The sequence below is a fragment of the Mastacembelus armatus genome, chromosome 6 (assembly GCF_900324485.2).
Source record: "Mastacembelus armatus chromosome 6, fMasArm1.2, whole genome shotgun sequence".
In the NCBI taxonomy this organism is placed as follows: domain Eukaryota; kingdom Metazoa; phylum Chordata; class Actinopteri; order Synbranchiformes; family Mastacembelidae; genus Mastacembelus; species Mastacembelus armatus.
In genome coordinates, this window is record NC_046638.1 from 10,129,093 (window position 1) to 10,358,443 (window position 229,351).

Sequence of the window (229,351 nt, forward strand, 5' to 3'; positions counted from 1 at the left end):
GGATGATGAGATTTGGTGGCCTAGCCCAAGCAATGAACTTGATTAAACTAATCTCATCTCTATCAAAGCATCACTCAGATCCCCCTTGTCCCATTATTCATGACAATGGGATAATTACACTGAGATGCATGGGGCCAGACAGATAGCACTGTGACACAGGCACTCAGACCCTGGACTCTGCCTCAACTACTCTGTGGCCTGTTCATTTTAAATACAGATTAATTATGGTCAATGGGATGGTTCACATCTGTCATTCTTAGTGAGAAAAATGGAAATGATTGCCCTCAGTATAATATGGGACATATATTAAGTCATCTTCTAGTTGGAGGTTCAAAAGGGATGAATACAATCAGCATTTTAATTTTCACATGAGCACCATGGATGTCAGAACAATGTGAACAAAACAGCAGCAATTGATGTGATAATATAAAACCAGCCACTGTTCACAGCCATTGTTCCTGGAAAACTCACAAACCTGTCTCCTAAAACAAATGCATACAGAGACAGTGACAATATTTTCTGTCCATCTAAACGTGAACATACTGACTGTGTACGTTATGTGATCTAAAAAGCTTTTTTTATGAGGTGTCAGTAAATGTCAAATGATATTTGCATATTTGGTTGAATATAGGTTAAACATAGTAAAACACCATTTCAAAAAACAAATAAACCATATAGACATATGAGGCATAGACCATGTATGGCTGTAAAAGAAACTTGTGTGTTACATCTAATGCAGTATTACATACAAAAAAGTTCTGTACTGAAAAAAACATTTATTTACTGTTATTATATTTAAAAACTTTATTTGAGGTCATTTTTAACCCCAATCATGCAGATTAAAAATATTTGTGTTTATACTGCTAAAGCATACTATAATATATTAAACAAAAATCCTGTGATTCTACTTATGAATATTTTTCTTTTCAAGAAAACATTTTTAATTAATAACATAAATAATAGAGCAATACAATATTCATGCAATCAACTCTGAGGTGTTTGTGGGACCTACACACATCAGTAGTTCATACATGTGTGTAGTCTTTTCAGGCACCTATTTCTTCTGAGTGCCCTTTTATTTATGTAGGCTAATGAAAAAAAAAATCAAGTTTGGCCTTTTCCTTGAGCTCAAAATAAATATAACCCAGAGCAGCTTAATTGTATGTTTTAACAGGTTTTATGTCTTTATTTCCTGTATCAAGCATTTCATTTTTGTTGAGCAAAACATTAAGAGGCATGTTAGTCAGCGGCCTGTCAGCTTGTAGGGTCCCCCCAGTGCACACGCATGCACATACACATTCAGACTCACACCCTAAGGCACAACTGGGAGTCATGAACAGACATGAGGCATAGGAACCCAGCCAGTGTAATTATCTCCTGGAGTGGAGTATGCAGTCAGTGAGCTCTGCTCTGCCACGGTCAGAGCTGTGTGGCCCTCAGTGCTTGTCTGCGCGTTGTTTTTACCATCACAGTGATTAGGCTTCTTTCCCTGTAAGCCCCCAAGGATGTTTTTCTCCAGTTTAGTTTTCCAACTCTGTCCCCGACGAATAATATCTAGTCATTGAAAGCTGACCAATACCACTTGAAACTAACAACATTATTTGGTTATAGTAGCTTTCTTTTCCTCTAAGGAAAAGACTCCTTATTTTTTAAAACACCTGAGAAGTAATTGTCATTTTGGTGCTAGAACATAGATCAAAATTTGCACCACAACAATGTGTGACTGTAAGATTTAGGCCTATTATAATAAATAAGCTGTGCCCTCATGTGTGCAGACATGTTTATTTTCTTCTTTGGGGGTTTATATATTGAAGTTTATATATTGAATTAAAAGTGCATATTAATTAACACCACTCTTTTTGTGCAGTAATTCTTTATATTTGGATTTGTTCCAGCACAGTAAACATGCTCTCAGATGCAAATGTTTATAGCTGTGCTGTTAGTAATAGTCACCTTTCACAGAACCAGCATTTTACAAGCTCTGACACAAGATTTATAGATTGGAAATTAGGAATGTTTTAACTTTAAATACAATATTTAAAGAAAAACATTTAGTTTAATTTAGAAAAGCATTTGGATTTCTCTCTTATTCCTGTTTCTACACTACATGCTGTTATCTGGTCAGATAATAAGACAGGGCAGTGCACCCAATTGAAATTTACTTTTTTTTTTCTATCATGAACATAAAATGGTAATTAGACATAGGGATTTTACAAAATAATAACTATGCTTACAAAACTACACAATTCCTGAGCTATTGTTGGTTCTTTAGTACTGTTTTCTCTTGTAGCCAGAGTTGTGGACAACAGAGGCAATGAACTCTGTGATATCTCTTCCCAAGCCCCTACTCTACTTGTACCTCAGCTTAATTGTTGTGTAATTGTGTGCAGAAGGACTCCAGTCCTGACATTCAAAAATTGTATTAATTTGATTTTTTTTTTTTTTTTTTGCTTTTGTTCTGTTAATGTTTACATTATTTGATTGCTTTAATTAGTAGTTGCTTTGCAGGTAAGGTTTTAGGTGCAAAACATTCAATCTGCAAATAAAATATGATGCAGTATGTACAGCACTGTAGGTATATTGTAAAACGAGTTTCTCACTGAAAAAGTACAGTGTGAAGTTTCTAAATTCACTTCATAGTCCATACCAAAAAAAGAAATTCACCCTCAGGAGAGAAGGGGCTGGTGCTACATGATATGACATGACGATATGCATGGTGAACTTGTCCTAACTATGACAATACATATGCTACTCAGCTTTACTTTTTTTTTTTTCTTTTGGCTGATTGAGTGCACTTTAAAGATTTTTACTTGGATCATGTCTTAAGTAAATCAATGTCTTTCAAGCATGGCTATTAACAGCAGTGTCCTTTCATTCCCTTTTTCTCCATCAAACCACACTAATCCTGATTTACACAGTTTAAAACCTTGGCCATATCCCTTACCTTCCAAGGAGATGGGGTAATTAAATTGGTACTTTTTACAAGTCTTACTCAATAAATCTGAATAAATTAACAAGGCATTACTAAGGCTGCTACATTAAATTTGCATAGTGCATTTAATGAATATGCAACCGCGAGTGGAAAGGTCTGCCACTGTGAACCCCGGTGAAATTAGCATAACTACTTCCAGCATGTTTCTTAAATAATGCTCTCATTTGCACATCACTGAGTTGGCTAATTCTAACTTCAGTCAGTGTAGCCTCATAATTAAGACTCTTGCTTTAATTTTTAATGAAGTTTATGTTACATCAATCCTGACAGTAATGAGGGGGACGTGGAAACAAAAAGCCTGCTAATAATTAAATTCACAAACCGGTTTGAGGGATAATAACTCCTGAGGAGGAATTACATGACTAATTATTAATTAAATATTCATACCATTCCATGGATAGACTCACATAACTGCTTGTCCTGGTGCCAGTTATGCTGAAATGCAAAACGCCTTTTCACTGCCCCCCATGACTAGGAGGTCTCACATGGATTTTAGTGCACAATTAATCATGTTGACACTCACGATTAAATGCTTTTTATTGGTCCCGATTTATTGGGCCATATTACCTGAGTTGGTTTAACGCCTGTTGAAATCTGTCAGTGAGATGAAGACATAAACAGAGTAATGATTGAGTAACAGTCCTGATTTGGAGGAGGTTCAAAACTGACTTTCAGCACTTTGATTAAACAAACAAACACATAAATAAATAAAACTAACTTTAAACAAGGCTGACTCTCCTTCCAGGTCATAGCTTTTGCCTTTTAACATTAAGACACCTGGTAAATTATTCCAAGCAGTGTTTTCACAAGACACAAAACAAGGAAAATACAGTGGCCCAAAAATGTCTTACTAAACAAATTCAGATTTTTTTTTTTTTTTTTGAATTCAGTTTAACCTGTGTGCAGCTGTCTTTCTTTCCTGTTTGTGCTTTATAGATTCTTAGGAGATTTTTCTGTTAGTTTTTTTGATTTGTGGATTTTAGTGAAGAATTTTCCAAATTACCCACCGACTGTGGGAGACAGTCAGCCCTAAATTAATTCACACAGAGGAATTGTGTATTCATTTATTAGACACTGGTCTGTTTTTAAATTGCCTTTTTGTTAAAGCTTAACATATTTCTAATGTACATACAAGTCCCTACCCAAAGTTTTCTTTTTTCCAAGTCTGTGAAGAGAAAAAAACACTGATGGAACAGGTGATGAAAAGTAATGTGGTTTGGCTGTCATTTTCCTGTCTGACAAAGTGGGACTATTCACTACAGTTTGTCACACTTGAACATATCACAGGACTTGATGTCGATTTTTTTCATCAATTAGGACAGACATTTATGTATTAAACTCAATATACACACAATCTATGCATTAATATTTTACAGTGATAACTAAGAAATACAATACATTTTGCAGACCAATGGCTTTTACAGATAAGGTGGACATATTAATACTAAAGCTCTGAATTTGATTACCTTATGACATCTAAATAACATTGATTTAAAGTGTATTTTGCCACAATCATGTGGTATTTTAAAATTGATTAGCTTCCTGAAAGCAACTTATAGACTTATGAACACTGATGAACAGAACTCTGCAACAGATTTTTCGCTTCATTGTGAGGCAGAAATATTTTTGATTTAAATTATTCTGCATGTAGATCTTCTCATCTGGGTTATCACAACAGCTGGCTCTCTGGCTGAAAGTTAATTATTTGGGATTGTAATAGCTTTGGTTTAGGCTGGAAAACGGAACATTTCCCCAGCTGGAAAGGCTAATGCTGTCTCCTGCCTATGATAGCTGTAACCAATAAAGATTTCTCCTGATATGCAGCAGTACTTGACATTTCATGAGATTTTCCATGTGCTTCCCCATCAGTGCCTTATAATAGTCTAAACCTCAACTTTAGATTAAATTTGTTTGCTAGGAATGTAATTGGATTCTTTTGTGTGTATGCAGTCTGTGTGTATTCCCCATCTACAGTGTAACTCAAATTCTCTGTCACATCTGAAGTACATACTCCTGAACGTGTTAGAGTCAACAGCATTATTTTCAAGTACACACCCTTAAGGATGCAGTAATCAACATCACAGTTCATCAGTTGTATTACCACTATCCTTCAAAAATAAATCTTCTCGTATATCAGCTATGCAGCTTCAAGGACCCTTAATCAACAGGAATTCAGACACATAAATACATATTTTTCTCTAAATGTTACTGATGCTTTCCGAGGTCCGCCAGCCGGGTGCTGCATCCTTGCACTGACAGTGTCACAGCAGTCTGGTGGAATAACGATGCGGAGTCGGTACTGTGCACTACCTTGCGAGCATGCTTTTATGGATGCACAAATATTAAAGCTTCTCCTTAATTAATATGACCAAATCTTTTGGGTGGGGAGTGGGGGGGGGGGGGTTCCTTTGGCCTTTTGATTAGCCATGGATTAACAGGACCTTTATGTTTTCTTCACTGCACCCATGTTTTCAGCACAGGTTAGCTCCCCTATTACTAAACAAATGAATTAGTGCCTGAAAATGTGTCATGCATATTACCTTTCAGCAGGAGGCACATTGAGCTGGTCAACCATAAAGGAGCAGAGCAAAGCGTACCATGCAACACTGGTTGTTTGCGTATCCCTTTAATGCTCTTTGTGATTTACTGTGAGGCTTGCTTATGCTTAGCAATGCAAATTTGAGTCTTACAGCAGCATATATCACACACCAATTAAAATATATCAATAGAAGTGGCACTTGGTGATTGGTCATTGTGTTAGTCACCCATGAGCAAAGGACTGAACGCCGCCTTAGTAGCTGCAAACCTGTCTTGTAAAATACAAATAATAAGTGACAATCAAACAAAAGAGCCACCCCTTGTCTTTAAAATAACAGCCATCTTGGAGGTGTAGGTCAGAAAAGCAAATTTATGCGTTCTAATTTGTCTCTTTTTTGCTTAGTTGTCCACAGCGTATGTTTGCAAACCCTTTTTATTAAAATTTCTCTGATATCTTTTCTTTCTGTTACCTTCCCCGTGGGTGTCTTCAGCATCAGCCCCGTACTGTTGTTTACATGTGTTGTAAATAGTAGTGCATTGTTGTGTGTTATTGTTGTTGTTCTGGTCTTTGGCTCTGTAGCCATCCTTGGAGACCAAGCATTTCCCTGATGTATAAGATGAAAGACAGAACAAAATGCCCCTTATTTAGTCCCAGTTGGTTAAGTGCGTTCTGATCACTGCCAAGGTCTGGATGAACATGAGTCACACAAAGGGCCGTGCCTTCCAACAACACAAGCTCACAATAAAAAAGGGATTTGCCTTAGTTAGAAGTCTTACACACTAACCCCCAAAGGAGAGACGTGTTGATGATGTCAACTTTCTCTGTATCGATCCCTGAGTTCAAAGTTGTGTTGTTTTTTTTTTAATCTTTCATTATTCCACCTTACAAACCTGTAGTGTAATAATTTTGGGGCTAGGCGTCCAATTTTAAAGGATAGTAACTGTTTTCCAGCGTTTCTCCAAGAACAAGATAATGGAAAAGTAAATGCAAACAGAAAGGTTAAAGGTTAGAGGTTAAACATACAACTTTGACCCCAAGAGGCTTCAATATCACATTCAGTGTGACTCCATATATTGATCTATTCTTCGTTTAAGATGTCACCTGCCATCTGAGTATGTTGTACTTCAACATGTGAGCAATAAGATTCACACTGTCCCCTTTAAACTTGGTATAGCTCCATTAATCATATCATCCTGTGATCTTTTCCTCATTTTGAAGCTGCACACATTCATTGTTATTCATCTCAAAGCCTTTCACCTCATCTTTATAATCTGTGAAAGGCAACATGATTGAACCATCTTAATTCATCATTTTTTGCATAATGGCCCTTTTATCTTTCCTTTGTCACTGTGAAAGTTCACTCTTCTGTTGAGTTTGTTGTTAATATATTATGGTCTCACATTACTTAATATTGCATTATTCTCTCATTTCCAACAATATATACAGTAACTATATTTCTGTGATTATCATAGAGACGAAACTAATTCATTATACAGTAATACATTGTACATTAGTAGTGGAGCTTTGGCATTTTCTTCCTAGAACTGAAATGGACTTTGTCATAGTGTTATTCTGTTTTCTCCTCCTCTCATCTTCCTCCCATTTACATTTTTTTTTCTGTCTCATCGTCTTTGCAGCGACTTCTCTTCTTTGCTCTTTCATCTTTTCCTTTTATATCTGTCAGCTGGCTAAGTATCATGTGTAGTTTAATAGGATGATTTGTTGTTACAAAGTCATCTGTCACCAAAGTTAAATGATGAAATGAGGGTGTGAGCGGCAGTGTCTTGTCTGTAATGAATTATGCAGGGGGGGTCAGGGGCCTCTGTTTTGGTTACAGTCCACAGCACAAACATGGACCTCAGGTAGTACACTCATCAGTCCTGCTGTTTCTCACCATATGGAGTCAATGAACTGGGACACACCTCCTGCACACACATACACTCACGCGCGCACCCACACACACACATTTACATGCACTCTTATGTGGCTGCAAATACAATGTCATAGTAATACAGTAGATAGATGGATGAATGTATTGATATTCCATCGTATTGTCCAAAATTCTTATACTGACACTTCAAAATAACAGTAAATATCAACTGTAAAATCACAGGCACACAGATACACCAAATTATTTTTTAGTATGTAATAATTACATAAGATGATCCACCTATACTGACAACATAACTCCAAGAAAATCCCTGGTTCAGACTCTAAAGCCTGTCCCCATCTGATGGCCACAGATTGAAATTGCTGCTTTAGGAAAAATCAAATCAAATAAAATGAAATGTTATTAAATTAAATTTCCTCCTGCTGATTATAGATATAAAAAAACAACAACAAAAAAAACAACCCACAAACCAGCTCTGTAGTGATCAATATTTGTTCTTTTTTTCATTTCTTTCAGTGTTTAATTGGATGAAACTATTTAAAGACAAATTGAATTAGATAACCCCACCTCTGTTCAATTGAGATATCTGTTACAGATGATGTGCCGTATAATGAATGCCTAATTTATGTAATTAGACCATTAAGCATAATCCGAGCATATGTTGGAAATGCCCTGAGGTCTTCTTCCAGGTAGTCCCTCTCATGTCCTCCAGAAAAAAAAAAATAATAATGGAGTGCGCTGCCTGGAGGACTCTAATCCCGCTGTTTGCTAAAATAAACAACAACATTATGATATCACAAATAATAATGGCGAACACCAGCATGCATGATGATTTCCTTTCCTGGTCAGTCTTTCAGATGTAAGGATGCAGCATGTGAAGATATCTGAAGTAGTGCGAATATCCTGTCATATAGGCTAAATTTGCCATTGAGTATGTTCTTGTGAGGGGCCCTCTGTCTGCTAATTAATTGTCATTCTGCTGAATATTCATACCTTATCATCAGCGCGTCCTTAATTGCACCGTAAAACATCTCTGGGGGATGAAATCACCACGGACTTAATTAGAAGCGCAGGTCTATTGGTCGGGTTTGGAGAGGCACAGTTTGCAGCAGACAACAAGCTGTACCTGCTTTCTCTCGCACCGAGCGTGTGTTTAACACTGAGGCCAGGCGGATAAAACAAATCCCTTTAAACCTACAGGCCTGTAATGGATAATCTGCGTAAAGAAAAATAATTAAAAAAAACTCTTAATGCAGCGGGTTTGATGAATGTTTGTCTTAAACAGTGAGAATTTGTTCACATCACCAGCGATGATTTGTCAGTTTATGGTGCATTAGTGGCCTAAATATAGCGGATGCCGAAAGTAAGAGCTTCAGCATTTTGGATTTTGTTTTGTGTCCAAAAAATGCAGACATAAAAAAAACTAAGGTTAAATAAATAAAAGCTGTAATCCAGCTCGAATGTGTATTGTTTTTTAATTAATCTTAAAATCGCCTCTTGAATAAATGTTTTCATTTGTAATAAGCATCACTCTCAGCTTTAAATTTCTCTTAATCGTTCCCTGAAAGGTTTTTTTTTTTTTTCTCCTCTCCGTAGGTCTGGGTGGCAGCATATCTCAACTCGATTCATTGTGACAATATTGTTTGGCTATCATTCGCTGCTTTAGGATGAATGGCATCGATCCTCTTTTAACAACATTTGTTTCCTATTGTGTTCAGGGGGTGCAGCAGAGGAGGGCAGACGTGTGAAAGTGGCTGTTTGATTCTCTTTTTCATCCCCATGACCTCAGCCTTTGTGTCGCGTCACCCTGGGAATGTCACGCCTCACTACTCTACTTTAAGATGTTTCAGAAAGTGCCCTTTGTTTTGGCTCCTCTATTTTTTTTTAAAGCTCACACAAAATTGTTCTTGGTCCCCCTCCTGCTATAAAAGGATACTTCAGACTGAGGCACGGTTCACAAGTGCAATGCAATTTGGCTTATCCCAACCTTTGTTCGCGTTTCTACAAATGACCAAACATAGTGCAGACTTGATCTACTGCTGCTTGAACTCAGGAGTTTGGGAGCAGCAGCTAAAAAAACCCCCCCATTCAGATTCAGAGTCATGGTGGTATTTTCAGTGTGTGCATTCGTCGGGGACAAAGGGCCTACCAATATCCCATAACCCTGAAGCTCAAAAAGCCACTGCATCTCTGTGTGTGTGTGAGACAGAGAGAGAGAGAGAGGGAGAGGGAGAGAGAGAAAAAATGTTCTCTGTGGCGCGGCTGGTTAATGCGAGTGCTGCAGGTTAACTTGCGAGGCGCAAACTGGCATGGGAGCAAGTTTGCAGTAAATGACGCATATTAGCCATTTCAAGGGAAATGAAGAATGCATTTTTAAATCTAGACTCGTGCGTAAAAGATCTAATAGCTTCTGTGACGTTCAAAACGACTCGCCGCACTGCTGAGTGTTTGCACCTAGTTCATATTAGTCACATTCCACAATCAGCATTTTGTGCACGTTAACAAAGTATCTCAGTTTGCATACCTTTCCGAGCGCTTTGTGCGCGGACATATTCATCTCAGTGAGAGCCGGTAATAAGTGTTTTTGTAATGACTGAATGAGTGAAAAGGCTGGATGTCAGAAGATGTTTGGTACTTGGCGGTGTGTCATTATCCGCGCTGTTTCAGATGGCTCGACTGGGCCACTTCCTTTTGGACAAAACCTTTTCACTAGAACATTAATGGGAAATGACAGGTGTTAAAAGCCACTCTGCAGGAAAAAATAACGGAACTGCACGCTGCAAGTTTCACACTATACACTTGACACTGAAAAATTGTGACTTTTTTTCCTGGTTCTCACAATAAGTAGGCTATAACCTCCCACAGTATGAAGTAGCCTATTAAATGATTGCATATCAAACATTACTAGAACTATATAATAGCTTTTTTCCCTTTTTCTTTTTATTGACTAAGGGTTTTAGAGTGTTAAACAGTGGACGCTGCTTCAGCCTATACTCGAAAACACCTCGGTGTCCCCCCGCAATGCGATTCTTTTCGTAATCCGTCAGACTGGTGATGGGGTGCATTGTGGATTTATGGGGGGAAATTAGCATAAATTATGAGCAAATCTGCGTGTGAGTGTGTGTGGTCCTTGGCATTGCAAACCCTCCAAGCGGAAAGGTGGCCCTGGCCAAAAGCTTGAATAGCAATAGCTCAAAATAGGCTTCCCATTTGGTTTTCACATTCATATAATTGACTTATGGATATTTTATACAGTTTTCACCACGCCATCCTCAAGAGTTTATTTGCATTTCTGAAGTACTTTTGAATCGTCTTTACATAAACACAATAGACCCGATTGCCTCATGAAGTTGGAGTTTGAACAGTATTGTTTGCATTGTGTTGATGTTTTCATACCGTCTACTTCCTTTGCTTAGCTCTGGGCGAAATTAGATGAGAAAAACTAATAGTCGGCCCATCAACAGACTTGCTCATGGCAAATTATTTATTATGGCGTCTGCATTTCATAAACAGTGTTAGAGTGTAGGTAGAAAAAAAAGAATAACAAATGCATTTCTCAGCATTTTGTCCATAAAATCATAATTTTTTATTTAAATCCCCATCATAAAAATGATGTGGCATAAAGCACCTTGTGGAAAACCCTTTTTAAACTGTTCTTATACACGCACCACTACAAAAACAAATATTTTAATAAATCCATGTTGAGGTCAAATGCAATACACATCTACCTGAGCAGCAGCACAGATAGTTCAAATTCAATAGTATAATGACAGAATATTATCACATTACAACGTGCCGATTTTTTTTATGACCACTAATATTCCCTATGTACAATTGAAGTGTAACTATGAAGTCCGCTGAAGAAGTGTTAGCGCATACCTTCACACACTGAGTGCCATCGCAGTTCAATTCCGGTTGCCGAGCCTTTTCACCCCATTTTCTGTCTTCAAATGGAAATGATTTCCATTGGCCCAAGGTGTCCATGTAAATAGGTGTAAATGAAACCAGATTATGCCTTCCTCCCAGCCCCCTCCTCCCATGGCAATTGTCATGTGATAGCAAAGAGGTGGCACATTAATGGAGCGCCTCTACAGGGGTCTTTTCTGCTCATGTCACTACATAAAACTATCAGATGGTTAGAGGAAGGCCATGGAGGCATCCACTTAGTTCGTCTTATCAAGGACGCCAAATGAAGTCTATTCAGTTTTGCTAGCGGGACAAGCCGACTTACTTTGCAAGAAAGACTTACAGCAGCCGTCACTCCATAAATGTGCACCGTCCGCCCGCCTGCACACTGCAGAGACGCTCAATCTGGCTGTTTTACGCACGACGCAACTCCAGCTTTGCCTGCATCGAAACTTTCCTCGGCGGTTGTTTTCATGAAGAGCTGCGAGCTTTCACCAAGGAATTAAGGGAGAGTATTTTGATTTGGTTTTCAGAAAATATCGAGGATGCCTCGCCCGGGGAGGAACACGTACAGCGACCAGAAGCCGCCGTACTCCTACATCTCCCTCACTGCCATGGCCATCCAGAGCTGCCCAGAGAAGATGCTGCCCCTCAGTGAAATTTACAAGTTCATCATGGATAGATTTCCTTATTACAGAGAAAACACTCAGAGGTGGCAGAACTCTCTGCGGCACAATCTGTCCTTCAACGACTGTTTTATCAAAATCCCCCGGCGCCCAGATCAGCCAGGTAAGGGCAGTTTCTGGGCACTACACCCCAACTGCGGGGACATGTTTGAGAATGGAAGTTTCTTGAGACGCCGCAAAAGGTTCAAAGTGTTGCCTGCATCCGATCATTTGGCACCGAGTAAGCAGTCGGATGCTGCTCATTACCTCCAACAGCAAGCCAAACTGAGACTGAGCGCCCTGGCAGCCACTGGCACACACCTTCCCCAAATGTCAACTTACAACCTCGGAGTGTCTCAGACATCAACTTTTAAACACCCGTTTGCCATCGAGAACATCATCGCCAGAGAGTACAAAGTCCCTGGAAGTCTGGCGTTCTCCACCATGCAGTCCATGTCTGCCGGGTACCCTCTCCACAACCAGCTGACGACAGCCTGGCCCCACATGTACAACACCAGCGTGATTGACACGGCGGCTCCAATCTCCATGGCAAGCAGCGATTACAGTGCCTATGGCGTGCCCATCAAGTCCCTGTGTCACGGGGGACAGTCGTTACCGGCTATTCCCGTGCCAATCAAGCCCACCCCGACGTCCATGCCCGGTTTCTCTGCGCTACCTCCACACATCCCCGCGTTTCTATCAAACTCCCCACAGTCCCTGAGCCCGACGTCCCCACAGACAGCGACGAGCCAAAGCAGCCCCGCGACCCCGAGCGAGACTCTGACGAGCCCCTCCACGCTGCAGTCCGTGGCTGTGCACTGACCAGCTGAACTTTTCCTATACACGAACTGCTGGCTGGCTCCTAGGCCCCCTTTTACCAAAACCCAAAGTTTATATTTTCTGTCGTCGGAAACTATCAAGGCGAGTTGCAGTTGCATATCGATTTATTTGTGTATATGTGTTGAATGTGTCGCTTTAAATTGTGTCATAGAAATCCAGCACAGAATCGCACAGCGAAATATTGCTCTTGAAAATATAAATTATTTGATAGTTCTATTTTTCGGTTTATTGTGAAATGTGAGTGTTGAAATTTGGAGCCACCGATGGGGATTTAGGGGGGGGGGGGGCGTTTGTTTTTGGCACCACCAGTTCTGGCTTAACTGCTTGCAATTCCACCTTGATCAAATAACAAAACTTTTTTTTTTTTTTTTTTTTGCATCGTTTCTGTGTGACCACTGTCAGCGAGACTATGAGCCGACACGGCTCTGTGTTGTTGTTTGCTTTGAATATGGGAATGATGGATAAGGATATACCAAATAGGAATAGTGTTTTAGATTTGTTCTCGCCATTCCTGTAAAAAAAAAAGAAAAAAAAGAAAGCAAGCTGAGTTAGGAAATCTTTTCAAACTCGACAAGTAGTATCGTGAGACGTCCTCGAAACGCAAGATGTGAATACTGCAAAAACACTGAATACTGAAATGTTGTAAAATGCACTTTTTAGTTTTATGTCTTAGATATCTATTTTCCAGAAAATATTCGGTGAAGCATTTAATTTAAAAGGCTGTGGTGACCATGTGTATCAGATGCTGTAAATTTGTACTTTTTTTTTTTTTTAGGTCAAGCATGCATTCTAAAAATTTGTGTTGTTACTGCTGTTGTTATTGTTGTTGTTCTGTTTTTGTTTGTTTATTTTTTTTGCTAGCATGCATGCAAACAGTCTGCAAATGAATTGGAACAAAAAAATGGTCATCGAAATATTTTCTCATTAAAAGTGAAGTAAACAATCAAAAACGTTTCTGAAGATTTAATCTAAGACGATGACACTAACATTATTATTGTTACTATTATTATTATTATTGAATGAAACTGCTATTCATTTGAGAAAAAACCTTTTTATAGGATACAAAGCTTTACGTTTTTATTTAATAATAATAATATTAATATTAATAATAATAGTAATGTGCTTTAATTTTAATTTTTATTTGTTTTCTACACGGACCTGTATGATTTCAGAGTGTGGGAGTCTCAGAGAAACGCTGGGGAGAGAAATGAATCGTGCAGTCCATTAGGATGCATGGAGTTGCGATGCCATGGTCACAGCGTAGACAACTGGGCTCATTCATCAAGCTGTAGGCTAAACACAATTAAGCCCAACAATAAACAAAATGCTTCTAAATGTGTTAAAAAGAAAGGCTGCACAAAAAGGCCACATTAATACTGTTTCATTTTTCGACTTCAAAAATTAAAAAGGGCAACGACTGCATCTGGTATTTTCGGCCTTGTAATTGTTTTCTGTCCTATTATTCAACAGGTTAATCAATACAAACAGAGGAATATTTGCAGGAAAGCGCAAAATACATTGGAACGTTTTCTTATTTGTTTTCAGAGGCTTAAATACAAATATGTGCCTCTCCTATAGAAAACAACTGCCTGTTTCGGGGGTATTAAACAAATACATTAGAATTCCGTCACTTTATGCAATCGAGTAGATCAAATAAAGGGTCTCGGGCCACTTCATTCTCCCCCATTCACTTGGATTGAAAGTGCAAAGAATAGCAAACTTAGACTGGGCCACCAATGTAGATTTAGCCTTTTTTTCAGCAAGACAAAAAGACTGATTTTTCACAAACACATTGCTGACTGGGGAACTAGGAAACGAGCTGCGAGACCCTTTTGGAATTTAAATCCACCCCTCCCCCACGGACTGTTTGTACAACAGTGTTAGTTTTTTCTCTCTCTCTCTCTCTCTCCATTTGGTGCATTTGTGTGTGTAACATTAATTCCGACTCCGGATCATTACATGTATTGAAACTGCAAAGCCAGATTAGCTACAACATTTAATTTCGAATCAGATTTATTTTTTCTGGATGGTTGTGACACTTACCTTAAACTCACATTAACAAACAGATGGAAGTTTTATAATTGAGCATATTAAAACAGGTAATAGCACCAGTAACACCTGCACCACACAAGTGTATAAAAACTAATTTAAAAACTTAAAAACTTTACCAACATATATTGGTAATATATATTTAATACACATTTGCACTTGTGCAATAGTTTTTTTTTTCTGTGTATTTGGGTTTGCCTGTAACTTTTTCTTATTTGATATGTATCTTACTGTTATGAGTAAATGGTTTATGTAATATACTGATAAATGTTTGAAAAGAACTTTTGTGAATAAGAAGTCATTCATTGTAAATTCCTCTCAGAACATGTACATGTAAAAGTAACCCAAAGTTTTCATTTCAGGAATTACTACTAATATCCAAATGACATAATTTACAAAGAGACAACCTGTCATCTTATAATTTTTTTTTAAAGTGCATGGAGCTAAGGTTCCAAGGAAATTTCTGAAATGTTCGATGTGGTGAGGTCAGTCTAAAGGAAAAATGAAGGTATTGGTTTGAGTGATACTCATTCCAGTTACAAATAAAACAATGCATTTAACCCTTCAGAGTGACAATGTGAGAATATTAAATCACTTGCATTAAAAATAATGTTACAACTGTAAGAGAAATACAATATTGTAAAGCTATGAAAAACTCATGTCTGAATACTGGTACTCTTGAAATTAAAGTGTATAAAAACACTTATCTCTGAATAGAACCCTTAAAAAAAGTAATTATTATTTTAAATCTGCAAACAAGCTTGCAGACTTTTTTCTTTCTATTTATCATTATTATTATTATTTTTATTATTGTTATTGCTTTATTTTTCTTCCATGACACCAATAAAATCTGTTGTTGCTATTTCAGCCTATTGTGCAGGTGATATTTTCCACAGCCCGGTCACATCAGCATGAACTCAGTTGTATAATCCAAGTCTGCATTGTCCTTGTTCTCTCAACTATGTTCTACTTAGACAAAGAAGAAGGTCATCACAGGCAGGGGATGAAATATAGACCACATGCAAAACCCCAATGTTGTAGTTTAATTAAAATAATTCATTAAAGTGGAGGCCCAAGGTAATTAGCATGTATAATTTATGATTTGCTTAATGCATGCAGGCAGTGGCCTCTGCAATAAACTCAACTTAACCTCAAGTAGGGAACTGATACGGACAGGGTGCTGTTATTTACTGTGTGTTTGTTGTTTGGGTATTTGTCAAGAGGAAGCAAGTGTTTCATAAAACCCTGGCCTTTATCTGGCTTCCACTCCACACAAACAACTTATTTGTTTATGCGTTTATCTTGTGGATTTATGCTCACTCATAAGAGAAACTGTCAGATTTGTTGTGGAGATAGGATATTGGGAATTGGCTTTACTTTTTTATTCTATTCTTTTTTTATATATATATATGCTCGCAGTTATCGTGCTAGTGAGCTGTGTTGAAAACTCAGGCTCTCTGCGCGGACAGAATGAGGACATGGACACAAGTTAGTTCATCCTCTCCCACAGCAGGCTGTCAGCGCTGACTTTTAGAAGAAGCGAGACAATCAGTGATAGGCAAAACTTGCATTAATTATGCTCAGCAAATGTGTCAATCCTTGACAAGCCTTTAACATTTTGAAATATGGCTAGTGGGGGTATTATTTCTTGCAAGAACACTTAGTTTTTATAAAAACAACAAAGTAAAACAAATATTTTCAGACGGAGCTGCGGACCATGGTAAACAGATTTATGTTTGCAGTAAATAGAGCAACATGGTGCCCTCCTGATGGGTGGAGAAGAACTAAAAACACTTATTTTTAGTTCCTGTCACTCTTTTAAACTTGTGAATTTGAAATCACATTGCAATATTAATGAAGTCATTTCCAAAAATATAAAAGATACAAGTTTTGCTTCTATAGAAAACCATTCACACGATCATCTTTTTGTTTAACAAAAATTATACAGTGTGGGAACTATATTCCACATGTGAAGTGCAACACGCCTGTCCTCCCTTTGCATAGCATCACTGCAAGACTATATGGTGAAATCATCAGTCATAATGTGTGACTTCCAGGCTAAATACATTACATGGCTGTGTCAAAGGGCAAAGGGCAGGTATGGCAGGCAGCTGGAGGAGGAGGCAGGGGATATGCAGCAGCATTCAAGGCTGGCTCAGCCAAACACCCATGTGTGCATGAAATTAGAGTGTCAACATCTGATTCATGCTGCTGGGTGGTGACTGTGAAACAAATTATGCCAGCGGGTGGCAGCGGCAAAATTCCACTGAGCTGCAGCAGACACTGGTTACGTGGAAGTTACAGCAGCCATAGATCCTTTTTTATAAACTGTGATAAAAGTTTTTTTCTCCTTTTATGTGATACATTTAAAGGTTCTCGGCTTGTATTCCAACTCATCCAAAAAAATTAGTGAAATATATTTTTAAGAATTGTGTTTCATTTTAAACACTCTAATGGGAGTAGGTGTTGTAAGTGTTGTAAAGAATATTTAATGGTTCGAGGAAACAGGGTGATGATTGTTATTCAAGATAAGGATGCGTATTGTCACAGACACAGTGTGATGTGCAAATGACAGAATTTTCATTGGGATACTGTCAGCAGCAAGATAAAGTTATTCATAAATGTCCAGGAAAAATAAATTCTTTTAAATATAATATGTGCAAAAGCATTTTTGCCAAATAATTACCCTGCTTCTGTTGTTCTTTGTGGGTTTTCTTCTTTTTTTCCTCTTTCATTAACTGGAAGTCATCCTAATTCAAATAGAGAAAAAAACAAATAAATTAAGTGACTTGACTTTACTTGACAAATTCATTAATAGTAAATATGATATAATTTCTGGTGACATTCTGACATGTTTTCTACCTTAAATTTACAGTCTTTGATGCAATGCAGCACCATCTCTTTACATGGATGGATCTCTTGTTATTGGTTGCTGAGTGTGTGCAAGTGTTGGGCGGGTTGAGACAAGGTGAGACAGACAGTGAAGAGAAAACCATTCATCAAACTTCAGGCTCCAGCCCTGTCAACCTCAACCTCCAGTCATTACATCTGAGTCACACGTAATTCTTAATTTTGTCGTCCGAGTGGGTTCAGCAAACGGTGAAAATCAATAAGGCTGGGACTTTTTTTCTTATGTCCAAGCAGACGATACTGAAAATATCAAATTCTATGGCTTTAAATGTGGAAAAATCATTTTTTTTAATTCCCCAGTGTTTAATTTGGCATGCCTGTGAAGGGTGTGTTCTGAGAGCCAAAAGTGTCTGCTCTGTCCCAGCTTGTCTTGTCTAGTGAATCTGTTGCACTTGCAGCGTATTGAATAATATATTTATTTTCTCTTTCAAAGAAATCCCACAGCTAAAGTTTGACCAAATGCTCGCTCATACAAAACCTCAGTGTGTAGGAAGCTGGCTGACTGCTCATACAAACAAGATGCTTTAATGAAGCTACTTAACTGATTTGACACTACAGTGTTTTTGGTTCTCAAGTGCTGTAGCTGTTAGGTGTCAGAACTATTACAGATTCTGTGGATTTTAGCAGCCTGCTGTTTCCCCTTTAAAATGTGGGACGACAAGCTAATTCATCACCTTTCGCTGGGATCTTATCGTACCCTCTCCAGCCATAAACTAACACTTACTCAGGACTTCAAAGGTGCACTAGGTAGCAGAGGTGAGAAAGGGGGCCTACATCCACTTGGGTTCAGTTCCTTCCAGAGATGAGATGGAGCTGATTAGCAGGAGTGTGCAGCGAGCCCCGTGGGGCAGCAGCTGGAGGAGCACTCCCCACGGGAGCAGGGAGAGGTGTGCGTTTTGACAGCTCCTGCCTCTCCCCTCTGGATACTGCAGGGTCAGGGCATCCTCAGCGGGCCTGGGCTCTGTGTTGGATAGGAAGTCAGCAGTAATTGCTGTTCAGCCAGTGGGATAGAAACAGAGGCAACAATAACCGGCGAAGAACACACAGCCCATTTCCTCTTTGTCTTAACGTGTTTGAGGTAGGATGCTACCTCCTCTCTCACAGAACAAAGCCGCAATAAAGTTCTCACAATCGAATACAATCTTGCAGAAGTTGCTGAGGAAGACATATTCTTCTGGAGTAGCTGCGCACTTGGAGCCTTTTCCTACCCCGCAGAAGGTCCAGATGTCTGCTTGTTATTGCATAACAAGGCTGCATTGTTTTGCTAATGTAACTTCATCTGTCTTTGATCTAATCTCATGTTGTCATGGCCAGTGTGAAAATCCCTATTAAGTGCATGATCCAGCACTACACTCATTGTGATTGTGATAATCTCCTGCATTGAAATTCCACTTTGTTCCTTTGTTTCTTTGTTAGTGAACACAATGTGGGGTTAATTAGCAGCCACTGGTAACCTCTGCGTTCCTGGATACTTCATCACAGCTAAGTGTACTCTTCAGTGGGAAACGCGGCCGCCGACACTAACAACACCAAACACAAGGCCTTGAGTCAATTGAAAGTAAGCCGAATACAAATGTAGCAGCAACTTAATCCCTTTCAGACCAACACACAGGCTCCTGAAGTATCAACTGTAATTGTTTCTTCACGTCATTAATTGCTCTCATTATTGTTTCCTTTCTTGGACAAAAAACACACGAAGAAAAATGACAATATCAGCACAGCATCAGGAAATATTTGTAAAGTAAAGGTTGCAGGGATCAGGTTTATCAAACATTCAAAGGCCTTAATGTGGTTCTTATGCCATTCCAAGGTGTCACAGTGCAATTTTTCTGTTTCTTCTGTGGCGCAGAAGCTTTGAGCACAGTGCATTTATCTGCAATATTGCCCTTCCGCCACTTCAGATCTCCCCATTCCCTGGTGGTCTAATTTATGTTAAGTCACAAACCTCCCCTATGGCTGTTTTGAAATGTTCAGAATGGAGACTGTGTGCTCCAGGTTTATGCCAGCGCCACAATCCCCTGTGTAATTGTTCTCTATGGGAAAGCACATCTCAGTGAAACCATCTGCAAGTCCATGGGGCAGTTTCCTAAGAATCAGTGGACTTCTTAGGGGGTTCCACTGCAATCCAGTTTCTCTTGTGAAGCAAGTAATTAATTCAAATCTCAGGAAGTCAATAGCTGCCTGGATCAGAGGCACGTAGCACACAGCTGCTGATACCTCCGAACACATTGCTTGTCTTCTCAGGAAGTGGGCAAACAAAAAGGTTACAATGGGCGCGCACACCGGTACAAGGCGCATGTAACACCACTTTTAAACTGTGAATTTTGTGCACTCCTATCAGAAGTTGCACACTTCATTAATCTAAATTGTGATGATGATAAGAGTCACCAATACACTTGGGAAATGGGGTTCTTTATGAATGATGTAATGTACTGTCATTAAACAAGCTTTCAAGGTTCTGTGGGTCCTCTAGCTATAATTATTTTATCTCTTGTTGATTTCTTTTTTTTTTTTTTTTTTTTTTGGAAAATAAAAAATAAGCTCCTTCAGACCATCTTGCCATTATACAAAACATAGATTTAACCTGGCAGGGTATCCTTCCCAAAGAGTTGACATTGTCTTCATATATCTTCATATAGAGTATTCCAAAATTGCAGTTTTTCTGATGATGCATTGAAAAAGTGGTGTTTGTCTCATTTTCTACTTTTTTTGGGTCATTAAATTCATTAGCAAAAGCACAGAATGATGAAACGTGATGAAAGAGCCAGGCCAGCACTTTAAGAACCACAAATGAATAATACTTGCTGGCTGCATCCATCCTTCTTCTCTGTTAGCTGCAAAGTAGAGCAGATGAGAAAAAATGACTTACTCTGAGTTATTTATTCTTGAAGATAACCAGCTGTGCTCTGTGTTACTCTAGCTCTGATTTTTAAATAATGTTAAAGTGGAAACTTGAATGTGTCAGACTCAGTTTTAGACCTATCAAACTGCAGTCTCTTCCACTTGACAGTATATGATCTTTGAGCTGTTGGACAGAGATCACCGGGAAAGGAAGCTCATTGCACGTGGGGAGTGAAAGTCTCTGATTCACAGGCAGTAAACTTCCCTCATCCCTTCTTTTCGAGACGGGGCAGGGCTGGGCTAAATGCCTCGCTGGGCTGCTCCCCACAGCTCATTGTTATCCAGCCCATGGAGGAAGCCACTGCTGTGCTCCCAGCCTGTCTCTGACAACAAGTGTAAATAAGGATCTAAATAACAAACAGAGGAATGCAAGCTTGTGTGTCACAGTGAGCTTCACAGGGCTCCGCTTTAGCCCAGCAATGTTCATCTTAATGGCTCTTTCAAAGGGAGCATGCGATGGTTGGCTAATTTCTTTTCTCTGCATCATTAGATGGCACTGTAATCAGCGGTCATTGTGTTTGTGTGTGTGTGTGTGTGTGTGTGTGAGATGGATTACTGGCTTTTGTCTTGTCGTAAAGTCCAAAGGCAAGAAGTTGAACAAGAAAATGAACACAATCTTTTTTTTTTTCATGTGACATGGCATCTTAAATGTGACGCATATTGTTACCAACAGTAACATATAAATGAAATTAGATTTTGCAACATGTAGGTTCAAATTCTTTGTTCCAACATGGCTGCTTGTTCTGTCAGTGTTGAATGGTATGTTCATACCCGTTAAAAGAACATCATGTGAAAAATGCCTGAATGCAGAATGATTGACAGTGGGTCTGGGCCCTGCAGCAGTGAATGAATTACAAGTCATATTTACGATTCCCTTGTTAACTGAGTATAACGTGTGAAGGTTATGGTAGAGTCACAGCTTTATCTTGTGTTTCATTTAATAAAGGGCTTGGAAAGAGATGATTGATGATTAGTTTTTGACATGTCCGAAAAGCTGCTGATTTTGAAACGTCATCAATAGTCACTATCAGCTTTCCAATGTAAACGTTGTTGTTTGCATAAGATTTTTCAGCAGTAGCTAAATCCCCATAGTGTCACCCAAGTCTCCTTCCACTTGACCTTTGACAGTAAGGAGCTCTGCTTCTTAGTGCATGGAGTGTGTGTTGTACAGCTTGATTGAGGGTCCTCGAGCATATCAGCAAGTTATGAGTCCACCTCCTTCTGACACCCTCTCTGGTTTGGCGTGAGCATTGTGCAGGGCTGGAAAAGGGCTTGCCCTATTGGCCACAAATCAGCAGGGAAAGCAAGCTTGTATCTTCAAAGAGTGGGCTTCCCCCCGTGATTTACAGCCCCCACAGAGATGAAGTTAGGCACGGCCACTGTCTCTGCACCTGGGCCTTTATCAAGCAGCCAGGATGAGCTCTTTGCAGAAGACATTCAAATGTACAAGGAGCAGATTAGGCTGACTCAATCTTCTTTTGCTCGGACAGAGAAAAAAAAAGAAAGAGAACCGACTGACTTCAAAAAGACCTCTTTCCCTCTGCTTCTTGAATGAGTGAAAGGGTTTGGGAATGAAAACAGCCTTGTGTATTCAAAGTGCTAATTCACAACTTATTCCTCTAATACACTCATGAAGCACTTTTAATTGTGTTAGTTCGCATTCCAAAGACATGTTTGTAGCTTTTAATTGGAGGTCTCTTTGAAATCATTGAAATGTATGACTTGTGGGGCCAACTTAAACAGTTCTCATGTGCTTAGCTTGGAGGCTTGCTGCCTTTCATTCCCAGGTCTGGGTGGCACTCAAATATTGGCTACGAAGAAAAAATGGTCTGTAGAATGTCTAAATATAATGCTTTTATTGTTGTTTTCTTTTTTATAAATCATCATCATTGAACTAGCTGAATGAGGGCATATGTCTGACAGCAAGGTTTGATGAATATTGATTGCAATGGAGGAAACATTATTATGTTCTGATCCTTTAATTTGTCCATTTCTATTTGTAAAACATTGTTATTACATGTATGTTTTAAAGGTTTAGAGGAAATATACACAATGATTAAATCAAATTATTTTAGTAAAGGGTGAAGAATGTATGTATGCTAAAGTTACATTTTTTTATTTAATTAATGAGCCAGTGTTTCTGAGAAGCAGTAATTACTGTAGCATTAGTAAATTACAAACCAAATTAAATTTAATATAAAACTGATTATTTTAGTGAAAAGAATGCACACTTGGAATAAACCAGTGTTTTAGTATTGTTAATTCTAGTCCTGGTATTTTATTTTGAACTATTACAATGTATGAGTGAACTTTTCTAGAGTTAAACCTAGAAAGGATAGGGATATGTATGTGTTTGTCCTGTGGCAGGGACTGAGAGGAGGAAAGGGGCCACAGCATATTTTTCTGTCAATCTTCACACATGTCCACAGTGCTCAATACACTTTGGCAACTTCTGCAGGTCTCAGTTACTTTTTTCAGATAAACTATACACTTCTTTCCCCTTGAATGAATTCTTTTTTAAGCCATTCGGCCTTTTCTCTCTTGAATCATCCTTTAATCCAGAGAAAAGGCCCCAAGAACTGGCTGTCATTTAATTCTGCCACTGCCAGGACTCTTAGCTTAAATAAAGTCAGTGTAGCATGAATCTAATTCTGTGGATGTATGGGCCTGGGACGGTGAATGTTGCGTCTGGAGAGTCAGTCCTCCTCAAAACCTCCGTGCGAATGCCTGGCGACTGCACAGTTACCCACAGTGAAAGGACCACCCACTTAGGGTTGAGAGGGGATTTGAAGCTTCCCTGCCTGCTCATTCCTCTCCAGGCCTTTCTGATACTGTTTGCAGCTCATCCAATTGTGCCCCTCTTAATGTTACTCTATAGCTTTCTGAAAGTAAGCTTCAACTGTCAGTCTTTCTTTTAGGATCATATCCATGTGTATGTTGACACATCGGAAATGATTTTTGGATAACTTTAAGTATACTTTATTAGATCTTGTTTGTACTTAAATATCAAATTGTCAAATTCTGCACATAATTTTGTAAAATGTTTGGTAAATTTAATTTTTAGACATACTGTTCTTGTTGTGTATGACAAATATAGAGGAAGAAATAACTTTGAAACAAGTTGGAATTAAATAAAAATATTATTTATCCTGCTTCACAAAAGACACCCAACTTACTTAGAAAGCTTAACAGCTAGTGTTAAATTACTGGACAGTTTTCTCAATTGCTCTTGTTTGAATTTCAGCACGTCATACAACACATGCTGTCTCTCTGCTTTTGCCAGTTTTCTTTGAGGTCTTGTATATTTGGATTTCCCGCTTCACTGCTCCACCCCAACATGTTCATTTCCAACTGCCCATCTCCATTTACAACCTGTTTTTATCAACTTTTTTGACAAAGCACAACAAAACAAAGGGAGGGGAGCCTGGCTGCTTGTGTGTGTGTGTGAGTGTGTTTGTGGGTGTGTGGGTGGGTGTGTGTGTGTGTGGGGGGGGGACTTACATAGCCAGGAACATTGTCCATGAACTTCTCCTCATCTCCATCCCCCAGTGTTATAGACAAACAGTCCTTTCCATAAGCAGTGGAAAGGGTCATGGCGTTAACAGAAGGAGGAATGCTTTGGGGAGAAAATATTGTTCAGCAATGACACAGAAGTAATTTGGGTCTCACTGAGTGATTTCATCAGGGTCTTTTGTTGCCTCAAAGTGTTTGACCCAGAGGTCTCTGTCAGCCCTGTTGTTAAAGGGAGCCAGAGCAGAGTGACAGGCTCAGAAAGTAAAACATTTTACTACTAATAGTGGGCCTCCAGAGGCTTAGGCATAAATATTTAAGCTCTTCTCCCTTGTCCTAAATACTGGGGGGTCTCCATGGTGCATTTATCTATAATGCAAGAAAAAGAGCAAATATATCCGCTGGATGCTACTATACTGGCTTGTTGGCATTTTTTTCTCAGTTTTGTTAAGTGGAGTGAGAGCACATGTTAACACACACACAAAAGTGTGTTTAAGTAAGAAACTGCAATAGTACTGTAACCTCATCAAACTTCCCGGTGCTGCATAATTAAAATATTAAGTTTTTAAAACAGCTTTCCTCACAAAGATTTCCCTAATGTAGTCTAGCATGAGGAAAAGGTGCTAGCTTTGGCCTGTTTCTCAAAGTAAACTTCATTAAAAAGACTATGTGGATTGTGAAGGTGGTCTGACGTGCCTTGAATGATGGTCTCCACAAACAAAGCTGCTACACAAGCCATCGAATTATCTCTGTCAAACTTTGGCGTAATCTGAGCTGATTTTCTTAAAAAATATTTAAATGAAAACATTTGCACATCAATGGGCTCCATGGCAACACTGTGTGTATTCTTCTTCTGGGTGCCTCTTTAACACTGAGCTTTAGAAAAGCACATCTCCTCCGTTGTGTTGACAAACAACAAAACAAACAATATTAAATGGAGGAGCTGAAGTTTTTCACAGCACTGATGGATAAAGGAATCTGAAAAGCTGAAGGGACCTGAACTGAATGAGCACTCAAGTTTGAAACACTGGTAATTATATGATTGGTGCTTGGGATGTATCATTATACATGGGCTATAAACCAGAGTGAGAGCGTTTTGAATAAGATGACCAAGGTTGTGAGAGTGAATCTAATGCAGGACTCTTCATAAGTATTCACTGAGCTGCCTCATCAGTACTTTATAGCTGCATATTATTGCTCTCCACAGTGAGACCTGTGAGGAGCACCTCTCCCCCTAGTGGCAGAAAATAAATCACCCAGCATGAACTTAAAATCATCTCCCTGCTTTGGTTTGACTCCTTTACCCAAACAGCTCAGATTGCTTCTGAATACATTATAACATAAGCTCAGGCATATTCGCGGGTGCAACTGTTGCAACAAAATATGATTATGTTTGTGAAAATAATAGTGCTTCCGAGGTACTTCCTCTGCATTCTGGGAAATGGGCGATGTATTAATATAGCTTGTGGCTTAATTGAGTTTTGGATGGTAGATTAATTAATTTGTGGCTAATAGGCACAAACAGGAGAAAACAAACTTCTTTACTTTAAGCTTAGGCTGTACATGCATCTAAGTAAGTAATGTAAATTATGCAGATTGTGTTGATTATTCTGACAAAGAGTTTTTTTGGAAGAGGTGCTTTAAAAGATTACTCCTTCCTGGCATTTTATCAATTGCACACTTCCATTAATAAGTTACGGTGCAGATTTGAGTTATTAGTCTGCTTTACTCTAACAAATATTGTGCAGTGATTAATGCACATGGGTTGTTTACAAGTGAACTAATATTATTAATTTTACAGTACAATAGCTTATAGAGTATATACACTCTGCTACTAGTTTGTACAATATAAGCAATAAAATTCAAATATGAATCTTTGTCAAAGTACTAAAACTCTGACTGATAGAGAAAAATATTAGTGTCAGTATCAGTGCTCATATTTTCACCCAGCACAGGACTTATATTTTAAAGCTAATTATACTGTTCTCTGCCTGTAAATCTGCACTTTTATCTGCAGCCTCCCCAGAAGAAACTGGATCTCTGATGCAACAGAAAAGAAGATCTGGCATTAGACTTGGCCTCGAAACTCTGCTGCAATCCATGCCCGCAAAGTGATAGCTTACAGAAATAGAGCCCCTCTGGTCCTCAGCTTAAAATGTGCTCTAATCAGCAGAACATCAATTAACAGTTGGAAATAAAATGTCACCTTGCTGTTTCAGGGGAGAAGGATTCCCCTGAAGCTTTCATTTGAAACACTTTTAAATTCTTTCTTATGGTAATTTTCTGAATGTACTGTGTGCTAGTGCCATCTTCATTTACCGGGGGTGTTAATTATATTTGCAAAGTTTTAAAACTCAACAAAGCAATTAGAGCCAAATAGTTGTACCAGAAAATGTCAGTATTCATATATGTTTTTCTAGTACCCCAGTTAATCTAAATTTTGTATTAGGAAATGTTGACAGACATGTTCTTCTGACACAACCAAGACAAATTAACTGGAAAAGATAGATAGTCTGAAGAATTCAATATAATTAACATAATTGTAAGGGGAAATTCAAAAACGTTAAGATTTACTACTACTACTTTAAAATAAATTTCACTTTGATGTGCAAGCTCAAACATACAGTTTCTTTAGAGAGGCACACTCTGGTTAATTATCTACTAATGAAATTCAATAACATAACAAAGATCACTCAGTTTGTCTTCAGAAGAGATTTTTACAAAAATACATGCTGTATGTGGTTAATTGGAAACATGTATATTGTTTTTGCTTATTATGATACAAATTGTACAGTGAACTTTGTTTTTATGCACATGTTTCCATGTGAGGTCAGGCCACTGTATCCACTATATCTGGAAATTTGGTCCAAATAATAGCTCTGAATCCTTTAACGAAGAAGCAGGACACATATAGAACAATGCTGAGGTAGACATGTGCAGCATATATCAACCAAGTCCTGGTCCATGTGATAATTCTCCAAAGTTAAACAGCTATAAAAGGCTTGAGAACTCTGACCTTCACAATCTAACTAAGCAAGAGAAGCCAATGATGTGGAACAGACCCATCGCACCACTCACATGATGATAAACTAGGCTCCAGCTTTGCTAAAAAATAACTGTATGTCTTCGATGACATATATAGCGGCAGCATTTCAATACGATCCCAATTTATTTTGCACTAAAATGGTTTATTGTCGGCTATAAAGCATATGCAGCAAGAGGTGGAAGGACGAGACTGCTTCAGTGCAGCGAGTGTGTCTCAAAGGCACATTGTTCTCTGTGCAGCTCAAGAGCACATCTCAGTGATGTGCCTCAGTTCCACAAGAAGGCCGTAAAAACTATCAAAACTTATAAACCTTATCATTAGTCTGCCTCTTGTCACTCATTCCTGCTACTTTACTCACAGTTAGCTGTTTTCGTTCGACGACTTTCTACAAAACTTCTATCATGAGCAGGAATTTTGGCACAACAAAAAATAATTTGATCTCATAAGAAGTGTTTTAGAACAACCCCCCAGAACACACACACACACACACACACACACACACACACACACAAATTCAATGCATTTAAAGACATTTAGGCTCCCAAGCAGTATTTGTCACTTTGTGTCAAAAAGTTATTATGGAGAATAAAATAAAAAGGTTTTGCTTCTTGTGAGACTCTGTCATGATGCGGGGGTCATTTACAATCCTATAACATATTCAGACACTGAGCAGATAAACGAGCGATACATCTTTCACCATGCCTGCCCTTCACACTTGTCATAGCAGCACCATAAACAGCATCCATAACAATTGAGCCCACAGAGGGAAAAGCTCCAATATGCAGAGGAGCCCGGAGCTAGGGCATACTTTGCTAAGAAATGGATATTTTTTTGAAGTCGTTGTGAAAATAGGAAAAACATATTTTTGTGGCAAGCAATACATTCTCAACAGTAATTTTATTTTGCAGCAAACAGCCCCTTTAATTAATGAATAATGCAGTGTTTAGTGAGAGTGTTCTATTATTTGTATACGTAGTAGAGGAAATCTTTATGGGTAAGTAATTAATCATAATTAAGAAGATTTTGACAAGAGCTTAGGGACAGAGTAGACAAAGCCCTCTTTCCATATTCCCAAGGAGGGCACTGTGAAATGATGGGAGAGGTATGCAGGCAGCTAATGAGATATGTTTCCATTAGGTCCTGTTATGAGCTTTGGTTTCTTCTGTGTTAAGGGATATCATTGAGGGTTACAACCACTGGCTGGAGAAGAGAGGACACACACCTCTTTGTTTCTCTAAACCTCCTCCTTAGATCTATTACAGTGCACTTCACAAGGCTAAGTACCATTTAATTTAGTCGCCCTCCCATATTTATCTTCTGCTTGTGATTTATGAGGTTTGAATCTATGCATTGGAAACGTAAGGCATCTCTTTACTGTGACGGTCTACAGAATTTCACACCATGCTGCTTGAACAGCTCTTCCTTTCTTTAATCAATTGTTAGCTAAGTTAACAAGGTGCATCATAATAACTATTTACAAATTATGTATTTGTGTATGTGTTTGTGTTTCTGGTGAGGGTTCAAAGTTAGGTATGTCAGCATAGCATAACTCCAACTGTGAGCTCATACCATGTAAAAGTTTCTTTCCTAAGGCCATTAGGATGGCAGATTGTCCACTGACCTTGTCGAGCACATTGTTTTTGGTCAAACAGTTCCACTGCATGTTTGCACATTGAGAAATATTCATATTTTACTTATTTCCACATTTACATTTTTTAAAAATCTTTTCTGTTACAGCAGTGCTTTTTGTTTTCTATGTCCTTAGGAGAACATCATGTTGCATTTCGTTACCAAAATTACACATGGATGTTAAAAATAAGCTTTTAAATCTTTAAAGAAACCTGCCACACTAGCTTAATATATACATTTGCTTCCTGAATATCACAGATATATATATATATATATATGTATATATATATATCATATATTATATTCACATATTTTATAGTATTTTTGAAATTAACATTAACATTTACCTATGACAGGGCAGCATGGTGGATTAGTGGTTAGCACTGTTGCCTCAGGGCCTGGGTTCACGACCCGTCACGGACCTTTCTGTGTAGAGTTCGCATGTTCTCCCTGTGCTTGCGTGGGTTTACTCTGGGTACTCCGGTTTCCTCCCACAGTCCAAAAACATGCATGTGAGATGATTCTAAATTGACTCCAAATTTCCCTATGTGGCCTTGTGATGGACTGGTGACCTGTCCAGGGTGTACCTCTGCCTTTCACCCACAGAGAGCTGGGATAGGCTCCAGCAGATCCCTGTGACCCTGGTTAGGAATAAGCGGGTATAGAAAATGGATGGATGGATGGATTTACCTATGACAAATAATTCAGCTTTAGCTATATTAAACAGAAACCAGGATAGAATTGCTGAATGATGTTATTCCCACATGAAATACAAGAAAACTCTTGTAGTATGCAAGTATAAGCGTGTCCATGAGGGTCTTAAATTATACAACATGAAAGAGAAACATTGATAAGACAGAGGTCAGTGACCTTAACACTGAGGCAAGTTCTTGGATGACAGCAGCTTGTCAGGACCTGTGTAACTGGTTAAAGATGTGGAAATTTGACAGATGAATGTCCAGAGAGTGTGAGACAAAGAGGCGCTACTGTGATAATGACCATGCCCCTCAGTTCAACGCTTTAATTTTCCTTTTGGAAATGAAATTCGCTTGTCTATGTGTGTCTGCGCTGTTCGTTAATTGCTCTTCACAAGTGGTGTTGAGAAAGTGGATGACAAAGTGAGCATATGCAGCAGCTGCTTACTGCAGGCTAATGCCTTGAGAGCATGTATTCTGTCCTGGCACTGGCATTTCTCACTCTGTGCTGCTCCTCCAGTCTGGAGCAATAACACCTCTGGTTGAATAATTTAGCCATCACAGCAGCATAAGTCACCAGTGATCGTCAAAGGCAGCCTGAGGAGGAACGGCCTCAAGGTAGCATAGTTTACACATGGTTTGGATTTGCAAAGGCATAGTTATGGTCAATTCAAGTGAATGATGCGAGTATTGATTATTATAATGTTGACGGTCAAGAAAAAAGGATTATTATGTGAGCAAGATTATGAGCAGTAAAGAGTGATCTGGAGAGCTGTCCCACTTGGCAAAGTGTTGAATTGTGTTTGATTTCATAAATAATTGCAGTCATTAGGGACACACATTGTTTTAGGCTTAACTATGTTGTTTACCCATGCCACATGTCTGAGGGAGAGACACTGTTGTGGATACACATCACCCTCAAGGAATCTTACTGAGGGCCCATGGTTGGCAAGTGTATTAAAGGCTTTTCCAGCCTCTGTGTGTGCGTGTGTGTGTGTGTGTGTGTGCGTGTGTGTGTGTGTGCGTGTGTGTAGTGTGAATAAGTGACGGAGAGAACTTAAAAGGGGAGAGAAAAACAACATGCATCTAGTACGTGAGTTATTTAGGCGAAGCTGTAAGCAAACATATCCGTAGCTAATGAGGCCTGGCATATGGAATGATGATTGAAATTCATCATAGCTCAGTGTTGCTGTAGTGCAGGAGTGTTACACTCCATCACTTAAACAACCACTAAAGAAGCTTTCTTCTAATCCAGTGTTAACAAATTAATCGACACACGTGGGCCAAAAAGAAAGTTGAAAGAAAGGTGATTGATTGTTCCCTTGTTACCTTCCTGTCAGCTCAGAATCTGTCAGATGAGGATACATGAAAGAAAACTATTAACGCCTCTGGCCCAAATCCCACTCTGCACTCACAAACGTAAAAATTCTTCGAAAATAACAAAAAGCAAGAACTTTTCCGATACTCTTGACCCCAAGAGTTTTCAAAATAAGAAGGAAAAAGAAACGTCTTTTGGAGGAGGTGTGTGGCTTCCACGTCTACATTTGTTCATCAGAGCCTTGTGAGGAATTCTCTGTGGTGGACTGTGTGTGTGTGTGTTTTTGTGTACAAATGTGTAAACTTGCATTGGTGTGTGTGCTTAAAGGAAGCTGATTAAGAATCTGTGTTTGTGCTTCCTCTGCCAGCGTTTGGAGCGGGAGATAAAAGGGAGAGGAGGTGGAGGTGTGGGTGCAGGTGCTTGAATCTTTACCTGAGTGTCTCCTTGCGCAGTGGAGAGACTGCTATGTCCCTATTATGAGTGAGCGCAGAGAGCTCAGTAGTCCCAGTCACCCCTCAAAAACAGCAGCGCGGTAAAACCGGCATGGTGCCAATTAGGATGGAGCAAGCAAACATATGCCTCTCTCAAAAAATCCTGATGAAAATGCATATTGCTGCCATAAATTAGAGGAGCACAATAGATTGTTGGGTGTTTGTGTGTAAATGTTTAATTAACCTGCTTGCCTACATCACTGTTGTGCTTTGCAGCTAAGGAATCAATCTACTTAGCAACCCATTTAACAATACAAGGCCTGACACATTCATTGGGGACAGCCGAGCAGTTGTTAATGTCTTCAAATTAACAAAGCCATTAACCTAAGTGATAATGGTCCTTTGCTGTGTATGTGCAGGTTGTCCAAGGACGATAACTCTGTATAAAACCCTGGTCTAATTTTCTTTATGGCTTCAGGTGAATTATCTGTATTTTAATGATCTGAGACGCGTTTAAATCAGGATGTTAATGATTGAGGATGGGCTCAAACTAGCTGTGTTTAACCAGGAATGTAAAAGGAATCATCTAATAGAAATAATAATAATGATAATAATTAAAAGCGTTGGATTATTCCACAGCCTGAAATTTCCATTTACTGCCCGCCCTCAGCTCTTCATTTTCTCTAATTTAAATTAATGTTATACATACAGAAATCTATACAGGAATCTCGATTTTAACAGCCATTAAGTTTTTCACTTTTTTTCTCCTGTGATAGTCTAATAGTGAACATAGTGAGCATAGTGAGCATAGTGAGCAGACTGCCCCCCCCCCCCACCACCAGCTTTTTTTTTGTAGAGATCACAGAACACAGAGGGGGCCATGATGACCCCATCCCAGAGGAGCCTGCTGTTTTGCCTGCAAGGTAAAGAGCTGGGATGCAGAGGAGTTTTTTGATTTAATCACCGTGCTCCATGGTGCACAATGTGTACTAGGAGGAGATGGCAATTATAACGCCCATGCTGGCCTGCTGTCCTGCCCGTGTGGTGATGTATTCCCTGGAGTGTCACAGAGAGACAGTTGCAGGGGGGCACCCGTTACCATGAAAGAGAGCAGAAATCCGCCCGCAGACAAACAAGGCTTATCACTCTGCCCTAAGAGCCAATGACGAGCCGGATTGTTGGGGCATGCCACGCTTAGTTAGTGCCTCTGTTTGAGCTGAATAAACACTTCAAAACAAGGTGCGGGGTATTTTTGTGTTTTCTTTGTGTGTACTTTTCTGCCAATCTAGAAAATCCCAGCACCACACTGACCCAGTTTACATTCCTGCCTCAAATCGATCTGATTACACAGCTTTGTATACGGTGGTTTCACATTTTCCTTAATCCTCATATTAATGCCACTCTCACAGTCCAGATTTAAAGTATCCTTTTGATTGTATTGTTTATACTAAGAGGAGAGGATATGGTATTATGATACAATATTGATATTTCCATAAATAAGTACTAGTGCCAGCTCTCCCACATACTGCATTCGTCAGACTTTTTCATACTGAGAGGAACTAGCTCAACAACTTTTCATATTGGATCAATCCTACAAGGAATATTGTTGTTTATTGGCAAACATCCTGACACATCATCATACACAATGAAGCAGGCATGAATAATTAATATCCTCTCATACAAAATATTCACTTGCACTGCGATGGTGTTTACTTCCCTGCAGACATCCACACTGAGGATAACCTCTGCTGTTTAGAGGAGCTCTGCGTCTCACTCCTCTTCTGCTGAATACTGAGAAGTTACAAGAGACAGAGTAACAACATGAAAGCAGCAAGAAATAGATCAGTAAATACACAGCAGCACTGTTTAAAGAGTGGCTCGAAAACACAGTGATTGTGTTTTTGGAACCAGGAAAAAATCGTGCTGTGCAGCTAAGAACGGGTGACTGCACAGAGAGGCTAAAATCAGTCTACAGGTGAGATAGTAATAGGTTTATTATGACCTTTGACACTGAAATAATAATAGTTTTGGAGAGAAAACCCACATAACACTAAAAGGCAGATTTCCTCAGTAATCCATGGATTATAGTAATCCAAAATTATAGCTTCAGTTGGTTATTTGTGTAAAACAATTGCATTTTTTTTTTTTTAATTTGCTCATTCTACATTAGTTAACTTTGCTCTTGCTCTGTTTGGTGTGTTTGCTCAGGTTTGGCAACAGCTGTTAACACATATTTGGATTGGATTTGAATTTACTGGCTTCTTGGATTTATGGCCTTCCTCCTTCAGGACTCCAAATGTTACCTACATATATTTTCAGCCACATGAATTATGCTCTAGACAAATTATGGTTGTTAACACATGTGCTACATTTGAGCACATTCATATTAAAGTTAGTACATCTGGTTTAGACTAAAACCAACAGACTTACAAGAAAATTCTGTATACCTTTTTGAATGTAACTCGGCTAAGCCCCGTAGACAGTGTACAGCTGAATATTAAGCTGGTGAGTGACTGACTGAGCCCTCGGGAGACGTCTTTGTGGGAGAAATGACACTCTCCTTGTAACTGTCTCGGAAGTCAATGCTATCACACTGTCAAACTCAGAACTTGCTTTCTGCGTTTCTTTTATTTCTCCCCCATCTCTGCATTCAAAATCATTCCTACAGCCTACAGCTATGAGCGCAGACTTTTAGCGCACGTCCGCTCTAGACGGGAAGTGTGGGGGACGGGGTGCATCCTGGGCCACCCTCACCAGGGAAAGTGACAGCCTGGATAATTGGTACTAATCAAGTGACTGCTTGGATTGATAGAATGTCGCTATCTGCACACAGAGAAGAACAGGGTTGACCCACAGAGGTAGCGCCCAAGGCCCTTAACTCTCCTGCAGTAGATTCTGTCAATCCACAGCCTGTGACAGTCATCATCTGCAAATCTACCCTCTTTGGTCAATATGCAAAGAAGAAGAAGAAAGTCAGAGCTAGCGAAAGAATGTGAGAGGGGGTGGTGGGAGAGTAGAAGAGACATTCTCTATTTCACATGAAAACTAGGATGTTATGGAGAGCTTACTACATTATTCTTTTTTATAATTTCTCTTACAGCTATTGCTTTGAATTACAGAGGATTTTTTTTTTGTCAAGCACGCGAAGGAGATGAATCAAAAATTCATCTGAAGAAGTTCTGCACTGGGTGAGGTGAATATACCTCTGGTGGAACCAACATTTGCAGAAAGTTCCAGCTCCTTAAGCAATTATTAGCGGTGATAGTTTGACATGTTCAAGAGTTGTCAACAACTGGCTTTAAACAGAAGAACAAAGCAGAAGTAAACAGTGCCTTGGGCAGAATTAACTTGGGGGACTAGCCACCTCATGAATTATAAATGGCTATCTATTACTGCAGTGAGTGGTACCAGGAGGCTTCATTCACTGGAATAGACTAACCTATTTCCAACACATCTGAAAGTCAAGTGACAGTGCGGCGCTAAAGAATGCAGTTCAGGGAAAAATGAGCCTGTTATTTAGTAAACGAGTTGTGTAATTTCTAAATTGTAGCAAACTAACCATGGAATACCCTCAGGGGCCTGTGTCATCTGCTATACGCAGTTGCCTACTAACTGCCATTCACTTGCAAATTAATTCCCTTTGCAGAGCAGATTTTAATCCATCTAATTAGCAAAGAGGTCCATACATAAAAGCCTATGTTTTATCTTTTTAATCCTCACCTCACTGATGCTGCCAGGAAATAATTGAAATGGTCTCAGCTGAGATTATATCAAGTCAGGATCATTTTTGACTGACTGGACTCTGATTTTAATTTGTACTCTTAGATGGATGCTGTTTCTGAGCAACTCAGAGAGGTTTGCATCTCAGGAGAAACAAATTTTGAACTGATCCACAGGAAAAAAAAAAATGGGAGTATTTCCTCTTTACATACCTTCAGAGTATTTCCTTTGCCATAATTCTCAGGGTGGAAATATAGTACATCTACTGACCTGAGATGATAAAGAAGAGGGATTAGGAAAGCTCCCAGATGCAGCTGTGAAGGAGCCACAAGGAGTCTGGCTGGTCAACATTGATAAAAGACAGCAGCGTGTCCTGATGAGGGACTTGTCCGTGCCTTGTGGGCTCTTTTTCAGAAAGGTAGTGTGAAGTCTGGATTGGCATCTCTCTGGATATACTGCTGAAAGCACAGGAGGACTGTGAAAATGAACTATTGAGACTTCCTGCAGATGCTTAAAGTCAATTAAACAGGGTCATTTTTAGAGCCACAAGCCTCTCCCAAATCTGAGGAAAATAAGTTCCCCTGGGCTACATCATAAAATGGGTTTCAGCTTTTTTGTATTATGTGGCAGCATGGTCATAATCTTCTTAAGTTGGAACTTTTTTCTGTCTAAAGCTGAAGAAAGCTATGTCAGTTTCCTCTCTTGTCAGATAAGCACAAGACGATGAAGCCGCAGCCGGAATGCGTCATCAGATCTATGCAAGTGAAGGGTGGGAATAGTTCGCCTGGTCTGGTTTCCGCGCACATATGCACACAAAACTGAAGACAAAACAATCTTTTTCAAACCTGCATTGCCTTTTTTGTTTTTCGTTTTCTTTTTTGCAATTTGCAAGTCTTTGCACAACATGTGCAGCCCTGCCTCATCTTCAAAAGACCAGTAGATACTTTTTTTTTTTTTTTTTTTTTTTTTACACACCAGTGGTAAAAAAATACATAACTGAATACAGTAGGAAAACAACACTGTGATCTAGCTCTACAAACACGGTGATTGGCAGGTGTATGGCACAAAGTGAGATTCAAGCACAGCTTCACACATTAATTGTAGCTGCTGTTAAAGGATGTTAACCAATATATATTCAATGCTCTCTTTTTAGACTCAGTTCTGAGGAGTCACTCTTCAAGCATGGCAGTGTTACGTGAGCTGCACCGCTGTAGATTTCAGGAGACTTGAAATACCTTTTTTAGTCAGAGCGTCACTGCAGAACAACATCCCCCCCAGCTGTTTATTGGCAACAAAATAAACTAAAATAACTTCAGTTTGTTTTGAATTGAAAGTCTTCATAAATGAAAATAAACAGCACTGCAGCTATGTGCTGCAGAATATTCTTTCCCTTACAAATGAATATATATTTACTTTGCATACTTTGGCACGTCAATATTTCATTTTCTTTTATTTGATTTGATTGTTTTGATAAGGTCCAGAATTATTTATCACCCTGGACACACTGAGGCCACAGTGCTTTGTTGTTTCTGATTAAGGGACTCAGTTATAGGTCTATGCTAATCTGAAGAACACAGGATTTGGTGAAGAACTTTACAGATGAAAGTAGCTGCACACTGATAAAAGGACAGTGAACACAACGCTGCATAACATTAGCAAGGTGGAGTTACTTCTCCTGACTCATAATTGTCCAAAATGCCTCGGAGATACACGGATGAGTTAACGGGACACCAAAAACCCTTGCCCCTTTGCATAATGTTCAGCTTTGCATCAGAGCAGGGAGGGGCAGGTGCGAGTGATCTTCCCAGTGTCTCCAAGTCATTTTGTTTATCATTCAAATGAAAACCTTGTTCCATTATCCATGAGGGAGTGGGAGTAATGTGTTAATGTCCCTTACTCATGGCTTGTCTGTTGGTGTGAGCTGACAACACAGCGCCCGTCCATGTCACAGATGATGAGAGACAAAAGACAGACGGAGGGCGGCAGAAACAGGTAATTACCTACACTTTTATAAAGGCGACTCCCCTCAGCATTCATATTTCTATGTATTATAATTAGGCCAACCAGGCCACAGTCTGGAGATGCTTTTGAGGACACGCAGACTTGGGGACTTTGATGAAATCTGATGTGTCAAGCAGACATGAAGGGACTATATCACTTGTGCCCTTCACACAGACTTGTGTTTATGCTGCATGCAGTAAAAGAGCCTCCTCTTAGGGATCCTATGTCTTTTTGAGACTCTGTGTGATTGATTATTTAGAGGAAAACTCCACAGCTCAAATCAGTATGAAGCCAGCAAATAAAGTCAAATAACAAGGGAGAGTGCAGGTCTGAGGGAGGGAAAGATCTCAAGATGTTTTTGAAGCAAGTCAGAGTAGCCAAGGGCGAGTAGATCTTCACGCTTTTATATGCCCCCTTTTTAATACTTCTCCTTCGTTTTAATGATGTGCTTCCTATCCTTGAGTAAAGTTCTTCATAGCCAGTCTTTTCGCCAGAGAGGATTTTTTTTTCTCTTTGAAATAAAATGTAAGTATATATTTAGTCTCCTAGTTTAGAGGCTTACAGGCCAAGGCAGAAATTTAAATTTTGGCTTTTATGAATAAGCATATTGACGACTGGCTCGCTATTGCCAAAATGTTAACAGTATATTAATAAACATTGTGTAAGTTTTGCTCTTATGCTGGAGGCATATAAAGCGTCAATTTGTAAACTGATAAAAAATAGCCACATGCAACAGTTTCTTGTAAGTTTCATGTAGGTAAACAGAGATTCTGCATAAAGAAAAATCAAATATTGATGATGATGGAGAAAAATAAAACAATGAAATATAAAGCAGTAGGCGGCTGTCCTTACCAGATCTGTAAGTGTTTGAGGTGTGTTTCAAAGTCATCTTTTTGATTTAACTAGTCTCACAGAGGTCTACTCTGCTATAAACATATTTATAATGAAGGCATCCCATCAAACTATGTCTGTCTCAATTACCAGCTGGAGCCTTGTACTTTCAGTTGCAAACCCTAAGGCCAGATGAATATACCTGCATCTCTTTCACTATGATTTAAAGACACTGGGTGCACTTGGTAGGACATGTAGCCAGTAAAGGTGGCATATGTGACATTTCTTAGTCTGTATTAGGAAGCAGGGGTAACCAGCACCTATCTTGTTGAAAATATAAGATAAGATACTGTATGACTGAAATGCAAAAGAGACTCACAATATAAAAAAGCCTGGATGGATTGTAGACATTTACAGTAATAGAAACCTGGTGTTCATGTATTTAGGCCTATAAACAAGACAAAAGTGACAAAAAGAATAGTTCCATAGGATTTCAGATACTGATACACTAACTACATACTATTATAAATCAAGATGATAGTGTTGCAGTTCAACAATATGTTTACTCATATTAAAGTGGGTTAAAAAATCTATAAGGCACAAGGTCTAACAGTATTGTTGAACCCATTGTTTTGTATTGTAGTGTTACAAAAATATTAACAATTTCCAGCAAAGGTGTCAAAGGGGAAGTATCTATAGACACCCCCATGCCCCCACCCCTACCCCCCACACACACATCAATGGCAGACATAGCCATTCAAAAAGTGCTGGTTCAGTCTCTGTCTCTGGGCATAGCTTTGATCAATCCTACCTCCACAGTTATCCTGGAGGGAGCATTGCACTCCTATTCTCCATGGCTAATCATACTTCCTGTCTTTGTCTTTATGTGCTTTAGACAAGCGTCAAATAGAAGCACAGGAACAGATTTGCCCTGAGAACCTGGAGAATAAAGCCTCTGGTTGTGCTGTGGCTCATCTTCTCCAGCGGATTTCCTCATGAATATTTCCAACAGTGTGGAGTGGTAAATTCCAGCCCAACGCTGCTGTAAGAAAACTTGCTTTTGAGTGAGATAAAAAAAAAAAAAAAAAACGGCTCTGAAAGTTTAAGATGTCAGAAAAAATGTACTGTATGTCACCTGACTGTGGTAGAAAGTATATTTTTAACCATACCAACAGTTATTGATGACAAGAGACCAGAGGTAAACTCTTGCTGTACAGTCTACACTCTTCACTTCACTGAGAGCCACTAACCAGGGAAGGTGAGATGGAAGTAGTGAAACAGTTAACAAAATAATTTCACATGCACAGCATATTCTTTGGACTCGGGCGATATTGCTCTGCCTGCCACCAGTGGCACTTTTCACCAAGAAACGTGCTTTGTGTATTTCAAACAAGTACAGAGAAGACCATTTCTGCCAGGAGCCAAAATGAATGAAAAGAAATAGACAAAAATGCTCTTTCTTTTTTATAGGGAAGCTGAAGGCTATGAAAACCTTCTTGTGTTCTATTTTTGAGCTGATTTCCATATGCATGACCACCTGAGGGAGGTCAGGCTTCTCTGGCCAACTTTCTCACAGGGAAAGGGACTAAGGGTGACAGGGACACAAACCCAAGCACAAACCATCTTCCACCGTTTCCCACCCACGCCACTCATTATCCTCCCTGGCACCACCAAGACTCTCACGCGGATAGGGAAATTAATTGCCATAAAGTAACAGAAAACAACAAAATAATTTTTCCTTTTACATCTTTCTAGTTTTTTTTTTTTTTTTTGTCTTTTTTGCTTCAAAGCCCACAACTCTCTGCTGTGCCCTAGGGTTAATTAACATGAACCAAACAGTGAATGATCAGAGAGAATGGGAAATCTCCAAAGGTTAAGTGGCACATGGGAAACGTGTTGTCAGAAGACAAGACAAGAAGGAAAGCTTTTTTTTTTTTTCTTCTTCTGCATGTTCAAATCAAATGAAAGAGTAGCAGTGCAGAGGGAAGAAATTTGTAGACACCTTTCCAAAACTTTGCATTTCCCCTGTCAAAGGAGGCAGCGCTTTACAGTCAGGGTTCAAACAATATCTGTAATTCTATGACATTTTGATGAACAAAAGAACTCTGTAGTTTTCTCTAACTTATTCATCCTTCAATGGATATACTTCCCTTTTGTATAATATCGTTATAATTCACTTTAGAGAAGTACACACAACACAATGTCTTAATGTGATGAGCAAAAGCTTGCAGGAAAAAAAAACACATCTGTCACAGAGTTAATCACTGCTTTTAACAACCTACTCATTGAAATTGGGTCTCCTCTTGGTTTATCCCCACAGGGGAAAAAAAGAAAATGACTTCATGATCCACAGATATCCTGGATGGCAAGTCTCGCAGATGAAATAGTATGATTTTTCTCTGTAATAATTAACATGGGCTCTCTTCTCTCCCTGTGGCTTCACACTGACATTTGGTTCATGCTTGAGTGTCTGCCTGGCTGATTTCCATCTCTTGCATGAAGGTGAGGCTGTGTTTGTGTGTGTTTGTGTGTGTGTGTGTGCACAGGATCCAGTGGCCAGTTCAACAATGACATTGCTGACAGGGCTTGTCTTTAGTAGATGGGATTAAGCATCATGACAATATGGATTAGAGACCCACTCCTGACAATCCTGAACCACCAACAGATGAGGGGCTGAAAGCCAATTTGTCAGCATGTTTGTGTTCTCACAAAAGTGCATTATATAAAGGCTCATATCTTACTGGCATTTGAATATATATTTTGACATTTCCTAAATATATCACACAGATCTCTATAGGTTTTGTCTGCTGTGACACTCCATATTGATTTACACCACGCTGTGAGGATGAAAACAACTCTGAATGGCCACCTCATCCACCATTGCAACAGGCCTTATTTTACATTATTACATTATGTATGCAGGCATTGGGTAGGGATAATGGATGAATCTAAAGCAAAGCAGTTTAATTACCTACCATCATTCTGTCTCATCTCGCTGCGGAGCACACATCTTATTAGCCATGGTGTAAATAAACATTAATATGCCACCCTGATAGAGATTGTCCTCCCTCTTGCAGTTCTTGGTATATTATCATCATTGCTGCAAAGTACACACATCTAAACTGATACAGTGGCATGTGCAAACAAGAGAGGAGCTGCTGAAGCCAGGGCCAGACCATTACAACCACTTCACAGAAAATTATCATTAGTGCATCTGGCTGGAGGCCATACAGCCCCATCAAAAAATTAAACAGTTCATGCACATTATATGCACATATGCATCCTGCATATAGAGAAACCCTGTGCTTCAACAATCTATGTCAGACATTCGATCAAAACAAGTGGATCACAACCGTCAGCAAGCATATTCCTCTGTTTGGCAGAGTATTGAGTGGTAGAACAGACACATAGCAGGAGATAAAGGAGTCTCCTGAAGGAGGGGAAGACAGGGTAGACAGTATGCATACACACATATATATATATATAGTAGGATTTAGGTTAGCCAGCCACAGGGTACTCTCATCCCTTTAGCACATGGCAATAGAGAGGAAGCTTGAAGCAAAGAGAAACCTCAGCAACCAGTCCAGCCGTAAGCATCAAATACTGCTGATCTGATAAACTATATAAAAGCCTGGTTGTCTCCAGGCATGCTTTTTAACAAACTGGATTGTGATTAGTATCAAACATGATTGATACAATGTACAATTAATAACAAAGCATTATCTTTTTTTTATGCTAATTATATTTTAGGTGCATATATTGAAGTAAACAGCCTCAGTAGTAGTATATTCATAGTGTGCTTCAAGTATAACATTATTGCGAATCTTTCTGGCTCCTCAAAATGACAGAAGTTGAACTCTTCAAAGACAAATTGTGTTGCATGTACACAAAGCTCTCTTATAAACTTCTCGATATGTCTTTTTTGTCTGCCGATGGACTGACTGCAGCCAGAATCCAAGAGGAGACAGGCCTTATTCTGCTCTCTTATGTTGTTTCAATCACCAGTCTACTGTACAAAGGAGGCAGCCTGATGGCATGACGAGTGCACAGTGCTCATCTGCCTGTGCTGTTGTCTCAGTTTGAGCCTCATAAAAGGAAGCGGGCCTGACGATGCCAGAGGCAGAGGATCTGGCTCTGCGGTCTGAGCACAGAAACATCAGCAGAGCACCATTCTTTAGAAGGAGATGTCCTTCAGTGTGGTGCCAGCTCTCCCTGGGGCTGCAGTATAAGACACAGCCTCTTATTTACCATATACAGGATCTCTGCATGCCCTTAATGAGCCAGGATATTCAGTGTTACACAGACAAAGGTCACACTGTCAGTGAAGAAGCTGTAGTTTTGCCGAATTAAATAATGATAATTAAGAAAATATTAATCAAACTCTGGCTCTCCCGGCTCTGTAGATGAGTTGAGGGAGCGGGTCTTCCAGCTTAGCCTGTAGGAGTTCTCATTTAGAATATGCCTGCGACCTACAGAGCTGCAGGCAACCACACACAGAGATGCACACAATTAAAAGAAGGCCTTGTTGGCCTACTACTCTATAATTAAACATCCTGTGGTGCTCTGCACAAAAATACTGAGCCACATTCAGATGTGTCAATGAAAACCTCATAAAGCTATCGGTTCTCTAAGTTGTGAGTTCTGTTCCACGTAATAAATTAATAAAAAGCACAAACTAATACCTTCCCAATGTGCAGTTGGTATGTCTGGCGGGCCGGCAGCAGCTATACAGCTGTACTGTGAAACTTTAATGCTGCTGGATGCCTGCAGCACTGCCTGAGCTTTGTCTCTGAGGTGGAGGAAGGAGGGGGCGTTTCCACATGTTAGATCTGGGGCAAGTATTAGTAGAGAGAACAGGATTTGTCTGACCTTTCAAGCCATCAAGGTATAGTTTGACAGCTGGGGATGATCACAGGTTACTTATTGGTATTTTATATTATTAAAAAAAAAAAATAAAAAAATCAGTCATTAAAACTCTATTCTCAAATTCAAATGTTTTTAGGTGATTATACGGAATTATTTTTCACCTTTCAGACTTTTGAGTGCTTGTCTACTGGTTCTAGTTGTTATGGTAATGAGAGGTATTTCATCTCCTTCCAAGAATGCTCTATGTTTGACATTCATGGGGTTAAAGTCCTCTGAATGATGAAGTGCCAGCGTTTGGGACAGTAAATTGCATCGTTTCAATTGAGAAGAGAGTTCCCCTTGGGTTTGCTGGAGGTCCCAATGGGCTGGCCTTGAACAGAACAGCATGTTGTACATTCATATAAAAAAAAAAAGGGAAAAATATGGTGGTACTTTCCTCTTTATGATGCAGAGATTAATCTGTCACCATATTCACATATAAATCTCAGTGCATGTTTTGCAAAAATACAGTTTTACCTTACTTTACGCTATATTTTAATCTTTTATTGCCTATAAACATAAACCATCACAAAAGGCTAATGTTCTCATCAATATTATTACAAAATGATCATAAATCCAGTGCTTGTTAAAATTTGAAGCCATTTCTCTTCTCAGCTACTGAACCAGAGAAAATATTAGACAGAAGCATTATTTTATCAGGCAATTTCTCTCCCAGTAATAGATGATCTTCTATCATATTTGAGCTACAGTACACCACTTTATTTTCATTAGATTATTAAGTCTGTGCTTTCCTTCACATCCTTTTCCTCATTGCTGTGTTCAGCAGTACTGATCTTGCCTTTTGGGGCCATTTTTTCTTATACTTCAGTAGAAATGCCTTTACAACACTGGTGGTTATTTCATCCTGAGAGACCATAAACTAAACAGCAGAAACACAGCGTATAGACGCTTGTTTAGTGGTATGCAAATCATCTTTGCCGGAGGTAAAATTAGCATCTTTAATTAAAATATTAGCAGCAAACAAACACAGAAAAACACACTAATGATTAAATTATCTTGATAGAAACCTCATGCTGGAAAATGAGGATGATTTCTCATAACTATCAAAAAATGATGATCATACAATATTGTTTTGATAAAGTATTAAATCTAGGTTTGCAAATTCAAATGTAGCTGAAACTTGAATTTAACTAGCCTACTATTTTGAATGTAACATGCTGCAGAAAAATGCTTCTTTATCATGTATTGCAGTAATGAATACATATGCCGTCTATACAGTGTATCTGTGTTCAATTTTTTTCACTTGATTTCCTGGTTCTAATAAGCAGGATAAAGGATAATGATGGAAGGCAAAAATGTCAATTTGAGATTAAAATCTCTCCATTTCTTTAACAGGTATCAGCTATTATGAGACACTGAGGAGCTGGAGATTTGTGCAGTTGCTTTTAATGCTACTATAGCACCCTCTGCTGGTCATTGATATGAACATAACACTAGGTGGGATTCAAAGAAAGTAAGGAATAATAACTCCAACAACGCTTTATTGCCACTTTGTTATAACAAAAAGCTGTAACACAGATTCTTCATGTAGCAAAATGCTAAAAAAAATGTTATCTTTTAAAACTGGGTTCAAATGGAAAAAGTAGGTCAGGCTTATTCCACACTTTTTTTTCCCCCAAATATGATATTCATAAGCCCACCTTAGGACGTGAGGTGTTTTTCATACTGATAATTAATTTTACTCTGGTCCACACAGGCTGAACAGAGCCTTCTGATAGTCTCCCTTGGTGTGTTCCTGCAGAAAAAGAGTAGGTCAGATGGGCTGCATAATAGATTAAACCCTACTGTCAATCAGAAGGCTGTATAATTTGCTTACCAAAATAGTCTTTTGCAGAGACTGTCCAAAATTGGCTTTATATTCAGAGCAGATCTTCTTCAGGTCCACCTCACAGCGTGACACAATAATTCTGGTCACAGCCTTCTCTTTGGCTCCTTTACTCTGAGCAGACAAGGACAAGTCAGCACTTAAGTTGTACATGCTTCAGACTTAACTACAGCAGCTGATGCAACACTGTTGTAAGATAACTTCTGCTAACTTTAAATTCTGTGTTCCTGCAGCGAAATTGCACTTTCACAAGTGCATGTACTTCTTACATATGTTATAAAAAAAAAAAAAAAAGTCAACCCTCAGAGAGATACAGCAAAGTAACTACCTTCATTGCTTCATTCAGTTTGCTGGCAAAGTACAGCTGCTTGTTTTCAAAGCACTGAACTGGAACAAAAGACAGAAAAACAGAATAAATATCCACAATAATACATTTTTATTAGTACATTTTGTTTAAATAATACAAATTATGGATAAAAACCTACCAAGCGTCAGGAAGGACTTTTGCAAGTCTCCTTTGACTTCCTTTATAATGCTCTCCTGCATGTCATAGGGGCTGTAGCTCTTGTACCTCTGAAACACTAAAAAGCAGAGAAAAAAAAATTAAACTTTACCTGGTTCCAACATTTTACAATTTATTAAGTAGGAATCAAAAATCCCCACTTATGCCTGGTGATCAACATTGTAACAATAATGCTACATGAAAACAAGGTGTTGTACCTTTTTGCAAGTGGGGTACACTTCTCTCAGACATAATGGAGATCCATGTCGGCACATCAGTTCCTTTGATCTTTACTCCAGCGTCATAGAGTGCCTGAATTGAATCAAGACAATACCAATAAACACCGCCATACTTTGCTTTATATCCAGAGACAAAAGAATGGGTGACTTACTCTGGCATCTTCATCGATCTTTTCATTGTCAATAATTGGGGATGGGTCAGCTCTCTTAGTCTGCACAGAAAAAAAAGACACGACTCAGACCAATTTAAATAATATTGTGATGTAGAAATCAAAAAGGCAGGCACTGCCATATCTGACCTGCACCAGAGCCAGGAGCAGCTTAGCGAAGTTCCCAGAAGTGTCACCTGCCACATCTTTTTCCAGTTCCTTCTTGAACACTGAGGGAAATATTTTTATTTTATTTAGCTTTCTTTGCATAACCAGATCAATCGATGGCTGTTAAATTTTATTTAAATCACATTATGATGCAATAGGCCTTTATGTGTATGCCTGGGAAGTTTTTGACTTACGCTCCTTGTAGACCTTTTTAATCTCCACCAGCTCATCGTTGCTGCGTGAGCACAAAATTTCAATCAGCGTTTCTTCATCTGTACCTAAGCCCTGAAAGAAAGAGGAAATCTTCATTAATTTTTATATATGATACTTCAGCTCAATCCAAAGATAAGCATTTTTGTCAGTTCTCCAGCAGAGGGCAGTGTAATCCTTTAATCATATTCACTCACACACTCCATACACAGTTTTTTTTTTTACCTTGATAGAGGCCCTGATCTCTGTGGCATCAAACTGGGCTGTGCTCTTCATCAGTCCAAGGATCACTGTTTCCAGAGAGCCAGACAGAGCCCCTTTCAGGGCTGAGATCATATCCTAAAAATACCAAAACACAAGAGCAACACAACACAACAATCAATAAAATGAGTCCCACCACATAAAACACAAAAGTTTTGATTTTTATGTCCAGCCCTACTGTACCTTCTTTGCCCTCCTTTCATATGCAAAAGCAATGTCTCTCCTTTGGGCGTAGGTTCGCTTTGTTAGGACATCAATGATGGTCTGCTCATCCACTCCTAATGTTATTACAGTGCACACATTAGGTGAGACAAAGGGGGGTGCAATTCAACCATTAAACAGATTTGGAAACATAAGTCCATACTGTTTAAACAGGGACTGCAACAAAGGTCTATGTAACTTTGAAAAAATGAGTTACAAGGAAAATGGTGTGAAAAATAAAATCAAGACTAATACATAACATTTTATCATGACAAATATTGAGTGCCTTTAAATTGGACAGGGCCCACAAATGTCATCTAAATGTTTTAGAGTGACCTGAACATATGTTTTGTATGGATTTCATTTGAACTAGTCCCCATACACCCCCCCCCAAACACACTACATTAGGAACACATTTTTTCCATGATAGATGCTTTGGTCCAATCAGATTTTTGTTTTCATTATTATAATGGGAGCTGCAGGCCCATCAAGTCTGTGCTGAACACAAGAGTGGGTAGTTTTTATTAGTGCAATAATAGACACATATACATTAGGTCTGGTAGCCAAGGCAGCCTGCTTTAAAAATAACTTTACATAGAAAATATTCTTCATCACAACAAAACGGTGGGCTGTTGGAGATTTACTGATGAGGCATTTGCCAATAGCTCTCAGTCAGAGGCCAAAACAAAGCTCTGCCAACACTGAGGCATGGACTTGGAGACGTTCCCAGCATGGTCAAAAGGATTTAAGCCAGGATGCTGACTCACAAATACCAGCTACTCATCTGCAGAGAGAAGTTACACAACCAAGCGCTAACTTTTTTTTCCCTTGAAGTATTTTGCACAATATTCTATCTTGCCTTTGGTTTTGATAGCATTCTCTATTCTGGCAGCATCTCTGTCAGGGTCAAAGTCCGGAGCAGGTACCACAGTGGGGTACTTGGGTTCAGTGCTCTGAGGATGGAAGGCACATAAGAGTGAAATAAAAACAAACATCAGTATACAGTTATAGATAAACAGCATGCAATGTTTAATGTACTGAGAATTTCCTACACAAAAATAAGAACTTCAATGCATGACTTTACCCCGATATCGAAAGACAGCTGTCCCAGAAACTCTGAAACCATAGACATTTTGACTGGCCTGAAAAAGGTAACAAACTGTTAACACTATATGAAATTCCATTACAGTCCTTGCAAAGTCACCGATTTTGTTGTGTTGTAGCACGCTAGAGGTTATGTTTATTGTGTCTTAAGACATAATCACTTGAGCCACTTAAGCAATGTCTTAGGGCAAAGAAACGTAGTACATTTTAGTTATAAATACTGTAACTTAGAGCCAAAGAGTTCATCAACTTAAATTTTTTCATTACTTTGTCATATTGACATCCAGAGTAGTGCTTAGTGAAATAAATACATGGTACTAAATCCATTATCTCCTTCATATCCTTTCGTAGTCTTAACAAACATCCTTAACAGCAAAGCCACAGAGACACACCCTGGAAAAAGTGATACGGTACTGTACAATACTGTGGTATGACAACTGAATACATTCATGTGCACACACATACACACACACACACCAGGTTAAAGAGCTCAGACTGTACAACAGGAATTTGTTAATTAACCAAAGCATAATAAAGGAAACTAGAGAAACATGTTTAGGCAAAAAGAACGGAATGTGGAAGCCATTCTTTTGCAGTCTTGACTGCAAGATGGAAAATTCCTTTAAATCGTTCAGTGTAAATTTAATCCCAAATACAAACACAGTCATTCAACATTAAAGTATGAAGTTATACCAAACTTACCTAAGTTGTTAAAAGTTGAGTGAATGTAGATTGGACCTGGAGAAGTGCAATGGGTGTGGATGTCGAACTTTTCCAACATACAGTACAAAAGCCTTCCCCTTTCACCTCCCACCTCCCACTTCCCCCCCCCCCCCAGTCCCCACGTGTATGACTCCACCCTGAAGAAGCCATTGCAAGTTTAAGCAAGGCAGCTCTAAAGCCTTGTGGAAGTTTTCACACATAAACTGCAAAAGTGACTGGTACTCTGCATCTTTAGATTTTAAAGAACATATATAATCTTGACTCTACACATTTCAGACAATAAGCATACTTTGATATCAACACTTAAAAGTTTATTACTGTTGGTTTTACAGAACATTACAATTGAAAAAATACAAACATATTTCTGTACATAATAAAAATATTAAATACACATTTAACACGCCGCTCACTCACAATCATATTTAAAGTCATAATGTATTTCCTGTATGAGATGTTAGACAGTGTAGTGGAGTCCTTTCCTTTCCTCAGCAGTACAGATCAAGCTCCTCATCTGGCTTACCTGAACTATATATGAAACAATATGAAAGACATGATATTAAATCCTATAAGGGATTTTAAATGGACTTCTGAACTAACTTTTTAATATACTTGTTACGCTTGGCTGCTCGTTTCTTTCGTTTGTTCCTCATGTTGCCTCCTGCATTCTTTGACTGCCCACATCCATGGTTGTTAGACTGCGATGACCCCTCTCTCGCTGTCTAGTAGGACAAAGGAAGGCAAAATGATTGTTTCTTTAAATAACTGCAAATACATTCAAGGAACATCAAACATTATACCCTCCAATGATGTTTTTATTCATTACTCTTATAATGAGATACCTGTGAGAAATGTTAATGATCAAAATGAAAAGTTAAAAATGTATTTTTTCCATTGTTTAAAAAGTTACAACGTGTTAATGTCCTTACTGTGTGGAATTTTAGATAGGCGTCTAATGAGTGTCTCAGAATCTTCACCAGTAAATCACACTGACCTGTAAGAACAAGTCCTGCTGATGGTACACTATTGTTTGTATTTTTAGTTTTGGGCCTGTGCAGGCGAAGTATGCAGTAGTGTGCAGGTTTAGCATGTCTAGTAAGGAAATGGACAAGGGCTTTGCACTCATCACAACTTAGTAGGACACAGCATTTAATTTATCTAGACTTTTGGATACTATAGCGTGTGTAAGGATACCTCTCTCTGCATAATTTTTTTTTAAGTGCTATCTCTTAAACACAGTAACTTTGGCCACAATCATAAAGCAAGTACACACCTTTAGAAAGGATTTTGGTGGGAAGGTACAGGGGACACGACTGTGTTCTTGGTGGAAAGGCAGGACCACAGCTGGATCAACAGGTACCCAGGGCACAAGGCCAGAGAGCGGGGGCTGTGGGACAGAGCTGTGGACCTGCTGCAGGTTGTATGCACTCCGACTCGCTCTCCCAGTAGCTGCTTTTAGTAAGGTCACAAATGGTTCCCCTGCTTTGTGCGCAATTATGTACTGTCCTTCATCTAACCTGCAAAATCAAATAACGTCACAAAGTCAATCAGTAGTTGTAGCAATTTCTTGTTTTCAAGGAGCATAGATGAGGAGTCTCGAGAACACAGAAGGTGTCACATCAATTGTGCGTTGTTGAGAAATGGATTGCGTAAATCTTTAATGCAGACAAAGGCCACATTATTGGTCCTAGGCTGACTGCACAAAAATGTCGTCATCTTCAACAAAGCCTGATATGTCCAGGCAATTCACTAGCAACTAAATAACTGAGTTTAAAAAAAAATAAATAAATAAATACACTTTTTTTTTTTAAACTTTGGGCTGAATATCTCAAATATAAAATTTTAAACATGTTATGTGTTCTGCGTCAAACCAAAGAATTAAAAACTGCTGTCTAACAGTTGTCAGTGTCTAAATAACAAAATAAAAAAGTAAGTAAAGCCAAACTAGTGTTAATAAGTGGAAAGCTCCACACTAAAAATATACAAAATTTGAGATCTTCAGTGTCCTATCAACTTACCCAGTTAGCTTTTTCAGGAGGTGGTGCAGTATATTCACTGACTTGGATGGCCTGTGGATAGAGAACTCAAGTTGGTGTCTGTTTATGCTGGTAGGAATTTAAATCTGAACACATATTCAGAGGCAGTAGCACAGAGGCAGTAATAGCTACCACTGATGACAAGGATTATTGATAAACTGATTGAATCTCAAAGTGATAACCTCTTAGGTAACAATTATACAGGAGTGACTGGGTTAGTCCTAATCATGTACACACATCTGCTGGTAGGACACTCACTTGAACCCACAGGAGATGTTCTGTTTCCAGTCGTCAGGCAGCTTTCTCAGCAGTGCTAGTTTTGATGTGTGTGCATTGATGTGCGCTGCAGAGACAGAGGGTGAAAGATGCGAGTGTGCACATCATGAGCGTCACTTCATCATCAGTAACAATTCCTAGAGCTTATGAAGTAATTAGTCTGTGTTAATTTGCCAGCGTTGTTACAAGCTTGAGTGGGAGGTAAAAAAATGCTTGTTGGTCGCGTGGCCTCCCCTACCTCCCACTCCAGCTTGTAATTCCTGCTTATTTCAATAGTGTCCTCCTTCAATTCTGGATTGTTGTAGACACTGCAACCACAGGCACAAATACGCAATTAGAGAATGCCACATGATGAACCACATGATGACCTATGAAGCACAAAGCAAAGAAGGAAGTCTTTCATCAGCCGTGCCTGTTGCATAACAACATTAAGTGGGAGATACTGTATACTGTTTCATTGTTCTCACACGTTAGTGTGCACCCTGGTGCAGTCTCGGTGCGTACCAAATTACACTGTATCATTTTTCAGTTAGTTCGGTTTATGTCCACCTAGGTTGTTTTCCCTGCAGCCCAAACGTTGTACCGCAATCTGTGCTGTCATTCCTCTCTATCAAATTTAGCAGAAAAGTCATCTTTCCATGACAAGCAACCAGAAGTGAGGCGTAGGCTCAGTATGGATGCACAATATCTGACCCGAGTGAGCAGTTTTAACTGCTTTTTTTTGGGAAAGCTGTTCAGAGCAGTGAATAGCAGTGTATAAGGGATCAGTATACAAGCTAATTGTACTGTCAGTGTGTACTGTGTTGTCAATCTTGCTAACAGACTGGAAAAATTGAGAGTTTGCTGTTTGCAAAGCTATACATTAAACAGAAAAAAAACATAACTGTGAAGGATAGAAGACTTATATTCCAGAGTACCCACGCGGGTCAACGCAGCTAGTATAGAACATTTAGCTGAGCTCTACACACTGCAATCAACATAATTTCCCACAATGTGATGTGGTGGTAGTTATGGCAACAAAGTAAACTTAACTACTACACACAGTCACAGCAGGATGGTGACTCATCTAAAGACTATTGCTTTGGTTTGTGGGAGGGTCTGTGCTGTGGGCTCCACTGAGCCAAGTGAGGAAAGCAGAAGAGAGAAATAAACCACATAAATGTTACTTTGACTGTTTTCTTGGAATTTATGTCAAAAATTAGACGGCTAAAGGACTACTTCGAATTACCCATTTGAGAACTTTTCTACCTTGATTTGCAAATTAATTTATAAAGAATAACATTACAGGTAACAGTTACACATGTTTTACCTATGTAGGAAACTGTGCTGGAGTGGAGCAATGTCTCTGTCCACAGCTGACAAGCCTCGCTGCTGGTTAGACACTCAACGCCATAACTCAACTGGTACTCCAGCTTGGGCAAGACATGCACCGGCACATACTATTTTGGCAAAAACAAGAGCACAGAAAAAAGGGCCGCTGAAGAATTTTGTACTTAAATATATGACATTTTGTGGATGTGTCATAAATAAACGTGTATACCTGGTTTTGGCTGCTGCCTACATTTCTGGTATGGGTCAGTAAGACAGAGCTGCGCACCATGAGTAGAAAATCCTGCAGACTGTAGAGTTTGTATAGCAGGTTGCCCTCTTCTGGAGCGTCGTAATCTTGTTCATCTTCAGCACCTGCCTGCAGTTCTTGTGACAGTATCTCTGTGCGAGGGACAATAATTTATTTTATGTGTGATGTATTTTATGTTTAGACAAAAAGTGCATATGCAAAATGAAAATCAAATTTACACTAACTTTTGCACTCTGTACTAATAATGTTGACTGCTGGTGCAGATCTGTGAAGAGCAGGGCCACTATCTCCATCTTCATCCTGGTTTTTCTCCAAATATGAGGACACACAGGGCTTAACCAGGGATGTTGGATGGGACTGAACAGATGAAACTATACATTGGGCAGGTAGGTTTGTCTCCTGGGATTTGGGGGAGCACTTGGCTGTGTCATTGACAGAGTTGAACATTGCTGTCTGCATTCGCAGGATTTCACTCAGTTGGTCGCCAGATACCCTTGACTGTCGTGTTCGCTTTGTAACTTTCTGACGAGGAGATGACTTTAAATTTATCGGAAAAGTCTCAGAGCCGGGACTAAGAGAGGTGTCTGAAGAGCAAGGTGTGGTCTTTGGTTTAGTTTGTGTTGCAGCAGGAGATGAAGAGTCATCAATAACCAGCTTCTCATCATCGGAGTCTCCAAGAGAACCTAACTGTTCACCAATTTCCTGCAAAGTGTCTGGCTTCATCTGTTCGGTCTTGGGCACACTGGGCTCCCTCAAAATTGGCTGAGGTGTCTTCTCTGTCACAGGATCATCCATATCTGTCTGTGTGGCACTCATCTGGTCTAGTGAACAGCTTGTGTTTACAAGACTCTCGCTGGACCTTTTACTCTTATTTAAAGGCAGGGAACTTGGAGCGTTTTTACCTTTTACAGATGCATCTTGCTCACTTTGCATCTTCTGCAACTTGGAGGATTTAATAGGTGTCATCTCCCCAAATGTCTCCAAGTCAGTGAGGTCCACCTCAAAATCAAGACTGTTGCTTTCAAAAGACACTACATTTCTTTGTGATTTCTCCTAAGGGAGAAACATAAAAACAAGGAACCATTGTCTTCATTATTGAAAAGGAACAGACACACAGGCACGGACACACAGACACAGGCAACTCAACATACCAGAGAGAGATGTTTCTCACTTGCAGGAAGCTCTGTCATTAAATGGAACACATTTTTCCTTCCACTCTTCTTAATTGAGAGCTTCAAACTCTCCTCATGGTAGATATGGCTCCTCTCTCTTACTGTCATTTCAGTCTTCAGAAGGGGTGAGTCTATGTACACAGTCTTTTTCTGACTACTGCCTGTCAATAAGAAATATGAAGTAAAAGACTGAAACAATGGCACCATGAGGTCATTAAACAGCAAAATGCTAATTTATCTCAGATTTCTACGGCTACATTTTTTTTTTTTTTACAAACATAAAACTGTTTCATCTCTCAAAATAAAAATTAGATGCAAAAATAAACTATGTCTGAAAGCCTAAGTGTAAAACTACTACAAACCTTATGCCCTGTTTAACATATAAACTACTGTTCCATTGCAGTTAAGCTAGATGAAACTACATTTTTGTTGTATTCAATCAAAATAACCTCATTAATAATATAGTTCAATCAAAAAATTTCATCCAATGGAAACAAGCATACAATAAAACTCTAAAAACTTACTGTGTATTGTTTGTTTTTTTTTTCTGTACAAATCCACTGTACAAACTGCTCTTTCTAAATTTTTCTAAATTTTAGCAGAATTGGGGCACTAATAAAGGAAAATTGTGTCCAGAGTGTTAATTGGCTCCAGTTTCCAAGATACAGTTTCAGGTCAAAATTGCATCACAAGAAATAAGTAAAAACCAATAAATTACAGTAAGGTGTCGAGAGGCATCATGAGACAACACCCTCCCTTGCAGGCAAATATAGTAGCCTGTGTATAGACAATTAGAAATCTTTATCATTAAACATCAAAACTTTAGCCAACCAACACCTTTATCGCCTGTTTTATAATTCATCCAAACAAAATATGTAAGAATTAGCACATTTTATCTCAGAGGGTTGATCATTTCCCAAAATTTGTAGACCAGTGATATCAATGTGGCCTTATGAATCTTAAGTCACTTATGTATCTTTGTTGTGTTAATAAAATGCTGTTTTATAGAATTTTCTGCTTAAGATTTGAACACAAAGATTTATTGTAGTATAATTTTAATAGTATAAATTAGAATAATTTGTGGGCACTTTGGCAAAATTGATAGTTAAAAAGGGACAACACACTAAGATAATGCTTTGTTTTTGTTTGTTTTTTTTTTTTACCCATATGAAGCAGACCCTACATTGATTCCTTTTATACTGTCTTCCACCATAAAATGCCTAAGGGGCTAAATGATGCTATTGTACCTTTTCCTGAATTTATTTTGACCCAAACAGGCAGTTCCCATTGCTCCCCAAAGTCAGGGCCATGGTTGTCCAGCAGCCTAACCAGAGCATTTCGAGTTAGACAAACATGAGGGCCATAATATGAACACAGCTTCTCTGCATTGGCATCACTGGTGATTGCCTGTAAAGGAAAACAAGACTAGGTCACATTATGAGAATCTCCAGTGTATCAGTCAAACACAAAGTAACTGCACAATTAAGACTTTGACAGTACTCTGTGTGGCCTAGCATTCCTCAGAAACACAACTGGCAACAGTTTTGCTGAGCAAGACATGAACACCCTCTGGTGTCTTTTGTGAAAACTGCAAGACCTGAAATGGAGTTACAACAGACCCACGGCCATGAATCTTATTCTAGCAGTAAAACATCTTTGTGACTTACTTTATTGGAGTAATTAAAAAACTGAGACAATTGCTTACAGCATGCATATCCTTAGCTTTTTTAGCTGGAGGATTCTCTGATGAAACACTCTGATAATCCGATGCAAGCTGTGCATCAGCAGGCACTATCTTGTGGTCTGTAATATCCACATTGCCCTGGAGAAATAAAGGGTGCAAAAATGGAGATAAAGGAAGCAAATCAACACTAGAAGACTGACTCTGCAATACAATACTTTAAACAGAAAATTGGACAATGGCATTAACAGCAACTAAAGTATAAGATCTGGTCATACTACACATCTGACTTGAACAGCTCCTTTTTCATAGAAGAAAATTACCATACTCAAAAGCTGTTTTTCAAAGTTCAGCATAAGGCCTGGATTGAAAGTCCCCCCTGTCAAACTTGTCATCTCATGGATCTGATAGAACTGAGGAAATGTCTTTATGCATTCCAAACATCCCTTGAAGAAATCCTGAAAGACAAATTTTGGCTCTGTGGTTCAGTACTTGTAAAAACATCACAAACAACTGATGAGAGGTGCAACCTATGAAGTACCAGTACCTCTGAATATTGCAAAGCTCCCTGTGTTAAAAAGTTGTAGTCGTCAGCACATATTTTGGCCACATCTTGCAGGTACCTCATAAACTGCATAACTTCATTATTTACTCGTTCCTTTAAGCTCTGAAATGTTAAAACACATTATTTCAGTAAAGAGATCAAACAAGGGCTGCCAGTATAAACACAACATTAAAAAAGAAAGCTGGTACCTGTGGAAGATCCCTGTGTTTCTTACTCAACAAAAAGGTAAGATACGTTTTCTGATCTTTGCTGGACAGGCTGGACATACAGGGGAAGGGTAGTCTGGGCTCAGGGTAAGCAACACCAGCCTCCTTCACAGGTTGGTTGAGTTTGACTTTAGATTTTTTGGTATCCTTATATTCTTCGGCACCATCTGCAGAATTATCTGCATATGGATCATCACTTTCACAGCTATTCCAATTGGTTTCTTCCTCGATTGTGCAACTCTTGTCCTTAAACTCTGCAGCTTCTACAACAGGAGAAGACGAGGCTTTTGCAGCTCCAACATCACAATCCTGTTTTATGTTGGCATTCTCTTCAGTACTTGGAGGAATAATAAAAATGTGGGAAAAGAAAGTTAGATGAAAACTTACTATCATAGTAAAATGCTTGTGAATAATGGATTGCTTAATATGTCAATTTCATGACATACGGCTGAAGAGAGGCCCAAAGTTCTCTGATATTAGGTGCAAGTGAATACTTGTCGTAGATATCTCTGGTAAAGAATGGAGCATCGGGAATTGGAGGATCCTCCCTTAGATTAAAAAGAGATAAATATATTACAGTCTGTTGTACCTAAACATAACATAATATGAAATAGAGTAACGTAATGTGACGTAACCTAACATAACACACTCTATGAAATGAATGTCTCTGTAGTGGCACTCTTTTCTGCTGGTCAAAATATACCACTATTGAGTAAAGGTATTTGTAAAAGCAGTGAGTTTGACATGAAGCTGGTAACACCATTGAAAACATTTACTGTAGCTAAACAGTAAAAATTACAAGAACCATTTGGTATTGCTTGGTCTTTTCTCAACTCATCTTGCTTAGTTGATAAATAGTGTATACCACACTGGTTTTCAAGCACATACACAGCATTAAATGACAACAGCACCAAAAAGTCACGATAAATGAATCATATTATACACACATTGAATATGTATAGTTTTATATATACAAAGTATGAACTATTGCAATATGAGTGCAAGGATTTAAAGGTACAGATGTGCAAATATGCATACAGTGATTACATATATAATATGTTTGGAATAGCTAATGTCGCACCTTCGTAATCAAGCGAACATAACTCACGCTAGTCAAGGTCATAACAACTTCCCGTTTCAACCTTCAAAATAAAAACTAACGTAGCTGTTAGCTAAACATTTAGTGTAAATCATGGTCGCACGTAAACAGGACAGCGTCCTGCTAGAACACAAATACCAGTGTATATATGCCAACGCTATTTATATTTTTAGGTTAATTAACATTATATTAACTTCCTGTTAAACAGAATGATACATTTGCTAACCTAGGCTCAACGTACTAACAGTAACGATGATCTTATTGTTGCACTAATAAATCATAACAGCATACTTAGTTATACGGCTTAACAAAATACGGTTTAAAATAGCATTAACGCATCACTTCAGTGGCCTTTTTAAGTTAACGCTAGCACTAAATTATCGTTAACGTCCTGTCTCATTACAGCAGCTTGACTGCTAACATTAGCTCAGGTTGCCCCGGCGTGATGCAACTCAGTTTAATCTTCCTGTTTTAAATGAAAGTTTATGTCAAACGTTGGCGAATAAAAGCTAAAGTCACCCACATTACAGTCATCACCGGCTCACTGACTATGAACGTAGGTAGCTAGCTAACCTTCGGTTAGCATTGCTAGCCGTCAAAACAAGTCTTCAAAGCTAGCTAAGCTAGGTTGTTAGCTTACACTAGCTCGCCTAAAGTTTGGTGTAACTAGATAAATTGAACTGGCATAAAATCTACAACTGTGACAAGTTTGCAGGGAAGCATTACTTACCACACTAGGTCCATTATTGTCACCGTCCAAAGTTCCGTAGAAACATATTAACGGTACGTTTTCGTGACTGTAAATAACGTTATGTTTGACCATAACCAGCCAGCTAACAAACGTTTGCCAGACGACATCTTTGTCTGGCGAAATTATGGTGATACTAAAGCTTTGTGTACATTGCTGCCCCCCTCTGGACATTAAATGTAATCGATCTGACTATTAATGGATATTTGAATACAACAAATCAATCTATCTGTCTGGCCAATTCATTCAATTCATTACAATAAAACATTTTCCCCTAAAAACTTAGAAAATCATTCATTCATTCATTCATTCATTCATTCATTATACCCGCTTATACCAAGTTAGGGTCATGGGGATCTGTTACATAGAATTTGTCAGGTTTGTCAAGCTCTAAATTTTATATTATTAGTTAGTTACCACAAAGCTGTATTCATTCATAATACTACAAATTTCTTCTATAATTCACAAATTGGACAGAATCACTCACAGTCACATATTGTTCAGTGGCCTAAATTATTAGATTGACTCATGTTCTGTTCAGAGGGAGATATTCTGTAGTTGTTAAAACATATTTTGATAGATGAATCTGACAAGACCACTGTCTTAATTTAACTTATTTAATTTAATTTAGCATTAATTTGCATAATGGTTATCAAGCTGCGTATATGGCCAAGAATATAAATACACTGTAATATTTTAGATTTGATTTTTAGTATTGCCTTGGACTGTGTGTGTGTGTGTGTGTTTGTGTGTATGTGTGTGGGAGAGAGAGAGAGTTAATCAGAAAATAAAACCCCTTTACAAGCGGTAAATTTTATTATGGGATAACAGCACATAAAGCACATCTAAAATCGATGTGTCCAATGCACTTTTAATAAAGGTAATATTAAAGGTACAGTTTCTAAGTACAATATAACAACATTCATATTAGAATGAAAAGTATTTAAAAGACAACATTAAATTTCTTATTTTTCTTTACAGCTGTATTTACAAAATGAATCAAAATACTTATTTTCATATTTAAGAATCAGACAAGAAGGAGCAAAACTACGTTTGTGAATAGACTACCTGCTAAAGAGAGTTCAAAAGAGTTGGATAAAAAGGTACATGATCATCTGTCCCCATTTTAACATCAGTAGCAAACGTGTGACTTAAAAATTTGTGACAACCACACACTAGTTTCAGCTTTCCCATAATTTGTACTGCTTTTTGCATGGACAAAAATCCACCCCTGCATCACCCACCCTTCATGTTAAGTTACCCCAACCAACTGAGTGCACATTGAACACAGAACGTTAAAAGAAATCCAGATGTATTGTAAGCCTCTTTTACAGACACATACAAGTACTTGATATACAATGCATTAGTAAATTTTGTTTTTTGTGAGAAAAAAAAACAAAAAAAACAAAAACAAAAACTGGATTTAAAACTAACAGAAAATGAAGATGTGGATTGCCTGTTACTTTTGCCAAATCAAGAAAAAACTGTGCAGGTGAACCTTTCTGTAGTATTATCTGCAAGCATTTATTTGCTCATTCAAGATCGACATTAAAGAAACTTCCCAGTTTCTCAAACAAGATGAGGGCTGACATGTACACTCTAAACAGATTACCTATAGTCTGAAACCCTTTAACATGGTGCATTAACTCACATGAAAGTGATTAACAGCACAGAAAGAAAGAAGAAACATCAGAAGTATGCAAGTGTTGAAAGTCATCCTCATGTACAAAATACATTGTCACCTCAGTACACGTTTGGAAAACCACAAAAAAAGACAATCAAAACCATGTATGCATCTTGTTACACCGAGAGGCACTCAGTGTGATACGTTGTGTATTATTGCAAGCATATTCTTATGGATAGTTGCTACAGAGTGGAGAGAAAAGGTCAACTTTGTCTTCAAATGGCAATCCCTTCTGGTACATTTGTAACACATCGTACATTTATGTCACTGGTCTGAAGAAACCACTGTTTCAGGACGATCTAAACTGGGGAATAACAAAAAAAAAGCATACCAAGGCTCTGTTAAATGAAATCCAAGCACCACATCAGGTGAAGAACTATGCAGACACAAGAGAGGTAAATATTTAGTATCTTAAAACCTGACAAACTATAGCCTCAGTGAGTGGTTCTTTTTACAATCAAAGAAAAAAAAAACACAATACTGCTGTTTCTGTTTGATTATTATAATTTTTCCACAAACCAGAGTAGCAACCTTAAATAGCTTGTTAATTAGCAGATACTAGCTTTGCTATAAGTCAGAAGGAAATAAGTGCCTTATCCCAAGACTAGCACACTGATACAGGTACTGGCTGGGTAATTTTTACCACTATCATTTTCATTATCATCCTTATTATTTATTGCATCCTAATATCAATAATACATTAATATGCAGTGAAATTAATAAACTAATAGGTCGGCCAGGCTTAGGAATCAATACTTTGTTCACAAAATTAACTTACCTAGCACCACACATCAGGGCAACACAAAATAAATGTCATCACACCCTATTGCTATCAAACTAATCCTAAAGGAGGGAAACAGAGTTATCGTACAATATGGTATAATTGATAAACAGATAAATATTTTTCACTGGGTAGGCCTTAGTAGCAGTATTTTCCTCTTACCTATACAGACAGAAGTTACAAAGCTACCTTTATACATGTGATCAATAATAACATTAAATATGGTGAATAAACAGCTGAGAATGAGGGAGAGAGAAAGAGCGAGAAAATAAGATATACAGCATACAGGCCATGTCAAGTTCTTAGTTCTCCACCTGGGAACAGAACTGGTCAAATATACAGATGAAACATAAAAACATCCACAAAATCAACAAAAAAAATAAAACAAAACCAAAAGGTGATAAATAATAGGTGTATTTACATGCAGATGTTCAAAGACTATTATGCACAAAAGAATCAAAAATAATACACAGACATATATTATTGCTTGACATTCGATTATGGCTAAAAGTTGCTTTTCATTTTTTTTAAACTATATTCTTAAACATATTTTTAATCAGAAATCCTTATCAGCTGTGCTTTGGAAAATGAGTTCTGTTTAAATGTGATGACTGACTCTGGATTCTGGGTAACACACCGACACTCCAGTACAATTTTAAGCGTGACATAACACTGATCTTCACAATTTCTGGCCAAGAAGACTCTTTTTCATAATTTACAGTCCAGAATTAACTTCAGCTTAGGCTGCGGCTGTGCTGTCTGAACTGATAGCAGAGGATGTTTTCACTGTGAAGCTGGTCAGTGTTGACTCACAGCACTGGACAGACCTATGAATTGTTGAAGGCATTATGTCATGCTTTAGAAACTTACACCTACTATGGATGGATCAAGCTCAACATTTCATTGCTAAAACCTTTTTTTATAGTCCAAAATAAAATCAAGACCTCCTTGTCCATGTAACCCTGTTCCTCTGTAATTATTAAAGCCTTGTCTGGGGTTTATTTTATTCAAACACTGTGAGAACAAGCACACACACACATGCACGCGCACACGCACGCACGCACACAATATTGCCTTTTACAAACAGACAACAGAGCAGAGACAGAAGGACCAGCACATTTGACTTTATACTATACACTGATTGAATAGCACACTTACTGTAGCATCGATCCCTTACTTAAAATGGGATATCTCAAGTGAGAATATACAGAAGGACATCACTTTACAGGCCTGTGTGAAGGTGCAGTTTATCATTAGACACACGTATTCATATGTTTGATGACCATTTTCTGCTCTTTTGCCAATATCGCAACCATATCAGTATATAAGAGGATGAAAACCTAGAAGTGGGCCTTTTTTACTTTTTATTCTAGACTCATGTATTCTAGACATGTACTATATTCAAAAGGATGATGACTGCAGTGTAGAGACCCGTAATTGTAACACAAGGCATATTGCTTCTTTTATTTTGTTGAACATTTTACAAGCCACTCAACGATTTTGACTTGAATGAAAAAGAACAAATTTGTTTATTATGAGAAAGGAATCCTCTCAGCAGTAGACCTTTGCTACATCTGACAAAATACTGAATTCTTTTTTTGCTAATAAATAACAGGATATCAGCTAAATCTCCATCTCTCCATTATTTTCTGCTGTGCTGCATGTTTAGTGTGCCACAACATTCAGCCTCCACTTTATCCACTGGCTGCTTTCAAGGAAATTCAAAGACCTCATAAATTCACAAAAAAGAGCTAATGAAAATGCTCTAGAGTTGTCCAGAGGAAAGCGGGCTGCGTCTTCGGTCTACCTGTTACCTCCCTGAGCGTTCACACCTCATCATCTTTGCTGCTCTTGCTGGGCCACTGGGCCTCTCAACCTGGATTGTCTAGCAGTGTTCCAGACTGGGTTTCTTTTGCTGGGAGACTGAGGTTTACTAGTCGTAGAGGGCTTGTGCATATCCAAATAGCATTGGATCAAAACAGAGATTATTACTTAGGTACAGCATATCTACTACAACCCAAACACAACAGATCTTAGTATTGCATAAGAATATTTGGTTTTTCTAACAAAGAGCATTATCATTTTTAAAGACCCTGATGACACCATTTGTAACCAAAATTTTTTTGTGTGACAGGAATATGCTGTGTACTGATAAAACTGCAGTTTGTAAAAGTGATGCGGTTGGTTATTTTTACAAATGAATTTTTTTTTTGTTGTTTTTGTTTTTTTGTTTTTTTTTACCTTGACCATAGGGGTGCAGTGGTTTTTGAGTGGCTGAAGGCCCCCTTAAGGACATCTGTAAAAATTCTCAAGAACTCAGTGATGAATATTCAAATGCTAATCTCACCCACTTCTCATGGAACATCCCTGAACAGAAAACACAAACTAAACCTGATGAGTGCAAACAAATGTCCTCTCAAACAGAAAGCGCAAAAGAAACTCTTCCCTGAGGGGTGACAGCACAAGGCATTAACGCCTTGTACAAATTGCACGGCAGAGGAATGATAGTGTGCAAACAGAAAACAAAAGACAAACAACTGGATTCTATGTTACGGTCGGTGACAGATGTGTTAACATGCTTTTGTTGAATTTCTAAAGGGATATCATTTTTTTTTCTTCTTTTTTGCAGTTGTTTTTTCTCTTTTTTTTTTAAAAGATATTTCTAGAAGCCGCTACTGAGTTTGCTGGAATGTCTTAGGAATCCATTCTACATTACAGACGAGTAGACTGGAAAGCGGAAGCAACGACTACCGTTTGGCACATCCAGGGTTTTTTTTTTTTTTCCTACCACTTTACTACCACACTGACAAGAAAGACACATTCAACAAAACAAAAGCACAAAAACAACAAAGCATTCTGAAAATAGCACTTGTCCTACCATTTTTATGTTTCTTCCCTAATCACACAAACAACAGCTAGTCTAATTATTGCGGGAATATAGTTAAGTGCTACCTGACATCTTTTTCTCTCCCTCGTTCTCTTTCATGAGTTTAATAACCAAAACATGTTACAAAAATAGAAGCTTTACTACCAGACAAGGCTTTGAATATTCACTTTCCGTTCACTGGTTATTCTGTGTCCTGTTGTGGCGTTGCTGGGCTGAGGCTGTGGTGAGAAGGCAGATAAAGTCACTCAGAAAAAAATAAAAAAGAACAAAACATTTTGAGAGAAGCCTCATTAATGTGCTTTTAGGTGAGAGCATATATCTTTGTCAGTGAACCATTAACCTGCTTGCTATATCTTTATCCTCCACTAGATGGAAGAATTGGATTAGAGTTAATATTTGAGCTTTCCAGTTCATCCACAAGACTGTTCATTGTGGTTTGGTGAGACCTGGCTGGGAAAAGGTTTATTTTTTATGTTTTCCTGTGGCTTCTTTACATAAAACACACAGTTTTTCACAGTAAAATTAGTAGTAGATATCTAGAAAATAAAGAAAATAAACATAGGTGTATTGCAGGTGTTGAAACATACAATACCTCGTTTTTTTTTTTTTTGTATTTCAAAAAAGGTTCAAACAAATGTTATACAGTCCGGGTGTCTTCATAACATACCAAAAAGTCGTCATACTGAAATATTACAAGAGTGTGTTGTTTGTTTTTGTATGCGAATCTCACTAAAAGGTGCGCCAGTGCTACATTTTGACAGGTGTCACACAGAGTGTGTCTCTAACATGCCTTCTCAGCCATACCTCTTTGTTCACCAACAAGCAAGCAGCCACGCCAGCCAGCCTACTAGACAGCCCTTACACTTCCAGATTTCCAGTATCATCTGCAGCTCGCAGGACTAGCCTCTGAGACCATGGTTCAACTTGTATTTCTTGTGCACATGCAACACATCACTAGGTAAATATACAAGTCTTAAATTAAAGAAAGGTGTAAATAAAAGTGCCTTATCAATTCAACAATTAAGAATGATCTAACTACTAATATCATACATGTTATTTAAAATAGATTCTATAAACATTACTTTTTTCTGTATAGTAAGTACTTATGACCATATACCCTGTAGTACATTATAAAACAGGTGGAATGGACCCTTTTCATTGTGTTGGTGCCCTGTGCTTCTCCAGGGCACCTGTCCAGAGAAGGATTAATAGCAGATGGCCTTACATGATTTCACTATGCAACAATAGTGGATGGATGGAGTCTTTGACAGCTAAAATCATTGTGTTTTCATTAGAATTACCAGAATTCTATGTTTCTTTTTTTTTTTCTTTTAAACGATTGTCCAGAGAGAGGTGCCAATTGCATCACCATGCCCATGGACCCGCCCTCAAAGTCGGTGTGAGTTTCATTCCAAGCACTGTGCCCGAAAGATACAACTGAACACAAGAGTAATATGACTGAACTTGACCAGAGTGTGCGCATTTATCAGCTATGAATTTCAGTTTGATAATAGAGTGTGTGATTATTCAAAGTTTTTACTATGAAACTGTTTTTGGATGCTATTCTGAAAAATAATACTGATGTGGATTTATCTTCTAATTGAAGAGGCCTTTAGCTATTTTAACATCAGAAGTGGCTCATTATTAATTTATATGATGACACGTCAGATGCACATATAAATGGTAATTATGGTGATGCAATATATGGTGGTGAAAATTAACAAGTGGCTAAAAGGAGTCTTGAGCTCCATGTTTGAAATACGCACATAAAGGTCAAATTCAACCAGACAGAAATTATTTATCCCTATCTTGTCTTCATGTCCCAGGGGGTGTCAGGTCCCACAAGTCTTCCAAAGAGAGCTAAATTCAATAAAGTAAACCTTGAGAATCAACTCCCTAAACCCTCCCCTCCATTGTAAAAGAAGTTGAACAGCATGCCATCTGTCCACTCTGGTTTGTGCAGGGCACCAATAAAGTGTCTCAGATTCTTCCTCCACATTCCCCTACGGTGGGCACACTGGCACCTGGCAGGGATGCTACCCGTCAACGGGCATGGACTGCTCAAAGTCTGATCCGAACAGCTCCTTGTATAAGGGGGGGAAGTGGGCACGCACAATGTCTGGGTATATTGCTTTGAAAGCTGTAAGCTTCTCTGTATGCCTACTGCACAGCGCTCGCAGTGTTGACACTTTGCATATCAACTGTGGAGAGAGAGGAGACAGGCTGTTTAGATTCACAGGAAGGCAAGGACATGGAGCAATGGTAGTGAAAAGCATTCCTCCCTACAGTGTATTCCCTCTCACACAGGGGCAAACAGACTTGTAAATATTGAGACAAGCGCTCAGGCACAAGAAAACTTGACACTTCATATTATGGAGCTGGTACAATTGATAAATTGCCATGTCTTTACTGATAAAAAGGCATTTCACTTGATATTATGAATGCTTCCCCTGAAATCTGTTAGTTTAATCTGAGGCACTAAAAATGGTTGATAGCCTGTGGATAAAGATCCTAAACAGTGGGAGATTACACTGCTACAAGGGGTAAAGCATGTTTAGCAGACAGCCTCTTTCAGGGATAATGAATGGGAGTGTGTTCTGCGTCGCACTGTACCTTTGTAAGTATACCATCCTCTCTGTGGTTCTTCTGCAGGACGTGCTGGAGGGCCAGTTGGATCTTCTGCTGGAGCTTCTCCACCTTCACCTTTTCCTGAAGCCAGGATCGGTCTGGAAGGTAAATTATCACAACCTTTTGTTACTAACACAGTCACATGTAGGCCAATAAACAGTGGCATTTGGTTGATGTGAAAAGAAATGATTCAGTGCCACTGATATTAATCAGTAGAGAAAAACAGGAGGGCAACGGTGTTCCTTGTCATGGTGAATGTGTGTCTACCTTTTTTTTTTTCCTCTTTGCACTGTGAGTGACACCTACCAGCAGACATCAACACAAAGGCGGAGAACAGGGCGATCTCATCCTCAGACAGGTGCATAGAACACAAGTTTTTCCCAAACTCGAAGACGGAGCTGATCAAGTCGTCACAGCCTGCCACAGCAAAGGACACAGAGAGAGGGTTTTGGATGAGGAAGACCAAAGAACAACATTCAGTCTTGATCTTTATTGGGAGAGAGGCACACAGGGAGGGGAGAGGAAGGGGAAGGAATGAAAAAGATCGGCATGCTGACAGCACATGGGAGCATCTTAAACAGAACAGGCAATGCTTTTACTGAGTTTTGCCTCCCAGACAAGTCACTTTTGGCAGTCGGGTGGTGTTATGCAAGGCAAAATGAGGTCACTATTGAGGCTTTTAGTTAAATCAATTATTGGGAATAGAGGGAGACAAGCGGATGCCGCCGAGGCTCGGGTAGCCCATCACTCTGCCTCCCCAACTGAGGACCCCTCTGTACAGAACATACAGGACACTGGGATGGATACACATGCTTGCTCATATACACACACCAAGAGTTACAGGGACTGGTAAACTCACACTAAGAAACAGAATTCACCATTTTTACTGCCACTATGGGACACATTTACTTTTTTTCAAAAGGCAGCTGGAAATGCAAGAAAATCCATGGTGGAGACTCCTAGTAATGTCATAGCAGTCAAACACGAATATTATTTGCTTTCGCCTGAGATATTTTATGTCAGACTATCAATGATGGTTTTGATAGCTCTCTCCCTAAAGACATTCTGTCTGGCTTTATTTATTCCACAGTTACAGGAGCCATATGCAGCAGAGCCTCACTAACATCTCTGTTCTACCATAAATAACTGCTGCAGAGACAGCAATGCCAGGTGAGGCAGGGATGAATGCTCAGTGTTTGCTCCCAGTCTTTCAGCATCATGTAGAACAGAACAGCAGACTCTAATTTTGGCTATTACACCAAGGAAAAGAGTAAAACACTGTACACAAACACACAGATTCACACTCACTCAAATGTGCACATGCACACCCACACACATGCACACTCTCCACTTACCTAATGACTTGAAAACATCAGGTCCGGCATATTTTCCATCAAAATAGACTGTGTTGTTTTGCGAGTCAAAGGCACGGCACATTCTGACAAACACAACTTCCAAAGAGCCTGTGGAAACAGACAGGAATAAGATGCTGAATCTGAGCTTTGTCACCCCCCCCCCCCCCCAGCAGTTACACATCAGTCATCGATGCAAAACACATGATTGTGCTTTGTGCTTTTCTTCTACAATATGAGTAACACAACCACTTTGATATTAAGAAGACTGCCATCAGAAAAGAAAAAAAAAATCACCTCTGCAGATTACAATATCATAAACAGAAGGCTATTTTTCTATAATGACATGCCAGATAAAAATTGTGCCTCATTCAGTAGTGACAGTGCTTATTCATTCAACCTTTACTTAGCAAGATAGGTATGGAACGTATTAAATCCTGCAATTCCTAGCACTCTGTGGGAGTGAATAAGAGGATCAAGAAAATGTAACAGAAGCCATTACCTTTGGGGGATGCTACTGTTTTTAAAATATCATGTATGACAAGGAATCTCAGTATTTTTGGGGGTTTTTTTTTTTTCTTCTCCATTTTTTATTCATATGGGCTGTGTTAATGTAAATAATACCCATGGAAAGAAGAAGACATGTTTGTTTGCTGCATATGTGGTCTATATGTATCTGTGTGTTTAAGCATATGTATTTATGCATAAACGTGGGTGACAGTGTGCACAGAGCCATAGCTGTGTTTAATATTCTTTAAGTCTGTCTTCATGAGAGCAGCTTGAACAGGCTGGGAAAAAGGAGGGAAATGGCAGCTGTCATGATAGGTATTATCTGAGCACAGGAACACACCGCTTATCTAATACTGTGTCCATCCTTGCTATGTATATAATAAACAGTGGGAAACAGTGTGGCAGAGAGAGAGGAAACAAGCAGGATAGGGCCTCTGTGACACTGTCTGTGAGTGTGAAGAAGAAGAAGGCTTTGTGCAGTCAGGTCAGCTACGCCCTTGCGACAATGCCAGTGGGGTGGGGGTGGTGGTGGTGGTGGTGGGTGAGTTTGACGGCAGCAGGCCATGTTGACAGGCTGTCATACCTGCTTTCAGCAGCACTATCTGATCGTTCTGACACAGCTCCATGAAGCCGTCGATGCGCTTGGCGAACTCCACCACATACTGAATGGCCTCTGTTATTTTGATAGCACACAGCTGCCACATGACTTCCCGGGGCTAAAAACGGATAGGACAGAGAATGGGTTATCTGGTTTGAAACAATGTATTTTATTACTGTAACTGCTGTGGAGGCCAACACAGAGGTCAAGCTACCTTGTTCTGGTAGCTCTCCACCTCTTCCTGCAGGAAGGCCTGCCAGGTCATCTGCTGCAGCTCCTCCCTCAGATACTGACATGTCTCCATGTGTGACTTGGAGATGTTCTGGGCCAGATGTTCTGAAATACAACCATCATCACAAACACAAGAAGATCACAGTTGAGATCTGAATGTTGCTGAGAAGGCTATGTGAAAGTGAAGACCTCATTGATGAAATATGCCACAGGGAAAGAAGATTTATTTACTGAGTTTTCAAGAAGGAAGAGAGGCGGATACACGTGGGCTTTTTTGACTGGGAAAAGGTTTGTTGACATTTCCTTTTACTGCCTGCAGGAAGCTCATAGCTTAAGGTTGAGGCAAAGCCAATCTAGTTATGACACAAATGCATGGAGAGGAGGAGGGGTGCCATGTTAGTCACTGAAACAAAGGTCACATTTTCTCTGAGAGAAATATTGAGTATAAGAATTTAAATGGTTTTGAAAACACATCTGTTAAAAGAAGTTCCTAGGCACAGGGGAGCCTAAAAAAATGATTTCCCCAGACGCCTGCCCTGCTGGATCCTGATTGGCCCTAATTAATGGAAACTAATTACAAAAAAGAGGCTCTTTTAATGAGTGTTGAAGATGAGTCTCCAACCTCCTGCTATTTTAAGCAACCTTTGTGTCGTTTGCCCCACGGTTGAGTTGTTCTCCCCCCTCCTCCATTTTGCCATCTCTCTTCTTGTCTCCCCCTCTCTTTCTTCTGCTCCTTACCTAATTCAGCCATGGACACAGTGGGGGAGGTTTCTCCATTGGTGAAGGAGCAGTAAGGGAAGAAGCCAGAGCCGGGGACAAAGTCGCAGATGGGCTCTGGTTTGATGCCGTTGATGTCCAGGCCTGACTGGTCAGGAGATGGTTGTATGTCCAGGTAGAAGCTGCTGACCGCTGAGTCTGGTTTGCTGCCATCGGGGGTATGACCATCCATGTAGCCGCTGAGGTCATCATGGAGCTCTGTGAGGCCATTGGCTGAGAGGCCATAGCTCGGTGTAAGTGGCTCCGCCTCTCCAGGCTGCTGTTGGTGGTCACGCTGCTGCTGCTGCAGCCGGTGCTTCTGGACCTCAGCATACAGGCTGTCTCGCTGCTTCTTTGACATGCGGCCAAACTTCACCGCTGTGATTAGCAAAGCAAAACATGTTAGAGTCTAGTGAAACATCACAATAAATCAAACTTAACAGATGCTGCTTCATGTTGTCTTTCTAAATGAAGAATTCCTAAATGCTTAAATAAGCTATCCAAAAAGTGTGTTTTAAAAACAATTTCACAAGTGGAGTTATATTCAATCTGTTTCCCATATAAATAGGTTTTCTTCAATAATTTTCTGTCATTTATTATAGTCTAACATGTCTAAAAAATAGTGGAATTTCTCTGAAAACAAATCAAATTATCTCACACTACTGTTACTGAATCCTGAGTCCTTTTAAAAATAATAAATATTGCCTGAGTCAGAGACATGACCTTTTCAGACGAGAAGGGAAAAGAATAGAATTGGTGATTTTCGGAGGACATAATTCCCTACTGGTTGTAAAGTGCTCTTAGCGTCATACTTCACTAGACCGATATGAAGTGCAGTACTGATAAGTCACGTACGCTTTTAACAGGTAATGCATGACAAAAAGCATATCTCCATATTTCAGGAGGGACCAGTAATGTAATAATCAGTAATGACATTATTACAAAAATGTACTTTACACTAACAGCTTACCAGGCACTGAAATTTGAGACAGACTAAGTTGCTGCCTCATGTTTCAAGGTTTCCAGACTAAACAGTGGTGCTGGGAATGAGACTCCTTGGCTGGAGTTCTGGGAGCCTGGCAGTATGTCAGCTGGTCACAGTGAGTATGGATGTGTATGTGTGTCTGTGTGTTTGTCTATGCACAGTGGAAAGCGAGTGAAGCGATGTAGAGGAGAGTGCGGGCAGATGGGCTCTGGTGTGTTGAGCGAAGGCAAGAGTCACCTTCGTCTGTCCTGAGTGTATGTTTGCGCATATGAGCATGCATGTGTCTGTGTGTGTGCGTGTGTATGTGCGCCTGAGATTGTGCAGGGATATGCAAAGGCACTCATAAGTGCTAATGTACTTCTGTGTTCACTCACATTCATGAATATGTATGCATGTGTGTAAATGAATAAACGCAAAGTAGTGTGCATAAAGACGTGCTAGCCTTTGTGCATATGTGTTTTGGTTTTCACTTGTCTGCATTCCTGCATGTTTTTTTTATAAAAAATAAACAAATAAAAATATTATTGCTCTGCTCTATTCTGATAGAATCTCCTCAGCCCAGTCTAGTCTGGAGTCGCCCAGCACACACCCCCACATGTGTGCTCCCATTACTGAATCTCAGCTGCATCAGTACTAATGACAACTTCTGAAAAACTTTCAAACTGTGTTTCTTCTACAGTAGCAAATTAGGGTACAGACAAAGCACTCACCTGCAGACAATAAATATAAAGTGCATGTGTAAAGTGTGTTTTGTTTCTTTGAGAATAATGGCAGTCATGTGTGAGTAACTTTTGTTTGTTTTTCCACCAAGATATAAATATACAGTATGTCATCAATATAAGGCTATCAATAAACAACCAAATAACAATAGTTATAAACAGAAAGGATTATGCACAGGTATTACTGGCTGCTGAAAACCAGCTTTGTGTTAAGTTTCGCAATAGAGTTATGTTGTTGTCTTTTGGGCAATATACCTCAGGCTTTATTGACTTTCTTCTGAGAAATTCCAATTTTCCCACTCCCATTTTTTTTTTTTTTTTTGCACACTTTTACCAAAACGTTGTATTTACTCATCTTGTTTACAGTAATAATTGTGCTCTTGCAATAAGATCTTGTGGTTAAAATGAAGTTAAGAAGCAATGTGAAAATAATATTATTTAGCTACTGATTGTAATAAAATATACAAAAAATTAAACACGTCATCACTTATGTTTTGAAAATATAAGTTACATTGCTGGATTTAGGATCCATAAACAAAGAATATTTTGGTCTAGACTTATTGATATACTATCAATAAATGAAAATACATTATTTGATTTGAGTGTGCCCATGAGGAAATTCCTCGCCTGCCTTGCCTGAATCACTGGCTCAAAGACACTTCATCACAGCAGAGGCTTGCCCACACAGGGGCTTGAACCTGGGCTCTTTACCTATCCCTACTCACCATGCCAACCTGCTGCATCCGCCCACCTATATCTACTCTACCATAAAACGCTTACCATCTCGTGACATGCCCACTGCCAGGCACTTCTGCAGACGGCAGTGCTGGCAGCGGTTGCGGCTGGTGCGGTCGATCAGACAGTTTTTCTGACGGGGGCAGGAGTAGGCGGCGTTACTCTGCTGACTCCGCCGGAAGAAACCCTGCACAGGAAAGGGGCACGGAAACACCTCAGATGACCCACTGTCTTGATAGTGTTTAAGTACTGAACTACTAACTGACAGTGATTTATTAATTATCATTATGATTATTATTATTATTAGCAGTCATATTTCATTTTACTGCTGCCAAACAGATTAGATAATAATACTACTGTGGTGCTATTTTCCTGGCTGTAACATCTGGCATTTAAAGAGCGCTGTATTTCACCAGTGTATACAGAATGAGGGTGGTGTGTTTGGGTAGGAATGATAACAGTGGCTGGTATTTTTCTTCACTGGGGTTATTAGTGTTGATTAACGCTGCACTGGCATGTGCAGTGCTAAAGGATTGCGAATGCACACCGACTGGATTCCTCATCCTTTGACTTAATGAATTGATTCCAGCACATCATTAACATGCCCCACTCTACTGCTCCGTACACATATGTCTTAATTTGCTGCTCATTGGCTGTTTAATTACAAGAAAACAGCTGACAGCTGCCAAGTTGCTTTATAATGGAAGCTATTATGGAAACAGGCTATAACTGCCAGTGACAAGCAGCACTCTTTAATAATGCTGTGATTTATGGTCCAAACTTTTGTACTCACACATATCATTAAAGGCCTCTCTGCCTGGACTAATTAGCAATCATTAAAGATAGATTTCAGCAGTTCATTCTTTAGTGTTTTGTTCCTTCCAGCTCCTGTGTGAGGGAGAAGAGCGCTGGGAAGAACAGCTGAAAGGAACCTCTCTGTCTTTCTCTAGCTGCTCTCTCCTCCACACACACACACACACACACGCACGCACGCACATTCACATGCACACACATGCACACATATGCACACACACACACACACACACACACACACACACACACACACACACACACACACACACACACACAGGAGCAAACAGCAAAGGTGCAGGCTGGCTGAGGAATGCTAATGATGTGCCTGGTGACAAGCACGGGGACAAGAATACACTCTAAGCACAAAATTCCCCTCTCTGTGAATGGTTGGTGCATTTGAAACAGTACAAAAGGCAGCTTCAATGGATGCAACACACTGTAGCAAACAGCCAACAATCTGCTATAATTCAAAGCATTCTCTTTTGATCATTTTATTTCAAGAGCAGTCTGCAGCAGAAGCACAAAAAAAAAAAGACAGTGAAGAGACATGTCCCTGGGAGGGAAAGGCAGTGCAAGGCAGAGAAATGACTTTGTCCTACTAATTGTGGTTTTCTGTGATGCCCTCTGTGGTGCTTGACCACTTTAATGATCATGTTCTGTGTGTTTACACTTCACAGTCCCCTCTCCAAGTCTTCGTAAAACTTCAGCAACATTTTCAACTGTTTTTTCCTAGCAAGCAACTTTCTTTATTCCTTCAGTCTTTCTCCTCTCAGCTCTCCTGTCCTTCACGTACACATGCACGCTCACACACAGCTACTTTCCGTGACACAAACAGGTTCAGTCTCTTGATGCTTACCTTACAGCCTTCACATGTTATCACACCGTAATGGATGCCTGATGATTTGTCTCCACAGATCTTGCAGGGAATTATTTCGATTTGAGCTGCAGTGAAGAAAAGAAAGTGGAATAAATAAATAAATAAATAAATAAAATCACATTTTGCTGTCACAAGTCACTGTACAACACCTTCACCATGGATCCATGTTGGTACATGAAAGAGCACTGTGCTTCTAAAAACATCTCATCCGGTCGCTTTTGAATCCTCACTTCCACAGAGCATAAGCTGAATATTTACAAAGTTGTGTGTGTGTGTGTGCGCGCGCGTGCTTGCATATGTGTGTGTGTGTGTGTGTCAAGGGAAGGAGGCCATTTTAAGTCCTCACAAGCAGCCAATATAAACATGGTGTCAATTTTCGTCCAAAACACAACTTACATTAGAAAAAGCCCAGCTTCCCACAAACCCTAATATGCCATGTTAGTACTAATACTAGCCTTGTGCAATGACAATGACAAAGCCTCATTTAACCACATAAGGAGACATATTCCCAGATGGAAACCTTGACTTCATGAAGCCTCTTAAACTTCAAAACTATAAAAACCTCAGAAGTAAATCCACTGCGGCCACAAAGACTCACAACATGCCCAGTGTGCTGGATGGAGCGGTGTGTGTACATCTATGTACACTAGAGAGGTGTGTCTATACATGCTATAGAGAAAAGGTTCAGTGGGAGGTTTGACTGTGGAGTTGTGCTGTCATAGAGGACAAAAGCAGAGAGAGGACAGGCCTCATCCATCGTTGGCCTTCTCTTCAGGAGCAGACCACAGGGCAACACAACAGAACAGACAGAACACACAGACATCAGAGACTCAGAACTCCCAGCTCGTCCCAGTGCTCTAAGCTTTATCACTGCAGCCACTGATGCTATATCCCTCTCCACCTCCACCTCCCCCTCTGTCTTCCCTCTCTCTTGCGCTCTCCCTCCAGAGATCTTTATCTTACAGCCCTCCTCCACATCTCCAACATCTCAGTCCCGCCATGCCAACAGTGCACTGCAGCGCCAGACAAACTCCGCTATCTGATCTAAATCGAGGAAAAGATCACCGCGGGATATTTTCTCACAATGTAATGGTTTTCTCCAACCAGCCATGCAGCCAACCAATCAGAGCACAAGGTACCATTGCAACACAAGTCTATACCAGTTAGGGGAGGAATATTATGATTTTTCCTTAATAAGATATTAGCATCTTATTAAGGCAATGCAATAAAAATTATGAAATTATAATAATTTTAAAAAAGTGATGGCACACCCACTATGTCAAAGTGTTACATCAGCCTTTCCCCTCTAGCTAGGCATAACTGTCTACTATAAAGCCTTATGTCTCTTCCCAAGACTCTTCAAATATCCCTTATACACCTTAACAACCAACCTCTTTAAACTAGTTTGATCACACCAAAAGTGCTTTTGTTGAGGTTCAAACAAGAGATCCCTGCCCATTTTAATCAGCTGCCTAGGAGCCTGTAATATGTCATGTGGATAATGTCCTTGTCCCTGAGGCATGCCCGAGAGAGGCCCTTAACACAGAGCCTCTAATCCACTAACTCTGGAACCACACTATAGTCATTCAGGAATCAGTGTCTGTTCTTCTTGCACTACTGGAGTCAACAAGACTCTCCATGTTTACATGGAATTAGCCTACATTTTAGTAAAATGAACAAAAGGGAGTGGTGGAACATGCACATTTAATTCTCCTCCTGACAACACCTCCTGTGATTTGTGATTCTCACATACAATAGAGGGCACTGCACCTCGTCGGCCCGGATTAGAGTGAAATCGAGGCAGGAGGCGAGCTTTGACAATCTAACAGAGAGGGTTAATTTATAATTAATCTTTTCCTTACTATGCACAGTCGCTTGTTGTGTCGGTTAGGTCTGTCTCTGTATGAGTGCACTCTATTGTTTGTTTTTGTGTTCTCCCTGCATGAGCATTAGCAGTGCAGTGTGTTTCGACTCCTTTAGCATTTTCAGCCTCATTACTTACATAATTTGTTCTGACATGCACTCACAACAACTGAAGCGTGGTATAATTATGACTAGCTGTGGTTATGGTGAACCAAAGGTTGTAGTGACGGGCCCCAACCATTGGGTGGCAGTGCTGGGCTGTGGCTATGGTTGTCTTGCCAAGTTAAGCCAATCTTCCACCCACCCTATCCAGCCCACAGGCTTTTGGCTCTGAGCTCCAGCCTCTGATAGCTCTAGGCTTAGGCTGCTGCTAGCTTACCCCACCCCCACAGCATAGCTGTGAGATGCCTTCATCTCTCCTGAAGAAGCGGAGCTGGCTGGGCGCTTGCTCAGGCCTGACAGAGGCTGTGCCACATCAGGTGAAAGCAGTGGGAGTAGAGACATGAGGGTGCCAGGCCAGGAAGGGCATACACACACAGGCATGCCTCACAAAGCCCTATCTGAAGCAGGAAGGCCCTGAGTGCACACCGTCTTACCAGCTAACACCCTCTCACTCCACCGCTGCACAAACCTCCGGATGCTCAGTGCACTCAACAGTAAAAAGAGTTTGTCTCTGGACCAGCTGAGGCTGGCTCTGTAGTTTCTTGTATGAGAAAAGACCTTGGTCTGAACATATAGTTATTTCTGCACCAGGATAAGCTGCTTTCAAAAAAAGTGGGGTCAGGGAGAAGAAATATTGAGCAATGACACAAAGGAGAACAAATACACTGATGATGGTGTCACCTACACCATTATATATTTATACATATTTGTATTTCTGTATCAAGTTCTCAAGTTGTCCTCTTCAGTGACTGGTCATGGAGTCTTTAAGCTACACTTCAGACACTGAGGATGATTTAAACAGAATTCACACAGGGGAGTCACTCAAACAAAAAGGCCTACACTTATAAACACTCCCAATCTAGCAGTCAATATGTATTGACATGAGCTGTGGTGTTAACTGCCTCTTGGTGTGAAACAGGCAGCTGCTGGCTCACTTGAGCTTGACCAGCACAGTGCCACTGATCCCATTCACCGCGCCTGCCTGCCTGCCTCCCCACTTCCCTGCCAGCCAGCCCTGCCTGCTCTGTTTACGACATCAAAGCCAGGCACAGTTAGACGGGCAGCCATGCTAAAGCCCATCCCAGCAGCCTGCCACTCCTCACAGCACTATGAGATGGCCTCTGCATGCAGACACCTGCTGAGACACCAAGATTATGTATAAATCACACCACAGCACAATCACACCACATGCATAACCATAGGTGCTGGACAGCGGTTCAAGACTGATTTCCTCCATGCAACATAGCCTGGTGTGGGTGCCTTGGACAATGGGCATGGCAAAGAGAGGAGACAGTCAAGCCAAATGTTAAAGCTTGTTCTTTGTCTGTCTGTGGCTGAGCAGTTCAAGGACACTGATTCACCACAGTAGCAGGCCCTTTGAGGGGATGACGTGTCAGCACATGTACAATAGGGCAGCAAGGCCTCTGCATGTTCACCCAGTGCCCTTCACTGAGATCAACCCACTGCTAAAACTGCACTACACTTTCAAAGACCAGGAAACTGTCAGCACATAGAACAGTTCATCAAATGCACACCAACAGCTTATCATAATAAATTATTATATTATAAGCAGTGAATAGAGCATTGAATAGGCATTGTCAGATAGAACGCTCTCCCCCTATGTGATACAAATGTCATATTCATTCAAAGCAATAAGAAATCATTCACATAATAACATTTTGAAGCTGAGGACCATAGTGAAAAATTGCTCAAGTACATATTTAGTAAGTATTTGTTCCTGCTACAGTGGGCTACATTCCTGTCAGAAATAAACAAACATTTTATTTTTTTATATTGTTCATATTTGCATTATAGTAATACAGTAACATGCATAAAATAAATAAAACTGACAAGCCCACAGGCTGGTGCAAACATGTAAATTCACTAGTCAACATGTCCTGGCTGTTCCCACTGAACCCTTGGACTACTGACATAACGCTGAAGGATTTAGATTATCCCTTACATTAGAGACCCATGCCCAGGCCACAGTCATAATGCTGAGAGCTTAATCCATTACTCGATTGGAGCAGTAAATCATTTTCTCATGGCCTGATGATTCATGATCGATGTAGACAATAAATGTGGTTTGAAACTGTGACTTCTATACTGTTCTGTATATGCAGAGCTGTTTTTTCCCCCATTGGCTCATTTCCAGCGCACATCATTCTGAAAGAAAGCATGTGAAGCTGTGGGAGGAAAAAACACATTTGCTTCTCTGTGCGTGGTGGTTTGTCAGTGAGTGTGTAAATGTGTGTGTCAGTCGTGTTGTGCTGACAGCTGTCAATGACAGAGTGACGCAAGCCAGTGGGCTCATGTCAGTGATTATGTAAGTAACTGGACAGGGCACAGCATTATGAGCAGATTAACAATTTGTCTGCCATCAGACAAACTGTGTTAATACATTCTCCTTTTATAGTATTTTACGACAAAACTAAACAAAAGCTTAGAGGGATCACAAGCCAGATCCCAGGACCATTATACAAAAGCAGATTCTCTTAAAAACAGAGCATTTACACATGATCAATACATAAATACCAGGGGCACCAAACTGGCGGGCAAATGCACACTAAGCAATATTCCTGCACCATTATTTTGACACATAAGCTTCTCATTTGGTTGTAGAAATCAGCTGTCGGTTTATAAACAGAGTCTTCTCTAAGCACTTACCCAAGACAGTCAGATGTAGCTGTAGTGATACAGCAACCTAACAAGAGCTGGAATCAAAATTCTGCCTCGTTTTATCTGCCAGTGCTTTGCTGTCATGTGAAGTCGCACAACACAATGCTTTTTTTATTCCCATTTATGCAGCAGAAGAAAGGTTATTTGAATGTCAGCAGCAAAGGACGGTTGTGGTACGAAGCACAGGCTGAATAGTATAAATGTGTTTTTTGTTTAGGAATTGCAGGCTGCCGGCGTGTAACTACGGAGCTGTTCTAATGGCATTTGCTGGTTTGTAGCACAAAGAAAGCACAGAGTTCTGTACAGAAATTCACCTGCAGACCAAAACTCTGTATCATTACTTTAAACAGCTTCCATCCAACCGATATACACAAAGTCATCAGAAATATCCCGACCAGAGAGATTAGAGTCAGGAAAAACATAATTGACACATTTTGATATTTTTGTGCTCCATCTTGCTAATTCCTCCCAAATCATTTAGCTGTCTAAATTGTTTGCCCCTTCACTAAAGGCCCGCCATATAGGAAAACATATTTTGGTTTCAAAAGATAGGCTCTTTAAGCCTGCCCATTATTCCTTCATAGCAGTGCAGTGACTTTGCTGAAGCTCAGGTCTGGACCATTGCCCTGGGCTGCTTTTTGGATGAACTCATGCGTACATCTCTGTGTTTGTTTGTGTGTGAGGCCTATTAATATTTCAACACTGCCCAACTCCAGATGCCTGTACAACACAGCAGTGCTTCTCTCTTCATGTCTCTCCCTGTATTTACTTGACTGTTTTATTGAAGTGCATTCTGACACCCTCTATGAGGGGGCGTAGGAGAGGGGGAAGATGTATTCCCAAACCACAGCACAAGACATCTCTCTCCATGTCTTTTTTTCTACTAGCGCAACAGTAATTTGGGCACTAATTTATGTGTTGTTGTGGCAAAGATTGACGAGGTTCCTGACTGGGAGTCTGCGCTCTTGCACTCTGGGGGAAACAACAAAAGCCTGGGTTTACCGAGCAGACGAGCACCATGAAGGGTAGCATGTGTGCGGCGCTTCTCTCCCCTCCCTTTTCTGCCCCACCTGAGTTCAAATCTCACTCCCCATCACTCTTTACCCCCCCCATCCATCTGCCCCCACCTAGCCTCTTTCTTCTGTGACTGCAGTGACAAGTGAAGTTGTGCCCAGGTGCTGGGGACTGGAGGGCACGCCTCTTATGTGTGTGAGCATGTGTGTGCGGGCACACGTGAGTGCCAGGAGGGAGAATGGCTCACGCTGTTTACTCTGATGGTACAATACAATTTGTAGACAGCATTCACTTATGAATTTTACCAGCCCCTAGTTAGTTAGCGAGAGCCAGGAGAGGAGAATAAAAATGTGTCGCAAATGTGCAAATATTTACATGATTTGTCAAACTATTTAGATGATCTGGTTGGACCTTCCAAAAAAATCAAGTGTGACACGTCCTCTAATAAATTACCTGCATCTTCTAATTGAACACTAAGTTTGTAAATTGTCTTTGTGAGAGTTGCTTGTGCATTGTTTACTTTAGTTGTGCATTGTGCAGCAAGGCATTGGGATGCACCAAAACTCAAAATCACTGAGGCTGAAATCGCACAGGACCGACTGATTGACTGGTGCAGAAGCTGCAGTTTGAATTTTAAGATTTATCTGAGGATCATGTGATTCTCCTGAACCCTTAGTCTGACCACTTGAACGAAGCAGGCAATATTTAAAGCCCCAATTGTGGTATAGTGCCTTGGTTAAGCACCTCTCAGCCCTCCATCTCCCTGCAGGGATGGCAGCAGAGTAGGCTCCTTTAGAAAAACACAGGAATATATAAATAATGAATCCTTCAAAACATCCACTGCAAATACACACAGAAACCTTTACATAACAACAAAGAGCCTTGTTCCATTGCACCAGGGAATTTGCTACTGCCACACTGTACAACTCCCTTCCTTGTATAATTGCTGTATTAGTATGCATTTCTGTAAGACAACCGCGATTCTGCAGTTGGTTTTTAAATAGGATCTTTCTACTGTTTCACACAAAGAAATCAAAACTTACATCCATACAACTTCCTGCATGGTCTTTTTGCCAGAAGGGCGGCACAGTATATGAGCATTTTATTTGCAAAGTGGATATTAGGGTGTCTTACATATGGTGGATACTGGGAGAGTATGGAAGTTGTGAGGGGGAAAAGAGAAGTGAGGCTAGAGGTCATGTCTCATGCTGCTGCTCAGGGTCAGTGGGTCAGGGGCATGCAGCCAGAACACACATGGCGGACAGGCTGAATAGTTCAGCTGACAGTAATTGTCCCTCTGTGGTCTCTTTAGGAAAACATGTTTCCAGACAACGCAGACTGGCTGCACAGGCCAGATAGTAATCATGATCTTGATTTGCTCCATCGAAGAGGGAAGCTCAGCATAAGCCTCCAGTTATGGCACGAGTCACTATTTCCATTGGAGCTGACATCAGCTGAAGCCAGCTCTGTGCAGGGATGCAGCACTTGTGTTAATAGAGATCAATTTTATTCCAAAACATCTGAAATCAATTTTTGAGAGAAAAATACATGCAATGTTTCTACAATTACAAAATTCAGAGTTCAGAGAAGTATTCTTTCACAAATGTGATTGTTTAATTTTTCTTTCATAATCACTGTGCCATGATGAAGGTTGTGTAAGGAATACTGTTCTTCACCTGCAGTCCATTAGTTATTTTCATATATCAAGGGACCTCATCTATATAATAATTATCACTTAAAATGTAGACAAATATTTTAACGCATTGGTGTACACTATATGTTATTATTATTGAAGGCATTGTAATTGTCCTTTATACTGGAAATACCAATCTCCTCTACTGACAGCAACAATCTACCCCATTACTCTTGGCTAAATAAACACTTCATATAAATTATTTACCATGCTTTTACGAATGACAGAAAATATAACATTTAGGAAGAAAAAAAAATTTTAATAAGAGGTTTGTTCTGACAGGACTGCCAAATTTGTCTGCTTCTGGTACTGACTCAGGACAAAAGCAAGTGCTTTTTAGAAGAGATAAAATAATATCTTCTCACTATTTGATGGCAATGTGCAAAAGAATCACCTAAGTGAATCTCAAATCCAAATGTCACCTAAACATGTACAAGTCTTTCTATCTCTAATGAAAGTTATTGTCTACAAACCTGGACAATGAATGCTCCTCACACTGTTACTCAACACTCTTTTTATGGCTAGGCTGATGAACACTTTTAACAGCACCTCTGCCATTCTGCTTGAAGGTCTTGGGTTTTCATCAGTAGAAAAAGAGCAGGCAAGGACAGGGAAGATGAATGACATCAATGGCCAGCCAATACTTCCAGGGACGTGTGATTGAGACAAATGAGCCTTGTTACATTAGCTGGGATACTGAATCCTGCTGCTCAAAGATCTAGAGTTTGATAGAGCAGAAACTAGAGGCACCCAACCTTTCCACAGATCACTGGTGTCACGGGACAGCAGAAGAAAAGCCTTCTCAGAGAGTTTGCTTCACTGGGCTTGCTCTTTCTGTTTTCACCTGGCCACTTGTGCTTTCTCTTCATATGAGCCCTACTTTATGTGCAAGTACACACATCCACACTTAAAGCTGCTATTTGGCCTTCGGAGATTTTCTGGCCCTTTCTGCAAGGTGCAGAGAACAAATTAAAGTTAGGCAGACATTGTCTAATCCATATACAGTGCCCATGGCTTTTAATAATCTTAATAAGTGACTGAAACACTTTCATCATGCATCATTTATTGTCAGTCCTATTAAATGTGCAAAATTATTAAATTGATATTGTATGATTCTGACCATATGAAATATTACTGATGAAATTTGCAAGGCCTTTTACAAATCAATGTGTTTATTAATTTATTTTTTGCTCCTGGCACTATCAAAACCATGATAAGTAGACTGAACCACATTATTAAAAAAAAAAAAAACTGCCTGTTTGGCAAATATGGTTTTCAAAAATTTACATTGAATACGGAAATAACTTCAGTAATCTCTTCCTACTCTGTTGGCACAGCTGCTGAGCCACTCCACTGTCATCCTCCCTCTCCTCCGGTTGTAGCAGACCGTATGAAAGGCATTCCTAGACGAACGGAGTGCACGAGGAGTTTCTACTGCCACACAGAGTTCACAGAATGCTTACAGTGTGTGAGACACATTCCCCCTGCACTGCTGTTTTCATAGTCCTACAAACACTGGCCTGGTTTTGTTTAACATGGCAGGATTAAGCAGCCATGCGCAAAGCATGCATCCCTCTTTGCACGCTTTGCTTACAGTGGAAGGCCTGAGTGCTTGCTGCTACCTTTTGGTGAACCAGTCTCCCTGACTGCTGGTGAATGCGCCGTGGTGCTCTTAATCCCAGGCAAATAAACAAGCGCCAAGATTAATGATTGCATAAACACATCCCAAAAGCCCTGGAATAACAATCAGCTCTTCAGCCCATTCTGCTGCTACGCAAACACTCTTGGAGTCAGCTGACAACCAGTGTATCCCTCTTTCCCTTCCTGCTGCGTCACAACAGCCAGGACTTGTCTGTGCTTTGTAGCTTCATTAACAACAGGAAGCTCTCAATATTTTCAAGATGTGAGCAGGTATTTGCAGAGCTGCACTAGGAGGGAATGTCTAAGCAAGATCAGGACATAGGGTCCCCCACAGTTTTACATCACTTCTTCATTCTTGTTGCTAACAAAAGCCACTACATAGCATATCTGGTCCTCAGCACCTGACAGTAAGTCGGCTTGATAGGATGAAAGTCTCAGTGCAGTTCTGATTAGTTTGTCAATCTACTCCTCATTATGAGTTATGAAAGAATAATATGTGTGACTGTGAAAAAGACAGTTGAGCAGACATCGAGGAGGACATTAGAAGTAGGTGTATAGTAATAAATCACAACCACAACAGACCAAAGAAGCCCATTAAAATGACATTAGGAGCATGGACCATACTCTCATCCCGTCATCCTCAGTCTGTGACCATAGGACAAGCTGCTTTGTGATGAGTGGGAAATTGTACAGACAGGGAGAGATAGAGGGTCAGAGAGCGAGAGAGAGGGAGAGACCCATGTAGTCCACTGGTCCAGGGCAGGGGAGCGTGGGACGTTCAGATGAAGTGGGAGGCCCCTCTCCAGGAGGTTGCTCCTCAGCATGAAGGCAGAGGCAGCACCCCGCCTAATGAGGGGTGAAGTGAAGCCCCCTGTGGGACCCCCTCAGGCACATTCATTAGGAGATGAAAAAACATTTCCCGCAGCAGAGCAAGTGTCTGGCTTGGCTCGGACATATTTAATATGAAAACATAAGGCCACACAGGTCAGCTATGATATCATTGGTCAGGGGAATCAACAACACATAAGGCCACTGAGTCAGAGCTTGACTAAATGACAGTGTGCAGAATTTAATAACAACAGTAATTATTATAATTATTTCACCATGGAAAGGTTGAGGTTTTGATGCCACCCAGCTTACAACATTCAGATTATTAAAGGTGAAGTGAAACTTCCAACTGTGGCTAAAAAGTCTGTTGTTGACAGGCTATTATAGGCTTATCACAAGTTTCATTCCATTTAATGCATTGCATTTTGTTGCATCTTTTTAGCTCCAGGCAAAAATAATAGATTCATTTAGCCAGTGGTGGTTTGTGGAAAGGAACCAAGGATTATGGTAATGCACCACTGAATGCTGCAAGCGAAATACAGTAAAAGAGAAATTTCTGCAGTAAGAGAGACCGTAAGAATATCTGAGAGGTTAATCTATAGGATTGCACAAGCTTGCATTCACAAACGCATCTTGAAAATCTCATATCGCACAAGTTGTTTGTAACGACAAGAGATGAGACAGTACTTCTTTCGATTCATTGTATAAAGAATATACAGTGTATTATGTCGATTCAAGTACATGTCCGCTCATCACACTCGTCACTTATCCGGTTTCCTGATGAATCCTCACATTTATTAAGGGAGTCTTCTTGCCTTGTTAGATATGTATAACCAATCTCCTGTAATTAGCAACTGCTAACCTTTGGGGTGCTAATCCCCCATGAATTGTGGATTTGTACATCAAAGCCCACTCTTTCCCATATAGCTGGTGCTTGAAATTACACTCGATTTGAAACCTGCAATTATTTGTATAGCATGGATGCAAACACTCTCCTCTTTTATGTCTCTGAGAATCCCGTGGGTTTGCAGTAAAGAATCCTTAATCCACTCCAGTGGAATCCAAATATAGAGTTAACACTAGCTCCCTAAATTTTGGATGCACAGCCAAGTGCCTGCACTGCACATAAAGTGGAGAAAGCTTCTCTCTCTCTTTCTCTCTTTTCTTGGATTGGATTATTTTAGTGGCTTAGATGCATCATATAAGAAACAAGGGGGATTGCCCATGGGTATAACACAACGATATTTCAATAATGAAGCATGGCTACACTTGTAGTTGTGATCTCATCTTTTCCACAAACAATAATTGAAAGTTAAATAATAAATGATCTTACCCATTTGTATATTATAATCACATGTCCAGGGCTCTGTGAACAGGGTGAATGTTCTGCTGTTTCGAGTCAGCTGCAAATTGTACTCTTTCCCATTCAAGGCCAGGCTAAATCCATTGTGCAAGAAAGGAGAGATTATAGAGAGGGAAAACAACTGAGATAGCTTCCCACACACACACGGGCATGTGCTCACGCAAACTTCATGCTTTTGCAGAGAGGATGCCTGAAGCATTTATTTTCTTTAATGAGAGACATGAGTCTCACATGTGTCAGTGATGCACAGCATGGGAACAATAGGATGGGCTTTAATTCTATCAATCTACTGCATTTATCCTTGTATCACATCAATACCTGTCAGTTAAGCTGGATGAGATAAATCATGTCAAGCAGACTGAATCAGGGCTGCACTGAGCTCAGTAAATATGCAGACCTAAAACTCATCTTAAACCTCACAATGAACGTAGTTACATGCAGGAATTGACAAATTCAAACAGGGGTCTTAAGAAAGAAAATATATGAGATTACCTACTGAAACAACATGACACTAAGGTCATCCTTCCTCTACTTAGTCTAGTAAGTGATTAAATAACTATGAATTAACAATGATGTTGTTAGGTATTTAGAGGAAATACCACACCACAGCTGTCACATAAGCCTTCAATGGAAATCTTTTTACTTACCGTACTGTGACAAGGATCCCATAGTTACACGTCTTTTACTATCTTAAATTGTGACAGACACCCCACCTTGCGACACCTGACATAAAATGTATGCATAAGTGAGCAAAGTGCTATTGAATGACATGGAAAACTTGATTCTGACAAGTGGAATTGAGACTCTTATATCTTAGGCATGCGGTTGTACATTGTGCATGTGCTTGACTAAACTTATTGCACGGCATGCGTGAATCTGCCGTTATGTGTGTGAAGAGAAATATCAGGCAAAAGTCCTCCCCACATATGTGCAATAACTTCAGATTTATCATCAGATAAAAAACTAACATATAAAACACATCAAGGATTGCTTTTGAGCGATGGCAATAACCCTGTAGGCGGCCAAATTATGATTTATGTACTTTGGCTTGAGAGTGCATGGGGCAGTAATGTATATGTCTATGGTAGCTGGGCTTCTCACTGTAGCATAGGAGCGACTCAGAGAGAATACATTTGGTGTAAAATTGCTTCATCTGTTTACAATTCCATTTGGAGTTTATGAGAAAGACAGGCAAACACAGCCTGATATATTGCCCCTGTGTCACGGCATGGCAGGAGCATCCACACAAAGATTCATCTCTCACTTAGAAGCCAAATGATACGTCTAATTTGCTGCAAGCACAGTTATTTTTAACCTCTCCAGCTGTCAGATAATGGAGCTTGACTGTCAGTGCTGGTGTGTGTGAGTGTGTTAAAAGGTTGCAAACTCTTTTCAATTTACCATTCCCTTTGAGTGAATTACAAAATGCACATTCTCATTAGTTCACCTGATTGACATTGCTTTTTCTTTTATCAAAACCAAAAGGGGATTTAAATAGAGCTGACTGAATTAAGATGGAAACTTCCAACAGCAATCTAAATCTGATTTTCACGAGTTGTCAATAATAATGATGCCTTAAAAACATCTCACAAATCACATGTAAGTGAATGTTTTCAAGAGCATTAACTGGACAATGTGTGAACTGTGCTACAGTACCATCATGTGAAAATCTGCACCTTTGTCTGCTGTGCAATTCTTCCTACATTATTCAATCTCCATTTACCAAGTGGATTAAATAATGTGGTGTTTGATCTTGGCAGCTTTTATTTCATTTGGGCATTGCTCTCTGACAAGAGAAAAGTCTAACTATATTTGTCGATGGCCCTTCTTGCCACTAACAACGGAACAGCAACATTGGTGAACAAATGCTAAGGGCCACTTATATGAGGCCACTGGAAACTGTTCTTAATCAATGAGCTGAGAGTGGACTTCAGCCTGATGTCAGTCCTGTGCCTGATAGAATTTAGATGGACACAAATGAATTCCCCAGCCTGTCTTCATCAACCATTGGTGTAAATTACAACACCTTCACTGTTAAGGGACATTAAACAGTCCTAACAAGCCGCACTGCTTAGTCTGCACTAACGATAATGTAAGAGGAAAACATTATGTCCTCAAGGCACGGAAAGATCTAAAGGACATAACAAAGGGCTGGATGTGGGCAGAGGTGCAGAGACACAAGAGAATAGAATAAGTCATGTCAGTCTAGTTTTACTGGCTTTACATTCAATGCACCTACTTTGAGCTTTTCAGCATTGTATGGAATATGTACTAAATAACAAAGCAGCCACGCTTTAAAAAACTTCATATTTTTTAATGTGGAACAAATGGCAGGAGGTAAACCATTGTTTGCTTCAAACAGCAATCTGGTTTTTCTACTGTAAATAGCGCTCCAGTGAATGACCACATTTCCACTGTCCCAATAACCAGCTGACCTCTAATGTTTGCTAACTCTAGCTGAACAGCGTGTTATGTAAGAGAAGCGAGAGGGACACGTGGGGACTGAGCTCTGTTCGACCAGGCCAGCAGCGGCAGTTGCCTGACTGCTTACCAGCCTGCCTCTATGTATCACTGTGCTCCTTCAAAAAACATATCAAAAAATCTTCACATTGACCAGATTTGACTTCAGCTTTAAGGTAACTCAGGATACAAACCACACTAAGGGCACAACCCTCAGCTGCTCTCAACCTTGTGCTTACATGACCAGACCACAGCGCAAATGAACTGTTATAGAATAGTTCCTAACCTCAGTGTTAAACTATAATCTGTGGTTGTTATTGCCCTTAAATCTCCCTGCAAGGTGTTGGATTACCGATGCTACAGCACTGAGAGAAAACAGATTCTGCTCAGCAAAAAAACTACACTTTAATATGAATATAATATAATATAATATTATATTATATAGAAACATATGGTCTAAAAATACATATCTGTATTTGGTATGTTATTAAAAATCCACTTCACTTGGTTGAAAATTACTACCTAATTCTATTAACCTTGTTATTTTAAAGTAAAAAAAAAAAAAAAAAAAAAAATCATGTGCTGTTCCTGGAACAAATCAATAATGTCACTGTGCTACAAAATAAAAGAAGGATCATCTTTTCTCCTTTAAAAGATGCATGCTTATCAAAACTGAATTTTTGCAAATAGGCTGATGCAGTACAATCCTGTTCTTGCTTAAAAAACCTGCTGAAAAAGCCTTTATGTGTTTTAACCAAGTGCTCACACTTCACGCTGTGGCAAGTGAGCAGCGACTGTACCATTAATATGCTTCCATAATGGCAGTGTCTCCTGCCTCCCTTTAGAGGTGGTTACGCTTCCTTCTCAGGTACCAACTGCAGTACTCTTTAAGGGTTACATAAGTAAATGGTGCCAGGTCAGTATTTGGGATCTGATCCTCAAAGGCAATATGATCCACCACAACAACTTTGTACATGTTGCCCCAGCCCAGGAGGAAACACAACACTCTTTATGAATCGAAACAAACCGCATACAGTGGTGACTAGCAAGAAGAATGATTTCTCTCTCTCTGCCTTCCTGACACACTAGATCCATTTCTCTGCCTGTTCAGTTGGCACAAACATTGCTCCATTACAAAGGAACACAAGGCTTGGGGAATTTTCTAGAAAACACATTTCAATTCTCCTCCATGCTACTTAAATTACAGAAGAGGTCACAGCAGGGGACCTTGGAACACAGCTACCAATCAACTGCAACAATTCTCCTGGTGTGTTTGTCAACATAGCTGTTTTGTGTAATTGGCATAATTGTCAGGTTAGGGCCTGAAACAACCCGGACGTCCTCTTGGCGAGCATGGGCCATGTCATTAAAGGGACATGTTTCTGGAGGCGCTCCCACGGACACATTAACACACGAGCATGTTGGAGCGACAGCTCGCCTGATAAAATGGCTGCCTCTTATCTCTACTATGCATATGAAAGGCTTATGCCTTCTCGATGACAGATTCTACGCCTCATCACCACAGGATTTGCCCAGATACACCAGAAGCTGGGAGAAAAACAATGTATCACATGTATAGCCTCATCTTAACACTGTCAACTGATGTCGCTGTGTGTGTCTATGTACACAGATTTTGGTGCTCACTTAAGAAAAATACAGCGTGAACATGAACACACCAAAATAATTCAGTTTTCTATGGATAACAAAATGTGTGTTTTTCTCCTGCACAGTAAGTCTATGTTTATTGGAGGTACAATGAACTTGGCAATCCTGGAGCAAGCTTCAATTATCTTGATAAAATAATGATATAGTATCTATAATTACCATGATGAGGTGGGGTAGAGTATGCAGAAAAATAATCGTTTGTATCATCACCACTGGGTAGCATCATTATTAATCTGCCAGCATTCATAAAGCGCTTTGTTTGTTTTCTCTGATTGCTCTTTTACTACCAAAATAAACAACTTGGCTCCTTTGAGTTACAGCAGTATAATTTGCTGGAACAGCAAAGGCATTTATCTATAAATTTATTTTCAATTTGAGGTAAGCTGCAGTCATGAAAGCTAAATCACTACCAGGGAGAAGATTATTCTAATTACTAGCCAACTGTCGCACATGCTGTATGAGCACAGGATGTGTCAGAACACCGAGCAACCAGTAATCAGTTTCACAAAATCATTTGAGCACACATTTACATCTCGCACTAAATGTTGAACATGAAATTGTCTTCATTTGTATGGTAATGTTGTAAAACTAAAAGAAGCATATGCTGTAACACTGCGTGACTGAATTTAGAAACGCAGATTTTATGGTGAATTTGTGATGCAATCTTTAAAGATGAGTGTTTATTTGCAGCTGGAAAAGGCCTGGTGGTATTTTAGTTTCTATTCACGAGAATATGTTGACCACCTGACAGCATAGGAATGCGAGTTATATACTTGGGCTAATGTTAATCATAATGTTTATGGTTACAAGGGAAAAGAGTCCGGATATATACTGCGATTCAGCCACACAGAAAGCAAGCAAGGCAGAGTACAAGAATTTTCTCATATGAATGTCTATTTTTCCAAGCTGAATTAGACCATAATGCTAGCATGGCTGGGTCCCTGGGGTTTTCTTTGCCATTTGCAGTGCTAGCGCTGCAATTCCCCTGATAGGCCTGTTTATGACTGCTCTGCTATCAGAAGGCTGAGCAGAGCCAGGGACGAGCCTTCATTAGAGATTAAAGTGACCGTCACAAAGTCCAAAATCATCACTGCTTCCCATAGCAAGGCAAAGGCACACTGAATGGGTTTAAGCTCATGCATCAACAACAACTCCATATCAGACAGTTCCTCTGCTTAATACATAAGTTCATTCTAATTTTCAATGTGCATTTGTGAGTGACAAAAATGTTTTTTTAAAATCCCTTCACTGGCAAAATTGTCATGTTCATGGCTTTGTTATGATAAAATGGATTTTGGTAAATACCATGCATGTCATTACCTTCTAAATATGTGAAGAAGAAATAACTGTGTTTCAGAGAAATGAGGATACGCTATGTTATATCAAGATTGGATGCAGTTTCTTGCTTACTAGAGCTATCATACACGGTTTCCACTGACCACAGAGGTTAGGGTGAGTGGAGCTTCTTGCCTTCAGTGGTAAAAGCTATCCATCTCTTGATCGAGAGCCCCCGGACATTATTACAGATAGGAAAGAATAATATGAGACAAAATATGTGCAGCTGGATGGAATTCCCAGCCTTCTAACCACAACGCTGACCACAAACACTCAAGATGCCTTCCCCTCCTGGGCATTATATGCTGTGTACTCATCTGTCTTTCTCCGAAAACCTGGCAAAAATCACAGAAGGGAAATGCTACTCTATAATGATGCTGACAGTTTTTTCCATGGGGAAAACTCACTGATTAGTTTCAATTCAGAAAATCTGTTCTTTTACACCTCAACTGTAGGTAACAAAGAGCAATGTAATGCATAACAATAATGCACAGAAATAATGGCAGAAAGGTTATACAAAGCAACAAAGCCTTTACACACATTACGTACTCGTTCCTCCTTCCATCAAAATTCTTGCTGTAACTCCAGAACAAAGCACCTATTCTCAAAGGAACATGAAAGACGGACATCTGTCAATCACAGCCCCTGTGACTCCATATTTCCTGTGTCAGAGGCTGCAGGATGGAGAAATGTGCAATATTCTGATAATATTTCATGCAAACTAATGCAAGTCAGAACACTTCCCTGCTGGCCAGAAGGAGGGGAAATGAGAACAGGTAATTATCGGATTGCCTCAAGGCAAGAAATGATAGAGATTGCAGAGAACGGGAATATTTAGCCCTGCTAATGAAGGCCCATGTTTTGGGAGCACCAGGAAGGGGGAGCAGAGGGAAGCTAGGCTGTGGCTCAGTAGGAGGTAGAGCCTGATAAGACCATCTTACATAATGGCCACATCCAAGCATGGCCCACTGTTTGGACAGAGTCTCACTGACCCTCACGTTCTCTCCCATATGCTCAGCATGGCCAGCTAAGGAACCGTAACATTGCCTAGTTATTCCATTTCCCTAAACATTACTATTTAATATGTTAATCCACAAAGGTAGTGATGCACCATTTCCAGTGATGGGAACTGGGGTTGGGCTTGTTTACAGATGAAGATTCAATACAGTAATGATTGCAATGAAAATTAATACTCTGGCATCTTACATACAAATATAGATTCTAACATTAAGTACTGTATATCAATACCAATTATATTTATTGAAGAGACTTGAGTTATTTGAGTGAATGACTATGCCACCCCTCACCCCCACCTCCACTCTTGGCCCGGTCCATTTAACCCTATTGAGGGGTTTATGTTTGCCTATCTCGACAGCCTTACTTAAAGTGCTGAAAAATAAAAAGAGATTGCTTATTTTGTATATGCAGCACTTCCCCCGGACGGATATGAAAGTTTAATCATGGCATTAGGATTCACAGGCATTCCCTTGCCAGACCTGCTTGCAGACATCAGAATTGCTAATTTGCTGGTTTGCCCAGGAAGGGCTGGCTGGTGGGTGAGAAGGGGATGAATGGAAACAGGAGTCTGATTTGTCCAGATAACCTTGAGCCCCAACGTTCAGCTTTCTGTGTATGCACGAAGCTTAATCAGTCCCTTTTTATCATATTGATCTGAGCCACTGTCCAATACAGTGTCGTACACCAGCCTTACCTGACTAATTTGAGTGTGTGTCATCAGCTAAAATCATTTTCTGCTCTCTTTCGTGCCTGTTCTGACACAATAACTGCTTTCAAAGATAATCTAAGCTTTGCAGAAGGATCCCGATGAGATATCGACATTAAGCCAAAACAAAGCCTTTGACAAAAATCACAGTAATTGTGGCTCGGTTTCTAATCTGAATAATTAATTTCTATTGCTTATGATGAGAGTCCACCAGAGGCACAGACATGATAAAGAAAAAAGGTCCTGACAGGTTTATGAGTCAGCACAGATGTGAAATTCAAATTGGCCAGGCTAAGCAGTTTGGAGCTGATGGTTATTTGAGTAGACTCACTGGTCAGCCCTACAGTACAGTATGAAAGCCCAGGGCTGAAAGATGGGCACAGGAGTTACTCATGGGCACAGGTGCTTTATCAGCAGGCTGAATGTGAGACATGAAGTAGGAATAACTGTATCATTGAATGATACACTGTACTCTTTATGCAGTATCTTCTATAAACAAAGATGTCCATCCATCTTGTTCCACGTTAACCAAACACATCTTCATTCTCCATCTGAGCGATTGGAATACCTGTTCTGAGTCCATCATGAGCACTATACATGTGCTATTAACAAAATTAAAGCGGAGATCTGTCATTGGCAGGGGAAGATGGAGCAGCAGGAGCAGAGATCTCACTGTTTTCTGTCATAGCCTCAGCTGTGCGCACACACTCTCCTTGCACACTTCCATCTTTCACTCAGCCAGGTACTTGCCTCCTCGCCCACTGTGCCCACCAGGCCTGGGCAGCACATGCCACTGCCAAACATCCATTTACTCCCCGCAGGACTCCCACATATCTGAAGTGGGCTTGTCATTGAGACCTGTTTAGATTTTACTGTGCCGAAAGCCTTGCATGCAGGTGAATGTGTTATTTGGTCATCTATACACACAAACACACATAATTAAATGCTTCATTTAAAATCTGCTTCGATAATTTCACCAGTAACACCTTGTCAGGCCGACCAGCTACACTCGATAGGGTGGTAATTGCATCCCTGCAGAGAAGCTGGTAGCCTGTGAGGGTATGTGTGGAATTACTGTACTGCACCTGCCGAAAGCTGAAAAACACATATGATTTTCACAGTATATGTGCATCAGCCAGTTTTGTGTACCTAGGTGTTCATGGGTTCAAGCTGTGGATCAAACACACAAACATTAATTGGCTAATACATGAGCAGCATGACCTGATGACCAGAGATATGTTCTCTCAACAAAGAATCTCACCTCCAACATCTTAGCCTGGAGGCAGGTTTAATGCTAACCTGCAGATACTGCCTTTGTCTTTGAAAAGGAGCGACGGATACAGCAGAACAGATGGAGATGTTGGATGCTTTCAGGAATTATTAATGGCATGCTATGATCCCAAATGACCTTCAGCAAATAGTCTCCCAACACTGGAGTACACAGGCAGCCTTGCACATCCATATTGTATTTAGACAGCACACCTGGGTCAACGGAGAAATACCGAGCCATCATTACTCTACAGTACTTGGAGCCCTAATCCAGTCAGGAAGGTTTGCTTCCTTTTCCCATGAAAGGCGATGCAGAAGCATCCAATCACATTAAACACAATTGTATGTTTCAGGAATAGATTTAAGATTTATGCAAACACACTAATTCCATAAAGCCCAATTTGCTTCTCCCACAATGGGAAGCACACACTGGAATTAATCTGCAGAAAGCCTTCCCTGTAGTTTTAAAAATAAACCCTTCATCATTGCAAGCTTTTGTAATTGCTCAACGAATATACTATTGTGACATCAAATCTATCTGATGAACACACATCAGTAATAGCCATAAAATATCTGTTGCTTATGCATAACATTCAGCTCAGAATACAAACTGAACAATCTCTGAATTGCCTCAAAGAGAAACTCAGATGCTATAATACAATACCCCTGCTTTTCTCCTTCATGTGATATAGCAATAAGCAAAATCTTTCAACAAAACCTGTTTCTGTTAATGAATTTGTGTAAAATAAAATTGTAAGCTTACAATGTTGAAAATTTCCCCCCCCAAAAATTCTGGACAAACACAAAAAAGAGATAATTTCATTCAATTATAATATTTTAATAATTTTAATGATAAGTGTGTACAATAGTACTTTGGGTTGAATTACCTGCTTCTTCTTAAATTGCATTGTAAGAATTACTATCAGGAGCAATATTAAATATGTTTTACACAGACATTGGGCACACTGTTGCACTTTCTAAGATGTTCATTTAATTTGCACTTGCAAATACTTGAAGTTAGCATGTGATTTACTTAGGCAGCTACTAATTATTCAATCAGTGACTGTAAATGCCCTACAGGCACATTTATGTACTGACAAAATTCATTTACAATGGTTGCAATTAAAATCCAAAGCTGTCTGCATGTTATCATTGGCAGAGATGTTATGCAGCAGCATGAGCCTTTGTTTTCTACTATATTAGATTCTATTAGTTACTTTGGTAGTAGGTAGTAGGCTTAGCTCACAAGACTCACCTTGCACCCAATGGTGAGTGTAGCTCAATGTGTACATCATGTGTCAACATAAAAAGGGCTTGTAGAATAAGACATTAGTTGACAAGCTTAATTGAAATAGCATACTGATGCACAAAATACACATTATCACCATAGCCCATCCATTTCTGCATAATCAAACTACAGAAAAGAGAACATCTAGTGTTGTGTTTGTGTTGTACTAGCACGCAGTGAAAATTTCACTGACATGAACAAAAATATACTTCATCACTTCATTACCAAATATTATTTTCATTCTTTGCACACTTTCCTTCTTGTAATGCACTTAATATTCACTGGTTGTCAAAAATTTTTTTTACACATTGCAACAAAGTAGTGTTCCTTTAATCTGCACCAGTTTTTTCCAAACTGGCCCTCCCATAATACTTGTGTTACATGTGTGATCCTACCTTGATAGAAATTTACATTTTCTCATGCTTTCATGATGTTCTGTCTCAGGTGCCTGGATACATATATTTATAGATAATCTGCACATCTCTAAGCACCGAATGAAGAAAAAAACAATCTTAGAATCTGGTCCTCTGTATTTTTAGGGTAATTACCAAGGCCATTTTCTGTCAATATCAACAGCAAACAGCAAAATCCAAATCGAACTGAAGCTGCGGTGCTGCAACACAAGACAGTAAACGTTTTACACCTGTATGCGTTTAATTGGGGTTATATAGTTTGTATATCCTGGGTGAATTATTGGCTATGAGAGTAATTCAGGCAACAACACCCTGCAATGTTTGTACAGTATGTAAGGTCTGCAGCTTTAAATTTCTAGAGGATAAATACTGTGGTAGTACTCTCATAAGACACTGCATGTCTTCAAAGAGCTACATCTAAGGGAGGAATTGATCAGACACCTTTTCTCACACTCAGTATGAGTAGAAAGGAATAAATAATTTGAACGGTGTCTATCTCCTTATATATCACAGCCTCTGATTAATTACCTTAGGGCTCACTAATGAGAATGTGTAAATGAATACAATGTTAATATACTATGTATATGATGTTTACCCAAGTTTGCTGAGGCCCAAGAAAAAAAAAAAAACAAAATCCCTTATGTATAAATTATAATAATCCCACATCAAGAGACAAAAAAATCCACAGTGAGATCAAAGCAGAAAAGCCAGATGTAATCATGTGTCATAAGATCAAAAAACAACTTCCTTACCCACTCAAGTGGGCAAGGTATGTCAAACGTACAGTAGTTTTACTCTGATCATCCTCAATTTGAAGTAAATCTGCTTCATCTATCTTACCATCTCTCATGCCTTTGCGGATTCCCCTTCTTACCTTTAGCTTATCCACCGTGACAACTAATATGATCCAGAACAATGATGCTGGTAGATGTTGAGACAATTTATTAAGAGAGGGAATTCGTCTGTTCTTTGTGTAACAGAAAATGTTACAAAGTAAAATCTAAGCATGAGGTCCCTTAGGATTAGATTTGAAAACTGGCTACAATTTATTTCCTTCACAAATCAATGACATTTACCTATCATGTACAATAAAGATTTTCATACATGTGTAATTTTAGATACACATAGTTAATTTGATATACGCATCATAAAAATTTCCTGCTACAAAAAACAAATAACATCCTCTCCAAAAACACAGTCTGGGAGGAGCTTCCCACCTATCATGTCTCAGACACTGCGGTTAGACATGGAACAATCTTGGAGTCTTTCATCACAGCAGTGTAACACCTTAAAACATTTCATTTACACAAGGAGGCAGAGCTCGGATAATAGCCATTTGTTTACTGGGACAGGCAGTGTCACGTCTGCAACTCCATCAGCTTCACTGTTGACTGCAGATCCAGGCAAGGTAACATAAGCTCTAAATTAGCCTTCAAATACCCAAACGCAAATGACAGATGTATTCTTCAATTTATCAGACTATGTGCATGAGCCTATGAGCCTGTGAATAACCATATAATATAGCTGGTAATATTTTTTGTCTCAACTGGACAGTATGTTGGATATTAATTGTAATTTCACTGGGTAAGAAAAGAAGCAATAAGCAGTAAAACTGTGGGTGATGTGTTTGACAGTGGGATGTCATTAGCAGTGGGCTGTACAGCTTTGATAGTAATTGAGAATGCTCTGTTTGGGCAGATTCCTCTTCTGTTGCCCCAAGTCACACATTAAAGGCATTAAAACTGCCATCAGCACAGTAGGAACAGGACTGTCTTCTCTCGCCTCCAACTATTGACAAAAACAAAACTTAGAGACGACAGTAGTTGATTTGCAACTAGGCGACAGATCCCTCCAAGCAAATAAAGCCAGTCTTTTTGCTAGAAAACTGTATTTGTTTCCCAGTGACAGAAATCCATTGAACAGCACATAAATCCTTAAAAGTTTACATAAGGATACATTTTTTAGGAGCTATTTCTTTCAATTTATCTGATGCCTTTGTCGCATGTATTTGATTCTGGGAGATCTGAAAATGAACCAAGAGAGAGCTTTTTATGCATCAGGGATGAGAAGCCTTTTTTGTCCAAATTAGGCTCTTGCATGAGGGTGATCATAAGCACATCCTGAGACTTTGAGCGAGGGTCTGTGCTGACGCTGCTGTTGTTGAGGCTGGACTAGGCTGAGCTGAGCAGCCAGGTTGACAAGGACCTGTGCTCAGCACTAGGAAAGCTCTCATCCAGAAACAAGAACCCCAGGGGAACAAAGACAACAATATGCTAAAAAAACCCACTTGAAAACAACAAAACAACCTAAAAAGCCTCCAAAAGAGTCAGTGGTGGGTGATTGCCAGCTGCACTCCAGATTACTAGGCTCTCTGAGAGTCTTTCAGCAATTGCTGAGAGCTGTAGCATCATCTCCAGCTCCTTAATCAGTTCAGCTGGGGAGGGATGGATCCTGACATGCAAAAGGCTCAGCACGATGGGGAATAAACTCATAATCAGCAATCAGATATTCTACATTGCTATAGGGGCGGGAAGCTCATCTCAGATAGGTCAAGGATCTCTCCACAGCCAGTTAACCCCTTTCCTCCTGCTGGGAAACATCCACACACTCATTGTCTGGAACACACATTGTTCAGTTGGCTCTGACTCACTGAATTAGGACACTGAAACTGCAAAAAAGTAAATACAGCTTCATTTGAAATTATGCTCTTCATGAGCAGTGGTTAGCATTTTCACCTCACTACAAGATGGCCCTGGATTTGAATTCTGAGTGGTTCTCCACTTGGTAGTCTGGTGTCCTCTCACAGTGCAAAAACATGCAGGTTAGGTTAATTGGTGACTTTAAAAATTCTCACATCTCGTCCATGTCAGCTTGGATTGGCACCCCCCAACCATCGATGGAATAGATATACTACTCAGTCAGTTTGGAAATGGGCTTGAATTTCATTAAAGCACCATGCCCCTGAATAACACATGTGCTGCGCCTTTAAACAAAGTTCATTGCCTTGCACATTCCCCTTCCTTTCATCTTTGTAATTAGCACTGAAGCAGCATTTCTTTTATTTCAAATGAATTCATGTGCATAAAAATCAATCTTAAGCAGACTGTTCTGGCAAGGCTGTTTTTCTTTGTTGTTTATGATGAAAAAAAAATTCCTTTCATGCATCTTAGTTGGGGTGAGGAGCGTCTAATGCTGCCTAACCTTGAGAGTTAGTTCTTGTTCTGGCCCACACAGGTTCCTCAGGGAAATTCAAACATGCTCTGGTACATTCTGCTGCCTGGTTGCCGTAACACTGACACTGATGAGAAAGTTAGGAGACTGTAACAACTTCAGAACTCTGTAGAGCAGATATCATTTGTCTTCCTTGAAGAGCACCCCCTAGTGCTCAGGAGGATTCGCGTGCTTTGTTTGTTCATCAGTGCAGATGCCAGATCAGATGAGTGTAAATGATGCCATCCTACAAGTAGAGCCCTTAATGGACTCTGCTGGGAAATGTAATCAAACGCCTCATACACTTCTCTCCCTTTTGTAATCAAGCAGCGGTGCGCATGTTGTGACGACCTTTGTTATAACGCTGCCTGTTCCCTCATCTCATCAAAATTCCGTGCACCTCTCATTTTTCATCCTTTGTTCCCCACCAGGGACCCGAGATGCAGCAGTCGCTCTGTATGGAGCAGAGGGGAGTATGACTTGGTATGCTGTGACCTCTGACCCCTTCTCGTTCCCTCACACTACAGCATTTTTTTGCTGCAAATGCTAAACAATGTCATTGCCATTCACAGCATCTTGTACTCTAACCATAAATTCCATAGACTTTCATATGTGCGACCTAGGATATCATCTAAGTTCACAGAACATAGCTAAACCATATATCTATGGCATAATTAAGATATACCAGTGACAGGTCCTATCAGCAGCTGTCACTGTGAACCGTTTTCAAGTCACCCTCGGTCACATCTCAACTCTGCTGGACTGACACAGGAGGAGGATAAAGGTGATAAACCACACAAACAATGCTCCCCTTTCTGCCTTCAGCCAGGGTGCTTGCTTTGCAGAGAGATCTGATTACAACTGAGAAGAGAGCAGCTTGGTGTTTCATGGAAAAGCAGGTCAACTGGAGAGTGCTGTCAGGGCACGGAAGTCACAGGCCTGATGGTTGAAGAGGAAAAACTAACCAAAATGGTTTGTCTCCAGCCGTACAGGTAATGGGCTTTATTTACTCTGCCATTAAGGACAGAAAGGAAAGGAGAAATGATGAAAGCCAGAGGACTGAGCATACCACTCTAGGAAGAGATGCACTAGTATCGTCTTGTGTTCATCCATACCGTCTACGTCTGTTGGTTTCTCCCCTGTCGCTTTCTGGCTCATATACAAGAGACCAAGATGACCCACTGCCAACACCTAACTCCTTATGTGTTTTTCTGTCCTCAGTGTTTGAGTCAGACAAAACGCAAAATCAATAAGGCTTTTTCTCTTCCATTTCCTCTTTGATGCAACTTCAAAAAGCCAATGGACAGCCCTCCTGAGGCTCACAGAGGAAAAAAGGCAATGGTACGAAACACGTTCAGAATGAAAGTACAGGGGGGAAAAAAACTTCACCTTTCACTCTCTTAAAACACTGTTAACTTCAGAGCCCCATGTGGCTAAGCAGAACAGGGCAAAGCAGGGCATGTAAGGCTGAGAAAAACATGGCATTATTCTTATTAATTAATTTTTATTTTTGTATATATTAAAATACTTTACTAAAACTAGACTATGGGAAGAATATGAATGCCAGTGTTTTAAATAACCATAAACAGAAGGGGGTTCTCTAAACAATGATAGCAAAACATCCCATCTCCCCTTTCTGTATATACCCTACAGCAGAAACTGCATGAAGAAAAAGAAAAAAAAAAAAAAAGAAAGTAAAAATGTTCTTTAACTCCATGAACTGCGGTATATGATTATCTAAGGAGAGCTGACAGTGGACGTTTTCTATCAGCAGCTAAATGCTGCATGACAGGGAGACACTTCAAAGCATCTATAAGTGACTCCTGAAATACTAAGTGAAAGTAAAGTAGGAAATTACTCTCAAGTTGGAGGCATTTGACTAAGCCCAGCCAGGTGTTTCACCTGACTGGAGAGCCAAAGTAGAGTACTCTGACTGAACTCGGTGTGAATGTTTCAGACTGAACCAATATCATCTCATTTAGCCTGATGTTTATCTCGAGTTGAAGCTGTTGGCTGTGCCCTGCTGTTTGATTGGGCATAGGACAGGAGAGTCATTTAACCTCGGCTGTGATTGAACTAATCTGTCAAAACCACAACGTGTGACTGACAAGAAAATATGACTGACAGAGCTGTCTGCACTCTGGCAGTGGCTTGGACGGAGTCATAGATTAATGTTAGTATGGTATGAAATTGTGCTCCGACATGGCTGAAAAACAGTGCATTCTCTTTTATTTGGTAACTACATCACTCTTGTAGTCTTCTTTATGTATGGTCATAGTTTCTTCGAGAATCTGTAGTTCCATACTGAAAAGATTTTCGAAAACTTTTTAAAGTACTGTAACAGTAGTGTACCTCAATAAATGCAGTTTTTCTATGCTATGTGTCTAATGCATCATGAATTTAATTTCCTACTTATTTGCTAGTATTTTCATGTATATTTATTTTGTGATGTCACTTTGGTTGTAGCGTCCACATAGGGCCTACATAATTGATTATGATAATCACTATATTATTTATGGTATTAAGTACCAGTTGACTGACACAAGTTAATAAAAACCACTAGAATGTTCAATTAATAAACTAATATTATAAACAATAACTATTGGTAATGAAAAAAAAAAAAAAATCATCAAATTCAGAAATTAGTGTCCATCACTCCTTTTCTACCCTCTCCAGTGTGCACCTCTCTCTCTTCCCAACTTCTATGAAGCCAAATCAAAAATCCATGCTCTCAATGGGCAGTCAATATCTCATTAACCAGTCCCTCCACACACAGTCAGGCAGCCAGGATGTTCATCTCAGTGTGCTCAGCACAGACTGGCACACCTCACACACTTTAATAACCTGTGGGGACACCATTCCACTTCCTCAGCCAGCGACAAGGCAAGAGAGAGGGCTAAAGCACACAAACTCCCGTCTCACAGACTGACTCTTTTGTCTCTCCTTTGCTCACATATAACCTTTTCAATTTGACTGTAATGTGTAAATTGCCTCTTTTGGAGGTGAAATTAAATCAAACGTGTTTTATAAATACATTTTTTTGGAAGCTGTACAAACTGTATTTTAAAGTATTACAATTGATTATGGAACACGTTCAAATAATTTTCATTACTGGCTAAAATAAAATGCTTTTTTTTTTTTAACAGAAGATATGAGAACCGCTCTTCTTAAAATATTCCTTCTTTGTAATTGGATCTTTTATTTGAGATGCTTGCAGGTGCTATATTTACCTTCACTTTAATCTGTGGTGATTTTTCCTTTGGCTCTTCGTACCTGGATAATAGCCAAACTTGTTAACCTCTGCTTTAATGTGTGAGAGCCTGCAGCATTGGGTGGTAAGCACTTCAATCAGCCACTGATAGAAAGAGACAAAGAGTACCAAATCTATAGCAAATATTTACAGCCTTGTTAACATAGCCTGAAAGCGCCTATCACAAAGTATTTGGCTTTAACTTCTCCATGGCCCTAGAACATTTTTTACAGTCTAGTACACACTCGGGTTAAATCACATGTTTATGTGCAGTCTGCGTGCCCTGTAGTAGCTTTTTTGGGCCTTTCAATACTATTAAAGCATTGCTGCTGCATATGCCTTGACAAAATAAAGCTCTTTTTGAAGAATTAATTATATGAACTCTGGATAGGACACACTTTTTACCTTTTCTGTCGATCCACACATCAAACAACTTTCTTTAATTATGTAATTGGAATTTTCATCTTAATTGTGCTGAGTAGGCTGGCTAATTTGCATGGGGTAATGAGAGGGATGTTTCCATTACAGGTAATTAGGTACTTGAGAGGCAGTGGTGTGGTAGAAGAGGCTGAATAGAGATGAAGAGGTGGGTTTGGGGTGGGAGGAGGTGGGGGGGGTGAAGGGTACAGACAAAGCCTCAGAGACACATAGAGATGTTTGGTATAATATATTAGTATGACTCTGTAGTGAACAGCGTCACAAATAATGAAAAAAAGTCACCAAATAAAGCATGTGCAGGATGATGGTATAACAATATTAACATAATGAAGAAATGCATGTCAAGTCATTGTCGTGCTCATCCATTTCACTGACCATTTTCAGGACGAAATTACTACTGCTGTTTAAATTATATTCTAATTATGTAGCTTTTTCACATTTTAATTTCATTTCAGACATTGTGTCCTATCTAGACGCCAGCAGGTCCTGTCAAGCTGAATGTACCAATAATGGAAAAGACAGTGCTAAAAGGACAGATGAAGACTAGCTGCTAAATAGCTTAACTAAGATGTTGACAAAATATCACTATGGTTTGTCTCCATTTATTCAACACGTGAACTTCAAAAATTATTTAAAAAAAAAAAAGCATCTTCTACACAATCTGTCAGAAAAACATATACACATTGATATGCTGTATATACGCCACAGTTTTAAAAAGCCTAAAAATATGTGATTTCATAAAGCTATTCACTGCAAATTGTAAATAATAAAAGGTCAAAGACCATTTTTCATATTCTTCTCACCGAAAATAAGACTGCACTCCCTCCTTATTTGCACACAAATCAGACATGAGTACCAGCCTCACTTCTTAAATGACTACTCACACACTTGCGTGGTCAGACATGCTCGTCTCACACAAAGAGCAAGATACTCATATTAGTTCGTATTTGGATGGCAAACATATGAAAAAAGAGACAGAAATTAGTGGTTAAAATCAATATGACTAATATTGTAAATTTGTGTGGAGCATTATTTTTTCCCACATTATTGTACTTACTTGTAGCACCCGTGCATATACAGACATGTTTTAAAAATGCTCCAGTACTTTTTTTTTTTCTTTTTTTTTCCTTTCTTGACAGTAAATATAACAAACACCACAAATCTAAATCTGGAGGAGGGTGAAATGAGCAAAAAGCAGCAGCACGTGTCTAATCAAACTGCCACTGCTGCTATTTTTCCTTGAACAGGATGACAGCTGCCTGGTTATCACTGTTGTATCATGAGTGCATGTGAGCACATATGGTTGTTCACATTTCTCTACATGCAAGAATGGCAGGGGATTCATATAGGCTATGTGAAAAAGATGATGTGTGCGTAACTGTGTGCAAGCATGCATGAGGCAGTGTGTGCTGCACTGTATGTCTGACTGCACTTTCCGTATCTGTCTGCGCGGATGTGTGTGTGTGTGTGTGTGGATGTGTGTGTTTGTGCGTGCGAGCGCATGTATGGATATATGGTGGAGGAGGGTTAGAGGAGCTGGGATTAAGCGTACTACAACATCACAGCGACTGGGAGCACCCGAGTCCTGCTCTCGTGGCAACACATGTAAACCCGACTACCCCCAAAAAAATAAAATAAAAAAAAAAAAAAAAAATAGGTCAGTGGAACACAACACACACGGATATACACAGACACGCACCAGTATCAACTCAAAGAATCACAGTCTGCCAGTCGCGCCAGTGCCTTGTCGCCCGTCTACGACCCACGTTCAACACTGCCACGCACATCTTCTCGCGGAACAGACACGTCCTCTGGACTGGAACAGCAGGATTAAGAACGAGGCAGAAAAGAATAGGGACAGGACTCCCACCCCTTCCCCTCTCACTGACCCTCTGCCCCCCCCCCCCCCCCCCCCCCCCCGTCTGCATGACGCTACCTCAAATCAATGCCAAATAAATAAATACATGAATAAAGAACAACAACAAAAAAAAAACTTTTGCTCTGAAGCTCATGAGCTGTTCATGCCAAAGATGTGTCCGTGCAAAGATTACACCGGCTGTGGTTTTCACAGCACCCCACACAAAAGTAACAGTGAGAACACACAGAGATAAATATTAAATCAAAGCAAAATATCGCTGCAGGTTCTTAGAAATCTGAAGATTTTTAGTTCAGTGTCCTTTCCTAATATATGAGAAAAGAAATTCTGCCCATGCGTAAAAAGCGATATTAGAAAAGCTTGGTTTACTTGCACACACAAAACACACACACACACACACACACAGAAGCACTGTAGTACTGTATCTCTCTCTCTCTCTCTCCCTCTCCCTCTGTCACACTCATGCCTTGCAAATGAAATGCAAAGAGTTGGCAGGCTATGAATAGCGGAGCCGTACTTCCCTACTTGTTACTCTGGGTGCAGGACCAGCATGCATTTTTTTTCCTCTTACCTTTCATAGCTGAAATCACAAAATACATCATTAAGCTTCGAGTCCATAAGAGAAGAACTATCACCAGCGCAAAGCCCTCCACTGCTGTCTCAGCAGCAGCTGGCCAGCACAGCTCTGTCTCTCAGCCTCCGAGCATGACCACACCAGAATCCATGTGACTGTGACATCAGTGTTCATGTCTGACTGCTCCCCACCCACTAGCCTTTGATTGGCACAGCGTGCAGCCAGTAGGGGCGCTGAGAGCTCAGGCAGGGAAGCTGGCCCTCTTCCCACTGATTGCAGTCAGAGCCTTGTATACCGCCTAGCCATACACAGCACACTCAGACTATCTTGTGTGGCTTATCTTTCTAGTGCAAGGATAAAGTCAGCAAAAAAAAAAAAAACAACTGTTTTCCCTGCTCTTGTTCTTCCCCTTTTATTCTCATGTTTTTTTTTCTTTTAAAAATAGTGCAATGTAAAAAAAAAAAAAAACAAAAGTCAGGGTGGATAAAAGGTTATATGGGGTTGGGAGAGGGGCTATAGAAAAAAAAACTGAGACAACAGGAAGAAGGAGCAAAAAGAGGAAAGTAGAGAGGATGGATAAAAGGAGATGTGTAATTTTTCTGTGGCTCAAAGATTGAAGCGCTCCACTCTTCTCCTCCTCCCTGTCTGTAGATATGAGTGATCAGTGTGAAGCCAGATGTCTGCAAGCAGCGGTGGGCCCTACGCAGAGTGAAGATGAGTGGAGTCTCAGCTTCTTCCCTGACCTCTCAGAGGACCCACACGCCCCTCTCTTTCTTTCTCTCTCTCAAACTCAGATGGCTCTCGCACACTCTTTTTGACAGGTGAAAAAGTGAAGATAGTGACGGAAGGGTCTGGATGATCCCCTCCACCCCACAGTGACCGGGCGATGAGTTTCTTGCTATCATTTCTCCCTCTCTGCCTCCTGTGCCCCTCGCGCTCGCTCCCTGCTTCCCATTCCAGTCCCTACCTCTCTCTCTCTCTCTCTCCTCTCTCTCTCTCTCTCTCCCGCTCTCCTCCCCCTCTCCTCGCTCATCCTCTCTCATATGATAATCTGTTCTGACTCCTAACCAGCTGCCTCTCTCTGATACAATATTCTGGTTTTAGTGCAATCCAGCCTTGGCTCATAACCACATTGCATTTGGCATTTCCATGAATAAGCTGGTACTCATATCATCTTGTCTCAAGACAAACATCATAAAGCTTCAGTGTCAGACACTACAACATTTGAAATTTAAAAATGAAAGAACAAAAAAAAAAAAAAAAACTAACATCTTTTCACCATCAGTATTCCAAATTTTGAGAATTTCCACAGTTGTTTTGAAATGAATACTACTACGCCACTGCAGGACTGTATATTTGCCACCAAGTTTTGACACTTCCGCAGAGCAAATATTTCATATTAACAACACAATAAACATTTAGATTATTTATTTATTTCTTGCTTTGCACTCTAAATATCTATATTCATTTGATGTCTTCTATTGTGTTCTGTCCGTTGAATAAAGGTACTGCTAACCACATAGAAAATGGAAATAAGGACTCAGCAGCTTGCAACATAAATCTTCTCATGACAATGTTTCATTAGGACCTCTGTGATCTATTAGAGTCACTAAACACATTAGCTCACATTGTGTCAACACTGGTCTCTTTATTGCACACCGACTAATGAACAAAATATCATTCAGAGGCTGATAGCATCAAATGGAGCGTGCCAGGGATACAAACTAGGCACAGACTAGCAGTGGTAAACTATTCAAAACAATGTGCTGTCAGAGACAGTGCATTTGTCTCATTTTGATATTCGCATCTCTCTAGAAGATCTTCAAAGTTCACCATATGAGTCAGGGCCAAGGCCCACGCAGAAACACGTTTAACTGCCACTATCTGTGGTTGTCTCTCAGAAATTGGCGGCTGTACCAGTCTTTGCAGATCCAGCCATGACACGACACACTGTGGTATGATTGGGGGGGGGGGGGCAAAACATGATAGCAGGGGCTGAGACTGTTGGCTGTTTATCTGAGAGGAAGGTCATGCCCATTTTATGATCTGAGTGTCAGGAGAGAGTTGGAGGAACGCATTCCATAGGTGAGATTCTGGGAGTTCCCTATAGGTTAAAATTACTCTGCAGCTACATCTAACAATAAAAGATGAAAAGCTTGTAAAATGTCATTACAAATCAAGATGCACAAACCACACACACAAACACCCACACACACACACACGCTGAATTTGTCATTTTCAGTAGTTTACTACAGTGAGCAATAAGGTTAAATGAGGTCACAAAGGGTCTCATTTTCTACTGACTTGTCTTTTCTACACTTCCATTTCCACAGTTAAATGGTTCACCAATATTGCAAAAATATACCCTCCTTTCAACCAAAGGAATCAGTCCAGCGGAAACTTGACAGTGGATGGATTATTAACAGTAACCGGGAAACTGTCTCTGGACACAGATGTTGCTGTTTAAGTTTATAAAAGAAACTGTTTTAAATTCCACTGTACTGTGGTAGCACACGAAACCTCCTGCACACCTACATAAGTAAGTTTAAATATATAGGTTTTTGTAATTTGGGTAAGCCAACAATTTAAAAAAAATACATAATGCTAATAAAGTAATTCAGAAATTGTTCTATCCATTCAGCTCCACAACAAATACAGTGCCTCTAACTGTATATAATTGTGCTTAAAAGCCCAGACCTCCCTAAGGACAGATGTTTCCAACAAAGCTGATTCATTTACTCTTGATCACACTCTTCCTTGACTGCTTCACATTACCAGTGACAGTATGCCAATAGGCTGCTGATACTTGTTCATTAGAGCATCGATTAAACTGCAAAGGCACTGATGGTCAAATGTCTGTGGGCATTAATGTGACAATGTGAAGACATCAATAGAATCACATTAGTTATGTCTTTATGCTCGTGAGCGTGGGTACAGAAGTGGAGATAGCAGTGAAGTGAGAGTTTATGTCAACAAACTACTTATACAGACATGTGCATTTAGACCAGCCCAGTCATGTGTCTTACACTCCTCTTGGATTAATTCAAGCAAATGTATTTACTGTAAACAAGCCCTGTGGAATAGATTTCAATTGGGATGAGGTGCAGAGCATCCACCAGGGCCCCCGGAGGAGCGGAGAGGACCAGAGCTGATAATGGACTCATTAGCAGTCTGTCACTAGCCATTCCACGCACAGACTCAACATGCAGCTGGTCCAGGTTAACTCTTACAACTCTGGCCTCTTGGCATCTAAGACCAAAGATGCACAGTCTGTACGCTTTTGCATTCTGCAGCCTTTGATCCCACAGAATAAACTATTGTGGACTTTCTGGCTTTGGGTCCCAAAATTGTTGTGAGGTCATAGTCATAGAAGAGCTGAGGCTTATATTCCGCCACAGAGCCACCTGGGTGTTTGGAACTACAACACCAGCCTGAAGCAGCGGTAGAATTAACAAGCTCCAACAGGCACTCCATGAAAACAATACAGATCAATTTAATATAGATGCCAGGGAGTGGAGGGCATAATATTAGAACCATAACAGCACCGGCCCACACCACACAATCATAAACCAATTTAGGGCCATTCCAGGCAATTTCCTGGGGGCTTCCACTTGTGGGAAGACTTCAATAAATCACACAGACAACATAGGGAATATCTATTTCAGTGAAAATAGAGAACAATATTGGGTTATGTCCAGGTGACTGCAGAGGTTTGCATTTAAAGACAAGCTTAAATAAGAGCAGTGAGAGTTTAACAACATACTACATGCCGCTGCTGTGCCTGAGTTTTATGGTATAATGTGTAGCTACAGGAAATGCTGTTAACTCATTACAGTTAATGGATTTTCCACAGAGCAGCACAGTGTCTAGTCTAGGAAGGTAGCAGCTGTCGTTTTACAATCTTTACAGTTACACTCTGATCAGATGACGCTATATTTGTGACTATATACGCTGCCCTTCATCCTTAATATGCACAGCAGCCTCAGGGCCAGCACTGTTTTCTGTTGTCTCTCTATCTGTCACTCAACACACATACACACAAACACAATATTTATAGAATAGCAGGGTCAAAAGGGCCAGATATGAAAGCATGTCATTCCTACATAGGTGAAGGGTACATCTGTCAACTGTCATGTAATCAGAATCAACAACCCAGTGCTTATAGTGAATGGTTGACAAGGCTATAGCCTTTTGTTTGACTGCCAAGGTTATTTATAGAGCTAAATTTAATGTTTTTTTTTTTTTTTAACAAATACAGAAATGGTATCTGGTATTTCTAAATCAACTGAATCAAATGTTTGCAAAGTCTGCATGGTTACATGCACTGACCAAGCCTAGCGTAACTTAAGGCAGACTTGCATGCCTGCTCCACATAAAACAACCCCTCGCAGGTACCGTATGAGTGAGGTGGTGACAAGAGGATATGAACAATATGGTAAGCACTAAACTATTACAATGAACACCATCAAATGTTCTCAGCTGCTTTTTAGTTGCTTTTCTGTTTAGTGGATGTTAAGTGGTTGCTGTTATTTCTCTGCTTGATGTTGGATGCCAGGTAGTTTCTTTTTCTCCTTGGGCTTTTCGGCCGCAACAAAAGTGTTTACAAGCTCCCCACTGGAAATAGATATATAACTAACTGATATAGCCATAAAGTTATACAACAAATGTTATCATTTGAGTAACTGGAATAAACCGTGCTATTAATTTGGTTTATTCGATTTAAAGATAGTGGTAAAAACTGCTGGAGTGTCATCATATTACTCATGGAACAATTTTTCAATAAATCAATAGAAATAAGATTTTACAATGAATTGCACTGCCTCTCTTTTGTGTGAGGCCGCCCTTGGGGATAGAAAGGAAAGGGATAGGAGGATAGAGAGAGAGAGAAGGAGCGAAAGGGAACGAGGGGGGAGATTATCGCAGGCATGGCAGCCTATGTGAGAAGCTTAGCCTGGCTAGGCAGGGAGGTGGAACCCTGTGAATTCTAATGAACTGGCAAGACCGAAACCAGCTCCATCTCCATGGCATGAGGACGACAGGAGGGAAGGAGGAAGTGATTAGCAAGGTGCAGCTCTTCCAGAGAAAACCAAACAGAGCAGGTTATTTTCCCTGTGATAATTATGGCTATAACCAGGCATGAGGGATTGGTAATGGACCTTCTTATTCTTCATGCCCTGCAAAGGCAACTGCTGAGCCTGTCAAGGGGAAAAGCATGATGATGTGTTTCTTTTTTTTCTCATGGTAGGGTGACTCTGGTAAGAGTTGCAATGGCTGTTGAAAAGGGCAGCAGGGGAACTTGGCCTTTGAGGGAGAAGTTAACGAATGAACTTCATTATTGAGGAGCATACCAGGGAGACCCCCCGGAGTGTGTGATGTATTACCTAGCGTCAAATTTACACACTCCCCCAACATCACCAATATAGCCCAGCATCAGCTCTGAGGGGAGGTAGGCGTGTAAACTAAAATAGTTAACCTTCTGGCTTAAGGGTAGAAGAAAAGATGAAAACAGAAACAAACTGGTGAACAAGATTTCCATCAGTAAAGTTGTTTTCAATTTAATAAATCTATTTTAAAATCTCTAATTACATTATTTTCTCTGCTTTTAGGCTTTATAATTTCACTATAATTCTTTCTCCTGAAACACTGAAATGAATAATGAGACAGTGCCGTTTCCTGTGACTGCTCAGCACCAAAACTCTCAGAAGAAAACTGTTTCAGCTTAAACTAACACATATTTAATATTCAATTTTTTACTTCAAGTAAAGCATCTGGTCCAATGAGACTGTCCAGATCAACGCAGTGTAGATTACTCTCATTTATTAAAAAGTAGCTCTGTTCAAGCAACTTTTCCTAAATTCTATGAGCTTTCTAAAAAACAAGTGTCCCACTAGACAGACTTCTGTTTTCCTCAAGATTGAGGAAGATCTTCGGGCTATGGGTAGTGTGAGCCACTTGGCCATCCCTTCCCCTCTTCCACGGGGCCTGAATGAAGTTTCTCTATGGTCGACTGGATGAAGGAGCTCTTTTACTGAGCGCGCTCTCAACACTCTTTACTCTTGACTTATGAGGATGCCATGGATGCAGGGAAGTGATTCATCACTGGATGTGCTCCTCTTGCACCCTCACACATTAGTAATGTGGTCCGTTGAGGAGGAGTCCTGTCATCAGTCTGTACCTGGACCCTCTGAACAAGGTAGGTCAACAGGAGGCAGCAGCGGCTGTCCCACTTTTAGTCTTTCACAGCACCTTTAAGTTTCCTCCAGCGGTGCCAGAGATGAGCCTGACGGCCAAACTAAGACCAGCCTGGTCAAGGGGACATGTTGCCTCAGTGTTGTAACTGGGGTACTTACTATATCTGTTGACTCAGTGGAGCTTGTCCTCCCTGTGACCAGGGATAGCAGGCCAAAAGAAACTTGGTGATATGTTAACATAGGAGGGAAGTAATATCTTCATTCAAAATATAATAGAGTCTAAATTAAAAAAAAAAACATTAGAAGCAAACACAAAATGACTCATAGTTTGGATGAAAAGTTCCCAGACTTATCCATCTGAAACCACCTTAGGGAATTTCATCACAAGACTCCCTAGTCTTCTGTAATACAGCTGCAACAAACAAAAAACAAATGGAAAACACATGATTGTCTGTTCTTTTGCAAAATATAGAGCCACTTTAAGTCAGCATAAGCCTTTGACCTTAACATTGCAGGTAATGCACATTTAAATACCTACCTCAGTATTCATGTTTGTCATTTTACTTGTGAAGATTAGGTGTAAAAAGGCTATTTGAAACCAAAACACAGGATTAAGGGATAATGCTGCTCTGTGTCTTGTGAGTCGACCTTGATTCTGTAATCCAGCACAATACTGGGGAACAGCATATTTCTCTCTCTTGTACATTCAATACTCTTACTGTTAAACAGCTCACTCTGATGTAATGGCAAAAGTATAATGGCACCACACTGAAAGAGTAATCTGAATTAAGAACTTCATTGTAATATCCGTATATTAAAACTGGAAATAGTATTACAACATTTGCACAAATAAAATAAAACTGTCAGCATTTTGCTATTGATTAGATAAAAAAGAGGCTACATGAAAGTAGTAGGGCAACATTGGCACAGGTGTGAGAGAAAAAAAACATAGTTTAAAAAAAAAAAAAAGAATAAGTGAATTGATTTGAATTACGCAGAGCTGTACTTTAATGACCACAGTGAGAAATGAACTTGATCTTTAAGTGAACCATCCTGCAGTCAGCCACTGCGTTATTAAGGACTGTGCCACTTAATCAGAGAGGTCGCCAATTTAGCAAGGAGCTAACTATGCAGGAGGGACCTTCTGTGGCAGCAAACACATTATAGAGCACTGTGTCACCTGACTCGTGCAGGTTCATACAGTATACATGCTCTACTCTCTTCTCCAAATCTATCTTATTTTTCTGACTCTATATCTCCTTTCCTGTTTTTTTTTTTTCTTCGCAGTGCTGCAGACACTGTAGAATGAAAACCTGCCTTTGATGTCTGGGATCCTATAATGCTGAGCAGTAGAAATCCGCATGCCTGTTATCTGTAGAATCTTAATGATGACGGCTAACTTCACAATGGGTTAACCACAACTCTCTGTTCTTGCACTGCATACCCACGGAAACACAAATTAACAGCAACGGAGAAAAAACAGCTTTTCTCTAATAAAGCAGATTCAACAAAATGCGCACAATGCGATCAGCACAAATGTCAATGTATAATATCACTGAAAGCTTTTGTGAGCACTTCTGCTTTCTTCTCTGTCGATGTAACTTTTTCTTTCCTACTTTAGTTTCTGAACAGAATGACAGTATTTGTCGGAAAGGTAAGACCATCACTAATTCAGTTTAAATAAACGTTTGATGCTTGATATGCAGTCTAGTTTGTTGTGGTTTGTCCCAACATATTTTTTTTCTCTGATGTATTGTGACAATTATTATTGATCGTGAAATGGTTCTTACAAGATCATTTCAAAGGAAGGATATTATCTGGGACATCTTACTCATTGCATGGTTTATTCAACAACATTCTTCTGAATAATTCAGGAATTCAATTATATATGTTAATTTTAGTTGCTTTTATTCATGCATGATATTGCATCAGAATTTTCATATACTAAAAAATCCATAATGGAATATTTCTGACAATAGAACTTTTTTTTCCCTCTGCTTCAGTTCAGTATAATTTGTCTCACTGAAAGTGATTTTCAGTGAGAAGTGAAGACCATCAATACATGAACCAGTCAGGATGATAAGACAGTGTGTGTGTGTAAGGCTCTGACTAAAGAACTAGATGATGGCACAAGGACATTTAATTATGGCCCTCATCTTAAAGCGTCCCCATCAGCATTACTCAGGATCATATCTGGAGGAGTTCCATGACCTCCAACTCTGTCGCCCTTCATGAATCAAACCTTTCACTCGTGTCCTGCGCTGAATGTGTGTACACTACGGTAAAGTGATGAGGCACTGGAAACCTGATGAGTGACGGATAACCTGCGCTTGTGCAAAGGCTGGTCGACTGTGTGCCACAGTGAGCATGAGGCTGGCCCTGTCCTCCTAGCCATGCCAACTGCTTCGCCTGGCAGACGACACCATCTCAGCACAGCCCTCACTCCCTGGCCCCTTTCACCTGAGGCGGCAGACAGCCGGCAGAAGAGAAATCGCTTGCAGCAGATGGGGCCTCTTACTTTGGCTGGCCCATCCAAGCATTGTGTCCTTGTCACATGTCACTTACTCTTGTTTTCTGGTCTGACACCACCTCAAGACAGAGCCTTTCAGTTTTGGATGAGACACAAAAGAGAAAGGGTGAGGAAAGGCTGACGAGGTCTGTCTCTGTGCCGTCTCAAATTCTCTAAAAGAGTCGGCACCAACAGAAGAACCAGATTAAGAGCCAACAAAAGCAGAGCAGCCCCAGCTCCACAAAACGCTGTCACACAACCCTACATCTCCCCTCACCACTCTCCTCCTTATAAAACACCCTAGGCCCGCAGGAGGTGATAAAAAAAAAATCATCCTTACCCTCAGAAACTTATGCAAAGAAAGTGCATGTACAAAGGCCATTTGCAATTTTACAAAATGGCAGACATAATGCTTTTATTGAAAAATGAGGACCTGCCATATTGCGTTGGAGAGGAAAAAGTATGGCAGGAGAGGAAAAATGGAGAAAAATCATGCTGGCCTGGTTTACGACAAATAGATAGCTCTATTGATTTCCCTTTTACAGTGACTGTCCATCCCTCACTGTTGTGATTACACTGACCTATTTCAGAAAAAATGGCCATCTATTATAGATTAAACCAAAACGTCCAAAAAGAAAATACTCTTTGTGGAACAAACAAATAGAGTAAGATGAAACATAACCTACAGTACAGAGGGAGAAAAAGATTGTGTCAATTTAAGTGTTCAATGTTGCTGTGGGAGAAGAGGAAACAACGAGTTCTAGTACCATGCTGAGAATCAAATAACTTTCCACGGAAAGAGTGGCTGTGCTTAGTGGGCCCCTGCGTTGTCAATTTCAATTCTAACAAAAAGGTAACAGCATTAAAATGATTGCAGTTTCGTTCAGCTAATGTTTAAATTCAATGTCAGTTTTACAAACTTTGAATAACGTTTGGTGAGAACAACAGATTTTAACATATTTCATAATAATCTACTGTACTGTACGAGCTACTGTATTGTGCTTTTTTACTCTAACACATCACAGCACAGTTCGGTATTGTATGCTTTGTGCTGATGATTCTTCCGCGTCTGTGTGTATTGCTGTGTGTGCTCGTCCTGCTCCATTATGTCTGCGCTGCGCGTCTCACTAGACTATCTCTGTCTGCGTAGCTCAGGGGACTCTGGCTGGCTGATCTTCATTATCAGCCCTAGTTTAACAATGTACTGGATGCACTTCCCACATGAGTGCAACTAACAAATCCCCACAGAGCTGAATCAAGGCAACAATGTGATGAAATACCTTCAAACAAGCACTGAGCATGGAACACTGAGCTATGCAGAGACAACTCACACTGCCCCGGGCGATTCCACAGGAGTGCGCCTGTTGCCAAGCAAAATTAGACAGCAACTGGGACATATTATTCTCCTAAATTGGCAATGTACAGCACTATTAAGGACCATAAATCTCATGTTTGATTAACTGAAAATATCTCAACTCACAGAGCCAATGCATAAGCATTCTACAACTACAGAAAGCCAAGTGGGATCTGCCCTGTTATTTAGAGGTAAAATAGATGCTTTGCAAAGGTAAAAGCTGTCACTATGCCATGTGAACATAGAGAACATGATTGGGATTAATAATGCTGTTAGCATATTTTCCCAAACATACACCAGATAACTTTTATGAGCGAAATTTAAGGCATGAAAACTACAAACACTGGCTTTATAATAACTTTGAGTCAGTCTCAATGACTGTAACTGTAACTCTGCACTCTGTTTTTCTAAGGCAATTCAGAGGATTCTACATCATCTGGTTCCTTAAAAACAGATTGGCTGTACTATCTCTGTATGAGCACAGATCTCTGACGAAGTGAAACTCAATACAAGCTGCTAGCAAATATATGAAGATGCAGGAGCAAGGTCATGTTTCTCAATCAGTGTAAGGAATCTGTCACCACAATGGAGATGAATACAACATGAAAAAAAAAAAAAACTGAAGAGAGGAAGCTTTGTCTGTCTGCTTTTCTCTTTTCCTGGAGTTACATTTGTACTACTGCCTCCCTCTGGCCGCTCTATTCCCAACCTAAACCCAGACAGATACTACATATACTACAAATTACTAAGGCATTGGTAAAATAACACAGTCATTTGTAAAATATAATGAAGACAAAGACAATAATATTGTGTATTGTCCTTTTGTAATAGTTATTTAGTTGGTTTTGTTAAGACTGTAAGACCAGGTGTATGTTTTGATTGAAAATCTTAATTTTATTATAGTATTATAAGGTTTTTCTGTAACTTTGGCATACTGTATTAGCATATTAGCTTGCATGCTTTGCCTAATCATTTACAAAGCTGTAATAAATTAGGCAGTTTATGTGGATATGCAAGTCTTTTTTATGTTGTGCATCATAGTCTGAACAGTCAGTAGACAATCAGTATATTGTACATCTACAGCTGCAAGACAGAGAGAGGATTAACTCTAGGTAATCAGGAGATCTGCTGTGTTCGACGAAGAGCATCCTGGCTATGTGACCTGTGTGTGTGTGTGTCTTAGCTAGCTCTCTGCTATTTGAGCTGTGAGACATAACCCCAGACTGCTGATGGTAGATTAGAGGTGAGACGTCTAATCTCAGTGTAATCAGCTGCTGCATCTGATCCTCTGCTCTACACCATCTCTCTCAACAGGTCCAAACAGAAACTCATCTTACAGCAATGCAGCCCTGCTGAGGAAGGAGAATGTAATGGCAGATATCTAGGGTCCACCATCCAAGTAAAAAAAAAAAAAAAGAAAATGAAAACACTATGATACAAAATTTAAGTCCTTAAGCATTTGCTGTTTTTGACAAGGGGCAGCATAACAGTCACAGAAACTGCTATGGAAAGTCCATATAACAGAGTAAACTGTCAGGGTAATGTACAGGAAAACCACAGCTGACTTCTTGCTGAGAATTATAGCCTTGTGGTAAAAAGAAAGTGCTGGTGAGGGGCCGCCCCTTATGGGCAATGAAGAAAGAAGGGGAGACCAAGCAAGAGAAGAGAAGCTGCTGTCTCAGACAGTAAATCTATGTAAGTCCTCAATGCAGAGAAGCCACCACAGTCTTTGGCACAATGATATAACTATCTGTTTTCATCTAGAATCTTTCACCTTCTGATGGTTCAATGATTAGTCCAGTCGATTGGATAGAAGAGGGAAGTAGAGGAAAGAAAGATGGAGAGGAGAAGAGAGGAGAGGAGTCTGCCAGTGAACAGCTGCCCCTGTAATTTATATTGATGAGGGGACTGGCATGGCAGGGAGCTTCCAGCAGTTTGATCACTCAGGCAGAGTGGGGAGTTAGTCAGAGACATGGCCCATCCCTGTGGTCTGGGTTGGACTGGGAAGACCTCCTAAACACACACACACATCCACACACATACACATGCAAGCAAGACTGCCAAGCTGGCGTAGTGGGGAAGCCAATGTTTTCACTCTGAGAACAGAAATAGATCTACAGCCTGACTATAACCATGTAGGGCAGGGTGATCTCCCTCATTATTAGTCCACCAGCCATATAATCACTAGAATTCTCTGAAAGAGATTTTCCCCCTACATTCTCAATGACCATTAACTGGCCCTTGAACTTCTTGTACACACAGCTCTGACGAGGATCTACAGCTGTTTCCTGTCTGTGAGGTATAGCAATCAACTACTTGTTAAGGGGCTTTACTTTGATTTCCTCACATGCACAAGGTTTGAATATTTCTCACTGAAATGAGAAAGCACAGTCCAGTCTCTGCCCAAGGCTTTGAACCCAAGACTCCTTAATCATGCTCTTTGATTTGAGCCACCTTCCAGTGTAGAGGTGCTTAACTCTGCACTAATTAAGATAGTGGGGTATTGGACGGTGGGTCAAAGCATTTCTGTTCTACCTTGAAGAAATCCTGACGCACGCACACACACATTCATCAAAAACATGCCATAGCCTCTAGACAAGCAAATAGCTTAACACACTATCATGCTGCTCTTTTGACGGCACTGTTTGAGTAAGATAGAGCTGACTAGCGTAGAAGATCATATTCTTTAGGCTGCTGTCTGATGTAAGAAAGAGGTGGGATGTTTTACAGGGCAAAACAGAGCGTCTTACTCCGACCTCTCTTACAGAAAAGCCCTCTGGCCTTCCCTCTCCACCAGTTTCATCAGAGTGATCAGAGTGAAAGAATAGCCTTCAGGGCTGGTTTCTTCCATTCACACAGTGGGGTATGAAAACACACACATAGATATATATACACAGACACACTGCAGTACACTACACAAAAGTCTTTTTACATGCCTTTTCGATTGCACTTCACACATGTCAAAATACAGTACAAATCTCTTGGAAATCATTGATTTCTACAGGTTTGAGTGTTCATCAATTTTTCATAAGCAAACTGAAATTGAAAAGGCAGCGATGGTTAGAGCAGGCAAAGCCTGTGTAGTGTTGTTGTAGTGCAAAAAGAAGCTTTGCATCTCACATGCCAGGCATGTGTCACATTCTGTGTCTGTAGCTTTCAATTTTAGTGGTATGATCCGTACTTGAAGAATACAATCTCTGGTAGTTAATGCAGCCTCAGAGGTTACAAACCACCACACAACACCACATCCGTGTTGTTCAGCTGCAAGGTCTTGCAGAAAACAAAGAAGTGCTTTAGCACACTGTCTGCCTCACTGTGCATGATTATCAAACAGTCATAAGACTGCATAGCATTTTAATTTCCTCTTTGGAGTTATCATCACATTCTCTTCAGGGTGGAGACAAAGAAGCAGTGAAAGTGAATAGCATAGATCTAATTGAAGGTATTGATTTATTACAATACTACTAAGGCAATAATGTCAACATACTGTAGACACACACAAAAGGTGTAGTGCAACAGAAATAAAGACCTGGGTAATAAAAAAAAATCTGTGTACTCACAGGTATGTGTCTTCTTTGTTACTGAGATACCTGCAAAGTAAAAACAAACAAACCATTAAAATATGTATATTAAAAAATAAACAAGTGTAAAATATCCAGTACACATCATAATTTACATGGAGCTTTGTTTATAGCTGACCAGTGGTGATGAAGAAAGAAACCCTGTGGTCCAACAGACTATCACTGTCCAAGGTCACTGAGGTAGGACACCCTGGGTAATAGGCTGGCATCTGACCTACAGTCATGCTACATCAGAATCCACAACAGGGTGGTTGAAACTATCCTCTGCAGGCAGCAAATGAAAATTCATACTTAAACAACATTTGGAATGCTAATGTGTTGAGCAGTCACAAAGATTGGGCCTGAGCACATGGCTAAACCACAGCGGGTTTTCACGGACAAAGTATAATTTTAACCCAAACATACACAAAACAATTTGGGTCAGAATGATATAGGCAACTTAAACTGGGTGCTTATTAGACTGTAAAACCAGCTCACACGTCTGGAAAAAAATGGCAGTGAAAAAAAAAAAACTGATAAACTGCAAAAATAATAAAATCAGTAATGTGTAGTCATAAACTGCTTATCAACAAGTGGCCAGTCTGACCAGTGTGAGTCAGACCTGACTGAGGCAGAGCTGGGCTATAAGTGCTCACGCAGTCCTCACCCCTTCGGGTGTCAACTCATCAAATGAGCCTCTTCAGTTCTTGCTGTGGCTCCGGCTGCTTCTCCTGTCTGCAACATTGGTCTAATGCCCCAGGAGCCTGATGCGGACGAGCGCACAGCCAGCCGTGGTCCCCAGCGGCCCACTGGATGCTCATGCTTTGCGGGGCGAGAGTACACTAATAGATCCCACTTGTCATGCGGAAGCAATGGCTAATTTTTCTACAGCTTGCATTTGAAACTCAAGGGATGGGGAATTGATGTGATTCAATAACTCTCTGTGAAAAAGGCGTCTGGCCAGAGGTAACAATGTTTCAGACACATTTGGGGGAAAACAAGTCAAAGAGCAACGAGGGGGAAAACAAATAAACCCTTCAGCCTCCTATAGACATACACAGGAAAACACATGACTGATATGAACTCTACTGAGCAGAAAAAGGGAAAACAGTCATGTATGGGCCAGCAGTCTGTGGTGGCCTCTAACACTGTTCCAGTACTTAGCGCCAAAAGCTTCTGTTTCGTCCAACTGTGACATTACACAAGAAGGAAATAAACAGTAATCCAGTCTTAATTCAGCACTTCAGTCAAATGACATGGAAGCCAGTGAGAGGTAATGTTCCATTAAAGCACTGGTTTGAAGGTGCTGTAACACAAGGCACCTGTAAATGCCTATATTAAGCAGTTAACTGATTTTCTGTTTGATGGGTAAGACAAGTTCTTAGACCAAGTAAAGGAACATAGCTGGTGCACTTGGTGGAAACTGTATTAGCAGGAAACAGACAGTTTTTCTCCTGTCTTTCAGTACCTTACAGTACTATATACTACAGACACAAAAAAGCCATTTTCAGACTGTTCAACAGATGCCTGGTGACAATTAGTGGTATATTTAATCCAAAGATACTTTATACAAAAGCAGCTAAAATACAGAAGGTGCAAAAAAGTGACAGACAATTCTAAATTACAGCCTGTTGCCTGTGCCAGTTTTCTTTTGAAATGTTAACAAATGTTCATTGTCCTGATCTGAAATCCTGAAATTATAAACAACCATTTGATTTGCAAAATGTGTCTGACAGAAGTATAAGAAACACAAAGCTGGGTATACGGTATCTAATGTCACTGGCACCTTCACTAAAAGTCAACAATTAACAACTTATCTGATCCGGCACAGTTAAGGCTAATGATTCCAAACCTTAGATATTTAGTTTTTAATCAAAGATGCTTCAATGTATGATCATTACTTTATAATCACTATATTGATTACTATATGACTTGAATAATTATATTTTATTATAGAGAAATGTTTATACTAAGTTAACTTCTTTTACATTGCTGTAGTAGTAGAACATATTATTGCATATATTCTATTTAAGGAGTTGTATTTATTATAAAAGCACCCAGGGAAATTTTCTGCAATCAGTTTTGTTTACTGGACTTTGTTTTATGTTTTTAGTTTCTCACTATTGTTCTTGAAGTATGTTTAATACATATATTACCTCATTTATTACCTAGCTTTTTTTCTTTTTTGTCCACATTACTACCTGTTAAGGTATTTTAGCGAAAACATTGGTCAGCAGAAATGTGTATATCAACCAACAACTCAACAAATCATTTCTATACAACACTAGAGCGCTGAGGATAGGCCATCCAGCCCACTTCCTCCTTTATGTGTCATTCAGAGCTCTGTGATTGGTGGTGGCAAGGAGACGGGGCCACAACGCCAGAGAATGTGTCAGACAGTGAGAAATAAGAAGTTAGCTCTGGGCACTGACATTGGCAATGCCTGCCAGCTCTTGTCTTCTCCACTGGATGGCAGGTTCAGAGGTCAGTCTGGAGGTGAAGCTCTCCTTGGCCGACACACAGATTGGTACATACACAGCTTGCAGCTTGAGGATTGGCTTTATAAAAATCTACATGCTTGGTCGGCTTTCTTTATATAAGTAATCACACAAACTAAAGTTAAAAGGCAAACCTGCCTTCTGTGTAAAGTTGCAGCTGAATTCTAATTTCTGTATTACCATTTGTCACAATGGAAGGAGGGACAGTTGTCACCATATGGCCTTTGATCAGTCATATTTTCCTTTGCACTGGTAAACAATTCAGCATGTTCTCATGAGCCCTTGCCTATGCTATAGAGGAAGAGAAGCACTTTGCAGGCGACTGGAGGTTAACCTCCACCACATTTATCTGCGTGGGGGAGAGAGAGGGGGGCACATCCTGTAAACATGCCACTTAGACAGGAGGAGAGTAAGTCTGGTGTTTGGCAGCCACAGTGCTGCAGCCGGCTGTGGAGCACTGTGCCATCACAGGCGACTCAAAGTGACAGCGCTGTAATGAAGTCTGAGGCACACGGCAGGCTGTACGTCATAATTTCAGGTTCCTTAAAGCCTGACAGGGAATGATTATCATGGATGGTTATTGTCACCCTGCCTCCCAGGGAGACGAGGCATGCTCTGAGGTTGTTGCACCGTGACATTCCAAGTTACAGTCTCCTTCATATAATGGAGCTGTCCTCTCAGCGCGCTAATGGGAGCGATCCATTTAACCTGTGCCAGAAACACACAGACGAGGAAGTTCCTAATGCGAGGCCTCTCCCGTGGGGACGTCACACTCCCCCCATGGCTGCTCCCTTCCTGCTGCTTGATTCATTGACTGGCGCTCCTCACTTATCCTCATTCACTGTTCAGTCTGGGGAGACAGGGAGGCTCGCTTCCTGCCGCCTGCTCCACATGCCACTGCTACACGCCCGCCGCTCACAAGGACACAGCCAGTGCAACAGACCCAGCAGCAAAAAGAGCAAGTGAGGGCCCAGTGAGGGACAGGCTAGATACCTCCTGGAATTACTGGTCAATACTGTAGACCATGGGAATGTTAGCAGTACAGGCTCTCTACAGTTATTAAGGTCTCTTTGATAGAAACAACATCAAACAATAATGAGAAGGTTTGTTTATTGCTGTGTCTTAATAATAGCAATTATATGGGACTGTTAATTTTAGGCTACTCCTGAGGTTGCTGGTTAATGACGATGGCTAAGCCATGTTCATCGTAAGAATGATAGATGTAGCCACAGTGAGTAGTCCATCTTTTGACTACTGCACTCTGCCTAACTGACAAATTGCTCCTACATTCCTGGGAGAAAATAATTAGAAACAATTAATGTGTTGCTCTTCTTAGCCTTCACAAAGCTCCAAAAACAGCTCCAGTTCATTAGGACACAAGTTTTGTTTTGATAGATTTTTATATACATACATACAATACAAATTCAGACTTTGACATCTATAGATAGTTCTTCAACAATTCATATGTTTATTAAAAGAAAAAAATATCTTTAAGAAAAGTAATGTTAACGAAGAATAAAGAACTGCCAAGGTATAAAGATATGCTACAAGGTTCTTCTTGCATTGAAGCTCATCTCATCAAAACTCATAAAAGAAGATGGATGAGCTGATTCAAGGATCTCTGTGCTGTTCTAACTTTGGCAGTCTTTGTGAAGGCCAAGTTTCATACACAAAGTCATTTAAACAATCTTCCATTTTGCTGTGACACACTTAGCCTTATTAGCTATTATACTGCTATAAACTATACATGCAAAAATTTAATGATTAAAAAAGCACAATGATTCTAATCAGCTGCCCCCTAATATACTAAAACACTTAATCCATGGAGAGGCCAACTCTCTGGGGAGGCTCAAGAGAAAAATGACTTCTCTGTCTCCAGGCGCTGTTATTTCTGGTCATTTCTAATTGGTTTTAACTAAAAGCAACCACTCCGAGACTCCACAGGTTACTCCAATGCATCGCTACGGAATTGTCTGCAAATAGAAGATATACATCCAAATTAGTTTTAGAGGACACCACAATTGTCTTTCAGAAGACAAAAGGAGAAAGGTCAGGAAGAAAAATAAATGGATACATGCCTTACTGAGAAAGGCAAGAAGTTGGAAAATCCCAGTGGAAAAGCAATGTTATGAGGTTGACCCTGGGATCATAGGAGCCCTGACTGACTTGAGGTACCGTGTCACATACACCTAGCCGCCTACAAATATCTCCCAAGCTCATGTACAACGAATCCCGTAGTGTAGTTCTGCTTTGCTAGCTCTGTGAGTCTCCAGGTAAGTCTTCAGTGCTGTTTGGTGGCTCGTGAATTATACATTGCAGCAGAGGAACTGACGTGGCCCAGGAGGGCCATGAAACAGCAGGCATGGCTGGGAGGCAGATTGAAGACTCTGACGGAATTTTAATTGTACCGCAGGGAACACTGCAATAAGTGCTATTGTTATTGGTAAGACATTACTTCACAGGTTCACTTAACTGAGAGCTTAAAAATGACAAGTTCCAAAAATAACTGAGTTGTACAGTGTCCTGGCCTCTACCATGGCACCAGCAGCCTTCCTGTTAAAGTTTAATCTGATGAGAATATCACTATTGTGCTAATATTTATTATTGTACTTTCTCTGTATTCAGTATTTATTTGTAAATTCTGAGAGGACAAAGGTTCACAATCGTGAAGTAATAAAATAATAATAATAATAATATTAATACTAATAAAAAACTTAATCTACAAACTAAACAAGGAACCGCTCAGTCTGAACCCACTGAGGCATTCGATTCAGTTTTGTTGTGTAATTTCATACAGTATAGGTGAAAAGTCAAAATGTTGGAGTTTTAGCTGCTCTGATGTTGTTCACTCTGATCCTGGCTATAGCTGGACTATACAGTAATTCTCCTCTGAGTGTGAGCTTGTCCCACGGGGGCTGACGGATGCAGGAAGGCCCTGGGCGCTGGTCAAAGAGAGGCCAGGGGCACAGGCAGACCTCTGTGTACGCTCTGCACTGCCGGTTCCCAGCCCAGCAGTAATCTCCCAGTGATCCAGCCTCAACCACACATGAAACCCAATAGCCTTTTAGCCTGCACCATAAATAAAGACAAACCACATTCAGTAGACCACCCTGGCTTACTTTTCAGATACTGAGCTACAGAGAACAGCAGTCTGCATACACCACCACTGCCTGTGTTATATATCAAGGCTTTAAGTACAGAGATTCTAAATAGATACTTTGTCAGAGGACCATTTATTTCAAGAGGTGTAATTACATAAAAACATCATCTACATGCTTTCTGTATTTTTTTTTTATCTACATAATTTATACAGGAAAATACATCACAATTTCCATTATTACAATACAGATGTTAGAGGTTGCTCTGTCTCTCTGCTAGAAAACAGTAACACTCCCCAGAGACAACACTTGAGAATTTCTCTCCACATTACAATATATTACCTTATCCTAGCACCGGTTGGGGGAATACAATTACCAGCAGCTCTTGAGGCATACACTACACTCCAGTTATATACTTTTTACAATAATGGGTTGTAAGACTTACACTTGGCCAAGTGATGTGTTCCCTTGAGCTAACTATCCAGAAGGGCTTAAATATTCACAAAACAAATACAATACAGTGCAATACAAAGCACACTAGAGTTAAATAAACACAATCTCAAATCTACGGTTTTGCCTAAACATGCTTGTTTTCACTTCTGTGCATGGTTGTGAAGGACAATTTACATCTACTTTAGGAAACCACAGCAGTGGGCTGCTTCTGCCAAACATATATGTCACTTTAACAGATGAAGTGTTGCTCAAAATTTGGGTTTTCCAACTCCCCTGTCTCAGCTCAGTATGCATTTTTATATCATTGCAGGTATAGTGGTAGCAAAAGATGGGATTACAATAGGTGAGATGATGTGTGCTCTGACAGTTAGTGACAATCTGTTACCAGAACTGTCCAGGTCTGTATGAATATAAACACAAGCTTCTATATTCATCTAGAAGGGGGGGGTGGAGAAGACTAGAGCTTTGATGACAAACTAATGTCAGGTAATATCAGCTCTATAAAGGCTGACTCAGAAATATATTGGAACCCTTTCATTACCATCACTCATTCAGTCTCAATTCTCATCCAGTAAAGTACAGTATAGCAGGCAGTTGTCTAATGAACAAGGGTCTGTGGGGAAGGATCACTATGTGTGAGTGTGTTGGAAGTCAAAGTCCCACAACAGTGGACTCATGGCTCTGCTGATAAGGACTTGGCTGTAATTGCTCGAAAGGGAGGGAACTGCAGCCCCATTAGGTCTGGTCTTAGCACTTGCCAATAAGCCAAACTGCCCCTCTGAAGCCTCGGATGTAATGAAAACTTCCTCTGAGATGAATTACATGTCTGTCAATCCACTAATTAATATCATGGACTTGTCTTTTTGCCTCTCTGCAGTAACGAACTCAGTCAGAGAGACTGGGATTGAGGTATTTTTGAGCACTGGAAGACATAAAGGAAGGAAAAGCAGAGGCAAACTAGCAAGCACGCTGCTTCTGTGATTCACTGCAGTCATGGTCGGCACTTAGTGCAGCATCTATTTTTCATGTATTTCATAATTAAAACCTGCGAGTTCTGTAAGCCCTCCATGCTCCATGCAGATCAAAGGTAGTCCTATTAGCAGGGAGTTCATCAGTAGCGCCACTCTTCCATTTCCAGGCAACGGAGCCATGCTTAAAGCACAAATACTCTGTAATTACACACGTGTGTGAGAACGGGACAGCCACAGAGCTGGACTATGATTAATAGAACACAGATCACAGTTTCCTCCTCCTTTTTCAAAGCTAACACAACAGAGAACTTTACACACGAGGATAAGCCATGCGTAGCAGATAAAGAGGTTGATGAAAGACTGAATACATATTTCACACACCGCCTCTTGTGTTGCAGGTGGAGTGTGCTTCAGCTTGTTGCCTTCTCCCTCCCTGCTGCATTCTCTATGTAAATGTAATCGGAGGATAACACGGGATAAAGCTCTGCAGAGCAGAGACATGATGCCTCCCTTCTGTGGGGATAGAGGGAAACAAACCTACCTCACATGGTGTAATCAACAGAGTGAGCTGTGTTGTGGGTTTTATTTGTCCCACTGACTCTTGGGTAACTTGATGAATGCTGAAGCTCAAGCTGTGAGAGATGCTTCCCACCAACTCTTAGCTGGACAGTGATAAACACAGTATCCTATCTGTTCTCAATTTTGAAATGATACTGTATAAAAAAATAAAAAAGCCTTTTTGGCTTCTGACCCTGTGTTTCTCCTTGTGTTTCTTGCTAAATGTAGCAATGATACAGGAAGTAAAAGTTAATAATACTACCGCAATTGAACTGCAATGCAATCAATAGGTTTAATTGCCATATATACTCAAATAGAAAGTGCAAGAATAAAATGCAGAAAAGTATGAAGTAGCATAAAATTGAAATACTCAAGTTCCTCTTTAGGGTGCTTAAATACAGTAGTCATGCAAATATAGTCAGCTTCTTTCCACCACTGATGCCTCTTCTCATAACCAAAACAATACGGCTCATACAGCTCACACATATGCACATATGCACACCTAAAAAAATCTGCCTACTGTATCTTGCTGCTACAAAGCTTCCTGCTGTCAAAGGGGTTATTCTTATGCTATTGCATAACAATGTCAGTGAAAGAATTTGTGGTGAAGTCATATGAAAGAGGAACTATAATTAGCCACACTAGCATTTGCATAGCAGTTAAGTTGTTTATGCTTTCCTTCTTACTGAAAGAATAACAACTCCATGCTCTGGAGCCAAGTTAACAGTAGGGAGCAAACTGCTGAACTTTCTAAGGTCACTTACAGTTCACAATACAATTGCCCTGCACTAACAACTGGGCAAGGTAACAGGAAGGGCTGTTGGTTTATTGAGTAGGAAGAAGACAATCCTAATATACACTTCTAATGTTACACAATAAAAACAGGGCATTTGTCCAGAAGGCACAGCAAGATAACACATCCTACAGCCAAGCCAGGTTACAGAGAGGACAGACAGAGGGCAGGGGTTTTGTGCTTTTACACAAGAGAAACGTCCAATCAGCATCAGAAATCACAATGCTGGACTACAACAAAGGCAGTTCTAACCTTCCCTGTGGTGTTCAGCAACACTTTGTCGAATACTGCCCATTTCAATAATTTTTTATGTAACTGTCACCACCGTGCTGTAGTTGGCTGGACACATGGCATGAGGGCCAAATGCATATAACAGACACTTCCAACATATGCACAGACAGCCAATGACGCGCTGCGCAGTCACAAAGTCAAGGGTTGTCTGAGGTTGAGGCTGGGTAGCATCTATACTACAGCCGCAGCCATACATTCTCAGCAATATGAAAGCTTGCAGCAGTGGCCAGCAGTAATAATTAATGGCATAGTCTATAAGCATTCCATTAGGTGCAAGCAGCTGTCATAAACATCTTAATTAATTTACAAAGCAAGCAACTAGGGAATTATAGCGACGTAAAAATCTGCTTCCCTCTGCCGCTCCATAGCACTGGAACAGATCGGGCTTTTAAATTTTTAAACATGCCTTTCATGTTCTCTAGAGCACTAAAAAGCCTTTGAACAGTCAGCTTGTTAGGAGATTCACCTAGCAGCCCAATACCTACGGGTCGTCTTGCTATTCTTTTCATACGGTGACAAGAGGTTTTGGGCTTCTCTTTGCTCCGGCTTGACTCAAGGAATCTCTCTTTCCTGTATAGTATCGGCTCTCCCTCATATTTTCTTTGTCACAGTGACATAACTGAGCTGCACATTTCTGTCAAACACTCCATCTGAGCTCTGTCCATCCCTCGTTCTCAGTTTTCTTACAGTATGTTTCTATAACTTTTTAAGGACAGACACTTACTGGGAGTCTACTAATGAGAATGGTTAATTTCACATTTTTTTCTCATTTCACAATTACAGATTTCATTTGAAAAGCATAAACAAGCAAAAAGCATAAACAATGCTTTCAGATCCAGAACAAAAACCTCCCACTGTGTGCCTTATGTAAGAGGGACATCCTCCTGAGCATACTGGATAGTGTAGCTGAGGGACAGGAGGTAAAAGAACAAGGATGCTACTCTAGCACTGCACTGTAATCTGGACTGTATAGTGCCAAAGCAAGGGTCAGAGTGTTGTGGTAAAAACTCTCTTCTTTACTAGCTCTCACTCAGAGAGGGCAAGATTAGACTGGCCACTCTATTATAGGAGAAAGGCTTAAGAGCATTTCCACTTTCAGAGCTAGGATATCAGCAGCTTCTGACACTAAGCAGGGCTGGCCCATCATTTTGGAGGGGGTTGGGCGAAGGGTATCAGCTGTCTGCCCGGCAATGCAGTTGGATCCAGGCTAAAATGTTTTTTTTCTTCTTCTTCTGACTACTGTATCTTGACAACAAGATGGCGCACACTCTGAAACAACAGTACACGTGTGTCTGTTCTATTAAAAAGAAAGGCCAACACCTCTGCATGTCATTAATATATATGCATTCACTATCTGCAATTATGAATCAGTTTAACTATGCATAACATCTACACTATGCCATTTACCAAGCGGACATTGAATTTTAATGTGCCCATTACTCTCTGATGATATCCAGGATTCACATATTCCTTTTTTCTCACCCCCATTCTAACCTGTCTCTTCCTCTCCATCTCTCTCCATTTCAGCCCATGCCATATTTGCTTAACCCAGCCAGTGTGACAGCACTCAATGCTAAAGTACTCCCAAGGCAGATGATCAAAGTCAGCAGTCAATTCACATTACAATGCATTGATTTGATGTTTCCTAACCTCCCAGGCCTTTCTCTAATGCTGCCAAGGACCTTCAGGATATTTCAGTGTACCTCCCTTCCCGGCTTTTCTCTGTCTCCCTCTCTCTCTTTATGTGTGTGTGTGTGTGTGTGTGTATACAGTGTCTGCAACTGAAAATATGGTTGACAGAAATGTTTCTCTGGTCAAGTTTACATATGTTTTGAGTCTATTTTCGGTCTAGTTAAAAAAATGTGCAGTTTAAAAATAACAGCTGGCTCAAAGCCCAGCAGTGATTCATATGAGGACAACCACTTGAAAACCATCCTATTACAATGTAATTATTGCCCTTCATTCACCTGCTGTTTCAAATATTGTTTTAGAGTAAATCACCCCCTTGCTCTCATATACCACACTTCGTTTGCTCCTCATCATTTATTCATTTGCAATTCTTTATTGAGTTGACTTCTATGCTTTAGTGACTGCCATTTCCCTCTGAGGGGATGTTCAGAGCACTTCCATGTTTTATTCAATTATGAAAACCTAATATGCTGGAAAGGTGTGCATAGCACTCACTCATAACCATAAATTATTGCACATGTATTTATTCTGCCTCCATGTTGTGTGGAGGCTGGGGTGGGTGACAGAATTAAACAAACACACTAAACAGATAAATGTTCTTTTGTTTCTGCCCTTGACCCCAGAGTGTGCCGGGTTAATAAGACCCAAGGACATAAAAAAGGTGGAGTTACAATATCCATGTATAACAACTGAATCAATTACTTTATTGCTTTGGAGGCAAGAGAGTTATATTCTTTTCACCCAGAGGTTGTCAAAATGCATAAGCATCATGGCCATGGCACAGTGACACACTGACCTACAAGCACAAAGGAGAACTTGTCTGCCTTGATAAACACACACACAGACAGACACACACACACACACACACACACACACACAGCAAGAGAGAGGAGAAGGAGTGAGAGAGTGTGGAAGAGAAGGGAAGAAAGAGAAATAAGAACTATTGATTTATGTAAGAGAGGCATTCCTTAAACAGCATTAGTCATCATGGCTGTATGCAGAAAGCAGGCTCTTTAATTATTCTTCACAAGCCAGACAAACTCAGCGCTGCGTGAAGAGCGCCTATTGATTTCCGCCTGGCAGCTGGAACACACTGACTTATAGCAATCGCAGGCCGTGTGGATGATCAGCAAGATGGAGGTAGTGGTTACCTGCTATTCAATCTACAAATCAACTATTAAGACTGGCCATTTGGTAGGTGTATTCAACAATACCTCAGCTCAGGTCACAGAGGTAAGAGAACCTGCTATTTCATGGCAACTGTATCCAACAATTTATTGGCACCTGTTATTGCATAACACAGCTGGAAGTTTAGTCTGACAATGTCACAAGAATTCCTGTTGTTGTAATGCTGTTTTAGTTGACCAAATGGACCCAGAGATAATCAGTTCTCAAGCTGGAAACAGCGCCTGCTTGTTGATGATTGATTAATTAATATGATAGACTACTGTTTCTTCATTTTTTAATGAATTGCTGTTTCTACACTAATAATCTTTTAAATAAACTTTTTTCACTACATTGTACTATGAATTTCTGTTTGGTGGTGTGGCTGTATATCTGTATCTGTCTGTGTGTGTGTGTGTGTGTGTGGATGAGAATGAGAGGGAAAAAAACAGAGACGGTGTATGTCGCCTGCATTCAAGAACAAGAAGGATGTTTTGAAGGCACAATCAAAAATGTAAAAACAGACATCTAGCACTGGTTTAGGATGTTTAATACACTAAATCTGCTATAGAATATTAAACTGTTCAAACAAATACACAAATCTTTACTATAAATGTCCATCTGTGTTGCTAGCATGCCTTTTTGAAGCCAACTGCTCATCTTCAGTAAAGTCTGCATTTTAAAGTGCCACTCTATTGTTATTTTATGAGAAGGGCTGAACACAGCAGCAGAGCTTCGTCTGAACTGTGGAGGGAGAATTCCCCTGCATGGCTACACAATACACAGACAGCACATTTAGAGATGTCAACCTCTAACTAGAGAACAGTCAGCGAGGCGAACCCACTAACCCCATGTCTTCACCGTGTCTAACTAAGCTGCGCTGGAAACCCCGGTTATAAATGTGTTTGGTGTAGTTGATGCTGTGGGCAGACCATGCTGCTTGGCATACTAGTGGGCAAGTGTAGCAGGCTGACATGTGTGGCTCACAACCATGGTTAGTGAAATGCCACTGCTTTCCAGCACTTACATAATTTACACAAGCATGGGGGAGGAGGGGAGGGCGGACAGCTGAAAGGGGTGGGGGGGTGGAGGAGGGCAAGCTCACGTCCAATTGCATTTGGCCATGTGGCGAGACAAATACGGCAGTATTTGGGGGGGCTCATGCCACAGCGGGCTTTGATGGGTACATGCTGGGATGCATGCTGATAGACAGTAGAAAGACCCCACCCCTCCTTTGCATTTACGAAGCCAAGCTGAATATAGAGACAACAGGAACAAGGCAGAGAGTCTGAGCACATTAGAGGTGCACTGATCCAAGACCATGGCATGGTTATTTATTAATCAGCTGAGCTTAGCTAACTGCCTGCTTAGATGAACAGCACAAGCCAGTGGTACATTGCAGCATCAGCGTCAAAACAGCAAAACGGTTGACATAATGCAGCTTATAATACATGATACATTAACTTCAGATAAAGCTATTTGCTAAAGCAATTTAGTGTTTCCTTATATTTTCATGAAGCAGCCATTTATCCTCATAAAGTGTATGAAAATAATACAGTGTAACACAGTGAGCAAACTTAAGCTTAGCACTGTAAATCCATTGGTGCTTATTTGGCTACAAAACAAAACATTACTATGTGATCCAAAATAAATACTGTCAGAGTGTACAGCAAACAAAGAATGTTTGCCCATTTGCACATTATTCATCTCCTAGGGTGAAGTCAGTGATGAGTAACAGCATGGCGATGTTGTCAGTAAATACACTCTAACATACACAAAATCACCCCTTTCATGTTGTACTTTTGGAGTTCACTGGCACCACAACACTGTGCGCTGAGTGTTTTTTGCCAATTTCAACACCTCACAGTTGGGGTGTCAGCACATTGAAATGGTGTTGAGAAACATAGCCTTTTAACTGAGAAGAAACATCTTTTGGAGAAAAAAAAAAGAGAAAAGGAAAACAGAATGGGATGCAATTCTCCAGAGTGTATCCCCCTCATGTCTCTTCCACTGTTTTTTTGGCAGGCTGGGTAATACACAGGAAAACACTGGCACACAACACACTCTCTACCTGAACACAAAGGGAAACATCTCAGACTGGAGTCTGGGCTTCAGAGACTAATGGGAGACTCGCACATCACCACAGGGAAAATGAGTGTTAGGCTCTCCATTGGCTTATACTGTTGATGCAAGATTTACAGACTGAACTGTTTTTGCTAAGCCCATCATTACTTCAGTGGCTATTTACGAAGGAGTTATGAAGGAGTGATGGAGGCTTCCCTCTGGGGAACAGGCAGTGAACAGGAGAGGTAGAAAGTTGATGTGGCCATTGCTACAGACTTTCTTTCATCATTTCTGTGACTACTTCACACTGTCTCATTCTCCCAGACTTCTGCAGCACTGAGCTGAGAGAGCCTAAGCCTCTTGGACAGTTCATTTAGGATAATGCAATGATGAGAAATGGGGAGAGTGAGTCTTGTGTGTGTGTGTGTGTGCCAAATCATGTTTGATAAATGTATCTTTTCAAAATGTCTCATCTGACTCAAACGCATTTCAAGCGAGATGCAAAACACGTCAGCAAAGACAAGAATGATTATTTTCATAACCTGCTGAAACATAAAAAGGCAATCTAAAGTGCAGACATATAATTATTTTATGAATTCAAATGAACAACACAAAAAGGATATTTCAAAGAATTTTATACATAAAAAGATGGAGCAGAAATTATCTAGGGGCTTTTTTCCCTTTCTTCAGACTTCAGAAAAGAGAAATTTATTTCTGCCTTCATCTCTAAATTGGATGCAATTTATTGCCTCTCCAAAGCTCATTTTTCACTGGCTTGCAGGATCCATGGGCCATGGCAGGCAATGCGTATCTGCCCGCCTCCCCCGGCCTCCGGTGCTAATATGTGGAAACTGGCCTGGGGATACGGAACCCAACCAATGGAAGAGGAGGCAGAGGGACAGAGGAGAGAATCAATCCCTAATCGCTGAGGAGTGGGCAGTAGGAGGGGTGAAGAGAAAGTAAAAAAAAAACAAAAAAAAAAAAATCAGGAGAGAGAAAAGACAGAGAGCAGTGTGTTTACCGGCAGACATTTGGGTGCTGTCAGCTGACTGCAAGAGCTCTGGGATGTCAGAAAAAGAAAAGGGAGTTATATAACCAGGCTGTTAAAGCAGAGGGGAGAGAGAGTGAGCTAGACAGACAGACAGAGAATGAGAGAGGGACAAGAAAAAAACCAAAAAAAAAAAAACACTGCCATTTAAAGTGACAGGGACAACATGATCAAAGCAAAAACAAACATGGCACAAGGCGCTGCCTGCACAGACACCAGAACCAAGCAGGTGAGTGTCCAACAAGCACAATTCTCAACTGAGCTGTTAAAATGCAAGTGTGACACAAATGTGAACGCAGGTCAGAGGTTAATACAATCATCATGTATATATTATCTTGGTGCAGGGTGTCATGTAATCAGTGCTTGCGTGTCCCTAACAACACACAATTATCTCTGTGGTGTGGGCTTCATCCACTTCATCTGCAGAAAGAAATTTTAGACAGTCCAAGCTTCACTGGAAACCAATACATACTCAGGCCACTAATAGCCTCTTAAAGTCCACTCAGCCCTATGGTGCCCACTCATTGACTATCATTAGCCCGTACACTTGAACTGGACTCTGACAATTTTGTGTGTGGCGCTCTGTAACCTATTAAATAATTAAATAGTCTTATTTACAGAGAATACAAAGTAGAAGATTAATTTGGCAAATCTGTTCCGTTTGACACCACACACACACTGCACAGCCACATGTAAACATTAAGTACAGTTAGCTCAAGGGGCATTCTGTCCTGTGACCTTGCTGCTACACTTCTGCAGAGCAATGAATAACTATCGCATTTCTTTGGCTGACAGCTGACACCAAGAGGCCCAGGTGATATACGAGACATGACAAGTGATTCTAATTAAATGTAGAGCTTGTGGATGTAAAGTGGCAGGAAGGGAACAAATCCTGTCCAGGCAGCAAGTGGCAAAGCGGCATGCCTTGCTCCAAACGAGATGAGCCGGGCTGTCAGGGCTGCCTCAGCTGTCCTGTAAACCTGGGCCCAGTTCCCCAGGGGGACTGACAGGTTTCAGCTGGAGGGGAGAAGGCACACCGCAAGCCTCCTGCCCTTCCACAAAAACAAACACATGACACACAAACAGGCAGTTCTGATGCAAAGCCAAAGCCATGTGGACCATGTGCATTTGTCACATAGCTGTGTAGTAACAAAGTACAAAGCATGGTAGTCTGTATCCTGAGCCCAGATGAAGCCTGTCATGAATGCATCAGCTCCAGTGTGATTCAGTGACTAGATAGAAAAACAGGCTACAATCACAAAGAATCAATAGATACAGGAAGGAAGACACTTCTGTTGATGCTGCATCCCACTTGGATTTTCACCACGACTGTATTCATCCAGCTCAAGTTGAGAACAAAGGACCAGACATGGTGAGTTTTTTCACAGACAGCAAGTTTTTTGTTTTTTTTTTTACTTTTTTTTTTTTTTTTTTTCCAGGACACGTCAGTGAACCCAACGGTACTCAAGGCAAACATGAGTGTGTCAGTGTGTGACACAGGACTGCACTTTACAGAGGACACTCGGACGGCCCTCACCTTCCCAATCAGACCCCCGGAGACAAGCTTCACCAAATCAGTTAACCTTTGACCTATCTGGAACAACTTGAGTCCCAAGCGTCACGGTCAGCCAGTTAAAAAACAATGTATATCACACTTTTTTCCACTGACAGGAGTAGTCATGGTGGTTGGCATCTGTCCACTTCGTCCACCACTGGAAAATGAAGAAACAGTAGTCTATCATAAACCCATCTAATGCTGGCCAGGAAGTATTTTTTTGATAATATAAATTCATGGCTCAGTGCTTTCTGTTTTTTCCAGCAAAGCGGGGTCTGACTTAGCACATCTGGCTTACAACCTGTCAATTGTTCCACTATGGCAGTATAACATAATGTTTTCAGAATGACAGTGAACATGATTTAAATGTACTGTGCATTTAAATATCTGCACATTACAGTTGGTCATTGTTGAAATGTGTTTTTTATTTTGGTGTTCCAGAAACATATGGGAACTTTGAGTCTGTGAATCTCTTCTGCATGTTATTCTCAGTAACGATTGTCATGCACTGTGTCCGGACAAAAGACAGATACTACTAGAATGATCTGCACTGACACAGGCTGGAAAAATATATATAACACAAATTTCAATGAACAATGTGTACACACATGATATTTAAATATACTTTATACAGACTCATTTGTAATAATAACTTCATAATTCTGTTCTAATCTAATTATTTATGAAAAAAACTAATATGTATACTTCCCAAAATGTAAAACTATTTCTTTAAATACGAATCTGTAAAGTTAAGCACTCCAACTGATATTGTATTTTAAGGATATAACATTGAAGACACCAAAATCAATTACCGAAGACACTCTGGAGATTCTAAATGGACTGCTTAACAGCGGCACAACATACAGCATTCCTCTATGGTATGTTTTCCTAATAGGGAAAGACCAATTTTATTTATTTTTCATCCAGACTGTGTTTTATGGAAGACCAGACCCTGAAAATGAATACACTGCATTTGTTTCAGGAAAATTAAATCCCATTATGTTCTATGTAAAGTTTGTTACCTCTTTCATTTGCAATATCTGTCCTTTCAGACACTTGCTAGTGGGTCCTACTCCTTTTAGTTCCTTTGGCCCTCAGCAACCAGACCCTTCATTTTGCCCCACCCACTGTCCAGCCCACAATCCCTCTATTTTGGGTTTCTCACAAAGCCGTTGATGTGATTAGAGAGGATGATGATTACAGTTACATAACAGAATCAAATTAATTTGTGGCCTGAACACAGCAGTGGCAGCAGGAAATCACTCGAGCTCTCAAATCTCCCTTTCTCTTGGTTTCTCCTGTGTTCCCCATCCTCACTCAACATCCCCCTCCCTCCCCCCTTCCTGCACTCACTGCCCCCTCTGAGAACACACAGACACACCCCTCTCTCCTCTCTGCCCCTCCCTTTAGTCAATTAAAGTCACATCCAGGGATTAAAAGGAAGTAGGTCAGTGGAGCATTGCTGGGGGAAAAAAAATGCAACAAACCACGTCAGAAGTTACTGCGTCGACCTTGTGAAACACAGACCAAACTAACGGCAGCTTGTGATCTCATCACGCCTCAACCAATGCTGGACCCCCTCACAGAAACCAGGTTCAAACCCTGCAGACCAAGATTTGACCTCACCTTGATTTTTCTGCAGCTCACAGAAATCCCCCTGGAGGGCAGCCTAGGGATCTGGGCTTTGGTGGTGGACACTTGATACCCTCTACAGAATGTTTTGTCTCTATTCCCCCAAACCGATCCTCTTCAAATGCAGGATTATAGCTGTGCTACAGGCAATGAGAGCCCCATAGCGCCACTGTGAGCCAACAGCCATCATGCAAGGCACAGACAGGACACATGCGGTGGTAGTTAAATATCTATTTCATACTGCAGATGCACATACAGTGCAGGTCTACTGAATGCATGTTAAATTGTCTTGTATCATTAACACTCTCAAACAAATAAATAAATAAAGAAATAACAGGTTAATAGTTGATTAAACAGCAAATAAAGAAAGTTTGATGACCTTAACAGTTTTTACAGGGTTTTGATTTTTTTACATCAGACTATTGAAATGATTTTTGCACAGTTATAAAGGTTTGGATGTCTTTAAACTCTCCTTAAAAAGTTACAAATGCCTGTTTACCAAAGTTGAGCAGAAGGACATTCAGACAACATGCAGATCAATCTCAAATGCAGGTTTAACCAGTGTAACTGGTAATGTGCGAATGGATTTTTAATAGTGGCCTCGACTTTGTGATGGAAACTCAGTAGGGGAGGTGAGCAGGGAAAGGCCTCACTTGTGCTGTGCCATGACAGAGTGATGCTGCTGTCAACATACTGTACTGTATTTGTCCAACTTAATCAGGCTCACACTCACCGCATACTACAGAGTGAATAATAATGAGAAACAGAGTAACAAGCCTGTCATCTCTGCACAATAACAAGTGAAAATTATCTTAGCTAGTTCCATGCTCACCAGCTGGGAACGTCTTGACAAATAATGTAAAAAGGGTTTTTTTCTGTGACAGTCACTGAGACGAGACGACACATCTAATCGTTTAGCAACACCACATATTGAGATGACAAAAGATTTCAAGTAAAGGGATGCTGCGAGTAATTTGTTTGCTTTCTTGATAACAACCGGACTACAGAGTGACAAGATTAATAGGCTGGACATTGAGAACACCAGAAATATGATAACACCATTTATAATGCAATTCATATGCAAAGCTGTAAATCAGGAAAATGACAAGTTGTGTGAATCAATCTCTAGAAAATGTATTTTAGGAATCAGCTAAGTATATATGATGAAACTATTTAATGAGTTTGTAAGAGCTTTGATTAACTGGCAGTGTCCTGGGTATTTTATTCCTATTGTACATGGGCACAATTAAGATTTAATAATAGAGTTGCAAGACACTATATTGTTTGTAGTGTCACTTTTGCCTGGGTCACACCTTGCAGAAACTAATTTGTCAAGGTAATTTAGTAATACAACTCATATGAATAAATTGATATATACCATATACTATGTTTAATTAAGATTATGCGAATATACTGATTTATTCCAATATTTGTTCTGCATTAAAACAAGTTTAGTTGCTCTTTCCCACAATAGCTGCTTACAGCCTGACCCTTGCCCACCAGAGGATGTAGAGGGATTCAACGTATTGTTCCATAAGAACATGAAGAAGTCTAACTTAATGCACATCATGTAATTTAAGATTACTTATACATATACATAATATAGGTATATTATATATAATATAGGTATATTATATAGCAGAGACAACAGTTCATGTATATTAGACAAGTTGAGTTTACAAGTGCAAAGAGAAACCATGCTGCGATGATAAAATGTAAATAGTAAATGTGCCAAACACCTCCTGATGATTAGTTATACAAGTAATATATAGCTGCTGCAGAAATATGAAATAGTTACCACTAAGCCACCTGATTAATAACAGGAACAGTATATCCTGTTTAGTAAACACAATATAAATGTACAAACAGACAGGAAGCCATAGGAAGTATTGACATGAGTCTGCAAAGCTGATTTACAGAGCCATGTTGGGATTGGCAGAGTTGATTTAAGGTGTGGGCAGACAAGCAAAGCAGCAGCCGCACCAAAGTCAGAGGGATTTACACAGCCATGTCTAATATTCCCTGATGACCACTAAACGGCCTAGAAGAAGAAAATGAAATATCTCTTCATGACATCAGATAGTCCAAAGGACTTTTCAAAGATGATCTCATAATGCAGTGCTCATACGGCCCATCTAACATCTAACATATAAACTCATATTGTAGTGATTTTCTGCTTTGTTTAAGACATGTTACAGAGTAACTAGCATGTTATTGTATAAGTGCAAGTGACAACATATTTAGTTGTGGCCCATGCAATCACTCCATTTACAGCCAACACTATTTCACTATATCTCTCAGGGGATATGTTGAGTGTGCAAGAAGTTGAGTAGACTGGATGATACATATTTTGAAAAGAATAGTATACTTAAATTGTGAAAAAAAGTGAAAACCTTTTTAATTTTCATTTTTGACCTTAAACTTTGACCTTATTATCTACAGATCAGTGGCTATGTGATGCATTTAGACCTTGACCTTTGGATTGTTTTCCATAAGAAACTTTCGTAATCTGACGGTTCAGATTTGGTGAAATGGCCACATGAGGATATAATCTAACAATCCACTTGTAATGGTGCTTAACAGGGCTATATCTCAGCACAGAGCTTTCATTAAGGCATCAAAATAAAAAGCAAATTGTTCCACTCCCAAACAGTGGTACACAGGGAACAATGTTGTTGCTAGATGATAGGCTAATCAGCTTCAGATGCAGCTAGAGACACAGACTGACTCAACTTCTGCCTATGCATTGTAAAATGAAATACTGCACAGAGAGACATGGAGACACAATGATTTCTGATTTTAAAAAAAAGTGGTCCAGCCTGCCCCATCAACACTACATCAAGAAAAAACCCTGGCAGGGATGTTGGCTCAGGTCCATCTCTTTAGCCTTTCTCCATAATGAGCATGTTATCGCATCCTGATTTCAATTACGGAGGGACACAGATCTAGACAGCTGCATGTAACGTGTCTGCACCTCAGGATTCCCCACTGTTATCAGATGAAGAGATGACTGAGACAAACCTGATTGGTTCTGTGACAAATTGCCCCAGGTCATGGTTGAAAACTGACTTGAGAATCTATTTGTCGCGCCTATCATACAGAGAAATCACAAGATCTGTTGATATGACAATTTTGATTAGATAAATGTTGTCGAGGATAACTTAAAACTAATATCCAGAGTTCTCAGATCTTGCTCTATATGAGGTTGAAAGGCCCAGTCTTTATATAGTGGATGCATTCAACCTTTTAGTTCAAGACTGTTCAGATTGTTCATACAAACTTACAAAAGGTATAATATATATGTATCTTGCAATGCATAAACAAAAAAAAACTGTCTAATAGAGTTAGTCAATTAATGATGTACCTAAAAACTAGTCTGCACTTTTCCTTATTTTATCAAAACATCATCAAAAAAAAAAAAAAAGCATATATTTTTTAGGGGGAAAAATGAATAAGATAGCAATATTGCAAGTTAGATTAGCCATCCTGACCCTTTGAAGAAATGGCTATGACAGTGTGAAATTCCACAGACTTGTCACTGTGAGGATGAAAGTCTAAGAAAAGCAAAGGATGAAATCTGCATCCCTGAAAGAGCCTGCTGCTCTAATCTTTGCATTGTGAAGGCAAAGACGAGTGAGTCAGATTTACGTCACTATTTGTTTGCTCTTTTTTCCACCCACAAATGCCTCTTCCTGCTTCCTCTTTCAGACTCGCCTTAAGGAGATGAATCGTTTTACAGTTTAGTTCCTCATTTAAATGAAGTGGGCGGGATGTTGGGAGGGTATTTTAATCACTTATATAAATATTTGCATTCACATGGGCTGACCCTTGGAATAGTCTATTACTTCATCTGTTTCACCCATTGGCCCCCACCTCTCCTCCAGACACGCTTATTTACCTCTTCTGCTCACCCATTCAATAAGACTCCAACCAGCCTAGAGACATTAGCATAGCCACACAGCTTCACAGACCAGACAGCGATGCAGCTTTGTTCTCTGCTTTGTTCTGAAGGGACAAATAAAGCCTGCTATGTGAGACTAGTAGCAGAGGAGGAAAGGGGGGTTGGACCACTGGGGAGACTGGCAAGTCCTCTATTTCTACCCTCTAATGCTTTGACAGCAAGTAATAAATCGATCATAGTGTTGGGCATGATGCCGACCTTGAGATTTCCTCTTAAAGTAGTAGCCGGGCAGCGGAAAGTGAGCTATGGTCACCATCCGACAAGAACGTGTATGTGATTTACTGGGAAGACTCAACGATAGTGATCTGGGATGGATCTCAGAAGAGACAGGGCTCCTGCATCTTTAATTGTTCAGAGGAACAGAGCCTCATCACAATTATAGAGCATTCAGGAAGCCTCCAAACTCATTTAGCGCTCCTCATCTGGGAACAGGAATCCACTAAACACAAATTCCTCTTCTGCCGCCTGCGGCAAAAAGCCTTCTTTTTTTAAGATTAATAAGATAAGAGATTTAAGAATATCCAAAAGACAGTGGAAAAGACTCATTGTTGAAAATTAAACATCTTAACATGTCAGCATGTGCTGAAGGGAAGAAAGATGCACAAAAAAATGTGACAATACCTTCATTGTCCATTTCAGTATTTTACTCAAACCTTAAATAGGCTCTAAAAGTATAGTTTTTTTTTTTCCTCTGTACAAAATACTCTCATTATGTCTGGGGTTTTAGTCTCACCGTTGTCTGCTTGTCTGTAGTGATCACACAGGGACAGTGAGCGAAACATGAGCTCATGAGAGAAAAACATGCACAGGGCAATACACCTAACATTCATTATAAACCTTCTCATCTCTCTGTGCACTCATAATCTACTTCCCCTTTCAGAGCATGAGGTAAATTACAACTATAATTGAAACATTGCACATGTTTAGCAAATGTGAGCTCTCTCTCAGCCATAAGGAGAGGGAGGCATGAGATGCATTAACACAAACTAATCAAGTCAATGCTGCACGACACACTCGACAAAGATAAACACATAAACAATTTGTACCCGTGCTGCATGTCATGATATGTGGATGTGAAAGAGGGTGATGTTGCAGGAATAGATATGAGATTGCACACCAAATGCACTCTTCGGAGTAATATTTTTTTCTAATCTGAACAGAAATATGGCTGTATATATCACAGCCATTGTGTTGGATGTCCCTGGGCACCTGTAGTAAGTGCACTCTGATTCCTCAGTCAGATGCAGCATCACAGAATGAAGCCCAGAGTGACAGAAAGGTGTGACCAGGTATCACTCTATCTCCCACTGACACACGAACACCACTCTATATTTTACCCCTTTCAAGAGCTATGAATAAATATTTGAGGGAAAATATGCACACTCTTCTTTTACTAGAGTGTACATTTTTAATGCTGTCACAGACTGGCTGACCACTTTATTGTTCTTTTTCAAGAGGAACAATGTTTACAACGATCCTTTACCCATGTGCCCTTTACTGATATTTTATTACGTGATTGTGACTTCATCTGCTCACTTTCCTTAGTTATGATTTTACCACTGAAAGCCACTACAGAATTTCTCATCAAATCAAGCGATGAGGATTTTGTGTGTGCCGGCACTAACTGTGAGGACTGTGGAGTAATCAGATTTAGTTAGGAAGAAGAATGTCACCAACATACACCTGTAGAGGGCATCGTGATGCATGTTAGGAACAGTGCCCCTGCTATATGCCTTGTGAAGCAGATGAAGAAAAAAAAAATAAAAACGGAGCAGGGCACAACTGTCACAACAGTGCTAGTCTTCGTCTGTGTAATCACATCACCCTGATCACGGCTCTTTAATCATCATAGTCACATGACAAAGGGGAAAAAGAAGTGACATAATTCCCTCTATTTCAGCACATCTGCTCCACATGTGACAGCCATCCAGACAGATTTTAGTGAGGTTTTCTCCCCCTGCTGAGGAGATTGTAAACAGGCCATTCAGCCTGTGCTGTTAACTCAAACAAGACATGAGGCCTTGGGCCAAGTCTGCATTCAACCTGGAGCCTTCTGATTATGCTGGACTCGGATTGGGCAGATTGGGCCCATTTTGTTGAATGTCTGCCTAAGCTGCAACACCTGGTCTGAGATCAGTGTAGAAGCAAACGGAAGACACAGACTCCGAGAAGAGGGGTTTGTCTGCTGTAAGCCAGGGCTGAGTGCTGAGCAGATAACTCAGGTTGTGTAACACTGCCCACTTCAACACTAGCCTTAATGAGGAGAGAGCTTTTCAATTCGCCTCACAATGACGAGCTGTAAAAGGCGAGAGCGAGTGAAGAAAAGCACGGGGCTGCAGGAATCCCATTTGTATTTTCAAGATGAGCTCTTTCAGACAAAGGTGTCGCTCGAAAGTATCACTGTGTAATGTGGCTAATCTCACGGCGAAGATATTGTAAATGACGGCTTAAGACCTCTCATTCATCTGCTGCACTGCACTGGTGCTCATCCATTCGATCAGCATCATTTAGCACGTAAACATGCTGCTGGTGACAGGTATCAGAGCTGCCTCTCTAATCATACACATAACTCAGCACTGTGGCATGTCCTCATCTATCTCCCTCTCCTCAGAGGCAGCTCAGCCCCCCAATCAGAATGGATAATACCCTGTGGACCAACTACCACCATCTACACAGACAGAGAAACACTCTGCAGCTAAAAGGAAAAGACAGCCCAGGCCCATTTAGCATTGGTATGTTGACACTAATGGACACACAGGCTACACCCTCATGTTTGAGAATAAGGATATTATGCAGACATTCAACTCTCCCTTTCCCTAACACATGAGGTGGCAGGGGAACAATTGGTTTCATGGGTGCTGTGGGGTATCATTTGGTAAGGTCTTCCTGTCTCTGCCTCTACTTTGTGAGCTGGAGCCGGTGGAGTTTAAGAGGAAGGGGTATTATCTCAGACTCTTGCCAGCCCAGTGCACTCTTTGGGATAATGTTCTTATTGGGCGTGATCCCCCGACTGCAGAAGTCATGCTGTCTTTACTCAGAAAAGCAGAGGGGGACTAGAGGTGGGTGGCTGGCTTCACCCCAACAGATTTAAAAGAGAGAGAGAGAAAAAAAAAATTCCTGTTACACTTGCTTGAACTCACATATTTGCAGAAAATTAGAGAATTAGTAATAAGAAAAAGAGTGCCACATTTACTTAAGAAAAAGACACCAAATTATTAGAGTTCTACAAACTTTTATACATTCATGCAAATTTAAAATGTTATTTTGTTTGAAAATATAACTTCAGTTCACCTTTGCCAGATAGATTAATATGTAAAAAAACACTTAAAGATTTCCTCAACAGCAGTCTTTGCGCACCTGTTTGACTGTGCTCTTGCTAAACAAACAATACACACCAGAGGTTATATTGACCAAAGACAAAACACTTCATCTATTCTTTACACAAAGAACTTTGAGGAGACTTTCTCTGCTGTAACTGTAAGCTATGTCAATATTTGACTCAGACCCTGACAGGATGTTCGGGGGGTGCCAGAGGGATATACAGTTCCATAAGTACATTATAACACAGAAATGCAATAAGACTATGAGTTTCTAATAACGCTGTATGAGCATACAGTAGAGACAGGTACAACCATAGCAGACCAGAACAAGATCATAGGTTGGTGCCAACTGTCTCTAAGCCGAAAGAATTAAACACAGCATTATGTTAGCATCTCCCCTCCAGCATCACATCAGAGAGTCTTTTGAAGAATAAATAAACAATTGACAAGGCTTCAGGTGACAACACAGCGTACTGGCAGCTCCTGCACATCTGATAAGGTCCATCTCCTTGCCCGTGGCTCACAATCGGAGAGATCAATTTCAATCTGGAGACGTGATAAAGAGAGTTGACAATGTGCCCCTGCAGCTGTAAATACACAATGTCATGTCTGTAAATAACTGATGAGAAATGATCTAAGCTCAAAATGTGCATTGATTTCATTGCCACTCCCATCCCATTCCAATAATTTCAGCTATCAGTTCTGTCGACTGTGCAACACCAAAAAAAAAAAAAAAATCACCAGTAGAGCATAAGCTTCAAATGCATAAAAGATCCTTCCTGCTAACACATGAATAAAAGATACTGCATTACAGTCATTTTTTACAGTGTGTGTAGTGTCATTTCACACAACAACTGTGTTCTTTATTAACCAGCAGACATTCTAGTCAGACTGTGTTGCTTGCCAGACAGAGGTGATTGTGTTATCTGTGACGCCGGCTGTGCAACTCTCCGCTGGGCTCCTGCAGCTCGAGGATTGTCCCTTACCTCTCCACTACCCCAAGCACTGCTTCTCCCGTGCACTCTAATTGCCTCCATTACTGTATCTGCAGTCAGATAAAGTGCTAATTTCACAGCACATTAATTTCTTCAGGCTGAACAATAAGCAACACAAAGCCCAGGCCGCCTGTCTTTGCCTGGGCAAGCACGTCTGCAGCGCTGGGCTCCTTCCCAACGGTAGAGGAGTGAGAGCACCATTATGCACAGGTCAATGAAATGAAGGAAAAATCCATCGATTCTACATTTGAAAAGAAAACACAGGAGAAGGGCTGGGGCAGGGTGATTTATCAGTCTCAGACGGAGTCTGGCAGTCAGACCTGGAAAATGCTGAGGAGAAACGCTCCATCCTCATTGGCCTGCTTCAGCCAAGCCATAATACAGTAACATCTGTCTGTGAATAGATATAGCTTATCAACCTTCACCTGTAACATGGAAGACTTTCTGAAATGGGATCAGAGTTTTAGAGATAAAACAGTGGCTTAATAAAAAATGATCTGTTGACATTTTGTGGATTTTTAACGCAACTCTATCTCTAATCTACTTAAGCTTTATAGAGTGATAAAGCTAATTTCATACTCATAATTTTTCCCTCCTGGAGTTCATTGATCATTCCTATTTCTCTTGCTCAGAAGCATCCGCCTGTATACATCAACCTAATGTTCTCATATTATATGCATGGCTTGATTCCTCCCTCCAGCATCCCCAACTGTCTCTGGATTAGCAAGTCCACACCCCACTTCACAAATCAAAACGTTTAACATAATAGCTCCCATCCTCTAATGGCTACACAACACACTTCATTTATTCAGCCTCAGTTTTTAATAAGTCATTATCAAATTCTGCTTAATTCTATTCAGCCCTCTAGGATAGCAAGAACAGTGAAGGAAGTACTGTTTGTCCTATGCAAAATGTGTGTTTGTTTGTGTGCACATGTGCTTGTGCCAGCAGCAGAGTGAATCCTGACCCAAGGACAGTCTCTCTTCCTGGGAGAAGCAGATTTCTGCCCTGAAGTGGGGCTGGCCTCAATGCTCTCCGATAAGCCCTTCATATGAAGAGCACTGTAGGGCTCACTACAGTGTGCACCAACATAAACAAGTCACATCAAGTCACAATTCAACTCTGTGATTACACAGTAAAATAAACAAAGGCTGCTGAAATACTAATATGGCACAGGTTGTTTGGTAATGAACAACCAGCCTGGGTCAAATGAGACTTCAGGTATTCTCCCCTGAGGACTCAGGAAGCTCACTGAAGTCAAAAACAATTTCCTCATCATTTTGTCCACAACAAATACCCTGCATGCTACAGGATGTCAGAAAATACACAAGAGATTACTGTACAGCTGGCTTTCTATATTCATGCGGCAAAAAAAAAAAGCCTACATGCAGAATATGAAGTTTATAAACTTCCGTGACCCTCTGTGTCCCTCGGTTCTAGCATTTTATGACAGCAAAAACATCCTCCACCTTTTCCCCACCTAACCACCTCAGTGTAGCCTGAAGATATGTACACATTACAAAACAGGTGAATGATAGAACTGGAATAAACTTGTGTAAGATGGTGTTTTCTTCCTAACAGCAGAAGGTGAACAATATCGAGCAGGAGCCAAACTCAGTTCAGTAAGTCACATGCACCCTTCTTTCTCAAATGATCACTCAGTGTCAGGCTGATGTTTTGCAACTTAGCAAATCAGCTGAAAACTGGAAACAAAAATGAGACCAGGAGGGAGATAAAGACAAACCAGAAAAGGATGCCTGACAAAATATATTACTGAAGTGAATATTATTGTTACAATTGCACAGCAAAGTGTTTTGCCTCACAGCTGTTGGTTTTAGGAAGCTAATAAATTATTACATCTTGTACACTGCACATTGTGACATGATATCAGTGTTTTTAACTCTTCTTTCTTAAATAATGTTTGACAAATAAGACAACAAATAAACAAAGTGGGTGTTTTGCCTTAGAATTGCACTTGAAAACAACACAAATACTAGTGAAAACTAGTTGTATTTGTTTGTATTTGTGTACACGTTTCACCTGTCTATATTCTTAAAATAATTGATAATAAAGTTTCAATGTGTGATATTTAGAGTGATTTATTAGGAGAAATAGAATATTGTATTCATAAATATGTTATTAGTGTGTAATCACCGAAAGATGTCAACTGTTGCATTTTCTTAATCTTAGAAATGGGTCTCCTTTAATGGAGGCAGCCATAACGCGCCATGCCATGTTTCCACAGCAGCAGAGAACAGACAAAACAGACATTCTGAAATCTCACCACTAGATGCCGCTAAATCTTTCACATTTTACACACTGCACCTTTAACTTATACAAGAAGGAAATGGCATCAAAACTGTTTACTTTTGCTTTAGGTGGATGCCAAATAAATCACAATAAATCTGTAAAATCACAGTTTTTCACGCTTAAACATCTAATCAAAACATCTACATACTGACTGCTTCCACTGCCTTTTCAACATGCTCAACAGTCCCCAGTTAAGGCTCAACCAGTACCTACGATGCTAAACTGCAAAAACTCTGAGGCATGACTGTTCGGAGAAATTCAATAACAGCCAAACAACACAGAGTCCCTATTTTAGACCCTTAATACCAGAAAGAATAGCTTTCCAGGCAACAGCCAATTGATCAAACCTTTCACAAAACATATAAAACCATGCCATGACATTTCAATCAATACAATGAATACTCAGCACTTACAAACTTTCTTCAGATTATTGAACTGGCAACAACGTACGGCAACAATGATGCTCCACTAGATACAGTAGTGACCAGTATGATCAAACTTCATTCAGACCACAATGAAAAACCTGAAATGGTTAGACATGATTTTGTCTTTGCACTAATAATGTTGTGTCATACAGCATGGACTATCTGCCAAATGACAAGTATGACCTTTTTTCCAATTTCTTGATGCTGCTTAATGAACAGTGGCAGTCTTCAGCTGTGTTGGAAAGGATCTGCTGCCATCACAAGTTGTTCCTTCCTCTAAGTTCCTAAACTATGAGCACAATCAGAGCAAATTCACAGATTTTTTCAATTCATATTTTTGCATGCTTTCTTCTTTGACAACTTTCTTTGCAACAAATTCAACTACATAAAACAATTCAGTTCAGTTGTGCATTCAGTTCATTTTGAACTGAAAAAAAAAAAAAATTAATGTTGGGTAAGATGCCAAGATGCTCATTCTCATCACTTTAAACCTTTTAGCAGAGTTCCAGAAAACATAATCTTGCACAGTAAAAAAATAAACCATTTTACTGGCATTATTTTAAAGCATTTTACTGCACTTTTGAAATTAATTTGAGAATATTCAACACATATGAAAAACATAGAATAAGAATAGAATAAAAACATAGATTAAGTGTAACTATTTGAAAATTAAACATAAACCATATAATAATTCTTCTGTATACAGTGCAAAACACAAATGATGGTTCATGTTTCATCATATAATAACAGAAATCCCTCAGTGACTAATATAAACCTGCACAGCGTTGCAAGTATAAACATTCTTACTTAACAATTTCAAAATGTTTACGATTGAATGGAATGGAAATGAGTATCCATTAAAATACAGTCAGCTAGTGAAAGGCTTAAGTGTGACAGACTGTGTTACATCATACCCTAGCTGGTATTAACCCCCTGTTTTTGAGGCCTGTACTGGCAAGTCTGCATGGTTCCTTCTGTTTCCATTCAAACACTGAGTGCTGTGGAAGTGTTGACAGACTGAGCACGCCTGCACTGGCTGGCTGGATGACTAGGGACTGGGTGGGGTGGAGAGAGAGCCTGCTGGAGGAAAAGGGAAGAGAATAGGAGGCTGGGGCCATAAGATGCACAAGGGACAATGAACAGACAAGCTCTGTTAACTCTGCATCTTGGTATGCATCAGCAGGTACAATGCTAACAGCTTAAAAAGATATCAATCAGCTAGTGTTTATCAAAGAGTATGGAGGACAACTCATAGATTGAGAGGTGTCTCTGGTGTAGAAATCACTTGGTGAATGTTTGATAAGTGATGGCAGGTGGGATGCCATGATGCCTGCCTCCTCTCCCCTAATTAAACCATTACTGCAGGGCGTGGAGACTTGGAGGGGATTACATAATGCACTCCAATGTGCAGGCATGGGCCAGTCCCAGTGGACAGCAAGCAGTGAGAAGTAGACAGGGAAAAAGTAGAGGAGAGAGGCATTTGAGGCATTTGAGATTAAGTCCCTTTCATCTTCAACCACACTCATATTTCCTAAAGTTAAGTACTAGATGAAGACTGTGAGATTACTCTCTCCCTTTCCATGTCTCTCTCTCTTTCATTCTCCCTTTCGCACACTTTTGCACACACACTCTCTTTTTTGCCTTCAGTCGAGGACTCACGAAATGTGCATTCAAATGCTTGTGGAAGACTCAGGCTCCCAAACCCCAGTGCTAAATACTGGAATTTCTAAGAATCACAGTTCAAAAGGGAGACACTTAGCTATCTGCTCTCACATTCCACAAGAGAACCAGAGTCAATGGCTGGGCTAGGATGCTTATAGTACATACTTCAACATGGAGTGGATTATCTTAAATGTTTTATAGAATGCTACAGTGCTGTCTAACCGGGCAATAATGATTATTTGTTGCTTGATGAAAAGGCTTCCAATAAATAAAGTGCGTAAACATCACAAGTGGTGTCTGCTATCCAGTGGGAAACTATTTTCACTAATGTAATCAAAAAGAAGGGAAGAGACCTGATGGAAAAAATGTGTTGTGGTAAGAGGAAATACAGACATGTGCTTGTATTTAGGGGAGCATTTTTTCTGATTTACAAAAAGCAGATGGATATTACACTTACACAGTCGTTCAAACATTCACCATACTGAGCAAACACTTTTGTTTATAACCATAGGGGTCACAGGTCACACAGAAGGCTGCACCTAAAAGACGCTTCTTGTGAAAACATCCCTCCCTAAACAGTTTTGTTTTCCACTTCCTTCCTCAGTCCTTCCTTTATCACTATTCACATGGCTTAACACTGAGATACATTATAATAGGAACTTGCAGAACAAACAGCAAACAGGTCACATACGCATGAGTAGATGAAAAGATTATTCTAAATCTCACATACGATAGAATTATTTCACCTAGATGCAAGGCGGCAGGGTAAATCACTATGATTGCTCACAAACAGCCGGATTCAGTCGAGATACACTCAGGTTGGTGAGCTATCACTCACGCCCCAAGAGACAGAACACTCAAATCCGCTCTCTGAGCCCTCTCCATGTCAAGTGGATGGAGGGATATCATGACATGAAAAAATGTCTATTCTCTGGCTGCAATCACACAGGCCCTCATATGATTAACTCATTGCAGCAATCAAGCAAATTCCTGGTTGTGTATTTGTGAGAGAAAGGGAGAGATCTCTACAAGGGCAGGGCTCCTCCACTCAGCAGTGTTTGCTGAAATAAATCCTGCATCTCCAGTGGTGCCAGACAGCCAACGCTGTCTTTGCCAGCTGTCTGCCATGCCGCTCTGCTCCACTCTACTCGCCGTTTACTGCAGTGACTGCTGTCCGACGCTCAGCACTCAGCCCCTTGTTTTCATAACAGTTCCGGCACGGACGGCTGGCACAGCTGTTCGGCAGGTCCCCACGGCCTTTTAAAAAAGGCAATAAATCAATCTAGGCACTCAATACAGGCGGGAAATTGACCAATTAGAGTGGCCCAAGATGCTTATGTTCAGGCGGACGATTTTACAAATTGGCCATCTATTTATACCAACACAGGCACTCCGCAAGAAAAATTCACTGGCTGCAGTTAGTGCATTAATGTTTTTTTCTTTTTTTTCTTAGGCAGTAGACACCACATATTAGTATTCTGAGGCCCTGCTGCCTAATCACACATCCTTTATTCAAAACAGCCTTTGTAGAGCTACTACATTCTTTGTAACTCCCACTGTTTCTATTAACAACACAAAGAAAAGATGTGATCAAACATCAAATTGTGTAATTTTACATATTTTTTTATACTTTGTGTGCAAAAATAAAAATGGACTCATCCAGACCTTTTAGGAATGACAAAGCCTAATGAGAGTAAGCTGTCCAAATAGTTATTTCTAAGTGCTACTGTCTAATTTGCTTGAATGGGATGGCAATAGTTCATTTTAAATATAAGATGGAAAGGAGTACATAACGCTGCAATATAGTGTGAGATTAATAGGTGATATGTCTTAATAAATGTTGTGTTGGGTTATTAAATGCTTTTCCTAACATGTCAGTTAAATGAAATATATCAAGTGTCTAGTATTGTATTTCACTGTTAGTGCATCAGTATTGTGATCTACAGGCCTGTTGCCTGTCTGACACCCTTCTTCCCCAGAAACAGAAAATCTACTCGATTAGGAGCTACAGGTGTGCTGGCATCTGTTAGCAATCTGTCTGTGTACAGGCATTTTTTTTTTTTTTTTTTGTTCTTACTAAAAAGAATTTATTGGAAGCCTTTTCATTAAGCAGACTGAACATCATCCTGATGCATTTGCAATATGATTATCAATCTCTAGGTAACAATCAACTAACAGGCTGCTTGCACATGCATAGCTGTAGCTCCATATGCTGCTCTCATAGCAGGTAACAGTATAAGTTTGCATTCATCCCCAGAACTGGCTGATGCAATGCACAAGCTCCAGAAACAAGCCACAATGGTGGTTTTGTAGAGCCGCTGGCTAAACGTGGTAAAGCCTAATTAGTGCTGCTATGTAACAAAGTCCACCGACCACGTTCTGAAGAACGCCATGAGCACAAGCAGCAGTCCCTCATGTTATGCTAAGTAGAACTCCTGAGTGTTATTATCATTCACAGTCTACTTGCCTGCAGACTCATTTATGCTTACATGTCACTTTCCTTCCATAGTCTAATCAGCTGATTAGCAAACACATGCACACATACAGTGAAGATTTTAAAGGTCACTGTCCTTACCCTGAGTGCTTAATCTAGATAACCCCCTGAGCAGCAGGGTTATCTAGATTAAAATAAACACAAAATGAAAACAAATAGGCCTGTGTTGTTTTTCCTCCCCGTTCTTTCTCAGAAAGAGGTTGGCCTGTGGCTCTTCAGCTGCAGCAAGGGAGAAAAACCCCACTGACTCAAACTCCTCTGCTTGGCACGACTCATCAGCCAGTCATTTGTGTCTTTCATTCTTGTCGGTTGACGTGTATGCCATTCAAACTACATTCAGAGGTTAGATTTGTACTTAACCATTAATTTATCACTTAAAAAACGAGGATGGGTTTTGGTGCATTTTTAGCACATATTGTGGCAGCACTATTGGAAATATTTAAATAATATAACAGGGTTCAAACACTTCCATTTTGATGCTATCAATTACCCTCTTTATTCCTCAATTCCAACCCCTTAAATATTAATATGATTCCATAATGAGGCTGAGTGGTCGGAATCACTCACTGTCCCTCAAGGCAACTTCGCACTGGACGAGTGCACAGGCCTCGCTTGATGAATAAAACCATCCCATTAAGCTACACTTCACCACTCATACATGCTGCTGTGGAAATTCTGTCTTCCTCTTTGTCACAAGAAGAAAATAAAAGGCTTCACACTCAGTCTGCAGGTGCCTCCTCTAATAACTACATTTTTCACCTGGTGTCTTAGAACTACATGCTGCCAAGTTAAAATTAATTCATTGTAATTGGTTTATCTGTGTGCATACACATGTATATGTAGTTTTTGTGAGCTTGTTGCTTGTTGTATTCAACTGCACAACATCACGGCTTAGGTTTAAAAAAAAAAACAAACAAACAGAAAAAAACAAAAAAACAAAAAAAAACAATTACCAATAAAATATTTTCTCTTTTCTTCTTTGAGTTTGTTGATGGGTTTGAAAAACAGTTTTTCATGCTTCCAAATGAACTGCATGATAAATTGTATGAGGTCAATGGTTTACAGGCGTAGGAGGGCCTTTCAATTACTGCCTGATGAGGCCTGAAAAGAGACAGCCCTCAGTGGAGTGCACAGAATGAGAAATGAGATGCTTAAGAGCACTGAAATTGTTACATTTCAAAAAGCAGTTTCCTTAAATTGCTGAACAAGTTACTAAAATCAGACAGCCAATTAGGATCTGATTTTGGAGAGTGGAATTAAAGGAGTGGCTCCACTATCAGCACTGTCTGGGGTACAGGCGAACGTTGCTCATCTCCACAGCATGGCTTTTATGTGTAGGACCCCATATCATGCAACTCACACAATCTAATTAGCTCCTCTCGAATTGAAGAACACTCATTTTGAAATGCAGCTAAAAAAACGGCACCAGATAACTTGGGCTGCTGTTATTGTCGCATTTATCAACAGATCCTCCCTTTCATGTGTCATGTGAAAATGAGTAGCCATGCTACTGAATCATCACTATTTAGACAGTCAGTTAATACACTGTGAAATGAGCACCACTTCACCATCACAGAGCAAAAGGAATCATGCTCTGAAAAGAGCTTCTGACAAGAGTGTGTATTATTTCTATGATACTAGCAGCTTGATACTGCTTGCAACAGTATATTAGCAAATGATCCTCCTTTGGAACTGCGATGACCTCTCACTGAGCAACTTAACATAATATCCTTCAGAGAAATTAAATGACAGCAGAATCTCCTACTACAAATTTGTTAGTTTCAAAAGCACTTTCTTATACCAATGCAAGCACATGTAGAGTATTAGAGTATGTACTCAGAGGCATACAGACAAACTGAGACATGTGCACATTCACCCAGACACACACGCGCAGAGACGAGGCAACCACTGAACCATGAAACATCTTCATCCATCTCTGTTCCCATGGCAACAAGTGAAATCATATTGCTTTTACAACTTTGTTCTCCATTGAAAAATGTAACCATCTGCTAAAAACATATAGTCACACGGAAAAGTTATGTGATGAATATTTTAGGGGGCTTTGCTAGCAACTGCAGGCATTATGGTCCCTGGCCAACTTCTTCCTTCAAGGCAGAAAACAGCCACATCCTCCCCCACTGTGGATAATGCTGAGGGGGACGTCCTCCTTCAGGAGAGTCCTGGCTGCTCGCACTCCAGTAAGGCTATAATTCTTCCACCAGAACACCACAGAATTATAGCTGACCTGTCTTTTTTCTTTTTTCGAGTCAAACACAATCTGTATTACGGTGTATATATAGTTTTAGGTTTACCTTTCTGTGGGCTAAGATTTGTTCCCATATACAACAGGCGATCATGTTCTGATAGAGTCTTCCATCCATCCATCCATCCATCCATCCATCCATCCATCCATCCATCCATCCATTATCTATACCCGCTTATTCCTTTACCCAGGTCACGGGGATCTGCTGGAGCCTATCCCAGTTCTCTTTCGGGTGGAAGGCAGGGGTACACCCTGGACAGGTCACCAGTTCTGATAGAGTCTTGAAATTTGATATTATTATTATTAGAGTTTTTTAATTAAACAAATATTTTTTGGGGAAACCCAGTTTTACAATATTATATTAAATAAAGCAAAAGGCTACAATCACATGATAATATAATATTCTGCATTACATTTAGAAACCACAGTCAATATTTCAATGCCATTCATTACATTTACATTGATAATCCTAACCCTCTTTAAAAGCTTTAAAAACGTAGTAACAGATATGTGTGTTTGTGTGTGTGTATATATATATGCTTACTAATAAGTGAAAAAAGTCATCCCATTTTATCCACACATTTTTTCTTTCACAAAGCCAATAAACAATCATGCCAATTGTGCAGACGCATAATGATAATAGCATTTTTACACCTGAACAGTCTTAATGATGCCTATTTCACATCAGCATAATCAAAGGAAAAACATATTTTATTTAAGTATTAGTTTCCCAATAGCATCTTCATTAGTAATTGGAAGCATGAAGTTACTTTCAGTCATCTTCTGAACCATGAAATTATCTATTCCCTGCTATTAAATACAATGATTTAACAAAATGTTTTGTTTTTTTTGAATATGTTACAAGCTTGCAGTGATATGCTAAGACTATAACACAGAAACTTAGCTACAGTACATTTGATTTTACGTGAATCTATGTACAGTATCGTACTAATGATGTTGCTGAGAGTCAAATTCATTGCACTTAAGCAAAAGCATTATAAGCCTGACCAGTAGCACAGAACTAAAACTGACTGCGGTCTCTAGATCTTTAGCAAGAAGATACCAACTAGTTAGCATATTATGTTAATAACTATAGGGTGTAAGTATAATGTAGTTTGACATCAATACGCTAATGTTTAGAATACCAGCATGTTAACATGTATATGGCTACTGATGTAGTAAGTTTATAAAATGTTTGGAAAAATAGAAAAGTTGCACATAAGTTGAAATGCATCACATATTTTCAATGCAAATGTAATTTTAAATGTCACATGCATCACATACACCACATATCACATATTTTCTTCAGGACAAAAACACACAAATCTATTTTCTTAAATCAGATTGTTAAATTCCAACTCAAATGAATTGTTTGCTGTTCAATTATGTTAAGTCCGAACATCAAAATAGACACACTGTAGGATTATAATGTCAAAGTGTAAAGCCACGGGAAAGGCTACCTATCGATGTCAGTGCTATACAACAGCTACAACATGCTTCAGACAACACAGTTTAGACCACTCTCACTCCCAGTCTGGACTAGTGCCAGAGAGCTTCACATGGGTTGAAACCCCATTGTGTACCAATGGGTTCGCTCCTTGTGCAATACATCACTGGGCAGACAGGATACTGCCGGGGAATAAAAGGGACAACTCAACCAGTATATTAAGTACAACAGCATCCAATCCATAAAAGTCAGCATTAATAGCCATTGCTGGCCATTTAATATTTCATTTACAATGAGGCCAATTTAGAAGAGTTGCAATGAGTTGCTGGAAAGCTGCCCATTTTTTAGCATCGTGTCACAGCCACATTATTTATTCCCCCCCTCTGCCCCCTTCACCTGCCAGAATTAATGGCTCACAAAAAGCTAATTATCTGGTTTAATCTGGATTATAATGTATGTTCACCTGACCAGAAGCAACAGTCTGGGAAGCATATGTAGCGGATCCGTGGTTTTCTGCTGACCTCGTGTTGAACATTACTCTGGAGGACTGACACTCTACACACCAGATGGGGGAAGACCAAGCTCACTGTGTTCAGGAGAGTTAGGAGTCTGACTAAAACAACTCCCATTAACGCCACTGCCGACACATCTGTTTTGTCCTGTGGCTATACTTGAATTCCACTCATTTTTAACCTGCCACTTGTTGGTTGTCTGAGCACAACTTTTAACACGAATGACCAGGCTCGAGAACGGGCATGTGGTCCAGAGGAAATGTTTGACTTATTTTCTTTGAGTGTAATGAGAAGTTCAAGTTCAACCACAGACATGTAAAGAGCAGTACTGCAAATTTATGAGTTTTTTTTTCTGTCTTTATTTGTATTTTGGTTAGTCTGCACTTGAGATCATCTAAAAACCCTGTAATATAACCTCACATCCTAAAAAAAAAAGGATTGACTATATATATATATAAAACTGCTATGTCTGGTAATTTCATAACATTACACCAAAGTTTCCATGGTAAAGCAAAATCTGACTGTTTTGACAAGTTGCAAGTTGAATTCACCTGCTTTGTGTGCAACAACACAACACTGAGACTATTTGAGCGGTTCATAACAGTTAGTAACATCTATAGAAGTCGTAGCTTTAAAGCCATTAGAGTGCAAGAGAGTTGTGTACCTTAGTATTAGTGTGTCTGCAGTAGTAACACTGACACCTGCTGGGAAAGGACTGACTCTTGGCTAAATTCGGGGACAGGTAGAGGATCCACCTGAACCTAAAAGGAGTTTGTTCAAAACCTAAGAAACTACTAACATCAAGGTTACACTGTGTGAGGAAGGGTTTCTGCCTTGAAGGAACAATGCGCTGAAAACATTTAATCCACTTTATTTACTTTGTCTTAAAAGTGTCTAAACAAATGCATCATAAATTCATGCAAATCTACTAATGCTTACTCTGTAGACAACAGGCAGCGGATGGGGGTTGTGGTAAGTGGTGGGCGCAGGATTTTAGCTTAAATACAAATACTATATCTACCCTTCCCTTGTTGACTGCATCCCCAGGCTTAGAGACAAGTTAAAGTAAATCTTACCCCTTCCCTCCACCCCTTACCACAGCTTTGGAGAGTGGAGGTGGCAGTGGGGGGAGGAATAAATCATTTGGCACTTGAGGCCCCATAAGGAGACCAACTTTGCCTGTAAAATAATCACAAATACATGTGAAAATGTTCCATTTTGAACAGCATGCTTCCTAATGTAAAAGTGGCAGGTGGCATATTTCAAGTGGGCTTTGATTGATCCCCAGCTGTTTGTAAAATTGTCTGTCGTCACAGAATTCAGGTCAGAGTGATAAGCATTGTGGGCACTCCCTCTGGGAGTGTTGTTCACATGTTCTCATTCCGATGTCTGTGTGGCACACTGCTCCACCGTGGCAGTGACAGGCCAGTGCTACGGCACTGAACGGAGGAGTAGACAGAGAAAAATCTGGTTAAAATGAAAAAAAAAGCACAAATCATATTTGAGATGTGGAACATGAAAAATATTTAGAATAATTATTACTTGTTGGAAATGTTTTGTTCATTCTTATTAAACAAACTCCATCTTCACCAGCAAGCCATCTAAACTATTCCATGTTTAACTTTAAAATTAAAAGTCAGCACCATCATTACCAGTATAAAAAAATTAGACATCATCCTTTGTAAAAATAAAGGGAGTTTTCTATAGAAATAACCTAAGGACAAGTTACCATGAAAAGCAAGTTCATAATGAAACAAAGTAACATTAGAAATGATGGCAGCTGTATTTTTTTCCCCCTTTTCTTTATGTTTTTTTTCTGCCAACCTGGCGAATAATCAAAGTCTCTGACAAAATAAGGAGGGTGGGCATAAAAATGAAATAAAAACTACATGAGCAGTCATACATTTCTAATGGGACTCTTTTAATCTTGCAAGGGAGACTTTCAATAGTGAATTAGTCTTTTTTTGTATTCCTTTAATGCTTCTGTGAGAAATATATGCAAATCTCTGGCTAATGCTAACAGCAGTGACAAAGGAGCCAGTTCTCCCCTGCCAAGTTCTCCCCCTCTGTTACCCAGCCGGCAGGGCAACAGTGGCCAGCATAAAGCTTCCAGATGCCAACGAGGCCTGTTGGATCAAAACCAGCAATACATGTGGATGTTTCTTGCTTCAACCGGCCAGCACCTTGGTCAAGGCTTTCGGTGCTTTTTAAGCCTCAGTGGGCTATGAATTTAACCAGTAGTGCATTAAATGCTTTTGGACAGAGCAGCTATCTCCATATTTTACCCTCTTTAAAAAGAAATAAAAATCTTTTGAGTGATGAGAAGTCACTATGCCTCAATAACCAAATAAATAAATTGTCAAAAGAGTGACAGCTTACCTTTAAAACCTGTACATTTTAGAGCTATAATAAATTTATATATTAATATAATGTGACATAAAAATAAGAAATTACTTCAGTTCAGATCATGTATATCATAAAATGCAATTATTATTTTACCTGGAAAATATTTTTATAATGTTATTGCAATTATAACTATTGATAGATTGATAAATGCATTGCCACATGATAACCTACTTGATGACACCCAATCAAAACACATATATGTAGGCATTTGAAATCCATCTATTTTCATTTTGAGGGCCTGCCTGGCAAAGTCTAAACGTGGTTAACTAGTAGAGGCAGAGTTAATCCTTTTATCTAGATCCCTGCTGCAGGGGATCCCAAACACACTCTGATTAAAAAAGGAAACGTGGGCAATGAACAGTTTAAGAATCATGGGCCCTAAACAGATAAAGGCGGAACATCTTGTTGCTATGGCAGTGTATATGGAATGACTGGCAACACTTCTCTTCCTGTCTAATATATTCACATTATTTATGAAATATTTTATAAGTAGCATAGCAAATGCTAAATATAAATCCCAAGGAGATGCTCTGTGCCTTTCCAGCTGGAGTTGCAGAACGCCAGTGCCCGTGTTACACAGCTTCTTCTTTGGAAAGGCTGGGTGTTTGTACACTGCTTTTGATTCCCCCATCCTCCTATTCTTCTATAAGAAAAAAGTTAAAAAAAAAAAAGAAAAAAGGAACCTCTATCTTTTTACATTGGCAGATTGAAACCATGAACAAAAGAGAAGATTTGATCTGCTCATATGGGAAATCAGATTCCCGTCTGAGATTTATCCAGTGCACTCCAGGATACAAGTAAGAAATGGCCAAAAGAAATTTAGAAAGTCTAGAAAATTAGAATATCATAGACAACGGGTAGCTGGCATAAGACACTGAAATGATTAAAATGTCCATAAAATTAGTATTCTTTAAGACCAAATGAAAAAATATTCAACAAAAGCAGAGAATACATTCTAAAGCAGACCCTAAAAGAGACACCACCACCCTCTTCTATATGCTGTGACAGAGCAGGACAACTGCACTGCTATTTCTCCTGTCAATACTCTCCCAGCATCCATTTTCACCTGGCTGACACCTTTTACTGGTCAAGGGATGAATAAATCACACTTAGTGTACTCCCCTGGTAGTTTGACTAAAAAAAGGATATCAACATGAAGGAGGACTGCAGTGTTTTCCTGTCATCGTTGCCCCTGAGGTACAGTGAAAAATTACCGTTGATAAAATATCATTTCTCAAAGAGCCTTATTGCTCTTTTAATCTATCCGCCACAATGAATGGCTTCTGGGATGTGTTTCATTTCATCTGAACACAAACAATCTTTCAAAGGGCTTAATAACAGTTACACAAATGAGAGTCATTAATTACCTGCTAATGGAATAATAGATGTGCCATCTAGTGCAGCTCTACAACAGGAAAGGTGTGGGCCCCTAAAAAAAAATAATTATCTAGGACTCCACTTGTCTTTGAGCTTCATTAGCACTCCAAAACAAGCACCATAATGCAAATACAGGCACAAAAATATGCTGATCATATTCTCTATGATTCTGGTTATCTGTTTATATAACGACAGAAAGATTCACATGTGGGATTCATTTCCGCTGCATAGAAAGGGCAAGGTAAAGAAAAATATGCTGCGCTCAAAGAAATGTTTAATGGTTGTTTTTGTTATTACTCCAAATTAATATGTTTTGTGGGATTCATACCAAGATGTAACTGCAGTTTAAACACATCCCCAGGATTAATATAAATAAATTACTTGAGTCTAAAAAAAATAGTAATGACAGAAACCGTGCGCCACTTTGACTTCTAGACGACGACAAACTTTACAACTGAGGGAAGAATTTCCCTTTGATTATCAAATCTGATCTGAGTGATGTGACACGCTTGCAGTCAAAAATCGCATTAATCTTCCTGCAGAATCAAAAGCGAACACATAGGTATTCTTCATCCTAACCTTACTGATAAAACTAACAAATAGAGATGGATTTAGGGTGAGAAAAGAGTAGTTAATGAATGATGAATTAGAGACGAGGGGAAACATCATAAATTCTGACAGGGTGCTGTTGTCTGGTGGATGATAAACAGCACTGTTGGATGGAATCTGCCTCTCTGTGTATCTCTCAGACGCTGGCTGCCACTTTATCTCTTCCATCCTGCTAGATTACACCTCCAGGGTTCAGGTGGGAATCAATCATTGCTATTATTACCTGAAGTCACAAGATGCATCTATCACCACTAAGGTTACCATAACCTCAATATTAACAGAGGAAAAGCCCCTCTAATAAACAGCAGAAAGGATGGGCTGGCTGGTGGGATTTCATCTTCCTTTCACTTTTAATAAGGCACTCAGAGGAATAAAGATTACAGGCCATATTTAGCATGCAGAACAAATCAGGCTCTTCCAGTCTTTTCCTCTTCTCCACTTCTCATTCTAGTTAGTCATTAAGACTGAAGAGGAGGGGGGGTGGGGGGTGGGTGGGTTGGGTTTCGTGTGGAAAGGCGTTCCCAGGTTCAACAATAATGCAACCATGCTCTCTGTTCTTCTACTGCCTGAAGCTGCTGTTAAGACTTTTCTAAGGCCCAATATGTGCAAACTTAGTAGTGAGTCTCCACATGCCTCCACAAGCCCGCTTAGACCACTGGCACTCAGGCCATTATAGTGCACTACCAGGCAGATCCAGTGGAGGAAGAGTGGTTAAAGTCCTGGGGACACAACCCTGTTAATGTTCATCCTCTTTTATAAGCCACCATTACACAATGGCGTCTCTGTAAAACAAGATGCAGAAAGAGAGTGAGCATCAGTGCGAAAATGGCTAAGCTTCTTTGAGGATTAATGGAATTTAGTCAAGTAGGAGTCTGTGAGTGCATTAGAGCAGCTGACATGGGGTCATGGCACTGCGGAGTGTTTTCACACACAACCCCTGACATGAATCATTCATTGCCATTCAAATGAATATCATCAGCCGAATGAAATATTATTAACACTGCTTAAGTCATTCCATAATAATATACCTCCAATTAAACTATGATCAGAGCATCAAGCCTGATAATAGATTCAGACCAATTAAGTTAGAAATATATTCAAAGGACGTTTCACTTTGAAACCAGACTTGTTATTCCCCTCGACATCCAACAAAAGCACTCATTACAGTGGCTCCAAAACTAGAAATGGAGAGACCATGTAAATATTTAAAACCCTCACAAATATATAAATATTCATTCCAGAATGATTTGATGCGCTAAATAAATAATCCCTTGTTAAATAAATGACACCCTAAATAAAACTTTAAAAACAGGATCTAGGGAAATGAAGATGAGATGAATCAGAGGGGAGGACTCTTTCAAGAGGGAAGTAAGGGGGAAATGTCAGCTATCACTCCTCCCTATTTGAATTCCTAATGGCAGCCATGCAAATGAGCCAGGCTAATTAAAGCCCAGCAACCAATTACACAAGTTTTAGATGAACCTTTTGGCAAGGTACTGAGCCACAGAGGGGGATATCTATTTGGGAGGTGGAGCTACGAAGTCAACTTTTATTTTGCAACATGCTAAAACACAGCTTTGTATTTCTCTGCAACATTTCAGCTCAATATATTGTATATAAACCATTTTCTCTGTGCCCAGTGGAGCATCACGCAGGATGTGCAGGAAGGAGGTGGGTAGGGGAAAAGACATAAATAAACCAAATGTGAGAAAGCTCAAATCTTACACATTTTCAATCTATACTTATCACCAACTTTGATATGGAGTGTATTGTGAATAATCTATAATTTCCTATAAACTGAGAAATGTAAGGAATATTATTCAATTAGCTCTGACGTCACACACATCCTAAAGTACTTTTATCGCAACTTTTCTTGTTCTCATCATGAAATTATTACTTTTCTATTGCTTCGGCCCTGACCTCCACTGATAGATGTCTGGTCCTACAGGCCTGCCTTCTCCCCACACGGTGGACGAGACATAATCTTGGGTGTTGCCTGGCCTATTCTGCTTCCTATTTGACTGCCTCTTCCAGCCTCCTGGCTCTCTGGAGGGCCAGGCCTTTATGCTGTCAGAGCATGTGCTATCACACACTGGGCTGCAGGAACAGCGCTTTTGTGATGGCTGTGATTAGTCTTTTGTGTTCCCAGGTAGAATTAAGATGAAATTCTACAGGCAGTCATTGTGTTCCTATCTTCAGGACACTCAAAGAAATATGTTGGGTTTTGAAGGGGTGAAATGAAGCCCGCGGGGCCTTGGCAGACCTTGCTCTGTGGGGAAATACACAGTGGAAACACAATGGGAACAATCTTGTCCTTCAGTTTCCTTTTGTGCTCTGCTGAACCTTAGTCAGTGCTGCCCATTTACTGTAGCCTCTTTTTAACAGAGCAGTATTGTCTCACTCCAGTCTGCCTTTCCCTTTTTGCTAGCTACTGAGAAAGACCCAAAGGCTGATGAGATGACAGCCACAACTTTGCCAGAGTCTGGGAGACCCTCAGGGTTTATTATCCACATTCCTCCAAGTGTTGGGTATGCAAATAAAGTTTGGGATGGCGGCTTTCAGATGTGATAATTACGGATTTATTTGTAAGCTGTCACTTCCCTTAATGCTCAGGGACATCAAAATAAGTTCAAATGCAACCATCAGAGAAGATCACATTTGCTAGTGTACCAGAGATTCAAAGAACATGTGATTCTCATGACGCCAAAGGTCTGTCAATAACCACTCATTTAGACAGCAGTGTGCTTTGGAGACCTTCACAGCATGCAGTCCTGCTCAAAATGTCTGGGAGAAAATATTTACATTTTCTCATTTGGTTAGATATTCAAACATCAAGGCGCTTTTATCAGCGGGTATTGCACAAACAAAGACAGAGAGCAAATTTTTATTGCCACCTCATCCCCTGAAACAAACTAGAGCTGTGTACAATTGTTTTATTTGGACCTCAGATTAAAATCAGAAGTAGCTTTTTAGATTTATATGCTGCAGATTGAGCCAGTTGGCTTAATGTTGCAACAGTCCTCAATAAATACCCTTACCCTCTAACATCTGTAGATTACATCAGCCAGTTTCTTCACAGGAGGACATAAAGTAAATGAACAAACATGGAAAGGGATCAAAACCAAAAAAATTAGGACTGCAACTCTCCGAGTCTTGCCAGAAGTCTGAGAAAGACAAGAAAGTGCTTCACAATAAACTGCACATCTTTTGTCTTGTAGGAAATCATGCCCAGTGGAGGGGTTATGTGAGAGTTTCCAGCTGCTGTTTCAGCAGCAGTGGAAAGGCAGGGCAGAGCACTGAGTGCGATCTCCACCTGAGAAACAGCCTTGCTGCCAGGGCTGCCTCACATCACAGACTCTCTGATGGAAGAAAATGGCTGGTCCCAGAGAGTGCTATCTTCTTCTAGCTCAATTCTCAAACATTGGTCTGCCGGCCACTGGAAGAATTCTCTGTCATTGTTTAAGTGCACATTAAGGCCTGATAAAAACTATGGAATCCAGCCATCTGTCTATATTTGGCAGTTAATAGGGAGTATGAGAGCTGCAACTGCAAGAATACTGCAACTGTAGTCTATAGCCAAATACCAACACATATCTACATGTATTCTCTTTACAAATTAATGAATTAGTAATTATTGACTCTTTAGTGATTATTGTTTTACAAAAAAAAATAATCTATCCCTTTTTTTTATTTGCACGATATAAATACAGAAATGAAAATGTAACAATATTAGAGGTTACAAAAATATTTAAAGAAAAAAATAAACGTTTTTTGAAAGCGCGGTTATCCTGGCGGTTGGTTCACTTATGATGTTCAGCAACTTCAGGTTACAGACATATAATGTGCTACTGTGTCACTAACTGTGTTGCTGAACAATTACAGGACCAGTTGCCCACTTACCTTGTCTGTGTTTGCATTGAGAATATTGGGAGTACATAGTCATATCATAAATAAACTGGCAATATTAAGAGAAATACATCGCAAAAAAAACCCCAAAACATCCTAATGTTGCATAATGTGTAGTTGATATCTTTCAAATGCAAACAATCTGATGTAAGGTTTAGTGACAGCACTTACCTTTAAAATATGTTGATGATCACAGGAAAAATACAAAACACAGCACCAAAGAAGAAAGAAAAACAGACAAGCAATTTATATGTGTTTTCTACAGTTGGGATAACTTACATTAACTGTGATTTTCAAATTCTATATTAAATAAATCCATATTTTCTGAGTAGAGAAAAAGTTGCCATGATTGGCATAAAAATTGTATTTTAGCAGCATAGCATAGCTCACACATTGCAAATAAAACGTATGAAAGCTCACAAAGGACAAGCAGTTGCCTTGTAGACAAAGACGTGCCTGTATTAGCCCTCTGCTGGTTATCATTAAGAATTCAGAAGATAAACGACACAAAATTCATCCTCTTATTACAGCACAGTCTGTTCATTGCAAACTAAATGAAACGTAATGATAAAAATCAGCGCAATGACAAACTGAGGTTAAATACTGTACCCTACTGGCAAATACATGTGTTAAACTGATAAATAGAACTAGTTCCCAGAGTCTGCCTCTCTGTCAGTCTGTTGTGGTCTCTATGTTCCTCTAGCTCACTCTGTCTCTATTTCACCCACACACACAAAGAGACACAAACACAGACAAACACAGATAGGAAGAACCTCACACACATGCACACACGCTGAGTCTGTAGCTCTCTAGGGGCTGTTTCACAGTGGCGCTGGGCTGCCTCATAGCACATTCTATCACCAGTGCAAGATAGCATCTGATGACTTATACGATGTAATTGAAGTGTAGATTACTATCTCTCATGTGCTTGCCAGATCAAAATAATAAAAACACAGGGAGGGAGAGATAGAGAGTGGAACGTGAGCAGGCTACTCCACTGGGCAAAGTTGTAATGCCTTTCCACTGCTGGAGACAGAGAGAAACCTCACTATCCTTCTCATGAGGACGCTATGCCACTTAGAAAATTGAATCCCCCACCTCACTCCTCAACTGCACACTGGATGAGTGTATGACAGGCCGGGACATGTTCCCCTCATACAGAGTGAGGCGGAAGCCTCGGTGTTGAGAGATGGGAAAGCGATGGACAACATGGGCGTCACTGAGAGTTGACTGACAGCTGTGACAGCGCTGCAATGTCAGAAGTGGGCTTTACAGAAGTCAAACCTGGACTAACAGTTCAAGGACACAAAAAAGCTGGGTAACTTCCAGACACCTGATGAGTGATTCTGCAGATAGTCCCTGTTTTTTTTTATTTTGGGGACATGTCAAACAAAACAAGCAAACTAAATGTTAAAAGGGTACAAGGATAAATAGCAGCTAACAATCCAGAGCACAACTGAGGGAGAATCTTAGATCTCCTTACAGAGGGAACCACTGAGAGGAAATTGGGAGCTAGAGAAGGTGGAGGGAGATGAGAGACTGAGAAAGAGATTAAAAAAAAAAGAAAAAGTGCAAGAAAAAGCAAAAGAAAGAGATGGAGAGCAGGAGACAGAAAAGAGTGCACACAAAATGAGAAAATGATCAGGTTCATATGAAGCGAGGCCACCAAATTTGTCGTTGTGTAGAAGAACCCCTCATTACCGCACCTCATGGGCACTCGGCGTGGCCTTTGAAGTGCTTTGAGGTACATCATCCCATGAAACGAGCATAGTTAATCCACTTGTTAATCAAGTGTGCTCATGAGCTTATGTCTGAAGTGGCTCTTTCTCCTCGGAAGACTAAAAACGTTCAAAGGAAATTGTGGCAAGCTGAAAAAGACGAGGTACCGAGAATTTTAGACAAAATCCAAGTGTGGCTGTGCCAAAACACACAGAATATCCTAAATTTGTTGCACAGCTCCCCTCTGCAACAAGCCCTGACTTCTACATTTCTTAAAACCAATCATAATATGTTTCCCTCAATTATGATAAATGTGAACTTGTCTCCATTTGAATATTTTCTTCATACAGCCAATTTAAGAAGCACCACTCATTTATTACAACAAACAAGTGTAGTCACTCTTGTTGTATTCAAAATGACATGTGAAAGTGGCGATTAGGGAGGGTGGAGGGTGGCTTCTCATGCTTGTCTTCCTTTTTCACTCGCTATCCATTCCTGATGAATGGGTTGTCTCCCTTTCTCTCCACAGCAAACAGGAAACAGACAGAAGTGCGGGAAGGGATGGCTGCCTCTCCAGCACAAACTCACTCACTCTCTTTTTCCCCGAAGCCCGTGGGCCGCTCTGAGGCAGAGCCACGGAGGCCTGGCGCTGCCTCCCCCCGCTGCGCCAACAAGTCTCCTTTTCACTTCAATTAATGAGCCATAAATAACCCAATGAAGGTGTCAACAAAGAGCACCATTTATCATGGCTTTCACCAACTCCACTTCATGTGACGAGGAATGCTCATTCCCAGCCTACAGCTCTCCCAAACAAAGACAATGCAAAAAAAAAAAAAAAGGGGGAGATTTATTCCTGGACGAACACTCCAGCCTAGAATTCATCTTGTGCAGGGACTCTCACAGGTGCAGTGATTTGACAAATATACAGGGAACAGTGAGCCCGTGCTTTTGTTAGATTTCCACAGTCAGACTAGCAATAAATTTGGTTAAGAGAGGGGGACAACACTCTCACTAAGCTCCCAAGAGGCTGCCAGGGAGCCCATGTTAAAGACACTTCTTTCTGTCTCAGTCTACTTCAGGGCTGTGGATCACAAAAGGCAGCCAGGGTCTCCAAGAAAAAAAATAAATAAAAAAGAAAGAAGTGAACACAAATGAATGAGAAAATCTGTTGAAAATACCAGGCCGGTCTGAGCAGCAGGAAGAATTGCTTTATCAGGGTGTCCCATAAATGTCACTTTGAGTCAACAATGAGGAAAAGAATATACAGCACTGAATCATAGACCCTCCTCTGAACTGAATGGCTCCTAGACTCATGGAGCAAGCGGAGGTACCGTACTATACTGAAGGGCTTCGGAGAAAAGACGAAAACTCCCTGAATAATATATGACAGCTTGGGTTTTGAATCCGACATTAAAAGTGATGATGTGAGTACAAACTCAGCTCTGCTTCATCTCGGATTCACAAATCAAAACCTAAGGCATAAAAGTAAACGTAAATAGTCCATCTTCACAGTGCAAGCATTTATAGTGTCTAAAAAAAACATAACAACAACAAGCAGAAGCATTTGAACGCATTTGATAGCAAGCGTCTTCTGCCTGGCTGCTAAGCCGGAACTAGTGTCTATATGATCCTGCTAAACCAATTAATGGTTCCTGTTAACCCACTCATCTTTGGGGAGGATTGTCTTTCTAAATAATACAACAAGATGTCCCCTATCCACCACGCAGCCCACACACACGCTCTGACAAAGACTAGCAGATTGTCACGTCAATCCGGGGCTCTCTCAAACCACAAACACACACTTTAACTCATAGATTCTGCACAATACGGAGAGCCATGGTAGTCTTTGTCTGGCTGTGGAGAGAATCCCTGATCTAAACGCCTCCACATGCCAGACACTTCGCTGGTGTTTGATACACGCTTCATAAAATAAACTACTAAGTACAGCATATGATGTTAAGACTATTCAGACAAGGGGGAAGAGGTAAGGGAACAAAATCAAATCCATTATGGCAAAAGGGATATTAAGTGCTGTTATCACAGAAAAACATAGCATTTGTACAATTTTCTAAGCCACCCCCAGTGATATAAATGTCCAGCAACCATAATCAGTCTGGGTTACAGACATGGCCAGAAAGCCGCGATAAATGACATTTCCCAAAATCACGCTGACATTTTCTCTTATCAAGCAGCAGGCACTGGCATGGTGAGAGCAGGCTTGTCAATCAGAGGCAGACAGGCCTCACACCTTATCACAAGGGCACTCAGCCTCTTTGGAGCTAATGTTGAGGCTGGGGGATGAAGTTTAGAGATGGGGCTAAGGGGCAAAGACCGATACTGATGTTGAACGTGGAGTTATCCCTCCCCAAAAAAAAAAATTAACAGTATAGTTACACCAGATCTTGAAGCTTTAGGTGTTCAAAAACAGTAGCTAGCAACTGGACTTCAGATGGAGATGATGTGCAAACACACTGCAATATTTCTGGTGTGGTTGAAGCGGACTTAAAAGCAGCAGATGCAGATAAGGCTGATGCTACAGCACGACTCTTTCCATCCTCTCTCTCCCCCTCCCTTCGCCACTGCCGCTCTTACCAGTCAGCCTCCCTCGGAAGCAGACACAGAGCGGAAAATTAAATATTTAAGGTTGATAATGACGCTCTTCATTAACATGTGATTCCGAATAAAAAGTGGAATACATAAATAAAGAAATAATAGAATGCCTATAAGCGGACATGTTGAATGAATTTCGGTGGTGATAAAAGAGAGTGAGAGAGAGTGGGATTTCGTGGTTGGGAAGAAAATGATTGAGGCAAAGGAAAAGAGATCAGAAAGAAATGGCAGTCTGGGTAAAAATTTAACATATAGTGTGCCTTACTGATTGTCATGGTTTATCTGTGAACTCCATATAGGTTATTTGCCTCTGTATTTATTTTTAAATGTGGCCCAGCTTGTTGTGGCCTTGGTTATTATTTATTTATTTCATTATCGTATAGCAATTCTGTTCCACCACTTTCTAGAGTCCAGATGGTACAGTTCTTACTTTTAAAGTGAAGACTGGACTTCCAGCCCTGTTAAAGCAGCTGGCTCAGCTTTACAACGTTAACCACCACCACTGAGACACATCCCTCCTGACAACAAGAAGTCACCTTACGTAACACAATGTGGAAGAAAACCCAACATAGTGTGTTGGCAATTTCACTGAGATGCTCAGATTGCAGTAAACAGTCTGATTGGCCTGTTTTCATAAGGTAACAACCTCAAGGGACAAGTTATGCTTTCCATATGATGAGGAATTTGGTTGGAGATGGCTGTCTGAGGCAGCATTGTGGCAGTGAGACAATAAAAGTGGGGGAGAAAGCCTCTATCCCTGGCAGCACATGTTTGAGTCAGAGCAGTAGATCCTGCTAAGCCGCAGTGACTCACAGCACAGCTCGCAGTGCAAATCATCAGCTGTGTTTCTCTAATGTGTAGGAGCTTTTCAAAGTCAAAAGCATTACTTCAGGAATGCAGGGTTAAAATCTGCATGAAATGAAAGACTAAGCAAATAAACACTAGTGTTTATGAGAAGATGTTATGAGAACTTCTGGTATACATTACAGATAAACGCCATTTGGATTTTTTTTTTTTCTTTCCTCAAGCTGCACGGCACTGGGATCTCAGCTTGTAGTTAACTGTACCCAAGGAGGTGATGGATAGGTTAACAAGGTATAAATTATATAACAGCAGGTAAATGTAATACACTCATTAGATTCCAATGCTTTTATTTTCCCCAGGAGTAGCTACAATAATTGATGTCTCGCTCTCCTGTCTGTTTGTTTTACCCTGACAGAATCAGTGAGGTAATTCACACTTGGCTGCCACACTGGCACTAAATACAAAGCAACAGTGTTTGCAACAGTGACTGCATGGAAAAAAGGTGATTATGGAAAAATGTTATTTGGCATACAATGATGAAGCCAAGATCATGGTGAATAGAGGTCAAAGTGGGAAATTCATTTGTTGAAAATATTATTATATTGATATGGACATTGATATGAACATGGATATTACAGCAGTGAATATGGTCAAATATGTAAAGCAACAGTTGTAGAATAAAAGCTTACATACTGAAAAAATACTAAAATACTGAAAAAAGAGTTAAGTCTAAGTAAAGTCTGGAGCTGACTTCCAAGCTAAAAACAGGTCACACAACAGTCATTCAAAGAATTCACATATAACAAACTTAAATTTCTGTAGTGACCTATTGTACTATAACCACAAGCCCAGTAATGCTGTGGCATACACACAGGAACATAATTGTTTACTCCTGTCTGTCTCGGGAGTCTGGGAGTTATCATGGTGTTTATGCTCCTTTTGTGCAACAGTGACTTCACCGCTGTTGTCATCTCTTCTAGAAAGATACACATGGAAAACAATTCATAATTCCGCATGAGTGTACATTACCAAAAATATCCAATGCTGATTATACAGTAAATATGATGTCATTTATCAGTGCTTTCTCTTAGAACTCTTTTCTCCTAAAGAGAAATGCCTGACTTGGTTGAATTGTACTGTTCGAATGTTTAAGTAATGGTTTATGTATTCATTTGTTTCCTTTAGTGAAGTCATAATCTCAGAGAGGTCAAAAATGACAGCACAGTGAAACAAAGGAGTTCATATTGTTTGGAGCATATCTTTGTTTGCAATCTTCAGGAAAGTTCACTCTAACAGTCTATTACAGGGACGGGGCTACTCCAAACCCCCAGCCTGGACACAGAGAAGCTGCTTGGGACATCAGTCCTATTTATTTCCCTCTGACATTCATTCTTCATTATGTAGTGTGCTGTGCCTCCAGCCACTGTCAGACGTCTCCCTGTCCACTTTCTTAAGTCTCTAAATGGGACAGCACTATTGAGAAAATTTGGAAAAAAAAAAAGTACATAAACAACCCTGATCATGTCAAAGAGATTAAATTATAGCTGGAAAATCACTAACAGAAAAGTCAACATTTTCTATTAAGAGCGCACAAAACACGTGGTTATGTCAGTCAGTGTGAAGAGTGCTTCTTTAATCGGAAAAAAGAGAAAATAAAAAAGTAGTGAGGGTTACCATTTGACATTCATTTTTCAGGGAAGATATCTGACGCCCAGCACACTCGCTGTGATCAATATCTAATCTGGAGAAATAAATTGCCGCTGTTTGTCTTTCATCTTTGAGGAAATGTATAAGCATTCTGACAACACCGTGGAAGCATTAATCAAATAATGAAATAATGATTTGGGGAGAAGGGAGAAAAAAAGAAGCAGACTGTAGCCGGCTCTGATATTCACTGTGACCTAGCATTGCTGACATCCTTGCATCTCGGATCACATCTTGTTACTTCAGTGCAGTCGGAGGAACTTCAGCAGAGCTCATCTCCTCTCTTTGTCAGAAAGCAAAGCGATGAATTGGATATCTAAGAAAAGGTATCAGTCCCCTGTGTACATTGCAAATAATACACTGTAACATGCATGGATGTCATACACTTGTGCTCCTGACCTTCCTCTAGCTGACAGTAAAGAACTCCTTTTTCCCCCCCATTTATTCCTAGAACTTGTCTTTGCAATTACCATGTTCCAATCTTGCCTTGTCCCCACAGTCACCCGCAATACCCAGAAGGATCGACAGTCTTTCTTCTGGTGCAGCAATTACAGCCCCTATCTCTTTGAAACAAAAAGTTTGGTGTAGGATATTAGAAAATGTCAAATTCAGGTTATATTTCACTTAAGTCCAAAAGCGATGTGGTGTGCTCTCAGGAAACACTATTTTCACAGCCTTTGCATTATGCATGAACTGTGAGGTCCATCATTATTTTCTACAGGAGGCAAAGGAGTACTGTTTGCTATCAGCAATGTGTAGAATACATGTCTACACACACACACACACACACACCCTCACACACACAGTTGGTGTTGACAATCATAACAGAAAAAAGCATGATCCAAATTAGTAGCTCAATTAACAAATTACAGGTAATTGACTTGAACATGTATTTGACTTTTTTAGCAAGTCTTTATTAAGTATCACTCTGAGAGTTGAGTCGAATAGTTCCTCCTTTGATGATATGCATGAACTGTGGCCCCTTATCACAATCCTGCAGGACAGACTAATCACATTCCAGTCTTTCACCTGCATGCCTGACATGCTTTGCTAGAGCTCATGATGAACCTTCTCAGGCAGGCATGACACCGCTCTGTCACCGACGGTGCCAGACTCTCATTGGTACAATATACTGTTGCCATTGCTAGTTCTATTTCTTCCATGGCTTTCTCTACTAGTAGCAATACTAATAATAATAGTAATAATTGCAACAATAAAGTTTCTTCCAATAAAGTCACGCCTTATGCTTATATTAAAAGCTCAAAAAGTACATGTCAGTATGAAAATACTAAATAGGGACAGTAAACTTTGTTAACAAATAGCCTTTTTAACACATTGCTAAAACTACTTGCAGCCTCTATGGTGGCACATTTTTAATCTGCAAGCTAAATGCATCATTTCACTAAGTTCAGAAGATCTGAAAGCAAAACTAACAAATGGCACTTGTTTGTGTGATACATTAAATATATTTGTTGTTGTTTTTTTTTTTAACTTCTAACAGCTTTCTTTCGGTGCTTTATTTTACAGCAATACGTTCTTGCCTTCACATGATTTCCAAAGTGTTTATGACCAAGTGAGAAGACTATGGAAAAACTGTTTTTATGCTTCTATGTAGAAATATTTGAAGAATTAATAACTATCTAAAGATGTGTATATGAAGTTTGTCTTCTTTAATTCATGTGCAGATTTCAAGGCAACATGTTTGTTTTAAATATTATCCATTCTCAGGACTGTACTTTTATATCCATCATTATCTGCATATTTAGGGAATTACAGTACTGTAAAAATTAAAACTTTTTTTTAGATATTTTCAAGTGCAATGATGCTATAATTCCTGTACTGTGTTTTAAAAACTCAGATAACAAATTTATTGTGAGAATGTAGTTGCAAAGTTGCATGTTGAGATTTTTATCTGCTACATATTGGTTCAATATGCCTGAAAACAAGTACAATGTAATCAGCTTTCTTTTGTACTGTCTGTATTATCCAACAATGGCAGGGATTTGTAGTGTTTATGTTTAGGTAGCTGTGTGCAGGCCAGATGGATTTCAGATAGTAAGCGTTGAATTCAAGACCTACTGTATCTACATACACACTGCATATATTGTATTTTTTTTAAATGAGTTTTTAAATATCACAGCTTTTCCTGGGATTTTCTTTATTTCTCACCTTGTGATAAAATTGGTTTAAACCAATCTGCTGTAAATATTTCAGACTTGAACGTGCTCAATGACTTCAGTCAACTGAGTGACAAATTATGTGTGGCCTGATGGAAAAGTCTGGTGATGTAACAACCCTTTGAGGCTGAATGCTCCACACCCTGTTCCTGTCTCTACGACCAGTGCGGCCTATCATGAGACTTCTTTTCCTCTCCGTTTTATTGTTGCATTTGCAAATACTGACAAAACAGAAACAGCATCACAGATTATCTGACTCCCCCCCCCGCCCCATAAACGGCATATGAAATGTCGGCTATTTAATTAAAAACCCTCCCAGATTAGGTCACCCCTCACAGTGAAATTTGAACCTGCTTGGAAAGAAACTGTTGAAGCGTTATGAAAAGGAATAAAGCAGTGGAGTGGGTCTGGCAAACAGTCCACAGACATCTGTTTTCTACTAGTTTAGCAACTTTATACTTGTTCATGCTTGGTAAGGCCAAGTCATGAGTTGCAGTTGCTATAGAAACAAAACAGGATGGACAGTATTGTCTGCACTGTGGTTGAAGGTCTTGGATGAACAGGCTTTCATTGTGTTCTCTGGTTGGAGATTTGAGGGAGTTTTAAGTAAAAGAAAAAAAAAACAGTAATATCCTGTTTTGGCGGTAGCATAGCTTGTTTAACCTTTAACCCATCACAAAACTTATCAAGAGGAAAAGGAACAAACCAGCCTACTCCCTGTTTGGGTCAGTGCAGGTGAACCTGAATACAGAAGGGGTCCTAACCCAGAAAAGTGTACTCCAAAGTCAAGGTGGACAGATGGTAGCGCTCCTCATCATTTTAAGTGAAATCATGCAAAAGAAACAACTGCATTCCCTCAAAGGAATACTGTTTAAAAACATACCAGAGACAGGTTGCTCATTTTCTCCAGGTGAGTTCAGGAAGGTTTTTCACATAACAATAAGAATGTCTACAAAGTCACTTTCAATCGAGAGACAGCAACTCATCTGAGCAAAGAACAAAGCCTTCTTATTACCTGACCTCCGACTGGAGCTGTATTCTCGCTAACATTAGTGAGCGCACATTCAATTACACAGAGTGGAAACTGCTCCAGGGTGCTGAATGGGTAAAGAGAGCCAGACAAGACAGAAATTAAGCCTGTTACAGACTGATTTTCAACTTCACTTAATTCAGTTTCCCTTTACGGATCCCTCCCATACCCTAGCATTTCTGTTCCCCCTCCACCACCCCACCCGCTCCTCAACATGGAAGCAGGATTTACATATTGCAGGTAAACTGGGGAATAAAGAATGCAGATCCAATTAAACCTCTAGGGAGCTAATTAGTTACAATTAAGTTTCTGCTTCACTTGTTGTGTGGGATTATTTGGTAAACACCTACAGAATGTTAAAAGAATCTTGGCCTTTTCCCTGAACTTGAGGAGAGCTCTATTCATCTAGTGGAAACTTAGCCTTTATAAAGATTTTTGTAATATTAATTAATCTGTGAGGATCCTGTGGTGAGTTATTGACATCAAAGTTCATAGAGACACAGTGAAGGAACACAATATTTATCCCATGCCTTTTAAAGGAATCGAATAGGAAAGAAAACGCATAATCTGACACTATGAACACAAAGAGCGGCCAGTGTCATTATCAAATAGGGTCACTATACAACAAATGCCTGCCTTAATTTAATTGCTTGTTGACTTCATTAACCTTGATGCTCAGTACTAAGCACCAATTCCACGCTCCCTCATTATGCCTAAACCACAGCCTAGAAAAAAGCACCAAAGCAAACAAGTAACACACTCTGAGAGAAGCTTTCTTATCTGCCTCACTGCTCAGTTGAACTGTTAGATACAAGCAAAGAGCAACATCACATAACATTATACAACAATGGCTAAGGCATGTCACCTGCCTCTGCAGACTAGCCTAGAGCCAGTCATAGGTGTGTTCAGTGACTTTGTGCTGTCATCACGTCACCATTCATTTGTACATTACAAGGTTCCACACAACATGTCCCTTTCTGTTATGCTGTCCACAAAATGACACACAACATTTCAGCTGGCCCATCTAAGACACCTGTATGCATCCTAGATGCACAACAGAAACTGAATTTGCTTCTCTGAATTTTTGAACATTAAAATGTTGGTTTAGTCAAATCACAAAAATATATATTTTCTACTGTTTGTGCTATTTTGGAACCTGGCCGTGTGGATAATGTTGGTTTTGTTTGTCCATGTTAACTATGTTTTGGGAAATGTGTACATTAGTTTAAATTAAAAGTGAACTGGTTTGTTATCTCTCTTCTGGGTGTCTAGATGAGGATTAATATGCAGAGCAAGTAAATAGCAGTACCTACTGTACCAATGACTGGTTTGTTGCCTGCATGGTTGCTGAAAACAGTGAAATCACAAACTATTTTTAGTACCTACTACTACCCACTGCCAGTCTGAATCAAAATTCAACTTGCATGAGTAAGACTAATGTAGGGGGCATGATCGAAACATAAAAGCAAAACTAAAATTTCAGGTCAAACGAGTCGTGTTTGAACATATAAATACACCGATTTAATTTTGTGCGAACAGAATTTTATTTCTAGTGCCCAAAGGATGAAAAAGCTACATATCCTTTCAGAATCTGTTTGCCTATTACTCTGAAAAATCCAGAGAACATGCTACAGTATTACTCTAGACCTCAGATTGAACTATTTTCACAATTTTCTTTCTCCAAAGAGATATTCCCAATGACAACGGTTCAGTCTGAGGTCTGGAGTAAAAGGGATATTTTTTTTTCTGAAAAGAAATCTTTCTGTTGATTTTTTTTTTTTTTTGTTGCTGTGAGCACCACAAGTAAAATTCGACTCACCTCCATTGAATTAGGGTGGAAACAGAAAACTCAAAGACCTTAAAAAGTAAGCAAATATAACCAAAGCTTTCTCCGTGGCTAAATAACACTAAAGTTCAAGTGAGGAGTTTTTATAATTTGGTTGAACAGACCCATTAAGACTGAAGCACTAATAGAGTTTAAAAACATCGAGTTAATACCAGCTGAGCTTAACAAGCAGCACATTACTGATCTTTTTTCTAGGTGGCGCAGGAGGTGTTTAAAGTGGAGGTCTGTCTAAGTTGACATTGGCATTCAGTGCGTTAGCAATGCAAACTGTTTCACATTATAGGAGAGAGGGAAATGGCACCTGCTGGGCAAACACGCCATATATTATAATGTAGCTTAGCAGCACTTGCTCAGCTCGTTGCACTACAAAGCAGTCCATCAAAGTGAGATCTGAGAGGGAGAGAGAAGAAGATCATGACTCTTTTCACACCTTGTCAGACTGACTCGCCTCTCCCAGTTCCAGACCGGTCAGTGGTTTTCCTCTGCACTAGAGGAGCATTGACAAAGCTATGCTGCAGCCAAAAAATGTATACTACAGACAGTAGTGTGGGTGAAGTGGGTGTATTTCCAGCTTCTCAACCAAAATCAGCACCGACGCATGTGATACCTTTTCCTTTTTCTTTCTTTATAATGATAACACATACTGGATATGATTCTGTTCTGTGCTGAGAGAAAAATCCCCTTTAATAACATTCATTGGAGCAACTAACTGTCCTCACGCTAAACTTTTACAAATGAACAAAGTAGAACCTCAATGCTCCTAATAAACTGACATAACACTCAGAGTTATCATGAAAATTAAAAAGCGAGTGTAAACCTAAAGAAACATTTGGCTTTTCACTGGCCTTGGGAAGGTTTTTCAATAAAGCTAAGGGAGGGTAATTTCCATATTAATAACCTGTTTGACGAAGCTCATTTAAATGACAAAAAATATTTTGGAAAGACCTTTCATTTCCTTGAAATTAACAGAGGGAGGGTGGGGTTGTTCATGTAGTTTGACAAGGATTTTATACAGCTACATCCTATAACTGTAAATCTTATTTTAACAGGAAGGATAAATCGATGATATGTTGTGTTCATGTACTCAACTACCATTATAATTTTGAAATGTATTGTCCACACAAGGCAAAATAGTTTTTTTAAGAGTTAAAACATCAAACAGTGGCACAGAGGCAAACGCTCATACAGTGTTAAATATCCTCCACAACAGACAGATTACAAGCTGCACTGAGCACCCCTACTGTGCAGAGGCCTCCAAATTGTCACAGGAAAAGCTTTGCCACATGCCAAAGGCACTCGTCTCCATTAGCACTGCGCCAGGGGAGACTTACTTAGACTGACAGACGGCAACAATACTGAAAACTCTCCCAACTGTGAGAAGAGAGACACAAAATGAAGAGAAGTGAGAAAAATGAGTTTGGAACTTTTATTGTCCTACGCCCTCCCTCCGCACAGATGCGCAGCTGAGCCAGTGCAGCTGGCCAACTGACAAATAGGAAAAAATAGTCCAATTTGAGCTGGTCGTTAGCAGTCGGAGCACAGCATTCCAGATAAATGAGCGGCTGCCTCAGGTATGGCAGGAGATCTTCCTGAAGCATTCCTGGGAGACTGGTCCGCACCACGGCAACCCCTTAGCCATGCCTTCGATCCGACAGGCCCGACACTACAGCAGAGGTGACCTTGCAGTGCCGCTCCTGCCGGGCTTCTTATTTTTACTCTCCCCCCACACAGCCCCCTCTCCTCCCTTGGCCTCTACTCCTCTTTTTTCTAATCCCCACTTAAAGAGACAGTGTGTTGGTTTTTATATCATTAACTTCGCCTTCCCACCACTTTTTGTCTACAGACAGAGGCAGTGATTGAGAGAAAGCGAGTAGAGAGAGAGGTGGTGGTGCTTCGCTGGGCTGGATCCAAGTTACAGGGAGAAAGGAGAGCCAACTCTATTAAAAGTATCTATGAGGGGTTGAGCCGAGTTAAACACTTACTACGGATGTTTGGACTCTGACTCTCCCCTTGTCAACACTATGTAAGTCTGCTGCTCTTGCTGCATGTGTTTGTGTATATCGCTGTGTGCCAGCGTATGCCACTGTGCCTAAGTATATATGTTTCAGTGCCAGCTGCCAGAGTGAGGCCACTTTCTTCTGCACACCCACTGTGGCCTGTGGGACCGTAATTTTTGTCAATGCCACGCTCGTTACGTTTCGCAAGAGCCCTGAACGGAGTGGGCCAAACAAACTCAGACATGGTTGATTCCACTTGTTTTTTACTCTATTTTCAGGGCACAGCTAGTGAAACCCTGATCCAAAGGCAGTATTTAGACTTTACCAGATTAGAATGAATCAGAGGCTAATTTAGAAAGTGGCTGAATGCCCTCAATGAACCGTCTGCACAAGCAACCACATGCAGTGAAACCATTGGAAACATGGTAAAACAAAGTCAATTGCCCAAGGTATTTGCCTACTAGATGATGATCCTCAAAATATTATTCTATCAGAAAACAATTTATCTCATAATATTGTAATTTGATTTTGATTTACTCTCTACATATGCACATTACACATTCTTGGCTTTGGTTATAACAAAGTCTCTCCATCTCTGTGGACACTAATACAAAACAGTCTGTGCCTATCTTTAACCTCTTCACACAATCGCTTCCTGACAGCTACTTCATTGAATAAATCATGACTATTGATTAACATGCACACAAGAGTCTGCACAGGCACATTCTGAGGTTTGTTTCTTGAGTGCCAAGCTCATTTAACATGGGGTCTTTCATGTGAGTAATTGTGCGCGCTTCCAGCCATCTACAACCCCCCCCCCCCCCCCCCCCCCCCCCCCTCTCATATGAAACAGAAAATCCCACAAGCTATTTCTCCCAGAGAAATTAGTGAATTGTGATGAGGTGAATTGAATCAATTATTGCCCTAAGGTCGGAACCTATTAAAAACATTTTCCCTCTGTTGCCATCAATTGTCTTTTCTGGTGCGCGCAATCTCATTTTGTGCGCTTAAACAATCTTTGACACACCTTGTGATTGTAATTATCTATTAGTGTTCATTTTTCATCTCTTTCTAGAAATTTGCAGAGCTTGTCTGTGCCAGACATGACTGTAATTGCATGAATAAATGCTTTTGTGAAAATTTGTACCAAATGTTCTCATCATGTCAGCCTTTTTAACAAGGACATATTTTGAAACATTTTAACTTCGGAGAAACCTTAAAAAAGCAATTCAATAATTTTTTTATTAAAAATAATTTTCTATCTTGTACAATATACTATATTACTGATGTGTCATCAACAAAGTGGATACTGGGAAAATTTCAGTTTCACGAACCAATTCTATCAGTGGACAAGATAAATATGTTTTTATTATATTCAGCACACTCTAATGTCAATCTGCCAAGGGAGCTGGCAGGGTGAGGAGAGGAGAGACTGGGCTCCAACTGTCACAATTTGGAGGAGGAATTCTAAAGACAAGGTCTGCTCTGGGACTTGTTCAACCACCTCAGTGCTACAGTGAGTATGTAGATCCCATCAGCCATTCAGAGATGTCCCTGGTTATCACAGCCAGTCCCTCCCCAAACCTACAAATGAGCCACTACTCTCTTGGACAGGAGTGCTCATTATAAATGAGGATGTACATTTGTAGGGGGAAATAGGGAGAGCCTAAGCAGAAGCAACCAGACTTTCCTCCCACTTTGCCACCTCTTCTCTCTCTTTTTTTTCTCTTGTGGAGAGCTGAAGACCAGTAAAGGAGGGTGAAAGCATCTGGATCATGACCTTTCCTCAGGCACACTGAGACAAATTAAAGCCAGACATCTGATGAGAGGAGACTGAGGAGACCTTCCAAGCTGCTCCAAAAGCAGCCTCAATGCTTCCACACTTTCAAGTCACTGCACATAAAACAGCTTACGTTGTGCAGATATTACAATCACAAGTTGGGGGGCCTGCATTGCATCTCACTATTTTTCATCATCAGATCATGCAGATTGCACATAAATTGTTTGTCTTTTATGGTGTTTTTTAAATAACAAAAGCAGGGTCTAAACTCTTCAAATTTCAAATTTCTGAAATGCAAGAAACTAATATTTAACTCTGAGAAACATCCCCTCTGCAAGCTCCCAATGACACAGCAGAAGCCTTAGACTTGAAGGCAGAATCCAGCCACATAACAGACTACCTCAGCTATGGAACGAATTGTTTCCATTTCAAAGCCGATTAGCAGCCTCAGGGAAACTCTGACAGTTGGACACCACAGAACCAAACATCGAGAAAGAGGAGCTGTGGCTGAGGCTCAAGCTGATCACCGGGCACATCTGCTTCTCTGCACTCTGGCATAGACAGAAACTCACTTAGCAACATGGTCCATCTCAGTCAAGACCAACAGAGGCTACACATTACAGACAGGCTAGACTAAATAAAGCCTTGTCCCTAAGGTCCAGATGGAAAAGACTCTTGGAAAGTCCTTTTTTTCGCACTGTCTTAATTGCCGAGGAAAAACCAAGAGACAGCAAGGCTATTGCTTAATATTGTACATCAGTAACTAGCGCTCAGATCGGCTTGACGTAGACATAATTAACCATGGATACAGAGCCAGCAAGCAGGACCTGCTATGCACAGTAACAGTGTGCATATTTTAATTTAATGTGCACTTTTCAGTGAAACATGACTGAAGTAACTGGGTTCAGTGCAAAGTGATTTAGACTGATGAAACACCAAGGGAAAGTTATGGAAATGTGTAAATGTTATTGTGATGGGGTTAAATTAAAGCCCATATTCTTCGAAACCCTTTGCTTCATAATGAGCTATTCAAGATGACACATCTTCCAGTGAACCTTATGTTTCAGTTCATTTGTGAAATTAAATAATATTAGAAGGTAAACGAAAAAGAAAACACGCAGCTTATGGAAATGGGACTGGAAATAAAGCAATGGGCTAAAAATTTCCTATGCTGCTTAACAAAATTCCAAAATTTAAAGCTGAAAATTAAACTGGATTGGATTGGATTACTCTATCACAGAATCTAAACTGAATGTTTGTTTTTCATTAGTTTGTGGATAGACAAGGATTAAATAAAAGCGGTTCCTTACCTGAGGTGCAGAAGGGAGAGAACACCGTCAATGGGACAGCAACATAAGGAAAGAAAAGAAAACACTTCTAATTAGTCTCTTTGTTTCTGTTAAATACATACGGTACATGAATATTGTTGTTTCTGTCTTCTATCAGACAGCACTGTACTGTAAATTTAATTTGTTCATCTTATTAACAGAAGTTCTCCTGCCACTTTGCAAATGTTAACTGAACTGAATAGGTTATAAGTACCTATAGTCATAAGACGCAAGGAGTCTTTAGATAAGTTTTGAAAATCTAAAACCGAGTAAATTGAACTTCAGAAGACCAGCTTAATAAACTTAAGCTATTAGGTTGAGCTGACTGATTAGACCAAAACAATGAGTCTCTAGAGAGTTTGAATGCATTTGTTGCATTCTGGGAATTCTGTTAATATGTTTGTTTTGATTTGTTAAACAGTTTAATGAATGAGTTGAGGGAACTTTCTGTAGTTCATTCATTAAACTCATCATTTCAAGTAAAAAAAAAGAAATCAACTCAGAAGCATGGATGGTCCTGAAGTGATCTCAAAACTCTTAATAAAACCAGACATTCTAAGGTGAATTGGTATAAATTTGACAAACTTAAATGTAACAAGTGAACGACAAAAGATAGTTGAAATTCCTGTATAATGTATAAGGCTTCCAAGAAACATAAACCGTTACGGACTGAATAGCATGTGGTCTTTCATTAGATGAAGCTATGATGCCCCAGGGGAAAGGTGTAAAACAGTGAAACTAAAGCATATAACAGGTCTACACCCTAATGACACAGGCTCATGTTTGACAAGCTCAGACAAAACTAAAAAGCTAACCTTGTAAGGCATACTGTAAATACTCCACTGAAAGTCTGTCCGCCTCCCTCTTATTCCAATATCCATAAATCTACACAGTGGCATGTTAACACACTGGTGTGCAAGTCAAGTTGGGGAAAACACTCTTGTTTGAAGTGCAGATTATGCAGTGAGGACTGTTGTTACACTAAAGTAAGGTTTGTAAAGCTGTAATGGAGAGGATGTATCTGCAGGAGAGCCTTCAGCCATGGCTGAATACTGATGCGTCTGACTGATTGCCACGTCTGTGGGATCTAATTTGAAAGGTGGACAGTGATGAATGTCTTTCCTCCACTTACTGGCTGTCTGATGTATTATGCATCCCCATCTGATCAGAGAGGCTGATGAGGCGAGGGGAGACGAGGGGTGTCCATGTCCAACGCACCCTGACATTGGTTATATAAATGACTGCACCTCCACGCCTTTCATTTCCCAGCTCACAGGTCACGGGAGGAGCTAATAGGGCCATCGTTAATAGGGGATGACTGACTTCAGCTGGGGCTGCCCGTGCATTTTGATAGTCTACACATTTGACAAAGTCTCTTAACACAGTGGCTGAACCATCCTCCCCTGTCAGCCTGGAGTGTAATTGTCAAAGACACAAATGTGGGCAGCAGCCGGAGGATAGTGCTATCGGCTGCCCAACCAGCACTGTGATCATCTGTCTGTGTATATCTTGGCTCTGTATGAGAAGAGGTGTACTTACTTCCATTGTTTGGCAGACAGACGTGGAGGAAAAAGGACCCTTATTGCTGTAGCCTGTCAGCAACAAAACCAATGGTTTAAGACTATTGCTTTGATCCATGGCTGCCGGACAGCGTTTTTGCTGCTGACATCATGCTGCCAGCTATATAACTGAAGAAGTGAAACCCTTCTATTAGCCTGTAGGAAAAGCCTGAGCACCATGCTATGTTTTGTTCTCTCCCCAGGAAAAACAGCATTGGTAATTGTGTCTCTGCTGAGGGAGTGGAGTAGGCTCATTCTTTGTTTAAGTGTCCGCCAGGAGAGCACTCTGACACAACCAGGGCTCCTGAGCTCCCATCAACTGCACATTTTAATGTGCTGAAGCAATATTAACCACAGCGGCAAATAAAAAAGCCCTGGCCCTGGCGGGCATGACGTCGGCCCTAACGAGTTTATGGCTGCCCTAATTGAGCCATTTTCACATCAGCTGCTGTTTTTTGTCAGATCAGGAACTACTCTCCCACTCCCAGCTGTGATTTTCTCTCCAACAGTCAGCTCACGGTCCCCTTATCAACCCTGCACAACGGAAGGTCACCAACGGTACAGATAAACCCATTCACAGAGGCCCACACACACTGACACACCCCGAGAAAGGATTTGTAGTTGAGAAAACATCTCCAGGAAATACAAAACAGGATGTATGATTTCTCACAACTGATAAGACAGAGCACAAGCACAAACGCTGACAGTGATTAAGAGCTGCGAATGCATCTGATTGCAGATCCACTGTTTTTTAATGTATTTCAACCATTATCAGAATTTTGGATTGAACCATGGCACTCATTTGTATAAATCTGAATGCTGATTATGCGGCAAACAGCAGTGTTTACCAGGCAGAAAGCAAGGAAGCCATCTTTAATTCATTAGAAAAACACACTTTGCAGGGAGACTTTCAGTAGAGGCTTTACATTACTAGAGCTGCTTAAATATACGCTCAGTATGCAGAGGAGACTGCGGTTAAAGTAGTGGATAATAGGTGAAACTGGTTGGGTTGAAATTCAGTCCTCTCCCAATGAGCCATTAATTAGTGCTGAAGGAGGTGAACAACATGTTCAAAAGCTGAGGATTTTTCATTAGTCATCCTGCGGCTACACACTAGTCATACAGACACACAATTAGCCCTCCCAGTCCACTAGCAGCAGCCTCTCTTCTATGGAGAGGACTATAAGGTGGCATTGTCACAATTTGATGAGCAAACAGTGTCAGTGTTCGTTCCCTCTTCTCTGTCACACAGCTGCTTTGATTTAAAATACATGTGTCCCATTATGGCATATCTGACCATTATAATTAGACGATGGGAGCAGATTTCACGAGGAGACACTGTATGTGATCCAATTAGCATTGTATTATAGCGCTAAATCAAAGTTGTAGCTCATGTGCTTTTGTTTGAGAGTCCTTTCATCTTTGGGGGATTGCTGTAAAGATTGTTCATGTCATTAATCTCTCTTCAAAATGCTAAATGAGGCCAGATATTAAGTACATGATTGACATGCTGTTGCCCAACTAGATTTGGTACTTACAGTTTTTGGAGACTTATTGTAATCTTTCGGGGGAATTGTTAGTTTTTGGGTATAAGCAGCAGAGCATTTTGTTTTTTTTTTTTTAAACAATTAGAGCCACTGATAAATGAGATGGATCAGACATATATCCATTCCAAAAGCTTAGTAAAGCTCTTGTGAACAACCACTTAGTGCGAACATGACTTCTCACTGTGTACTGGTCAGAATCTCATTTTACTACAGCCACAAATGTCTATTTTAGTGTGGGCGTTTTACTTTTTTTATTTAAAATTTTTTTGTTGTTGTTGTTGTTGCTGATCAACCTGAAGTAAACTGGATTCTACCTTGGCAGGCATAATGTTTTTGTCTTCTGGTCTTTTTCAGTACCACCTGTAACTAATTTTACCTTTAAGCATTGCAGTTTATAATCAAGAATGAACTACATGTGAATCATTTTAAACACACGCAAGCCTTGATGGTAAACTTCAGAAGGCGTTGCACTGGACAAGCATGGCTGTAGCAGAGACAGAGAACAGCATGGTAGACAGGATTTGGGGGAAAAAAAAAAGACTATTCTGCTGGGTAGGCGACAGAATTCTCTGAGCTGAGTATATTCTTCCATGCTCATGCAGACATTCGTGCACACGCACGTGCACACAAGCAGAGTCACTTAAACAGGCTCCTGTCACTGATAGCCCTACAATTTATTTATTTTTTTAATTTATTTGCTTCCTGTCGTGATTTACTGATAAATGGCAAAGAGACCAAACAGTGAAGAGTAAGAAAACAACAGCAATATAGACATTTAAAGGCAGTCTATTTTGAGTCAGGGACAGCTTCTCTCTCCGTTACTGAATTAATCAAATCCAAAGGACATCATCTTCAAACTCGACATTCCCCTAAAGGCGAGCATCTCATTCGGTATGCAGCTGAGGAAGCTTCACAACATCCTAAAAATACAGCGCTCCTGGAAGAGAGGTGCTCTACCAGTCTGAAGGGAAGCATGAAGAACTAGCAGACCCATGGGGATAGACATTGTGATTAGATGCAAAAACTCTGCTTTCATAAACAGCATTAGCTCTTGTTAGACATCCCACCCCTCCCACAGATGCAAGCCCTCTGTGTTTTGCAAAGCAGGGAGAAGGCATTATTATTTATTTGCATTTTTTTGTTTCCCAAGCTTTTTACCCCCACATGTTAAACACTGGTGGGCAAAAGCTGTTGCTGTCAGACAGGTGTTTGGACTGAATGTTCAGTCCATGTTCATCATTTGTCGGTCCCTGTATTGTAAGAAAGAGTCATCCTAATGGGGATTTTTTTTTTTCCTCTTGCCCACTGCCTCTTTGAACTAATCAATTTGCTCCAGGCTATTGCTCTCCTGTGATCATATAATATGAGTCCAATAAAAAGGCCTAATGCAGTGCTTGGACAGGGCATCAGTTTATTTTGCTGTTTCATCATCAATGTTAGCTTGGTGTGCAAAGGAAAATTAAACACACTCATGAGGTGCATCACAGCTTAATATTTAACAGGGTGAAGAGCTTCATTTACTGAATGTATAACCACAATCTATTCTTTATTTTAATAATAGCATCACAAATAATACATATAATGTCTGCAGTGAAGTACAGTTTATGATTTTGATTAGACTTTCATTAAGGTCTATTACAGGTTGCATGCCATGTATTTTCTATGGTAATAAATTTTCTAACCAATAATTAATGTCAGGTAATGTGAAGGTTTGTTAATGTTTGGTAAGGGCTGCAGTTGCCATGAATACAGATAATATGACACAACATGTATTTCAATTCCGAAAGGTAATGGGAGCAGACAATTTTGCTACCCATCACTCAGTGTCAGCGCAAACTTATCAACAAATTTGTCTTTCTGCCAGCTTGTCATTCTCTGGACTCTCCTATTACTCTTCTGTCTAAATTCAAGAAAATATATGATTTTATAAGCAAAGTTACCCACTGAAACTTTGACAACAGATATTCTATAACTGTTGTGCCATGATTACAGTTTATTTAAATTAGAATTACATTACTGCACACATGTATTCATTAAGTCCCGCTGTGCATTGCATTCTTTCTGCACTAATTATACAATGAATCAGTGATATTCGCGAATGTCATTTACATTCACATGATCTCACATTTTGACATCAAAAACCAAATTGTCTGTGTTGTCCATCAGATGGCGCTGTCTAGTTTGGATGTTTATTGTTTTCTATGTGGTTTAGAGGGACTGGCAATCTCAATGCACCTGTAGCCAAGTTACTATCCAAATGAAGTACACATTTTGAGGCGTTAACCAAATGTCCAGAAAATCTGAAAAACTAAATAGTAATTTATGTGCATTTCCATCAACTACTGTTGTGCGAATATTAGTAGTTGGCAGCAGGTGGCAGTAACCTGTAAAAGAACACGGTGACAATTTTGCAATAGCTCCGACTTTTTATTTTTATTTATTTACATTTAGTTTATTAGTTTTGACCAGTTTTTTTTTCAAGTATATATTTTTCGATGATCATAAAAACAGGTGGCTGGAAATGCACTTTGTGGTTTCACCATTTTCCAGAGAATAAAGGAGGTTAGCATTATGCATATACATATATTGTCCATATACATAATAATTTGTAAATGCATTGCATTCATATTCAGAGACTGCACCTCTAGGCAATGTCCATTCTGTTTCATAACAGCCAGAAGGACGACAAGTTAAATTCCATAATTCATTTTGATTACATTGTTTTTTTTTTTAATCTAAATAAAACAGTCATCTACTGTAAACAAACAGCTCTGTGCTTGCACAATGAGGCTGTTATTTTGATCTAATGCATTTTGACTGTGGGTAAATATGCATCCTTCTAGCCTGTGGTCGAGCCATGTATTGCCTCTTGCATTTAAACCTCTTTATGAACTATGACTTTAAAACAGCTATTAATTTGTAACAAACTGATTATCAGTTAGAAGAATTATTTATGTAAAAAAAAAAAGCAGTTTTCATTTTCACTCCAGATGCCAAAGAAAAATCAAACTTTGCACCATTTAACAGGGACAACATTCAAAAAAGCCATTACTTTAGTGTATGACTGTGCAAGTCAGATTTCAATTCGCTCTCTATGGATGATTATTGCGTCAACTGAAGATGCATTTATAGCATTTCAGTTTTTCAGGTTGTTTTATTCTTCCGACCGGTTTGTTTCTTTTCTAAATGAGCCAATTCACTGCACACAAATGTGCCTGAAGTTTTTTTTAATATTTGTGTTGGTTTATTGCCTTTATTAGCAAATTTGCCATAAATGTATCTGGATATGTGCCACATCCCTGCCAGTGACTGTAAAATCCTTTTGTCCATCAGTACTGTGAGGCTTCTGTGGGATATGGATGAAGCCATTTTGTGAGCATAGTTCTTGTAAAATGAAGTGTATATAAAGTAATAACATGCAGGAGGGTCTCCTCTTTGCACTATGAATGAGTCGCTCCTGCCGTGGGGAGTCGGTGACATGATTGTGATTGGACGAGACACAGAGAATCCAGATCAAAGCAATCTCTAGTGTTTTGGCCCCCAGCACAGTGTAGAGCGGGCCCACACACATGCGCGCGCACACACGCACACACTGTACTGTACCACAGACATGTATGTACACACATGCGCACAGACTCTTGCACTAACACTGAAACACATGCATCCTCTCTACCTTTTCACTCTCACACACGTATGCTCACACTTGGTGTCACATTTATGCACTGACTCACGAATTCAGTCTCTATCTCATTTGACACATTCACACATGTACAGCAAACACTCCAATGCACTCTGTAGAGTTGAGTGTTGATTTGGATTTGGGTGAGTGAGCCCTAAGAGATAAAGGACACTTCCATACTTTTCAAAGCACAAAATATTTAAACTCTCTTAATATGTATTTTTTAAGTAGTAAAAGGACAATCCTAAATTAATGTTATGTTGGACATTTGACATAGTTATTAGAATTGATCATGATAATCCATTTTATCATTATTGCTGTATCATTTGTTAGTTTTTTTATCATCACACTACAGCGAAGATGTGATTAACAGCACAGCATTATGTTATGTACGTTTATTTCTAACTACAGCATTTGCACAACAAAGCTTTTCTTATTTTTAACTGTAATGTCAGGGTGCCCTGGTGCATCCTGCAATACAATAAAAAAAACATTATAAAAATAAATAATTAAATACACCTTCAAAGCATTTAATTAAGTCTAAAAGTTTTAAGATCAACTCACTGAAGATTTTTTTATGCATTGGTAATTTCCCCAAGTTACACTTAACGCAATTTATCAACTAGTCATTTGTTTAAGCATTTAAAGCTAGATTTCATTTTTGTGCCTAAAGCTGCAAAATGCAATACAATATTTGTGTTGAGACAGGATGTAATATACTGTATGTTGTGACTCTGGCCTTCCTTCCTTCCTTCCTCAGCTCGTCATATTTCCTTCAAAACATTTGTGACTGTTGTGATTCATGAGTCTTTATGAGTTTGGTGCAATGCTATATATTTAAATTATAAACACAAAAGAAAGATCAAAACCAACGTTTGGACCATATTTTTGAGCTGATTGTAAAAAAAGAATATGTATTAAACTGTGGTCCATTGTTAAACATGTAGACTTTCAGTAGGGTTTGGGAGTGACAAGTTTGGGAGGTTGGAATATACTGAGAGACTGTCAAACACTGTTGTTTTGTGGGGTTTATTCAAACTAAAATATATAGCAGACGACCAAATGTAGAAGGCAAAATAATATTACCCCTTATACCATGGAAAGCAGCAAAAATAAAATGATTATTCACCTTTCGTTAATCTAAGCCTTATCTTCTACCCATCTGGGTATGTTGTTTCCTTCCTTTGTCATTTGTGCTCTCAACTTCCCATGTGTTTGATAGACATAACTGCTGCCTGAGTTCATTACAGACAAAAATAAAGTTCCACAAAACCCCCTAGTCATTAAAAACCAGTTTTAGATAAATGGGATTTACACAAAAGATCACACCATTATCAGGCACCTAGACTAATAATTTATATTAGGCATAGTAGTGCAGCAGTAACTAACCATATCACATTTGCAAGGTACATTTTTTTCAGTTGTGTAAACCTTGACTAACTTGGGCTCTGGCAATCTCACATGGGGATTTTTAATAAACTGAATTATAATAGTTAAATCAATAATGAATTGAATGATAAGCTTCAGCCCTACTATTTACTACTTGTTTAGTAAAGGAGCAATGGGTAAAATATGAAAGATGAGGTGGCATCTAGTGTCTTACCATTTCCAGGCGTGAAAAAGGCTACGGTGGCCGTCACACCTTAATTCAAAATGTGATTCCCTGTCTAGAGCCAGTATTAGGTTTGTCTGTTCTGGGCTACTGTAGAAACATATTGGTGCAACTTGTCTGTCTGCATGAAAGGAGACCTGCTCCCTAGGCAGATTTGAAAGGCATTTTTTGGTGATTATAACATATTTATGAATACTATTTTACATTTCTGCTAATAGATCACTCTTGATATCACACATTGAACCTTTAATGTTGATGTGTTGCTTTCTGCAGTTTTCTGCGGGTACTTTTCTTGTCATCGCTTGTTACATATCTGGTCTGACTGAAGAGCTGAGGTGAATCTGAGGTGATGATGAGGAAACGCGCTGCCTGTGGTGCGCAATAGCAGCTCACATTTACCACGCTGCAGTTTCTGCTTTCCTGCCTGCCTCTTTACTTAAACAAACCATTTAGAATAAATACAATTATTTTACAAATATATTTAGCATGGTGGGTAATAGTCTCACCATGGCAAGCTGCCGTCATATATAAACGCAGTATCACAGTTTGAGACTGAGGTTATGACTAACACTACCAGACGTTAAGTGCCTGCTGGTGTGCATGTCTTTGTCTTGCCTGCACACACACTGTCACTCTGTTGAATTTGTTTCCTATGCACTAATGCAAGCTCAGGTTCTCTTATTCTTGCATTCTCTGAAACGCGTTTACAACAGACACACACTAGTTTACTCATCGGTTGTGCAGTGTTAGGCTGGCAGCCGAGGGGTGGGGTAAAACCTGGAGCTGAATGGGAGGATGTCGTGCCTTCTGTGTGACCTTGCTGGTGACATCAGTGCAGGGACAGACAGCTTCAGACTGACACTTACTCACTGCACTGAAATAGGAGCAGAGCGTGGTTATAAGGCTCTCAGTCTTATTTCATACTTTCCAGTGGTAACAGTTAAATTGACATTTTCTGTTCCCACCATCCCGTAAATGGAAGCCTCCGTTTAATTGCTTTCATATGGTTAATCCAAATTAAGCATGCCCACAAAATAAGATATTCCATTTCATTTGAATAGCTGGTGATTTCAACAAATCTGTCTTTTCCGTCTCCACGTGCTTGCAGTACTCAGGCACTTCTGAATGAAAAACTTCAAATCTTGGAAAAAACCCAATTTTAGGCAAAACTGTTTGTACAAGACAATCTTCTATATTTGCCATGGCATGAATGCTGAATACGGCAGTATTTAAGTGTTTTAGTGGCTTAGCAAAAGTACATTTCAGTTGGAAAAAGTTGCTTAATTGAACTCAATACTCTATTGTATAACATTCACATTCTTTCTGTAAAACCTGCAGAGCAGAAATGAATATGTGAAACAGCAGAAAGAATGACAGAATTATCTACACGTCATAATTCACGCAGCTCTTTATGCCTGCTGATTTATCTCAGCAGTGGTTGGATACATTTCCTCCTTCATAATCAGTGATGAAGAGGGAATTAGAGCTGCGTTCATTAAAATCAAAGAATATTTTATACTAGTTCTTCTGCTATTTGCCCTATTTGCAATTTCAAAAAAAAATGTATAGAGAAAAAAAAAATATATATATATATAGTCATTCTGGAGAAACACAATAATCTGTACTTTTATCTAAGTCAGTCTACAGCAGTCAGGATTGTTTGGCCATATCAGGTAGGATGTTAAAGTGTCTCTGTCACTGTCACATTTTGATCATTTTGCTTCACGCTTTATACCACTAAAATAAATTGAGTGTTGGAAAACCATGAGCCAAATGTTGAAGTAACAAGACAAGACTACAGTTCACAGATATTTGGAGTGCCTGTGTTTCGTTCCAAGCTATAAACCATTAGTATTAGTTCTGCTGTCAGTTCTGTCTTCACTTTCACAGGCAAAAAAGGGGGACCTTTTTTCTATTTACAGAGGACTTGTACTGTCACACAGGGAGTGCTACCACTACTCAGAAAAGGTACAGGGCCTTCAAGTCGGGAAAATACTCTCTCTTTCTCCTCTTTTTCTCCCAGCTTCACACTTGATTCCCACAGGCTTTCATTGATTCATGTGCTAGTGTTGATGGAGAGCAAGCAGATATCCCCTTCTTCTGTGTACTAAAAGTCTGAATTGCCTTTTTAACCTGTCTACTGATAGAATTTCCTAGTTTAAAGTCCCAGGCATGCTTACTGATAAAAAAGGCATCCCTCATATTCTACACAAAATTGCTTCATTTCAACCATAAAATCAGCCCTGTAAGCACAAACATTCAGCCGTTTTTTACACTACTGGTGAAGTCTAGGGTTGAATGAAAACCGAGGAACAATGACAGAGAGAGATGATATCACTCATGGTATACTGTAGCATGTCTTTCCTAAACAACTTTGGATGGTTGAATTGTTGAGACGCATTGATGTTTATTCTACTGTCCCGCTGCAAAAGGGATTTTGTGCAGACAAGTCAAAGAGAAAGCAGACGAGCCAGTCTGAGGGTGACTCAGTTTCCAAGTTCAAGTCAGGACACACATCAACAGCTGGCTCTACAGGAGCTCTTGTGCAATTATCAACAGCAACAGCAGGGAAAGTAAAGACGTGGCCAAATTTTATGTCATCCAATGGGAGAGCACCACAGCCAATTTCACTGCCTGAAATTTATGATGAAGTGTGCTTGAAGTGAACATTTCAATTGACCAGAAATCAGGTGTTGGTGCTGAAGATGAAAAGTCCATGAGGGACTTTTCAAAATCCCCTAAATATCTTGATATTGCCAAACAGTCACGCCTTTAAAACCGATACGTGTAATTGCAAAACATTAAGTCACTGCATTTAGAGACAATACAGCACAAACTTTGGAGGATTCTCAGCTCTTATCTAGAGGGGCTGCATAGCAGAGTAAGAGCAGCTGAAAGCCATCTGCTGTGGAGGAAGAACGGGCTGCCTTAACAAGTAGGCAAACTGTCAGAGAGGATTAATGCTCTACCTTAAACCTGAGTTAATAATAAATGGGCTGTTTACTTGTTCAAGGGGGAGGCCATAGATAACAGCACTCAAAACCCCTCCTCTTACTGCCAAAAAGATAAATTCTGGTTAAGTGGGGACCTGCCTGCATTGTGGCCTCCAGTTCCCCAATCATTATGAACAAAACAAGAGTTTTACTCTCACTTACTAATGGAAAAGGTCAGATTGATTGAAGAACCTTTGGGATATTTTCTTAGTGTCAGTAATCCACTAGGCCCGACCGGACGCTCTCAAAATGTGAAGAGAGTGGAAAGAGCCTTTCTCAGTGCGTTTGCATTTTTAAATACCATGATAACATTTGTGATTTGACTGTGACAGATTCATTACACCTGACCACCAGGACAGTACCCAGCTGTGGGAAACCCCCAAAGAAGGACTTCAGTAGAACAGTAAAGGCAGCTTCAGAACTGGTGATGTGCATCGCCTTCTTAGTTGCTGATGCATGCAAGAAAATGTGGGAAAGAAACCCCTGAGAAGAAGTCAAAGATATGTCTTCTCTCTTCCTCTCTCCTTCATTCCTAGAGGGCTATATTAGCCCACGGTGGGGATTTAACTAATGAGCCAAGCTGCTCTCCACTGAGGCCATCCCAAGACAGCCTTTCTCTTACAATTGGTTCCAAAGGGTTTAAATGCATTGGTCGCTGCAGAGCTCTACTCTGTCCAGGAGATTATAAGGTAATAAAATAGATGGAATAGACGTAGTAGAGTCATAACTTTATATTATTTGCTGTTATGATGATTGCTGATCATACAAAGGCAAGCTGGTTATTCAATATATTTGATCATTAAACAAATTTTACACCTGTGAATCTAATTTTTATTACTGTTTTTGACGCTTCATTAAATACAAACATAAAGCAAAAAAAAAAAGATTTGGTCTCTGAAGGACTGTACACATTATGTTAAACAATCTGAAATCCTTGAGAAGGTGCACAGAGAGGAAGTGAGAAAGTCGAGTTAATATTCGCTTGTGTTGAAAAGAAATGCATTGCATGAAGGGACGAAAATTATATCCTTCATGCCCAAAGTCCTTTACTGCCTTGTGTGATCACTTCTCGGAGCTACCACTGCTGGACTGCAATTGTACATATAGTCAGTGCTTCATTTCGTCGCCACGAGATTCTGGCTTTCAGAAAAATTCTGACAGAAGTCAGCTAAAAAATTCCTTCAAATTCTCCCTAAAACCATGAAATAAGTATTTCTAGTTGTAATTTTCTGCTACTGTGTATGTTGGAGGCAATTTTGGGATTCATTGCTACACTACAAAGATACTAAAGCAGCAATAAGATTTTTTTGGCCACTTGGCACAAAGAGCTGATATGCCAAGTGTGTTAGCAAATAAAGTAGGCACTGAGCAACATTAGCATGTTTTTACAGTTCTATTTCTCTCCAACTAAAACAATTTAACTCCAATAATCACTGCTTTTTAGCTCTGTTTTTTGGTCTCCTATAACTTGTGTGACAAAGTGATGGATCTAGTTAAATCCGCTGTTTACTAGTTAGTCACTAACTAAAGTGTCATTTTGTCTTCAAGTGCTGGGCAGGTCATGTACAGAGAATTAATGAGATTTTACTGAAAACAGCTTCCCGTTGTGAATGGAAGTGAGTTTGACGAGAGAGGTGAAAGTCAAGCATCGTTCATTTTGTTCAAATCTGTAGTTGTTGTAAATAGTTGCAAAGGTTGAGACTGAAAAGAGGCAATAATGACAGTTGGCGCCATATCATCAGTGTCACTGTTCCCTAATCTAACAAACAGCTAGCGAAAGCTGTAAATTTAGTTTTTTTTTGTCAGATAAGTGTATGAACCCTGTTCTGTGTTATACTACCTGCTATTGTAAGCATTTAAATTCAATACTGTACTGCAATTCTACACGTGTATCCTGAATGGCAACGCTGCACTCTGCATGCTGGTGTTGACCGGCCGTCAAGTGAGAATGTCTGATCGGGCATTTTGACAGATCTTTAATAAACATATTTCACAAACATGAACAAGATTTTTGTTTGAAAACAGCAAAGACATGACGTCAAACCGAGTTGTTGTTAAATTTTGATCCTATGGTCATGTAATTGTACATATATAAGTACTGTACCTATGATGGAAGATATTTTCGCTCAAGCATCCATCTTGACAAAGGTCCATTCATTCAGAAGGATCCATTTCATTTTCATTTCTTTTGGCTATTGTGCAAACAAAACCTGCTATAGACCTGACTATGTAAGGACTGGTTTCTGTTGACTGTTCCTGTAATATGAACAGCTGACAAAGAGCTTATCACAGAGGATTAACTACTGCTTTTCAAGGTGCTTTTCCATATCAAAACTGTCTTTCTGGCAGTCCACCAAAGAGCACAGGTGTGGCACGCATCAAATCCCTTCCTCTTTCAAAATCCCCCTTATGATGGTCGAGCTTTTAGGCAAGCCCGACATGACAACTTGTCTAACATCAAGCAAGGTAAGCATTTAGAATGAGTATGGAATACACAAAAAGTGACACCTATCCTGATTCCTCTGTAAATGCAAAACCGGTGAATATATTACCCCAAGGAATCAGGAAGGAAATCCACCGATTGTGAGGACAGATGTGAATTCATCTGCAGTAAATTCATCATCATTGGACATGCCTGACATTATTCAAGCTAAACTGTAACATGGGTGTGTCCCTGTGCAAAGATGACTATTTAATAGCTGCTGCTTTGTTTTCATGACAACCAATAATAAACAAAGCTTGAACACTGGCTCGGTCTTTGCAAGCTTAAAGCTTGGGCTTTACTCAACCACACGGCTGAGGTGATAGCAGAGAAAACCAGAGTATTTACAGTTGGCTTTTTCCTCAGTAAACTAGAAACAAGGGAGTGCAATTCTCTTTTCTAAAAACCGGTATCATTTTCCCAGCAAAACCTCCAAAGGGCCAACTCCTCACTTTTCTCAGCTCCTTTTTCTCCTATTAGGCATCTAAGGGGACACTCATTTGCAACACTGAAACAACGGCATGAATATCAACCTCAACTGCTAATTCTCAGAGGTCTCTGTGGTGATATAAATCATTAAGACAGATATTCCTCAGAGATGCTGTGGTGGTCATATACCTCCTGCAACAAAACGTATTTGATTTCATTTGTTCACTGCTGTCTTTGGCAAGTCACATAACAACCAGGGCGATGTTAAATTTAACCCCTTGTTGAGATCATTTGCATTATTTTTAGATAATTTAAACAATAGCAGGATCTGCAAACTACATTTTGGAACCATTGCCCAAGAACAGTATATCATACAATCCAATTCTCCCTCATTCAGATGCTTATAGGTGAACCCCTGCATCTGCAGCAGATAGAGTGATGTGCTATATGGAGGATGCTCATTGTGAGAAAACCATTGTTCTACTGCTAATCCTGGCTCAGCTTCTCAACCAACCAGCAACCGGAGGCTTAAATGCAGCAGCCTTTTAATTCTCCACTTTGTGCTGCTGTTGTTGTGCTCTTCTTGTAAATAATACCAAACAGGCTCAAGAAGCAGGCCCGTGACTGAATATAAACCACGTCTGTAGAAATGCATTGTGACTTGCAAATTAAGTTTTTCTATCTTCTTCCCTTGGACTGGCTCTTGCGTCTGCCAGGAGATGTGCAGTGGCAGAGATATGACTCTGGTGTCGAAGAGCACATCAAAGACAAGGCCTATGAGAGGTCTGCTTTACCTTTGAACATAGAATAGGATTGGAAGCTGCGCCAGCTCTCTGCCCAGACTGATCAGAGGCTGCCCAGCACAGCAAATGCAGCAGCAGTAGGCACAAACATGCATACTATAGTCAGTTTCAAAGGAGCCCTCTACCCACCACTGATAGCCTACACACAGAGTGATCGCAAGCTTTGCCGCTGAGGGAAACTGAGACTGCATGCCAAAGCACAACACCCTGCAGAGCTGAGGCGGCATCATATAGAACAAAGTTACTGATTCAACAGTCTCTCACATAGTTCCTCCTAAATACTGCATTTCCCACTATGCCAAGCCAGCATGAGGAACACAGATAAGTGCATAGTTGAATCATCTCTCAGAGGGAGGTACAGAGTGTCCACAACATTATCCAGAAAAAAAAAAACAAATCATGCGCACACCTTTTGGTCTGTACCAGCCAATGGGAAGGGGAGAACAGAAAATTTCAGTTTTGCTCCTCTGACCTGTTATCAAGGAATGATTCAATTAAAACTGGCTTTATTTTTTTCAGTCCTTATTCTGCTTCATCTTCACAAAATATTAATTACACGAATCGTAGTTCACAGTCTCTCAGTTAATTGTTCAACAGTAGAGCATTTCACACGGCCGCAGCTGAAGCCTGGGAGGTGAAAACAGGATGGATATGGAAGGATGTGAAGGTTTCGGGAAAAAGGGAGGGGGCACTAATGCTTTTCCACTGTCACTGTAAAAACGCAGATGGGGAGCCCATTAAGTGTTGCTTGCTCAGCAGAGAGACAACAACCTTCACAACTATTAAAAAGTTCACATCTATTCAGAATTATTACTATTCATGTCAACAACTTACATTAGTTAGTCGCCTTACGTGCCCTGAGCGAGATGCCACTGGCACTGAAATATTATTTAACTATATTTAGTAATACAGCAAATGTTAATGAACTCCTTCCTCCTCCTATTCTCAATAACATGATAAAGTCCCTAATCTTAGCAGATACTCACTTCAGAGCAACATGATTGTTTTAAAATCATTTGGCAAACTATCTCACAAAAATGTGCGTGGGCAGAAAAGTGTTCATGAGCACAAACGATTATCAGGTTAAGCAAAAGAAAGCCATGAGCTGGCAGTTTGCTTGCTTTGTAATCTCTACCCCCATATCTTTGTAACAAATTTAGTGTGGACTCCACATCTTACAAAAAAAGGACATTATTCTGGCAGCAGCCCACCAATTAAACAGATAATTATGCAAATGTAGCCTTTACTTAGTTAGCGAGTGGGCAGCAACAGCATCCAGCGCTTTCTACAGGGCAAAGGCCTACCTCTCCACTCACACATTGGAGTCTATAGTCGAGCTGCATACACATGTTCGGGCTTCGCTTTCATTCATGCACACACGCACACACAAACAATTCACCTTTAATTATCGGAAACAGGAAGCTTACAAGCCAAAGTCAATGACCACAGGGAGAAAAAAAGAGACACCCCTGCTGACTGTGCATGAATAACATTTGAATGCCACAATACTGCAACTGTGTACTGAATCAGTAATGGCTGTTTTCCAGAACTAATAAGGAAACAACAAAGGCAAATGTCTGGCTCTAATGTGTATTACTACTTGTGTCAGTTCATCAACAGCAAACTAGTGGTCATGATTCAAATAAATAAGGTTGTGAAAACAAAACAGAATTTTAAAATGACAAAGATGCCATTGCAGTTTTAGTATCAAAGCAGCCTCATTAGTATTAGATGTAGTGCCTTTTTAAGATACCTGCCAGATTGAATATTTCTAGAAGCGTACAGAGCCATTCAAGATGAACACCACAACAAAATGCTAATGGAAGACACAAAGCACTGTGCTGACAGGATTTCGATACGAGGATTGTTAACAGTCAGAGAGAGAGAAGTCTGGATGCCCGAGTTCTCTAATCCTACCTGCTGCACTATACACTGGGGCAAAGAGACAAAAGCAGCCCCCAGGAAGTTCAATATCTGCATCTGCTTGACTACATCTCAGCCCCCTCGATGAGAAGCAGTATCTCTGTAGCTAGGTGGCTCGAGGAGTGTGGGATTAGGCCAGACTCTCCAGGCAGACCTCACAGCACTACGCTGAAACATTCATGAGGTTGCCAGCATGGAGGCACAGAGACATAGGCCAGTGTCTGATCCATGGGCCGAGCCCCCTGCCTGAACTGTACCACCAGCTGCTCCTTAACCGTAGTGAATGTGACGAGCCTTCTCAGATAGCCCATCAGCCACCAGCTGCGAGGCTCTGTTGGGACTCTGTTGGGTTTCTACAGGTACTGACCACTAACCACGTCCCTACTGATAAGGTCTGGTATCCATGCTTAGATGTTCTTTGAGCTAAGACAACTCATACTCCAGAGGCTGATGTTTGGGCTTTCCTTGGTTACACATTTGTTCCTTACTGACTAACAGAAGGCTGCTTGCGCCTGTGGAAAAGACACACAGATGACATGTTTGGATTGGAGAGCACTCAGGCTTGTCTACATAGTCACAGTGAAGAAACAAAGGTCTACTATGGAATTAGTACTGACAGAGGAAATAGTTCTGACTCCAAAACCAAGTTGTTTTTATGCTGTAGTTAGGTGGTCATGGATACTGTTAGAATTACAGAAAGGTCAAACACAGTAACTTGGCAGACACAGCAAATTTTACTGATCACAAAACCAAACCTTTTTTTTTTTTGTCAGCTCTCAGATTCAGGGTCATGGTGGGGACTGGAACCAAACCCAGCCTACACTGGGTGAGATGTGGGGTAAATGTTGGACAGACCACAAGGTGTGATTTAAAATTATTTTTTAACAAAAGTATTTTTTAATAGTAGATGATTTACTCAAGTCATTTACTCAAGTGACTACATTAATTATGAAAATTATCATTAGCTGAGGCTTGAATAATACAAAGTGTTCCAACAGTTAAATCTAAAAGTTTTCAAGTACAAAATATACATTTTTAAGCTTTTATCAGGAGATTTAGAGTTGCCAACCACCAAATCTTGAACTGAGTTTCAACTCAACTAAAAAAAAATTTTTTTATACTGTATGTTAATATCAGCCGTGGTTATTATCTGGACATAAGTGAGTATATTATAAAAGTATGAGGACATCTGTCTTGTCTTGCCGGTTTTCATGTGTGGGTGGTGCCTGCATAAGCTTACAGTACTTTACAGTATTTTAGTGTTTGCACTACATGACATACACTACATTAGACATAAGCAGTACTGTTACTTGCATGCAGTTTTAACAGCCCAGGGCAGAATATAGTCAGGGACATCAGAGGTGCCTGACGGAGCGAAGTACACACTGAGACTTACAAATTACAGCGCCTCCATTACCTTGCCACAACCACACTGCTTGACAATCAAAGTATTGCAGACATAAAGTTGAGCTGTGTTAATTTGAGCACTACGTATCCACAGGCAATCTGTAGAAAGACACCAATTACACAGAGTTTTAAAGTGTCTAATTGAGGCCCTTCAGTCTGAATAAGTTATTGCCAGTTCTGATTCAAGGATGAAGACAACATGCTTGGCTGCAGCCTGCTGCTTACTCTTCAAGGGATATCTGGTGTTAATAGGATGGCTGCTCAGCCTTTGGTTCAGCGTCCTCCTACTGAACCAGCACGCCGCGGGGTGATAATCCTTATTTTGTTGCACTGGCTTATTACAATGCTAGCAGTAAATTTTGCATTTAACCACAGACTCTAGCTGCTTGATGTGAGAGCAACCCTCTGGAGGGAGTGTCAACTCTACAGCATAACACGAAATGGCCTATTATGCTGTTAAGAAAACTTTTAGCTACATGAAAAAAATAGGTTTAGAAAAACTATCACTGTTGAGGAAAACTACAGAACATTCTTATTTCTGACAGTAATCATCATCATCATCATCATCATCATCACCATCATCATCGTCGCCTGTACTGATGTTTTATTATACTTGAAATGATGTATGAGTGTAAAGGCAGAAGTACAAGACAGGACGTACTTTAAAAAAAAAAAAAAAATCAAGGTTGTGATGAATGTGAATGATTTCTACAACTTGAATCAACTCTCTGCTAAATTGGGGTGCTGATGAACTTGGTTGGCCTTTAATTCCACTTTCACTGCACCACAGATCCGAAGCTCTGTCCACAGACTCGAACATGGGTCACACTGATTTCCATGACTCTAACTCCAAAAACAGCCACCAGACTCTCATTAGGAACCCCATGTTGAAGAACATGAATAATGCAGTACACTTAGAACACTGGCCAGCGTCTGTACATTCACCAGTGTGTTTGATCTTGTCAAGTTTAGCTCACATTTCTGCATTTATTCTGTGGCGTTTAACTAAGCAAGTTCCCCGAATGCACACAAGGGTGTTGCAGGCAGTCACTGCTATTTGATGGGTATAAATATGGGAACGTTTGAAGATTAACCCAAAAGACGAATGCCGCTGCAACACTTGCAACGGGTAGATCAGCTAATGAGAAGCCAGCCCTGGTCTTTGGCATCATAAACATTTTACCAAATGTATTCCAAAGCCCTCTGGAAAAGCATCTTGAAAGTTCTTCCCCTTATGTACTGTACACTACTTCATCTCATTACTAGAAGGAGTCAAAAACATCGGCAGGAACTTTGAAGCTCTTCTGCAAACCAGAAGGCACAAAGGTGAGAGTGGGCATATTAAAAATAAAACCTCAAAGTAGTACATCTAGTCCACCCACTAAGGTGTTACAAAATACAAAATAAGCTGCCAGTAAATACAGCCAACAAGTGTTATAAAAGGTAACTTTTAAATGAGACCAGTAGCGTGTATAAAAACCACCACATATATTTTAGAAAAGCATTTATCATCTTTGTCTTAGTTTCTCAGTGACACCTCATTCAATCTACACATATATACAAAGGACAAAAGGTAAAATTAAACTTACAAAACAAAGCTGCGGTTTGCTTTTATATAACTGTTCCCTGCATGCTAAGCCATGCAAAAAGACAGAGCATAATTAAGGACACACATCCCTGTAAAACACTGTCCAAACACTGTCAAAAATATGCTGTACAGTTCTACCTACATGATGCTGGCCAGAGTGATCAACAACAACAAAAAAACCCAATCAAAACTTCACAGCACACAAAACTGTGGTGTGAGTTTCATACTGTGCTGTTTCTAATACATAAACCTTTTATCTAAATGCTGATCAACTGAAAAACTCATATGAAATGATTGTGATTCAACAGTTCAATAGTTCATTTGAAATTATTTGTGGTGAATTGTTAATTTGAAACAGCATGCACCAGGTTGAAACATTTAAGGGGGAAAAAAAAAAGACAATTTGAAGCATGCCTCTGAATTCCAGGGGAAAAAACAGACTGAGGAGATATCAAGCCATCATGTTATAAGCCCAACGATTTGAAAAGACTTGAGCAAAAATGGGGGAAATAGGCATGTCAAGCTTAGCTTTATTGAAGGTCAGAGTAGCCTACTTGCAGTGTGGGCAATCTTCCCCTTAAGTCATTTAGCTTTAATTTCCACATCTGATATCACAAAACGTACTCCCTGTAAGAGGGATAAGCTTAGCATTGGCCAGAGCTAAAAATAATAAGTCTTAGATGTTAAGAGACCAAGGTTTGTTCTCCCAAGTCATTAGCTGAGATAGCCGTTACACTGACTTTTATTCCCTGAGAGGAGCACAGGAGGAACTGTGCACAGCCCGCTCTTGCCTTCAAAGTCATTCCAAAGAGTTTGGTCCTCTCAAAACAAAACAATATTTACCAAGAAATATAATCACAAAATAAAATAATGAAGATTTCTTACTCGATCGACGTCTCTTTTGTCGTATGAGCATGATGCCAAAAATAATGCTGTTACAAGTTACTTACAGTATTTAGTCAGAGTCAGAACCAAGTCAATTTAATGATGATTATCCAAATACACTCCCCAATGGATGACAAGCTGCATCAGCTGCGTAAAGATAAGAGCATCTTCAATGCACACTGGGGAGATACTATCAATGCCCCTCTGAAAGCGAAGATGAGAAAGTTCAGCAGAATTACCAAGTACTCATTGAAGAACTCAATTAGAGTAAACAAGAATAGTTAATTTGTTGCCAGCAGATAATCAAACTGGATTAAGCTGATAAAAACTGATTTTAAGGTGCTGTGGCAGTGAATGTAGTGGGTGAGCCAAATGTTTCCAGTTTGATAAGTCAGCCGGCTCCTCCTTAAAGCAACACATTGGGATATTTGATACAGAGTCACTCATCCTGCCCGTTTGACAGGAATGAAGGTAAAAAAGTTAGCGGCTATAAAAATGATATACATGACAACGGCATTTCATCATGTGTTGTACCAGCTCCCAGATACTCGCTGTTAGCTCAGGACCCAGAGGAGCTTCTGTATCTCCATGATAAACTCATCTGGCATGATTTATTAACTAGTGAATCACACTCTGCTCTTGCTCCGTAATGCAGACACACACACACACGCACACACTCCACAACTTCTCTGGAACAGTAAGCCTTTCCACAGGGACAGTCAAAGTCATTAGCACCTCCAAACTTTTTTCATGCTAATTTTTGCTTTGATATACTGGGTAGCTCATTTAAAAGATAGTTCAGAAACAGGGTGCTAACATTTAAAACTTTCACAACCAATACAACTTCTTGCCACCCTCACATAAGAGAACTCGCTGCAAATTGTGCAAACGCTAATAATGCTTTTTGGAGAACACATCTTTCAAGTTCGACATTTAAATAAATCATGACTCGCTTCACTTTCAACTCATCCGTCTGTCTGTGCAGGGTGCCACCCCACATCAGCACGATGCTCTGCTCTGGCCAAAATGACCTTGTGGAGGTTAGGCTAAGGCAGCTGTCTTATCACATCGGCCCTACCCTGGTCTCAAGCGGTCCATGGAGTGCACTGCTGGCACTAGACTGCACAAAGAATGCTGGCATCATTTCATTCTTTGAGCCTCCATCTGCCACGACTCTGACCAAGGGGCTACTTCTTATTTTAGACCATCTATTCACATCCCTGCGTCCGTGTCCGCTCATACATCCCCCCCCCCAACCGTCCCATCACCCCGTCCCATTTACCCCTCACATCCACTCTTCAAACGCAAAACTTGGGTTCCCAAGGTGGAGCCAGCCTGAACTCTATGAAGTAGACTGGAAACATCCGTGTCCTTTCCTAAACTTTGTCAGGTGAAGGATAGTGGTTCTGCTCTAATGGACAGAGGAGCAGCTTTGCTCTCTCGCACAGCACTTTAAAAGGAAATCCCAGACAGCCAATACAAAAGCAGCATTCATACATACTTATCACTTTGTGATGAGTACAATTTGTTGATGAAGTGATCATTTTAATAGCCAAAAACATCTTCGCTTCATAATTCCACGAAGCATCTATTTGAGTTTGCAGCTGTGCACGTACAGTATGAGTGCTTCAAAAATATGCTTTCCCCATAGTTCTTTTTCTCAGCCTTTATATATCAAATTTACCCAAATTATCCATGATGAAGAGCGTGAGCAGCTTCAAACTTCACAGACTCTCTTGCACATTTCTTACACAAAAATGATGAAAGAATACCTAAGCTTTTCCGTACCACTTGCACTCATTTGCATTGATTGTTCTCTTTGACTCACACACATACATTCAGTACCTGTGTACACATGCAAACTGCACCATATGGTTCTGTCTCAGTTAGGAAATGCATCATGTTTGCAGGACTACTGTAACTGCCTGAGCACGAGACCGCAACATCTGTAATGATGGATGGCTTTCATATTAAAGATATCACGGCAACCCCAAAAGAAATACATTCTAAGTGACATCTATGTATTACCGAGGGGGAATGGTTGCCCATAATTGACTTCATATGCAGCTAGACTGTGATCTGGTATGCAGCTGGTAGCTCTGCAGAGATAGAGAAATTTTACAGTACAAAAAAATATGCTTGTCTTGGATGAGAGACTGCAAGGACCAAATATTAGGAAAACTGCCTTGGTGTGTTTTTAATTCAAATTGCACCTTATATTTTATGGGCATGCAAATCTAGAGACTGTCTTAACAGTTTGGGAATATGAACATAGTTTTGACCATTTCCACTTTTTATGCACAGAGAAATACTAACATGTATTATGAATTGAAAAGTTGTAATGAAGATCTAATACTTTCCAACATATGTAAGTTTTAACATTGTTGCTTCTTTAACCACCTTGTTGGCTGTGCTCATTTGTGAAAACACACAGCCAAGTCAAATAGCAAAAGACTGCCAAAGAAATGTCTGGCAGAAAAAATGTCTCTTCTGCTGGATGAATCTCCACGGTAGAAAAGTACACCTGAAGCCATTACTGTACCAGAACAGTTGACTTCAACTGTTTTTTTTTTTTTTTGTAATTTGTAGTCTCACAGGTGGGACCAAATTAAATATAATCATTCCAAACTTTAAAATACTATGCCTCTGAAAGCACAAGTGACATAAAACCTTAATATCAGAAATATTTCTTCATTTGGTATTGAATTATGGCCAAAAAGAAACCAGGACCTTCCTATAATATGTGGCTCGATATTACCTATAGCTTTACGCCTTCATTGACAAAGTATCATTGTTGCTTGAGTATGAAAAGCAAGAAAACTGACTTTTTATCCATGACCTCAAAGTCTTGAACTTTTGGCATTGTAGCTTTTGTTCATTGTGTCCCTTGGCTGCACTGTGTTAGTCTATTGTCTATTCTCCAGCAGATACAGAAGACAAGACTTTGGAGAATCTGAATTGTTCTGTGTTTTAAAGATTACTCCCCAGAGTGTGCATCACAGCCCCACACCGTTAGTTTGAAATTTAAAGAAGTGCAGATTAATAAATCATAATCCTGAACTCAGCACTCCTCAGTCACCTTTTTTTGTTGTATCTAACACCCCAATTCCCAGCAGGCTGGGCACAGAAAGGACTGTAAGATCTGGGCTGCTCAGGAGAAAGGAAACAAACAGGTGGTGCAAACCTCGGCGGGCCCAGCATCTCTGCACGAAGCCTCTCTGACTCTGTCCTATCAAAGCAGGTTGTGAGACCTTGTTGCAGTTCCCTGGTAGTCCCCTTGCTATGCACACTTAGCTGCCTTTGGGAAAAGCACTCCAGGTGCTCATTGACTTGCATGAAGGCTGACTTTAGTTCTCACGCTGGTGCATTCGAAAGACTGATGAGCTACTATTGATCTCTTGCAGTAGATGCTTTTCTCATGTACAAAGAAGATTATATAATAAGCAATGGAAAGAAAAGGATTTTGCCAATTATCTTCACTGGACATTATTCCCGTAAGCCTCAAAAAATTACAGAAGGAGAAATATATATATCATACGTTTTACTACCAACCCTTGTTAACGCTACCGGCAGAGGTAGCTTGTGAATTGTCCTAATACATTGCGCACAGAGTTAGGAAGGTAGAGTGCTATTACCCATGAGTGCTGCAAGATGCCCAGCATAAGTGAGATGCCGTTTGCTTTCAAGGACACTTAGGATCCCAAGGTACTTGTTGAAGAGGAGGAATATTATTAACCCCAGTGGCATGGCCTTCCATTTCTTTAGATTTTACAGGCAGAAACGTCAAACCATTATATTATAACATTTCTTTGAATGGTGAAAGCTAATTTGACTTGGGGAAAATTGTTCCGCGTAAGGTCAAAACAATGCCACAACAATGGCGGAAATGGGGCATTTTAAAAATAACTAGACGGGAGGAAACTTCAGCAACACAAGCTGTTCTTTTTTTTTTCTAGGCCAGTGTGCACCAGCCTGCCATGACTAGACACTTGTCTAAGTTTAAAAAAAGGGATGTAACACACTTTTGCTTTGGAGATAAGAGATGATAGATGCACAACTTGCTTTTAGATTTTCTACTCCACCGTTCACTTTGGGAAACTTTGCGAAAGACCTTGAAAATTCTCAAATGGCAAATTTCTCTCTTGCAAACCAATTTTAAGCTATGTTACTAAACCTGACTGAGGACGCTGGAGCTGTTGGATTAACAGTGATCACTAGAGAAAATTGCAGAGCCATCTGAAGTGACCTTTTCATATAATATATGATAACCTCAACAAGACTAATGTTTGAATCCTCACTAGTAGGCCTGAGGAGCTGCAATGCTCATTTCACGCCACAATACTAAGTGTTAGTGACAGACATCCAGATGTTCTTAGAACCATTCTGCCAGTGGGGTTAGAAACATAAAAGGTCATTGAATAACAAAGTTCACATGAGTTTTTCCTGTGGAAAGTATGAATATGCACAAAAAAAAATGAAGGAAAATCAGCCACATACAGTACATCATGAAATATCTCAGAATTAAATAGAAATCTTGCTGCAAGGGTGGCATTAGAAGAAAGACACAGTCAGCAAAATCACTAAGGTTCATCTCCTGCAAACTATTAATTTTTAAAGCAGAATTCACAACAATTTGGGCAGCCATTATTTGTGCACAAAGATGACAACTTGTTGCAAAGGTGGCACCAAAGCAAAGGTCATATGATGACCAAATGTTCAAGATCCTCTGGTGAGTATGACAGTATTCAGTAATGTTCATGGTAATCTGCCCTTTACATTTTAGTAGATGTTATGTACAAGTGAAAATTTTGCCCTGGGGGTGGTAAAGGAAAGGTCACTGGGTCAAAACAGTGAACCATGAAAGCATTTCCAAGAGGATGGCAGGAGGATATTTTTTGCAAAAAGAGATTTGTATGATGACTAGAGTAACATCTGAGGATGTAGATCAAGAATTCTGTTATTTTAGCCATGAGTTGGCTGAGTTACCAAGTTGACCAGTTGAGGTAATAGTGCTAGGGCCAGAGGAGGGGCTCTTTTACATGTCAAAAGTTGGTTCTTGACATCATGAAAAATAACAGCCAATTTTCTGCCATCAGGCTAATATGTTTGTCAAGTAGAAATTTTGACATGATAATGGCCTTATAAGTCAGAGGATTACTAAAATCCCTAGGAATCTTTCTATGGGGACCACAAGTATACTGTATACTATAATTACCTGCAGTTCTGCTAGCACTTGTCAAGATGTCATGCTTTGGACCAAAGACTAATAGATTGATGGATATTACCGTTTAGAAAAACCTGCCAAGACAATTGGAAAAATTGACTAGTATATGAATATAAATAGACACATGGAGGCTTATTTGTTTTGTGTGTGTGCATGTGTGTGTGTGTGAGTGTGTGTATAAAAATTTATTGAAGGGAAAATTAACATGACTGAGATGCTTTGAGGTAGAGGCAGAATAACAAGCAGTCAATCAGCAGCCTGTTTAACACAAAGCTGCCGGTTTACACTTACTTAAAGAAAGACACCACCGATTTTAGACAACAAAGTCTACTGTACTATTGGATTGGTGAAAGGGGTTGCATTAAGGACTCTGACTCCAGTGGGAGCTGTCTGAAACCTGGTAAATTCCATTAAATCACATCATCCGACTCAGCATCAGTTTGGACTGAAGACTGGTTGAAGACTAAAAATTTATAAAAAACCCAGGGTATGGCATTTGAAGAAGCAAGCTTACCAGACCACTGCTAGGTTACTAGCCTGACACATCCAAAGTTCAGCCTGAACTGTCAAGGTTATGTATGTGCTAGTTTTTGACCATAACGAAAAATGTATGAAATTAAAATAAATGTTACCTCTGGTTAATTTTGATCCTTTTTTAAACTGAGTCTGAAAAGGTTTCAGGAGTCTGATGCTAATACAAAATGCACTTCCTTCCTTCCTTCCTTCCTTCCTTCCGTCCTTCCATCCTTCCATCCTTCCATCCTTCCATCCATCCATCCTTTAGACTGCTTAGTCCAATTCAGCCTTGCAGTGGACTGGAACCAAACCCAGCTCGCATTGGGAAAGAGTTGGAGTATACCCTGTACAAATCACCAATCTATCACAGGGCTGACAAATAGAGACAGACAAACACCCACACTTACATTCCCACCCAGGCAATTTAGAGTTACCAGTTACCCTAACCCCAACCTGCCTGTCTTTCAGAAAGCAAGGCACGGGGAGAACATGCAAACTCCACACAGAAAGAATGAACTACCAGTAATCCATTAAATTTGTTAACATTTCAGAAGGTTATCAAAGTGTCATTGTATTGGGCTATTATTACTGATTTACCCACACAACACATATTTTCAAAGGCATTCAGCTTTTGGCAACTATTCATTTCAGACCCGTTGTGAAATAACTGTGGAAGAGAGAGCACTGCTGAAACTCTGGGTGAGCAGGTGTGCTTTTACTCTTGTCTTTTCTGTATAGGACATGGCAGTATGACAATATTCTGTCTACCATCCTTAGCGACACAAGACTCTGGAGCTCCCCTATAATTAACCCTGGCTGAGCTCCAGCCCAGGTAGTGCAGGAGAGGAGAGAAGGCCCACTGACTGCCAGCATGTCTGCCAGACACCATCCATTCCCCAAACCTGGAGATGATCCTGCACAGGAGACACTTTGACACTCTCTACCACATACACGATGGACTCAGCAGACCTGAAGCCAACAAACCCATCTGTGGAAGTCATTATTAGATCACTGCTAAAGACTCAAGCAAGACCCTCCACACTGAAACTCTTTTGCAGATATTTTTCTGTCTATATGAGATATCACTATTCCGTCAATACATTCCATCAGCTCATGAAAAACAAAAATCACATTTTCTTATGTTTACCACATACTTTTTGTACAGGAAAGAGCTGATGCTACACTTTTTTGTTGGACCACTTGGAAGTGTCTTTTATTTAGTCTGATGGTAATGAGTAAAAAAAAGCCAAACTATGCTCCTTTTCAAATATAGAAACTCTAATATATCAATGTATAGCTTGTAGAGTTCCAGCTACATACTGTATATATGGCTTGGAAACATTTCCACAGCATCCAAAAGTGCTGAGCATTATGTGCATCAGCATTTCTTAAAAGGGCCCATAAGAGCTGTTACATTCTAGGTATCATCTCAGTCGTTGTTGGATAAAGAGAATCCATAAGCTCCCTCATTGTTTGCAGTTTGACCAGGTGCTTGGCACATAAAGCCCCTACATTCATCTGCCAAAAGCTGCTGGCTCACACACAAACATCTCCTGCAAACATCTCCTCTTTACTTACTGCTCTGCAATAATTGTTTTCAAGAAACCAGCCTCTATGTAGAAACACAAATGGTTTATACTGAGAACTGTTTTTGAAAAAAAAAGACAGAAAATGTATATTTATCTTAACTGTGGATATAGAATAATGGTTTTATAACAATGAAACATAATCTTCATACATTTATCTGTCCTTTGTCTTTATCGGTTACTGTTCAGGGCCAGTTAACGAAATCCATATCACCACACATAAATCAAACTAACCATATTTGCAATCATTTTTAATTCTCCTAGGCAGAAGAAAATGCAAGACAGATAAGTGCATTGCAGTCTTTTTGCTGCCTTATGATGAATCTGAACCTGAGGTTAACCTGTTCCTTATAAAGACCAGAAATCAATTAATATTTAATTTGTCTGCAAATTAAATACGGAGAAAAAAAAAACAGGAGGGCTTTTCATAATATCTCTGCAACTTTTTTATTAGATTAATTTGAGTGTTTTTCATCATAGGTAATGTCTCCAAAGCTGCCACACATGCCCTCGCCTTGATTTGTGAATGGATGACTGCACATGCCTGGTGTGCAGTTCAGTGTTTCTTTCATGCTGCTAACACAATCTGTATCTAAAAACTTCTCATAAGATTTTACATACCCCATCTGATCAGCAAAGATAAGGTTAGCAATTCATATATACAGACTGTATTAAACATCTAATGTTTCAGGAACAGCAACTTCGTTGTTACGACTGTAAAGTCATAGCACTGGTTTTGCACAATAGCACAATTGCTCTTCTTTAAATCAAAACCTTCTTTTCTAAGTAATTCACTAACAAATTAGCATTTGTTGTTACTAGACTAATTAAATATAAAACACACTTCCCAGGCACAGAGTAATTTAATATCATTAAATTCTCAATTATGGACTGTCAGTTAGTAATAGACAGTGAGCAATTTCATTTTTTTTTTAAATGATCAAGATCCTTGAATAAAATATGACACTAATTACTCCATACAACTCGAGTGAAGCATCAGACAAACATAAGCAACATCTTGGCATGCATATCCATGCTGCTTCATACTGAAGAAGCTCACAGCGTCTGACGTTTTGATGTACTTCCGTCACCCTGATATTTCACATGTTTAGACAGCTTGCCGTGATTTCATCATGTGAATGTCTAATATCATACAAAATAACCTTTTGCAGTCATATCCAGGATGCCAGGCTGACAAATTGCCAGACTCCACAAAGAATAGAACAGCATTTTAATTTTTGGGAAGCAAAACATTCCTTTTACCCATCCTGAACTTGTGCCTTAATAACTAACTATAAGTTTTGTTATGTCTGTTTTCTATCAAATTCCTGTTCAACGGGAACACAAAAGAGGGGGTGTCTCGGATTTGTTACCAAGACATCAAAAGCCAGCAATGATGCTTGTTAAGCTTATGCATTTTTAACATGTCTACCTGGCAGACCATCATTACACAAAAATCTGACTTAATAGCAACATCCTTTCCAAGAGTTAAAATGATTGTCATCTCCCAATATTTTAGTCCCCGTATCTAAATACGTATCTAAATAACTATCGAAGATTATGAAATGTAAAATTTAAATCATCATTAGGAGGAACCAGATATATCAGTGATTGCATCTATTTTTCTTCATGTAATTTAAAATTAACACAAACTTTTCACTTTTTCCATTAAATTCAAAGTGGTATAAATCATTTTATGAAATAGATGGTTGAGCCTGCGCTGTCAAGGGTCAAACAATATCTAAATGTATGACCCAGTGCTCCACAAATCAGCTGGGCACAAAATACCCTTCTGTTGCTACTGTCACCTCCTGGTACCTTCACGCTCTGTGAATATATGTGAGAGGGGGGGGGGGGGGGCAGGGGAGAGCCAGAAAGCAGGGGCTGAGGCCGAGGAGCCTGGATAAATTAGCCAAACCACTTAGGTGATTTCAACTAAAATTAGCAGTGCTGCCTGTGGGCTCCATCAATTCTGAACTTGCTCAAACTCTGACAAGCATGGGGGAACTTTTCCCCCTGGCCTTGCTATCTAGGATCCCCTTCTGCCTGGCTCTTGCTCTCTTTCTTCCTTATACCATATCCCCTGCTTTCCCTCCACATTTTACCACAGAGAGCTCCAATTAAGGATCTCAACCATTATTCATCATCAGTATCCAATATGCCAAGGTAATATTATTTTTTATTTCTTACCTCATTCATATTGAACCATCAGTAATATTTGAATTCAGGAAGATTTTCCAAGGGTTGTTATAAAACTATTGAAAGCACCAAAGATGATGAACAATAATTCAAATTGAAAGCACCAATAAATGGTGTCAGCGTTAGCGAACTGAGCTGTGATTCATTTTGAAGTTTCACATTTAGCATCCAGCTCCATGGTCACAGGTGCTCATAGTGTCTGTTGACACACAACACTGTGGTAGCTGAGAAACCACATAATCTGAATAGAGTGGAACACAATGAGCTTCAATTTCAAAGGGCTCCTTTTGCAAAGTTGAAACATAAATATTAGCAACACTGCAACAGAGATTTCACTTTTTTCCCCCTGCAGCACGCCATGCACATACCTCTATTGATACTGTACAACAGAGCAAAACAATAAGAATGGTCTTACAAATATTTGCTAGAATTCTGTCCACGCTCATGCAGGATGAATAGACAATTTCCTTTATAATGTGACAACATATGTGCAACATTTATCTACACCTGGCTCCTCCTGGCACTGGGTTTTCTTTCCTGGTCAAATTGCCAGTCTACTTAAACCGACAGGTGGCCACCCTGAAATGAAAAATTTGCAACACATTTTTTTTTTTTTTTATTTAATGAGTGTCAACTGTCTCCCTGGAAGGCGTTTCCAAAGTCCTGCTATATCACACTATTTTAAACAGATGTTAATGTGGAGAAACTGTAAAGTTTGACATACAGCATCCAAACTTTTATAAAAGCAGCAGGGAATTCTTTCATGAAGAGTAAAAACCTCTATTTAGCAGCATCCATTCAGGGAGAAAACATCATAAAAATGTGCTGTTTTATTTAGAATACATTCTGTATCCACATATGTTTATGAAATTAACCACAAGCATTTTAAGGTGATTTTTATTAGCGTAATTAATTGCTCACAGTAGTTCAAGCTGCAGGGTGAACAGCGCTTTTCATTGCTAATCAGACAGCAACTCATCAGCACCCAGATGGCATGCATGCTGAAACAGCACAAAGGAGCATGGAAACCTAAACACGTGTGTATGCACACACACATTCGCATACAAATAAAAACAAAATGACAACATTAAAAATGATACTTCCACGATTCACAGTGACGTTCAGTCAGACATGTAAACATGCATGAAACGGTGACGGATTGTATTTACTGCTCGAGTGGCTGCCCGAGCCCAAAAGAGCTTCAGCAGATGAAGACAAAGACATTTCATAGAAGGAAATGCATAGCTCCAACCAGTCAAGCAGGCTAAATTGACCTATTCCTTAATCGCTTTTAATGAAGACAATGTGAGCCTTCAGTGCTGCTGAGACCTTTGAGCATTGGTGCTGTCTGCGTGCACTGCCTCAAAACTGACTGCCATAAAAAACAAAGCCAAGCAGCTGATTTTTAATTCTAAATTGTGAATTTCAAATCATCTCTCCCAGAGATTACCTTTCCCCCAGCAGACTTTCTCTAATTTGCTCAATTAATGGGAGTATTGTTCCAATTAAAATGTCATATCCAAATGAATTTAATTTGAGATGAAACTGCCTGTGACAACTGGTTGGTGAGAGATCTCAGACAATAGAAAGGAATAAAGCAGTTACGTTAGCATCCATCCATTCTTTAATGGATTTTTACATAATTGAAGTCTATTTTTATTGTTTCTCAAGACACTAAGATTGTGTCCAGAAATATTATAAAAAAAATATACCATTGCCTTATAAAACTTGATTTACTGTTATGCCCCCATTAGTTTAGCTGTTTTATCAGAATTAAAAAAAAAATACACTCAACTGCACAGATTATCTGGTTTCATATTTGGATCTGTATGGCTGGCTATGTCTGCATTTATCCGTTTGAAGACGTGTTTATCAGCACCTACCAGGAGGCAGCTCTGAGATACCACTGGGACAAAGAGGTCAGATCAAATTAAAACTATTTGATCACACCACAGTCAGCGGCTTTTTCTTGCCATTATACAACTGTTAACATCTGTTACTTCTTCACAGACATTATGTGCAGCCGAACAGAGCTGCAACATTATATGTCGGGTTAGAATTCAGCTTAAATTTAAACACAAAGCTAAAAAGGATGGGCCAGTGAAGACCATTTTAGCATTTAATGACCAAATCAAATATCAATAGGATAAAAGTTCTGACATGCAAATTGGATGACATCCATTCTCCCAGGTGAAATAACTTATTTGCTTGTTAAATGAATTCATTTTGCTTCAGCCTTCCTTACTGGGCCGGGACCGGTAAAAATGTATGCAGACAAATGTTCTCTTTTGGGAATGTCTAGCAGAGGACATTTCTCTGGGAATATGCGAACATTCTTTATTCGGCATAACAGTTCCTACAAACCTATTGTTTTGATTTGACAAGGTGCTCCACGGAAGCACGTCAGCTCTTATATCAAATTCACCATTCTGACCTTCGCCCTAGTTTCAAATGAGGGTGGGGGGGGGTGCATGTGAAGCAGAGTGGGAGCAAGAGAAGAGAGGGCTAGAAAGAGTGAAGACAAGAGAAGTTATAGAGAGGAGATTTCCAAGGACGACTCCAACTTACTAATGGAGTCTCCAGAAGCTGAAGACACCAATGAAGAAAAAAAAAAAAACAACAGGTACAACAGCTCCCTCTGGGGTGAAAAGACAGGGCAGTGGTCAAGGGTAGCAGGAAGATAAGCAACCAGTTAAGTGGAAGTTTACTGATCCATCAACTGTACAAGCATGAAAACATTATATCCTGTTCTCATCTATAGCCACTGCTTTCCTGTCTTCTCATCTTTCTTGATTTGTATATAGTTCTGAACCACAGAGAATTCACAGTCTTTAAAAAAAATTATGTAAACTGTCAAGGGGCCTGATTTCAAACAAAGCTGCTTATTTTGTTAATACAGACCTCCCAGTTCCAAGCTGTGTAAAGATCTCCTCAAGATTCCTGAGGGCATCCTTTTTTATGCAGTCAAACTGTAAAAATGTCTTTTTTGTTAAATAAAACAAATGAGGGAGATGGAACTGTTTCTACTTCCCTTCATGAGATCATACCACAAGCAATTACATAAACACATACAGAAATACCTGTTAAAGAAGCCTCACATTAATTGAATGCAGTTCTCAGTATGTGTCTTCAGCTATATTTCAGTATCTATCACACATTCTATACTATACTGTCTGTGGCCACACTGTTCATTATCAGAGGAGATCAGAGAAAGTAAAGAGACAAATCTCTTTTGTTTTTGTATTTTTTTTTTATTTCTTTCCTCACAAAATGCTGAAAATGTCACTATTGCAACACTTTCTCCATATGCCTCCAGACATCATCAAAAGACTATTTTTACTTTTTATTGGTAAATCGTCAACTTTTATTTGAAAGTAAAACAAATGACAGACGTTACAGCCCCTTGGCACACCATCATGTGGGCAGGACAGCAAAGCCAGGCAGCCTGACGAATGCCCAGCCAAGGCAAGCTGGAGGGAAGTAAAAGACACTCCTCCTCAAACGGGCCCGTCAGCTTTCAAAGAAGCAGCCATTAGCAAGTGCTCATCAAGCGGGAGCAGGGGCCTGTCCATTCCCCCGGTGGAGCGGAGCAAACGGCAGGCCGCAATGCCTCTACAGAAGAAGGGAGGCGGAGGACTACAGAGATGAGCCCTGGACCCAGTGGTGTTTCCGAGCGGAGTCAAGCCGTACGTCCCAGGCACATTCAATTCCCAGCCCAACTGTCACTGCTGGCACTCAATTCAACCCCTTCAAGCACATAATCTGTGCTCGTATGGCTGTTAAACACCAAACACTCCGGTCCTTCACTCATCCCGTGCCATGGTATTGTTGAGTCTGCCGTCTTCCTTTCTATTATTGAGCCATTAAAGGATTTGGAAAGAAAACCATTTCTCAGCATATGGTATCTTGATCAGCAACAAGGCAACTTAAGGACAATAGATTCCTCGCACATTTAGAAACTTATTATTCTTTCCACCAGCGGTGATTCAGAAAATATCACTATATATCTATCTATAGTCTGCTTTAGTGCATGGTATAACCACCACAGTCATTCATTGTTTCAAGTAGTGAGGAGCCGCATGTGGCGCTATCACCAAGAACAGGTGAAAGAGTTGACTGAGATTCTTGCATTAATCTCAGTGAACACAGTGGGGTCTAAGGTGGCACGATGCCATGCCGGAGATTCCCACTTACAGCCATCTCTCCCGATGACAGAGCGATAATGTCACATGGGTCCAGGTGAGCGAAAAATGGCAGTCTGCTTGATGCTCAGCCGGCTGCTTTAATTGGCTAAAACAAAGTAATTTGAGAGCAGTATGGGGGGCACGAGGGGGTAAATAATGGGACAGAAGGTCATTGCTTCTCTTCCACTCTGCTGTGTGCCTTCCACCAACACTCCCAGCATGTTCTACAGTTAATATTGAGATCTATTATACACTAGCCTTTCACCATCTGCTTCACACACTGAGAGCCTGTGCTACACACCTTGTTATTGAATTCAAAAAAAATTGTTTTACTACATTCTATGTCTGTTTGAGGATGTTGCAGCGTACTTTGATTCACAGGGATCACAAGACACTCAGATGTTAGTGATAGTTGGTAAATTATAACAAATGATGTAACTGCATCAAAAGAGCTTTTAAAGCGCAAAGAGCGGAGCATATTTTTTTTTCAAACACCTAAGATATCCATATGGTGCAGTCAAGGGAGGGAACAATCAAGAATGATGCCAATATGAAGAGCATTCTTCTGTTATTCTACACTCCAATTTACACTAGAGTTTGATCTTTCCATATTTATTTTCAGTTAACTCACAATTGAGTGTTTTTCTTTCTTTTTTTTTTTTGCCCCATTATATTAAGTGAGAAACTGTGCAGTCTATAAACTTAGGAACTAGTTTAGATGGTTATTACATACATTTTCCCATGGTAATGCGTTCAAGTCACATTTTTGTCTGACCAACAGTCCAAAACCTGAAGGTATACAGTTACCAGTGATTGAAAAATTGATGAAAACAGCAACTCCTTACATTTGGTTACATCAGGAAAATTAAGTTTAAGCATGTGCCAGTTAGAAAATACAAAGTAGATGCTACAAGAAATAGCAACTACATTTCAAACCTCACTACATCCTTTCATGTACTCACTGGTTAAGATGTAATTTTATTACTGTGTATTCTCAAGTGAAATTTTATCAAGGATAAATTTGAAAAAGCAAAATGTGACAGAAACCATCTTAAAAGGTGCTGTACAGCAGACCAATATTTTCCAATATACCGTATAACTGCATAGTCTGACAGCATTTCATTAACACGTGTGTGCCCGTGAGCATTTGTGCATTCGGGCACGTGTGTGTCTCTGAGCATGCTTTCAAGCGCGTTGAGATACATGATGCACCTGTGTTAAACAAATGACCCCTATGCCTGTGTGGGTTTCTCCCAGGTGTGTCTGATGCATGGATCATGTGGTGCAGAGTGCTTGGGGCCACATTGGCTCAATCATCCTGGGAACATCTCTGAATGTGGCCCTGAATTTGCATTGAGCGAAGGAACGGTTCACCTCCTCAGCACAGCCTTCTACACATCTGAGTTGCAGGGGAGGAGTGTGCTAGATCAACCCCCTGCAGGCAGAATCAGGTGTTATCTGTCTGACTGGGGACACCACCATCAATCTCTCCTGTCCACTTCGCTTTGCCCAGAATCAAATCAGCACAAGGTAATACATCTGCACTGATAACATGCAGACAAGATAAGCAATCGAGTATCCCAAAATCCTGCCTGATGTGTTGAAAGAGAGTGTGATAATGCATTTAACATTATATGCATCTGGTTTAGCCTTTCAACTACCAAAGGCTAATATGAAACAAAAAGCGTAGTACGGGTGTTGTCCTCATTAAAGTAACTAAAGTTTTGTTCCACCAAAAGAAATCAGGCCCATGTTTGATGTTCTTCCTTTTAGATTTATTGTAGGCAATGAAGGTAGCTGACACTGACTGACCCAAATACTCACAAAAAAAAAAAACAAAAAAAACAATGCTCATTGTGTACTGAATATCTTATGCACTTAATTTCCATCTTTTAACACAAATCACCTGTGCCCCTCCTCAAGGTTCAATTTTATGCTCCATCTTACTATTTACATGCTCCCACTTTTGATATCAACAGATAAAATATTTCCTTCTACTGCGGCACCGACACAGCTCTATTGCACCTTTGAAGGCCAGTGACAAAATGTATTAGCAAAATGTATCAGCACTCAATGTGTCACTTTATATTCGCATTTGGCTTGAACGATTTGACAACAGCTAGGCCAAATACATGTTTTATTCCCTGTAAACAGTCCAAAAAATGAAATGTAAAAAAATTATTTCACTTTTAAACACTTCAGCTTTTTCTATAATTAATCCGTTATGATGTGAAGCAAAAAAAAAAATCTTTTATCTTCTTCTATTTGGACTTTTTTTTTTTTTTTTTTTTTTTTTTACTGACATCAATCACAAGGCTGTTTCACTTCCCTGGCTCATTTAAAATTCAGCAGTTATGCTTTTTACTGATTCAAACAGACAAAACAACATCAGTGGACTTGCTGCTCTTTTACTGGCTGTTACCTGTTAGATGAAGAATTGATCAGAAGATTTCAACGATTACTTTTACAAGCGCAGTGAGGTCTGGCCCCGAGCTATACTGCAAACCTTAAAGCCCCCTGTGAGCTAGCCCGCAGCCTTAGATCCTCCTTTTGGCTGGTGCAAATGTTTCTGTATTTGAGACTAAAAATGACCACACCATTGCCTTTTAAAGCCTAAAATGCAAGAAGGACATGCTTGAGGTTCTTAGGCATGCAAAATTAGCATCACCTGTTCCCTTAGTTATTTTAAGAAGAAGCTTTTTGCCCAAATGTTGTTCTATATATACAATAAAATCCAAATAAAAAGTCCACTTTCTTATAATTAATCTGTATGACAAAGATTAACATGCCCTGGGCCACTGGGCAGTAGGGAGTTTCAAAAACGACACAACATAGGGAGAATCAGAAACTCAACCAAAAGATGCAGAGGAAAGCACAAGGGTGGGAAGACGGAGGTTAGAAACCTCAGTTGACACCTTGTCTGTATGATAATCTGATCTGTGTATGATGTCTCTGAGTTTGAAAGGCACTTTGTCCAATTAGAAGTGTGCAGTAAATTTCCACCTGCCCCTGACAGAGATGAAGTGGCTCTTTCAGAAGACACTGTGGCACCGAGCCAGCCAAGAGAACCCAAACACCGCAAGTGGAGCAAGCAGAAATTAATGAGCATCACAAGCCACACTTGTTTAACACAAGATGACAACGAATGAGCATTCCCTCAGTTAAACTGTTTCAAACTATATTTCAATTACGAAAAACAAGCTTACAACATGGAAAAAAAGCCTAAATAAAAATATTTACCCTTCAACAAATATGTTTAAAAGGATTTTAAAAAACGACAGTTTTGTGCATTAGTATAACTTGAAAGCAACAGGAATCATTACGAGGTTAGAAAGAATAGCTCATAGCACAGTGTATAAGGAACATCGGCACACTGTGCCACTGTCAACATCAACCAAGGCCTTCATCTTCCTATTTCTGTATGTCTATTTCTGTCTGTCACATAAAAATAGGCTTTTAACAACCCAGCATGGCGTTAATTATTGCCTCTTAAGCACTGCATTAGTAAAATAAAGCTGCAAATATTGATTGATCAGACAGACGATATTTGTCAGTGAATGAGAGCAGGATTCATATACCATCCATGAAGAGTGACTATGTCTTTCAATCACTGTCAGAAAGCAGCTCAGCAGCAGCACTGCTGCATTGATTGAGGCCCATCGTGCCACACTCAGTCTTAGTACGCCTCCTGAAGCAATCAATCCACAGACACACGCAAGAACCAAATATTCATTAGTGACTTATTCATATTCAAAAGCTGCCTTTTGAAAGTAACAAAAGAGCAGAATTGTCTTTGACAGGCACATTACAATGATTCTGTGACATACTGTGTGAGGCATGAACAATTGTGATCAACTTCTATTCTTTTATGAGTAAAGAGTTGTGTTCACTATTGTTGTCTGCGAGATGAGGAAATCTGAAGGAACAACTAGGTTATTTAACAAAGATTATAGTGTTACAATTCACCAGACAGAAACTAAATCTTACAATATGAAACAAATACAAATGGCTTCTTTGATTCATAAATATTCTACAATCAGCTTTGCTTAATAAGACACAATGGTCAGTAAAAATATAACACGCTGACTAGTATGAGATGTTTCAGTAAGAACAACAGTTTCACACAGAGTTATCCAACATGATTAATACATATGGGTATTGTTTAACTAGTCCAGCCTATTGGTCCTCTGTAGCTGCCAAAAAGGAGTGAAAGAGTGAGAGAGAGAGAGAGAGAGAGAGAGAGAGAGAGAGAGAGAGAGAGAGAGGGAGAGAGATGGGCTGCTATGTTAATAATTAGTTGGTTCTGCGCTCAAAAAATTTCTGTCCAACCTCACCAGATTTTAATCAAAGGCTGAAAATAGTAGCTGATTGTAATCGGCACTCAGAAGTCACCAGGGGTGTTTGAAGAGCCCGTCAAGCCTGAGAGTGGAGCTAATTCGATTAAGTGGCGGCAGTACCTGGAGGGGACGGATCTGTATCTCTCCCTTTTTTATTTATGAGATTAAGTCGCGCTTGTTATTCCAATATAAATAATCAAGCCAACAGAAATGACACTGATTTTCAAGTTGTTTAATCTCCCATGTCTCCAAAAGTTTTTTTTTTGTTTATTTCAGTTGACAAATAAACTTTAAGTAACACTAACAGTTCTGACATGATGAAAATGATGGCGGAGGATGTGAAACACATGCTTTGCCTTCCCCGATACTGCTACCTTACCTCATATGATGGAGCCAAGGAAAAGTTTACATGTTCAAAACATGCTTTGTTTGTTTTTTATTTCTCCAGACTGATGTGTTTCAAACAAGTCCTGAGATTACTTGAGTCAACACTACTCTTGTTATATCTAATACAGTGTGAAATCACATGAAGGCAGACATTAAATTGCATTACTATTACTCTAAAGCACATGGATTGGTCTGTTGCAGTTCTTCGTCTTCTGCTAGATGGGCTACAAAATCCAACAGACATTTCCATTTTCCATCTGAGCCTGATGTCTGATTCCACCACTCAACAGATTCCTTAAAACAGCTGCCATGAGGGCCATTTAGCCCACAGCATGCAAGATAAATAACGGTTAAGAGACTCTTCAGATGTGATGTTTCAGAGGTTTCAGATTTGACAATGTTTTAAAGCAATCACAGGCACAACACAACAGTGAAAACCTCTGTGGCCGGGAGATCAACCAGATTTTTCACTGTATGTATATCTCCAGTATGATTTTGTTCAAAGATAAAGAGATGACTGTTTGAAAGATGTTTAGAGTTTCTGACTGAGCGCTACCTTTTCCAGCGTAAGTGGCTTAACTACCTGCTTGAGAGCTTTGCACCCTCTGCACTGGTAGAGATGTGAAAAGCTTGGCCCTAGATGTGACATAAGAATTCCTCTGAGTGGTCCTTTACACCCCTCTCACCACCACTTTCCCTCCAGGCCTCTTCTAAGGGGTCCATTTCACATCCAACAGCACAGAGCAGCGCAGAGCCAAGCGGCAGCAGTACTTAGGTCACAGTGTACCCCATTAAATTTAGACTCCTTTAATGTCCTCCAATAATGCATCTGGAGCATTTCTGGTCATTGCTATTTACACTTTTCTATCTAAGACACAACTTCTGTAAATGGGCCATAGATCTGAGCTATCATTTACCACTGGAGACTTCACATCAAATCTGGTGTCTGTCACCAGTTGAAACTTCCTCGCCAGCCCCACTTAAGCCACTGGTGATTCAAACTCCAAAATAAACCGTCCCACAAGGAGAAAACTTTCATATTTAGTCTAGGTTAGGTCTGACATTTCCAAACTTTTTAAAATTCATTACCATTAATATAGCCTATTAAAGCCTGCACTGCATTGCCTAAAATATAAAACAAATAAATCTAAAAATTGACTGACAAGTTGATCAAGCAGTGTTTCGTTTAGACATGAGTTGTCAGATCTTTTCGTTTTGTTTTGTTTTTTTGTTCTGCATCTACACTGTATAATCCTGAGCTGTGTAACAGTTTCATAATGTGCCAGCACCAATCAACAACTTATACAAGAATTGAACTGAAGTGAAACTGAAAAAAAAAAAAAAATCCACTATTGGGCCATGGTATGCCTGCTAACAGCTAACAACATCCTGTCAATGTGTGTAAGTTGTCACTGGAAAGGACCAACAGTGATTCTACAAACCTGTTTCCTATAATAAAATCCACAGGAGTCCTTTCATCTGGCTTCCCTCATACCAAATACAGCACTCCTCTATACACATCACAGCTTATTGCATGATTTGCAAACTCTTCGCATTATAAATATGGAAGATTAACTGCTCCAATGAATATTGCAAAATCTCAAAGCCCTGCTAGCACACCACAGAGACCGCATTCTCAAATTCAAACCAAGTTAGTGGAACATAGATCCATGACCTGGCCTTTCAGTCTTGAAGACTCACCAGCAGAGCTCAAAACAGTCAAATGTCTGCTATTTGACATAAAAAAGTACCAAGAGCATTTAGTTTAGAACTTCCTCTAAAAGTAAGAAACAGTTATATTTATTTCGGTTTTTTATTTTTAATTAGGTTAAGATGTGTTTCCCCATAAAGCAGAATACTAAGGCAGGATTTAAAATCAGCAGGGACATTATTTAAATATTTTACATATTATGGGTTCACAAGTAAATTTGGGCCCTTTTTCACATCTAAGACATTTTAGAAAACGCAAACAAAGAGTTCCTAAAAAGAGAATCACAAATCACATTATACTGGCCATACTTTTATATGTATACACACAATGCACCAGAAGGAAAAGAAAAACTTTAAAACTCTACAGTGTGAGAACTGATTATGATACAAAAATATAAAAAAAAAATGCCTGATCATATATCATTACACTGACAAACAATGTAATGGTATACAAGGTCAATTTAAGCCAGTAATATTTGATACCCACATTTTATTTATCATTATGAACAGGCAGTGATAAATAAAGAGCCTCATATCAGACATGACAAAGTTTCTCATTTAACTACTAATCCTAATGTTATGTTGACATTCACAGGTACATCCTCATTAGATAAGAGTCCTACCCCTCTAATGCAATCTGACCTTTGTGGCGCATAAGAACAGAAGACCTTTTTTTCCACAAGTAATTGTACCAAAGTCTAAACTAAGAGCAGATGTCACTATTTACACACGTACAGAGAAATACACTTTCTTTTTCCTTTTTCAAACCGACCCGTTCTCTTGTCCTGGCAAGAGTAGAGTTTAATATGAATAGATAAAATACAGTACTTTCATTTTCAATACCCAGACTGTTAACATTTAACAATGTTTACTGTCGGACAGGTATCAATAAAAGAGTTCATGATACTATCACTACACCCACATTTCTGAATTGAAAATGCAGAAGGGCTGAAACTCAATATTATGTTATAGGCAGCCAGCCAGAAAAAGAAGACACACCTAATGGAGTGCCTGTCGTGGATTTGTCCGAGCTGGAGGCTCAGCTATAAGCCTATACCTGTCTCTTCATGCTCTCCAGCGGGCAGGGAGCCTGAATTCATTGAATTTAAGAATGCCACAGTCTCAATAACGTCGCTGTCCACTTGAGTGGCATGGAAGCCCCATGCCAACTCTTGGCTTTCTGAGCTTTCATGCAAAGCTGTTTTTCTTTTTAAATGCGTCTGCATCCATGTACCTCATCTGTATCGTGTCAACAGCAACTAAAAAAAACTGTGCCCAAAAATGTGGTTATGTGTTTATTAAGAGAAGACTGAATATTTTCACACTCTGCCCTTTTAGCTACCAAAACTGTACTATCTGGTGAGATTTGTTTCCCTACTATAAAATACACATTTAAAATGTCTTCGTCACCTTAAGAAAATGAAAACTAAAATGTGATGGACAATCAAGAACACCACTAAATGTTGTTGACATAATAGGATGTGAGCTGTTTTTGGCATGAAAAGAGTGAATCTAGATATTACACCGAAGCCAGTAATACTTTCCACTGTAGGAAACTACATCACATTTCACCTGGTGACAACTTTCACGGCTAGACAGCAGTTCCAACTCTTTATTCCTAATGAAGGAAGATTACATTCACATGACTTGTTTGCCACTGTAAATGACAATAACAAGCATGTTTGCAGCATGAAGGGACAAACAGAATGTCAGAGAGGTCTGCTGCTACACATACACAGTTTCGACACTCGCTCAAACTCATGTTAATAGGAGACACTAGGGCTTTTATCTGTGGCTTCAGAGCTTCCCCGTGCAACTGTGAGGATTTTTAGCCTTTGCAGAGACCATCATCTTACATAACCAAGCCATTAATATTGTTTCCAAATTTGTGAACTGAGGGATCTTGCTATTTGAAAATAACACCCTTTCTCTTTCTAGTAATGATATCCATAGCCCTCCTAGGCCTGTTCCCTGACCCACTCATGCCTTACAGCAAAGCTTCTGCTGAAGTAAGCCTTTTCTACTTAAAAGGTATTAACACTCAGGGTTAAAACAGTAAACGTGCTGCATGCAGGATAAGAATTGTGCATCCTCAGAAAGTCTAACACACAGCTGGTGCAGAAGGAAACTGCACTTGAGCAAGCGGGGCTGACTCAGATTTTGGTTTCTGTGACTAGTATGAAAAGAAAATCTGTAGAAACATAATGCTAAAAAACGTCTTACATGTCTCTAACACTACCATGAACCATGCATGCTTTTTATACTGCTTTTAGCAGTCCTCCACTGAATCCTACAGCTAGTATACTTTTTATTTTAAATTCACACTTTATAACACAACTAAACCAGAATTTCTTAAATGAAAGCAAAATTTTCTTCTGTTCTCCTGCATGGTCAATGTTCTGAATATATTTACATTATTCCCTTTATTAATAACGTGTTTTGTGAGAAAAGTGAAGTGTCTTTTAAAACAAGTACAGGGCACTGTTGCGCTGCTATAATGCCTTGCAAACACATTCACCCTGCAACTTTTTAAACTCTGTAGATTAGATGGGAGACCACAACAAGTTGCCGTTGCTGCATGTTGCTGGGTATCTGAGCTACAAAATGGCAACATAGTGATTCTTAAAGATAAAAAAATGTACAGCCTGTTGTTACCACATTCTTTTGAAAGCTGTGCAGGCATATGCCGATATGAGAGAATACACTGGGTGAAAGACTGTAATATACAGTAGGACAACAAACTACAATGCTGCATGTAATCACCGTGATTCTGAGACAAAAGTTTTTCAGACATTCTTGTAACTTTTCCTGAAGCCTACTGCTGTTAACACTAACAATTACTCTTATTCTTTGCACAATAAAAGGTCAAAAAAAAAAAGGTTTCAGTTCAGGGAAACTCCTTTAAAGCTGGAGAGGCTGTCCCACTGCACATGGTTTTTTTTTTCACCCATTCAGTATTACATAACAGAGGCAAAGGCGTTCTTTTTCCTGTCTTTCTCTTTTCCAGACATACTTTAATCCTGTGCATAAAAGGGTGGGGTGAATATGGGTCAGCAGGTTAGGAGTGTCTCAAAGTCAGACTTGTGAGAAAAAAAAAAAAAAAAAAAGAAATCAATCCACGAAGCCTCCCAACTACCTGTCTTTGCCCCGCTATTACATAAGTGCTCAGCCTGTGCCAACCCACAAAGTCACACAGTTTCCCTTCAGTGTTACATGAATACGCGCTAAAGTGCAGTGTGTGTTTGTTTGTTTGTTTTTTTCCTCTAAATTAACCAACCGACGGTGGTCTTAGGTGAGTGGGTGAACTCCTTTATAAAGTGAGAAGATCTGCGATGATGATTTCTAGCCTCAGTGTGCGCTCCTCTGTTTATGGCTAAACCTGTTACATAACCAGCTTACATTCCACATTCACCATATCACACTCTAAATATACCCTTGCGCACGCGAAGAAAGAGCGCGCACTCAGAAAGCCCCGTGCAATGAATTAATTGTCACACACCGGCGAAACCTTCGCCCCCCCATCACTGTCACGCAAACACACCGACTGCGCTCGTCAACAATCGGCAGAGAAATCACTATTTCTTTGAACTTCGATGAGCACAGTTAGCCCTGCACTCGAGACTAGCCGAGAGGGGGTGTGGTTAAATACTGTCTGTACTGTACAACATGGACGGGACGTGGTTGGATAAATCGTGTATAAAACGAACTAGTCCTCAGCAGCAACGCAGGCAGACTTTTGACGGGCTAATTGACAATACGGCCCTGTGTGTTATTTATTTATATATTTCTTTATTTATTTAATTGTCTGATCAAGCGGATGTTTAGTCACAAATGCCGGGCAGTGCCTTCACGCTTTGGTAGACTGTTTTGAGAGCTGGCGCTAAACAAATTCCAGCTGCTCGGGCGTCTTTTTGCACACAGGAACAGCCTAAATCTGTTAGCTGGAGCTTGTTAAAAAAAAAAAAAAGAAAAGAAAGAAAGAAAGAAAATCCAGCCAGACGGCGCTGTGTTGCTGTATATCGGGAATAGTGGAGGACACGTCCCTACAAAGGAGACTGGGACTGATCGATAAAGTCGCCCTCAGTTTCCAAAAGTTCACTTTTGACAGTATCGCATTTGAGCGGACACTTTGGCCTGTTTTGATGACATGCTCCTCTGGGTCAGTTTTAAGTTGCTGGGTAATTGATTCGTCTTGCAGTCAGAGTAAATGTGACATCTGTGACCGTATCACCCCCTATGATCTGAGCTGTCAGTGGAGCCCGAACACCAGCAACGCACACCGAGGCGCTAATTACAACCGAGCGGCCAAAAGCCGCGATGGTACCAAATTAAAAAAAAAAAAAGAAAAAAAAGCCATGTCCCGGTGGATGGGTGAATTTAGACACTGTGCAGATATTCATGGGGGAAGCGATTTAATTCATTTTGAAGTTTGATTTTTAAAAAAATGCACAATCGGTGTTTATTTCTCATACAGTATAAGGCGAAACACGGTCCCGCTTACCTCTGTTGGTGCTTGAACAGGTCTGCCTTCGAACCGGGGCTGGATGGTCCGCTTTCCGGAGCGTCTCCAGGTTTACCGGGGTTTCCCTGACCGGGGTAGCCGGCTCCGAGGCGCTGTTGCCCGGGTCGCTCGCTGGATCTGGGGGGGACTCCATGTTGAATTTAAGATTTACTGTTTAACTAGCGCTATTACTTCAAACTAATTCTATGCGATCTATGAGCGCCGACACTACGTCTTGCTATCTAATTTAGACTAGAAGTAAGAAATGTGAAATGCGAGTGTGTCTGGAGGTGGGTGTGTAGGTTTGATTGTCCACTAGCAGCGCTAGTGAGAGCTCCAGTCATGCAAACTGAAAAGGGAGAGGTTGTCAATAGCCGAAGAATAGATGTAGGCCTGAGAGTCATCCATGCTGATCGACCCTGCGCGGTTCTGCACGGAAATGTCAATATTTTATTACCGTCTAACCTTGTTCAGGGGTTGTCTGCATATATGCATGAGCTTACGCACAACTTAAGGCGAATTGAGATATTACCCCCTATAGGTTGCTGCTGAATGTGAAACTGCAAACATGGCCAAAATGATTCAAATACATCATCATGACATACAGTTGCATCAGTGCCTCATTCAAACCGTCGTTAAGCTCCTAATGCGGGGACAGTGATTATCTTTGGATGAAAACAGCGGTTCTTGAGGGTTTGTTTGTTTATTTATTTATTTATTGTGATCACAAACTGTATTGTGCCCCATTTATCCTCATCACAAAGATATTCGTCAGTACTAGCATCGCTAATAACGTCAATGTTTGAAAGTTCACAGTCAAAGAGCTGCAGGATCGTTTAACTGCTGTGAATCGCCTCAAGTGGCCGCAGCATTTAGCAGCGTGTGGACAACTCCCGACCATAAAACAACTTTTAATGTCGAAGAGTTCAGACAAGCGCCCTTCATTATTTTCATCATCATCACCACCATCATTATCAACGTCGCCATCATCGCCGTTCCCGTGGGAGGAACGGAGTGCGTTTGTGAGTAGGGCTGATAAAAGAACACTTCCCCTGTACTCACAGAATAAAACCTGTGCTTCTCCGCTCTGCCTGATTAAAGTGAAGACTGACAGCGGAATACGCTTTGAGATAGGGTTGTCGTGTGCACGGCTGGTATCAAACGTCACTCTGGGAACACCGGCATCCGTGCGCCGCTTGTTGCGCAGTAATTCCAACCACCACGCCGTCCGCATGTGATCAGCGGGCAAAACTGCGGGGCGGAACCCCGCCTCTTCAAAGCGATGCACGTGGACTTTGACATGGTCCTGCCCCGTCAGTACAGAGCCAGACTACTGATGCACAGCCATAAAAGATAATAGTCTGTAAACCAAACTCTAATGAAGTTATAAAGGGATCAAACAATAGAAGAAGTGACCTGTACAAATCTAAATTTCTGTTTGCTTTTTAACATTCAATAAACTGCCCTCTCTCTTAAACAGTAGCACTGCCTTCATGTAAATTAGCAGCATAACACACATTTCACTTCACTGATTACACTCTAAAACAGTATACACCACACTGGTCCAGTAGATTCTTTCAGAGTTCACTTGGCATTTGCACCTAATCGCAATAAGGAATTAAAGTTTTACTTCTTTTCTTAATAAAGGTTCACTGAATATCATTATTGAGTAGCAAAAGACTTTAACACGGATTTAAAAGTGGCCATAGCAATAGAAACAGCACTCTATTTGACAGCTATGGGGTTTGAAGACAGCACACTGTAAATTAGGAATAATCTCAGTGGAGTGTTGTGTTGCATATGTAGCTTTCTTTTCCATAAAACTGATACCATGCAATGTTGCAAAAAGGCAGCGATGCTTGTTTGTCTTGTGCTTTTGTGTTTTACATCTGTTTAGTGTCAAATTTGTCACATTTATTTGGTTGACAAAGTGAAAATTATCACTAGTGTTAAGTGCAGCCTTTGTAATTAACGTTGACCTTTCATGTTTTTGGTTGTTTTCTAGCAGGTCTGTGAATGTAATGAAAATGAAGGTAAACAGGCAAACATGGCACTGAAAGACCCTGTGAGAGATGCAGAGTGAATTTTAGTTTACAATGCCAGTGTCTAGGAATTAAGTCAATTAAACAGATGCCAAAAACAACATGAAAACAGTAAAGTTAGATATTTAATCTATATGACATTTCTAAATACATCAAATTAGGTGAAATTTAGGTTTGTATTGTTCACAGCAAGGGACTTTGTGAGCAATAATCTTTTTCATGCTTCCACTGCGGTGCTCCTTGTATGTAACTACCCAACAACAGCATGATATAACTTTTGGAGCTGAGCTGTGCCGAAGGCCAACTTTTTGACAGAAGGCCAGAAGGTATTTCTCACTGCCAAGCGAAGAGGCCAAGTTCCATTCCTTCTGCTCAGCTTTAGCTCCTCCAGATTTCCCTGACCTCCTGACCCACTGCAGTTCGACCATGTGAGCCCTACACAAACTTTTCACGCCTTTTGCATGTTCAGCATCGAAGAGAAGAAACATGAATCTGACATGTTAATATTTTTCACTTTGAAACACAAATAAAACAAAACAGCATGTTCGCATAGCCACAATGAAAACTGCACACTTACACATGCATGCAGGGCCGCACTTGAAAAAATGCAAATTGCACACATGTAGGTATTTTTTAATAATGCAATATATGTACATAAACAAAAACATCAACACTCAGACCAACACACTGCCCTGTGTTTAAACAGAAAGGATACAAGGACAAGTTTGATGCTGTCGGTTTAATTTTTGAGTTAAAATGAATTATGCTGCTGTCACGTTGTTGAGAAGGGGAAGGATCTGGCGGATGTGAAGCGAGTAGAGTAAGCATGCCTGCCTGTGTTTAAAAATGATTGATTAAGCTGACACCGGCTCAGGGGTGCAACACCGTTCTATTTTTCTCCCTCATTATGTAAGGCTATATTTCAAATCAGGAGCGCACTGGAGGAAGACACCAGAGACACCAGACAGGACACCCTTCAAACAAAAAGTTTATCAGACAACAGCCAAGGAGACTGATGAGTTTCCCCTCTAATCTTGTCTTGGGAGTGGCGATAGAAAAAAAAAATGTATTCATCAAAAGACACAGGGAGCTTTAGACAGAAACACAGAAAATTAAGTTTGACCAGCATGTTTTGATGGCTTAAATGTTTATTTAACACTAAAACAGGCAGATTAAGTTTACATGTAAATGATTAATTTTTCATAATTTTATTGAATCTCAATTTAGCTGTATTTACAAAAGAGTCATTAATTGCTATGAGTGCAAACATTTAAAGCAGCTACGCTAATATGAAATCTTCATGGTATGAAATGTATCCTCCTCGGAATACACTAGTTGTCTATTTAAACAGCCGGAGCAAAATAAGAGTTCTTAGAATAACACTTTTTTTTCACGCGGACATGGTGACATATCTTTGTTGCCTTACAAATCGGACATCAGAACCCAAGCTCAGCAAACACGCAGTTCTTTGCACGCTCATGCAGTTCAGAGTGCCAGAGTGTAATGAAAGAGACATATTAATGGCCTTTCACTTATTCATGTGTCGGAAATGAAGAGGCACAGTCACATTTTGAAGTGGTTGACAGAATAAAGAGCCAACATTGGGGAAATGATTGTATTTATGATTTCATTCTGACAGATGAAGGTATCAAGAGAGAGACTGAGTGACACATTTCTGACAGTTCAAAGTGTTAAATGATGTGATGTATGGCAACATACTTGAGCACTGGGGCACCCACTCTTATATATTTTTACTTTAAGAATCAGCGACTCATGGGTGGAGACCTAGAGGCAGCTGGAAAAGCAT

At 39.9% G+C, this 229,351-nt stretch overlaps 4 protein-coding genes across 4 annotated transcripts; 1 reads left to right on the forward strand and 3 right to left on the reverse strand.

Annotated features, from left to right (window-relative positions):
- The first annotated feature begins 11,873 nt into the window (after positions 1 to 11,873).
- Positions 11,874 to 12,815, forward strand: foxb1a (forkhead box B1a). The gene has a single exon (XM_026311912.1). The coding sequence runs from the start codon at positions 11,874 to 11,876 to the stop codon at positions 12,813 to 12,815; it is 942 nt and encodes a 313-aa protein (XP_026167697.1).
- A 31,448-nt stretch (positions 12,816 to 44,263) lies between these two features.
- On the reverse strand, positions 44,264 to 48,278 carry LOC113133531 (annexin A2). The gene is made up of 13 exons (XM_026312392.1): positions 48,162 to 48,278; positions 47,440 to 47,497; positions 47,215 to 47,308; positions 46,338 to 46,432; positions 46,119 to 46,232; positions 45,878 to 45,968; positions 45,666 to 45,745; positions 45,519 to 45,578; positions 45,346 to 45,439; positions 45,111 to 45,206; positions 44,954 to 45,012; positions 44,617 to 44,739; positions 44,264 to 44,535 (listed from the first exon to the last, which is right to left on the reverse strand). The coding sequence occupies exons 2-13, from the start codon at positions 47,485 to 47,487 to the stop codon at positions 44,479 to 44,481; spliced, it is 1,011 nt and encodes a 336-aa protein (XP_026168177.1). The 5' UTR covers positions 47,488 to 47,497; positions 48,162 to 48,278; the 3' UTR covers positions 44,264 to 44,478.
- A 193-nt stretch (positions 48,279 to 48,471) lies between these two features.
- ice2 (interactor of little elongator complex ELL subunit 2) lies at positions 48,472 to 57,665 on the reverse strand. Its single transcript, XM_026311936.1, has 16 exons — positions 57,524 to 57,665; positions 56,141 to 56,242; positions 55,677 to 56,031; positions 55,471 to 55,590; positions 55,247 to 55,381; positions 54,948 to 55,064; positions 54,490 to 54,649; positions 53,222 to 53,403; positions 52,295 to 53,123; positions 52,032 to 52,201; positions 51,801 to 51,930; positions 50,474 to 50,558; positions 50,198 to 50,248; positions 49,453 to 49,696; positions 48,737 to 48,901; positions 48,472 to 48,699 (listed from the first exon to the last, which is right to left on the reverse strand). Exons 1-15 carry the CDS (start codon positions 57,535 to 57,537, stop codon positions 48,758 to 48,760), a joined length of 2,838 nt encoding a protein of 945 aa, XP_026167721.1. The 5' UTR covers positions 57,538 to 57,665; the 3' UTR covers positions 48,472 to 48,699; positions 48,737 to 48,757.
- A 2,046-nt stretch (positions 57,666 to 59,711) lies between these two features.
- roraa (RAR-related orphan receptor A, paralog a) lies at positions 59,712 to 225,805 on the reverse strand. The gene is made up of 11 exons (XM_026311417.1): positions 225,503 to 225,805; positions 117,456 to 117,485; positions 73,077 to 73,162; positions 71,453 to 71,594; positions 68,951 to 69,346; positions 68,196 to 68,317; positions 67,967 to 68,099; positions 66,877 to 66,984; positions 65,828 to 65,938; positions 65,507 to 65,619; positions 59,712 to 65,094 (listed from the first exon to the last, which is right to left on the reverse strand). Exons 1-11 carry the CDS (start codon positions 225,654 to 225,656, stop codon positions 64,930 to 64,932), a joined length of 1,560 nt encoding a protein of 519 aa, XP_026167202.1. The 5' UTR covers positions 225,657 to 225,805; the 3' UTR covers positions 59,712 to 64,929.
- Positions 225,806 to 229,351: the final 3,546 nt, after the last annotated feature.

Coding starts and splice junctions, on each gene's coding strand:
- ice2 (XM_026311936.1), bottom strand. Junction 52,202..52,294: donor TATTAGTACAGAGTGCAAAA/GTTAGTGTAAAT, acceptor TCCCTCGCACAG/AGATACTGTCACAAGAACTG. Junction 49,697..50,197: donor CTCCTGAAAAAGCTAACTGG/GTAAGTTGATAG, acceptor TTGATTTTGCAG/GTTAGATGAAGGACAGTACA.
- foxb1a (XM_026311912.1), top strand. CDS start 11,874: ATGCCTCGCCCGGGGAGGAACACGTACAGCGACCAGAAGCCGCCGTAC.
- LOC113133531 (XM_026312392.1), bottom strand. CDS start 47,487: ATGTCTATGGTTTCAGAGTTTCTGGGACAGCTGTCTTTCGATATCGGG. Junction 45,579..45,665: donor TGCTCCTGGCTCTGGTGCAG/GTCAGATATGGC, acceptor TTTTCTGTGCAG/ACTAAGAGAGCTGACCCATC. Junction 44,740..44,953: donor AACTGAATGAAGCAATGAAG/GTAGTTACTTTG, acceptor TTGTCTGCTCAG/AGTAAAGGAGCCAAAGAGAA.
- roraa (XM_026311417.1), bottom strand. CDS start 225,656: ATGGAGTCCCCCCCAGATCCAGCGAGCGACCCGGGCAACAGCGCCTCG. Junction 71,595..73,076: donor TAACATGTGAAGGCTGTAAG/GTAAGCATCAAG, acceptor TTTCCTGTGCAG/GGTTTCTTCCGGCGGAGTCA. Junction 68,318..68,950: donor TGTGTCCATGGCTGAATTAG/GTAAGGAGCAGA, acceptor GTTGTATTTCAG/AACATCTGGCCCAGAACATC.